Genomic DNA, 237,581 nt, shown 5'->3' with positions numbered 1-237,581 from the left:
TCGAGCTGGCCACCCGCTGCCCCCCAGTCCTCCGCCTCTTCCCGGGACCAGGCTGGCAGCTCCCGGGAGCCTGCCCAGGTCTGCAAGAGGCGGGCACCCGCCTGGTCTAGTGCAGACATCGTGGACCTCATCCACGACCTCCGCACTAGGCACAGGAAAGTAGACGTCTAGGGCAGGTGAGCTGCCAGCCTGGCCACCCAGGAGCAGGTTGGCATGAAAATCAAGGTGGTCCACTGAGACCCCCGACCCTGAGCCCTGAGCTTAGAATGGCTGTACTGTGTTAGAAAGAGTCTGTGTGGAAGGACACAGCGAGCCTTTGAGGCAAACATTGTCTGCCAGAAACCCGGGGCCCACAAGTAGAAGCTTTGCCACAAACATATCTATCAGTGTCCCCCAAAAGGTTAAATTAGGGTCATTTATCCTGCAGGACACTTAACCCTTTCTAGCCCTACATCACAGCATGTCCTTTTGAAAAATTCTGAGTTTTATTTAAAAACTTCAAAGCACGGAGAATCACCTGCATCCCTAAGGAAATTGTTCCAAAGGCTTGTTACACTCATTGTTAATAAAATGCCTTATTTCTAGTCAAAAGTTGCCTAACTTCAGCTTCAGTGTCAAGTCATTAGAACTAATTATACCTCGTGGAGTAGATTAAAAATGGCTTCTACTATTAGAAATCATCTTTCCATGTACGTGCTTATGATCAAGTCATCATTTAACTTTTTCTTTGCTAACCTAAATAGGTTGAGTTTTTGTAGGCTCTCAGGCCTGGCCTACGCTAAAGGGGAAAGTCGATTTAAGATATGCAACTCCAGCTGCATTAATTTCATAGCAGGCATCGATGTATCTTAAATTGTGGTTTTGGGCCATCCACGATTTCAGGAGGTCAATGGGAGCAACTGCTCCCATCGACTTCCCTTACTCCTCGTGAGGAGCAGGACTACGAGCACCTATTGTGGCCCACTCCCTGTTTGAATTAACCGCTCTTCACAAGATCCACTAATTCAGACCCCAGAAGGTTGATTGTGGCAGTGTTGATCTTCTACGTAGTGTAGACATGGCCCCATGTGAAGGAAGATTTTCCAGACTTTAACTTCTTATTATTTGAAGAGTTAAACTTTTGTATTTTATTTTCAATATTTTTACTTTACAACACCGCAAGGTGTTGGGCTGTTTCTGCAGAAGTGTGCTCTGTTCATATTTTCATAAGGGGATTTTAAAAATGTGCTTATTAGGACACACCAAATGTGCAGCCCAATGGTAAACTCCTAGTCCTTGCACAGTAGGTGTGTGCATGCCTGGTCAAGTATGGCTAAGACGATAGGTGGGGTAACCCCTGGTTGGAAGCTACTCTTATTTTTAAACCTTGCTATCAAGGGGATGGTATATAGCCACTGTATTTGGACCATTTGGCTTCACCAAAATATGCAAGCAATTGTCCGATACATGCAATAAAGCGCATTTAAAAAAATATTTTTCAAAATTATTTTTAAAATAGCTATGGATAAAAAGTTTGTTACTTTACGCAAAGATGTACCTTTTGCGTCTAATATATTTATAGAGTGTCTTCCTGATACTCTTTATGTCTATAGTAAGATTGAGTTAATTTTGTGCCTTTGCCTTTTTAATCTTGCCCCTATATACGTGTGTTGTTTGGTTATATTCATCCTTTGTAATTTGACCTAGTTTCTACTTTTTATATGACTCCTTTTAGCTTTTTAGATCATATAAGATCTACTGGTTGATCCAAGGTGGTCTTCTGCCATATTTTCTATCTTTCCTATGCAGTGGAATAGTTTGCTTTTGGGCTCTTAATAATGTCCCTTTAAAAAACTGCCAACTCGCTTAGGGTGCATCTACACAGCAGCATTATTTCAGAATAATGGCCGTTATTCGGAAATAACAATAATTTATTATGAATAAATTCAAAATAATTGATGGCTTATTCTGACTTCTGTAAACCTCATTCCATGAGGAATAACGCCTATTCCGAAATAACTATTTTAGAATAGAAGCAAGGGTGGATGCTCCACCCTTGCTATTTTGAAATAGCTTCTCTCCAGAGCCATTCAAAGTAATTTTGCTCCGGTGCCTCCTGGGGCTTTAAATCGAGGTAGCATGTCCACATTAGGGAAGCCTGCCTCAGACTATTTTGAGGCTTCCCTATGGTGTAGACATGTTATTTCGAAATAAGCTATTTCAGAGTATTTCTTCTGGAATAGCTTATTTCAAAATAAGTATGCAATGTAGACATACTCTTGGGCTTGCTTCCCATGGGACCTTATCTACCATCTCTCTGAGTTTACTAAAATTTGCCTTCTTGAAATCCATTGTCTCTATTTTGCTTTTCTCCCTTCTACCATTCCTTAGAATCATTTATTTTGAAATAATGTTAGTGTGGATGCTCTGTTGCTGCTACTTTGAAATAACTACTCCCCAGAGTAATTCAAAGTAATTACTCCCCACTGCTTCTTGGGGCTCTAAGTCGAGGTAGCATGTCCACAATAGTGAACCCTCCTCGACTAATTTCGAGGCTTCCCCATAGTATGGACACGCTATTTTGATTCTGTTATTTCAGGAGTTATTAAATCAATTTTAGTTATTTCAAAATAGTTTCCTAGTGTAGACATACCCTCATATATTAACCTAAAGGAAAAAGTAGTCCAACATTAGTAAGAGGAGGAAATACCAACATAGAAAAGGAAAAAATTTCCTACTGAATATGTGCCAAATATAACAGTGTCAGCATCCCGCTTAAGTGTATGTTGCAACAGTGCCCATTGGGGCTGTCAACTATATAATGATTTTAATAATAATGGGCCTGATATGGGAACAATGTTCAGTCAAACCTCATAGTGGTAACGGAGGCATCTTAGGTAATAAGAACATAAGAGCTGGCATACTTGGTCAAACAAAAGGTCCATCTAGCCCAGGATCCTGTCTTTTGACAGTGATCATTGATGACCCCAGAGGGAGTGAACAGAACAGGTAATCATCACATGATCCTTCCTATCACCCATTCCCAGTCTCTGACACACAGAGGCTATAGGTCCAATTCCTATCCATCCTGGCTAATAGCAATTGATGGATCTATCTGCATTCTCCACACCAGTCATGATTTTATAGACTTCTATCATATGCCCCCTTAGTCTCCTCTTTGCTATGCTGAAAAATCCCAGTTTTATTATTCTTTCCTCAAATTGCAGCTTTTCCAAACCCAAGTTATTTTTGTTGCCCTTTTCTGGACTTTTTTCAATGCCAAGATATCTTTTTTGAGAGAGGCAACCACATCTGCACACAGCATTCAAGATGTGGGCATACCATGTATTTACATAGAAGCAATAAGATATTCTCTCTTATTCTCTATCCCCAATCCCTTTTTTAATGATTCTTAACACTCTGTTTCATTTTTTGACTACTGCTGCACATTGAGTGGGTGTTTTCAGAGAACTATCCACAATGACTACAAGATCTCTCTCGAGTAGAAATAACTAATTTAATCCCCAACATTTTATACATATAGTTGGGATTGTTTTCCAATATGCATTACTTTGCATTTATTAACATTAAAATTCATCTGCCATTTTGTTGCCCAGTCACTTAGTTTTGTGAGATTCTTTTGAAGCTCTTCACAGTCTGCTTTGGACATAAATATCTTGAGCGGCTTAATGTCATCTGCAAATGTTGCCGCCTCACTGTTTACCCCTTTCTCTAGATCATTTTTGAATATCTTGAATAGGATTGGCCCCGTACAGAGCCCTGCGGGATACCATTAGTTACCTCGCTCCATTCTGAAAACTGACTATTTATTCCTATCCTTTGTTTCCTATCGTTTAACCAATTATTAATCCATGAGAGGATCTTCTCTCTTATCCCATGACAGCTTACTTTGCTTAAAAGCCTATGGTGAGGGACCTTGTCAAAGGCTTTCTGGAAATCAAAGTATACTATATCCACTGGATCCCCCTTGTCCATATTCATATTGACCCTCTCAAAGAACTCTAGTAGATTAATGAGGCTTGATTTCCCTTTACAGAAACCACGTTGACTTTCCCCCCAACAAATTATATTCATCTATGTAAGTAATCTAAGTAGTCTATATAATTAATTCTTAGTTTAAAGATCAGGTAACAGGAATCAGGGAGAGAGATGGAGTTGGGCAGCATAGAAGAGGGTGTGCCATATTGGGTAGCTATTTGGGGACTGCCGTCTCAACTCAAAGGGTATGTCTACACTACCCCGCTAGTTCGAACTAGCGGGGTAATGTAGGCATACCGCACTTGCAAATGAAGCCCGGGATTTGAATTTCCCGGGCTTCATTTGCATAAGCGGGGAGCCGCCATTTTTAAAACCCCACTGGTTCGAACCCCGTGCAGCGCGGCTACACGGGGCACAAACTAGGTAGTTCGAACTAGGTTTCCTAGTTCAAACTACCGTTACTCCTCGTGAGGAGTAACGGTAGTTTGAACTAGGAAACCTAGTTCGAACTACCTAGTTTGTGCCCCGTGTAGCCGCGCTGCACGGGGTTCGAACCAGTGGGGTTTTAAAAATGGCGGCTCCCCGCTTATGCAAATGAAGCCCGGGAAATTCAAATCCCGGGCTTCATTTGCAAGTGCGGTATGCCTACATTACCCTCCTAGTTCGAACTAGGAGGGTAGTGTAGACATACCCAAAGGTAGTACTAGCAAGGAGAGCTAAGGATAATTTCCTCCTTGGGGTATTTCAAAGAATGGATGGAAGATGTCAATGGGAGTAAAAAAGCAAGAGTGGAGGATATCTGGATATGGGAGGGCGAAGTTTCTTGTTGTAAAGCTTGCTTTACAGAGCTTGAATTAGTCTTGTAACTCCTTCTGTGCCTTTTGCAGTTTTCCAGTGTCTTTCACAAAATGGGACACAGTTCCAGAAGTTGAGTCTCAGCTGATATAATCAGGTGAAATCACCTCCCTGCTCCTGCTTGCTAGTCCCCTCCTAATATGCCCAACGATCACATTAGCCATGTTAGTTACAGCATCACAAGGGGAGCTCATAGATCCTTGTTATCCATGACCCTCAAAGTCCTTTTCAGGCTCATTGCTTTGAATACATCTTGTCAGAATGACTTATGTGCTTAGGTCTCCTGATTAGAGTCAAACCACAAGTGGTCAATGGAATGAGTGTGAGTAAAGTACAGGTTCAACCTCTATAGTCTGGACTTTCATAGTCTGGCAACATCTGTGGTTCGGCATCCCCATGGGTGCTCCAGGCTAGAACACCCTCAAAATAAGCTGGGCTTGCACACAGCAGCTCCTCCCCGATTCTTAGCTCATTTGCAGCCCTCAAAATCAGGGAGAGAAGGGTAAGAGTTGGGGTGGGGAGATGCTCGGGGGAAGAAGCTCCACACCCTCCCTGTACCTTCCCCCAAATGCCTCCCCAGTCTTCACTCAGCAACTGGTAACAGCAGAGGGGCCAACACTCACTGAATGAGGGCAGGGAGGTACTCGGGGGAAGAGACAGGGTGGCTGTAGAGCTCCATGGCCAGGGTTCAGTGTGCTCCTATGGGCCTGCATTCCTCAGCCACTCACCACTTCTCCCAAGCCTCCCTCCCCCAATCCCCACTCGGTCAATGCTTCCACCCGAGTGGAGCCATGTAGCTGGTAGCAGCAGAGGGGCCAGCATGACACTCCTCGTCTCTCCCATTCCAGTAGATTCCCTGGTTCGGGACCAGTCAGGTCCCAAGAGTGCTGGACCAGGGTGGTACAACCTGTATTAAAATATGGTACCCTTAGCTGGCTGTTTACCTTATTTTTCCAGGATGATGGGGGTAGGCTTAGCACTTAAAAAAAAATCTAAACCAACAGGCTTCTATGCTGTCAACAATGTGTTTGCACAGGTTGCTGTCTAGTGAATCAAGATATACCAGGCTGCCTGTAGATAAGGAGTTATCGCATTCCTTCTTTATTTGTTTGGGAATGTATATTAATCTCTATGTTTATATAGTTGCAAGCACCAGCTAGTGTGCAAGAGCCCGTTGGAATTTAACGAGCACTCAGCATGAGGGATATGACACTGATGAATTAATTTTCATTAGGGTTTACAATTTTCCCCAGGAAGAGCAAAAAGTCAGTGTTTCGATCAATAATCAATATCAGGAAGGGCCTGTTGATTCGCAAGACAGGAGGAAGAGATGTAGGGACCATTTCTGCAACAGTGACTGCTGCTGCTTCAGTGCCGTTCTCATGAACATTCAGCAAGGCCTTGTGAACAGCCTGCAAGGAAAGGAAGCAGAAGTTATAGTTGGAGTACAGAACAGTGGGCAGTGGCTGGAAATGAACATGAAAACTTTTTAAAGGAGAGCTCTTTGGAAAATCAGATGTTAAGATAAGAGTCTAATAAGAGCAGAACTGATGGAGCACAATGGAAGAAATACAACCAGCACTCCCAATGTGTTCATTAGGAGCTTTGCCTGTGTAAGTAAGGGCTTATCTAGACTATGCTAAAGTGTGGAAAGAGGATATGCATATTTCACAGGAATTTGCATATCTTCTTCTGATCTCACGAAAGTAGTTTGTACGTGGCTTTTTGGCGAATCCCCCCCCCTCCTTTTTCGAAAAGTCACATAAACCTCATTTTTTGAGGAAGAGCAACTTTTCAAAAAAAGGGGGGGGGTGCCGAAAAAGCCGCGTCCAGACTACTACATGGGTAGATGAATCAATAATAAAAGACTGAGCTGGAAGAATCAAATCCTCTGCATTCACACCACAAAGTGATTCTCCAATTCACTATTCCTCACCACACAAGAATAGGTTTGGAATCTGAAATAAGTGTCTAATGAAGAATTAGTTTACTGCAGAAACCTGGATCACATTCAGGAGGAATGATGACCTCAGAGGGCAAGAAACCAGCTTGCTAAGCTCCAGGTATCAATTCACATTTCTATGTCCAAATATTGACTGATTTCTTTGAAAAGAAGTTCTGTAATTGGAACGCTGTGCATTGTCATTAATGTGACATAAATATATATATTCTTTGCCAATCTTAGTTTAAATTGCTGATCATTATGGGTTATTATCTTTCAGTTATTATATTTTAGTTGTCAGTAATGGTTAAACTCTTTTTCTGTGTATATAACCCATACACCTTCTGGTTGTGGAGTACTCACTCGTGTCTTCACAGCATCAGGAAATACTAAAAATTTACCAAAGTTAGATGTAGTGAGTGAAAGTTATCTGTAGTGAGCAAGTTATTGCTTCTTTCTAGGAAAGACCAGTAGTTTTGCTCCTGCCTACACTGATGACCATTGACCTCTATGGGAGCAGGGTTAGGTCATTTCAAATTCTAAAATATATTTTAGAGCATTGGGCCAAATCCAGTGCAATGCTGGTGGTGTAAAACGGAATCAGCTGATGGATGATTTCACTTGCATAAAGGAATCTCAGGACGATCTTCCCAGCCTGTGTCATAAGGTGCAAGTCTGGGGAATAGGAGGCATGACTAAAGTGCCTCTATGCCCAGTGATCCTTTGATACTGGAAGGGTCTTGGGAGCTCTCAGTAGCCAGCCTTATTTTAAACAGCCATAAGGCTGCTTTGCTTTATGACGAAGGATGTGATGAAGTCACTCTGGTCACCACTTTCAGGAATCTGTGGATTTTTTGCCATTTCTTTCAACTTTCCTTGGAGAGTGGTGACCTTACCCTTTAATTTTAACATTTCTATGGACTCTGCTGCTAGGTATCACAGACCATTAGTTCTGTTTGAGAAAGTCCTCTTTGAAATGAGGAAAGATAAAAGTGAACTTAAGGAACTGTTAAAGTTGCAGTCCTTGGTCGCCTTGAATGTAGCCAACTGTCAATGCTCGGCTGCAGAGTCCATATACAAAGTTAGTTCACTTTGATCAACAGCTTCCGGTGAACAGTTTGTTAGTTGGCTTGGATTTAGTCCAGGGGTGGGCAATAATTTCTGATGGGAGGCCACTCCAAGAATTCGATAAGTGGTCAAAGACTGCTCTTTTCTGCGATGTTACTGGGGTGGAGCGGGGTCTGAGATGGAGCTTCGGTGCAGAAAGGAGCTTGGGGTCTGGAAGGGAATTTGGATAATGGGGGTTGTGACCTGGGGCTAGAGATTTGGGGGCAGGAAGGAATGCAGGTCTGGGAGGGGGTTATGATCTGGGCAGGGGATTCGGGTGCAAGAAGGAGTATGGGATCTGGGAAGGGATATGACCAGGAGCAGCGGTTTGGGTTGTGACCTGGGACAGGAGTGCAGGAGAGGGTGCAAAGAATTGGCATTGTGACCTGGGGCAGACAGTTGAGGTGTAGGAGAGGGTGGGGTTCCAGGGGCAGGTACTAGCCATGAGCCCAGTAGGACCCTCCTGCAGGCTTTCTGACTGTTGTATCCTCTCCTCCCCCCACCACATACTGCACAAAGCAGCCAGCTGCTGCATTTCCATGCAGTGCACCCTTTGGAGGAATATGGGGCTCTGCAAGCTGCCTGACGCTACAAGCATAGCCTAGGCATTTCCTATTGGCCAGTTTCCAAAGGGTATGCCCTGTGCAGAGATGCACATGCTGGCCCCAGCAGCTGGCCCCTGCCTGAGGGTCCCAAAGGGCTGCAGGACGTTGCTGGCCCAGAGGATCATGATAGGCCAGATCTGAATGTTTGGTGCCCTCAGACTTTATCTTACCCTCATCTAGTCCCATTTCAAAGCGGACTACCTATGGATCAAAGTGAACTAATAAACTTACTGTGCATCAGGAGGGTCCATATTTTTGCTGTGACCATATGGCAAAATTGTATGTGTTTTACCATAACTATCCTATAACTTATTCATCATTTTACCATGAAAAAATTGGATCCATATTTGTGGCCTCTTTACCAGCCTCATGGTTATGAATGTTTAAAGACAGTATGAGAGTAATCATGAGTGCACTGAACTGAACATAACTTAGACACTGTCCAGAGTCAGGGTGATTGGTGCAGACAAATCCATTTAAATCAAACTTATTAAACAAACTTACTTTTGAAATCTTCAGATTGTGATCTTCAGTGATTCCAGACAGATCAGCATGGTCCTCGAATACAGCAGTCACACCCATTCTCTTAAATATCTCTTCGATGTCATAGAAGGCCGAAATAGAAAATTTTGGAATGTACAGTTCTATTCTTCTGTTAAGGGCAATAAAAATGATGATAAAATATTGAATTCTGGTAACAGTGTGAAGTACCTGCTAAACAGCGATGCCTGAAATACTCCTGGGGAAATCTAAAATGTCAACTTGAATTTTTTGCATTCTTTTGGGAGCAAAAACAGTCCCCAGCTCTCACGACTGTAGCGAAACCCTCTTCTACACAACTGGCAACATTTCTCTGTGAAGTGGGAGGCTGAATTGGAAGGGCCGTGTACCAATGTGATGTCTCTCTATAGTAAGCACCCCCTCTTGGTGCAAATTCACTTTGCAACAGGACGCAGAGGACTGGGTTGCTCCTGAGGTGCAGCATCTGGGATAGAGGGACGTCCTACTGCCTGGATTCTCCTGTTCCTCACCCTTTGTGGGGGCACATAAGAGCTTACTGAGCTTGTCTGCCACTGGCCTGAAACGTGTTTCTATGGAACGGTTTGGTGTTTCTATGGAGGAAAGAGACATTCTATCTACCTGCCCCTTTCTTGTCTGCTCAGCCTCAAGTCCTGTCGAGTCTGCTACTAGTCTTTGGAATAATACACTTGATTGAGGATCAGCTATCCACTGAAGAGATGAGCTTTCCCATAATCTATTTGTTCATTCTTCCGGGCAGCAAGAACACTTTGAGAAAAGTCTCCTTTCTTTACAAAACATAATTTCAGTTCCATAAGGCTGCCTCAGTAGATTCATTCAACAGTTTGTGGCAAGGAATCTAAAGGAGTTGAAGATGGGGGAGGGGAGGACATTTTGGGCATCTTCTCTGTTCCGCTCGCCCTGCTCCCTGACAATGCATGTTTCTGCCGAACAGATTGAGTTCTTTGTCTAGCCCAGTTCTAAATCTTGTGGAATTTGTCATGTCCTGAGCGAGACCCTTCCACAGGCTTCATTTTCCTTTGCTTGAGTTCATTCCCAATTATTTTCCTTTACTTATCACCCCTAACTATGGCCTATTACTTATTGCTATAGCCACTGAATCAGCAACAAAGCTCCATTGATTTTAATGATGCAGGATCAGATCCTGTGTCACTAAGCCCAGGGCAGGGAAGGTAGCCTGTCAAACATTTTCCGCCTGCCTTCCATAACCCTCCAGGCCAGGGCTGGAAGAAAATATTTTGTGGTTCAGCAGGGCACTCGGGGAGTCTGCCTGTCTGCTGCAGCCCCAGCCACACCACTCTTGGAAGCAACATGGCTGGAGGTTGCAGGCAAGCATGTCTCTGTGTGCCCCTTGTGGGGAGGAGGGCAGCAAGTCTCCATGGGCTGCCCCTGCCCCCCAGCACCATCGGGGAGGGGAGTTACAGGCAGCTCATGGAGACATACTGACCCCCCCATCCCAAAGTGGCGCTCAGAGACATGCTTGCCAGCAACAGCCAGCAGCTTTGAGTGGCGTGAGGCCACCAGGGCATGAAGGCAGCCTGAGTGCTCTGCAGCACTGGTGGCCATGAGCTGTCTATGGTAAGCACCTCCTGGCCAGAGTCAGAGCCTGCATCTGGCACCCCCGTCTGCACCCCAAACTCATGCCGTCACTAAACAATTCCTGTCTCTACCCAATGTTGTTCTGCAAATAACTGCATGCCAGGTTTGCAAAATGCTATCTCTCTGCTAGCTCAGAACAATGAAATGTGGGCTGTGCAAGTACAATGTCAACATCAGCATCATGATCAATGGTGAACCAGTGGGAATTTGTATCCGGTCCAATATATTTCCACAGGTATTTGCAATGCTGTCATACACAAGTTTTATCTGAGCCTGCCTCAGACTAATTTTCAGGCTTCCTTGTAATGTGGATGCTCTATTTTGAAATAAGCTATTTCGAAATACATCTTCCAGAATAGCTTATTCCAAAATAGAGCATCCACACTACAAGGAAGCCTGAAAATTAGTCTGAGGCAGGCTCAGATAAAACTTGTGTACCCTTAGTCAACATTTGGCTTCATTGTGCATATTTATACATTTCCTCTTCAAATTCATCTCCCCAATCACTGGCTGGTTTTCTTTACTTCTCTGATTTCCCAAGACGAAGGGTACGTCTACACTACAGCACTAATTCGAACTAACTTAGTTCGAATTAGTTAATTCGAACTAACGCGTCTAGCACTAAAAACTAGTTCGAATTAGCGTTTTGCTAATTCGAACAAGCGCGTCCACATTAAGTGGACCCTGAATTAGGCTTAAGGATGGCCGGAAGCAGTGCCGGCAGGGCATCAGAGGAGGACTTAGAGCGTGGAGATGCTGTCTCGGGCTAGCCGAGAGCTGTGCTTAAAGGGTCCCAACCCCCACCCCGGACAGACCGTTCTCAGGGGTTCCCTGCTTGCAAACCAGTCCTGGCTTGGATTGCCTGGAGTACCCACATTGGGCACATCACACCACTCGGCCATAAGCCCGGCTGCACTTGCCGCAGGCTGCTATCTGGGGAGAGGGGACAATTGGGGGGCTGCAGGAGAGCTTCCACCCCCAGAAGCCCGCAGAGCTAGCCCAGTCCTCCCCATCGGGGGTTCGTACCCCATTCCTCCCTCACCTCCTTCCACTTACCCTTCCCTAGCCCCTTTTCTTGATGTACAAAATAAAGGACAATTGTGTTCAAAAATGGAATCTGTCTTTATTGAACAAAACTGGGGGAGACTGGGAAAAGGAGGTGGGAGAGGGGAAGAGAGAGGCTGGGAGAGGGGAGGGCAACTACAATGATCAGGGGTTGGGAACAGGTCCCATATGAAGAGAGGCTAAAGAGACTGGGACTTTTCAGTTTAGAAAAGAGGAGACGGAGGGGGGACAGGATAGAGGTCTCTAAAAACAGGAGTTGGGTGGAGAGGGTGCATACAGAAAAGTTCTTCATTAGTTCCCATAAAGAAGGACTAGAGGACACCAAAGGAAAGGAATGGGTAGCAGGCTTCAAACTAGTAACAGAAAGTTGTTCTTCACAAAGCAAAGAGTCAACCTGTGGAACTCCTTGCTTCAGGAGGATGTGAAGGCTAGAACTAGAACAGAGTTTAAAGGGAAGTGAGATCAAGTCATGGAGGTTGGGTCCATGGAGTGGTATCCCTGCCCAAGGTTTGTGGAAGGCTGGAGAGGGATGGCACGAGACAAATGGCTTGGTCACTGTCTTCGGTCCATCCCCTCCAGGGTTCCTAGGGTTGGCCGCTGTCAGCAGACAGGCTACTGGGCTAGATGGACCTTTGGTCTGACCCAGGATGGCCATTGTAAGCTCAGGGCTCAGGGTCGGGGATCTCAGTGGACCCCCTTGATTTTCATGCACACCTGCTCCTGGGTGGCCAGGCTGGCAGCTCTCCTGCCCTAGCCGGCCACTTTCCTGTGCCTAGTGCGGAGATCGTGGACAAGGTCCACGATGTCCGCACTAGCCCAGGCGGGTGCCCGCCTCTTGCGGTCCCGGGCAAGCTCCTGGGAGCCGCCAGCCTGGTCCCGGGAAGAAGGGGAGGGCTGGGGGGCATCGGGTGGGTGGCTCGAGCCGTGCCAGGTGCAGGGTCTGCTGGCTGGGTGCTGGCAGGCTTGCACCTGGCATGGGCACCGTAGCCAGCCCGTGCCCCTTTAAGGGGTCCGGGGCCGGGAGGGGGGCATACGAGTTTCCCTGGTGTTGGCCAGAGTGGCCACCAGGGAAACCTGGGGAGGGCTAGCCTCCCACTAGTTCGAATTAAGGGTCTACACAGCCCTTAATTCGAACTAGTAAGTTCGAACTAGGCTTAATCCTCGTGGAATGAGGTTTACCTAGTTCGAACTAAGCGCTCCGTTAGTTCGAATTAAGTTCAAACTAACGGAGCGCTAGTGTAGCGCCTATGAAAGTTAGTTCGAACTAACGTCCATTAGTTCGAACTAACTTTGTAGTGTAGACATACCCTTATAGACCTATTTTTGGTATTAGGGACTGAATTATGTTTCACTCCACGTGCAATTTCAGCAGTGCTCTATAACACCTGGCATCTCTGGGCATGCAGCCCAATATTACATTGGTTTACTTTTGCTGTCACTTCGCATTGCAAATTCATGTCTCACTTCTTTCTGCTCTCACCTACATTGTCTTCAGCAATACTGATTTCTAGCTCCCTCCCTCCCTTTGTTTTATGGATCATTTCTTCCTGCTGCATTAGCATACATTTTCCAGATCAGATCTTCGGATGGCATGGTTGGCTGAATGCTAGGCAGATGTTATATCTGCATTCCCTGGGCCTGATTCTGCTTTCATTTACACCAGTCAGAATCAGGAATAATTTACTGAAGTCAATGGAGTGACACACCAGTGTAAAATTGGTGAGATCAGAATCAAGCCTCCCCTGGTTTTTTTTTAATCTAGTCATGTTATACAAAACATGAGTCCCATTTTAGGTGTCAAAGTGTTTTACAAATATCAGTGAGCTCAGTTTTACAAAGACCCTTTGAGGCAGATAAATGTCATCATCCAACCTTTCTACGGATGGTTTAACTGTGGCAGTGGGAAGGTCAAGGCTCAAGGATAAGCAGAAAGTCTCTGGCAGGAATGGCAATAGCCCCTAGATCTCCTAACTCTCAGACCTGTCCCCTAATCTCAAGACCATCTTGATTCCTCCTTGCTAAAAGTAAAAAGCATCACAGCTTTAGTTTTCTTTAGTTCTTTACGGTCATTGCATCACTGAAACCTCCAATAAGTCAGTATAGTGGTACCGAAGGAACTGAGGCACCTAGTTTTATTTTGCCTACAGTTCAGATTCTAATCTATATCTACTGTAAATCAGCCTCAAAAAATAAGACTTACCCTTTTTTAAGTGATTTTATCCATTTAGCCACGGTTTCTTTCAACAGAGCATCCTCCACTTGTTTCATTTTTCCTTCATCCGGCAAGATAAATAATGCTGTAGCATTTCCTTTGTAAGGTATTTCCACCAGCTGACAAGATAGCTCCTTATCATGGTAACTGTTATAACGGCCATCTCGGGTCATCATATTGACTTTAACTGATGTTTTCCCATCCACAAAAAAATCTGCTTCATGGGTGAGCATATCACTGAAAGGGTGTTCCCAGTAGGCTATAAAAGAATGTAGTTGACTATACTGTGAAAGAAGCTTTATTAGTATAAACCACACTAATTCAAGTATAATAAATCTATATTTACAGATTCAAAGGCACTCAAAGCCAATTTTCCTAAGGAGATTTTTGTTTTCAATAGCATAATGGCATTTATGTTGTGTTTAGACTTTGTATGGGCTTTTTAAAAGTCCTGATGAAAACCATGAAATGAAATTAAGTAATCCTTTTATTTTCTTTTAATCTGTATTTTTGAGGCAGATCCACACGAGTTGCTTTCTGACAATTTACAGGTAATTAATGAATCAAGGTTTTTTCACGAGTTTTCAACTGTTAGGACTATATTCACAAGAGGAATGTAGGTATTGCATCATTATTTAGGTTTTTGAAGAGAAAAAGGGAGCAATGTTTTCCTTTAGTGGTATAAGTGTCTGCATAGATAAAGCAACTGTTGTAATTTCTCCCATGTGATTTCTATAACAAATAATTTTACACAAACTCTCACAAGTTATATGCAGAATTCTTTGCCTTTCTAAAGCTCAAAGACTCTGAAAGAGCTTTAAAACTATTAAGGAACTAAGCTTCAGAATACCCCTGGGAAGTAGGTATTACTCTTTCCCAAGTACAGATGCAGAAACCAAGGTACAAGTGAGCTTATGCGACATGCCCAGGGTTATATAACCAGACTCTGAGCCCTGACCTACACTAGGGAGTTATTTCAAAGTAACTCCCCTTATTTCAAAATACCAAGTGGAGTGTCCACGCTACCAAGCCCGTTATTTCAAAATACCGGGCTGCTTATTTTGAAATAATAACTCCTGCTTTCCACGAGGAACAATGCTTATTTCAAAATAGTTATTTCAAAATAGCAATAGTGTGGACACTCTACTGCTACTATTTTGAAATAACTACTCCCTGGAGTCATTCAAAGTAATTACTCCCGGTGTTTCCTGGGGCTCTCTAAGTCAGGGCAGCATGTCCACATTAAGGGAGCCTGCTTCGGACTAATTTCAAAGCTTCCCTTTAGTGTGGACATGCTATTTTGAAATAGTTATTTCGGGAGTTGTTATTTCCAAACAAGTTATTTTGAAATCATTTCCTAGTGTAGACATAGCCTTACAGAGGTGCAACCAGAACTGCACAGTATTGGGGCAATGCCTGAGACATCCAGTCAGGTCAGGTCTTGCAATAAGATGATGGCCATGGTTACACTGTTTCCTAATTTACCTTTAAATCATAACTCTGTCACTGCCACACAGAGTATAAAATTGCCCCACGCTCTTGATAGGATTAACTAAAATGTTTTTACGCAACTTTAACAAGATTTAAGGTGTTTGCTGTTCAGCTGAATACCATTTCATTTCAACAGGTTGATTTCCAGGCCTTAAAGCAAGCTTTTTATGTGTCCTGTATACTATTTGTACAACAAAGTACTGAGTTGCAAGTCTTCTACAGGTATCTGACAAATCACTACGTGAAGTTGCATTTCATATTCACATTCAAATTCGATTCCAGACATTGCAAGATTTGAAAGAAAATGTCCCTAATACTAGGTACATGGGAAAAAAATGAACATGTGCTGTTTTCTCTCTTTATAAAACAGCACAAGAAGTCAAAGAAAATCAGATAGGTGTATGGCCACCATCTCTCACCAGAATGAGAATATGTGCATGTGATTACAACATTTTGCAAAGAGACTTAAGACATTAATTTTCTCCTCATTCATATTAAATCATAAAATTAATGGCACAACAAATTTTTCAAACATGAGTACGTCAAGCCAGTCACAACTGCCCTGGTTTCCAGATATTCTAAGATCTGTCCCTGTTAACTTCAAAGGGAATCTAGCAGTACTAATAAAGTCACCACTTACATTTAGGGGCCTAATTATGACTTTAGGGACCTAATTTCAGACTTTAAGCCTTGAAATTTCATTTAATCGTACTGGGAAAGCTTTGCAGACATAATCATTTTCAATTTAGTTGATCTCGCAGGACTAAAAACCTGTTAAATTTTTAAAATGAGTAGAGATTTTTGAGTTTTGTTTCAGATTACAAATCAGATGCTGAAAATGTAATATTGGCAATAAGTAGCCATTGATATAACATGTCTTACCTTTAAAGTAAATATAATTGATGAGAACCATCACAGTGAGTGGATCAAGACCCTGGACCAAGTGGGCAATTTTCCCGTGGGTTTTCTTCTCAATGTAATCATTGATCTGTTTCTCAGTCTCGGCAGAATTTTGGAAGTTACTAGGAAGAGCTTCTGCTTCATAAAAGCTTTTCACATCGTCCAGAAACTTATCTAGCAATTTCAGCTTTTCATCCACAAAAAGGGCATTTCCCAGATTCACCTGGATTTCATTGTCAGGGTGGTTTAGCGAGTGAATAACATCACGAAAAGCTTCATGTATCTCCTGCTCCTCAATCTCTGTCAGGTTAAAGGCTAGTCCTTCCAGAATCTGAGTCAGAGTGGTTGATTTAGCACCTAGAGTCACCATGGCAAAAGCAGTGGAAATACTCAGAGGAGAGAAGAAAATATTCTTCTCTGCTGCATCTGATGTAACTTGCTTGTAGAACCTAAATGCAAAGTCAGCATTGCTAGCAGCTATTTTGCAACAAGCTGGTATTTTGCTTTTAGGATTTTCTTCAACCCTGGGATGATGTTCCTGGGTCTTTGTATCATCATGATCATCATGATGTTCAGGTTCATGATGACAATAAACAACAACAAGAAGTCCAATAAGAAATGAACACACATACAGGGTGGTCTTCATTTTCCTTTGGAACAACTCTATGAAGAAAGAATGAAAATCATTATATCTATGGAATAGTGTAATGAAAATTTGTGTTCATGTAAAACTAGGCCTAGTGAATTATTTTCCAGATATTAGTACAGGTTGCACATCTATAAACCAGAACTCTGGTCCAGCAACATATGTGGTCTGGTAGGTCCATGGATGTTCCAAGATCAGAGAGTACCAGCATGCTACAAGTGCAGGGAGGGGGGCAGCCTGCCTTGCTATAGGGGGGCTCAGGAGCCCAGTGCACTGCCTCACTGTGTGTGTGGAGGGGAAGGAGCCTGGAAGCCTGGTGCACAGCCCAGCTGGGTTGCTGAGGTGGGGCGGGCTGGGAGGAGGGGAGGGAAGGAGGGAGAGTGGGAGGGGGACTCGACTGAGAGCTGGGAAGCTCAGTGTGTAGCTCAGCTGGGCAGCCCAGGGAGCACAGAAATCTGGGGTGCAGGGCAGCAATGGGGGGGGGGGCAGAAATGACCTCCCCTGATCCCACAAAATCCCTCATTGGGATCAGTCGGGTCCCAAGTGTGCCAGACCAGGGAGGTCCAATCTGTATTTCCTGCTGTGCAGCTCTGCTATCCCTGAGGCATTTGGAGAGGCTCCCCTTGGTTTCCTTGCAATTCTCAGATATTTCTCCCCACTTCCCTCCAAGCCAGTGAGCATACAAGAAATCAGAGGCTTATGAAAACAAAAGGGGATTGGATTTATTAGACAGTCAGATATGAGACAGTTCTATCTTGCGAGTCTGAGGGTATGTCTACACTACCCTCCTAGTTCGAACTAGGAGGGTAATGTAGGCATACCGCACTTGCAAATGAAGCCCGGGATTTGAATTTCCCGGGCTTCATTTGCATAAGCGGGGCGCCGCCATTTTTAAATCCCCGCTCATTCGAACCCCGTGCCGCGCGGCTACACGCGGCACGGGGTTCGAACGAGCGGGGATTTAAAAATGGCGGCGCCCCGCTTATGCAAATGAAGCCCGGGAAATTCAAATCCCGGGCTTCATTTGCAAGTGCGGTATGCCTACATTACCCTCCTAGTTCGAACTAGGAGGGTAGTGTAGACATACCCTGAGAAAGGGAACAAGTGGGGTAGCTATGATTTTTTTATCCAAATCTAAATAGAATGGATAGTTAGATGATATCTATGCTGCAGCGCTATTTTGGGATACTGAAGTATCCCGAAATAGCTATCCCGCCTCTTCATAGCAAGCCCGTTATTTCGGGCTCGCTATTCTGGCATTCTTGTAAACCTCATTCTTCAAGGAGTAAGGGATGTTTTGGAATAGCACTTTATTTTGAAATTTGGCACTTTGTAGACAGCACCAAATCATGAAATAAGTTATTTCGAAATAGCCTCAAAATAAGATACACAATTTACGTTGCTCAAATTGCATATCTTATTTCAAGTTACAGTGATGTTTAGATGCACCCTTGGGGACTATGTCTGGAACAATGTATTTCCTTTGAACTAGTTCTCCCACTCCTCTCTTTAAGAACTGTCATGTTTATTAGTAAGAATAAGTTTATTAAAAAGTGCATATTAAATTACGCTTGTCTTTCTATAACAGCACAGCTGTATTAAAACCTTTTCTACTGATTCTGTAGCAATCAGGTATGGGGCTCAATTCTTCCCTACTTCTGACCCCAGTTATTACATAGGAAGTGAGCAATCTAAGGCTATGTCTATACTGCGGACATTTTCCAGGATACTGAAATTATCCTGGAAATGCTCTGCCATGTCCAAGGAATGCTTCTGCTTTTTTCAGAACAGTTTCTGGAAAAGCGGATGCCTTCTTTTGGCATCCTTGTATTCCTCATTGTATGAGGAATAAGGGATGTTCCAAAAGAGGAGGTTTTTCCAAAATTTGGCCCGATGTAGACGGGCCAAATTTCGGAAAAGCCTCTTCTGAAAAAAAAGCGGAAAAAGTTATGCAAATTGCGGTTTGCTATTCGTTTATCTTTTCCCAAAAGAACTCTACAGTCTAGACATAGCCTAAGGGTGCATCTACACAGCTCCCTAAACTCGAAATAAGATACACACTTTGCACTACACAAATTGTGTATCTTATTTCGAAACTATTTTGAAATTGAAATTTTGGTGCATGAACACAGCGCCAAACTTCAAAATAAGCCACTATTTTGAGACATCCCTTATCCCTCATGCAATGAGGTTTACCGGGCTGGCGAAATAGCATGCCCGTTATTTCAAAAAATATTTTGAAATAACAAGTGGTTTGTGTAGACATGGGGTAGCTATATTACCATGCAGTGCAGATGTATCCATCAGTAACTAGTTACAGCTCCCTGAATCAGAAATAATGTGGCCCATATATTAGTTAGAGTAGCCCAGCTGTTATTCTATTTCAGTATGACACTGGAATGAGATAGTAGAGAGCCATGATCCCAGTAACTAGATCTACATAAACAAGAGATTTTTTGGGTCACTTCAAATAAAAAATGATTATTTAAAAATATTCAGCAAGTCATTTAAAAAAATGGCTCTAGGTCAAAATGTTCTGATTTGATTTTGGGCATGTTAAATATTTTAAATTTGTTAATAAAAAATTAAATTTTGAAATGCTGTTGTAAATTGAAAATAATCTAAATGTTTTGCTTAGAAAACAGTGAAACAAAATATTTGAAACGGTGAGGCAAAAGTGACATGAATTCTCCGTGTGTTTCACAAGCACCTGATCTGCACACCAAAGCACAGTCTCCATGAGCACATGCAGCAGTCTCACTCAGACTCTTTGAAAGGTTTCTGAAAATCAGGCCCTCAACCTTCCTAGGTTTCCTTCAAGGGTGGAAAAGGGACCCGAGTTCTATAATTCACAGACACTAATTGCAGAGGCCTATCAACCTGACTTAGGGCCACATCTATCACATAAGCACACAGACTGATCACCAAGTACTGGGGAAAGAATGATGGAGGTTTCCTTCTCCACAGGGTGCAGAGTCATTCAGCGGCCACTCTTACAGCTCAGCGGTTACATTACCTGTTAAAAAACTTATACCTTCCCACTCTGGAGCCCCCGGCATGCTGATCAGTTATCAGGCCATGTGGCTACTGTAACTCCAAGATGTGCAATGAGAATAACTGCCAGCTGCTCCCTTCCTTGGGATTCAGAACATAAGGTACCTGTGTGCCAAGATCCTTTCCAAACCTCCCTCCCTGATCTGGAGTGGGTTGCATGATAGGGAGCTCTAGCAGGGACAAGTCTCCATCTGACTCTCCAGCCTGAATGGTTTTACAGGGTTAGCAGTTTATTGGGGCGTGGGGGGAGGGAGTCCTTGTAAACCGAGTGCATTCAATCTGGAGTCAGTACTGTATTAAACAGGCAGTCCAGCAATGACTTTTTACAGTCACTATTTGGAATACAGCCACACTTTAGAGGACTATATTGAACTATTCTTCGGTGTTTACTATTAAATAGTGTTTGATTTTTAAATCATAATACAACCTCACAAGGGTTCTATTTTCTGCTGTTCCCCGAGTAGTTGCACAAGACAGTCATGCTGTATAGAAGATTATTCTCTTACTTCTCTATGGCTATTACAAGATCACCAACAAGAGAATGACATGATCTTATAAACTCCTTATAACATGAGCTCATTGTCTTAAAGAAAAATGAATATAGTACTCACAGTATATTCAGAAGGATCCAGCTGTGTCTGTCTGAGCTTCACTACTCCTTGCTCCATTATTTATAGGACTGAACAGCATTAAGCACCTTGCCCTCTTGTGAAATATTAGATCAAAGAAAAATTAACAACAAGGTCAGACAAAATGCTGATGAAACTAGTTTTTCTGGACACTCAGGTTCAAGAGCCCACCGTCTATGCACGTAGAGCAGGCTAAGGTCAAGGGTCATGGGGTCCAGCTAGAGTGTAGTTGTGTCTATGATGTTTCTAGGTGTCTGTAAGCCTCCCTGTGCAAACACACATTGGATGCAGCAAGTTCCCCAGAGGTACTTCCAAAGTACAAAGGCAATAAATCTCATGACTGTGTTTAAACCAGCAGGCGTCAGAGTATACAGCTGTGGTGGGGGAGCCGATGACAGCACTGTACAGGTGACAGCCACTCTTTCGGGGATCCTGGAATCTGCACCAAGAGATTTCTCTGTGTAGCTCATTGGAGACCCACATGATGGAAGCCAGACTTTCCTGTGAATCTCCAGTCTTACACTGGGACCAAACCCTGCATGTCTATCCTATGAGTCTGTAGCTGAAAGAAGTATGCAGAGAAGAGACACCACCCACAGCTGAGGGGAGATTTCATGTGGACTCTTCCTCTGCAGGATTTTTCCACGGTAGAAGATTGGCCTGTTTCTAGTATTCTCATACAGCATGTCCTTCAGAAAGCCTTGCTAGTGTTACCTGTAAGAATTGATCGTTGATTAATATGAGTAGAACTGGAATTACTGATTTCCTTTATACCAGATTTCTAACATTGGACTTCTTGAATTCGTATAAAACAACCATCCTACCCCTTAGTGAAATCCACCTATTATTAACAAGAACAAGTACATTGGAACAATAACAACTATAATTCAGTAAAACTAAACACACTACCCATTCCTGCAGCCAGATGGGGACTGGACTGCTCCAGGATTAGGGCTTGGGTAAGGATGCTGTGTCCAGATGGGGTCTGGGCCCTGATTGGGCAGAGTGTCTGGCCAGGGGGAGGAGACAGAAGCAGGGTAGGGTGCAGGAGCAGGCTGGGGGTAGGGTGTCAGGCCGGAGGGAAGGGGGAAGGAGCAGGCTGGGGGCAGGGTGTCTAACCAGGGAGAGGGTGCAGGAATGGGCTTGGAGAAGGAGCAGGAGCAGAGGATGAGGCAGGAGCAATTTGGGAGCAGGGTATGTGCTGGGGAGGAGCAAGTAGGAATGGGCTGAGGGCCAGGTTTCTGGCCAGTGGGAAGGGGGTAGAAGCAAGTTGTGGGCTGGTGTCCGGCAGGAGAAGGGGGCAGGAGTGGGCCGAAGGCAGGCTGTGGGTAGGGTATCTGACCAGCCCAGGAGAGGAGGAAGCCAGTGCCTGGGGAGCACGCGGATTGCTAGAGCCAGGCAGCAGCTGTACATGGGCAGGCAAAGGGAGGGGGGCAGCAGCGGCTTGGGGGGGGTCTCCCTTCTCCATGGGAGGCTCTATCCCCAGCCTGCAGCAGGTGGCTCTGGGAATCGCGGCTGGCCCTCTCTGGGGCCGTGAATGCAGGGAGTGCCTTGGGCTGCAGAGACTCCTCACTGAGGAGAGAACTTTCCCTTTCAGCCCCCGCCAGCTGGCACTGTGATCTCTCCCCCACACGTGGAGGCTTCTCATTATCCTGCCTCTCCAACGGCCCCCCTCTCCCACCTGCCACAGCTGGGCCCAGCAAAAAGCAGTGGATGGGGAGCAGTGCTCTGAGCAGCACACGAGAACAAAAGCCAAGAGTCTCAGTGCATGTGGCTGGGCTGGTCAGGGAGGTCTTGCGGGGGCCCAACATAACTTCAGAGGCAAACTTTGTAGTACCCCCTCTCCCTATGGGACAGATGGAGTGCCCTCAGGGCAGAGCTGGTGTAGAGCCTCAGGGCTTTCTCCCCCCCAGCCTGCCTTTCCTCCTCCCCCCCACAGGAAGCCGAGCACAGGAGAGGGAGAAGGCCACAGAGTTTGTGGCTCTTGCAGGTCCCTGGAGCATGGGAAGGGAGGAGGCCATGCGGCTGAGGGCAGAGGTAGCAGTGGGATGCAGAGTGAAATGTAACGTCACTCTGATGTCCCTCAGGAATGTTTAAATATAGAGGAGGATGCTTTGTCCTTGCTTGCCGTACAAAATTTGTGAACTTACCATATCAACAGCCTCTATAGTTTGTTAATAGTTGTATTAGTTTATTGCTTTAGAATAATGAATAGTTGTATTAGTTTATTGCTTTAGAATAATGAGAACCTCAAAGAGGCTTTGACACCGACAAGTGTAATGGCTAAGAGAATGGAATTTCCTTCAGAGAAAAACCATCAGTATTTGATGGGTGAAACCTTTATATTTTGTTTCCCCCCAGTTTTTCTTCTCCTGAAATAATGGTATGTTTCTCTTATCAGCCATCCCTCTGAACACAAGTGGGCCTCTCAGATCATAGCTAAGTTCAGGGTGCAGCCTGCTTTTGTTCTCGTTCCTCCCTTCAGCCCCATATTTCTGCAAAGATGTCTCACATACATAATTTAAGTCGGTGCTAATTTGGGGGCCCAATTGTTTTTAGAGCTGATCTGCCAGGCACAATAGGGAGTGGTTTTTGCAGCCTGGCGTAGAATATCTGGGATCTGGAGCTGTCTGACTGGATGGGGCTGATTAAGTGGTTGCGGGGCTGTGTTGCTGCACAGCTTAGAGGGGATCTTGCTCTCTAGCCTATGATTCTATGATTTTATTGTTAACTAATATAGATCAAATGGGTTGGAGGATCCAACCAGCCTGTGTGTCAGTCCCTCCTGAAAAAATAAACTTTTTTTTTGTGGGGGTATCTGAGATCATTTGACTAAAATGCACAGCATGCACATTTGAAAAATATCATATCCTGTTATGGTTAATTGCAGAATCCTTTAGGGTATGTCTACACTACCCTCCTAATTCGAACTAGGAGGGTAATGTCGGCATACCGCACTTGCAAATGAAGCCCGGGATTTGAATTTCCCGGGTTTCATTTGCATAAGCCGGGCGCCGCCATTTTTAAATCCCGGCTAGTTCGAACCCCGTGCCGCGCGGCTACACGCGGCACGGAGTAGCTAGTTCGGATTAGGCTTCTAATCCGAACTAGCTGTACTCCTCGTGGAATGAGGAGTACAGCTAGTTCGGTTTAGGAAGCCTAATCCGAACTAGCTACTCCGTGCCGCGTGTAGCCGCGAGGCACGGGGTTCGAACTAGCCGGGATTTAAAAATGGTGGCGCCCGGCTTATGCAAATGAAGCCCGGGAAATTCAAATCCCGGGCTTCATTTGCAAGTGCGGTATGCCTACATTACCCCGCTAGTTCGAACTAGTGGGGTAGTATAGACATACCCTTACAGAGTCTCCATAGGCCTTCCTTTAGTTTGTAATATCTCCAAGGATTATGACTTTCTGGGGGATATTTCATATATCTTTGTTTTTGTGTGTTCATCCCACAAGATCCAGTATAATTTTTCCTGAAATTTTAACCAATGAAAAATAGAGAAGTGACTCCTTCAGTGTGTAGAGTAATTTTTAGATATGGCCAAAATTTTTCAAATTACAATTTTTTGATAAAAAAAAGTTCACTGAAAATCTTATTTTAATTACAAACCCTGAGCTACATCAGTAATTTTTAAAATCACTGTTTCTTTTTCCAGCCATTGAGCAGTTCAAAATATTTTGATTGCTGAAAAATAATTGTCACCTTTAAAGAAATCAAAATATTTGAAATTTTAAAAGAATTAAATATTTTAAACAGTGTTTATCTATTTTATACTAAAAGGAGTCTGGTAAATGGTTCACTACCCTATATACCTTTGATGGCTTTGTCTATGTGTATTTAAATAATGTTAGCCTCTAATACACTACAAAATGTAATTAAAAGAGCTAGAACACAAAATATTTGTGTGTTTAAATGTTTTGTTTCTTTTCCATAGTCCCAAAATTACTTATTGTTGTTCATATCTTCCAATGGAAAGTTACTGAAAATAATACAACACAAAAACAAAAACAAAATTAGACTCAGGCAGGTTCCAGACTCAAAAATTCAGATTATAATGTTTCTTTATTCAGTAATAGTAGCAATAATCCAGTTAACATTCGGAAAGGCAGTTCCTCGGACAGCGTCTGCATTTTTGTAATGTGTGTCTATGTTCATTTGTGAGTTTAAATGTAAATTTAGAAGTCCCTAAGTAATTTCAGTAACATCAGTGTGCTGCACATGACTAGGGGTTGTCGAGTTATAATTTGTCCCCTACTCTCCTGTGTTTTGGAGGAAAGACTAAACTTAGCTAGGACATGTGACAATACAGGAAAACTACTGATGGCAAAAAAAAGAACTGTTGGCAAGAATGAAGCAGATCAACAGTCAAAATTTTTGGGAATATAATAATATCCTTTAGGGGTATAATATACCAACAGAAAGGCTGTGTGTGGACTCAGCTATACCAGCAATTTTTTCTAGTATAGCGTATTTTATTTGGGGAACTAGCATAAGCTAATGTGGCAAAAACAAAATGAAATAAAACAAAAAATCTCTTGGAGGGCGGAGGTTTATGTGTGGAAATGCCAGTAATAATTATTATTAACTTATGAAGACCAGGAGCTTGGCTATGAGGAAATTAGTGCACAGTAAACTAGAGTGTGTATTTAAAGTGCACTGGCTACTCCTCACTAGCTCCCTATGTGAATGACACACTGAGGCCTGGTCTGTACTAAGACAAGCAGGTTGGTTTAAGGTACACAACGCAAAATGCATAGCTGGAGTTGGCTTCTCTTAAGTCAAGTTGTGGCAGCATCCACAGAGTGGGAGGGTGACATGAGCACATGCTCCCATCAGTTTCCCTTATTCCTCACAGAAGGAGGAGTACCAGACACCGGCAGGCACTGCCCTCAGCAGTTTGTTTATACTAGACCCGCTAAATCGAATGCTAGAAGATCACCCTCCAGAGCGTCAATCTTCTTGTAAGTGTAGACATGCCAGTAGGGTATGTCTACACTACACAGTTTTTAGTAACAAGGCTGTGTCGACATAGAACTATCGCCAAAAGTCAGTGTGTGTAAATGCTGCTTGTCAGCACTTTTGCAGACAAACTACTGCTAGCCCCCACAAGTGGCTTTCGCTTTGTCAGAAGGGGAGTGCTCCTGCCAACAAGGCAGTATTCACTTTTGAACTTGCTGTGGCAAAATGTTTGTCATTGGGGGATACCTCTGTAAATGATCCCCAGGGTTTTTCGCTATGTTGACAAACCCCAAAAGAAAATCATCCCAATAGCTGAATCTGCAACTTCAGACCAGCACCTGGATCCACAATAGAAGAGAAGAGACCAGACCATGAATTCCTTGATGTATCAAGGAACAGGAGGCTGTGAACAATCACCAATCAGACTGATAAAGCAGCTTTCATGAGCAAAACCCACTTCTTCAGATTAGATGATATTGATCAAGATCAAGATGGTCCCTGCTGCCCCCTGCTTCCCAAAAAATGTAAGGAATACAGAAAGAGCAACTCATTTACGAATCTTTAGTCTCATCTACACCAAACAACTAGCCCAGCAAACTAGGGTGCTAATCTATCCTAACCTATCTTGTGGTCTGTCTTTCCAAGCACACCCTGTTCATGAGTGTTAGCATTTCACTAGAGCACTCTGATCTAGTTCATTTGGAACTAGCTCCGAGAACTAGATCAGAGTGCTCTAGTGAAGTGCTAACACTCATGAGCAGGGTGTACTTGGAAAGACAGACCACAAGATAGGGTAGAATAGATTAGCACCCCAGTTTGCTGGTCTACAGTTCATCTGATGTAAACTGAACACTGCAAGGAAGAAATATTAGCTGTTTATAGGCAAGGAAATGCAACTTTCATGGTCTGTGGGTTGGGAATGAATGTTAATAATGTTCTAAATATAGTCCCTAACAATTAGTGGTGTGTCTGTGCATGTCCTTTGCTGAATCACCGGAATTTCACCAGCATTAGGTGGAAAGCATTGCAAACACGTAAAACAGATGATCAGTTATTAGGGTTTATGATTTTCCCCATGAAGAGGATGCTGCGGATATTCCTATCAACAATCATCAACAAGAAGGGCCTGTTGAATTTAATTCGAGGAGGAATTCGACCAGACCTCCATGAAATTTCTGTGATGGTGGCTCCTGCAGCCTCAGTGCCATTCTCATGAACATTCACTAGAGCCTTGTGAATGACCTGCAAGGAATGGAAGTAAAGCATTACATTGATTATGCAGACCTGAATCATAGCAAAGGATAAACGTGGTTATTTTTAAACCACAGTTCTTTAGAAAATCAACTGTTAAGAAGCAGGTAGGGTAAGGCCAAGTCTACATTGCAAAGTGTTATCAGAATGGCTAGGTGGGCCATGTATGTGAAAAAACCCACACCGCCTAGCAAAAATATATAGCCAAATTGTTTATAGGACTGTAGAGTGAAGTGCAACACTATTTAAAGGTTTAATTTAAAGGAAAAAAAAAAGTCAGCTACTTTGTCTTTTCACAGTCACAGTACAGAAGACCAGCCTCCCCATCACTATTATTCTTTAATAATGTTAGGAACTGGGTGAAACCTTGGTCTACGTTGAGTTAAAATTGCACTAAGATTGATAGATGTGAACTCAAATGTCAGTTAACATAACTGTAAGAATAAGCCCCTATTTGAGAAAAAGGAAGCATGTGAACACAATAGGGAGCTTTTACTGAGTATTGGTTTGGGTAGGTGAGTGTGTGTATGAAGGAAGAAAGGACAACAAACTGGGAAAGACAGAGGCTATGTCTACACTGCAGAGCTTTTCAAGGCTACCGGAGGTAACCCGGAAAAGCTCTGCCGCATCCAAGGAACGCGTCTGCTTTTCCAAAAAATTTCAGAAAAGCAGATGCGTTTTGTCTTGTATTATGTAAACTTGGGAATAACACTTCTGTATTTGCTCTTGCCACACCACTCCTAAATTCATAGCCCTACTAGAAGACTCACCGAGCATTGCCTGGATCCAGCCCCAGAGCAGTGGAGGGCCACACAGGCCTTCCGCTGGTGTGCCCCAGGCCCAGCCCGAGGCCGGAATGGGGGCAGCCTGGGGGCATGGGGACCACACAGGCCTCCTACTGGTGCTCCCTGAGCCAGGGGGGTAAGGGAGTTGCTGTGCAGATTGGCCAGCCGCAGCCATGCTGGGCAGCCCAGCAGTGCTGGGGGGTGGGCTGTGACTCCGGCAGTGGGAGCTGGGGGAAGTGCTTCCAGAAGGGGCCACAGCAGTGGGGTTGGTCGGGTCTCCTCCTTCCCCCACCCCCAGTCTGGTGCTGGGGCTGAGGACTGGGAGTTGTGTTTTGGAGTTTGGGGGCCACTTACTTGGGCCAGGGCAGGCAAGATGGAAACCCTTGTCCGCAGTTGGCCACTGCCTTGGAGGTATGACTGCCCCTAATAGTCACTCTGCAGTATAGCTCTTCCCTACACTCACTGTGTTAGCTCTTCTGACTGCCACAGCACATTGACTGAATGTTTTCGGAGCACTAGCCTCAATTACTCTAAGATCTCTTTCTTGGGTGGTAATAGCTACTTTAGGCCCCATCATTATCTATGTAAAGCTGGGATTACACTTTCCAATGTGCATTACTTTGCATTTATCAACAATGCATTTTATTTGCCATTTTGTTGTCCAGTCACCTAGTTTTGTGAGATCCTTTTGTAGGTCTTCAGAATCTTCTTTGGGCTCAACTATCTTCAATAATTTTGTATCATCTACAAATTTTGCCACCTCACTGTTTACCCCTTTTCTCGGATCACTTATGAATATGTTGAACAGCACCCAGTTCCAGTATGCATTCTTGGGACTTCTCTCCATTCTGAAAACTGATGATTTATTCCCACTCTTTTTCCCTGGACTTCTGACTGAGCCATCAGGGGATTTTCCCTTTTATCCCATGACTGCTTAGTTTGCTAAAGAGCCTTTTGTGAGGGACTTTGTCAAAGGTTTTCTGAGAGTCAAAGTAAACTATTGCCACTGGATCTGTCAACACCACATGTCCAAACATTCAAAGTAAATATCTTTATATCATGTTCTAATACATTCACTAATACGTTTTCTTACTTCACTTATCCATAAATTTAGATTCTCATCTATGGAAATATTTTTTCATTGGTTTGTGTGACTACCGTTAAATCGACATTTATTGATAAAGTTGAAGTCCTTCCAAGCCTAACTATCTGTAATGAGAGTTAGAGAATATTTTGCCACAGCTAATTTACCTTTTAATAATTATATATAATAGCCAAAATATTTCATTTTGTACTTGTACCTTTATCGGATGTCCTCCAGCCTCTATATATATGATATGTAATCCCTTCTAAGCATGTTAATTAAACTCTCTTTGTACTCTTTTTTTTGTCTCCAAACTGCCAACTGTTGTGATAGGGAGTTTTGCCAATGAGTTAAATGACAGTAGGATCAAATCCTTTAATATTATAAAATATAAATGTAACATTTGTAGAAACAGACAAATCCATTTTGTTTACAAACTTACTTTTGAAACTTTCAGGTTAGATATTCCAGTGATTCCAGATAGGTCAGCTTGGTCAGTGAACACATCAGTTACACCCATTTTCTGGAATATCTCCTTTACATCATAGGTACCAGAAATAGAAAATTTTGGAATGTGCAGATATATTGTTCTGTTAAAAAAGAAATACAGGAAATGCTGGCAAATCATCTCAGTCAGGGATCATGCACAGTATGTTTGAATAAAGATTGAATACCTATGAAAAAGAGTTCCTTATCAAAGACCTTTTGGCTACGTCTAGACTGGCCCCTAATTCCGGAAAAGTCATGCAAAGCAGGTAAGTCAGAATAGGGAAATCCGTGGGGGATTTAAATATCCCGCGCGGGATTTAAATAAACATGTCCGCCGCTTTTTTTCTGGCTTGGGGAAAAGCCAGAAAAAAGCATCTAGACTGGTGCGATCCTCTGGAATAAAACCCTACTTGAAAGTAGGAATAAGAGATCCTCCGGAAAAGGGCTTTATACTGTCGACAAAACTTCTGTCGACAAAGAGCATCTACACTACATTCAGTTCTGTCGACAAAGCAAGCTGCTTTGTCGACATGGTAGTGTAGACGCAAAGGACAGTTTACATGCAATAACACCTTCTGTCGACAGAAACTCTGTCGACAGAAGGCGTTATGCCTCGTAAAATGAGGTTTACCAGCGTCGACAAAACTGCTGAGTTCTGTCGACATTATGTCGACAGAACTCAGCGGTAGTGTAGACGCAGGTATAATTTTGTCGACAAAAGTCCACTTTTGTCGACAAAACTTTGTAGTCTAGACACACCCCAAATGTCTACACCGCAATATTGTAGCCCCACTGCTTAAGCTCCATGAGCTTAAGTCACTAACCTGGGTGCTGGGACTCCATGCAATGGTTTTATATTGCAGTGTAGACATAACCCTAGGGAGTGAGTATGGGCTAGGGGTTCCATACCCTGCTGCCACAGAACCTCCTGGCTCTATTATATTTTCTAGCACAAGTTCATTGGGGGACCATAGGCATCTATTGCTCACCTAATCGCTGTGCAGACCCTGATCCTGCCACAGGCCCTCATACCTATACTTTCTGAGTGCCTTACAATGAATTAATTCCCCTGTGAGATAGGAAAGTATTATCTTCACTCTGCACATGGGAAATCTGGGCATACATCAGATAAACTGTCTTTCCCGAGGAAATCTGTGGGTGAGCCAGAAAGTGAATGCAGGCCTCCTGAGTCATAGTTCAAGATCCTATCAACTAAATCACCCTTCCCATCTGCAAAGCCCTGCAAATTCATAGATATCTGCTTTATATCTATGGGTATCCGCATCCGCAGATGTGGATGCAGATATCTGCAGAGCATTGATGAGGATGCGGACACCAATTTTGATCCGTGCAGAGCTCTACTTATCTGCCCCTTTATCATGTAAGGAAAGGAAAACCTGGTTTTAACAGGCCCTCTGTGTGCAGACTTTAGTAGAACTATCTTCCCTTAATAGTCTGTTTATATGTAAGTTTCTGTCCTAATTGCAATAAGATATTTTTCAGCAAAGCTGTTGCTAAAAGAGTACCTTTCTTGGACGGCCTTTTTCCATTTAAACAAAGTCTTTTTCAAGAGAGCATTTTCCACCACCTTCATTTTTTCTTCATCAGGCAGAATAAACAAAGCTATTGCCTTTCCATGGTAAGGTATTTCCACCAGCCAGCAAGATAGCTCCTTATCATAGTGATGTTTGTAAACACCTTTACGGTACATCATGTTAACTTTAACAGAGGTTTTCCTATCCACAAAAAAATCCTCTTCTTTAGTGTAAGAAGAATCAAAGGGCTTTTCCCAATGGGCTAATAACGAAAAGAAAGAAAATCCAACTGAATATACTGAAAAGAGGAAATACTGGTATGAATCAGATTAATGCAAATATATTAACCTGATAGGATCTGATCCTGCAACTTTACTTACAGTGAATGTTTTTATAGGTTGATACTTCTTAGTTTTGTGAATCTTGGCTTTAATACTATTTCCTTAGACATTAAACAGCCACTATTAACTGACAGAGCTATGAATATCATCTCTAAACAGAACTTGCATTTATCTATCAGATTAATATATATTGCATAAAAATATAGGTATTTGCTTGAAAATCAGTTTCCTCCATTCTTCATATTTGCAATATTATAGATTGACTTTCCAGATTTGAATGTCCCAGATAGAGATTCTAATGCACCCAGCAATGATGACAGAGTCCCTTCCTTTAAAATACAAATTGCAGTTTCATTGTCCTAGATCTTAGTCAATAACCCAAAGCTCAAGTTTGCAATCAATACCCACATCATAATAATTCTTACCTTCAAAGAAAATATAATTAATAAGAACCATTACAGTGAGTGGATCCAGATCCTGGACTAAATTAGCAATTTTCCCATGGGTTTTATTCTCAATGTAATTATTGATCTGTTTCAAAGCATTGGTAGAATTGTAAAAGTCAGTAGAAAAAACTTCTGATTTATAAAAGTTTTTAAGATCTTCTAAAAACTTGTTTAGTGGTTTCAGTGTCTTTTGTAGGAAAAGGGCATTGCCCATTTTCACCTGGATATTCTTGTCTGGACGGTTTAGCACATGGACGAGATGGCAAAAACCTTCATGTATCTCTTTTTCCTGAGTTTTGTTAAGGTCAAAGGTGAGTCCTTTTTTAATCTGATCCAGAGTGTCTGATTTAGCACCAAGTGCCAGCATTGCAAAGGAAGTAGAGATACTTACGGGAGAGAAGAAAATATTTTTGTCAGTTGCCTCTGATATAACCTGCTTGTAAAATTTAAATGCGAAGGCAACATTGCTGTGGGCCAGTTTGAAGTAGGCTTTGCCTTCACATGGATAAAGTCCTTCAGCAGAGGATGTTTGTTCCTTGATGTATGCATCTTTATCACTATCCCTGTCACGGCGGTGATCAGGTGGATGGTGACAGTAACTGACTGCTTGAAGCCCAGTCAGTAACAAACACACAGAGAGGATGGGCTTCATTTTCCTTTGCATTTATTCTGTAAAATATTTAGATTTACAGAAGTTAATTAAAAATTTCTTTCCCCCCTCCCCCTTGTGTACTATGAGATCTGTTTTTTATTATTCAGTAATTAACACCTGTCATGGAATCTATTAGAGCTACACTGTGGATGAATTTGTCCCGCTGATCTCACATTCCAGGCCAGAGTCATTAAAAAATGTGCTATAAAACACAAAGAACAGTGTTCCTTATAGAATTTATGCTTTGGATTTGTAATACCAATGGCTATTTTGGTATAGTTTCCTAAAAGGCAAATACAAGGAAGGGGAATTAATGAATCTCTGGCAACAATCTGAAGGGATGCATGTAGAAGATCTACTTGGCTTCCTAGTATGTTTGCTGCCATGTTAGTCAAATGCTGACAATTTTCCATCATTTAAAATATAAATTGCCTTTTCTTTGTCCTAGCTCCCTCCTTCACCAGAACGCCAGTTTATAATGGCCCCTTGATTGCTGTGTGAGGTTTTGGCCTCTTTAAATCAGAATAGTGTTCTCTCTACCTGTTACAAAATCACCCACATGCAAATGAAATACTTCCATAAACCAAAGTGCAGATAATCAGAAATCAAAGGATCCAAGGAAAAACTAAGACAATACTCACAGTATATTGCAAAGGATCCTATTGTGTCCATTTGATCTGGACTGATCCTTGTTCTATTAATTACTGCTAAAGAGTAGTGTCCTCCATTAATCATTAATAAGATTAAATAAAAATTACTACAAGAGATGACACAGAGCAAACAATGATGAAGCTTGTTTTTCTGGGACATTTTGCCTACCTTTCACCCATGCAGTGCTGATTGGAGCTACCAATCAGGGATGGTGGAATGCAGAAGGTGCAGGGACTATGTTTCTTCCTGACTCCTGGCCTGCAAACAGTATGTGATTGGAGTGCCATTGGAACCAAAGTGTTTGTGCTCTGGAGTGGCCACTCTTCACAATATACTGGGCCAGGGACTAAGTGCTGCACATGTTATTGGTGCTCAAATGATCATAAACTCCCAGCACAATTGTGTAAAAAAGGTCTTGTCTGCACACAAAAGTTGTACTTTAAATATAGCAGTGTAGTGCAAACAAATAACTGCACTGCATTCTCACTAGAGAGGTTGTATCAGAATCACCAATTCAGTAAATAAATCACACTTTTAACTCAAATACTTATGTCAGAATAAAATCTGTGCATAAACCAGGCTTACATTGTGCTTAGCTCCTGCGGGATTTTAACAAACCTTTAACATACCATATGTACCAAAGTGCAGAAAGTAAACTGCACACTAGCAAATGTCAGTAGGGTTTATGTCTACACAGCAACATTATTTCAAAATAACTAACATTATTTCAAAAGATCTTAGTCTGCATCTACGCAGCAGGCAGTTATTTCGAAATAACATCAAAATACTGTCAAGCTGGAAGACTTCTTACTCTGACTCCTGTAACCCTCAGGCTGTGTCTAGACTGGCAAGTTTTTCCGCAAAATCATCTGATTTTGCGGAAAAACTTGCCAGCTGTCTACACTGGCCGTTTGAATTTCCGCAAGAACACTAACGATCTCATGTAAGATCGTCAATGTTCTTGTGGAAATACTGTGCTGCTCCCATTCGGGCAAAAGCCCTCTTGCGCAAATCATTTGCGCAAGAGGGCCAGTGTAAACAGCACAGTACTGTTTTCCGCAAAAAAGCCCTGATTACAAAAATGGCTATCAGGGCTTTTTTGCAGAAAACCACGTCTAGATTGGCCAGGGACGCTTTTCCACAAAAAGTGCTTTTGCGGAAAAGCATCCTGCCAATCTAGATGTGCTTTTCCAAAAATGCTTTTAACGGAAAACTTTTCCGTTAAAAGCATTTTCAGAAAATCATGCCAGTGTAGACGTAGCCTCTTTGTATGAGGAGTAAGGGAAGTCAGAGGAAGAGTGCTCTATTTCTACATAAGTGCTGTGTAGACGCTCCCAATTTCAAAATAAGCTACGCAATTGACATAGCTCTGCAGTGTAGATGCACCCTAAGATGGATCATCAAAACTAAATTCAACTTATCCAAGATACAAAAATCTCTTAAAATAAGCTTGTATATGGATTTAGTACCTTTTATAACCACTTAAGTAAGGATCATTAAACTCATCTGTTAAACTTAACAATGCTCATAGAAACCTATTTCCCCTTCATATGATGTAAAACGTATTTATTATCCTGAGGTGGGAGGCACCAGAACTGGGAGCAAGGCAACTGTCTTTCCTGCGGTCTCAATATTCCTCCAGCTGGTGGAACTCAGCATGCAGAAGAGTAGGATGGAGCAAATGTAGAAGGCTGAGGAATGGGGTGTGGGAACCTTATACACTTTGTCAAGCTAATGGGCAAATGTAGTTTTGAAAACTCTGCTAATTAAAATTACAGTGCAATACAAAACACAGCTACAGTTCCCCACACAGAGTTTTTTAGATTTTTTAGTACCAAGGACATCTTTGTACAATTTCCTAAAAGGTATTACAATGGAATATACACTAACTAGTCATGCTGATGACAATTTCTCTTTAAGGGACAAATCCAAATGGCTTCCCTTCAATGTAGTTCCCATTTCAGCCAGACTTCCTGTGTTAAAAAATTCACTTCTGTTCATCCCTCTCAGATTTGCTATATAGAACTGACCGTTTTCTATATTTGCTACAAATTCATCCATAAACTAAACTGCATATAACATATCTTCAAAATTTCAGGAAGAATTAACACAGTAACTACAGTAATTCAAAAGGATCCTACCATGCCCATCTGACCTGCACTTCTCTTTGCTGCAGTACTTACTACTAGACAGTATTAAGCATAATAAACATGATTCGGATTAAATAAAAGTCTCACAAAGAGTACTTAGTGAGCAATGAGGGAGTTTTATTTTCCTGAACATCTAGAACTACATGCTCACTGTCTAGTACAGAATGGAGCCAGTACTAAGGGAAGAGATCTGTGCACCCATACTGATAGGAACAATAACTGCTGCTTACTGTTCCCCAGCTCTTCAGTATGTATAGAATGTAACTAGAGCTTCTCTGAAATGAGGAACCCATGTCCACAAGCTATGAACACTATGGTTCTCAGATATTAAGCTTCATTTCCCAAAAGCCATACAGGTTACTGTTCTCAGACGAGAATTATATCCTGGAAGACACGGCTGGTGTGTTCCGCTTTGGGAGAGAGGGAACCAATAGCATTGGACCCTGACATGCTGTAGAGAGAAACTTCCCTAGAATCCACAAAGAGGAGCTTTTTTACACATCTGGTTGGAGAGCCACATTATTAAGGCTTGATGTCTGCCTGACACTGCAATCCTTATACTTACTGTCTCATGTCTAGATCATATCCACCCAAAGAGGAGTCAATGGACTTGCACCACACTGATCCACAAGAGTTATTTGCAACCTCATACGTTTTTACATAATAGAGTGAGATTGGAATGCATGTTCTGTATGTGATCTTGTTAGACATGATAATCAAGCTCTTATTAATATGATTTGAACTGGGATTTTAACAATTACCTTTGTACCAAACTCTAATACTGGGCCTTCTGATTCTATAAAATACTACAAGCTGCAGCACCACAATTAGTGAACTCCAAGTAGTCTAGAACCACCACAGATAAAAATGTAAACTCCAGTCCTGCAAGGTCTGAGTTACACATTTAGGGTGTGTCTAAACTACATGGCTCCGTCGACGGAGCCATGTAGATGAGGCTGATCGGCAGAGGGAAATGAAGCCGTGATATAAATAATCGCGGCTTCATTTAAATTTAAATGGCTGACGTGCTCTGCTGACCAGCTGATGATCAGCTGTTTGTCGGTAGATCTGGGCAGTCTGGACGCACCGCGGTCAACAAAGAAGCCTTTGTCGACCGGCGCAGGTATGCCTAGTGAAACGCAAGTATGCCTCGTGAAACCACGGTGCGTCCAGACTGCCCAGATCTGCCGACAAACAGCTGATCATCAGCTGGTCGGCAGAGCGCGGCAGCCATTTAAATTTAAATGAAGCCGCGATTATTTAAATCGCGGCTTCATTTCCCTCTGCCGATCAGCTTCATCTACATGGCTCCGTCGACAGAGCCATGTAGTTTAGACACACCCTTAGGGTGCATCTATACTGTGCCTATAGTTTGAAATAAGCAATGCAATTTGAGCTATGCAAATTGCCTAGATTATTTCGAGTTAATTTCAAAATAGCTTATTTCAAAATTTGGCGCTGTCTACACAGCACTTATTTTGAAATAAATCGCTAATGCAGAACATCTCTTACGCCTCGTGGAATGAGGTTTACAGGGACATTGGAATGGCGAGCCTGTTATATTTCAAAATAACAGGCGCACTCAAAAGACGTGGAATAGCACTGCAGTGTAGATGTAGCCCTATTGAACTTCAAGTATGTGAGCAGTCTCACTGAGTATTCATGTGTTTAAAGCTAAGCCTACATTTCAGTCTTTGCCAGATTGGGACATAAGCGAAGAAGTGACTAAAAAAAAATTAAAAAAACAACAAGAATGGCATTTCATAAATAGGGAAATGTTTTTGGAGATGTCAGTTTGTTAGGTGTAGAGTTTTCAATTAAAAGTCTTGCCATCTTTCTATTATTTTTTACTCACACTTTTTTGTAAACTTTGCCAAATCTTTTTCCAGCACGTGTGAGGAGGAGAGCAGAAAAGTGAGAAACAGTGAGATTTTTCTGCAGGGAAATGAAATAAAGTTGTGTATTCATTTGAAAAAATTATTTTAGAAAATAATCAAACCCACATCATAAAATGTGAATGAAAGAAAAAGATATTAGAGTATAATTAACTCCTATAGTTAGTTTATTATATTTAAGTACCCAGGCAATCTGAACAGAATAAATCACTAGGAATTGTTATTTCAGGTTATGGCCAACTGTAGAACACTTTTGGCAAGAGAATGAGGTATCAAAATGCCTGCACATGTCACCTCACTGAGGGTTATGATGGATTAGAGTCCAGAGCCTCAGCTACTATAAAATAACCTAGCTCAATTGATTTCAATAGAATTAGGCCAATTTACACCAGCTGATAACTGTTTAATGGATGAGCAACTAAGGTATTTATTAATACTATGGTTTAATACAGTGTAAGTATTAGAGCTGAGCATGTGTGTGTTGATTCAATCGCATCATATTTTCACCACGCAGACAGGTGGATAACATTTTTATTTGCCTATGCACTCCTGGAAAATTCTTGGATTGACACAAAGGCAAAGTCTCTTCCTTAGACTGATTCAAAGCTGACACTCATCAACTGACTACAATAAACTTAAAATTGAAGCAATGTTGGATTTTTTTTAACGCAGAAGTTAAGGCTTCATATTTTTTAGATTGTAAGCTACTATGAATCATGCACTTATATGTGTCATCATCCACGTGACTATATTTTTTATTCACAGAGAGGGTGAGGTCTTCAGCTGAGGGGTTGCAGACTGTGGGGTGAGGCCAGGGGATGAGAGATTTGGGGTTCAGGAGGGGGATCAGGGCTGGAGCATGGGGCTGGAGTGTGATGTCTTCACAGTGCTTACCATGGATCCCAGGAAGTGGCCATCAGGTCCTTGTGGGCCACTAGGTGTAGTGAGACTCCATGGGTTGCCCTCAGGCTCACAGATACTGCCCACACAGTTCTCATTGGTTGTGGTATTCAACCTATAGGAGCTGGCACTCAGGGTGGACACAACATCTGGAGCTTCCCTGTGCTTAAAGACTGCACAGACGTGGTGGTCACTGCTCAGAACTGCTCCAATCCAAGGCAGGCAGAGAACCTACCTTAGCTCCAGGTTCCCTCTGCACCACCAACTGGACCTTTAATGGCCCAGTCAGCAGTGCCAACTGGAGCTGCCAGGGTCCCTTTACAACAAGGCGTTCTGGTCAAAAAACAGACACCTGGCAACTCTTAATTCTGGAACTGCACCAGCCTCTGGCAACAGAATAGATTGCAGTGGTAGGACAGGGCATGTGGTATATTGTATTTGTTCACTGGACATGCCACTCGCAGGTGTGGAAACTAAGCAGCTTAAGGAGGTGGTTGTTTAACCGATTATTCACATACTATTGATTCCTCATTGAGATGGCCAAACTAATGCTATGTTCCCACTTGCTTTAACAGAAGTTGTTTTTGTTTAATACATGGACTCAGTGCTGTGAGTGAACAAGTGTTGCTATTATTGGTATTCAGGGGATGTATTCAGCTGTCCCCTGTATGAAGGCTCAAGTTGGGTTTGTTTTGTAATTTCAAAATAGAGATTGCACTCAGCCCTTGTTATTGCTAGTAATACCCAGCAGTAAGTTACACAGGATAGTTTCAGAGGGGTAGCTGGGTTAGTCTGTAACAGGAAAAACTTAAAAAGCAACAAATAGTCTGGTAGCACTTTAAAGACATCTGATGACCAGTCATCTGAAGAAGTGGGTTGTACCCACGAAAGCTCATGATACCATCTATATGTTTTGTTAGTCTTTAAAGTGCTATCAGACTATTTGTTGTTTTTTAAGGATAGATGGTGTTACAATGTTCCCACAATATTCCCTCAGTGCAGAATGGAGTGTGCTCCATGCAAACAGAGGACTATCTGGATGGCAAGGGTGGTTTGCTTGTTTGTTGACCTGAGGCCTACACTACCCTCCCTATACAAACAGTGTGTTAACAATCCAGTGGAAAAAAGAAGTTTTTCTGTCAGAAGCAGCAACATCCCTATGACAGGAACTGAAATCCAGAGGTAAAAATGTCCACCTCGCATTAATTCCCAGTGGACTGAACCAGAACATGTAGCTGTGATGGAAGAGAAAATGCCAGCACAGTATAGGAACCAGACCTGCTCCAAAGGGAGGAAGGGCCTTAGAAGAAGATTGATGAATCAAATCATTGCTATGTATGGATGCCCGACATGTACCTGCCTTCATATTAAATATGAGTCATTGTCCTTCTAGGGCCTGGCACAGTTTTTTGCCAGTTGGGCAGGGTGTGTTGGGCAAGAAGGGACTGAGATGGCTATGGAAGCATATGGTGGAATTCCTTCTGAGCCTCTTCATAGTGCATACCTAAGCAGTAGCTCCTGTTTGGAAGCGCGTCATGCATCACTATTTGCGGCACCTGAGTGGTTTGAACTATACTGATAAATAAACTTCTGTTACAATGTTTATCAGTGTGTCAATAAATTTCACAGTCAATTGCTGGACCATATGTTGATTAGTAATGAAATATACACAAGGACCAAATAACCAGTATCAGTCAGGTTTATTGCTAAAAACCAATGATAGCATAGAACAGGGAAGAAAGGTTCAATACAATAATAATTTCTGGGAAGCCATTGTATGCCACACTGTTATAGCTACTTTACCCATTCATTAACAGCAATAATTAGTAATTCACAATGTACACGTCTGTGTCTTGTTCATTATTGTGCCTTAAAAAGTTATTTGCCAGTCACTGTGGGTATGTCTACACTACCCTCTTAGTTCGAACTCTAGGTGTACCGGTAGTTCGGAATAGGAATCCTAGTCCGAACAACCTAGTTCGAGCCCTGTGTAGCCGTGCTGCACGTGGTTCGAACCAGCGGGGTTTTAAAAATGGCAGCTCCCCGCTTATGCAAATGAAGCCCTGGAAATTCAAATCCCGGGCTTCATTTGCAAGTGCGGTATGCCTACATTACCCCGCTAGTTCGAACTAGCGGGGTAATGTAGACATACCCTGTGGAAGTAACATGATACCTAGCGTGTTCTACATGAGGGCAATTTAAAATGTTTTGGAGCAGCTCTGGCTTTTTGGGGGCATCCTAGATAAAAGCTGGAACACGTGGTGAGGGCAAATTCTGTGGGAATTTGCATATCTTCTTCTAATTGCTTTTTTTAAAGCGGGGCTTTCGAACGTGCAAGTAGTCTAAATGCTTTTTTTCACAAAAAAAATCCTTTTTCGAAAAACCGCATAAACCTCCTTTTTTTAGGAAGAGTGTTTTTTTTCTAAAAAGGTTTTTTTTTTCCCCCAAAAAATGCGTCCAGACTACTTTCACTTTTGAAAGACTCGCATGTCCTCTTTCAAAATTAAAACATAGTCTAAACATGCCCCAAGGGTACATCTACACAGCAGTGTTATTTTGGAATGACATTCTGAAATAATATAGTCCGTGTCTACACTACAAAAGCAGTTATTTTGACATAATATCGAAATAATGTCGAGCTGGAGGACTTCTTACTCTGACTCCTGTAACCCTCATTTTACAAGGAGTAAGGGAAGTCAAAGGAAGTGTGCTCTTCCTTGAGCTTCCTGCTGTGTAGACAGTGTCAAAAGCTGAATAACCTATTTCAGCTTAAGCTACACAATTGAGATAGCTGAAGTTGCATAGCTTATTTTGGCTTTAGCGCTGCGGTGTAGATGTGCCCTTAGGGAACTTTTGGAGAGAGGAAGCTGTGACGGGACTGGCTTGGCAGTGTGCTGACCAACAATTCAGGCTCTGGGCAGCAATAAGAGATGGGTTTGCTAATTTCTTGGACCCCAAAGCTGGGACTTTCCAGAGATAGACAGGCAGAACAGAGCTCATTACCAAGATTCCAGAATAATAAAGTCGCCTGTGAATAACCCAGTACTGAAGACATTTAGGACACCATTGCTCAAACTGGAAACTTTATATCTTACACGAGGCTCTATCAGAAACCTTTAACAAAAATTGCTTTTCTAGGGACTCAGGGAATGTCTTAGCATGATCTGAATGATCAAACTAGGGGGAAAGCAGGGGGAGAGATGATAAGCTTTCCTGTGTAGATAATCTGTGATTTCTTATTACACATGTCATTAGCTATTTCATTTGAGGAGAAATCTCAACTGCTTATAGGCTAAAAGTTCCCACACTCACGGTGAAGGTATGTCAATTAAAGTTCAGGGATAGTTACTAACACCTGGTGGTCTCTAAGGGTATATCTAGATTACATCCCTCTGTCGCCAGAGGGATGTAAATTCGACATACTGAAATTGCTAATGGAGTGGGGATTTAAATCTCCCACACTTCATTAGCATTAAAATGGCTGCTGCTTTTTGTTGCCACGGAGCTTTGGTGATGAAAAGTGGCAGTCTAGCCGCGGTTCTATCACTCACTAAAGCCTTTGGCGACAGATCCTGTATATCTCGTTTTATGAGGCATAAGAGATGGTGACAAAAAAGCGGTGGCCATCTTTATGCTAATGAAGTGCAGAAGATTTAAATCCCCGCTTCATTAGCAATTTCAGTATGTCTAATTTACATCCCTCTGGCGACAGAGGGATGTACCATAAAATCACGAGTATAATGCTCACTTTTTTCCCATTTTTTTTAGCGTCAAAGTCGGGGTGCGCATTATCCAGAGGAGGTTTTTTTTTAAAGTTTTAAACTCACCCTCGGCAGGCACAAGCTGGACGGAGGGAAGCCCCCCTCCCCTGCAGGCGTAAGCTCAGTGCACCGGCAGCTGCGTGGGGGAGGCCCCCCGGCAGGTGTGAGCTCGGTGCGTGGGCACCTGGGCAGGGGAGGCTCCCCCGGCAGGCACAAGCTCAGCGCGCCAGCAGCTGGGCGGGGTAAGCCCCCCTGGCAGGCACGAGCTTGGCCCACCGGCAGCTGGGTGTAGGAGGCCCCCTCGGCAGGTGCAAGCTTGGTACGCCGGCAGCTGGGCGGGGGAGGCCCTCCCAGCAGGCGCGAGCTCGGCATGCTGGCAGCTGGGCAGAGGGCAGGTTTCCTTCCAGTTCCTTCCCTACTATTCTCCAGTATAATGGGTGCACATTATACATAGGAGTTCATTTTTTTCATGATTTTAAGAGTCTAAACTCAGGGTGCGCACTATACATATATGCGCATTATACTCGAGATTTTACGGTAGTCTAGACATACCCTAAGAGTACCTGCTGTGCCACATTGTAAGCATTAATGCATCCAGCCACCCTCAATTATTTTATAGTAGGGTTGACAATTTTCCCCATGAATAGTATGTTCAGGGATCTTTTTTCCACAATCATCACCAAGAAGGGCATGTTGTACTTAATGATAAATGAAGGACGAAAAAGTTTGCTAATGACTATTGCTGTGGCTGCAGCTGCCTCGGTGCCATTCTCATGAACAGTCAGCACGGCCTTGTGAATAGCCTGTGAGGAAATAAGGCAAATGTTAGAGTGTGAGTACAGGACGGTGAACAGCAGCTGAAGTTGAGTTTGCTGTGTTAGGAAATGTGAAGGATATAAATAGGACTGATATAACCCAGTAAACCCAATGCCACTGTGTGGCAAATCTCCCTGTGGCTGCAATAAGGGTCCCTGTGTCAGGTTTTCCTCCTGTCACAATTCCAACAATCTGAAGAAGTTATTGCAGTTATTTCTCAGTTGCAGTTCTGCTGTGAAGAACAACAGGCCTGCATCAAGTCCACTGCTCTTTGCCACAAAAGAGAGGAGTTTTTTCCTATACCTGATTACTGTCACCAATTCCTTCTTAGCCTCACAGACAGTCAGGATGTTTAGATAGTACAAAGCTGTGTTCCAGCAGAAATGTCAAGATGAACAATGACAAAAATCCGTGATACCAAGTCCCAGAATTCTTTTCTTCAGTGTCACCTCTGTGTCATACAGTGAATTAATACTAGAGAACCAAACTCTGCCAGGGTTCTCTAAAAGGCTATGTCTACACTGCACAGTTATTTCGGAATGAGCTATTCTGGAATAGTTATTCTGAAATGGCTTATTTCAAAATAGCACATCTACACAGCAGGGAAGCCTCAAAATTAGTCCGAGGCAGGCTTCCTTAATGTAAACATGCTACCTCAATTTAGAACCCCAGGAGGGATAACTTAGGGTACGTCTACACTACCCCACTAGTTCGAACTAGCAGGGTAATGTATGCATACCGAACGTGCAAATGAAGCCCAGGATTTGAATTTCCCGGGCTTCATTTGCATAAGCCGGCCGGCGCCATTTTTAAATGCCGGCTTGTTCGAACCCCGTGCCGCGAGGCGTTCGGAATGGCTTGCTAGTTCGAACTATCTAGCCCGTGCCGCGTGTAGCCGCGCGGCATGGGGTTCGAACAAGCCGGCATTTAAAAATGGCGCCGGCCGGCTTATGCAAATGAAGCCCGGGAAATTCAAATCCCGGGCTTCATTTGCACGTTCGGTATGCATACATTACCCCGCTAGTTCGAACTAGCGGGGTAGTGTAGACATACCCTTAGAATGGCCCTTGTGAAAAACTATTTTGAAATAGCAGAAGTGGAGTGTCTACACATGCCTGCAATGAGGAGTAACGGTAGTTTGAATTAGGAGCTTTAATTCTACCTAGTCCGTGCCGTGTGTAGCCGCGGGCAGGGAGTTCAAACTACGGGGCATTTAAAAATGGTGGCGCCCGGGAACATGCAAATAAAAAGCCCAGGATATTTAAATCCCGGGCTTCATTTGCAAGTTTGAATGCCTACATTAGCCACCCTAGTTCGAACTAGGGTGGCAGTGTAAACATACCCTTACTCCTTTTGAGTTTGTAGCCTATTTGGCACAGTTAAATCCTGACTCCATTGAAATCCATGGCAACAGTCTCATTGGCTCCCGTAGAGCCAGAATTTCATCCACTGTCTCACTGGAATCTGAGGTAATGCCCAAGGGAAAAAAATGAATAAGGGTAACATGGTCTGGCCCTAAATTTGGAAGTAATCATCAGCACTGCAACTGAGCCATTCTAGTCCAGGGGCAAGGAATACTTAAAGCAATGGGGTTTTTTTTGCATTTGTGCCCATTTTTAATGTACTTGCTGCTCCTGAGAACCATTTCCTTTTATAACAATTTTCAGAAATGACAGGTTGTGTTCTCTGTAACAAGCTTGTGAAACCTCACTGAGGGCTAGCAGCCACTGAGGCCAGTGGGAGTTCTGCCAACAGCTTCAGCAGAAGCAGAATCAAGCCCTTAAATAGTCTCAAGGGTAAACTTTTACAATCACAGGTACAGAAAAATCCAGTTAACAAAACCATTTGCTTATTAACTTACTTTTGAAACATGCAGGTTGGATGTTGTAGTGATTCCAGAGAGATCAGCGTGGCCAGAGAACACATCAGTAATACCCATTTTCTCAAACAAGAATTTCACATCATAGAACCCCGAAATAGAAAACTTTGGCATGTACAGATCAATACTCCTGTCAACAAAGAACACAACATGATGGTGAAACACTGAAAAGTGTGGAGTACATATGTGACGTAGTGGGGGGGAACTTGCTAACTCACTGGCCACTGTCTGCAGCACCACCGAGCAAGACAGGTGATGAGTCATTATGCAAAGAGGGTGTCTCAATCTGTCTGACCAGCTAACCCCCATGGAGAGGAACAAAGGAAGGTGGATGCTGCCCTGGCTGGGGGGCAGGGCTGAAGGAGAGTTTAGTTTCTGTCTGGGAGCATGGAGGAAGCAGCCTCAGCAACAGGCCTGGGGGGTTTAGAAGCTGAGACCCCCTCCCATATCAAGTGGGGGCTGAGGCATCCTAGGCCTACCCTGTAACCTGATGACATCTGTGCTGTGCTGTATGCTGGAGAAGCAATAAACCACCTCTATACTACCGGCTGATGGAGTCTGTTTGTGCCATTACGGGGGTGCAGGAGGCGGGAGACCCCAATGCACCGTCACACTGGTGTCAGAAGTGGGATGCACTGCACCCCGTGGATGGAGCTTCCAGCGGCGAGCGACAAGGCGCAGTAAAAGCAAGAGCCCTGGAGCAGGCATTCAGGAGACAGAGCGAAGCGGGTCCTGGAAATCGTGGGGCACTGCAGCACTAGACTGGTGAGTCTGCACCGAGGGGACCAGCGGGCAGATGGCCTATGCCTAATTCTTGAAGGCAGAGCTGGTGAAGCTGTGCAGAGAGAGGGGCTTGCCTGTGCAGAAAGCAACCAAGGCCCAGCTGATTGCCCAGCTGGAAAAGAATGACCAGCCACAGGGCCAGGATCTTGTCCCCAGGGGGAGCAGCCAGACCCCTCCTGAGAGTGTGTCAGGCTCAGAGAGGGGGAGGAGCGCTGGAACCCACTGGGGAGATGAGACAGCTTCCCCCGGGAGGCCTGCAAGCCGTAGCCCATCTAGAGCAGGGGCCAGCCCAGCGGAGCTGCGGCAGCTGGAGATCCAGCTGCGGATGAAGGAATTGGAAGTAGAGGACCGAGAGAGGGACCACCAGGACTGAGAGAAGGAGCGCCAAGATCGAGAGAGACAGCGACAGCATGAGTTGGCCATGGTAGAACGGAGAACCGGAGGGGCCTCAGCTGCACCAAGAGTGGATGGGCCCCAGGGCCCCAGGGCTGCCAGAGGCTTGGAGAGGCTCGTAGTGGCCCAACTGAAGGACATGGGCGACATAGACGGGTTCCTCAGCTCCTTTGAGAGGGCCTGTGGACTGAAACGGGTCCCCCCAGCTGACTGGCTGCAGGAGCTCATCCTCGCACTGAACCAGGAGGTGGCCAGAGTGCTCAGTCGGCTGGAGGACCTACAGCCAGGGGATTACAACCGAGTCAAGGAGGCCCTGCTGCACAAGTTCAGGCTGACCCCGGAGATGTACAGGAAGAAGTTCCGGGGGGTGCAGAAGGAGCCACGGGAGACCTATATGGATCTGGCCTCCCGCCTGGCGCAATAATGCTGCAAGTGGGTGTCTGGAGTCTGAGCCCAGACCGCAAAGGAGCTGCTCAAGCTGGTCATGATGGAGCAGTTCTATGAAGTGTGCCCACCCAAACTGAGGCTGTGGCTCAAGGACCGAAGACCAGGGACCCCCCAGGAGGCCGGGAGACTGGCAGACGAGTTCACGGAGAGCTGATCCGGGTGTGAACGGGAGTCCCGGAGAGAAAGGGAATTGCGCAGAGACCGGATGTCGGCTGAACAACAGAGGGAGTCAACTACGAGGCGAGCCCAAGGAACAGGTCGTCTGTGCCCCAGAGAACCAGCCAGGGCCTGGACAGAGACAGCCCAAAGCCTAACTTGCCATCGCTGTGGGCAAAAAGGCCACAAGAGGGCTCAGTGCATCAGGTCCCATGACCTGGGACTTTCCGGGGTTAACTGGCTTGGGCGGGAGGAAGGGCATGCTGCCCCAGAGGCAGGGGCTGGCAGGCAAACCTCAACTCAGAGAGAGGGGAAGGATGCTCAGTGCACCTCCCCTAGGAGGCCTGACCCTTGGGAGGTGGATTTCTCCATGTACCGGGTGGGGGCAGGACGGCCCCTGCGAAGCGAGTGCCTCATACCCCTGGAGGTGGATGGTAGGAAGGTGACGGGCTTCTGGGACACGGGGGCGGAGGTGACGCTGGCCCGATCTGACATAGTGGCCCCAGACCGGATACTACCCCACACCCAGCTGACCCTGAAGGGCATAGACGGGTCCCCCTTTAAAGTGCCTGTAGCCCGGGTGCATCTGAAATGGGGGGGGGCCAAGGAAGGTCTCAAAGAAGTGGGGGTGCACCCGCACTTGCCCACCGAGGTGCTGATGGGGAATGACCTAGAGGAGTGGCCCCATGAATCCCAGCAGGCTCTAGTCACCACCCGTAGCCAAAGCCAGCGAGAGGCTGGCAACCTGGGTCCAGGGAAGGACTCCCGGCAGACTCCTCAGGGTCCCATTCCAGCGGACACGGGGTCCAGCCAGGCTGGGACTCCGGACCTAGGCAAAGGTGGGGGACAGGTCCCAATCCCTGCCTCAGCAGCTGAATTCCAGGCTGAGGTGCAGGCAGACCCCTCCTTGCAGAGGCTGAGGGACCAGGCTGGCCTCTGTGCAGTTCAGCTCCTAGGAGGAGGTGGCCAGGAGAGATTCCGGTGGGAGCGGGGATTCCTGTTCCGTGAGTGGCTCCCCCCCAGGAAGGCGAGGGCATGGGGGGTCCAGCGGCAGCTGGTCGTCCCCCGAAAGTATCGCCTCAAGCTGCTGTATTTGGCCCATGACGTCCCCATGGCGGGCCACCAGGGGATTCGGAGCACCCCGCTGAGGCTGCTCCAACACTTCTACTGGCCGGGGATGTTTGCAGCCGTGCAGCGGTACTGCCGGTCCTGCGACTCCTGCCAAAGGGGTGGGAAGGCCCAAGACAGGAGGAAAGCAGCTTGGAGAGAGTTATGGGAGGGGAAGACCCCCCTGGATGGAGCGTTGGATGTGGAAGCCGCCCTGGCTGTCCAGAGAAGGCTCGCTGGGCTTATCGGCCCGAGAAACCCTGGCCAGAGATCAAGGCCAGCGGAAGGGTGGGTGTGACCCCCGAGGACAGGCCTGTGCCAGTCCCCCCGGAGCAGTGCGGCGAGTGAAGCCAATTCATGTGGGGCCTCGTCACGGCCGGCCCGAGACAAGGGGAGCACCCATGTCCCCAGGGCGGGTTCCCACGCAGAGGACCCAAACTTCCCTAGGTCACGAGCGGAGTGACCCTGCTCAGTTCGCTCTCGGAGGGGGGAGAACTGTGACGTAGTGGGGGGGAGCTTGCTAACTCACTGGCCACTGTCTGTAGCACCACCGAGCAAGACAGGCGATGAGTCATTATGCAAAGAGGGTGTCTCAACCTGTCTGACCAGCTAACCCCCATGGAGAGGAACAAAGGAAGGTGGATGCTGCCCTAGCTGGGGGGCAGGGCTGGAGGAGAGTTTAGTTTCTGTCTGGGAGCATGGAGGAAGCAGCCTCAGCAACAGGCTGGAGGGTTTAGAAGCCGAGACCCACCCCCCCATATCAAGGGGGGCTGAGGCATCCTAGGCCTACCCTGTAACCTGATGACATCTGTGCTGTGCTGTATGCTGGGGAAGCAATAAACCACCTCTATTCTACTGGCTGGTGGAGTCTGTTCGTGCCATTACGGGGGTGCAGGAGGCGGGGGACCCCAATGCGCCATCTCAACATACAATTTAATGACAGTGCACAGTGCTTTTCTGATTCTTGAGGTGTCTGTTGTGTGATGTGTGTGTCTGAGTGAGGACTGAGCACCTAAAAAGGTCTAAGGGAGCCTTTTCTACATGCCTGGATACTTCTGAACAGATGCTGTTGGATTATTGAACAAATGTATTTCTGCTGCTTCCAGAACCTCATTTCAGAGCCCTGACATATACCATCCAACAGACATCTGTGGGAACAGAAGTGGCTGGAGGGACACAGAGATGGTGGAGCAAGTATAGAGATTAGGAGCAAGAAGCAGAGTGAAACAGGTACAAGAAAGGGTAAGAAGGTTGGAGTCAGTGGCACAGGGAAATTAATACATTTCTTTTGCAGCATGAAGCAAGTAAGAACATTGAAGCATTCAACTGGAGACAAGATCAGTACTTGTAGACCGAGGACCTGCCAGATTTGTTCAGAATGGTGGCCTGGCTAGAGTCTTAACAGACCAGCGTTTGGGATATGGCAGCCTGTGCTGGCAGAAGAGCTGAAGTTATAGATTCTCCAAAGCTCTCTAAGGCAGCAGGGGGATTATTGGAGAACTCTACTTACTCAATACAGAGAGTACTGAACTGTGATACTAGTATTAATATTTTGCCTTGTTCTGGAATTCTCTCCTAACATTACCATCAACCATCCATCCGTACAACAGTGGGCAAAGGGTTACCTTTTTTGGAGCAGTTTTTCCCATTTACACACAGTTTCTTGCGAGAGAGCAGCCTCCACCTGCTTCATCTTCCCTTTATCAGGCAAAATAAATATCGCCTTGGCATTTCCACTGTATGGTATCTGCACCAGCCAGCATGACAGCTGCTTATCATAGTGGCTTTCATAATTGGTATCCCGGCACATCATATTGACTTTAACAGAGGTTTTCTCGTCCACCAAAAAATCTTCCTTGTGGGTGTGGAAAGGATCAAAAGGATTTTCCCAGAAGGCTTTTCATCAACAACAAAGAGAATGGAGGGAGAAAATAATTTGTTAGCAGACTAAAAGAAGACCCTCAGAAGTGTAGATAACTCCTGTCTGGGGTCATACAGCCCTGCTGACAGCGGGATTGGGGACAGAACAGCCTCATGGCCAGGAGAAACTTTCGGCCTGAGGCTCTGGCTTCAGGAAGCTATGGGACCACACTCCTCTCCATTGGTTACAGTGTCTCTTGGGAATAGAGCCCTGAATATCAATGGATATACAGGCAGTCCCCGGGTTACATGGATCCGACTTACATCGGATCCCTACTTACAAACGGGGTGAGGCAACCCCGCACTAGCTGCTCCCCCTCAGCAGACCAGGGAGACGCGGAGCGGCTTTTCTCAGCAGACACCTCAGCTTGAGAATAAAGGACTGGGGGTATGTCTACACTACCCCGCTAGTTCGAACTAGCGGGGTAATGTATGCATACCGCACTTGCTAATGAAGCCCGGGATTTGAATTTCCCGGGCTTCATTAGCATAAGCGGGGAGCCGCCATTTTTAAATCCCCGCTGCTTCGAACCCCGTGTAGCGCGGCTACACGGGGCTCGAACTAGGTAGTTCGGACTAGGGTGCCTATTCCGAACTACCGTTACTCCTCGTGAAACGAGGAGTACCGGTAGTTCGGAATAGGCACCCTAGTCCGAACTACCTAGTTCGAGCCCCGTGTAGCCGCGCTACACGGGGTTCGAAGCAGCGGGGATTTAAAAATGGCGGCTCCCCGCTTATGCTAATGAAGCCCGGGAAATTCAAATCCCGGGCTTCATTAGCAAGTGCGGTATGCATACATTACCCTCCTAGTTCGAACTAGGAGGGTAGTGTAGACATACCCTGAGGGAAGTGAGGTGTGGGAGAATAAAACTGAGCTCTGGAGAAATGTTTGGCTAGAGTTTCCCCTACAATATGTACCAGTTCCGACTTACATACAAATTCAACTTAAGAACAAACCTACAGTCCCTATCTTGTACATAACCCGGGGACTGCCTGTAGGTGTCTATCTACAGACATCCACATTCCCGGATAGACACTTGTAGCAGAGAAGGGCTCTATCTTTACTCCCTTCCAAATAAGAATCTGAGAGAGATTTTAAATTATTGGATCCCTCTTTTATGGTACATCAAATACCTGGTTTTTATCCTTATCTTCAAGGACCAGTATACTTTAGTCCAGTTCTATCTCTATGCTCTATTATAGTCTGTTTTTCTTAATTTAAAAGAAAAAGCATCAACATATTTACTTTAGAATAAAATCAAGCAGCCAAACATTATAATGTAAATAAATAGCCCTCTGTGCTCCATACCTTACCTTTGAAATACATGTAGTTCACAAGAACCATTATAGTGTTTGGATCAAGATGGCCAACTAGTTTTGGAATTTTCCCATGAGTTTTCTTGTTTACATAACCATTGATCTTTTCCTCAGCCTCTGTTGAATTTTGGAAATCAGTAGAAAAAAATTCTGCTTCATAGAAGGTTTTGACATCATCTAAAAACTTCTGTAGGGGTTGAAACCCCATTGCTAGGAAAAGGGCATTTCCCATACTCATCTGGATCTTATTGTTAGGACAATTCATCATACGGAGCTGATGACGGAAACTTTCATGGATCTCCTCCTCCTGAATCTCTGTCAGGTTAAACCCCATTCCTTCAAAAATCTGCGTCAGAGTGGCTGATTTAGCTCCCATTGCCAGCATTGCAAAGGCAGTGGCGATGCTCATGGGAGAGAAGAACACATTCTTGTCAGCTTCTTCTAATACAGCCTGCTTATAGAATCTGAATGTAAAGTCAGCATAGCTAGAACCTTGTTTGACACAAGCCTGGTTTAAGAGTGCATGCTCTTCCGTGTGATTTGTATCTTTCTGGTCATCCTGGCAGGTGGGGTAATGAGAAAAGTGATTGCAATGGACGACCGGATAAAGAGCAGCAAGTAACAAACACACAGAAAGGGTGGAACTCATTTTCCTTTCAAATTATTCTGTCACAAAAGAGAATCAACAAACAATTAGATGAGCAAAATTAATAGCAATTAATATATGTATTTGTTGTCATAACAATTATTAATAAAATGCATTTTAAAATAATGCACAAAACCAAAGGAACATGACCTAGCTAAAGTAATTATACAGATGTATAAATCCTGCTAAAGTGTAGTCTGGCTTAGTTTACTAATATATCAGCCATAATAAAAATGGCAATATACTTTGGCTCTTTAGGATGTGTGATGTGATAGCCAGAAAAATTCTGGAGCTAGACTGTGCAACAGTCAATACAGGTATAATGCAGGTATAATTTGCATGTGTGTCAGGAACTCCATGAAGCACCAAAAGCTGCACAACCTGGGTTTCCCTGGTGCCACACATACAATCTGTGATAAATGTGCTGGGTAGTTGCAGGCATATGAAAAAGAGGCAAGTGTGAGAATGTGGATGATGGGGTTATCCACTGGGCCACTCTTAGCTGGGTCCAGATTGGGAAGCCATGCCCAGGTGGGCAAGAGGAGCACAGATATTTTTTGAGTCTTACCTTAGAGAAGGGGGGTTTCTATCTGAGTCCCTTGGGGATTGGATGGGATTGAGGGGCAAGGACTGAGCTGAGCACTGTAATGATAGCAGCAGCAGCAGCAATCAGTGAGATACTTGCACTTTCAGGCAAGTCCTCAGTTGAGAGGAACCCCTGCACACACTTGACTGAAGTGGAGAGGAGGGGACCTGGACTCGCAAATGAGGCCCAGCTGGAGTTTCTGCTGGGAGCCACAGTTCTAAGGGTTGTGGCCACCAACCTCATTCCCTGTTAGTTAATAGTGTGTTAGTCTTGTGATTTGTTTGTTTGCGTACCCTAGGTAAAGTTTGGTTGTGTTCCCAAACTTACCAGACTGAGAGCTGCTTGCTGGAGGAGAAGGCAACTGCCATGAACAGTGATCGGGGCTTAAATTTCAAATTTTCTAAAGCCAAAAAGTCAGCACACAGCCCTGAATTGACTTAACACAGCCCTATTTACTTATTTTAAACGGAACCCCATTTTCAGCCCAGCAAAAAGTCAGAGTACATTTCCCTATGGAATCACACCCTGATGTAGCTGGGGAGACACCAAGTAACTTCTAAGTAGAAAGAGAGGTTGACCTCAGTGGTTTTTAAAAAATATTTGTTGTTCCATGTCCCCTCCCCCCTCAAATGGACAATCTTTAATCACTGCTGCAGTTACCTACTCTGATAGCTCTCACCCTCGCAGCACAGAACACCAGCTCACATTTATACTATTTAACCTGGAAGGGTAAGTCACGGCCAGTATTTTAACTTGCATTTTTTTCAAATTAGCCAAGAGACAGCACACTGGCTCCAAAAGCGTTTTTTGTCTGTCTGAGTCACCCCCTCCCCCCCATTTCCCATATCAAAGCAGAGGTCAAGCTTGTTTTAGCAAGCTTGCTAAGTACAGAATATAGCTGCCTAAAGCAAGTTTATACCAGTCAGGGCTGAGAGCCCTGCTTTCTGCTGTTTGACGTGAGATGGGGGGAAATATTGTGAAGGTATCCTCAATTTCCATTTACTTTTCTCCCCAAAATGTTAGTTTGTATTTTTGTCAAATTTTTGACATTGGAAATTTTTTTGCCAGAACCATTTAAATTAAGCTATTTTTAACAGAATGGGTGAAATGTCTCAACTGAAGTGATCATAAGGGTGTGTATACACCCTCGCCACATTTCTACAACAACCATAGCAATGGAATTTTCCCTTGGAAAAACTGGGATGTCATTGTTAAGACCAAGATCTGAATCCAGAACTTAAAATAGCACTAGACGTTGTTTTCCTGAGATTGTGATGTCTATGGGAGTAAAAAGGGAAATTAGTTCAGAAAAAAATGGAAGTTTTTCTTTCCTCTCCTTTACTCTCAAATTTTAATAGTAGGATCTGGCTCTAGACCTCCAATTATCTATTCTATGCCATTCTCAGATTAGTTACTAGGAAACCTTACATAAGTATTGCATTTGAAAAGTTGCTTTAACTGTGCCTCTCTCTCAAAATGCATTCATCTCCCCCAGTGAATGTGGCTTGGTAGATTATGCCATTGTGAATGGCACAGAAAAAGTGACACTAGCACAGAGGGGCACCTCAACAGCTTCTGGACTGGATACTTTCAAGGCTCCAGATAGCTTCAAAGGACATTTTATTCAAATTTGTGTTTGCGCAACTTCCACTAGAACAGCAGGGCTTGCTGTTCCCTTGGATGTTTGCCTCAGTCCTATTTCAGAAGAATCAACTGTAATAGCTAGTTTGAAAAAAGTCACAAGGTAAGAATGAAATAATCCTGGCACCCACACTGAAGAAGCCATAAATAACATCAATTCAAAGTGCCTAAGGAAAAATGAATACATAACTGCACTTACCTAGTTGGAGGGATATGCTGTGTTCATCTGAACTGCATTGCCCCATGTACTACTATTTATATTGCTAACCCAGACAGATTACCAGTATTACACATTGAACAGGTCCAAAACGATCAATGAGGACACAGAGTAAATACTGATGGCCTGAAGGGGACTCAACTTGGGTGAGTTCCCTGATCACTGGGGTAAAGTTAGAAAGGGAGGGACTGTGTTCATGCTGGCTGCTTTGTGAATCATGAATGGCACCAAATGTAAGGCACCTGTGTCTAAAGAGACTGGTGCAGCTGACATTCCCACAACACCATTAAGGGGACATGCAAAGCTACAGTCCTGGCGCAATGGGGAGACTAGATACCACAAAAAGTACAACCCAAACTCTCTGATTAGCCCATGTGCACTATTTAACCCTGAAGGTGGCCCAAGGAACGTGTCTGAGGAACTGTATATATTTCCGGCTTGCTGTGACTTCAGACTGTATTTTATTTTCTGATCTCTGACTTCTGACCTCAGTTTAATGCTGCCATGACGCTTACCACCTGATTTCAGCTTGGTTCTACCTCTGATCTCCAGTGTCTATCTCCAACCTGATGCTGATCCTGACTCTTACTTCTCAATCCTTGTTCTAACTATTACACCAGTCCTTGCCCACTGACTGCTATCTCGTAGCTGTCCCTGACTTGTGGACACCAGCTCACCAATGACTTCTAGGCCAGATCTCCTATACCTCCATTCCCTTAACCAAAATTGCTCTATAAGTCCAGCCTGGAAAAACATGCCCAAATCTATTTGGTGGAGTATGTGAAAATTACAAATAGATTCAGGTTGACAAATATATTATTCATCTGAAAAATTTCACCCATCTTTATTGATAACTTTCTGGTGTTAGGACGGTCAGACAAAGTACCATGTTCCGATATAGGGGAGGGCTCAACATATGTCCTTTGTTATAGGTGTGATGCATGAATGTTACATTTCCATCCTTCTCAAAGTACTCAAGAAGGAGGGAGTAAAAGTTTGGGGTGGAGGTTATAGTTATGGGAAAGCCTCTTATAGTATTTCCTGTGTTTCAACCAGTGAGATAAGCACCCAAAATGCTGCACGTGGACTATATAAAATCAGAATAACATATTTTAATGTCTACCTTGATTGAGCATTCTCCCCCAATCTGCATGTAACCCAGAGGCACTGAGACCACTGAGAAAGGGAGAGTGAAGTCTGCTCTACAGCCTTAACTAAGAGGAAATTAGCTTTTAGCGCATGTGGAAGACACACATAGCTTTAGCCCCTAAGGTCACAGGTTCAATCCCAGCTGTCAATGACCAGAGTCCATTGGCTTTACATACAGGCAAGTATCTATCAACCACAGGCAAAAGATTCCTCTTTCTGAGCAACTTCTCCAGTTTGGGCACTGCATCCTTCAACACAGCAATTCTTCCTTCTTCAAGCAGAGTGAATAATGCAGTAGCATTTCCCTTTAAATGTATTTGTACCCACTAGCAAAGCAATTCCCCATCATAGTGATTTTCATACCACCCTACTTCACTTTAACAGATATAATCCCATTAAGCAACCAACCAACAACAAATCCTCTTCTTTGGTCAAATTTGGATGAAATGTTTTTTCATGGGCTTATGATAAAAAGGAAGAAAAGGCCATTGAGTATTCATGGGAAAGGGAGTTATTAGTAAAAATAGAACTAATTTAAAGGTAACAAGCCCATAGTTGGAGGTACAAATGAACTCAAAGCTGATTTCCACAAGATTTTTTATCTGCAATATACTAGCTAGGCAGCAGCATTTCTGATTTACCAGGATTCTGCATAAATACCTGATGAGTTACAATGAAGTGTGGAACAAATATCATGTAGTTTCGCCTATACTGTTATTTGGAGTGAAGCAAATGCCCTTTATTAAATATTTATGTTGCTATTAAATTAGAGATGACAAATCTGTCAACAAGTGCTACGGATCACATCATGATAACGACAACAGTCTAGTAGTTAATAAAGCAAGCATTTTTTTCATGCCTCCTATGATCAGGAGCTGTCAAGCACAGGTTCACGGTGGGCAGCACAGAAGTGCACTGACATGGAGGAGCTCTTAGAGAGACATTGTGCTTCTGTGAGGTGGAAATGGTCCCCGATCCCCAAGGGCCATGGGAGTAGTTTGCACACTGCACCATCCTTTCCAATGTTGCAATGTCTATTCGGCAAAGTTCACTAGTCAGCACCCCACCTGCCGGCCCTTGATCAGTCAGGCTCACTTCTCTGGTACATCTGATCTTTCAAAATTACTGCCTCTTTGGTTGTCTATTGTCTTGCTCAACAGGAAAAGCCTGAATGTCTAATGTAAAAGGCGTACTAGAAAAAGAACGCTTTAAAAGACAAATTGTGAAATAACCCGCCCCCCCTCATGTCTTCACTATACTTACTAAAGGAAGAAAAAGGATCACAAGCACACGTCCCCTCTGTGCTTTACCTTGTTGCAGGGAACAAAGTAAATATGGTTTTCTCCTTTTTACAGATAAGAATACAGACGTACAGGACAAACTTTGGGGGTGTTCCCAGGTCACAAAGGAGCTCGGTGACTCAACGGGCCAAACCTGGGCTTCAGTCTGCAAGACCATTCTTTCAGGTTGGTTGCAACATAAAACACTGACAGGGCAATATGACAGACAGGCCATGGCCATGAAGTTTAGTGTTTGGGAGATAGACATACACTTGGGTCATTTGATTTTTCATCTCTTTGTCTTTCCTATATAGAAGAAGAGTCAAAATACACATGGACTCTGCTTATGGAATGATGTTGCACATGAGACAAGACTCAAATTAGATGACCTTACAGGACAAATGTCTCACTGTTTGTTCAGGTTGAACCTCCCCAGTCCAGCACCCTTGGGACCTTATCAGTTCTGAACAAGAGCGCTTGTTGGACCAGAAGAAGTCAATTCAGCCCTTCTGCCACTGGCTCTCCAGCCAGCCCCCTTCCACCACCAGCCCAGCTGGGCTCCTGACACAAGCAGAGCTGCTGGCCCCACTGCCACCAGCGTAGCCGGGCTCCCAGCCTGGCAAGGCTGTTGGCTCAGTTTATACTGGGAGATGGGCACTGCTGAGAATCAAACCCAGATTTCCTGTGTCCCAGCCTGGTGCTTAATTACAGACCTATCCATCTCTCTAATTACAGTCTTTCATTAAAAGACAAGTGACAGCATCTTCTCTCCAGGTCTCCGTCAGCCATCCACAACTTGTAATTGCAACAAATGTGTGCATAGACAGCATGCAGGCATAGTTAACAAGTAATACCGCATGGAATGTGGCAAGATCCTCAGGTAAGCCACTATTTTTCCCTGGCTTTTTCTCTCTGGGTGATTATTGATCTACCGCTCAGTTTGTGGGGATTCTTCTCATCACTAACAAAAGAAGGCTTTGAGCAAGTTGTTTCATCTTTCCGAGGCTCAGTTTCCCCATCAGCAAAATGAAGCACCAGGGCTGATGGCACTGCAGCCGTGCTACCCATCCAGAGCTGCAGCTGCACAGTCAGGAGCATCAGGGCTGGTAGTGTGGTGACTGCATTGCCCACATGCTGGGGAGATGAGGCTGTGGGTAGTGGGGTAGTAGGAGGGGAGGGGAGGGGCCAGGGGCTGGCTGCCCCTATTGTGGTGCCCACAAGTTGGGCTGGGTCCTCTGGAAAGGCTGTCCCAACACTACTCCCTGCCAGGAGCTTGGGGGTCAGGCCAAAAGCTATGACAGGCCAGATCTGGCTCACAGACAGCATTCCCTATAAGCTCTGTACTTCTACAGCTACTCAGGAGAGATTCAAATGCTGCCCAGCTGATTAGCAGAGTGCCCATAGCTAGGATTTTTTTTCTACTGATGGTGCACATTTGCACGTGCCTCAGTGCACATAAAATTACTCTGCACAGGGATGGAAAAGATTAGAAGGAGCAGTGCATGAGAACCAAAGTTTGCCCCCCTCTGTCTTAGTGGGTATGATACAAATGAAAGTGTTAATCAGGACATCAAAGATTATAGCTGTCACTGTCTTGCCCACAAGTTCATTGGTCAATCAGTGAGAGTGTTTTCTGACGATGCTATGCTTTTAAGTTTATGCCTTTTGTAGATCTTAGGCAGGTGGAGTTCATAAAAACAAGTCTGAACTGGTCTCCTACTTTTATAAACATTCCAGTGCTTCTGTTAATTATAACTGAATTAATCTTTTAAACGAAGTTGTTCTAATAACTTCAAACCCAAGTCTTGCAAAATATATGACATCATGGGCTCTTCTAAGACCTGTGAAATAGGTTAGCATCACTTCTGAGCATCACCTTAGTTTATACAGCATAAAAACTAGAGGTCCTTTTCAAAATATTTCCCAATGACCCATCTTTGACAGAAAACAGTAAAAATTACAGGCATACTCTAAAGATAACAGACTACCAAAAATTAGAGGGGAATCCAATTTGGCACTATATTATTCTAGATTTACATCCATGTAACCCACTGACTTCAGAGAATTAATTACTCCAGATTTACAGTAACATAACTGAGGCTATACCTCAGTGCTATACCATGACCATCAATTCTTTAACTAATATACAAAATTCATGCAGAAATTCAAATAGCGATTGATGGGATCTCATTCTAAACCAAACAACTTCATTGAGCTGGAGTATATTTCTAATTCACAAATATTGCCTGTGAGGATTCTTTAGCAGTGGCACAGAATGCACACACTGAAAGACCTGTGGCCCACATGGTTGGACTTGTAGTTTGCCAGAAAACCAGTTATTCATGAATAAGAAAAAAAATACAATTTAGATTTAAAATATGGCACAGCCCATAACTACTGCTATTGAGTAACTCCGCTGCAGCCAGTAGAATTGTGTTGATTTACAATGGTGGAGGAGCTACCACAAATATGTTGATATCTGTCACCAAAAGATTGTTTGCAATTTCAAAATATATATAGGGACTAGCCTACTCTCTGTCTGCCAGCCTTGCCCATGTTGCTTCTTTGCACCTGCTTTCCCCTGGGGACAAAGGGAATAGGCTGGCCCCATAAATTGCTGCTGTGGGCCCCTGCCTCAGGCATATCTGGAAGAAGAGGTGTCTTTCATTTTGGATAGAGAAATCTAGCATGATCGGGGGAAAGATTTCCCCTCTTCCCCTTCCCCAACATTTCATACCTGAGTTCTACTTACCTTAGCCCCAGACTGAGCTCTTAACTGCAACACAGCTTCTGTGTGATATGTGATGAGTTTGGAAACTGGGAGCAGCACAGCCTTTGGGGCGGGGAGTTTGACAAAAAGAGGCAGGGTGATTAAGATAACAAAAGCTTGTCATTAAAGTAAATTAAGCATTGTTAGGTGACCCAGAAAGCATTGCCAGGCACTCCAGTTAAAAGAATGGAAACAAAGAGTAGAAATAAATGGTCAGAATGGCGATGGGGGTCTGTACAGAGACCAGTGGATGTTCAACATATTCATAAATGATCCGGGGGAAGGGGCCTAAAAAGTGAGGTGACCAATTTGCATATGATGCAAAATTACTCAAGATGGTAAAGTTCAAATCAGACTTCAAAGAATTACAAAGGGACCTCACTAATTGGATGACTAGGCAACACAATGGCAGATGAAATTAAGTGTCAGAGGAATAGCTGTGATAGTCTGTAACGTTAAAAACAACAAGTAGTCCTGTGGCTCCTTAGGATACATGGACTCTGCATGCTTATTTTGGAATAAGCTATTTGGGAATAGTAACTCCAAAAAAGCTTATTTCGAAATAGTGCATCTATACAGAAAATGCCTGTCAAAATAGCACTGAGCTATTTCGAACTAGAGCATTCACACCCATTGGATGCTGAATCTCATTTAAGCCCACCCGAAAGCACTTCAGGCAGGGCATCAGGACAGCACTCACTTCCTGGAGCTGCTGCCTGAGGCTATCTGAGGCTCGAGCTTAAAGGGGCCTGTACAGCCATGTCTCAGGCGCCTCTCCTTTGCCTACCTCCCTAAGGGACAGCAGAGTATTCTCACTGCCTGTCCTGGTTGCCATTGCAGATACCACAGCACGCCAGACCTGCCTCCAAGCAGTCAATGGCTCTTAGGCCCCATGCTGCACCTCCTGCTGCAGGTTCTGCAGGCTGCCCTCATGGCCCTGCAGGAACAGGAACTCCAGCTCATTGTGGGGCACCTCCTCTCCTATTTCCATGTGCCACTCATGCAGCACAACCCCTTCCACCGTTCCCTGTATATCGCGCACCACCGCTTGTGGCAACCGGACACCAGTTCCAACTGGTGGGACTGGTTCATCATGGAGCAGTAGGACACCAGCAATGGTGCCAGAACTTCCGCATATGGAAGGCCACCTTCATGGAACTGTGTGAGTGGCTCGCCCCTGCCATTAGGCAACAGGACGCCCACATGCGACTGTCATCCCCCTCCAGAAGCGGGTTGCCATCACTGTATGGAAGCATGTCATGCCGGACAGCTACCGCTCCAGCAGGAACCAGTTCAGTGTGGGAAGATAGATGGTCAGAGACATGGTCATGCAACTATGGTGCTATTGTCCCAGGAGAGTGGTGATGAACTGCTGGAATGGGGTTTCCTAGGGAAGTGGGGGGAGTGGTGGAGGCTCCCTTCCTGAAAGGTTTTTTAGTCCTGCCTTCACAGATCCCTGACGGGATGGTAGAGAGTTGGTCCTGGTGTGTCCATGGTGGGGAGATTGGGCTCAGGGGCCTCCTGAGGGCCCTGGCAACCCTGTGATTCCCTGTTTGTTTCCTTCAACAGGTGGTGTGGGCCATCCACACCTTCCTGCTGCTCTGGCTTGTCATCCTGGGCACATGGACCCTATCATCACCAGCTTTGCCACAATGGGCTTTCCCAACTGTGCGCAGGCCATTGATGGCATCCATATCTCCATCCAGGCCTCCGGCCACTAGGCATCTGCATACATCAACCAGAAAGGGTACTTTTCAATTGTCCTACAGACCCTTGTAGACCATCGAGACTGGTTCACAAACATCAACGCTGGATAGTCAGGGAAGGCACACGATGCCTGTGTCTTTTGCAGCTCCAGCCTCTACGCGAAGATGCCCATCAGCACTTTTTTCCCAACTGCACCATCAGGGTTGGGGACATGGAAGTACCAATGTGCACAGAGGGGGACGCAGCCTATCCTCTGCTCCCCTGTCTGAAGAATCCCTACACAGGACACCGTTACCAAAGCAAGGAACATTTCAATGCCAGGCTCAGCAGGGCCTGCTCTGTGGTGGTGGGCACCTTCAGGTGTCCAAAAGGGAGGTTCTGCTGCCTCTTCACCTACCTCAACGTCAGCGAGCAGAACCTCCCCCAGGTGGAGGTGGCCTCTTGTGTCCTTCACAATATATGTGAGAACAAGGGGGAGATGTTCTTGCCAGGGTAGGGGGTGGAGGCTGAGCAATTGGTCAGAACCTTTGAACAGCCACATATAGCTGCCATCCGAGAGGCCCTGAGGGAGAGTTTCACAGAAGGAGCCCAGTGACACTTTCCCCTAAGCCTCCCCACAAGGGGCCTCTGCATTGCCCCTCTGTGCCTTTCCTCCCACATTCCTCCCTTCCCCTGCCCTCCCTGTTCTCCCTGCCCCAGCTCCCCTTCTCCTGTTGATAGAATAAAGCCGACCTTGTGTTTTGAATCAGTTAACTCTATTTTTTGTTTAATTGGGGTAAATGTAACTGGGGAAAGAACCTAGGAGGGGGAGGAGGGGTATGGAAGGGAGAGGGGGATAGGAGAGGCTCTGGGATCAGGCTGGGAGTGGTGCCTGCCTCAGGTGGTCCCACCATCTCATATATGGGGCCTTTAGTGGTCACAAGGGAGTATAGGGGAGAAGCTGGCAGGGCAGGAGTAGGGCAGAAGCAGCCAGCAGGTGGTTGTCAGCAGTGGTGTAAGGTGCGCACATGATCTGGGCCTGCTGCGAAAGCTCTCACCACATGGTGTGGTGCAGCTCCATGTCCAGATCAAGAGACTTCTGGAGGCCATGCAGGGTAGCAATATGCTCCCACTCCTGGTCCTCATGGGCTCATCTATGGTGTCAGTGCCCATAGAGTCAGGAGGCTGGCACAGGAGGTATTGCAGGCACCTCGCTTGCAGCTGGTCCAGTTGTGAAGAACAAAGAGAAGGGCAGTCATCCCGGGAGACAGGGTGCCTGAAGCCACTCCCTCATCTCTGAGGTGACTCCTGGAGTTTTGCCTCCTCACCCCAAATCTCACTAAGATCCAGGATCTCCGCACCAGACCAGGAAGGTGCCCACCTCTTTCACCCTCTGGGCAGGGGCTTGTAAGCTGCCTGTAACTGTGCTGGCAACCATGGGGGGGCGGGGTGTTCAGGTTCACTGCTGTGGTCTGCCATAATAGGGAAGGCTGCTGCTGTGTGGCACGATGTGAGCTGGGTCTGCTGTGTGCCACACACTGTTTCTTCTGAGGCTGCACCTTTAAAGCCTGCAGGGGAACTATAGAATTCTGATGAGTGTGGATGGAGCGGCCAGCATGATCTGCATCTCCCTCACCTCTGTTTGCTTGAAGCTGGGAATGTGTAACAGGGATGAATCACTCAGGCCTGAAAAACCTCATTTTTTGAGGAATAAAGGCTCTTGCGCAAAAGAGGGTTTTTTTGCGACAAATGGCCCCGTCTACGTAGGGCTTTTTATCACAAAAACCTCTTCTGCAAAAAGGATCCGAAGAGGATATGCAAATGAGAGTGAGATATGCAAATGATCATATCTTCTGCATATCTTCTGCTGAAAAAAACTCGCAGCATACATGTAGCCTCAGTGATTCCCTTTTCTGTTCATTCCCTCTGAAGCACCTGGCATTGGTCATTGTCAGAAGACATGATACTGGGTTAGATGGACCTTTGATCTGGCCCAGACTGGCCATTCTTATGATCTTATGTAAAATCCAGATATATCTTCCTGTCCTCTCTAGTGTAACCCACTAAATCCCATTATGCTCCCAGGTCTGCGAGAGAACCCAGGAATCCTGATGGGGGGAGGGAGAGGATTTATAAATTGGAGCTGCTAAGGAGAGTCTCACTTACCTGAGGAGTCAGGAAAGGGTTAAGCAACTCTGGAAATGCACCTGAGGGAGGGTGCTTCAGGCATTCAGCCAATGAAATGCAGATAGGCATTTCAAACCGGGAGAGGGTTTTTTTCCCTCTCTTTTCTTTTCTTTTGAGATTAGAGCAATTTTTTCCCAAGATAACAAGGGAATCGGGGTCTCCCAAGAATGGACTCCTTGAAATGTGTAAGTAGGGAAAAGTTTAGATAGTCCATCAGGTTTTATTGTTTTCCTTGTTTGGAGGTTTGGAAATCATGTCTGAGCTGGTTAATTGTTTTTCTCTTTTGTAACTAAGGATTACAACCCAGGGATTTCTGCTGAGTCTATTCCACTCCATGGCTTTTAACACCCAGTCATTTACTATGCTTGCAACAGTAGTTTTGTTTTGATAATAAAAGTGTTTTTCTTTGTTTTGATTAACTGGTATTGTTTGATTGCCTAAGTTACCCAGGAGCAGCAGAACCTACTGTTCTCTGTGGATTCCCTCTTGTTTTCCCAACTCCAAGCAAAATGGAAGTTGGGTCAGGTGGGAGAGCTTTGCCTTAGGGAGGGGATTCCCAAGTGATCTCTTCCCTGGGAAAGGGTTTATTTTAAATTTTTTAACTTCACTTGGGTAGTGGCAGCGACCGAACATCTTCCTTTTTGGTCTCAGGGAAACTGAAATCAGACAAGTCTGTCTTTGGGGAGTTACAGAGACAGGTTCCTACAGAGTTCATTCTGCTAGCTGGTCCACAAATCTACGCTCAAAGTGCCAAGATGGGGAATTGAGCCATAACAGGAGGGTCTCTCTCGTTGCAGAATTACTAAATAAGAAAATACACTTTAGACTTTTAAATCTAACAGTGTCCCTTAAATGACATGCCACAAGATATCAGAACACATTATTATTGGAGCTGAGTGGGTCTAATATTTATTTAATTTTCTTTTTTTTCTATAGGAATTAGAAGGCTTTGGTCAGCTACAATGGCTAAATTATTAGCCAAAAAACTAGAGTTTTACACTGTTTAAATAGCCTCCAGATTCATGGTTAAAGATTGCCCAAGAAGGTAAGCTATGGGACTGGTCTTGAGGGGTCTGTTTGAGATTAGTATAAGGCAGGAAACCAGAATATAATGAGAGGGAAGCACTACTCCAGAAGGTGGATGGTATCCATCATTGCTGCGTTTCTATATCTTGCTAGCACGTATTAAATCCTTCCCTTTAAAACTGTGTCACCTGTTTTCGCTGTTGGTTCTGAGCACAAGTACATTAGAAAGATTCTTGCGGTGTCAATTTCAGACATTTAATATCTTCCGTAATGATGCAGAAAAGCAGGAAAAAGCACATTTATGAAATTCATAGATAGTAATTGTAAAGGGATTTCCAAAGCTACTGAGGAAAGAGAAGTAATAAAAAGGGGACTGTGACAGAGTGGGTGAATTTGCCCCAGCCCTCCAGCTGTCCTTTGCCTCATGACAGTGAGGCCTAAGGACTAAAGTCAATATGGTAATCCTGATTTGCAGGGCAGTAAGGCTACGTTTAGACTGCATGCTTCTTTCAGAAGAAGCTTTTCCAAAAAACTTCTTCCAAAAGAGAGCGTCCACACTGCTAAAGTACATCGAAAAAGCGATCTGCTTTTGCAAAAGATAGAGTCCACACTGAATCACACATTTCAGCTGTGATTACTATGGACGGAGTGGCCACCAAGGCACCTGTGCTTCTTCTTCTTTCCTCTTATTTTGAAAGAACTCCCTCTTCCCCGTCCACACACACCTTTTTCCGAAAGAGCTCTTTCAGAAAAAGGCTTCTTTCTCATAGAAAAAGGTTTACCAATGTCGGAAAAACTCCTATGTTCTATCAATATTTTTTCAAAAGAATGGGATTGCAGTATGGACATAAATTAAGGTTTTTTAAAAAAAGGCCATTTTTCCAAAAAAAAAACCTCTGGGCTACGTCTACACTGCAGGCTTCTTGCATGAGAACTATTTTGAGCAAGAGTTCTTGTGCAAAAGGTCTTGTGCAAGAGTGTGTCCACACTGCCATGTGCTTTTGCGCAAGAGATGTGCTTTTGTGCAAGAGAGTCCATGGCAGTGTGGATGCTCTCTTACATAAGAAAGCTCTGATGGCCATTTTAGCCATAGGGGTTTCTTGCATAAGAAACCCCTGTTGCCTGTCCACACTGCCTTCTCGCGCAAGAGCTCTTGTGTGGGGAGAGGAATAACTCTTGCGCAAGAAGCCCTCTTTTCTGATGCTTTACTGTAAATTGACTTGCGCAAAATGCACATGCAGTGTAGACGCTCCGCAAGTTTTTGTGCAAGAACAGCAGTCCTTGTGCAAAAAGCCTGCAGTGTAGACGTAGTAGTGTAGACGTAGCCCTAAGGCATAGGGGCAGGAGTCAATAGGGCTGCTCTCATTCACGGGGCAGCAATGATCCAGCATCAGCACTAGACTAGATTACTATAACTTATTGTATCTGGTACTGCTGATGGAAACAATACAAATGCAGCAGCTCATCACCTTAATGGGAGAGGTCACTGTGAGTATAGCCCTCTGTGCTCATATCCCTGGCAAGTCTGCTTCCTTTGTCAGTTCAATCTTCCGAACCACCGGAGGGATCAGGACGCAGCTACGTCAGCAAGTCCATCCATGAGCCAGGACTGCAGTAATCTCTTTGTTACAACACCATTTTACAGAACCCAGGAAGAAACATGCAAGCGAAGCCTTCTCAGTCAATGGTGTTGAATCTAGCTAGGTGCAGATAGCTAAACCAGGTTGCAAAAAAATGTAAGTTTGCTCCTAGGTGTTCCTGTAACTCTGGCTCTAGAAACTATAACTCCCAAAATGCACCATGAGAAGTGAGGGTAGAAAAAGGAAAGAGGAGAGGAAGAGAAATAAGAATACAAGTTATGTGATAAAGCAAGGGGAATAAAACTTACCTTCGCTCTTATCTAGCTTTCTAAGAACTCCTGAGAGGGTTCAGATATAAAAGAGGTTTAACTGTAGAACAGGTTCCAAAAAAAATCAGACAGACCTAGATTCTGACCACCTTTAGGGCACACTGCCAGCTTTCCTACCATAACAAGATGAAGGACTAATTACAATTTTAGGAGCTATCTCTGTTTCTGTGTAGTGTGAAAGAAGAAGCAAGCAAACAGATGGGGTAGCAGAAAAAAACCAATGAGGCAGCAAGAAAAGCATTGGTAACATGGTTCTGAGCCAAGAGAAAAATTTTTGGGCAGAGTGTTAGGTGGAAAGAGGTTTAGAATTGTGAGCAAAGAAACTGCCTCCAGTTGTTTGCTTCTTACTGTGTTTGGAAAAACAGGACTCTTTGTACAGTCTTTGTAAATAAAAAGGATTGCATAAAAAGATACCTAACCTAACAATCATCAATAAGTTCTAAAGAAAGCAACCATAAGACCCTAACTATTGGTTAGCAACTCAGGCCACAAGGGGGACAATATATACATACATGGTAAAGAGCACAGGCCAATAGGAAATCCACTAGAGCCATCCCTATGGAGATCTTAATTAACACATAGATACAACATTGGTTGATATGACAGGTTGCATCATATGTCCTAATTGCTTAATTCCTGTCTGTAGAAATTAGGTAGTACAACTACAAACTTTTAAATTTTCATGTTTATTACGTTTCATTTCTCTAGCATAGTAAGTGGCCTGTATATTTCAAGGTCAAACATAAAGAATGAAAATAATAACAGAATACCCATTAACAGAATGACTCAGTAATTTACCTCTACTGCCACTAGAGGTCAGAAAAATATAACATGAGCATGAATACAGAAGAAACTGTATTGATAGATCTTGTGAAACTAGAGTAAAATTTTATGAAGGTAAAATTTAGATCAGAAAAAACCATAAATGAGCATCTGTAGTATAAGTGATCTTGGAAGCTTTTCTATCCTTACATTAAAAACAAATCCTATACAAGTGTGACTATATTAATATACAAAGCAAGTGTTGAGCTGAATGCAGATATTCTGTGAAGGTATAATGTGGGAACAGACAGGGGCCACTTCAAGATACTACAGCCCAAATCGTAGCTATGTAAAATGTGGTGCACATTAGGGTGCATCTACATTGCAGGGCTTAACTCGAACTAAGCTATGCAAATTGAGCTACATCAATTGCGTAGCGTATTTCAAAATAGCTCATTTTGAAATAGGGAATGTCTACATAGCAGTTATTTTGAAATTAAAGCACTCTTTCTCTGACTCCCCTTATTCCTCATACAATGAAGATTACAGGAGTTGGAGTAAGAAGCCCTCCAGCTTGACAGTAATTTGACACTATTTTGAAATAACTGCCTGCTGTGTAGACGCAGACTACGTTAGTTCAGAATAGCACTAGTTATTTCGAAATAGTGTTGCAGTGTAGACATATCCATATAGATAGGCTGTCAGTGATGGATCCTGCAAACATTAACTACTGGAGTGATGTTTACTACCATGAGTGGTTCCATTGGGTTAGAATCATCCTATCCTGGTAAAAACACTGACAGAAGGACACCAGGAAAACACAAGCCATTTCTCCTATTTGAGGGCTTCCAAAACCTGGATCAGGCTCTGGCACAGAGTTAAATGAAACTGAAATTTGATTCAGTGTCACCCACAGGCTACTTAAAGGATGAATATTTGGGGCATTGTTCTACTCTGGCCATGCCTCCTCCCTTTCCCTTTTCTGTCTTAATTCTTATATGCCTCTGTTCTGCCCTAGAATGGTCAGTATGCTGTAGGCTTGTGTAGAAACATACAGCGGTGCCAATGCAATTCACCAGGAAGATCTTACGCTTTCTCTTGTGCTTGCTCCTTACCACTCCCTCCACCTCCCGGTGGCACAAACGGGGTACAGGGCATTTATCAGATTCATTGACAGCACTGGGGCCACTCAGGGTAGTAAGCATTACATTTGTTAGATCACTGCTAGACTGAGCCTCTGGCTGGGGAGAAAACAGATGTAAGTGGTAAAGGAATGTAATTTGGACAGATCTGGCAGTCAGTGAGCATGCAAAACAAATGTAATTTACACGGTGAGGATGTGGACAGGAGGGTGCAGCAGGCCTAGGTTAGTACTCAGCACCTGTTCTGATCCTCGCTTGCCAGAAAACAGATGGTTGCTTTCAGTGTTGCAAAGAACATTCTCCTTTCACCTTTGCTGACGGTTCAACCTGAGTTCCATTTCTTCTCTTTTTTTAAAATGTAAACCCAAACCAATCTGTAGTGATGGTGATTTAAAATCAATTAAAGATCTGTTAGGAAGCTAAATATATGACACTATGAGGGAAAATGTGGCCTCTAATGTCATCACTTCACTGATTAGGTCAAAACGTGTCTTTATTTAACAGTCGTGGTAAATTACTCGTAGTTAATGCATACAGCAATTTGGACTCTAGTTTTCCACAGGGTTCATGATTTTGCTCATAAAGAGTATGTCCTCACTTTCAGTTACTAACATCATGAAGAACGGGTTGTTGAAAATAACGGTAGCGGGCACAGACATTGGCACTATTTCCAGAGAAGAGGCTGCTGAAGCTTCAGTGCCATTCTCATCCACATTCACCATGGCCTGATGGATAGCCTATGGGAAAATCAACAAAGATTAGCATTCTGGGTGTGGACTATAAGCAGGTATCTGAATATGAGTTTGATTGTTTTAAAGTAAAAGTATTGAGAGAAATAACTGCTAAGTAATGGGCAACAGGTGTGAGTGACCACCACAACGCAAAAAAGCAACTGCAAATTCAGCAAGAAAAAAAAATCAAAATTGTCTCATCCTTAAAAGAGGACATTTTCAGAGTCACTATTCTATACTACTATCATGAGCACTGGCCCTGATTCTCCTGTTGCTTACACCAGTGTAAATCAGACTTCACTCAAGTCTGTGGGGTTACACCAGAGAAAAACTAGTGTGAGAGCAAAATTACACCTAGCATTGCCAGACGATTTAACAAAAAATACCGAACCCCCCCCCAAAAGAAAACACCGGGGAAAAAATTATGTTGGGGGGGAGGGAAGAGGGAGATCAAAGTTCTTGAGCAAAATAAATAAATAAAAAAAATTAAAAAAAGGACCCCGAGAGTTATTAAGCAAAAAAAAATAATTTTTTTTAAATTAAAAAAAACCAGCATGGCCCTTTTAAGAAATGCTTTTGAGGCTTTTTGTCCCTAACAGGCTGCTGGCAGCCATCTGCCATCTTGTCTTCCTGCTCCGGGCCAGACACCTCCCCTGCAGAACTAGGTAAGAACCCAGGATTTTTGCCACCTTGCCAGGAAAAAATCAGAAAATACCGGACATTTTAAGTGTCTGGTATTTTCTGAATTTTTTTACTGGTGAAAATACCGGACTGTCAGGGTCAATACCGGATACCTGGCAAACCTAATTACATCTACTTGTCTTTGGCAAATTTAGAGTAGAGTAATAGATCACAGGGGAGAACAGTCAAGACAGAAAAATAGACCAAAGGGGTTAGAGATTACTTTTTTTTTAATATGTCTTATTTGTTAACAGCTTCAGAAGTTGGATAGGTAAAACAGGTGTGGGGCAGAAAAAGGCACAAGCTTGTCCTTACTGCACTGAAAGACACTTACTGGTCTGGATTCATCAGATTCCATCTATTCATTTGTGAGATTTAAGGGTTTCTGTATTGTTTTTTAATGGGAGTTTGTGTTAACTAATGAAATTATCCTGCAGGCCAGGTATAATGTTAAAGCTCTCAGAGTGACAGCCCATATGGACTGAACTAGGGTTGAACTGTAAGGCTATGTCTATACTGCAGGCTTTTTGCGCAAAAACTGTTTTGCTCAAGAGTTCTTGTGCAAAAGGTCTTGCGCAAGAGCATGTCCACACTGCTATGTGCTTTTGCACAAGAGCGTCCATGGCAGTGTGGACGCTCTCTTGTGCAAGAAAGCTCTGATGGCCATTTTAGCCATAGGGGTTTCTTGTGCAAGAAACCCACTGCTCGTACATACTGCCTTCTTGTGCAAGAGCTCTTGCACAAGAGGGCTTATTCCTAGTGGAAAGAGGAATAACTCTTACACAAGAAACCCTCTATTCTGATGCTTTATTGTAAATTTACTTGCGCAAGAACACGCGTGCAGTGTAGATGGCTGTTCTTGCACAAAAAGCCTGCAGTGTAGATGTAGCTTAATGGTTTGCATTGAACTGACACTAAAGCCAATGGGAGCTAATTGTGCTTAGCACTCAAATGGGGAGAAAATTTTGGTCCAAACTTTTTTCAGTGAAAAATGCAAATTTGGTGACATAGAAATGCTTTGCAAATTCAAGTCAATTTTGATGAATTGTTCCTGTTTAAAAAAAATGTAAAGACCATTAAAAAATCAAACTGTTCTAATTTTTAATTGAAAAAAATCACTTTTTTCAAAGTTCCCTTTAAAATAAAATAAAATAAAATAAAATGCTGCAAAGGTAAAAAAAGGTTGGACATTTCAGTCAAACTAGAAAAATTACTTCTGATTTCTTGTTCTGTCTTGTTTTCAGTTTGACTTGAAATGATGTTTCCCCTCTGATTTTTTGGAATTGCCAGTGAACTAAAGCATGTGGTTTTTGCCCAGCTTTTCATAGCACCTTACAAAACTGCTTTTAATAAGTGGAGGGGTAAATGGAGCTATGCACAGTCAACATCAGCAACAGATGCCATGCAAAACAACACTTTCTACCACCCCCTTTTATACCAAAAGGAAGATGGTAGCATGAGTCTTCACCGGGAAGTAGAGGAGAGAGAGAGAGATCTGCTCAAGTTTATTGTCAGTATTGTAGCCCCATACACTGTAAAAATCTGCTGGGCCATAACGCTGTATATGCTGTAAGTTGCGGTACAGCTGTACAGGCAACCTCTCTAGTATGGACTGAGTATTCCATTCTTCAATCCCTGCTTTTCATACAGAGCAAAGCCCTTTTATATGGGTTTCTCCTAGGAAACATTTGTATAGAAATGGTTTTAAATATCAGAAAGAAGCCTCACTAACCTGTGAAATCTTGTGCTTGGGCTGCCCAGTAATTCCAGATAAGTCAGCTTCATTAGTGAATACATTTTTTATTCCCATTCTATAAAGAATTTGTTTTAGGTCCATTTTTACATCAATAGAGAACCTTGGAAGATATAAATTGACTGACCTGTCAAGAGAGAAAGGCAAGAAAATGATAAAAAGTTTCAATCAGATGTCACAGTACAGTGCAGGCTCTTTCCTAACAATATAATGTGTTGTCGTAACATAGCCGTAGGGTCTTGCTGGCCACTGCTTCCCACAGCTCCCATTGGCCGGGAATGGCAAACTGTAGCCAATGGGAGCTGCAAGCAGCCCTGTGTGTGGACACAAAGTAAACAACATTTCTGGAGGCCTGCCAGAGGCTTGCCGTGATGAGCCACATGTGGCCAGTGGGCTGTACCCTGCTCACCAGTTTTAGCTTCTACTAAAATGGCACTAGCCATTTGATAGCATGTGACAACATGTCTTAAGTTAGATGCTAGGATTGTTCCTGCCTAATAGTGCTAGTTGGGGTACTATAGACTCTTTCCTGATTGCTGTTCTCTTCTCCTTTCACTTTTTTTTTTTTTTTTGGTAGGAGATGTTGACTGCTGCTGTATTAATGACACAGCTGTCACTGGATCATTTCTATCCTCCCACTTTAGAATAAGCCATTCCATCTGTCCCCATCTACTCCTAATGTAAGGGGAAGAAGAATGCAGCATATTACCAACGTGTTAAATAGAGCTCTTGCTGTACCTAAGTTTAACACACTGTGCTTCTACACCTTCTATCAAACAATCTCTACTAGGGCAACCAGATAGCAAGGCTAAAAAATTAGGATGGTGGGCAAGAAAGGTAATAGTTACTTGTATAAGACAAAGTGTCTACGGGTATGTCTACATTGCATTCCTCTTCTGAGAGAGGATTGCAAATGCAGACAAGCGAAATTGCAAATTAAGTGCAGATTTGAATTTCCTGTGTTCATTTGCATAATCGCGGACCGCCACTTTTCCGAAATAGCATCTTTTGAGAAAACAAACGCGGTCCCCACGGGGTTATTTCAAGAGAAAATGAGGAATAAGGGTTATTTAGAAGGGATTATTTTTCTCGAAATAACCCCTCGGGCTATTTTGGAAAAGCGGCAGTCTACGATTATGCAAATGAAGCACGGGAAATTCAAATCTGCACTTTATTTGCAATTTCACTTGTCTGCATTTGCATTCCTCTTTTGAAGGAGGAATGAAATGCAGACATACTCTAACATCAGGATGTCTAGCCACCCTGATCTTGACAGTAATGAGCAACACTTTGCAAAATACTCCTGTGAGTAGTATCAACCCATTTTGTAGATGGGGAAACTGAGGCACAAAGTGATCACATGACTTTCCCAAGATCACACAGGAACTTGGTGACTGACTTAGGAACAGAATCCTGAGTGTCTACTCCTAACTTTTAAGCAGATGGCCACCTCTTCTTCCCTCTATCTACTGCATATTTTAGAAATGTGCACTTGTCTGTCTATCCATTTGTCTATGAGGCCATTTGTTCAATAACTCCTCCTAAATGTTAAGAGGTAGGACCACCAATTTGATAGGCAGCTTCCTTCAATCCTAACTTAAAGCAAGGTCAGGGTTTGGTTGTGCCAGGAAAATAGGAAGTGCCTGGAATGTAATTGTTTTCCACGACATGGAAAAGGGGCGGGGGGCTGATCAGAGGGACAGTTATACTGCAGAGAGACCATTAGGGGCAGCTGCACCAGGAAGACAGTGACCAGCTAGGGATGGGGCTTGCCCAATAGCCCTGCTGCTGCAAAACCCTGCCCTGCTGGCCCTTGGCCACAGCACTAGGGGACGGTGGGGAAGCCTCGCTGCCTCCCCCCACGCGGAGCACCATTAGGGTTGGGTGTTACAGCGCCAACACCCACTCCCTGCAGGAGCTACAGCCCGCTGCCTCCCACAGCACTTTAGGGCTGCCCTGAGCTTCTCCCCTTCTCTGTCTTTTGCTCTGGGTCTAGGGAGTGGTGGTAGGAGGTCTGTGTGCTTCCCCGGCCCCCAAGGAGGGTCTGAGCAGTGCTAGCCCATGACCAAGCCAGGCCCAGGCAGTGCTGGCAGGAGGCCTGCATGGCTCCTGCCACCCCCAAGCCAGGTCCAGGGTGTGCTGGTGGGAGGCCTCCATGAATGGCCCTCTCTTGACCCCATGCCTGCCCCACTTCCCCCAGCTCTCATTCATTTATGTGGTTCATTCATATTCTCCACAAGGAAAGGCCTTGAGTCCGCCAACATGCATATTAGCAGCCTTACTGAAGACATGCTGGACGTTTTCAGCCCAAGCACCTAAATTCATCCCTTTAAAGGTGAGTTGAAATTCTAGGTTCCATGGGTTGCAAAGATAATGTGAGATTAATGTAACCAATGAAATGTAACCTCGCAGCCCCATGAAAAAAGGTTTTAACATGCACAAACTCTTCCTCCTTCCATCTCACTGATATGATAACTCTGAAGACAAATAATTAAACTTAAAATATTAGCATTAATTTTTTCATTGTTAATCTTAGCCTGCGGGGTGGGAAAAAACACAAGAGAGTTGATTCAGGAGTTTGGAAAGGAAATCTGACACACGGAGGGACATGCAGAAGGGAAACATGAGATAAAGGCAGAAGACACTTCAGAGAAAGGGATATAGGAAAGCAAAAGAAACAAACTGCAGCAATGGCAGTAGTCCTAAAAAGAAGCTGAAATTTCCTAAAATTTCAGATGGAGTGACACAGAATGTAACAAAGGGATACTGAACAGATGACATGTCTTGGGCTTGATCTCCACTACAGACTTGTCAGTACAGGTGTGTCTACACAGCAGTGTTATTTCCAAATAACTGACGTTATTCCGAAATAACATAGACCGTGTCTACACTACAAGCAGTTATTTCAATACAATGTCAAAATAATGTTGAGCTGGGGGACTGCTTACTCCGACTCCTGTAACCCTTATTTTACAAGGATGAAGGGAAGTCAAAGGAAGAGTGTTCGTCTCTGGACTTCCTATTGTGTAGACAGCACCAAAAGCCGAAATAAGCTATTTCGACTTAAGCTACACAACTGACATTTTGGCTTTAGCCCTGCTGTGTAGACGTGCCCCACAAGTACATCACTCAGGGGCACAGTTATACCAACCCAACTCCTGATGTAGACAGTGCTATCAATGAGAGGGCCTCTCCTGTTAACATAGTTCCTGCCTCTCAGGGTGCTGATTACCTATGCTGCCAGGAGAAGATCTCCCTTCGGTGTAGATGGTGCCTTCACTAACCTACAGCACTGCAACTGCTTTGGTGCAGCACTATGTGTGTAGACAAACCCTTGGAAATAACTAAAAATTACGTAAGGCCATATTTTAGCCTTGATTTTTGTGCATTAATCTCACTGGGACTGAGGTTAGCACATTACTACTAATTCTATACCATAACCCAGAGATGCTAGTTAAACTATAATTATCCCTCTCCAAGAATTTGTCCAACACTCTTGATCTAAAGCAGGGGTAGGCAATAATTGTTTCTGGCCAATAGGAGCTGAGAGATTGGCTGGGGTCAGTTTCTATTGGCCGGTTGTTTCCAACCAATAGAAACTGAGGATTGGGCTGGGGGCAGGGAGATCACACAAAGCTTCCCCTCCCTCCAGAGCAAAGAGGCACACAAAGCATCCCTGCACTTAAAGCAGAGGCTGTTGTGCGCCTGAGGGTCCTGGCAGTTTGTCTGTGGGCCAGATCCAGTCTGTGAGAGGTATCTTACCCACCCCGATCTAAAGGGATAGCGTAGAGAGCTGAAAGATTTTACCTTTCTGACATTAATGTTCTCCATTTAGCCAGACTTTCACATGACAAGCCATTCTCCAGCGTTGTCATTTGTCCTTGATCAGGCAGAATAAAATATGCTTTCGCATTTTCTTTGTAATCCATTTGCACCACAGTACTAGCCAGCTGCTCATCATAGGCTAGTTTGCACATGCCCATCCGGAACATCATAGGGACTTTAACAATTGTGTTTCCATCCACATAGAAGTTGGCCTCTTTAGTGTACTTTGGATTAAAAGTTTTATTCCATGTGGCTGAGAATTCAAAGAAAGAGAGGGTGGGGGAGAGAGAGAGAGAGAGAGAGTTACTGGATGTTCTGGAAGCAAGAAGCCATCCTTAGTTTATATTAACTGCAGTAGCTACATTTGCCTTTATAGCTACACCAATTCACACCAATGGAGGATCTGTTCCTAAATGCATATATCAGAATAATTCAATTGCAGTATACACACGAGGGGTTGGTATTGGATTGGAAGTGGTTTAAGCAAAGCCAGAAACCATACTTTAGTGAAAGGATGGTGCTTTCACCTTAGATAGCCTTTGTATATCCCAAATACCTATCCTCATGCTAGAAAGAACTGCCAGACTATTCTATTTCTTAGAGATGGGGGCAGGCATGATCTCCTTATGGCTTTTCCTACCCAAATTAGGATTGGGGGAATGTTTTAAATGTTGGTCTGCGACCCAGTCTATGTGGTGGTAGAAGATGTTTACTCTAGCTTTCAGATTACTTGGTAAATAATCCCTTCCACAATGTACTGAGCAAGCAGGAAACATGGGATTTTCAAAAGCTAATAACATGGTCTAAAAACCAATCTGCTCTGAAGCACTCAAAGTGTTTCCAGAGAAGTGTCTTCTTCTCAGTGAGAACTTCCAAGCCAAAATCCAACTATTGACCCTCATTCATTGCAGCCATAGAGCAGTAATATACAAGAAAGACTGCAAAACATTGCAAGGATAATTCTTACAACAGGGAAATAAATTGTTCCCTGTCCTCCCAACCCTGTGTACTAAAAAAAATGATTAAATCAGTTTTGTTTAAACTTTCCCAACTGTTGAATTTTTCAGAAAAGATCGAATGAGTGAAATCAGAGCATTAGAATGCATTGAACTGTGCTTCCACAGTAATGCCATATGTTCCCTTTACATAATGCTTACTATCTGTAGCTTCCTTTTCTTTGTATAACACATACATATAAATGTCAAAAAATTTATGTTAGTATTTAGAGGTGAGACACCTTGGTATCTAGTCCCACACTGCCGTTAATGATATTAAAATAGTGTGTATTATAGTGCCTACATATATGGTGATGGGAGGAGTCTTAAAATACCTTACTGGCATTAGCTCAAAATACATCTTGTTTAAGTTGTGATTAAGTGAATAATTTAAACAAACTAGAGATAATCCCAAAAATTGGCATCACTGTCCTGCAGGAAATTCTGATACATTTTCTTTCCAAATCAAAACAATGCCAGAATATCAAAAATAGCTGAATGGAAAGTTCTGAAACATTTTGGATGCAGTTTGCTTCCATGTAAAATGTTATGAAGAACAGAAGTTCCTGTAAATAGGGTTGTTGAAATCTTTCTGTGGAAAATTGGAGTTTTGACTAGAACAGCTTTTGTGAAAAATACCTTTCTGGGGAAATTTTTGGGGAAAACTGAATCCCTGACCACCAAGATATTTTGGTATTTGATATTTCAATGAAATTTGTAAAAGTTATTGAAATTTTCTACAGAAACCAATCCCTACTTTCTGACCAGCTCTAACACGTTTTACTTTTTAATCAAGATACTTAACAGCAAGATTACCCTGCTGGGTAAAACTAAACCCTGGACAGAGAACAAAGTTCTCTAGAATTCTAATATCTGCTCTGACTCAGAGTCTCTCTGAGGCCTTGTGCAAATCATTTAATTTCTAGCCTTTGTTTCCTCAACTATAAAACTGGCACAATATCACTTACATAGCACTAAAAGGAGTCATTATTATTAATTAATGCTTGTATGGGGCTTTCAATATATAAAGTTCAAAGTATTATTCTTTTAAACAGGACAACATTGCTACACTGTTGCAGTAAGTTTCTCCATAAACAGTGAAGCCACAAACATGTTGTAATTCCAGAGTAAGTCTGCCTGTTAGAAGTCTCCAATTTTTGTAATGTCATGTCAGAGCCTCTGAGCTTTTCATTAACAAGACGGAAGTTTTGCCTTGCCCTGTTTTAAGAAAATTCCATAATAAGTAACAGGTTTTTTATAAGTCATAGGCCCAAACCCTGATATGTCCAGCACCTATTGCTTGCTGCTCAGTTGGACAAAATTCTTACTGATTTCACAGAAATTTTGGTTAAAAATTGATACAGGATTTCAGAATTTGGCAGATAGTCTGCTTATTGGTGACATTCATGAATACTTCCCTCCTCCTCCATCCAAACCCAGATATGCCTGTGCTTCCCTTCCTCTTAGCAAATCACTTTTCAAAGAGGTCTTACTTCTGCAATTCTTTACAATGCTCTAGGGACAAAAGGAAATCTACAGCTTGCTCTTTCTAGTGGCTTGAACAATAATTCCTCTCTGAACTACGGAGGCAAATAAAATGAGAGTGTTTGGGGGTAGGGGTGAACATACCCTCTATTTAAGTCACAAGGCACACAAAAAGAGTAGCAATCAGTGTCAGTACAGTGTGAGAAAGAATGCCACCAGGCCTCCATTCTCACACAGCTCAATTTAAGCTACAATCACTATGGAAAGGGGAGAAGAATCATTAGGACTCGTGCAACGAGGTTTAACAGTTATTCTGAGAGAAGAGTTTTCTCTCGGAATAACGCGTCTACATGGGGCAATTTATTTCGTAATACCCCAAATCCAAAATGGCGGCCAGCCACGACTATTCTAATTAAGCACGGGATATTTAAATATCCCGCACTTCATTAGCAATTTCGGTATGCTCCATTTGCATCCCTAGTCCGAACTAGGCCGCAAGTGTAGACATACCCTTAGAGAGGGACAGATAGAAACTAACCCTCCTTGATTGAGCAGGGAAGAGGGACCTGGTTTTGGAAGGACAAAAACACAGACCACAAGGGTCATGTAATCTTACCTCTTGCCAAGATGCAGGCTTTATTGTGTCTAAACCAGGGGTTCTCAAATTTCATTGCACCATGAACCCTGGCTGACAACAGGACCAGGAGGGTGCAGAAGTGCCAAAGCACAAACCCAAGCCCCACTGCTCCAGGCACGGAGGCCAAAGCCAAAGGGCTTCTACCCCAGACAGCTGACCTATAACATGATCTTTACCACCTCAGACTGAAGCCTTTGGAGCTAGGAGTTGAGCTGCAACTTTGGCCCTGTGCCCCAGCAAGTGTAAGACAGACCTGGCAACCTCATTAAAAAGGGGTAAAAACCCACTTTGGGGTCCCAACCAACAGTTTGAGAACCACTGGTGTAAATCATCCTAGCCACCTTGCTAGCCGGCCTCCTTCTGAAAATCTCCAGTGAAGAAGCTTCTACAACTTCCCTAGATAGCCTGTTCCATGATCCTACTGTTCTTACAATTAGGAAGTTTCTTCTGAGATTTAATCTAAATTTGCTATACTGTACTTTGAACTCATTGACTCTTTTCTGCCCTCTGTGGCAAGAGACAACAGCTTTTCTCTATGTGTTTTATGGCATCCTTTCAAGTGACTCCATTGAATTGGATTCAAACTACAGGTTGAACCTTTCTAGTTCAGTACCTTCAGGATCTGACCGGTGCCAAACCAGAGAAGTTGCCAAACCATGGGAGGTCAGTATTTTGTAGCAGCATTACCAACACTTCCATTGCTTACTGGGCTCTTAGAAAACATTTAGGGATAAATTAGAGCTAAGTAACAGCACAGAACACTGAGAGCCAGGACTGGTGACTGTAAACAAATGTTATGGGACTGCGGGATTAATGGACCATGATAAATGGACTTCTGCCTAACTAAAATTATGCAGGACTAAGGATGTTGCCAGACCTGAGAGTGCAGGACTAGAGAGATTCAACCTGTAGTTTTATCACTCTGCAGCTAATCCTTCAAAGATTTACACAAATGGATAGATGTGTTTGAAAAACACGGGGGAAAATGAGTTTTTGGAGAAGGAGTGGGTCAAAATTTGAAAAACTTTGACCAGGTAGTTATAAACCAAGGGAATATATTTCCAAAAACATCACTGAAATATTTGATTTAAAAAAAATAAGTTCAAATAAAGAACCCAAAAAGACCTCTTGCGTGAGCGAAGAGACTCATACATGAAAACACTGGACTGACTGGGGGTTCTACTTCAGTTTCAGAATATGATAAAATGTGTAATCAGTGACTGCAGAGTTGTAAAGAGGTGGGCTTTGAGGAGGAGAAGTTCTGTTACATGTCTGCCTCTGTTATATGCCTGCATATTGTGCTGTTTGCTCTTGCTGGAACAGACCAGAGAATTTTCCACTCAATATGCTGTTTCAAGATCATACAACATTTTGCAAACTGCACTCTAAACTTGCTTAGCAGAAATTTGCATAGTATTTTTGTAGGATGTCAATTCAGGAAAGCAATTAAGCAATGAGTCCTATTGACTTCAGAGGGTCCTATGTTTATGATTTAGGGCGCATCTATACTGCACGCTTATTTCGAAATAAGATATTCCAGAATAGTTATTCCAAAATAGCTTTTCTCGAAATAGCACGTCTATACTTCAGGGAAGCCTCAAAATTAGTTTGAGGAAGGCTTCCCTAATGTAGACATGCTATCTCAACTTAGAGCCCCAGGAGGCACTAGGGAGGAATAATTTAGCATGGGCCTAGTGGGAGGCTATTGTAGAAGCAGTGAAGCGTCTACACACACCTTATTTCGAAATAGCTATTTCAGAATAAGTGTTATTCCTCGTAGAATTCGGTTTACCGATTTCGGAATAAGCCATCCGTTATTTTGAAATATCAGAATAGCTGTGTAGACACTCGCATTGTTATTTCAAAATAACCCTAGTTATCTCAAAATAATGGTGCAGTGTAGATGCACTCTAAGGCTGTGTCTACATTGGCACCCCTTTCCGGAAAAGGGATGCTAATGAGACCAGTCGGAATTGCAAATGCCGCAGAGGATTTAAATATCCCCCACGGCATTTGCATGAACATGGCTGCCGCTTTTTTCCGGCTCGGGGTTTTGCCGTAGAAAAGCGTCAGTATAGACGGGATCTTGCGGAAAATAAGCCCTTTTCACCAACATTTTGTCCAAAAAAATCTGTCAACATTTTCAGTCAGAAAATTATTTTCAGTGTAAATGTACTGACCAGCTCTTTTCATAATTAACCATGTGAGTAAAAGGCCAATTGTGAAGCAGGTTGAGGTTCCCCCTCCCAAAAGAGTATTGAAAAAGGAGTGGTGAAGGCTAGAGAAGTGACATAAGGAAAGCCAAATGACCTGAGAAGGGATGACCAAGGATTTTGTCTTACCCTTAAAGTAAATGTAATTAATAAGAAGGATTTCAGTATCTGGATTCAGATTACTGAGCAGGTTGATAAATTTCCCACGTGTTTTATTGGCTATGTATTTATTGATCTTCTGCTGAGCTTGTCTGGCATTCCTGAAATCTTCTGGGAAAGCTTCTCCTCTGTAAGAATTTTTTAGCTCCTTTAAAAATTGCTGTTGCAGTTTCAGCTGGTCTTGCATAAACAGGACATTCCCCATATCCAGCTGGAAGTTAGCACTCTGGCGGTTTAGCATTTGCATGAGATGACGGAAACCTTCATGAAGCTCACTTTCCTCAATCTCATTTGCTTTAAAGCGAAGCACTCTAAGAATCTGTTGCAGTGTCTCTAATTTTGCACCCGGTGTCAGCATTGCAAAGGCAGTGGAGATGCTCATAGGAGAGAAGAACACATTCCTGTTGATTCTCTGAGAAGAAACCTCCTTATAAAAGTCAAATGCAAACTGACAAATGCTTCTTCCTACTTTCTGACCCAACATATTTTCATTTGCTGGACCTACTTGGTTTCGGTTTCCATAGTTGTAATTTTCAGGACTGTCATTGGTAGAGTTCTGTTGGCAAAGTGTATGCGCATGAATCCCAGCAATCACAAAACACAGGAAGACTGACTTCATTTTTCTAAGGTTCTGTAAGAAAAAACATATTTGGTCTATAAATCTTGTCGTTTTAAACACATGCTCAACAATAAGAAAGAATTGTTTAAGAGCCTGAACATAATATAGAGGAGATATGATAGCAGTAACTACAGACTACTTGACTTCAATATAGTGAGGAAAGGAGTAAGAGGTTCTAGCAATATTATATTTCAAGGAAAACAAATTTGGGGATATTATTGAATGAACTGTGAAAGAAATAATGTTAAAATCCATGAATGTGGAAGAAGACGGAAGTATCTTTAAAAAACTCCATAATTAAGGTGTAGTTGACCAGAATTTACTGAAATCAGTCATTCCCCCATTTGTTTGCATTTTTCAGAGAGGGACAGAGGGTTAAAAGAAACTTAGGGTATGTCTATACAGCAGCATTATTTTGGAGTTAGGCTACACCTAGACTGCAGGCTTCTTTCAGAAGAAGCTTTTCTGGAAGATATCTTCTGAAAAAACTTCTTCCGAAAGAGCGCCTCCACACTGCCAATGGGCATCGAAAAAGCAATCTGCTTTTTCAAAAGATAGCATCCACACTGAATGGACACTATCTTGCATTTAAACTGTGATTACTATGGATGGAGTGGCCACCTTCTTTCCTCTTCTTCCAAAAGAACTCTCTCCTCCCCGTCCACACACGCCTTTTTCTGAAAGAGCTCTTTTGGAAAAAAGCTTCTTCCTCATAGAAAGAGGATTACCAATGCTGGAAAACCCCGCTGTTCTTTCAATTTTCTTTCGATATAACATGATTGCAGTGTGGATGTAATTGAAGTTTTTTTGGAAAAACAGCCATTTTTCCGAAAAAACCCCCCTCTGTATTGTAGACATACCCTTACTGATGTTATTTTGAAATAACATAGTGCACATCTATACTACAAACTGTTATTCTGAAATAATGTTGAGCTGGAGGACTTCCTACTCCAACTCCTGTAATCCTCACTTCATGAGGAGGAAGGGAAGTCAAAGAAAGACAGTGCCAAAAAGCTGAGTTAAGCTATTTTGACTTAAGGTATGCAATTGACATAGCGGAAGTTGCGTAGTTTATCCTTATAGTGCAACAAAAAGGAGGAGGAAGTAAAAGAATAGTCAGCCTACTTTTGCAGGCAAAGATAAGGCAAAAAGAAACCAGTATTTATGTTACCAAAAGGAGAACAAAAGAATGACTTTTACAAGTGTGTTATGGGGAAATGCAGACATTAGAGAGAAAATAGACCCAATGAAAAATGGATGAAAACTTATTATGGCTTCATACAAGATGAACAGGTTTTTAAAAGTATTTGTAATTAACAGGAGCAAAATATTGCTCTAGGCAAATAATGCCTATTAAAAGCTTAGTGAATATATACAAACATATCAACAAGTCTAGGTAATGCGCATACCAAAGTGTTAGGGGAATTGTAAATGAATGTACCAAACCAATGACAATTATGTTTTAAAAATCATGAAGAACTGAGGAGATCCTAGCGATCATTAAAAAAGAGGAAAGAGCAATGCTGACAAAGGGGGCAATGGGGATGAAATGGCAAAACCTTGAGAAACTAAGAATGAACAGAACCATGGAAAAGGACAGTATTATCCAAAACAATAGGGGAGGACAGTACTATCCAAAACAACACCACTATCCAAAGTGGTGTGGGAACGATCAGTGTCAATGAACCTGTGGTAACAGCATCTTTAAATACTGAAATAATATTACCGGGCATAAACTACTAGTATTTAGTGTCTAGGCTTAGATCAATAGACAAAATAAAAGGAAACAACAGTCCTGCATATATGTTAACCAGAACATGCCCAGTACCCACTCCATCCAGGGGAAATAAAATACCCTGAAGGAACCAACATCTTGTCTGGGATTTTCAAAGGGGTCAAAGGGAGTTAGTCATGTGTCTAATACTCACATTCACTAGGAGCTGGGCATCTCTCTTTGGCTTAATTTGACTACCTCCATCAACTCGCATCTTGGCATTGGCATTTTCCACCACCATATTCCATCAAAGGCCCCAAATCCAGCCAGTTTAAGTATGCTGCTCCTTGCCTTTTCATAGACTGATAGGAAGTACAACTGTAGCAAATCCACGTTCAAGTATCCACCATGACTCCCCTGTCATGTCAGTAACACATTTATATGTGTCCTACTTGATTTTACAGCATTTTAGGCTTATTGCAGCTTCTCATACTCTGCCTCCAAGCAAAATTCCTCTACTGCTGCTGCAAGAACCCTCTGCCTCCTTGGCTCTCGCTCTTTTGAAGTCTCATGTTAAATCATACCGTTTGCTACTTATATTACGCTCTCTTTTCTCTCTCCCTCTGACTGAACTTATGGCATAATGCTTTCATGTGCTCACTCTACAATCTCCATGTCACACACCACATCTAGTGCTATGTATTATTTAATTAATTAAAACATCTGGAGACACAGTTTATCTGAAAGGAGCTTTTGCCTACAAAGATGTAGCTCAGATGTTTTTTTAAAGGTTAAGGTTGAACAAAAGCAACCTGTGTATGGATGGAATAATTCCACAACTGATTAACCATGAACCAACCCGCATGTAGCACAGGAAACATGGATTACAATTCTCCAAGGAATAAAATATTACTTACAGTGCAATCAATAGAGCCGTCCTGTGTTCTCCAGCTCTACACTGCTCCTTATTCTCTTCTTTATGCTGCTGAACATACAGCAGGGCACTCTCTAGTAAATGCTAATAACTTCAGCTAAGGGCTATGACTCAGAACCCAATTTCAGAGACGAGACATAGCAAGCAGTGGTGAAACTAGTTTTACTGGACACATATTTTAGCTGCATATGCTTGTCCCACATATGACTGTTTATATTACCCAGGACTGTGTAAGTCTCCTTGATGTTTTGAACTGGTTTCCCTCAGACCAGTTGAATATTGATTTCAGCCACTCATCCTCACCTCAGTTATTGAAATCTCCCTTCTATTTTTAAACAAAAGCTGTCAAAAAGAACAGTTACATCCAATGCCTTGAACGAAGTTCAGCATAACTCTTCAAGTGCTTCAGCCAATATACCATAGGGACTATGTTTGCTCTTAGTCTACAGGGGACAATTTGAAGTTGTGTTTGTGTGGGTTCATTGTAATAGGCATATTGTTCCAGTTGAAGTCAATGGCAAAACTTTGATTTGGTTCTGGTGGGAGCAGGGCTTAAGCCACTCAACCAAATATTTGGCTCTGCCAGGATATTGGTACAGGGCAGCATCAAGAGCAACGTGAGGATCCATCCCCTCTCTACATGGGAGTTGTCTGGTTGTACTGAGTTGGGTAGGGGCTCCACGCCATACAATGGGCAAGTGGGCAGATGAAAGGGGACGTGGCTAGGATGCTGCTGCATTCAGCTGATCCTTAGCTATAAGAATGGTCCTTTGGGTCACGGGAATCTTTACATGCTCTGTTTTATGCTGAGGACTAGACCATTGTCTGGCAGCCTGGGACTAGAGGAGCAGACACTTCTCATTCTCTGCAAGTGAAGCCGAGTTGGCTCCAAGAATCTATCCTGCTAAATTTATACATGGGCCTGTCTCTAACACTTTCCCACAGAAACAAATGCAAATTCAGACATAAGAGTATGAAACCAGATACCTCCTCTGTGTGTTTATATACAAAAATGATATTGACTTATAGAATCTGTTTCAGGGACTATATAACTTGCTATAATTTATTATTTTTAACTGAGGTTCATTTAAAGAGAAAGGATGGACGTATGGTTAAGGCATTGGACTGACACTCAGGAGACAGGCTTCAATTTCTAGTTCTACTAAAGATTCCCTGCATGAACTTGGGTAAGTCACTTAACCTCTTTGTGCTTCAGGTTTCCATCTACTAACAGACGTTAGTTCGAATTAACTTTGATAGGTGCTACACATACAAACCGCTAGTTCGAACTTAATTCGAACTAGCGGAGTGCTTAATTCGAACTAGGTAAACCTCATTGCACGAGGACTAAGGCCTAGTTTGAATTAAGTAGTTCGAATTAAGGGCTGTGTAGCCACTTAATTCGAACTAGTGGGAGGCTAGCCCTCCCCAGCTTGCCCTGGTGGCCACTCTGGGCACCCCCAGGGAAACTCGTCTGCCCCCCTCCCGGCGCCGGAGCCCTTAAAGGGGCACAGTCTGGCTACAGTGCCCGTGCCAGGTGCAAGCCTGCCAGCACCCAGCCAGCAGACCCTGCACCTGGCACAGCACGAACCAGCCACCCGTTGCCACCCAGCCCTCCCCCTCTTCCCGGGACCAGGCTGGCGGCTCCCAGGAGTCTGCTCGGGGCTGCAAGAGGCGGGCGCCCGCCTGGTCTAGTGCGGAGATCGTGGACCTCATCCACGACCTCCACACTAGGCACAGGAAAGTGGCCGTCTAGGGCAGGATAGCTGCCAGCCTGGCCACCCAGGAGCAGGTTTGCATGAAAATCAAGGTGGTACAGTGAGACCCCCCGACCCTGAGCCCTGAGCTTAGAACGGCCTTACTGGGTCAGAACAAAGGTCCATCTAGCCCAGTAGCCTGTCTGCCGACAGCGGCCAACACCAGCTACCCCAAAGGGGATGAACCGAAGACAATGACCAAGCCATTTGTCTTGTGCCATCCATCTCTAGCCTTCCAAAACAGAGGCAAGGGACACCATTTCTATACCCTGGCTAATACCACTCCATGGACCCAGCCTCCATGACTTTATCTAACTTCTCTTTAAACTATATTATAGTTCTAGCCTTCACAGCCTCCTGCAGCAAGGAGTTCCACAGGTTGACTATTTGCTTTGTGAAGAACAACTTTCTGTTATTAGTTTGAAGCCTGCTACCCATTCATTTCCTTTGGTGTCCTCTAGTCCTTCTATTATGGGAACTAATGAAGAACTTTTCTTTATGCACCCTCTCCACACCACTCGTGCTTTTATAGACCTCAATCATATCCCCCCTCAGTCTCCTCTTTTCTAAGCTGAGAAGTCCCAGTCTCTTTAGCCTCTCTTCATATGGGACCTGTTCCAAACCCCTGATCATTTTAGTTGCCCTCCCCTCTCCCACCCTCTCTCTTCCCCTCTCCCACCTCCTTTTCCCAGTCTCCCTGAGTTTTGTTCAATAAAGAGAGTTTCTATTTTTGAACACGTGTCCTTTATTTTGTACATCAGGAAGGGGGGCTAGGGAGGGGTAAGTGGAAGGAGATGAGGGAGGAATGGGGGATGAGCCCCCAATGGGGAGGACTGGGGTGGCTCTGTGGGCTTCTCGGGGTGGAAGCTCTCCTGCAGCCCCCCAATTGAACTCCCCCCAGATGGCAGCCTGCAGCAAGTGCAGCCAGGCTGATGGCTGAGTGCTGTGATGTGTCGAGTGTGGGCATTCAGGGCACTCCAAGCCAGGACTGCTTTGCTGTCCCTCATCGAGTTAGACAAGCGAGCAGGGAACCCCTGAGAACTGTCTGTCCAGGGTGGGGGTCGGGTCCCTTTAAGCACAGCCCTCGGCTAGCCTGAGACAGCAGCTCCATGCTCTAAGTCCTAATCTGATGCCCTGCCGGCACTGCTTCTGGCCATCCTTAACCTCGGTTCAGGGTCCACTCAATGTGGACATGCTAGTTCGAATTAGCAAAATGCTAATTCGAACTAGTTTTTAGGTGTAAATGCACTAGTTCGAATTAGCTTAGTTCGAATTAACTAATTCGAATTAAGTTAGTTCGAATTAGTGCTGTAGTGCAGACATACCCTAAGCTCTTCAAGGACTATATGTATATGCAAAGCATAGTAAAATGGCGTTCTGATCCCAGCTGGGGCTGGTAGGTACTTCTGCAGTACAAATAAACAATTATAAATAATAAATAATAATAATAAATATGTTTCTCAGGACTATATAAACACTAGGTTAAGGCATGACCTGTGAAATGGCACACACCTTTAACACCAACTACGTTCAAGATGACTGGATCAATGAGAGTTGAGAGTGATTAGCACCTTATAGCAGTCACTCAGGCTATGTCTATACTGCAGGCTTTTGCTGGCAGAGAGTATGCTAATGAAGCACTCATTAGCATTTGTCATGCTGTCATCTGCATATCTCTGCTAATGCTTTTGCACAAGAGGTTTTTGCACAAAAACAAGCAGTGTAGATAGGTACATTTTGCACAAAAAAACTCTTTTGCATAAAATTCCTTAGAAGTATACAGGATCTTGCACAAACAGGCTTTTTTTGCACAAAACAGGCCGGTCTATACTGCTTGATTTTGCACAAAAACCTCTTGCGCAAAAAGCATCGGCAGAGATATGTAAATGACAGCATGACAAATGCTAATGAGTGCTTCATTAGCATACTCTCTGCCAGCAAAAGCCTGTAGTGTAGACATAGAGTGTCTTGCAGAATTAACCCCTTAAAGGGAAATACAAATGGCTTTTTGAACTAAGGACTGAGAAAGGGAAGGCTTTCTTGGACACAAACTGATTTAAATGTGATGAAACTAAATCCCACACGGGCACAGTATTAACCTGAAAGAGCATTTATAATTTTATTTTCAGTGCTACGTATTTCATGTAAATATCAGAAATTTCACTTGGAATCAGCTTTTTTAAATCGGGCTGTGATTTTCATTGTGAAGAAATGGGTTTCTGAAGAAGGAATGTTAATTAAACATAGACTCTGTGATAATGACAATGTGATGTTAGTGAGTAAGCTATACTTAAACACTCTTTGACCACACCTCAAAGTCTGTGCAGGAAGAAAGTTGCTACATTCTGCACATTCTGTGTGTGCGCGCACAGAAGAAAAGAAAAATCAATGCTATTTATACTTATATATGCTGGGGATGATAATTTCCTAATACTGTTATACCAGCTCAAATTGTGTTGATTACATCTGCTTTGAGAAGGGTTCAGGGTTGACTCCCAACTTTGATATACCTAGTGGTACTGAATCAGTGTTAGCAATAGAGGGAAATGCTGACAACATTTCCTGTGTAGCTAGCCCCAAAATGGCTCCACCTCTGTGCTAATCCCAATACATTAGGGGCTCGTCTACATTGGCCCCTTTTCCGGAAGGGGCATGGTAATTTTTGAGATCATAATAGGGAAATCCGCGGGGGATTTAAATATCCCCCGCGGCATTTAAATAAAAATGTCCGCCGCTTTTTTCCGGCTTTTAGAAAAGCCGGAAAAGAGCGTCTACACTGGCCCCGATCCTCCGGAAAAAGCGCCCTTTTCCAGAGGATCTTATTCCTACTTCAAACTAGGGCGCTTCAAAGAAAGGGCGCTTTTTCCGGAGGATCGGGGCCAGAGTAGACGCTCTTTTCCGGCTTTTCTAAAAGCCGGAAAAAAGCGGCGGACATTTTTATTTAAATGCCGCGGGGGATATTTAAATCCCCCGTGGATTTCCCTATTACGATCTCAAAAATTACCATGCCCCTTCCGGAAAAGGGGCCAGTGTAGACGTAGCCTAGGTGTTTTAATCTCTTAGTCTGGAAACTGGGGAGTCTCTTAGTTCGTTGTCCCTTTGAAATTAAAGCACTTCCTCACAACCATAATTAAAGAGGGAGGCAACAATACTTGACAAGCAAACTTATACCAAGCTGCACCTGGTTGGAGTGGCTCATACTTTCTCTTGAAAAATATACCGAGTCTCCTGATAGCAAAGTAGAGCATTTGGCTTCTGTAATTTGCAAGGTGTGTGCACATGCTAGTTGATGCATGCTGGTGTACTATAATGCAATATTTATTCCTTTGAAGTATCTCCATGAGCCTCAGGGATGTCAGCTTTACCAGAGACACTGTAGCAGTTGTGAGAGATAGGTTAGGGGTGAAATGTCTCAGGCAGAGAAATAATTCCAGTCTTCCCTCCAGTTTGGTTTCGGAATTTTAACTGCAGTCTTCACCAGCAAAGCACTGGCAACTTTATGACACAGTATGAATCTCCACAATGGGGTATTTAATACTAAACACCCTGACAGGCCAAATCACCACTGAAGCTTTCCTTTGTTTCTTTCTTACCAGTTTCCTCCCTTTAGCTCTCACTCTCCTTTCTGACAGAAACCTATTTCTGAAATATACAAATTTAAAATTCTTCTTGTTGTGTACAACTTGCCAGAATAGCTTCCTCTCGCAAATTACAGCAATCTTATATTGCAGGAAACTATAGAGGGTTATTGGAAGCATCATTATCCCCATTTTACAGATGGGGAAACTGAGACACAGGGGCTACGTCTACACTGTCATGATTTTCCAAAAATGCTTTTAACAAAAAAGTTTTCCGTTAAAAGCATTTTTGGAAAAGCGCGTCTAGATTGGCAGGATGCTTTTCCACAAAAGCACTTTTTGCGGAAAAGCGTCCGTGGCCAATCTAGACGCGCTTTTCCGCAAAAAAGCCCTGATCATCATTTTCGCGATCGGGGCTTTTTTGCGGAAAACAGTACAGTGCTGTCTACATTGGCCCTTTTGTGCAAAAGTCTTTCAGAAAAAGACTTTTGCCCGAACGGGAGCAGCATAGTATTTCCGGAAAAGCACTGATGATCTTACATGAGATCGTCAGTGCTTTTCTGGAAATTCAAGCGACCAGCGTAGACAGCTGGCAAGTTTTTCTGGAAAAGCGGCTGATTTTCTGGAAAAACTGGCCAGTCTAGACACAGCCGGGGTGATTAAATAACTTTCCAAAGGTCATTTAGAAAGTCAATAGCAGAACTATGATCCTGGCTCCCAGTCTTGTGCCTGGTACATTAGACCAAATTCTCTGCTCCACATGAATCCGATAAATTTGTTTCACAAAAGGTTTTTGGCAACAACCTTCCAAAATACTCCAGACATAACACAGTGTACACTTACTGCCACAAAGAGCTGGAGGGAGGTACAATAGGAATGGGGTTAACCATGAGACGGGGAGTTAGCATAGTACAATCTGAGCTGGCATGCAGGAATACTGGTTCCTCAAGAAAACTGCTGCCATGCTCCTCATTTCAGTAGCATGGAGGAAGGCTCAGTGTCATTGCTCTGGGCACACCTAATCTCCACTCACAGCATGTCAACATATGGACTCTTCCGGTATCAGCTCATGATTTCTCAGGCTGGCCATTCATCTGCTGAGAATGGGTGTGAGCAGTTCACTGGCTAAGCATGTTTCCCTCTCTGGCACTTATGGAATGAGTAAGATAAAAACTTGGGAAATTATGCTCTCAGTGACCCCTTCCAGAAACACACGTCACACCACTGACTCCAATGGGGGTAGCTGAGACCTGAATTTGGCACCAAATATTTCCACAAGTCATAAGGAGAGAGGCATGTGTCTCAGAGAAAGAAAACAAAAGCACCCAACAGCTTCGTTTTTCCAAAAACTAAAACCTGCCCAGACACCTATTCCTTGTATCCCTTCCTCCTATGCATAAGCCAGCCATTATACATATTTGCTTAAAAGTTTCCTAACAGAGAACTGTGGCATGAAAGAGAATAAAAATACAATTGTTGCTCAACAGCTGTACAATGAAAGGATCCTTTGCAGCAGCAACTGCTAAAACAGGTGGAGTTATGGCAGTTTTGGGGGAGGCGGAGTACAAAATAGCTACATTCTTGAGGATTTTGCTGCGTGCTACTGCTCTGAATCCCACCCTAGTGTCTCATCTGAAGTCTACGGAAGACAATGGGAACCACTTTCTTGACTTCAAAAGGCTTTCTTTAAAACATACCCCTAACTGGGTATGTACTGACTTCCTGTCAGTCCACATTGCAAACTGTGCATTCACAAACTATTCATGAAAGTGCATAGCCATGTGATGACATTCACTTGAGCTCAGTCTCCTATGTCCATGGTTTTGGTTTGCTGCAAAGTTTGCAGGGATTGCCTGTGAATTCCTATAAAATGACATGACCTTGCTTTGGTTTATGGAGTGGGAAGATGGTCCAAAGCCCTTTGAAGTCAACAGGGCAACTTCCATCTTGAATTATTTTTCTTTGGTTTTCAATGGGATGTAGGTGGGATTTTCAATGGGATTTAGGTAAGAACTCCACTTTACTGAGTGATGGTAGCTAGGTTCATGAACATAAGAATGGCCATACTGGGTCAGACCAAAAGTCCATCTAGCCCAGCATCCTGTCTGCCTACAGTGACCAATACCACATGCGTCAGAGGAAGGGAACACAACAGGTAATCATCACGCAATCTCTCTCCTGTCATCCATTTCCAGACAAACAAAGGCTAGGGATGCCATTCCTACTCATCCTACCACATCTCGATTATTCTGTGTCCAGTTCTGGGCCCCCCTCTATAGAAAGGATGTGGATGCACTAGAGAGGGTCCAGCAAAGGGCAACCAAAATGATTAGGGGGCTGGAGTACTTGACCTATGAGGAGAGACTGAGGGATTTGGGCTTATTTGGTCTGCAGAGAGAAGAGTGAGGGGGGAGTTGATAGCAGACTTCATCTTACTGAAGAGAGGTTCCTAAAAGGATGGAGAGAGGCTGTTCTCAGTAGTGACGGATGGCAGAACAAGGAGCAATGGTCTCAAGTTACAGTGTGGGAGGTCTAGGTTGGATATTAGCAAAAACTATTTCACTAGGAGGGTGGTGAAGTACTGGAATGGGTTACCTAGGGAGGTGGTGGAATCTCCATCCCTAGAGGTTTTTACGTCTTGGTTTGATAAAGCCCTGGCTGGGATGATTTAGTTGGGATTGGCCCTGCTTTGGGCAGCGGGGCTGGACTCGATGACCTCCTGAGGTCTCTTCCAGCCCTAGGATTTTATGATCTTGAGCAGTTTGGTATCATCTACAAATCTTGCCTCCTCACAGTTTACCCCCTTCTCTAGATCATTTATAAATAAGTTGAATAGGATTGGTCCCAGGACAGACCCTTGGGGGACCCCACTAGCTACCTCTCTCTACTCCAAACACTTACCATTTATTCCTACCCTTTGTTTCCTGTCTTTTAACCAGTTACCAATCCATGAAAGGACCTTCCCTCTTATCCGATGACAACGTAATTTATTTAGGTGCCTCTGGTGAGGGACCTTGTCAAAGGCTTTCTGGAAATCTAAGTATACTATATCCACTGGATCCCCCTTGCCCACGTTAGTTGACCCCTTCAAAGAACTCTAGTATATTAGTAAGGCATGATTTCCCTTTACAGAAATCATGTTGACTTTCCCTCAACAAATTATGTTCATCTACGTGTCCGACCATTTTAATTTTTACAATAGTTTCAACTAATTTGCCCGGTACTGAGATTAGACTTATCGGTCTGTAATTGGCACAATCATCTATAAAGACCTTTTTAAATATTGGCGTCACATTAGTTATCTTCTAGTCATTATCTTCCAGTTCATGGAAGCATCCTTCCATCAACTAAGCTATGTTCTCAGGGTTGTGGATTTTTTACAACTCTCAGCACCATATCTAGGTTTTAAATGTGGCTCAGGCCTAAGTAATTTAGAAGTCTAATTCCCAGGAGAGAATCAGTTTTCAAGAGAGAGTTAGGCACTCAGATGACAGATTTTAAAAGTATCTACGAACCTAAAAATCAGTTAGGGGTCTAGTGAGATTTCCAAAAGCGCATAAGCAGGTTAGGCGTCAAATCTGCATAAGCACGTTTGAAGATCCCACAAGCAGCTAGATTTATAAGAGGTATTTAGGCATTACAACAACAAATAATCCAGCACCTAACTTTTTGGACATCCTGGCACCCAGTAGAAATCACAGCACCCAAGTTAAGTGCTCAATCATAAGTCCCAGGAATGGGCTTCACAGAAGCTAGCATCCTGATTGGGAAGTTGCTCACGCTACCCAACAGGAAATGCTGAGGAGACAGGTGTGCATTAGGCCCAGTTTCTCAAAGGCAGAAAAGCTCCTAACTCTGAATCACACCAAGATACCATCTCCATTCACTGCCATGAACCTTCTTCTGGAGTTAGGTGCCCATGGCAGGTCAGAGGTTGCTTAAGAATAAGTAAGGAAGAGATAGAGCTAGTGGCACTGGTAGTAGCGTTCTTTCTCCCTTCCCAATAACAAAGTGCTAAGAGCAGTCATTCTTCATATTTGAGACTGAGGTTCAAATCCTCACTGTACCTGACACCTTGACAGTATCAGTGTCTTTGGTACAATACAAACAGGAGACACTGTGATCTAGACAAGATAGTACCAAGTAGAAGCTACTCCTTAATTCATTTAAAAATAAAATATGCAATGATCATATTAAGACATGTTAATAATAGTGCATATTAAAGTATAAAGTAATATTCTCTACTATTAGCTGACATGCCATGAAATAATATAAAAAGAATAAAAATATTGTAAAAATAAAACCCCATAAAATAATATCTGAAACAGAATTCTTAAATTCTAAAATAAAATTCAAAATACTAACACAAACATTTTCTGAAACTGAATTTTTTCAGGAAATTTGTTTTGTGGGAAAATTTGAAAATACTTGCCTTCACTATGAAATGGAACAAATACTTGCCTTCATTATGAAATGGAAAAAATATTTTTCACAATTTGAAAATTCTGAATTTTGACCAGCTCTGCTCTTAAGTTCAATAGGCTATATATTTTTTCATTTATATTTTGTTGAGTTTTTTCATTTTTCTAATAGAAAGGAGAGAATAGAAAAAGAAAAAAAGAAGTGAAAAATAGAAAATCACAAATATAAAGGAGGAAAATACAGTTATAATAATTAGATAATCAGAATATGCATTGTCCTCTAATCTGTATCACTCTTTGTCCTCCCTGCCTCCACCCCTCACTCCCCCTCCCCATTTATTCAGTAGGTAAATGAAACTGCATTATTCTTTCAGAATACTGAAAAATCATACCAAAAGAAAAAGCTAATGAAATAAATATAAAGGCTTAAACAAAATAGGGGGATGACAGCAAGAAAAGAAAAGAAAAGAAAAGAAAAGAAAAGAAAAGAAAAGAAAAGAAAAGAAAAGAAAAGAAAAGAGGGAAGGACGGGAAATGTGGGATGAAGGAAAAAACATTACTTCTGAAAACAGAACTTAGCCACCAAGTCTTTGATATACCTTTCAAATAATACACAATCACCTCAGATTAATAATTTACAGTAATTCTTCCATTGTTCCGGTCATTTCTTCTTGCTTAAAAAAATCTATTATAATACATTGTCTATAAAGTCAGGAAAAGTATCTCAGTTGTCATACTATGTTTAGAGGTACAACTGCCTTTGAACATTTTAATAGTTTATGTACAGTCTCCAATACCTGGTCTGTCTTTCTGTCTTCCATACACACATCATAAATCTGTGTATGTGACTTGTTAGTAAATAGCTATTTACATCTTAATGAAAAATCAACTCACTATATCTTACTAAACCAATCTTTCCCCCAAATAATGTCCCACACTAGTTTCACAATTTTTTTACATTTTTTTATTTTTTATTTTTTGCTTTAGATTTACTCTTGGGCAATAAGTAAGCACCTCCTAAACTCCTGCTTATATGCAACTATGTGCTATTTCATGTTGCTTAGAAACTGGTAGTGAGACAACTAGTTTTAAAGAGCATGGGGAAATCGTACAACCTGGTATTTGATTTAGACACACAAACATGGCATTTATGGACAAGATCTGTGTTTATCTCTCTAGACACCACGATATTGGCATGAACAATGACACCTGTCAAATTATGCTCTGGATCAAAATATGTCACAAATTAACCATAATCCAAGAAGCATCACAGTCTATTATGATGCTGTAAAATAATTATATCTGTACATTGTCATGTTATGGCAATGGGAAGATAAACAGTCAAGGTACATCTAGACTGCAAGCTTCTTTCGAAAGAAGCTTTTCCAAAAGAGATCTTCCAGAAAAGCTTATTTCGAAATAGCGTGTCCACACACAAAAAGTACAACAAAATAGCTATTTGCTATTTCGAAAGATAGCGTCCACACTGATTGGACACTACCTCGCATTTAAGGCCACTTGGATCCAGTTTAGACGGGGCATTAGGTCAGCAGTTGCTTCTGAGTGCTGTTGCCTAAGGCTAAATGAGAAATGTGCTTAAAGGGACCCTCCCACTGGACAGCCATTTCTGAGCTACCTCTGCCTGCCTACCTCTCCAAGGGTGTGTCTAGACTACATGCCTCCGTCAACGGAGGCATGTAGATTAGCCAGATCGGCAGAGGGAAATGAAGCCGCGATTAAAATAATCGCGGCTTCATTTAAATTTAAATGGCTGCCCCGCTCTGCCGATCAGCTGTTTGTCGGCAGATCGGGGCAGTCTGGACGCGCCGCGCCGACAAAGAAGCCTTTCTTGATCGGCACAGGTAAACCTGGTTTCACGAGGCATACCTGTGCCGATCAAGAAAGGCTTCTTTGTCGGCGCGGCGCGTCCAGACTGCCCCGATCTGCCGACAAACAGCTGATCGGCAGAGCGGGGCAGCCATTTAAATTTAAATGAAGCCGCGATTATTTTAATCGCGGCTTCATTTCCCTCTGCCGATCTGGCTAATCTACATGCCTCCATCGACGGAGGCATGTAGTCTAGACGTACCCCAAGGGACAGCAAAGCATCTGCACTGTGTGCTCTGGTTTCCCAGCTTTGGACACCACAGCACACTCCTTGCCATAGCGCTGGAGTAGCCTCTGGACATGTGATGGCAGCACACTGCCATGCTGCAGTTTCTGCAGCAGTTTGTGCAGGCTGCTTTCATGGTCCTGCAGGCTGCTTTCCATGGTCGTCGACTCTGACCTCATCAACGAGACCCTCTGCCTGTGTGCTGGAGGAAGGCCCTTGCAACCTCACCCCACGATGGAAAGAATGTTCTGGAGGCTGGACACCAGTTCCAACTGGTGGGACCGGCTGGTGATGGAGCAGTGGGATGACCAGCAGTGGCTCCATAACGTCTGTATGAGGAAGGCCACCTTTATGGAGCTCTGTGCCTGGCTCGCCCCTGCCTTCCATTAACAGGACACCCAGATGAGACCTGCCATCCCCCTGGAGAAGTGTCACCATCGCCAACTGGAAGCTTGCCACCCCAGACAGTTACAAGTCTGTGGGTAACCAGTTCAGCGTAGGAAAGTCCACTGTCAGGGCCCTCCTCATGGAGGTAAGGCATTCTGGGGCTGCAGTCCCTGGCAGGGGGGGGGGGAGTACTGGAAAGGGGGACCCTAGGAAAAGGGGGAGTTGGAGGTGCAGGGGGTAGCCTGGGGGAGAAGCCCTGTCTCCCGGGGGTTCTACAGTCCTGCCATCACACAGCCCTGTGTGGGGGGGCTCATAAGGGGTGGCTCCTAGGGTGTTTGTGGGGGAACCTGCCCAGGGCTCAGGCACCCCCTTTAATTCTCTGATTTGGGTCTTTGTTTATCTGCTTCTGCAGGAGGTAAGGGCCATAAACTCCATCCTGCTGCGCAGGGTCATGCGCATGGGAGATCTGGACCCCATCATGGCCAGATTTGCCACTCTGGGCTTCCCCAACTGCAGGGGAGCCATAGATGGAACCCACATCCCCATATAGGCCCCAGAACATTTAGCCGCCCAGTACATTAACAGGAATTAATATTTCTCGATGGACCTGCTGGCCCTGGTAGACCACCGCGGACAGTTTACAGACATTTTTGTCGGGTGGTCGGGGAGGGCGCATGACACCCATGTGTTTCAAAACTCCAGCCTCTACCAGAAGCTGGAGGCTGGCACATTCTTCCCCCAGCGTGACTTCAGGGTCGAGGATATGCAGACGACACTGTGCATCATGAGGGACGCAACCTACCCCCTCATGCTGAGGCTGATGAAGCCATACACTGGCCACATGGACCCAAACAAGGATTGTTTCAATACCTGCCTGGGCAGGGCCTGCATCCAGGCTGAACTTGCCTTTGGACATTTGAAGGTGAGGTTCAGGTACCTCCTGACCTGACTTGATGTGCGGGAGCACTACATCCCCTAGATGGTCTTGGCCAGTTGTGTTCTCCACAACATTGTGGAGAGCAAGGGAGAGGCCTTTTCTTCTGGGGTGGTGGGGGGGGAAGAGGCTGGCCAGGAGGGACAGGCCTTCCAGTAGTCGCACACAGCTGCTATCTGGCAGGCCCATGAGGTGGGAGTGTGCATCTGGGAGGCCCCGAGGAAGAGTTTCTCTGAAGGATCCCAGTAACCCTGCCCAGGGCCTCCCACTAGGGGGCTCTGCCTTTCCCCTCTCTGCCTTTCCCACAACAACTGCCTTTCCCCATTTCTTGTACACTGAATAAAAACAACAGTTTGTGTTAAAAAAACCTTTTTTTTTAATAATACAAGTCACGGGGGGGGGGGGGGACTGAGAACCTGGATATGGGGAGACAGGAGGGGCTCAAGCTGACGTTGAGAGTGGCATGTGGTGTGACTGGAAGTTCCACCTTAGGCCGGGGACCTCGGCAACCTCGGAGGTGGAGGAGGGTCCAGGGAGAACAGGGGACGAGGCAGGAGGGTAGGCTGAAGAGGGATCAGTCATGACGGGGGGAGGGACTGCAGCAGCTGTGGCCCTGCTGCACCAGTTTGGTCCACATTTGGGCCCGCCATTGGGTGTCGTCCTGGACCTTCTTGGCCAGGGTCTGCTGCATGTCCTGGAGGATGGACACGTGCTCCCTCATAAGGTCCTCATGGACCCTCTGGTGCCTGCGGCTCCCCCAAGTCAGGCGGCTGGCTCGGCTGTTGGTGATTGCACCTCAGTCATGGCTGGTCCGGCTGTGTAGAATAAAGAGGAAGAGGTGGTCAGTCATCCATTCAGACACTGTCCCTGAGGCCGTGCCCTTCTCTGTGAGCTGTGAGCAACAGTTCTCGGGGCAGAGGATGGTGATGTCCCGGGAGCAAGGCCATGTGTGGCCTGGACAGAGGGCTCACCTCACAGGGGCCTAAAGGTGCCCTGGGGACCATGCTTTCTGTGCCCTCCCCCATTCCACGGACAGGGAGGCAAGGGAAGTGTTCGGTCACACAGGGATCCTATGGGTGAGAGGGGGCCGGGAGCAGCCTGGCCTTCCATCAGGGCCGCATCCAAACCTGCGCCGGGCAGTGCTGTTCCCAGGAGTGGGTGGTGCCTCAAGCGTGCAGGCATGCCCGTGTTCTGTGTGCCTTTCAGAAATGCTTTATTCCACAGATTTAGCAAGCTTGCACAGATTCTCATAATGAAGAAAATCATAGCCATGGAAAATTGAAAAGAGATAAACATAACACAGGATTTAACCTACAAACAGGAAGCATGTGCAAGAGAAGCATGTATCTACCTCTAAGTGGAAGTCTTCTATGAAAACAAACCATGTGGGAAATAATATCTGTAACACCTTCCACCTGCCATGAATCCCCACATGCAGTATATTGGTTTCATATGTGGCAACATACTAGCACAAAACTGCAGTCAGAGGATATGTCTACACTAAAAAAAAGTGTTCTTAACTTAGGGTATGTCTACACTACAGCATTATTTTGAAATATCTTATTTTGAAATAGTTAATTTGAAATAAGTTATTTCGAAATAGTGCATCTACACACAAAATGCATTTCGAAATAGCGTTTTGCTATTTCGAAATAGCGTGTCCACACTGAGTGGACACTGAATTGCATTTAAGGCTGGCCGGAACCAGGTCCGACAGGGCATCAAGTCAGGAGTTACTGTGTGTGGCTGCTGCCTGAGGCTATCTGAGGCCTGTGCTTAAAGGGACCCCCCCCCCCCCCCAGACAGCCGGTTCTCAGCTTTCCCTGCTTGTTTGCCTACCTCAATGAGGGACAGCTAAACATTTTGTCTCTGCGTACTCTGGTTGCCCTCACTCGGGACACCACAGCACTCTGCAACATGGAGCTAGAGCTGCCCCATGGCACTTTGTTGCTTCTCATAGACGTGTTGCTGCAAGGATGGCTTCACTTTCTGCAGGCTGCCATCCAGGAGGTCCATCGGGGGGCTGTCAGTATCCAGGAGGCCCTGTGGGAAAGCTTCCACCCTGAGGAGCACTAAGAGCCTCCCTGGTCTGCCCCACTGAGGCTTGTGCCTCATTCCTCCCTCACTTCTTTCCACTTACCCCTCCCTAACCCCCCTTTATTTAACAAAACTGGGGGGGGGAATGAAACTCTGGTGAGACTCGGGAAAGGAGGTGGGAGAGGGGAAAAAAGAGGATGGGATAGGGGAGGGGGAAACCTGGGAGGAGGGAGCTGGAAGGGAGTGGGGAAGGGAGAGTTGTGTTCTTGGTTAAGGCTGGAGTGGCCACCAGGGCATCTTGGGAAGGCTGGAGGCCCCCTATTTCAAAATAAGTGTCTACACAGCACTTATTTTGAAATAGCTATTTCAAATTTGGCATTATTCGTTGTAGAATGAGGTTTACCAAATTTGAAATAAACGCTCCACTATTTCGAATTTATTTTGAAATAGCGGTTTGGCTGTGTAGATGCTAGGAAAGTTATTTCAGAATAATGGCTGTTATTTTGAAATAACTTTGCTGTGTAGACATACCCTTGGGAGTGGCTAACTTGAGTCAAAACAGCAGTCAAGACAGGGCATTTCAGCTTTTAACTTGGGTTAGCAACAAGAGTTGAAGATGATAGGAGAGTCTGGGGTTGAATTTGAACTTCTTACAACTTAAAAGCTGAGCTTCTGTGTCTTTATTGCTATTCTAACTCTATTTCAGAATGTACCTTTTTTTTGCAGTGTAGCTAAACCTTAAGAAGGGGCATATGTACCCAAAGAAATCTCTGGCCGTGTATGCATTTACTCATTGCTCTCTGTTATTTGGTGTCTTGGCCACATGGCATATCTTGGTGCTCTGCTAAAATACATCATCCCTTCCTGGGTAGCTACTGAACCCTGTTTTCAGCATACCAAAAATCCTTCACTCCTCATACATTTACTGAACTTCACTGCATGAAATTTAAGCTAGAATAGCTATAGCACCATCTGCAGCCTGAAGAGATATGCTAGAAATGCCTAAAGATGATCAAACCGGGGTAGGGTGTGTGTGTGAATATAAGATGTACAACATTAGGAACAACAGATGTGTGCAGATATGTTAAACACATATGGTACAAGGACCAAACCAAATGTAGACATAAAGGGAGATTGCTGATACTATTATTGTTCATTGGCAGCAACAAACACTTGACAGAAGCAACCATTTCCAGATACACGAACATCATTTTGAGACAGGCACGCCTTGTTTGAGGACATGAAACAGACTAACAGAGCAACTGGCGGAAATGATCATTGTGGATCCCTACAGCATATGTGATTGTTCAGTCAAACTGAGGGGGTGAGTGCAGGTGGGAGAAGTGGGTATAAGTTCATCACTCAGACATGACACAGGTTCATGGCCACTCTGTAACAGACCACTACATGGAATTGGTTTCCTTCCTTCTACCCCTCCCCCAGCCTGTCATTTTGCCAATGACTCTCTGTTGATTCCTATCTCCACAGGGTTCTCTGTGCTGCCTATATATATGGAATATCAGGTCAACATCATCTCCTCAGTCATATACTTTTTAAGGACTTGTTCCTTTCACACTACTACAAGAAATGAGCTAATTCACAAATACAGAGAAAGAGAAGCCATCAAGAAATGCACATGTTGAAACTTGCTTAATGTGTTATTACAGTTTTATTTATGACACTATGGGTGCGTCTAGACTACATGTCTCCATCGACGGAGCCATGTAAAGTATTTTACTTGACATAGTCAACGAAGCAGGGATTTAAATAATCCCTGCTTCATTAAAATAAAAATGGCCACCATGCTGTTCCGACGCAGCGTGGAAGTCTAGACGTGGCGCGGTCGACAAGGGAAGCCTTTGTCGACCACTCCAGTATGCCTCGTGAAACAAGGTTTACCTGAGTGGTCGACAAAGGCTTCCCTTGTCAATCACGCCACGTCTATACTGCTGCACTGTGCCGGATCAACTGACTGTCGGCACAGCGCAGTGGCCATTTTTATTTTAATGAAGCGGGAATTATTTAAATCCCCGCTTCATTGACTATGTTGCGTAAACTACTTTACATGGCTCTGTCGACAGAGCTATGTAGTCTAGATGCACCCTATAGTGAAAGAAAACTCTAATGTGGACTCTTTCCATTCCTTCTGGTCTTTGTTATGCTGACTGATTGTGGCATGTCTAAAATTAGTCTGCAAGATCATTAAGGCAGGGACTACTTGTTTGCATTTGTTTTGTAAACTGCTTAGGGACACTACAAAGATAATAAAAGTAAATCATCATAATAATGAATCCACTATATATTTCAGAGAGTTTGTGTGGCTGTCTGTGTGTCCATCATCCATCAGTGAGTCTGTCTGTTCAAGAACTCCTCCTAATCAGTAAGAGCTAGGACCACCAAATTTAGTAAGCAACTTTCTCTTATCACATCTTAAAGCAAGACCATGGTTTCATTGTGCCAAAACAATGAGATGTGTGTAGAATGTGATTGTTCTGCAAAAAGGGAGGGGTATGATAGCAGAGACAGTTATACTCACAAATGACCAGAGGGGCGCAGCAAGCACGGGGCTGGAAGAAACGTTATCTTTATTTTGTACATCAATAAGAAGGGGGGCTAGGGAAGGGTAAGTGGAAGGAGGTGAGGGAGGAATGGGGTACGAGCCCCCGATGGGGTGGACTGGGCTGGCTCTGCGGGCTTCTGGGGGTGGAAGCTCTCCTGCAGCCCCCCAATTACCCCCTCTCCCAAGATGGCAGCCTGTGGCAAGTGCAGCCGGGCTGATGGCCGAGTGCTGTGATGTGCCCAGTGTGGGTACTCCAGGCACTCCAAGCCAGAACTTCTTTGCAAGCGGGGCACCCCTTAGAACTGTGTGTCCGGGGTGGGGGTCGGGACCCTTTAAGCGCAGCCCTCGGCTAGCCTGAGACAGCATCTCCATGCTCTAAGTCCTCCTTATGCCCTGCCGGCACTGCTTCCGGCCATCCTTAAGCCCTGTTCAGAGTCCACTCAATGTGGACTTGCTAGTTCGAATTAGCAAAACGCTAATTCGAACTAGTTTTTAGTTCTAGACGCATTAGTTCGAATTAGCTTAGTTCGAATTAACTAATTCGAACTAAGTTAGTTCGAACTAGCGCTGTAGTGTAGACGTACCCTGGGTGTCCTCAGGTGGCTGGCTCATGTTGCGGCAGGTGCAGGGTCTGCTGGCTGGGTGCTGGCAGCCTTGCAACTGGCACAAACTGTGTAGCCAGCCCGTGGCCCTTTATGGGCTCCAGGGCCAGGAGGGGGGCAATAGAGTTTGCCTGGTGTTGGCCAGAGTGGCCACCAGGGCAAGCTGGGAAGGGCTAGCCTCCCACTAGTTTGAATTAAGGGTCTACACAGCCCTTAATTCGAACTAGCTAGTTCGAACTAGGCTTAATCCTCGTAAAATGAGGTTTACCTAGTTCGAACTAAGCGCTCCGTTAGTTCGAATTAAATTCAAACTAACGGAGCACTAGTGTAGCGCCTATGAAAGTTAGTTCGAACTAACAGACATTAGTTCAAACTAACTTTGTAGTGTAGACATACCCACAGATAGCTATAGAACAACTACCACACATTATGCAGGCAGAACAGCTTGGCGCTCATTAGGGAAGAATTGGAAAATAGAAGCATGGTACATTGTTTACACTATACAGGTTGTACCTCCTGTCGAAGCAAAAACACGCTCCTCTGTGTTTAGGCAGCTAACAAACAGCTTTATTAATTAATAAAGCACAGCATGAGCCAAACGTGGTCACAGCAGAGCCGGGCCCAGTAAGGCTGCTAATACAATCAATCCTAGTATCTTTATACCCTTAGCCAAACAGTCTGACGTCAGGGCATCCAATTACAGAAATCCTCAATTAAATTTGGAAAAACAAAGCCTTATCAACAAGATGGCGGACAGGTACAAGGGAGTACATCTCCTGTCCCAACCAGCCCAATTAACACATACCAATAGCCCATCCTGTAGGCCTCTTCTCACGGGGTGACAGAAAGTTCACTCTGGTCTACTTGCTTGAGAGAAAAGCTGAAATGGTTTCTGATATACAAGATGGCTTCTAGCTAAACATAAAATAGCTTCTACACTCCCTTAATCAAGACCATGGATGTTCCTGGGCCACAGAGCTCAGGTATGGGGAGGTTGGGCTGTGAGGCAGGAGTGGCCGGGGGAGCAGCAACTCAGCCGGTAGGTAACCCTACAGGGTGTCAGAGGAGCAGCAGGGAGTTCCAGCTGCTGTGGCTGGATAACAGCTGCAAAGCTCTGGCCCCAGTCATGGTGTTCGGGAGCGGCAGCCGTAGCTACGGAGCTCCAGCCCTGGTGGCAGTCAAGGAGCTCCAGCTTGAGGAGCCACAGCCATGCAGGCAGCAGCAAGGCCAGGATGGAGCCCTATCTGAGGGCAGCAGGGCAGCATGGCTCATGCTGGGAAGGACCTCCCATTTTCTAGTAAATCCCCTTGTTCAGGACTGGTCACGTCCCGAGGGTGCGAGTTGAGGGAGGTCCAACCTGTATTAGATATAACTCTATGACTGCCATGTGCATCATGGAAATGCTGTCTTTGCCTGCATCTTCTCTCTAAGGGCAGCTAAGGGCTGAGTAATCATGTGTGTTCAACCGATTGCTCCAGTCCCATTTAAGAAATCAGCTACTGTATGTTCACAGATGATTGCTTCAGTGCATTTGTCTGGGTTACATCAGTGAAGGGTGCAAGTAAATCATCCCATTGGGTCACTATGACTTCTAGAAACTGGACAGATAGTGGATAAACTGCCTGCTATATATGCCATCAGCTGGAATGATTCAAGCATTCCAAATATGCTTAACAAGGCCAACATTTCCCAAAAACAAGGAATGTTGCAAGGGTGATAAGAAACAGAAGAATGTTGAGGTGACATTAACCACGATTTCCCATTGATCCAAATGAAACAATGATATTCTATGTATTCTCAGTCAGACATGCCTTATTCACAGAGCCCTGGCATATATTTGCTCACACATGCCACCCTCTCACCCCATCATCCAAGTGTCAGCATAGTCTTCAGAGAACTGCCTCTACATAACACAGAGAGACTTCTTAGACATGAAAAGTACGGGACTACATGGCAGAATAGAAATAGTTTACATCCCATAACTTTTCAACCACATCAGTGATAAACGAACTCATTCAGAAAACTGCCCAAATGTTGTTAGATGTGTGAAGTTCCTAATTATACCGCCCTCACTCATATATCACCCATACATCTCACCCTTCACCCATACACAGTTACACCCACAGCAGTTGCAGTGTTGTCTAACAACATGCATTCATCTACACCCAAGGTTTGCCAGCAACATCTCTCAGCAAGGGCTAGCCAGAGAACAAGAACTGTTTTATGAACAGTTTTAAGGTTTTGAAATATTTTAATTCTGCATGGAACCAGACTGAGACCTTTCAAAAATGTTCATGAAAAAAATGCGACTATAAGGCCCTAGAATAGCCAGAATCCAGACCATTTACCTATCGGGTGGGAGATCCAGGTTCAACTCTCTGTTCTGAATTAAGCAGAGCAAGAGCTTGAATATGGGTCTTCCCCCTCAGGCTAAAGAGTCAGTCTCAAACTCTCTTACTGGAGCTGTTCCACATTTTATAAATTGTTAAATATTCAATGGGTCAGAGAGAGAGTGCGCAAGACCGACTTGGCCTATAGGTCAGTGGTTAGGGGACTCACCAGAGCCAGGAGTGAAACTTGTATCTTCCATATCTCACTTAGGTATTCTAACAACCAGCTTATCAGCTATTCCCAGATATCTCTTTCTGACCAAAAATTCCATCCTGAAACTAAGAACATTTTGGTTTTAAGAGATTAACATTTTCTGACAGCAAAACCTCCTGCTGAAAAATTCTCTTCCTGGCCATCTAGTTCTACTTTCAACTTACTCCATCCTGCCATGACAATCATGGGTGTGTTATTCATAGGCAAATGTAATGAGCCGTAGCAGTCATGATGAAATGCCTATAAACAATAAACTAGATTCTGTTCTGGACTCTCACAAGGCACTGCATGGGATTTGAGCCACCTTCATACCTCCTGGAGTCCAGGCTTCTCAATAAGGTACAATGTAGTACTCACCAGTCCCCAGGGCTAGTCCAGTCATGAGATGATTAAATAGGAGGGGAGATTGCTGAGAGGGATCAGGAGGGAAGGAGGTGCCTGGGGGAAGGAGGAAATCCTGGTGACTGTGAGGGGGAGGGGTAGTCCTAGAAGAGCAGGGAAGGTCCTGAGGATCAAGAAGGGGGCAGAGTAGGGCATCTTGAGGAGGATCCCAGTTCCACACAGACGCAGCAAGTGACACTATGGCAGGAACCAAAATTGTGAGTGGTGAGAGCAACAGGCTAGAGAGGGGAGCTGGGTCCAGCCCTATGGGACAAAACCTGACACTGTGGGGCTGATTGCAGGATGTTTTCAGCCCCCTACCCCAAGCAATATTTTCACCAGATGTCTATGACACATTCGCCATCTACCTAAAGATGCCAAAGCCCCTCCCACACTGCAAACCCCTTGGCCCAAGACCAGAGCCTGCATCCCAATCCCCTATCCCAGCCTGGTGAAAGTGAGTAAGGATAGGAGAGGAAGGAGGATGGAATGAGCAGGGTGAGGCCTTGGAGAAGGAGTAGAGCAGGGGCCGAGCCTCAAAGAAGGGGTGGGAAGGAAGTGGAGGAAAGGTATTTGGGTTTGAGGTAGATCTTACATTGCACTTAAATTGAAAAAGTGATCTTACAGTTAAAAAAATTGGAGACCACTGGCCTAGCTCCATCACTGGTGTTCCTGCTTAGAGGAGGTGGCATCACATCACAGATGAAATCTCATCTTCAGCGGAACATGTAATGAACATGATGGTTATTCCACATGACTGACCACTTCAAGACCCTTTCAGAAGGGACCCCCTACAATTCCACACTACTAGATAGTCAGTAGCATGGAAAAGCACAGTACTGTGTCATTGTCTTGGCTTTTCATGGAGGCTAGCAGCCACTTGCTGCAAAAAGGCAAAAGTCAAGAAGCAAAACAGGCAAACATAGATATGGCCATATTCTCATCTAGTTGTCGGACCTAGAACTTCATTCCCATGGCCTCAAGATCATAGTCTTCATTGGTCAGCCAACTCTAATCATTGCAGCACCATTAAGATTAGGGGTTGCCACTGAAGGCAGTACAGTTTTGGCTATGCATTCCCTTCACCAATACTTCTGCCTTTCTCTTCACCGTCCTACCTTCCCTTCTTACACCGTCTTTAATGAAGGAAGGAAGCCACTCACTTGGGAGGTGGCTGCCATCTTCTGTGTTCTGCTGCTCTGATACAGGCTCTGCTCTTGTGGAAGATGGTATAGGAGGCAGCAGGCAGACAGATGGCTTTACAAGCAGCTGTCAAGCAAACTGTCAGCCTCTTTCCTTGTTCAACACAGCTGAGCGTAGGGATTTAGCAACTGTTTACTCTGCTTTCACCTCTGATTCTTTTCCCCATCCCTTCATGCAACAGGCTAATAAGTATCAGCCCTAAGAACCCATGTTATAGAAGTAGCTTTTCTAGTGCCTTTGAATTTGTGGAGCTCCAAGCACCAGTGGAGTTGCTAAGTCATGGAGTTACTATTGGGCCTGTAAAACATGTGACCATAATTAAAGCCCTTCAAATCCATGGATATCCAATTTCTATCTCAGGGATGTGAATGTGGATATCCGTGGATCATTTTTGCAAATGCAGATCACAGAACCACAGAAAATTAGGGTTAGCAGAGACCTCAGGAAGATCATCCATTCCAACCCACTGCACAAAGCAGGACCAATCCCAAATAAATCATCCAAGCCAGGGCTTTGTCAAGCCTCACCTTTAAAGCCTCTAAGGATGGAGATTCCACTGGCAACCCATTCCAGTGTTTCACCACCTTCCTTGTGAAATAGTTTTTTTTAATATCCAAACACTTCAGCTTATGACCATTGCTTTTGTTCTCTCATCTGCCACCACTGAGAATAGCCTGGTTCAACCTCTCTGGAACCTTCTTCAGTTAGTTGAAGGTTGCTATGAAATCCCTCGCCCCCCCCCCCCCAACCATTATTCTCTTCTGAAGACTAAATAAGTCCAGGTCCCTCAGCCTCTGCTCATAAGCCATGTGCTCCATCCCCCTAATCATTTTTGGCACTCCACTGGACTCTCTCTAATTTGTTCATATCCTTTCTGTAGTGTGTGTGTGTGGGGGGGGGGGGGAACTGTACACGATACTCCAAATGGGGCCTCACCAGTGCTGAATGGAGGGGAATAATCACTTCCCTCAATCTGCTGGCAGTGCTCCCACTAATGCAGACCAGTATGCCATTAGCCTTCTTGGCAACAAGGGCACAGTGCTGACTCATATCAAGCTTGTCTACTGTAATCCCCAGGTCCTTTACTGCACAACTGCTGCGTCGCCAGTCAGACCCCAGCCAGTAGCAGTGCTTGGGATTCCTCCATCCTAAATGTAGGACTCTGCACTTGTGCTTGTTGAACCTCATGAGATTTCTTTTGGTTCAATCCTTCAATTTATATAGGCCACTCTACACCCTATCCAGGCCCTGCCCCCATCTTAGTGTCATCTGTGAAGTTGCTGAGGGTGCAATCTAACCCACCATCCAGATCATTAACGTAGATGTTGAACAAAACTGGCCCGAGATGTGGATGGGGGTACCAATTTTGTATCCATGCAGGGCTCTACCCATCACGAGTAGGCATTTCAGAAATGGATGCCATGCTGCTACACAGAGTTGTTCTTTATTTTTTAGTGTAGTGCCATCAGCGCAGGAAGATATGCAGGAACAGGATGTTGCTAATGACATGTACCTAATAAACTAGGATGAGGCCCCATCTACCATCAGATAACCAAATAACCACCCACAGCATAGGCACTTACATACCACTGGGATGACTGGAACATGAATTAGATAACCTTGAGTGATGACAAGGGGATTTCCTTTAATAATTTGGCATCATATGAAGGGGAGCAATCAACTAGAGAAGCCTAATCAGCTGGCTGGTCAGACAATCCTCCTGCAAAAGCACACTGTAAAGAGCACATTGAAATGCATGGAGCAACCTCTGGGCACAACACGAGTGCACAGACACTATAAGGCTTGGTACACAAGTGCAGTTAGCAAAACTACCTTATGCCAGGATGCCATCATGGTAACCAACAGCCCTAGCATTGCTTTTTCACTGGCCACATACACAGGCATTCCTGCTGGCTCCTGCAGCGAAGTACCATGACTATGACATTAAAGCAATTGACTCTCACCATCCCAGGGACTCTAGGACGAACGCACTGCTCCATGCTGAGCTACATGGGCTTGGAGAAGCAAAAGCAGTAGAAGCTAGCCCCCCAAACCAGAGAAACACTCAATGTGGCAGGAGCAGACATCACAGGAGGTGCTGTATCACTGGGGCAATCAGTCACATGAATGGTGTCAGAGTGCTAACTCAACATTCTGTGCCCACAGTTGATTGGCTCTTCGCTCCAATTCTCTTTCCCTCCTATTCTCTTTTAGTGACGTGCTATGACAGGCACTGCAATGTCCCTCCATACCTGTGTCTTGGCTGTCTCCCAGAAATAAGACCTCAAATCTGATTCATGAGTTCCTGTGGGAACTCACCCATACCATGACCTCCCACCATATCTTTTTGCTGCCATTGACATTCAGCTATGTGACAAATGAAGTACCATGGATGGGTGAGACACCAGTCAACTCTAGGGTCATTTCCAGAAGCCAGGGAAGTAGAAATGAATCTCTCTGTGTTAGACTTATGTGGCGAAAAAATAGAAGGACTGAAGCTGACATGTTATTTTACTACACTGATATCTAAGCTCATTTGGATAGACTGTAGAAAACAGAACTAAAGCCTGACAGGGTGCACTCTTAACTGATTTACTCTCCAGGTCAGAAGAATATAAAATGTTATATTTGGCAAGAGTCCAAGTAAACTATAACAACCTATTTGGCATCTCCATCGTGATGACAGAGGACACAGAGCTAACACAGAGTGTTTTCAAGTATCCCTGTCACGACTACAGATATAAATGAGAATGTTTGATATAGAGCCCACAAAGGAACTGGGACCAAATGGATTCCTTATAGATTTCTTCAAAAGAATCACTCCCATACTTTTCTCTTCATGCTGAGCCTTCTTTAATTCATTTTATCACACAAATACATGCATACTTTCTGGATCTTTCTGTCAGTGTTATGAACAAGTATTGTTGGAATTTAGCATCCTATTCCTAAAGATATTGATTGAAGAATGAGAACAGCAGGTACCCTTATCAGTGTTCTCTGCAGAATACAAAGATGATACAGTACATTTTAAAATTCCACCCCCACTAATGGTAACTAGACTTAGGAACATCTGACTGTTTACAAATGAATTGTGATGGATAATATTAAAAATTATTTCCAAGTAAATTTTATATTTGTCATTTATTTATTAACACTGTAACAATGCCAAGAAGGATTAGGTTGCAGTGTATGAAGCAAAGAACAAGCATGAAATAAAGAGACAGTCCTCTGCTCCAAAGGGCTTACAAAACTAGGCATCTGATGAGACCACCGTTGGAGAAGACAAATAAACAGAAGGGAGAAAGGGTGTCAGCGAACTGATTGAGTTTAACATAAAGAATACCAGGCAGAGTACACCACATATCTAATCTTAATATATTTTTTCACTAGTAGGAATTTTTTAAAAGAAACCAACACCGATTGTAATATATATAGTATATATAAGGTGATGATTGTAGAAGATCCAGAACAGATACAGAAATTAAAGGATAATATTTAATATTGTCAATTTTCTTTATACTCCACTTCAAGTATCACCGCATTTCATTCCTTGCTACAGACATTTATAGGTACATGGCTATGTTCCATGGTGTGCTATTGTGGTGATGAATGTATTGTAAAAACAAAGTTTGAAAAATTAAGATTAGACTGATTAGACAGACAAAATAGATTAGCGATTACACAAAAATAAACTAGATACATGAGATGTAGTTCAGATATTTAACTGACAATAAGGGTCTCTGGAGAAGGATTCTTCATGCTTGCTGTATGGAGAGTTGCAATGTAACATAAAGGTTGGATAGCTTTAACCACACTGATATAGTTAAAAGCTATGTACTACCCATAGTAGAAGAGAAAATGTAGGGGGGGGGAATATTGAAGTTTCAGAATTTTTCAAAGAAATATTTTGTGAAACTAGTTGAAAATAAAAAAAAAGTTCAATCTCAAACTTTGCAAAAGGGAATCAACTCCAAAATGCATTTTTGGACTAGTTGTACAAATAAACATCTCCTGGTACCTTAGCAAGCCTCAGGGATCCTGTCCTCCCTCTCTCTACATGCAGGGAACCCACCTTTTCCAGCAGTGTGCCCATTCTGTATAACATCACTCACTTTAAGGAGGGAAGAGACTGAGATGATACACTTGTAGTTTTATAGGCCCAGTTACAGTTTGGGGCTTACAATAAACAATCCAGCTACAGATCTGGGTGCAAGACACTGGAGATGCTGCCAGCTGCTCTCTGAATTCCATCTTTGGTTGTACATTCTGAAGCAGTGAGGGATACCCTCAGCTAGTGAATGGGCTGCATGAGTGCCCCTCCTTCATCTCAGTGGGCTGCAAGGTTGTGGTTACCACGATGGCATCCTGGCATAAGGTAGTTTTGCTAACTGCACTTGCTTACCTAACGTTTTCAGGGTGTGCCTACTGAACCATAGCAGTGCTTCGACTGGATACAGACAGAGCACAATGCTCTCACAGGCTAGGTCTAGACTGCATCCCTCTGTCAACAGAGGGATGCAAATCAAGCACATCGAAATTGCTAATGAAGCCGGGATTTAAATATCCCATGCCTCATTAGCATAAACATAACTGCCGCTTTTTTTCAAAACGGAGTTTTTTCGAAAAAAATGGCAGTCTAAACGCGGATCTGTCGAAAATAAAGCCTCAAAAATGAGGTTTACAAGATCTGTGTTGAAAAAGGCTTTATTTTCGACAGCTCCACATCTAGACTGCTGGGTTTTTTTGAAAAAACTCCATTTCGAAATAAAGCGGTGGCCATGTTTATGCTAATGAGGCACGGGATATTTAAATCCCTGCTTCACTAGCAATTTCAATGTGCTTAATCTACATTCCTCTGTCAACAGAGAGGTGTAGTCTAGACACACCCACAATGTTGTGTGCAATCAGCACACATGTCATTTCAGGTACTCATGTTTTAAGTGCCTGTGCCATCATCTCCCCTCTTCATCTCAACCTCCATGCTCTCCCTTGTGCCTGGAACTTCCTCTAAGACGCAACCACCTCTTTTCATTCAAGCCTCTCCCTTAAAACACACCACCTTCCATCACACCTACCAGAGTAGTCATTAATATGCTTACCCAATCAACAACAAATAATAATAATAATAAATAATTACAATGTTGTGATGAGCATACAAGACAAATGTTATCTCTTCGGGGTGTGTGTTACATAGCAAGCCTTGTGAGACACAGATTGTGCTTTTCTTTATATAAGGTCAGCATTTAACAAATGAATAGCACAACAGTTATAACGTCCAGATTCTGGTCACAGAAGGACTGATCCCATAATTAAATCTCAATTTCACAAATGCAGGGATTTATATACTAATGCATATTGTATATAATATTATATTAGTAATGCAGACTTTCATAACAGCTTTCATTCCCAAAGGATCACAAGCTGTCTATATAGTTCATATATAGGAGTGGGCATTTTTTTCACCCCTGAAATCAATCACAGCAATACTGTTTAAAATTATGTCCATTAAGGAGTTCATATAATCACTGTTGCACTGCACTCTCAAAGCAGCATCCCAGTGGGGTTAGCAGTTACCACAGGTGCTGGGGCAAGTGTGTGTGTGAAGGGGGAAGCTGGCTATGAGCCCTGGAAGGGGTGGGGCTGAGGGAAGCCAGCCCTTAGCATCACCTAGACTGCATCCACCCTTCTCTGCCGGCCCTCAGAGGCACATGGAAGGTGCTCTGGCATTCCCGCGGCAATTCAAGGGGGGGGCCAGGATTTGGCTGCCACTACTACTGGCAGAAGAGACAGCTGGGAGATTTGGACCCTTTTGTCTGTCCAGGCCCCAGCGCTATTGCCCTCTTCCTCCACTGTCTGCAGGCCTGCAACAGCCAAACAAGATCCCACAGGAAATTTGCCAGGATATGCTCACATAAGTACAGCAACTCTCAGGTCTGTTCCTGTGCAATCTGTCTACCTTCCAAGGCACTTGTACCATCCGGCCTTTTACCTCAGTGTTGTCATCCCCCAAAATTTGAGTGTTTCCCTGTTTCATCATATTTTAGCAGTGTGACGGACCAGGCCGGGCCTGGGCACAGCTGAGGGAATCCACTCAGGGCAAATTGCTGAAACTAGGGGCTCCGTACGGGGCTTCCCACAAACCAGTCCCACAGAGCGCTTCTGCTGTCAGCCTGGCCAGCCAGAAGCCTCACGAGCAAACCCCTCTGATACCCCAGCTCTCTCCATGCCCCAGGCCTAACACACAGGTGAGGGGTTTTAGAACCCAATCTCACCTTCCCCAAATGAGTTCTGTCTGGTCCCAAGAAACCAGCCACAGGTCCCAATCAATTTACACTCTGGATTGTACCCACAAATCACTCTGAGCCAATCCTTTAGAATCTAAAATCCAAAGGTTTATTATTAAAAGAAAGAAAAGCATGAGAGTAAGGTTGTTAAAGTATCATACATTACATGCATAGACTCTCCCAGTTCTTGATGCAGGCTTGCAGCAGAGATGTTATAACTGCTGGCTTAAAAGTCCTTGGTATACATCCTATGTCACGATGGGTCCACAGTTGTTTCCGGCTCGTTGATCCCTGCATACATGCCTCTGCGATTAAGAGCTGAGCTGAACACCAAAATGGAGTCGGCCACATGGCATATTTATATCCCTTCCTGGTCTCTTCCAAGCTGGAGACAGTCACATGGTCAGTGGCCAGGCACCTAGATTCCTTCCCTGGTGGGTCTCTGGTACTTAAGAGACCTATTGTTCTTGGTTGCTTGCTAATTAGCATGTCCATAGGCTGAGCTTTTCTTGCCCATTGCTCAACCACATATAGGCTGTGTCTAGACTGCATCCCTTTTCCATAAAAGGGATGCAAATTAGACACATCGCAATTGCAAATGAAGCGGGGATTTAAATCCCCCCCACTTCATTTGCATAAAAATGGCTGCCACTTTTTTCCGGCTCAGAGCTTTGCTGGAAAAAAGCACCAGTCTAGACGCGGATCTTTCGGAAAGTAAAGCCTTTTCCGAAAGATCCCTTGGTCCTCTTAAATAAGGAATCTTTAAGAGAAATAAGGGATCTTTCGGAAAAGGCTTTATTTCCTTCAGGGCCTCCCAGATGTGCACCTCATTGTGGTGCACCTGCAGGATGGCGACTGTGCGGGGCTGCTCAAACACCCAGCCCTTGCCTGCCATCCACCCCCGGGAGGAAGGCCTCCCACTTCCACTCCACTATGTTGTGCAGCACACAGCATGCTGCAACAACCTCTGCGACGTTCTGCTCACCTATTTTGAGACGGGTGAGCAGACAACAGAATGGCACCTTCGACATTCGAAGGCGCACTCAACCTGGTTGCGGGCCCGGTTCAGGTGGTGGTTGAAACGATCCCACCCGGGGTCCATGTGTCCAGTGTAGGGCCGCATCAGCCAGGGCACGAGGAGGTAGGCTACGTCCCCCACGATGCAGAGTGGCATGCAGACATCCCCAACCATCAATTACTGCTGAGGGAAGAAAGTGCCTGCCTCCATCCTGCGATACAGGCTGGAGTTTCTCAGGATGCGGGTGTCATGTGCCCTGCCAGACCACCCCACATAGATGTCTGTGAAGCGGCCACGGTGGTCCATGAGGGCCTAGAGCACCATCTAAAAGTACCCCTTCTGATGGATGAAATGGGCTGCTCAATGCTCTGGGGCACAGATGGGAATGTGGGTCCCATCCACGTCTCCCCGCAGTTGGGGGACCCCAGGGCAGCGAAGCCAGCCACAGTTGCGTCCACGTCCTGCAGGCGGATGACCCTCTGGAGCAGGATGTCGTTGATGGCTCTGACAACTTGCAGAAGGGCACACTGAAACACAGAAAATGCACCAAATGAGGCAGAGCAGGTGCATGAGTCCTGGGAGGGTGCCTGCCCCCCTGTGATAGCCTCTCTCCCCACATACACCAGGGCCCCCTCGCCCCAGAGCCCCTCCCCCATACCAGCAGGCCTGTGTGAGGGAGGGACAGCACAAGCCCCTGAGTGAGGGGCTTCCCCCACTCCCCGTCTCCCCCCTCCGCCCATCCAGCCTGGAGTCTTCCCTTCCCCTGGGCAGGGAGTGCAGCCCTTCCCACCCCACCCGCCCGAGGTCCTTACCTTTATCAAGACAGCTTCCACTGTGGACCTGCCCACCCTGAACTGGTGTGCCACCGAGTAGTAGCTGTCCAGGGTGGCCACAAGGTGATGGCGACCCTCTTGTTGACAGGAATGACGGGCCGCAGCTAGGTGGTACATCTCAGGAGCACAGGGGCGAGCCGGCCACACAGCTTCAGAAGCGTCTGCTTCTGCATCCTGAAGTTCTGTATCCACTGCTGGTCATCCCATTGCTGCAGGACCAGCCGGTCCCACCAGTCGGAACTGGTGTTGAGTCTCCAGTAATGCCTCTCCACAGTCAGGTAAGAATGCCACAGCAAAGCCGTCACATCCAGGGAGAAGGAGTCCAGAGTGAGCTCGGCATCAAGCTCATACAGGAGTAGCGAGGCAGCACGGAGCAGCAGCTGCAAGTACAGTACTCCAAAATGGCCATTTGGGGCCAGAGAAGGCACAGGGTCAGCCCTGGCTCCATGGCACAGCAAGGAGAAGGCAAAAGTTCATAAAAGCACTAGGGCACAAGCTGTGGTATCCAAAGAGGCAGAGGGCAACCACAACAGGCACTGCTACAGCTTTCAGTCCCTACAAGAGGTCCCAAAGCACACAGTAGCAGAGAAACGGCTGTCCACGGAGATCCTTTAAGCACATGTCTCAGAGGAGCTCCAGCCTCCGCCCCCAGAAGGTCCTGGTGCCCTTTTTCCCTGTCCAAAGTAGTTCCGGGGAGAAGTCTTTGTGCAAGAGCGCCCTGCCAGTGTGGATGCTCTCTTGTGCAAAACCACGTAGTTTTTGCGATGCACTTTGACCAATGTGGATGCGCTCTTGCACAATAACTTTTGAGCAAGAACTCTTGCGCAAAACAGTTTTTGCACAAGAAGCCTGCAATGCAGACGTAGCCTTGCAGAATTTAATTTGCTCTTTTTGGAAGTTTATGAACTGAGGAATTATGGGTCTGAGTTACACAAACTCTTCAGCTCAAGAGGAATTTGAACCTTATTTGTAAGAGGGAGGGATCATCTTTTCTTTTCTCCCATGGATAATTAGTCAAGTTCTGTCTTTCAATTATTAGAGTAGCACTGTTTCAAGTTCGTGTGAATCCAGTCCTCCTAGCAAGTGTCATCCAATTATTTCTGATCTTTCAAAACACAGCCGGGTTGATTTTGAATCTCTTTGCTGAGTAACAGAATCAAATTATGCCTTCATATGGTTGACACAATGAACTTTAAAGCAGGTCCAATTAGCACATCTGGCTACTTTTTTGTTTTCTTACCTTTCTCTCTCTCTTTAAAATTGTCTCCATTTGTAAGAAATGCATATGGACCATGTTCTTTCAGAGGTAAAGCCTGTCCTTGTACAGGCCCTGAAATGCAATGGAATCATTATGGTGTTCTTATGCAGCCAACAGGTTGTAGGAAAATGATTCAGAAAACATGGTGGAGAGACAAAAATCAATCCAAGTGAAGTAATTTAAAAGAACAAAAGCAACAGCCTGTTGCATTGCCCTGCTGCTGGAAAGAGCAACAAATCCCTTAAAAAAAGGGTAGGAATGAGGCTGGTAGGTATGTAACCTAAATGGCTCTTCTGGTAAAAAGCCCTATATGCAGAGACCATAGTTGGCTGTAGCTGCTGCTACTGTATAGGCCAGGAGTTGCAATGACAGCCACAGAGTGACTGCCCAGCCACTCCGCATTTTGACTATGGTCTGGAGGATAAGGGCTGCATTTGCCCAGCTACCAGGTTAAGCTCTCCCTGCCAAAACATGTCTGCTTATTAGGGCTTGTCTTCACTGCATAGTGGATAAACTCTGCAATGATTGATCCACCAGCAGTTAATTTATCTTTTCTCCTTAGATGCAATAAATCAACTTTCAAGTGTTCGCCCATCAACTCCAGTACTCCACCAGGATGAGAGGAGTAGCCGGGGTCGACAGGAGAACAGTCCTCGCCAAACTTACCATGCAGAAGACACTGTGGAAATCACATCAACTTCAGCTACACTATTTGTGTAGTTAAAGTTGTGTATGTTAGATCAACATGAGAAATGAGTGTTAGGCAGCGGTCTTGTCTCAATTACTCTTTTTTGGCTTCTCCATAGTTTGTGATAAAAATTTAGGGCTTGATTTTGCCAAGTGTTGAATGCCTTGAGCTGATACCAGGGAGATTTGAAGACACTAGCATGGGATCATGATTTTAATCAATTGGTGTTTTAATTAACCAGCATGTAAGATTTAAGCATCTGCTTCTCCTGAACAGAAAATAAAACAAAAGCCTATATATCAGCCAATAAAACACAATAGGCTCAAATCCCTTAGCCTTTGCCCTGGTAAGTCAACAGGATTTGTGTAAATAGGATTAAGGGTAAAAGTTGTCTCTCTGTATTGAGATTTTTTACCTGTGTAAGGACTGGTCAAGATTTTATCTATCAATATGTTAAGCCTTGGCTCTTAAGTGGACAAACAATAAAAATATAATTTGAATATCATCATTTAGTTAACGAATTCAGTAGCTATAAATAAGAAAATTTTAATGCAAGATCAAACAATTATTTACTCAATATATTCCAGACTGAAACCAAATCAAGATGATTTGCACCATCTACTGGTAAATCTCAGTTGTCCAGATTCAAAGTACATGGATGGAACATTTTATTCTTATGGAGCTTGCGTTTAAACCAGTTTAAAACCCCATTATTCCAGTGCACATTAGTAATCTACCCAAGTGTTCCTGCCTAAAAGAAGATTGTATTACTTTGTCTGTAAATTATTAATATCAACATACAGAGCAAATTCATCCCTGATGCAACATCTTTTAAAGTGACTGATCTTAACACAACTCCCATGTAATCTCTCTTGGGTAAATTTGTTAAATGAAAACTTACATTAAGGAAGCACTAAGAAGCTGATACAATTTCAGTCTGTAAAAATTTGCCCAGCTCCATCCTCATACTTCTGTATTTGAATCGATTGCAGCGCTAATGGCAGGATGAATGCTTTGTTTCTTTACATTTATGTTACAGGTTAAATACAGAAAAGTAATTCCGGATAAGTTAATTGCTACCCAGATTTCAATGGAGCTGTGCCCATTTGTTCACAGCAGTGAATATGACCTGCTCTGTATGTTCTAAATTACCCAACAATACTATTAATCCTGAGTAAGGGGTGGGCAAACTTTTTGGCCCGAGAACCACATTGGGTACCGAAATCGTATAAAGTGCCAGGTAAGGAAGGCTGGAAGACGTCGTGCCTCCTCAAATAGCCTCCCTGCTTCCCACCCTCTGACCCCCTATTCCTAACCCTTATCCAACCTTCTCTGCTCCTGCCCCTTGACTGCACACGTGGGACCTTGCCCCATCCCACGCCCATGCTCCCTGCCCCCTGACTGCATTACCTGTAGCACTAGGACTGGCAGCACTGCAGCCCTGCTGCCTGGCCAGAGTTGGCAAGGGCACCACCGTGGAGCATTGGGGCTAGCAGTGAGCATGCAGCCCAGGTACTGGAGAGCTGAGGCGGTGGGAGAAGGGCAATAGAAGTGCCGGGGCTAGCCTCCCCAGGCAACTAGATCACCAATTGCACTGCCCAAGAGCTGGGCTGTCTCCTGGGCATGGCTGTCCTGAACCTACTCCCTGGCAGGAGCTCAGGGGCCAAACTGAAGGATCCAGCAGGACAGATTTGGGTCCCTCCTCCCCAGTCCTAAATCCTCTCATCAATTGGGGTGTGATTCCTTTATAGAGGCACTCAGTTCCCTATGTCTGTAGAGGTCTTACATTGCACTTGACAGATAAAAAGTTTTTGGGAAGCTTGAAAAGATATTTTGCATCCTTTTCATTGCACAGTGCTTAGGATCCTGGCACTGGGTAAATTACAAGTGGATTAGGTAAAAGCAATAACTGACTGAGAAATAGGAGAACATGTTTATTTGGCAGATTTAATAGGAATAACTATAACATTACATAAGGGAGTCAGAATTTTGATTTGAAACTGATGTATTATTGATAACAGGCAACTTGGGTCCAACTTTTCAACAGTGGCTTGTAATGTTGGGGTCTTTTAATAAAGGTAGCACTTTAAAGACTAACAAGATGGTTTATTAGGTGATGAGCTTTCGTGGGCCAGGCCCACTTCCTCAGATTTGTTTCAGCTACACCAGACTAACACGGCTGCATCTCTATCACTATTTTAATAAAGGTCTGAGATACAAGAGTGATGAGCAAGAGACTTGCCTTTAAGTCCCAGCCCCAGTGACATGACCACACATGACAGTGGTCCATAGCTCTTGAGACAAGTTGCCATTATGGCACGGTCTTCAACTCTGACGAGCACCCTCAATGCCAGCTGAAGTCAATAGGAGCTGCGGAGGATTCAGAACTTCTGAAATCAGGCCTTACATGTGTTAAATGGTGCATCCAAAAGTGTTTCACAATTAAAAGCCAAATTTGAAAATTCAGCCCTGTCATGGATATGTAAATAATGCCATCTACTGGTACAGTTCCTCACACAGGCTAAGGAATGGGGCTTTGCATCTGTCTGGTTGTCATTTCACCTCCCCCAGCTGTGACAAGTTGAGTACAATAGAGTAGCAGTGTAGTGCTCAGGAAGCAATATGAAAGTGTGTGCCTGTGAGTCACTCTATAAAGGGCAGGGAAAACACGACATATGTGTAATTCCCCAGGCACCATACTGGAATTCTATACTTCGTGCCTATGAGTAAGAGCATTGACTTTTTTTTAAAATAAAGATCCTTTGAGAACCATTTTATTTTGTTTTCCTGAAATGGGAAAAATGTCAAATCTTGAACTAATTCATTCAGGTCTCTAAGTGAATAACCTTGCATTCTGACCATATGTAGAAATGCAAAGCGTCAGGACCTAGAATAATTTCAAATTATGCTTAGCTGGTCTTCCCTTTTTTATAGGGATTTGCAGTTAAGAAACATTTAGCTTGACCGGCATGGCCAGAATCTATGTAAAGAATTATCAAACATTTCACAAAAACATTCACTGATGCCTCTTGCTTCATTTTCTTGAAGAAATGGAACTGTTTGAAACTAAGAGACACAGAAATCTATACAAATTGACTCAAAAGGAATTGCTTTGCTTCCTATTAACCACTATATGGATATGCATAAACAATGCAAAATCTTTCAATCTTGCTTAGACAGGCAGTCCCACTGATGACAAAGTGAAAACAAATTGAGCAGAATTTGGCCCATCATTTGTCATTGTTCCTTTCCCCCAATTCTGAGCTCCAGCCAGTTCTAGGGCCATATAGGGAATGGCTACATGAATCCCAACCTGCTCTAGTGTAGGAGGAAGCTTTTGAAAAACAATTTAGATGTCTCTCTTCCTTTCTATGCAGTTATTTTCCTGGCTGTGTGGGCTGCTGTCTGAGAGTTACAAAATATAAACATTCTTTCCTGCTGCGTTCCCATTTACAGTCATGCAGACTCAACAAATGTGATGCCTTTGGGAAATATAATTGAGGGCAACAACCAGGTTGTTATAGTAATCCCAAATGTGTTTTCAAAAACGTTCTGTTCTCTGCTTGTTTTCCCTCCATTAATGCAGGTGTATTTTATGCCATATCATATAGTCCTTAGTTATATGTGGTGTGTTCTGAAGTAATCCCTACAACTTTTCAAACTGGTGATACAGTACTTTTTTTAAATGTGGGGCAAACTTTGCTGCAGCATTGTTTACTATTAACCATCTGGACTGCTTGTTGGCCACTGGTAGTATGCCTTATGGCACCTTTCTTTCAAGGATTTCCAAACACTTTTCCAACATTAATTAATCCTTAAAAATCCCTTGAGTGGAAAGTATTGTAATAAAAAAAACACATTTGGAAAAGAGTGAGACACACAGAAGTTAGGTGACTTCCTCTAGGTAAAGCATAGGTATGCACATATATGTGAGAAACTGTTCGCTGGACTGCAACTAGCAAATTAATATAGCCAGGGAAAGAACCCCTTGGTGAAATTCTGGCATTATTGATGTCAATAGGAGTTTGCCACTGCCTTTAACAGGTCCAGAAATTCACCCCGAGACTTCCTGTCTTGTGCTACAAGAATGAAGACATCCTACGGGTATGTCTATGCTATAGGACAAAGTTGAGTTAAGATACGCAACTTCAGCTATGATAATTGCATAGCTGAAGTCAAAATAGCTTAACTTGACTTTTGGCACTGTCTACACTGCAGGAAATTAAGGGAAGAACACTCTTCCTTTGACTTCCCTTACTCCTTGTGGAAGCAGTACTACCAGCATTGACTGGAGTGCCCCTCTCACTTTGAATTAGCGGTCTTAACTAAGCTGCTAATTCATACCCTGAAAGATCAACAGTGGCAGCTTTGATCTTCCTCTGTAGTGTAGACATACCCTACAGTGCTACAAGATCATTGTTGTTTATTAATTTTTTTCCTCCAAGTATTGTTTGTTTTCTTCTGCATTCTTCTTCTTTGGCACATTAAGGAGAAGATGTGTATAAGAACTGTAGTGTGCTTTTTGGAGTCATTTAAAAACATCTGATGTTTACATGCAATAAATTAATGGTGTTTTTAATCGAGGCCCTTGTTCAATGTCTCTTACCTATCTTAGATTGTTGCCTATCTTGTAGGATTTTCATAATTTTTAATATTGTAATGATTTAGCAAACTGATAATTTGTTAAATAAATTATGCCTTGGGCATTTTTATGTGTAGAGATCTTAGTATTATCAAAATCAATGAAAGGATACATCTGTGATCTCCCTATATTTGAAGACAGTAATTTTATCTAATTACTAGTTAATACACATTTAAACCATCATTTTTCACTCCCACACTACTATCACCATAGCAGTAGCTTCCCATTTTATTGCTTGATTACTTTTTTAATCTCCATGGCATTGCAGAAACAAAATTGTTTCCAATCTTTTTTCTACTGTTAGTTGTCATAGTAACCACAGTATTTGCCTCCTACCGATGATTTTCTGTTGTCTTATATCACCTTAAAACTTTCAGTGTCTTGATTTCAGAGATTGCCACTAATCCAGTAACATTGTTTTTAGTCTATGATATTTAGATCCCATATTGTTCTCTCACAAAATACATCACTGCATAAAAGGTAGCATACGAAGGGTGTGACCATGTGAAGGCCTGTTGGCAGCTCTCTCCTTGTGGGTGCCTCGCACCTTTCAGGACTGAACTCCAAGGCTATGTCTAGACTACTCTCTATTTTCAAAAGAGGATATGCAAATTCCGTAGGATCTCACTTTTGAAAGCGTAGCTTTTTTTTCGGAAAAAAAACCCTTTTTCGAAAAAACTGCTCTTCCTTAAAAAATTAGGTTTACATGGTTTTTTCCCCCCAAAAAAATATTCAGACTACTTTCATTTTTGAAAGCTCTGCTTTTGAAAGTGAGATCAGAAGATATGCAAATTCTCACAGAATTTGCACATCCTCTTCTGAAAACAGAATGTAGTTTAGACGTACCCCAAGAGAGAAGACTTGCAGGGACACTTTTTCAGGAACTGGTTTTCTGCACAGCTTGTGGTTACCCAAGTGCAGCCACCCAGTCACACTCTTTCAGACTGAAGCCATATTGCTTCAGCAACACTCTAAGTGCACCTTACCAGTGCATCTTGGGACTCCTGAAATACATGCCACATAGTACCCAGCACTGTTGACAGGAGCAGGGACTTCGGGGTAATTTCTGAATGTGAGGCATAGCACTGAGGGATAGGGTTAGGAGAACAAGCTGAGACTCCATTACTTTGTCTGGATGGGAGCTACGGTCTCCTTACACGTGTTGCTACTGACTAGTGCAGTCAATCAATATTGCTGACACAGCTGTTGTGTGTGTGAACATAAGGGAACAGGCTCCAGGCAGTGCAACCAATGAGAGATCTGTTTGATAGCAACATATTTACCTAGTTTAGTCTGGGCATGGAAGTTATGAAATCTCATAGCCTTGGACTGTCTGATGTCAGGGACTTAGAAGGCAAAAGCTCAGCTGAGGAATGAAGCACAAGGCTCTTCACTCAAGGAACAGGGAGGTGAGACTATGACCCTCAGATTTTTACACTATAAAAGGCCAACCCTGGAAATCTGTAGTGACTCAAGTAATCCCAGCAACTTCAAGGGGACTACTGGTGTGAGGAAAGCTTTCAGGACTGGGCTCTACATAATTAACTGCAGTAACTTAGCTTGACAGGCATTCCTGGTCTCTAGGCAGACATGCGAACAGCAGCAATTAGGTGAGAAAATAGCGTTGAAAGAGTCCGAATTACTCAGAAAACTGCTATTATGCAGGCACTGCAAATTTACATAATGCTCCATCCGGTCCAAACTGTAGAACCCTTGTACTCTAGTGCACTGTGTGGAGCTGAGACCACCTCATCCTGTTGCTATCTGCATAACGTTTGCAGTCACCAATTCAAAGCAGGTAAGAGCACACAGTACTCCTGTCTAGACAGGCCACTGGAAGAAAAATTCTAACCTAAAGGCTCAATTGCCAGCTTGATGACTAGGTTCCCTTCGTATTATTTTGCCTCGAGAGAAATCATAATCTATTGTGCCTAGTGCACCCTGAAAAATGAATCTTAACACTTCACAGAGATATTGAACCTACTTAACTTTAAAGACAAGTAGATCTGTTGGCACTGATATCTTGACACAGGGCAGTAAAAAACTGTCTAGGAAGATATACTGAGAATCCTAATGACCAGTAACTCTGAGGGCAAGGTTTTTAAAAGACAATTTCATGGCCATATTTTGGAAGTCCCTGCTACAACAAACTATTGATAAGAACTCCCATATGTTGGCAGATGGAAGTCCCAGCAAGTTAGCTCTTCGGTGCCTGTGTGTCTGAATCTCATTGAAAGCAGAAAAAAAAAAATCAGTAAAACTCCAAACATTTTCATCATGTTAATATAGAAAAAGCAATAATTCCTGGATGGCATTAAACAGCTTCACTGCTTTGACAATGCATTTATCTTAGAGGTACAGCAATTTCCAACATGATGCCAGTATGTAAAGGAGAGCCTATGTTTTTTGAGAACTTTGACAATGAGCTATGTACTTGGGATGACAACCACTGCCATACTTTTTCATACATCTCCAAAGGAGAGAGGTAGAATCATAGAATGGGAAGAAATCTCAAGAGGTAATCATGTCCAGTCCCTACACTGATGACAGAACCAATCATCTAGACCAGTGTTTCCCAAAGTGTGGTCTGCGGCCCAGTACTGGTCCTTAGAAAAAAAAATACTGGTCCTTAGAAAAATTATCACGCATGATCCTATTAATTTGTGTGACGAGGTAGCAGCACCCCACACTGCCGAGTGCGGTGGCGTGGCCCTCTTGGGAGATAGCCCGCTGCCATGGTGTCTCTGCTGGGCATGCTCCTGGGCGCGGAGCTAGATCCACCAAGCGCTAGGACCCAAGGCGCTAGGACCCGGGCACCGTGTGCATCGACGCAGAACTCCTGGCGCTGGACACAGCCGTGGGAGCTGGCATCGTCCGATAAAGCAGCCGGGATTGGGGCCAGGAGGAGGGGTGGAACAACCCACCGGACAGGTAGGGCCAGCAACACAATTTATTTGCATATTCATTATTTGTTTAATGAATATGCAAATATGCAAATAAATGTTACCGGTCCTCAAAGCTTGTGAATGGGTTTACTGGTCCCCAATATCAAAAAGATTGGGAACCACTCATCTAGACCATCCCTGACAGGTGTTTGTCTACCCCGCTCTTAAAAATCTCCAATTAAGGTTATTCCACAACTTCCCTAAGCAATTTATTCTAGTGCTTAACCACCCTGACAGTTGGGGAGTTTTTTTCTACTGTCCAATCTAAACCTCCCTTTTTGCAATTTAAGCCCATTGCTTCTTGTCCTATCAGAGGTTAAGAAGAATAATTTTTCTCCCACCTCCTTTGAATACGCTTTTAGGTACCTGAAAGCTATCAGCCCAGTTCTTTCAGTCTTTCCTCATAGGTCATATTTTGCAAACCTTTAATCATTTTTTATGTTCTTCTCTGGATAGTTTCCCACATCTTTACTGAAATGTGGTGCTTAGAACTGGACACAATACTCCAGCTTAGGTCTAAATAGTGCAGAGTAGAGCAGAAGAATTACTTCTCATGTCTTCCTTACCACATCCCTGTTAATGCCTCTCAGAATGATGTTTGCTTTTTTTGCAAGTGTCACACTCATGACTCCTATGCCAGTTTTAAATGGAGGAAGTCACAGTGAGGCTGTGTGCTGATTGCACTAGATTTATCTGCAATGCTATAAACACAATATGAAGTGTACTACAAAGCATTCGAATGCACCCAGTTCTAAAACAGAAAGTGATAGCAAGCTGCAGGAATAGGTACGTGTACAGTGCAATGTTCAGTGAGATTTTATTTTCAATATCAGATTTGTTCGTGGTTCTGTATGGACTTCTTGCCTTCACAACATCTCAGCTTCTTCATACAGGCAGTCCCCGAGTTACGCGGATCCGACTTACGTCGGATCCGCAGTTACGAACGGGGCACTTCCTCTCCCTGGTCTCCAGCAGACCAGGGAGAGGAAGCAAAGCGGCGGCAGAACGCGCGGCCAGCTGACTGCCCAGACGCGTCTGGGCTGTCAGCTGGCCCCGCGCTCCGCTCTGCTCCCCCCCCCCTCTGCAGACCAGGGGGAGGGGGAGCAGAGCGGAGCAGAGCAGAGCGGCGGAACGCGCAGCCAGCTGACAGCCCAGACACGTCTGGGCTGTCAGCTGGCCGCGCGTTCTGCCGCTCTGCTCTGCTCTGCTCTGCTCCCCCTCCCCCTGGTCTGCAGACCAGGGGGAGGGGGAGCAGAGCGGAGCACGCGGCCAGCTGACAGCCCAGACGCGTCTGGGCTGTCAGCTGGCCGCGCGTTCCGCCGCTCTGCTGTGCTCCGCTCTGCTCCCCCTCCCCCTGATCTGCATGGGGGGGGGGGAGCAGAGCGGAGCACGCGGCCAGCTGACAGCCCAGATGCGTCTGGGCTGTCAGCTGGCCACGCGTTCCGCCGCTCTGCTGTGCTCCGCTCTGCTTCCCCTCCCCCTGATCTGCATGGGGGGGGGGGGAGCAGAGCGGAGCACGCGGCCAGCTGACAGCCCAGATGCGTCTGGGCTGTCAGCTGGCCGCGCGTTCTGCCGCTCTGCTCTGCTCTGCTCCGCTCCGCTCTGCTCCCCCTCCCCCTGGTCTGCAGACCAGGGGGAGGGGGAGCAGAGCGGAGCACGCGGCCAGCTGACAGCCCTGATGCGTCTGGGCTGTTAGCTGGCCGCGCGTTCCGCTGCTCTCCTCTACTCTGCTCCCCCTCCCCCTGGTCTGCAGACCTGGGGGACCGGGAGCAGAGCAGAGCAAAGCCGCGGAGCCCGAGGGCAGCAGGATAGCCACGGCGCGTCTGGGCTGTCCCGCTGCCCGCGTGTTCCGCCGCTTTGCTCCCCGTCCCCCTGGTCTGCAGACCAGGGGGATGGGGAGCAAAGCAGAGCAAAGCCACGGAGCCCGAGGGCAGCAGGATAGCCACGGCGCGTCTGGGCTGTCCCGCTGCCCCCGTGCTCCGCGGCTTTGCTCCGGACGCCTGTGGTACAGCAGCTGGGGCGCTGCCGGTTGGTCCCGTAGCGCCGCTCTGGGTGCCACTGGACCAACCCAGCAGCACCCCAGCTGCTCTGCCCCAGGTGTCCCCTAGTCAGCAGCTGCTGAAAATGACCAGTGGCTGACTACAGGAAGCCCCTGCCCCGGGCTTCCTGGAATCAGCCGCTGATCAGTTTCAGCAGCAGCTGACTTGGGGATGCCTGGGGTTCTTAAGTTGAATCTGTATGTAAGTCAGAACTGGCGTCCAGATTCAGCCACTGTTGAAACTGATCAGTTTCAGCAGCGGCTGAATCTGGACGCCAGTTCCGACTTACATACAGATTCAACTTAAGAACAAACCTACAGTCCCTATCTTGTACGTAACCCGGGGACTGCCTGTACATCTAACTGGGACAATTCTCTAAATCACAAGGATTTTTTGAGGTTTAACTAACTTGTGTTTCTAAAACATTTTGAGATCTTTGGACAGAAATTTGCCATATAAGTATAAATACAAGCACTGTGTGTAGAGCATCTGCCTACCAATAGGAAATAGGAGATGTACTTACATAGGGTATGTTTACACTACCCTCCTAATTCGAACTACAAGGGTAATGTAGGCATACCGCACTTGCAAATGAAGCCCGGGATTTGAATTTCCCGGGCTTCATTTGCATGAAGCCGGCCGGCGCCATTTTTAAATGCCGGCAGTTCGTGGAATGAGGAGTACAGCTAGTTCGGATTAGGAAGCCTAATTCGAACTAGCTACTCCGTGCCGCATGTAGCCGCGCGGCACAGGGTTCGAACTGCCGGCATTTAAAAATGGCGCCGGACGGCTTCATGCAAATGAAGCCCGGGAAATTCAAATCCCGGGCTTCATTTGCAAGTGCGGTATGCCTACATTACCCTCCTAGTTCGAACTAGGAGGGTAGTGTAGACATACCCCTGGTTACTTCACTTGAAACAGCCCTTCAAAGAAGTGGGTATGCTTGGAAAGTAATGATAAGAAGTGTTATGGATTGTGGAGAAGGCAAAGAGAGACGGGATGCTTCCAGGGTGTTGGAGATGGCGCACTCAAATGCAATCACCTGTACAACTTGAAAAGGGTGCAGCACCATCATGGGTATTCAGCTCAGCATTGAAATGGGAGAGAGAAGAACCCTCATCATTCCCTCAACCTGTTTGGTTGCTCCTCATTTCTTGTAGGTTCCTACATGGTCTCAGGAGAGGGAAAGGGGCATTGTGCATCCTTAATTTTATACTACACAGAACAGCTAGAATCTAGCCCATAATTACATTACGTTGTGCATGATTTATTCCAGAGTGGAGGGAAACTACTTTCTGATTCTCACAGAAAAGATGATATACAAGTGAGAAATGTATTGAGTGGGGAAAAGAAGTATCTGCATTGAATTCTAGTCCATAAAATTGCTCTTTTGGCTATAAAAGGATCTGTATGCAGTCACAGACTTATGTGGGATTTGGAACCAAATGAATAAATACAGAACAAATGAGCATTTGCAGAATCAAAGATAGCTCACTAAAATTGTTTCCAGAGAAATATGTAGATCAGAAGCCCCTCAGTAGTCTTACCACATAACAGATCCAGAGGCTACTTAACAGCTGCCAACAAAACGGTTGGGAGGTGTCCGCCAAAGAGAACCACATGCTACTGCTGGAAAATATCCTCCACAACTAAGCTTGGCATTCACATCTCTGACAGTTATCCAGTGAGCAGAAGGAACTAACTAAATTGAACTAACTAAATTGCACTGTCTACACTGATCACAATTACTAGGAACATTTTTAAAATTAGGAAAGAGAGAACACCAAAAATACCAATAGCTCTGCAGTTCGTCTGTGTACACCTTCACCTACCAGTGAAGTATTTTCAGGGTAACACTCTACTAAATGAGCTTTGAGTCAAACTGTAAACTAAAAACTGAGGCCAACCGGCTAGACGACATGATACTGCCAAATTCCGATCATCCTTCCTATCAAATATATATTGTATGACCTTAAGATGGGAAACTAAGCAAATAATTAAAAAGGACACATGATTATTCAGGTGTAGGAATAGTTTGTTCTCTCTCACAGGCTATGTCTACACTGCCGCTTTTTATTTGAAAAAGGTACACAAATTGCATTCTGCAATTTGCATACCTTTTTCCAATAGTTTTGTCAGAAGAGACTTTTTTGAAATTTGGCCCGTCTACACAGGGCCAAATTTCAGAGAAATTTCCTCTTTCAGAAGAACCCTTCTTCCTTGTGGCATGGAAGAGCACATCTGCTGTTTTGCAAAAAATGTCGGAAGGGCAGACGTGTTCCCAGGAACTCTGTAGTCTAGACATAGCCCCAGTGTTCAAAGCATATACCAACATCTGCAACACAAAGTTTGAAATTAACTGCACAATTCCCAACAGCTGAACTCCCCGGTCATTAGAACATACTTTCTACAGATTTGCTTTTATATGTGAGTGTACAGTCATCATTACCAAGAGAGCCAAACATTACTGTTACTGCAGGGTTTGCCAGAATGCAAAATTTAGAATGGATTTCAGCCCTGGACAGAAAAATATTTTGAGTTGTTGAGTTAATTTGGGGCAGTTAAAAGTTTGCTTTTTATTCATTGATGTATAAATAACCTCCTGAAGTGTACAATGATTAGAGATGGACTGGAGGCAGGGAACGATTTTTTATGAGATTTTCAAGAAACATACCCATCTTTTTACCAACCAGTTCTAACGATGCTTTTACAAAGCAGGGTCCAGTGTGTAAGGCAGTTTAAAGGAAAGTGTGCATTTTTACCTTAGCATTCTCCATTCCTCACAAAGTAAAGAAATAAATGAATAATGATGAAGTGGGCAATGATATGGCAAAAGCACAGAACATGGAGTTAGAATATAGTGATTTTATTTGTGGCTCTGCCACTGAATTCTTCCGTGACCTGGCAAAAAACACCATATTGCTTTGTATTTTCGTTTCCCCATTGTAAACTGAAGACAATAAAGACTTTCCCCAGCTTATCAGTTTAATGGTTTCCTCAGTTTTGTTCTTTTGTTGCTCATTCAAGTGCCATCCCACAAACTGCTATTGCTGATACTCCTATTTGTGATGCCATTTCATCAGCTCCAGAAAGGGCTCTGTCCACATTCTCTACTATGGAGGTAACTATGTATAAACAAAGCACTCTTTCAAGATCTAACAAACACATTAAGCAGAAAAATCTCAGATTTGGTGCAAACTGAAATAGCTTGTGAAGAAGACCAATACTCTATTCTGTAGCAATGAATGCTTGAAGGATATTAGGTGGTTAAGGAATTGTTTGGGATTTTTAAATTTCCCTGCAATACGGTAAGTGGAATGCAGATAATTTAAACCCAAATATAGGACTCTCTTCAAAGTGGGTGCTGAAAAAAATAGATCAGAGATCACCAATATGATGTGGATATATTTTCCAAATGAACTTAATGGGAAAAATCTTTTTGGCAATGGTTCTGTATCACATGCCAAGCAAATAGAAAATCTTGCAAAATGTTCTATTTCTTACACTTTTCATGATCCTCTCCACAATATAAAACTAGAATACCAGTAATTCCTCTGCCTAGACAGAACAACTTCCACTGTTACTCGTAGGAAACAGCCATTTCAGGTTCATATCTCAAAAACATCAATCTCAAAAGCCTTTCTCCAAAACAAATTACTCATTTAAGACATACAATTACCAGTGCCTATTTTTCTTGCAGAATGTTCCAGACATGGCTTCCAGATCTCAGCTACCTTCTTCCTGTTAGAATAACTTGAAGTCTCTTTTACATTTTGGAAAGAAATTGCTTCAGAATGGATTAGTAAATTCTGGAAACAATCTCAAAAGCTCCTTTGTCTTTAGTCATAAAGAATGCCAAGTTATTATAAAGGAATTGCTAAACAAAAACAAATATAGTCTTAAAGAAAACCAGAGGCAAACATTCAAAAAATTAAAACAGACTCATCCGAATACTTTATAACTCCTCCAAAAGACAACATCCTAGACATTTTTCTATATTAGAGCCCTGGAAAAGTTCAGCAACCAACCACAGATGGGCGTAGCTGTTCAGATTTGGAATCTTGTCCCTAGATCTACGGGTGTTCAGATTTAATCTTAATGCTACTGCCAACCACTTTACCTGATCATCGTGTAACTAATTGTTGGCTGAATGTCAGAAGGTTCAGAAGCTCAGGCTGTGTCCAGACTCCATGCCTCCGTCGACGGAGGCATGTAGATTAGCCAGCTCGGAAGAGGGAAATGAAGCCGCGATTAAAATAATCGCGGCTTCATTTAAATTTAAATGGCTGCCCCGATCTGCCGATCAGCTGTTTGTCGGCAGATCGGGAGAGTCTGGACGCGATGCCCCGACAAAGAAGCCTTTCTTCATCGACACAGGTAAACCTGGTTTCACGAGGCTTACCTGTGTCGATGAAGAAAGGCTTCTTTGTCGGGGCATCGCGTCCAGACTCTCCCGATCTGCCGACAAACAGCTGATCGGCAGATCGGGGCAGCCATTTAAATTTAAATGAAGCCGCGATTATTTTAATCGCGGCTTCATTTCCCTCTTCCGAGCTGGCTAATCTACATGCCTCCGTCGACGGAGGCATGGAGTCTGGACACAGCCTCAGTGTCTAAATGCTTAAATGCCAAATAACAGAATTGTTTCTGTCACATTTCTAGTCCTTCATGCTTGTAGCAGAGCCAATAGTACCACTAGATTAGGCTCTCTAATGATACATGAGCTAGTTGAAGAAATTATGTAATAATCAAGAAAAATACAAATTTGTTCAATTGTTTTAACAGTCTAAAGAACATCTCTAAGAAATACCAGATGTAGTGGAATGGGCCATCACCTTCTAGTTTCAGTCATGTTGTGGTGGGGATGGGAGGGATGGAGTTTAGAACTGACAATGATTACGTCCCTCCGAATTAAAATGGCACAAGTCCATGTTATACAGCTCACTTAGCGTGTTGTTAGCAACAGAGTATCAATGGGATTGTGGCTCATAACTGCCAAAATTCCTTTTGAAAATGAGATTTAGGCTCCTAAATAAATTAGGCATGACGCCATTGACTGCAGCAGTGCCCGAATACCTTTAAAATCTGAGCATAACAGCTATTTCTAGAAAACGTATGAAAATGATAATAGCCTAAATGTCCTACAGGGTGAATTCAAGAAGATTCTGTTGGATGCCTTAAAATACACACAGAAAAGCCACAAAAGTTACAAATAAAATTCTTATGGGTGGCTTGAATGTGGCATAGAGAGAATAATCAATTTGGGTTCACTCGTAGTTCTGAAAATTAGGGAAAAAAATAAATCAGTGTATCATAGAATCATAGAGCTGGAAGAGATCTCAGGAGGTCATTGAGTCCAGGCCCCTGCCCAAAGCAGGACCAATCCCAACTAAATCATCCCAACCAAGGCTTTGTCAAGCCGAGACTTACAAATCTCTAGGGATAGAGATTGCACCACTTCCCTAGGTAACCTATTCCACTACTTCACCACCCTTCTAGTGCAATAGTTTTTCCTAATATCCAACCTACATCTCCTCCACTGTAACTTGAGACTATTGCTCCTTCTTCTGCCATCCGTCACTACTGAGAACAGTCTTGCGCCATCCTCTTCGGAAACTCCCTTCAGGAAGTTGAAGGCTGCTATCAAATCTTCCCTCATTCTTCTCTTCTGCTACCTAAATAAGCCCAAATCCCTCAGCCTCTTCTCATAGGTCAAGTGCTCCAGCCCCCTAATCATTTTGGTTGCCCTCCGCTGGACCCTCTCCAATGCGTCCACATCCTTTCTGTAGTGGGGGGCCCAGAATTGGATGCAGTATTCCAGATGTGGCCTCACTAGTGCCAAATAAAGGGGAATAATCATTTCTCTAGATCTGCTGGCAATGCTTGTCTTAATACACCCTAATATGCCATTAGCCTTCTTGGATACACTGTTGACTCATATCCAGCTTCTCATCCACTGCAATACCCAGGTCCTTTTCTGCTAAACTTCTACCTAGCCAATCGGTCCCCAGCCTATAACAATGCTTGGGATTCTTCCATCCCAAGTGCAGAATTCTGCACTTGTCCTTGTTGAACCTCATCAGTTTTATTTTGGCCCAACCTTCTAATCTGTCTTGGTCACTCTGGACCCTATCCCTGCCCTCCAACGTATCTACCTCTCCACCAAGCTTAGTGTCATACGCAAACTTGCTGAGGGTACAATCCATCCACTCATCCACTCCATTATTGAAGATATTGAATAAAACCGGCCATAGAACCGATCCTTGGGGCACTCCACTTGAAACCGAGTGTAAGAAGGGCTGCCAACAGGGAGGGGGAGGAAAGGGGACAGTTGCCAGGGGATCCAGAAATTTAAAATGGGCCCAGCAGCAGCAACTGGATTTGCATCACTTAGATCACCACCAGAGCCCAGCATGACAAAGTCCGGGCAGCACGAAGGGTTGTGTGGGAGAAGTGCAGTGTGGTTCAAGCAACACTAAGGGCTGGCTGCTCCTAGTCCCGCCCCTTCTGCCAGAAGCCCCATCCCTTCCAGGGGGCCCAGAGTCGGGCCCCCACGCAAATACTGCCCAGGTCCTAGCAAAGTTTATCGCCTACCCTGAGCATATGTCAAATGGAAACTAAATTTTGAAAAAAGTTGGCTAATCAAAAAGGCTGAAAAAAATTACACTCTGTTTTATCCATAATACAACTTTTTAAATATACTGTAAATATAAAAGCAAAGGAAATGAAGGGCTACATTCAAAAAAATATGGAAGGGAGGAGAAGTTGGGGGTGGTTCCTTTTTACCTGTTAGCCACTGAGTTATGATACTCATTTGTGAGACCCAGCATCAATTCCACCCTCTGACTGAGGTGGAGAAAGGATTTGAACTTGAGTCTCCTGCACTCTACTAGATGGCCCTCACCAGTGGGCAATGACTCTCAAGCTCCTTGCTAAAGCCATTCTATTTTGTATCAAAAACTAAATAGTCACTGGTACATAAGCATAACCTTAATTTTTCCAGTATCAGAGAGGTAGCCGTGTTAGTCTGAATCTGCAAAAGCAGCGAGGAGTCCTGTTGCACCTTATAGACTAACTAAAATGTTGGAGCATAAGCTTTTGTGGGCAAAGACCCACTGACATGCATCTGACGAAGTAGGTCTTTGCCCATGAAAGCTTATGCTCCAACACTTCAGTTAGTCTATAAGGTGCCACGGGACTCCTCGCTTCTTAATTTTTCCCTTTCCCAGGTAAGGGCCTTAACCATTAGGCTAAAAAGCCATATACTCCTTGCACCAATGACTGCTCAAGTATTTTATACAAAGCAGAACAGGAGAGCTTGAGAGAGACCCACCACAGAATAATGTTTACCCCAGTGGTCAAGCAACTTACCTGATCACCCCATCTCAAAAAAGCATATTACAAAATTCAGAGCTTCAAAGAAGTATGATACGTAAGATCAAGGACATGGAAAAACTGTCATAGGAAGATAAATTGAAAAGACTGGATTATTTTAGGAGATGAATAAGAGAAGACATGTATATAAAATAACGAAGAGTACAGATAAGGTAGATAGGGAACTGTTGTCTCCTAACACAAGGAAAAGATGACTTTCAATTATATTGAAAGATATCCAATCCAGACTGATACAAGGAATTGCATTTTCACACAATGTGCAATTAGGGTACATCTACACTGCAGGCTAAAGTCCAGTTAATATATGCATCTTCAGATAAGTTAATTTGCATAGCTGGAGTTGAAGTAGCTTAACTCGGCTTTTGGTGCTGTCTCCGCAGCAGGAAATCGAAGGAAGAACACTCTTCCTTCGACTTCCCTTATTCCTCGTGGAATGTCGGAGTAAGAAGCCCGTTATTTTGAAATTATTTTGAAATAACAGGCCTTCTGTGTAGACACACACTCTGATATTTCAAAATAACGTAAGTTATTTCAAAATAAGAGTGCAGTGTAGATATAGCCTTAGACTGTGGAACTCCTTGCCAAGATGTTAGCAAAATTGTAAAAATAAATTAGACAGTTATAATGAATGACAGCAAAAATGTCTGGAATGGACATTAAATCTCATGCTTCAGGCCTTAAGCCACTCTATTACCAGAAGTCAGGATAAGACCAATGATGGGGAGTTGGGAATTATCCAGTATCTGTATGGTATGGGGTTCTCAGACCTTTCTCTGAAGCATCTGTAGCCGACCATTCTCAGAGATAGAATACTGGACTAGATGGACCTCGGCTCTGATCCATTATGGCAATTCCTATGTTCCTATATAGACAGACACATAAAACTAGCTTTCTATTGACAAATGCGTTTGATGTGACTTTGCGCAAAAAAAAAAAGGAGTGTCCCAAGGAAACACAGCTCGTGAAGCAAAGCTGCAATTCATTGTGCTTCCTCCTCTGTATGCTCACTACCACTGTTTCATGCACTGCTTTCTGTTATTAGTTTCAGTGGGAGGTAGGCACCTAAATGCCTTTAAAAGCCTGGATTCACCAAACCAGCATTCTCCTTCCACTTCTTTCCCTCAAATACCACCACAGTCACCGCAATCATGGGCAAACTTGGTTTTTGATGAGATGAAAATGAGAAATCCGTACATGAGAAGATATTGGCGAGGGGGGAGTGAATGATTACAAAAAGCATACTAGTTTAATAAAATTTTCCAATTCAGTGAACAATAATTAGAGGTTACTGTTTTAAAGGAATATACAGTAAAGGATATAGTACATATTATATTTTATAATCCAGTCTCATCTACATGAAGTTTGTTTCCAAATTCACATGGATGCTATTTTTGAAGTAGAGAGAGCAGAGGTTAAGTAGGAATGAAACAGGAAATGGAACAACAAATAAAAAGCTCTGAAACAAACCCCTGTGTTTTCTGTAATTTGGACTTTAATTGCTTTATTCAGTAGGAGCATTATGCATACAGCAGTCCATGGAAGGCAGCAGACAGCTGCATAACCTGTCCCGGTGCCCTGCCAACCTATTCTTTGGAAAGCTGGCTCGGCTCCAGGTAGGAAATGCAAACAGGGATGGCAGTTCTAATACAACACCTTTTTCAAGGCCCCTGCACCACACTGTTATGTCTTTTTCCTGAGCACAAAAAATAAACATAACCACCCTAAAATGAAAGATAAAAACTCTTCTCAAAAAGCTGCAGACACTTTTTTTTAAACGTGTTGGAAATTCATTTATCCAAGGTTGAATTAGAAAGGACATATTTGCTGGTCATTGACCAGAAGGCTGAGCTAGGGTTGCCAGCTGTCTGGTATTGATATTTTCGCCTCCTGTCCAGTAAAAAACTTCAGAAAATACCGGACACCTGGCAACCCTACACACATTCAGCAACCGGGCCCAGCCCAGCCCTGCCCAGTCCCACCCCCTAGGACATCCCCGCTTACCTGGTTCTGCAAGAAAGCTGCCTTCTGACTCCAATCAAGAAAACAAGATGGCTGCCAGCAAAATGCCTAAAAACTTTTCTTAAAGGGGCCATGCTATTTTATTTTATTTTATTTTTGCTTAATAACTCTCGGGGTACTTTTTTTCCACTCAACAAATTTGGTCTCCCCCTTTTTTATTTTCCTCCACAGAATTTTTCCCCCGGTGTTTTTTTTTGTGGAGGGGGGGGGTCGGTATTTTTGATTAAACCATCTGGCAACCCTACTGAGGGCAGATTCAATTTTGACAGTTCTGGCTGGGACTCATGCCCACAACAAACACATGATGCTTGTCCATGGTCTTTCATCTGCCTTTTTACACAGCCATCTCTTAGGCAGAAGTGCCCATTCCCAAATAGTTCCAGACTGTTTCATGACAGCACAGATCCCAAGTAAACACAAGCATAGGTAGGGGAATTATGCTGTTACCTTTTGCAGAAGACAGAAGGCATCTTCCTCCTGACAGTAATGCCTACCTCATTGCCATCACATGTACTTGCACATTTTATCACAGCTACAGAAACTTATGTGCCATAAAGAACAAACAATGGATAACAGAAGGAGTGAACTGTAGGCACTTTTGACTGAAAGAATGGTTTGTAGCATAGCAGATGTCTAGAAATATAGATGGAGGCACTGTAAATAAAGACCCATGTGAGTAAGATCAAGTAGAAAAAGATGAAGACAGCAGTGTTTATATTTTTCAAACCACATGAGATAACTGTGAAAATAATTGTGTTATTTCTTTGATAGAGATGGGGAGGACATTCCAGATGTGACGGTGATGTTCACAGGTTTCTCAGTTCAATGTAGATCTCTGCTGAAATCTTTCATGACAGTGGTTTCTCTTCTAAGAAAGGAAAGGTGTATAACAGGGAAAGACAAAGCATTTGTCTTTACTGGCTCAGAGTTGGAAGAACTGTATCACTCTTCCTGAGACAGATCACCCTTGTGTATCTTTGTCTCCCTTCTCCATCTTAAAAAGTGTGTGCCAACATCCATGTATGGGAGGTGTGATTTCGAATACTAACTTATTTTTCTTGCAGTGTTTTCCAAATCTTATCATCCACATTATATATGAAAGCTATTTTACAGAAAGTGTGAACTTCTGGGGTTTAACCCTGCAAGGGACTGAGTGAACAACCTGGCCTTAGGAATACATTTAAGCACATGCTTAGCTTTCAACATGTAATTAAGTGTTTTTAGTCCTGGTGGATTTCTGCAATTGTTGCATTTGGAGCCACGGTAAAATTTCAGAATTCTCAGAGGACTGTGCTTTTGAAATTAGACTACTCAGATATTTAAATAAACTTAAACAAAAAATTGTCTGGTAGCACTTTATAGAGTAACAAAACATGTGGATGGTATCATGAGCTTTCATGGGCACATGAAGAAGTGGTCTGTGCCCACGAAAGCTCATAATGCCATCTACATGTTTTGTTAGTCTATAAAGTGCTACCAGACCACTTCTTGTTTTTTAAGTTTATCCTATACAGACGAACACAGCTGCCCCCTAAAGCTTCAGATACTTAAAGTTAAGCAGCTGCTTAAGAGTGTTGCTGGACTGAGGTTTGGGTCAGAAGTGTCACTTCCATACCTTGCAGGACTGATACCCTGAATCAAAATGGGCATGATTTTTATCTCAGGCACCAGGACTTGAAAACTGCTATTTTATAAGACATTTGGTAAACAGAAAAGAATAACTTTATAAGAAATCAAATGATACTGTCACATCTGGTGTCAGAATAAAGCACTCTTAAGTCAAACAAGTTAAACTACAGAAACCCATGAAAGTTTTTCTGCCAAAACTCTGAATCTGTACTGAACACAGCTCTACTACATTTTTAACCAAATATAACTCTTCAGATTCACTGGAAAAGTTTACTGTCCTTAACTGTACACATCAAGCTGACAATTTTTAGTGGAGTCTCTCTCCCATTTACAATATAGTCAGACTATTCATCTGATGAAAGAACAGCACATTTCAGGGTTTGTCATCTGACTTCTTATAAACTTGTCATTTGGCGTTAAATGCCATGACCATGTTGATTAGAGCAACAGTATGTATGACATGGGGATGGAAAATGCTGTCAACTTACTACAAAAATATATAAGGCCTCACTTTTAATTACTCAGTTAGTAACAGATTAGTTCTTATTGCCTGCCAACAGCACGACCTCTCTTTCTTGCAAGGTCAGCATAAATCAAAAGAAATCAGATGAGCCTGAACTTGTCGTTTATTCACTTCTAACCCTTTCATAAGAAAATCTGTTTAACAAAAAAAGCAAGTCTCTGTTCAATAAGGAGACCATTATTAGGTCTAAAGAGCCAAATTTCCTGTTGTATTTTTTTCTGAATAGCCTCAAGTAATATTCCAGGAAAAACGGCCTTGATACTGTTTTCTTTGTGAAATAAAAAGAAAATCAGCATTGGAAACATGAGATTGCTTACAGGTTTCAAATACCACTATGAATAAGGGTTTCCTAGTTCCATGCTTTAAGGATTAACGGTATTAAGAACTACAAAATTACATTTGTCATGTTTACTTTAGCTGCCTTGATTTGACAAACTTCTGCAAAACTTATAAATGTGGGGGTGAATGTGGCTGTTTTCTGAGCTTTTTGGCTAATAATTATCAGATAATCCCAAAACCGCAGGATTTCATTTCCAAATAAATAAATAAGTTAGTAAAACCATCAATATGGTGCTGGTTTAAAAAAGTTGACTATTTCTTTTGGTCAAGATAGTTGCTTGGTAACACGTAGCTGTTGCAGTAATAACTGTAAAACATGTTGAATGAATGCTCCAGAACAGTGATGGGCAACCACAAATAGAGAGTGGACCACATGAGTGGTCCTATATCTCCCCTCCCTCCGAGCACTTTTGGAGTGCCATGAATCAGTGGATACGGGCCCCATTCCTGCTCCTCCTCCTACTGTAAACAGTGTTGACAGAGGTATAATTTTTTTAAACTGAAATAGTTATACCAGTATAACCACTAGTATAGGCACAGTTACACTGGTAAAAACTGCTTTGTATCAGTATAGTTTATTCCCTATCCCATATGGGAACAGACTATACCCATATAAATCCATTCATACCAGTATAACTGTATCCACGCTTGTGAGGATGTACTGCTTTAACTATATGGCTGCATCTAGACTGGCATGATTTTCCACAAATGCTTTTAACAGAAATTTTTTTATGATTTTATAAAAAATCATACCGGACCATGGATGTTGCCGGACCAGAGTGCCTAACTAGAAAGGTTCAACCTGTATCATTACAGAATGTCAGGCCAAAAAGACAAAGGGTTAATTCTGGCTTAATTTACACTCATGAAGTGCCCCGAAGTCAACAGGATTTCACAGATACAGGCAGTCCCCGGGTTACGTACAAGATAGGGACTGTAGGTTTGTTCTTAAGTTGAAACTGTATGTAAGTCGGAACTGGCATCCAGATTCAGCCGCTGCTGAAACTGACCGCCAGTTCTGACTTACATACAGAATCAACTTAAGAACCCCAGGCGTCCCCAAGTCAGCTGCTGCTGAAACTGATCAGCAGCTGATTCCAGGAAGCCCGGGGCACAGCAACTCTGCCTCGGGCTTCCTGTAGTCAGCGCTGGTCAGTTTCAGCAGAAGCTGACTTGGGGACGCCTGGGGCGGGGCAGAGCAGCTGGGGTGCTGCTGGGTTGCTGCAGTAGTGCCGCTCCTCGGTGCTACTAGACCAACCCAGCAGCACCCCATCTGCTCTGCCCCAGGCGTCCTGATTCAGCCGCTGCTGAAACTGACCAGCAGCGGCTGAATCAGGACCTGGGGCAGAGCAGCTGGGGTGCTGCCGGGTTGGTCCAGTAGTGCCCAGAGCGGCGCTGCAGGACCAATCGGCAGCGCCCCAGCTGCTCTGCCCCAGGGTCCAAAATAAAAGCCTGGTCTGCTGGGGGGGGGGGCACACTAGCTGCGCCCCCCCCCAGCAGACCAGGGACATGGGGAGCAGAGCCGCAGTGGCAGCGGGGTGCCGCGCCTCTGAGGCTTTGCTCTGGAAAAGTCTCAGAGGCGCGGGACCCCGCCGTGGCTGCAGCTTCAGTCCCGGTGCCTGTGGTCTGCTGGGGACGGTCCCCAGCAGACCACAGGCACCCGGACTGAAGCGGCAGCAGCGGCGGGTTCCCGCGCTTCTGAGGCTTTGCTCTGGCAAAGCCTCAGAAGCGCGGGAACCCGCCCGGTGCCCCTGGTCTGCTGGAGACGGTCTCCAGCAGACCGGGGGCACCGGAGCAGCTTACGAACGGGGCTTTCTCGCCCCGGAGCTCACAGGTAGCAATCCGCCACCTCAACCTCCGGGGCAGGAAAGCACTGTTCGTAAGTGCGGATCCGATGTAAGTCGGATCCGCGTAAGTCGGGGACTGCCTGTACAATAACAGTACTACCAAGCTCTTCACCAGTTGATGTGAAAGTACTTTTCAATGGAGGTCTGTATCACTGCCTCCGTTTTACAGTTGGAGAAACAAAGGCACAGAAAAAGGGAGGACTCTCCCATAGTCAGCCAGCAGACAGGGGTAAAACCAGGAATGGAACCCAAATCTCTCGATTCCCAATTCAGTGGTTTAGTTATTAGGCTACTCCGTGGGCAAAACCTGGCCCTTCTATATAGAGAATGCTCTTCAGAAAAATAACAACCAATGCAGTAAACAGCATATTAAATGAGACGTAACAGTGTTAAAATTCCCATATAAAGAATACAGAGAATATGCACACACAAAAATTATGGAGGCATCCATATTTGTCTTGCTATTTACACATTTACTAACTTAGGAGCTCTGCTTCCTACATACAACACATCTACAATTCTGGTATTCAAATATCAATCTATTAGTAGGGCACTCTGACTAATTCAGTAATCCATAAATTTCTGCAGCGTGATTTGAACATTAGCTACAGCAGGAAAAATTATAATGACAAATATACAGACAAAGCAATATGCATTATTCATATCTGCAATAAAAACATCAAATGCACTGTCAGGACATGCTGCAGTGTGATACATATAGGCTATTTGGCCAGATAAAGCACCAGATGTTTCCTTTAGATTTGAAAATTTCACATTCAGCCAAACTCTGAGCCTGTGGGTAGGGTTGGAATTTAACTGTTTAATGTTAAATGTGCAAATTATGTCATTTATTAAATTGTTACATTCATATTATTCTCTGCTTGAGTCTCTTTCTTCTTGTCCATCCTCTTATGAGTGCATAAGCCAATGTGGGGCTGAGGAGATGGACTTGATATGTAACCTTATTTTATTTCCCCACCACCATCTCCACTACTCCCAATAATTAGACATAATAGACATAATAGAATAAATTAATATTTGGAGTAGTTGCTGAATGAATTTACAATAGGAATTGAATTTGACCTAGCACTGCCGCTATATAATTACACTTTGAATAAAACATGAAAACCTGGAGAAATAAACATGAATATTTTAAAATCATGTACAAATCATATTTTCTGGCTTGTCTACAATATAGCAGAAGGGCGAATTAAGATATGCAACTCCAGCTATGGCAACTACATAGCTGGAGTTTATGTATCTTACATTGAGTTTCTGCACCATCCACACAAGGGGAGGACAACGGGAGCAAATGCTCCCATCAGCTTCTCTTATTCCTTAGGAGAAGCAGGAGCACTGGTGCTGATAAAGGCACCCTCTGAGTATGATTTTGCAGGTCTTCCCTAGACCCGCTAAATCAAATCCCAGAAGATTGACTGCAGCAGCATTGATCTTCCATGTAATGTAGACATGGCCTCTGAAAATTGTTTTGTACTGAGAGAAGAGAAGTTTAAGAAATTATTGCATAGAGATTGATGCTATCTTGTAGTTAGTCTCTGGAGAGACCACTGTAGAACAACCAGCAGACCAGTGGTTAGAGTACTCCCCTGAGAGACCTGGGTTCAAGTCCTTGCCCTAAATCAGGCAGAGCAAGGGTTTTCACTATCACATTGCAGGTGAGGTCCCTAAGCTGCTGGCCTCACACTGCTCTCTTTTTTAAAAACCATGTCTAAATTTCTCAAGTTCTTTCCAAAACAGGATTTTTTTTGAATTCTCAAAAATATTAATGGGACAGGAAAACTGTTTCTCATCCAGTTCTAGTCAGATATAACAAACACCCAAATAGGTATGTGTGTGTGTTTATTTCAGAGGGGAGGAATAGATACAGGGCAAAAACAAAATGTAAACAATATTAGAGGCAATAGATTTGGGTCAGCTTGAGTGTCACTGGTGTAGGTAGATAGGGTAAGAGCATTCATTTGTAGCACGAGCAAAAATCTGTTCTAGAAGGTGTACAGGCAGTCTGTGTCACTCACGTGGGGAGGCAGTACTTGTATGGCGACTCCCCACTGCTATAAAGCAGGTAGAAGAATCCCACCGGAGCTAGCACTCCTTCGACTGGCCTCACTGAACTTTCTTTGAAAATTTAGCAATACTCTAAGGCATCCCTAAACCTGAGCCAGCCCCAGACTGCACTGTGGGACTATAAAACCCTGCGGCATGTCAGGATCCTACTCACTTTCCTTGCAGGAGCTGCAGACCTTGCAGGAAGGAGGAAGGAGGAGTCTTACACACACAGATTTTACAGTTTTAAGGGGGGATCCCGGGGTGAAAAACTGCAGCTAAACCCCTACAGTATCTTTAAATGTAAAGATACAGTTCAGCAGGGAACGCTGGGTCCCACATGCCCCTACTGGGGCTAATTCCAGCTGGTTTTTACTTTCTCTGAAAGTATTCACCCATCATGCTTGCTCTTGGAAAGAAGACAGAACAAATCACAACAAAAACTGAATTAACAGTACACTCTGCTGTATGTTATACGTTACATGCCACATACAGGCACCTTCTGAGTTTTCACTCTCACCCTCCTGCTATTATTTTCTATTACTCTGCAGTGTTTAACCTTGTAAAGCGCTTGGAGACAGTGTACACAAAAGATGCTATACAAAATAAAGCTGTAAGGCCTGAGGTATGTTTGATCCTTTCTGGACAGGTTCTACATCCACCAAGCTGATGATGAACTGATCACTTGTACAAAAGGAAATACAAGGAGTTATTGAAAGCTTATGCCTAGAAAAAATAGCCCTGCTTAAGGAAGCAGAAAGGTTCTGCTCCACAGGGCTCCATGTTGCAGCAGCCAGGACCTCACCCTCCAAGGGTATGTCTAGACTACAGGGTTTTGTCGACAGAAGTTTTGTCGACAGATACTGTCGACAAAGCTTCTGTCGACAAAGAGCGTCTAGACTTCACCCAGTTCTGTCAACAAAGCAAGCCGATTGTCGACATAACAGTGTGGACGCAAAGGACAGTGTAGATGCAATAATGCCTTTTATCGACAGAACTCTGTCGACAAAAGGCGTTCTTCCTCGTAGAATGAGGTTTACATACATCGACAAAACTGCTGAGTTTTGTCGACGTTATGTCGACATAACTCAAAGGCAGTGTGGACGCAGGTATAGTTTTGTCGAGAAAAGTCCACTTTTGTCAACAAAACCCTGTAGTCTAGACACACCCCAAAGGGCAAACAGTGAGCTTCTTTATCAAAACTATTTCTGTGTGGAATCCCCAGCCATACCAAGGCAGCTCAAGCCACAGGAGGTAAGGGGAGGGAGGCTCTTTGTGCCTTCTTCCCCCTTGATATTAATATACTGAGCCAGACCCACTCTGGACAACAGTGTAATATATCTTGAACAGGCTGCAGGACACAAATCTCCTTAACTAATGCAAATCTCAGAAGTTTGGCTGACACCTTGCAGAATAAGGGATTTTATTCATCACACTGGATAAGATTATAAAGGGTAACTGGGACCCCAGGATACATATGGCCCACAGACCCTCGGGTCACACGTCTGGGAGATGACAACGTTATTCCCTCATCTCTATTTATACCTGGGCTTGGCTGACTGAGGAGCTCACTAGACTGTGCAAGTCGATTTTCAATAAGTTTTAAAGCACTGAGGAAGTTCCAGAAGACTGGAAGAAAGCTCATCTTGTGCCAGTTTTGTAAAAACAATAAATGGGATGACAGCCCAACACTGCAGTGTTGCAGCTGATATGGGACTTGATTAATAATGAACTAAAGGAGAGTAATGTGATTAATGGAAACCAACATGGATTTACAGATCCTATCAAATTAACCAATATGTTTTTCTAACGAGATTACAAGTTTGGTTGATAAAAGTACTAATGTGAACATAATATCCTTGGACCTGCTGGCTTGCGATATTTTGATTAAGAAAAACTAGACATACATAAAAGTAACATTAAACAGACTATGTACTATATAACTGATGGATCTCAAAATGGAACTGTAAATGAGGAATCATCCTTGATCACATCTATTTGCAGTGTGGTCCTGCTGATACTGGTTCTTGGCCCTCCACTAGTTAACATCCTTATCAATACCCTGGAATCAAAAATAAAATAATCACTGATGGAAGTTTGCATCTGACACCAGAATTAAAAGCATGGTAAGTAATGAAAAGGACAGGTCACTAATTCAGAACTATCTAGATCACTTGGTAAAGGGAATACAAGCAAATAATGTGTGTTTCAATATGGCTAAATATAAATTTATACTTCTGAGAACAAAGATTGTAGGCCATATTTACAGGATGAGGGACTCTAACCTAGGAAAGCAACAACTGAAAAAGAATTGAGAATCATGGTGGATAATTATTTTAAGATTAACTCATTACATAAAAATGTAATGCTGTGGCCAAACAGGCTCATGTCATCCTGAGATGTATAAACAGAGGATCCTGAGTAGGAGTAGGGAAGTTATATATTCTCTATATTTGGCACTGGAGTTACCTCTACTGGAATTGTTGTCCAATTCTACTATACACAGTTCAGAAAAGCCATTGTTCAATTGGAGGGGATTCAGAAAAGAGTCATGAGACTGAATCAAGGATGAGAAACCATGCTTTATAGCAATAAACTAAACAGATTCAGTTCCTTGAGTTCAACATAAAAGTTTAAGGAATGACTGTCTCTGAGTAGTTACATAGGAAACAAATATTTATTAAAGAGTTCTTCAGTCTACCAAAGAGAAGTATAACATAATGCAATGGATGAAATTTGAAACGGGGCAAACTTTAATACTGGAAATAAGGTGTACACTTTTAATGATTAAAATAGTTAACCTTTGGAACAATTCATTAAGGGCTGTGGTGAATTTGCCATCCAAAACTGGATTTTTCCCCCCTGAAAAATCTGCCCTAGGAATTAGTTTGGGTAGGTTCTATGGTTTGTGCTATAAAGGAGGTCAAACTAGAATCATAGAATCATAGGACTGGAAGGGACCTCAAGAGGTCATCAAGTCCAGCCCCCCGCCCTCAAGGCAGGACCAAGCTCCGTCTACACCATCCCTGACAGATGTCTATCTAATCTGTTCTTAAATATCTCCAGAGAGGGAGATTCCACCACCTCCCTTGGCAATTTATTCCAATATTTGACCACCCTGACAGTTAGGAATTTTGTCCTAATGTCCAATCTAAACCTCCCTTGCTGCACTTTAAGCCCATTACTCCTTTTCCTGTCCTCAGAAACCAAGAGGAACAAATTTTCTCCTTCCTCCTTGTGACACCCTTTTAGATATTTGAAAACTGCTATCATGTCCCCCCTTAATCTTCTTTTTTCCAAACTAAACAAGCCCAGTTCATGAAGCCTGGCTTCATAGGTCATGTTCTCTAGACCTTTAATCATTCTTGTCGCTCTTCTCTGTACCCTTTCCAATTTCTCCACATCTTTCTTGAAATGTGGCGCCCAGAACTGGACACAGTACTCCAGCTGAGGCCTAACTAGTAAAGAGTAGAGCGGCAGAATGACTTCACGAGTTTTGCTTACAACACACCTGTTGATACAACCTAGAATCATATTTGCTTTTTTTGCAACAGCATCACACTGTTGACTCATATTCAACTTGTGGTCCACTATGACCCCTAGATTCCTTTCCGCCATGCTCCTTCCTAGACAGTCGCTTCCCATCTTGTATGTATGGAACTGATTGTTCCTTCCTAAGTGGAGCACTTTGCATTTCTCTTTATTAAACTTCATCGTGTTTACCTCTGACCATTTCTCTAACTTGCTAAGGTCATTTTGAATTATGTCCCTATCCTCCAAAGAAGTTGCAACCCCACCCAGTTTGGTATCATCTGCAAACTTAATAAGCGTACTCTCTATCCCAATATCTACATCACTGATGAAGATATTGAACAGTACGGGTCCCAAAACAGACCCTTGCGGAACTCCACTTGTTATCCCTTTCCAGCAGGATTTAGCACCGTTAACAACAACTCTCTGACTACGGTTATCCAGCCAATTATGCACCCACCTTATCGGGGCCCTATCTAAGTTATATTTGCCTAGTTTATCAATAAGAATATCATGCGAGACCGTATCAAATGCCTTACTAAAATCTAGGTATATGACATCCACCGCTTCTCCCTTATCCACAAGGCTCGTTATCTTATCAAAGAAAGCTATCAGATTAGTTTGGCATGACTTGTTCTTCACAAACCCATGCTGGCTATTCCCTATCACTTTATTACCTTCCAAGTGTTTGCATATGATTTCCTTAATTACCTGCTCCATTATCTTCCCTGGGACAGACGTTAAACTGACCGGTCTGTAGTTTCCTGGGTTGTTCTTATTCCCCTTTTTATAGATGGGCACAATATTTGCCCTTTTCCAGTCTTCTGGAATCTCCCCTGTCTTCCATGATTTTTCAAAGATCATAGCTAAAGGCTCAGATATCAGCCTCTATCAGCTCCTTGAGTATCCTGGGATACATTTCATCAGGATCTGGTGACTTGCTGACATCTAACTTTCCTAAGTGATTTTTAACTTGTTCTTTGTGTATCCTGTCTTCTAAACTTACCCTCTCTCTGCTTGTATTCACTACGTTAGGCACACCTCCAGACTTCTCGGTGAAGACCGAAACAAAGAAGTCATTGAGCATCTCCGCCATTTCCAAGTTTCCTATTACTGCTTCTCCCTCCTCACTGAGCAGTGGGCCTACCCTGTCCTTGGTCTTTCTCTTGCTTTTAAAGTATTTATAAAAGGTCTTCTTGTTTCCCTTTATGCCTGTAGCTAGTTTGATCTCATTTTGTGCCTTTGCCTTTCTAATCTTGCCCCTGCATTCACGTGTTGCTTGCCTATATTCATCCTTTGTTATTTGTCCTAGTTTCCATTTTTTATATGACTCCTTTTTTATTTTGAGATCATGCAAGATCTCCTTGTTAAGCCAAGCTGGTCTTTTGCCATATTTTCTATCTTTCCTACACAGCGGAATTCTTTGCTTTTGGGCCCTTAACAACGTCCCTTTGAAATACTTCCAACTCTCCTCAGTTGTTTTTCTCTTCAGTCTTGCTTCCCATGGGACCTTACCTACAAGTTCTCTGAGCTTATCAAAATCTGCCTTCCTGAAATCCATTACCTCAATTGTGCTGGTCTCCCTTCTACCTTCCCTTAAGATCATGAACTCTATTATTTCATGATCACTGTCCCCTATACTGTCTTCCACTTTCAAGTTCTCAACTAGTTCCTCCCTATTTGTTAAAACCAAATCCAGAACAGCTTCTCCTCTGGTAGCTTTTTCAACCTTCTGAAACAGAAAGTTGTCTCCAATGCAGTCCAGAAACTTATTGGATAGCCTGTGCCCCGCTGTGTTAGTTTCCCAACATATGTCTGGATAGTTGAAGTCCCCCATCACCACCAAATCTTGGGCTTTGGATAGTTTTGTTAATTATTTAAAAAAGGCCTCATCCACCTCTTCCACCTGGCTAGGTGGCCTGTAGTAGACTCCTAGCATGACATCACCCTCATTTTTTACCCCTTTTAGCTTAACCCAGAGACTCTCTACACAGCTATCTCCTATGTTCATCTCCACTTCAGTCCAAGTGTGTACATTTTTAATATACAAGGCAACCCCTTCCTTCTAGCTTTAGAATCTAATAATCTGCTATAGACATCAACCATCAACGCCCATTTCCAATGTGCAGTGGTGGTAGCAAAAGCACATGGATTCTCCAGTACTCTGCCTCTGTCCATTCAACAGAAATACATCAGTTCCACTGTGTTATGAGCATGTGTCAGCACAAATAGCTTAAACATTTCACCCAGTAAATATATCAGAAACACTAATGGGAAAAATGAATATGAATGCATCCATTGCAGGTGGTGTGGAAGATATCCCCAGTGATTTTATTGTGCTTTATCATGTGAGGCAGAAATAAGAAGTCCAAGATTCTTTCATGGGAAAAGTATTGTAGAAAGGAAAGGACTAGAAAAGATTCAGAATTGATGAAGCACATTTACACTAGGTGGCACCAAAGCAAATATTATTTCCTCACTGCACCAGTGCAAGTAGCTGAAAACTGCAGATCAGGTCTTTTAAAAGATTAATATTAATAGCTTATGTAATGAAATTTTGAAAACAGCCTGCTGTAATGTTTTAAGATGGTTAATGGTTTAACAAAAATATTAGTTCAATTAGCTCTCCATTCCTAAGGACAGTATTTTATGGCCTGTCCCATCACCCACCAGCGCTTTGTCCAAATGCAGGCCACTGAAGTTCTGGAAGTTAAACCATGAATTCTATTCTTTCTTTAGAGTGCCTCCATCTCACAGCCGTAAGTTCTGCTCATGTAAGGCAGCATGATGGCTGTTTTCAGCATCATGGAGGTGTAGTGTTTAGCAGATCTACCTTCACTGAAAAGAAATTGCTCAGTACACTGAGGATGCCTGGAGCCCACATCGTAGACATTTCAGAAAGGTTGCTGAGGTTTATTTATATCTCTGACCAACACCCTATGCTGCTCATCCACATGGACACTAATGCTGCTGCCAGGTTTGACTAAGCAGATCAGAATGATCCTGGGAGCTGAGTGAAGGGTTCAGGGGCACAAGTTGTGTTCTTATCCATTCTTCCCATTGAGGGTCAAGGCCAAGCCATGGACACTGGCATCTTGGAGATGAATGCATTGCTGTGTAGATGGCGTTTATGGGATAGTGTTCCAGAAAGAAGTTCCAAATAGGAAGAGAGTCTTCTGGAAAGAGATGGGGTCCACCCGACCAAGAATACAAAGAGCATTTTCATGCATTGACTCACCAATCTAGTATGGCAGGCTTCAAGCTAGGTTTCAAGGGCACAAGAGACAAAAGCCCACAGGTAAGTTTTAAAAACAGATTACCTTAATAGAGGGTTATATGTTGAGGACACATGGAAAAATACAACAGGATTGCAGGAGCAACAGGGAAACCAATGGTGGAATGGCTCAACATTTTAGCTATCTGTACACAAGTGCAAGGATTATGGGGATTGACAGGAGGAACAGAAAGTAATAGTACATAAACTAAATTATGGCTTAATTAGCATGAGTGACTTGGTGGGAAAAGTCTTGTGATGGGAATAGTGGATGGATATAAGCTTGTTCAGGAAGAACATGTAGGATAAAAAAAGTTGTTGCATTAAACATCAAGCACATGCAAACTTATTCTGAGATGCATGAGGAGGAGGGAAGCAGAGCAGTTGAAAGTTTCTGTGTTAAGCAAAAAAGAGGTGAAAAAGTGACATTATGATAGGGGTCTAGTACAGACGACCAAAAACAGAATTTCTAGAACAAACAGAAGAAATACCCAAAACATAAGACCTAGTAGCAACTGGGACCTTTTCTAATAGATAGCTGCATAGTTAAAGTAATACAACAGCAGAACATAATCTCCATTCTATTCTTGGAATGTACTGGAGGCAATGTTCTCTTTCTGAAAGTTGAGGAAGAACCAGAATTGCAGCTATTTTAGATTTGATTCTGAGCAACGGGAAGGAACTGGTAGCAAATCTGAAAGTGGAAGGCAATTTGAGTGAACATTATCATGACGTGATAGATTTCATTATTCTGAGGAAATGAAGGAGTGAGGGCAGCAGAAAAGGACAATGGACTTCAAAAAGGCAGGCTTTCCCAAACTCAGAGAATTGATAGGGAAGAAAATCCAAGGAAAAAAGGAATTCAGGAGATCTGGCAATTTCTCAGAGAGGCAATATTTTAAGAGCACAGCTACAAATTACCACAATGCAAAGGAAAAATAGAGGCAAATGTGTTTCCACCAGGGTTTCTTTAATAACCTGGGGGGAGCGGGAATCAAAGAAACCTAACAAAAAGTAGAAAAATGGACAAATTGCTGAGGATGAGTTTAAAAAAATAGCACAGTCAGAAAGACTGAGGCCCTAAATATGTTTAATCTAATAAGTGACATAAATGGCACAAAAGGAGATGCTATTTGAATACATTAGGAGCAAGAGAAAGATGAAGGAAAGAATAGGGTCTTCTACTTACAAAGGAAGAAGAGCTAGTAAATGATGACATCAAAAAAGCTGAGGTATATATTTTGTCTTCACTAAAAAGGTTATGGAGACTGGATAGTTAACATAACTAATATGGTGGAAATGCAAGCCAAAACAGGGAAAGAACAAGTTCAAGAATATTTGAATTAAAGTGATCAGATGGCAAGTATGAGAAATCAGGGCAGATATGGGAGGTAACAAATACTTATATGAGAAAAAGCCCAAATATTGGTACTGTCCCTCTAAAATCAGGACATCTGCTCATCCCTAATTCAAGTCAGTAGGGCCTGATGAAATTCAGGCCAAGTCATACCTAATTGCCTTCTATGACAAGGTAACTGTGGAAATGGGGAAAACAGTGGACGCAGTTTACCTTAACTGTAGCAAAGCTTTTGATATGGTCTCCCACAGTATTCTTGTCAGCAAGTTAAAGAAGTATGGCCTGAATTAATGGCTTATAAGGTGGATAGAAAGCTGGCTAGATCATCATGCTCACCAGGCAGTGATCAACAGCTCAAAGACTAATCGGCAGTCAGGATCAAGTAGTGTGCCCCAAGGATTGGTCTTAAGGCTGGTTTTGTTCAATATCTTCATTAATTATCTGGATGATAAGATAGATTGCACTTCAGCAAGTTTGTGGATGACACTAAGATGGAGGGAGAGGTATATGGGTAAGGTATACTGGAGGGTAAGGATAGGGCCCATACTGAGCTAAACAAATTGGAGTATTGGGCCAAAAGAAATCTGATCAGGTTCAACAAGGACAAGTGCAAAGTCCTGCACTTAGGACGGAAGACTCCCATGCACAGGCTGGGGGCCGAGTGGCTACAAGGCAGTTCTGCAGAAGAAGACCTGGAGATTAGAGTGGACAAGAAGCTGGATATGAGTCAACAATGTGCTCTTATTGCCAAGAAAGCTAATGGAATAATGGGCTATATTAGTAGAAGCATTGCCAAAAGATCAAGGGAAGTGATTATTCCCCTCTATTCAGCACTGGTGAGTCTACATCTGGAGTACAGTGTCCAGTTTTGGGCTCTCCACTAAAGAAAGGATAAGGACAAAAAGGGTAATCAAAATGATTATGGGTCTGGGGAACATTACTTATGAGGAGAGTGTGAGGGGACTGAGCTTATTTAGTCTGAAGAAGAGATGAGGAGGCATTTGCTAGAAGCCTTCAACCACCTGAAGGTGGGGGGAGGTTCCAAAAGATGGAGTGAGGCTGTTCTCAGTGATGGCAAATGACAGAACAAGGAGCAATGTTCTCAAGTTGCAATGGTCTAGGTTGGCTATTAGAAAAAACAACCACAGTAGGAGGGTGGGGAAGCACTGAAATGCATTACTTAAGGATATGGCCGAATCTCCATCCTTAGAGAGTTTTAAGGCCCAACTTGACAAAGCCCTGGCTGGGATGATTTAGTTTCGGATTGGTCCTGCTTCAGGCAGGGGGCTGGATTAGATGATTTCCTGAGATCTCTTCCATCCTAATCTATGTTTCCATGATTCATTCTAGAAATTATCTGAAAATTATTCATGATTCATTTTAGAAACTAGCTGAAAAACACTGAACTGACTTTTTTGAGAACTCCTGGAGAACAGATGAGATCCCAGTCAGAAGACAGGAAGAAGAGCAATCATAGCATCTATCTTAAAAACAAAAGAAGAAGAAGAGCAGAGAGGATCTGGGGAACTATAAAGCATTCAGCCTAACTTCAATGTCTGGAAAAATACTGGAACAATTTACTAAAACAATGAACTTGTAAGCACTTTGAGGATAATAGGATTATAAGGAATACACAGCATGGATTTGTCAAAGAACATAATCATACCAAACCAACCTAATTTTCTTCTTTAACAGGGTTATAAAACTAATAAATATGGGGGAAGCAGTAGACATGATATAACTTGATTGTGGTTTGGCTTCTGACAGTCACACACGACATTCTCATAGGCAAACTAGGGAAATGTGCACTAAATAAAATTACTATAAGGCAGGCATACAATTGGTTGAAATACCATAGTAGTTAGGAAAAAACAAGTTCAAAAATACAAAAATAAAAAATTCACAAATTCAAAATACAGAATACCACCTGCTAGGAGGTAGTATTACTGAAGGGGATTTGGGTTTATAGTATGTGTCAACATTGTGATGCAGACATGATAAAGGCTAATAATAAAGGTATATTAAAAGGAGTGTTATACAGAAGACACAGGAAGTAAATCTCCTGCTCTGTTCAGCACTGGTGAGGGCTCACCCAGAGTACTGTGTTCAGTTCTGAATACCACACTTAAAGAAAAATGTGGACAATTGAAAAGAATCCAAAAGACAGCAACAAAATTGAAAAAAGGTTTAGCAAACTTGACCTATGAAGAAAGGTTACAAAACTAAGCAAAATTAGCCTCGAGAAAAGAAGACTGAGAAAGGAGCCAATCAAAGTCTTTATATATTTAAATGGCTATTATAAAGGGGACAGTGACCAATTGTTCTCCATATCCACTGCCAGTAGGGTGAGAAATAACAGACTTAATCTGCAGAAGGGGGGATTTAAGTTGGCTATTAGAAAAACTTTCTAAGTTAGGGTGATTAAACTCTGGAATAGGTTTCCAAGAGAGGTTGTGGAATATCCAGCACTGGCAGTTTTTTAAAAACGGACTGGACAAACACAGGCCAGGTATGGTCTAGGTTTATTTGGTCCTGCCACAATACGGGGGATAGACTTGAGGACTTCTCCCAGCCCTACTTTTCTATGATTTTATGATAACTTGAGAACTGGAAGGAAGCTGCTGTATAACAGCAAACTCAGGCCTAAAGAAATAGTGCAGCATGTACTGTCTTGGACTGGAGTGGAGAGAGCTACTTTGTAATGTTTTATATCTTTCATGCATTTCTAGCTTTGCTATTCTCTCTTTCTCTCACCTTGATTACCCAGTGCCATCCTGATGATCTACTACACCTCATCAGAACTCCTGGGTTTGGCAGAAATACTTGGGAGGCTTTCCCAAGTGGCAAATCACGGTCAGTTCCTTGAGCTGATTCCTTTGGAAATGCATCTGAACTTGAGCCTGGTTCTCTTTAGATCACAAAGTATGTGCATATGCACAGATTATCTACACAGACCCACTTTCTACAAGCTAAAAGAATCCATTGGGATTCAGTTTGTCAATTTATGTTCTCCCCTTGATCCTTTCAGGACAGTTGTTTCATGTTGTAGAGCACATGCCTCTGCTTTAGGAAAACATTGTTTTCACCTGACAGAAGTTATGTAAAGTGCAGCTTACAAATACCTTTAACAACAGCAGCTGGGAGAGATCTTCTTTACGGGCACCAATTTCATGCTTTCTGTTAGATTCTTGTGCTATTCTAGGAGCATCACTGTCAAAATATAAAATCAGTAGAGGATAATGTCAGGGACTGATCTGAGCATCCAGTGGGTGAAATCCTAGCCCCACTAACACCAGTGGGAGTTCGGTCTATGTTAAATACATACTGAAGCCAAAGAGGGAACCTTTTTGGTTTTTAAGACCTATAACTATACCACTCAGCCTACTGAATCATTAACAGGGAAAGTAGATTTTATCACAGGGTTGGGCAAAATACGGCTTGCGGGCCGAATCCAGCCCATCAAGCTACTGGATCCAGCCCATGGATGAAGTGGGGAGCCCCAGGTAGGCTCGCCGCTGGCCTCGCCGCACCTGCACACCGCTCAGAAAAGCAACTTCCAGGCTGTCTCCTCTTTCACAACTGTGAGCCCAGAGTGGATGGGGGAGGTCTCATATGCTGCCCCTGCCGCTAGCACGATCCCTAGCCGCTGCCCCTGCCGCTAGCACAGTTTCTGGCCAAGGGGAGCTGCCTGTTTGAAAAACAGATAGCAAATGAAGTACCACACCCCCCTCCTCTCCAGCTCATAGTTGTTCACATACGCACATGGCCCCTGTAACCTGTGTGGGGGCAGAGCAGGCAGACTGCCTGAGAAACATGCTAGGCTGCTGGCTGGGAGTTACCCAGGGAAGTCTCCTGACCAAAGTCTGCCTCTGGCAGCCCAGTCTCTCCTTTCCCCAACCATCTGCCCCCCCCCCCACGCTTATCCCTTTCCCCCACATAACCCAAACCCTTGCAAAACCATGGGTGTTCCAGGACCAGAGAGTCCTGGTGGCGAGCAGACAGTTGGGCTGCTGGCTTTTGGGCTGCCCAACACACTGCAACTGGGCAGCCAAGCACAACTAAGTGGGGCTGCCCTGCATGGCCCGGAGCCCAGTGCGCTGCAGCAGGGCTGCCCGTAACAGCAAGAAAGGAGGTGAGGGGATGAGCAGGACAGTGAGGCTGGTGGCAAGGGGGAGCCAGGCAGGAGTCTGGCAGTTGGTTCAGGACTGGGGGGAGTTGGTAGCCGGGGAGCCAGATATGGCCTCCCCTGGTCTGGCAAAATCTCTCATCTGGGACTGGTCAGGTCCTGAGGGTTCCAGACCAGGGAGATCCAACCTATATAACCTTTCTAATACTACTCACAATTCCCTTTTTTATTCATCTATGGATTGTACTAGCCTTTTCGGTCATTGGAACTCATTTTCAGCTCATTAACCACCATGGCTTTCCAATCTTTTTCATTCACTGCCTCCCAGGACAGACTTCCCATGTAGGTAAGTGGGGCCTACATTCTTTGTTGATCACTAAGTCGTTAAGGCTTCTGTGAGTAGGAAGGGCACCAGTAATAGCTCTTATTAGCATTTTTAAAACTATAAACAGTTTCATTCTTCATATTTCTAACTTTAAATGCAAGAATGATACATGTATCAAAATAAGATATATAGATCCAGCAGACTGTAACATTCAAATAGAAAGGTTACATGAGGTATTCAGACTAACGCACCTTTGAGTGATGCAAATTTCATAAAGCATGGAGTGGCGTGCCGTCACATTGAGTAATTCAGAGGACTCAGGAGGGTCACGGAGGCAGATATACCTGTCCTGCCAAAGCCAGCTTCTGAAAGGGGCTTCCAGGAGGGGCCACTTTCTTACACATCCTTAATAAAGAATGGTGCCCTTGCGAGCCCTGAGGTGATGTATGACTAAGTTGTAAGAGAGGTTTAATTAGAGTTTGCCCAGTTTGATTTAGTACAACAGAGCAATCAGCAACAGCCAAAATGCAGTAAAGGGTTAGTCCAGGGATAAAGAGACTAGGATATCTAAGAAAATATTTGCTTCATTTCCAGTTCCCCCAAAATGCACACATATCAAGAGGCCATGGTTTCTTTATGGAGGCCCTATTCCCTCCACATGACTGCCACTAATGATTCAGTGAATCTAACCCAGATCCAAAATGGGTAAATTCTATTCCAATGTGAATCTGTCACCATCCTGCCCACAAGACTCAGAGGTTTGGATTAAAGGTTTCAGTTATGGCCCATCTCTGATTTGAAATATTGTTTGTCTAATTCTACTCATGTGAATCAAAGCAATCCAGTTCCTCACAGGTCTGACTCAGCAGTTATTGGAAAACTAATTTATCAAGCTGAAAAATCCACTCTAAAACTAGGTCTTAATACTGTGGCAGTGTCTCTGAATAGCACATGCAGGCCTCTCTGCAATACATTATAGCTGTGACACCCCAATTTCAATTAAAATTCATAGACTGTTAATTAGCCCACGAAACAGGAGGTTTCTAAATAGCTCACCAGGTATGCATTTGGCAGGCTGTGCACCAAACTAGGATTATGGTTAAACAAATACTCCCAAGCTCTCATATCACTGAAATTTTAATAAACATTTATTTCTTCTGGGACCTCCTGTGTTAATGAAACTTGTCTGCTGGTTTGACTCTTTAAAACTCGTGTGCTAAATAGTAACACTGAGGTAGAATTTCTGAAAGTTATAGCTTTAGCAGTGCAGCAAAACATGAAGCGTATGCATTTCGGGGTGTCTATTTGGCAGTTTTTATACCTTGGTTAATGCTCAATTTCTGTTATGTTAGTTATTCAAACTCTCATAATCATTAGACCAAAGAGGAAATTGCAGCCTCAAGTGCTGCGGTTTCGTTGGTTCTCCTGAGTTAAAAGGAAGAAGCAGGATTAGATGGTTTTCCCAAATGTTATTTCTTGTACTAATCATGCCCAGCTCACATTTCTGTGCACATTAAATACTCAGATAGCTCCATCAAAACATTGCATGATTTGCTTAATACCAGGAAGCAACATGGTTTACTGTACTTAATGTTCAGGGTGCATTAACTATTATTTTATCAATGCCCGGCCTTTCCAATATAGACTGAGGCTGCATCTACAGTAAAGGACTGAACTACTGGTAAGAGAGCAAGAGAGACAGCATGGCTGAGAGAGCCAGCAATGCAGGGTATCCATAAGCTGAGTCGTTCTAAAGCAAATCTGCACTTGCACTGCACTCACTGCATTGTCACAGTTGCTCTGCTCTGCCTCCAGAAAGGTTCCATAGAACAGTACCTTCTGGAAAACTTCAGGTCAGGCTTCAGGAAGACCAGGGGAATTATGGGAGAAGAGGTTAATTCTTAGGGTATGTCTAGACTACATGGCTCCATCGACGGAGCCATGTAGATGAGGTTTCTAGACATAGGGAAATGAAGCGGCGATTTAAATAATCGCCACTTCATTTACAACAAAATGGCTGCTGCACTGTGCCAATCAGCTGTTTGACGGCACAGCACGGTAGTCTGGACGCTCTGCAGTCTACAAGGGAAGCCCTTGTCAACCGCCCCATCATGCCTCGTGGAATGAGGCTTACCGGGGCAGTCGACAAGGGCTTCCCTTGTCAATCGCGGAGCTTCCAGACTACCACACTGTGCCGCCAAACAGCTGATAGGCACAGCACGGCAGCCATTTTGTTGTAAATGAAGCGGCAATTATTTAAATCGCCGCTTCATTTCCCTGTGTCTAGAAACCTCATCTACATGGCTCCATCGACAGAGCCATGTAATTTAAACGTACCCTTAGAGTCTACCAGTAGTAACTCCTTGTAAATCCTTGGGCTGCAGCATTATTTCCTAGGCCTTTTCTCAGCATGGAGGCTGGAATGAATCCTCCACAAGAAAGTTATCCGCTGGAGTTTGTGAAAGCAGTTGAGGCATGTGAGGTGGCTGCAGTAAGGCAATGAAGGGTGTTTCAGCCATGTCTATGGAGCACCAGAGCCTGAAAAAAGCAACTGATGGAGCCACCATGCATCTGTGATTCCTGGCTAAGCCAGTTCTATGTGGTGCTTAAGGAGGTGTTCTTTGAGTAGAGTATAGCATTTGAGCCTGGACAAATGGATGCGCTCATGGGAAGCCTGGGGTCTGAAAGTTTAGTCTTCCCATACTATTTGAAGGCAGTTTTGTCTTACAGCAACAAAATCTGACTGTCATAAATGCAATCTACAGCTCATCAAAGCTCTTTTGTCCATTCCCCTCTAGGATTCAGCTCCATGTCCTAACTGTGGAAATACATCTGTTCCACATTTGGTGTGTGAAATCTTAGGAAGTATGCACTGATGAAATACCCAGAATGAGTTAGCCTAGATACAGAGACATTAAATTGGAATTGAACACCTAATTTCACTTTCCCAATCTGAAGGACAGCTCCCTAGTGCTATTCTGTTACCTCTCCTGAATGGCACGCCCACAATGCCAGGGCAAGGAAAGGACTGCAAATATTAATTAAGCTTCAAAACCTCTCAATCTTATTTCATTTTACAGTTGGGGGAAACTGAAGCACAGAGGGGCTGAGTGACTTCTCCAAGGTTACAGAACAAGTGATTGGCAGGTCACAGAGCAGAAAAGAGGTCTAATGACATTGACCCCCATCATCTAACCTCTACAGTAGTCTACATTTTATATCTTTTTAGTCGTTTCAACAATGGGTTTAGCAAATTTATGTGATTATAACAGTTTCAAATGAGAGCCGCTCTGTGCAACTGCATATTTTTAAAGGCAGCATTTCGCACGTGCAATTTATTATAATTTAATAAGACCTTCTCATTGCATGCAGGGTTAGAAGTTATAACACATGTAATATCAAAAAAATACAGCTATATCAATATCATTTTATGTGATAGCTATAGAGAGAGGCTTGGAGATGGTGAAAAGAATCTTTAAAAAATCGTATTTTGAATCTTTGGCTATCTTGCTGGATTTGAGCTGGGCTGTATGTTCATATTCAGAATATATTTTTTTATTACATGTGCAATCTTTTAAACAATGCCTGCTTATAATCAAAATATAAAGAAAAGTCATTTCAAATAGTTATGTACATGAGTTATTGGAGTTTGCAAAAATTTTGACTGCTTGGCCAAAGTGTGGATTCTGAGCCTAAGGATTTTATTTACTATATTACATACCATTATACTGTGTGTTCAGCACATTGGAAATGCCCCATTGATCTTTCATGAGTAAGAATATTTTATTTCTGACTTCTGCTCATTCCATATTACTCTCTGGAAATAAGATTTTTTTTTGACTGAATTAGTGACTGTACCTGCAACCTTATAGACAGTCAAGGCCCTTTACTATTGGTATTTACCTATTTTCTTACCTGAAAAATTTCTGGTTTTGTTGTTGTTGTTTTTTGGAGGGGGAGGGGGGTTGTTTTTGGTTCGGGGTTTTTTTTTTTTAAGCCATATACGGGTTTTACTTCTTTCATCCAAAATTTTGGGATTGTGGGGATCTGGGAATTTTTCACAGGGAAAGTAGGGAAAGGAAGGTGGTAAAGAACTGGAATGGGTTACCTAGGGAGGTAGTGGAATCTCCATCCCTAGAGGTTTTTAAGTCTAGGCTTTAGAAAGCCCTGGCTGGGATGATTTAGCTGGGATTGGCCCTGCTTTGGGCAGCGGGCTGGACTCAATGACCTCCTGAGGTCTCTTCCAGCCCTAGGATTCTAAGACCACTCTGAAGGGCAGGCGTGGTCAGCAAAGGGTTCTTCCACGCCTTTGCTTCCTCTTTATAGGCAGGAGAATAAAAGCAGCAAGGAGCCAGGTCCCAGCAGCTGAGAACCCGATAGCTACAAGGATTAGAAGGTTCTCTCAACCAGACCTGCTGATGGGGAGAGAAGAGGATAGGCAAAGGGAGCAGTTTCCCCAGGGCCTAGTGATTTAAAAGGGCCAGGGGCTCCCAGCTCAGGACCTCACCGGAAGAGTGGCAGTAACTGGACTCCAAGACCCTTGAAATCACTGGTGGAGTGCCACAGGGCACATTCAAGGTGGTTCTGAGGGTTGGCTGGTTGGGGAGGTGGCCACAGCACACTTTGGGAGCGCTGAGGGCTGTCTACTCCATGTCTGCCCCTTTCACCTGAGACCCCTGCCTATTCCAGGAGCAGAGAACCACCTTCCCCCATCTTGACCAGTGGCCCAGACAGTCTATTGGTCCCCCTGCTCTCAGCTGTCACATGATGAGCACCCCAGCTCCCGTCAGTTTTTAATGATTTTGTTCTCCCACTTTAAAAAATGTTGCATAAAATGCAATACATTCTGGGAATTAAAAAATAAAATCCCAAAATGTGTTAGAGATAGTACACTGGACTGGACTCAGGGAATCTAGATTCTAGACCTGGCTCTGTCACTGGCCTGCTGACCGACCTCGAGCAAGGCAGATCTCTGCTCTGTGCCTCAGTATCTGCAAAATAGAGATTACAGGCACCAGCTTTATAAAGCACTTTGAAATCTACTGATAAAAAGCATCATATAAAAGCTAGTAATATGAAGCCTCTATTGCTGGATCACATTTTTAATCAGTGAATGGGCCAAAGTGAAACTCTCAAGTCTGAAAGGGTATGTCTATACTACCCTCCTAGTTCGAACTAGCGGGGTAATGTAGGCATACCGCACTTGCAAATGAAGCCCGGGATTTGAATTTCCCAGGCTTCATTTGCATAAGCGGGGAGCCGCCATTTTTAAAACCCCGCTGGTTCGAACCCCGTGCAGCGCAGCTACACGGGGCACGAACTAGGTAGTTTGAACTAGGCTTCCTATTCCGAACAACCGTTACTCCTCGTGGAATGAGGAGTAACAGTAGTTCGAACTAGGAAGCCTAGTTTGAACTACCTAGTTCGTGCCCCGTGTAGCCGCGCTGCACGGGGTTTGAACCAGCGGAGTTTTAAAAATGGCGGCTCCCTGCTTATGCAAATGAAGCCCGGGAAATTCAAATCCCGGGTTTCATTTGCAAGTGCGGTATGCCTACATTACCCCGCTAGTTCGAACTAGCGGGGTAGTGTAGACATACCCTAACTTCTTTAACTTCAGAGAAATGGGTTAGGATTCAAATTTCTGGATCTATTTCAAAATAACAAGTACAGCGTCCACACTACCCAGTCCGTTATTTCAAAATAAGGGATAGGTTATTTCAAAATAAAAACTCCTGCTTTCTTTGGGGAGTAAGCTTATTTTGAAATAGTTATTATTTCATTTCAAAATAATTTCCTAGTGTAGACATGCCCTGACTCTCCTACGGTTTTAGCTTTGGGTCAAATTCCAACCCAGAAGGGGCCTTTTTCTTTTCTCTCTTTGGGTGAAGTCCAAGCTTTAATGAGAGCAGCTGAACTCATAAGATTTCATCATTCAATATGCTAGAAATCTTGTAAAAACTTGCAAGATTTCAGAGCCATCAGACCTGAACCTTAACCTGACTCTGAACACCACTTCTAAAAGCCACCTCCAGCTTCTGTATGGGACTATGGTGCTTTATGTACTAAACCTGTATCCGTGTAAAATGCCTTAAAGCTAGATTGTATGCAGTATAGTTGTAGCCATCTTGGTCCCAGGATATTAGAAAGGCTTTAGTTATATGGCTGCATAGCGGAATAAAAGGGGAGCAAGCCCTTCCCTTTGATTGCCCTATATGGCCATATTTGGCCCAGATCATTGCTACAGAAAAGTGGGAAGAGCAAGGGCAGGGTGCCTGATGTTTCCTATTGCAGGCAAATGGATGGAGGGTGGCAGAAAGAGGTGAGTAACTGCCAAAGCAATGGCTATCCTCTCCTCTATGCAGAAGAGCTAGCTGCATGCAAGCAAAGGAATAAGTTGCACCTTGAATGAGATGTGTACTTTAATCCCCCTGCAAGATCAAGAGGCACAATAGCAGGATGTTTCTGCTAAAATGTTACACAATGAGTGATGATGACATTTATAGTCATGTGTAGGTTTCAGAGTTAACAGACTAGTGAGATGACTGGGCCAGTTCAAATCTCGCAGAGCCATTGTCTGCAGGTTCAAGATCACACTACTCCCTCAGTTGGCACCTGGATTGTACACTAGTGTACCACTTTTTTCCTTAGAAAGCTTATGCCCTAAACACAAGTCAGAGGCAATGGGTGGAATGTGCAGCAAATTGCAGAGCTGCAGCAGTCATGTGGCCTCGCTCTGAATGTCAAATCCAGCAGTACATACAAATGCTATAGCATTAGATTAAAAAACAATTCACAACACTTTGTAAGATCCTTTACAAAAATGTGAATATGCTCAGCTACAGCATACTGATGGGCTGGCTGCAGACAGAGGCGTATCATCCATGCAAAATATAGTCCCTCTCCCTTGCCTTTGTTATCATCATGCCAGGCAATTCAGACCAAGAGATGCAAGCTGGTAAATAATTTAATGTCAAGTAGGGACGTGAACAGTTAACCAGTTAACCAATAAGCATCACCCTTAACGGGCGATGTTTACTGGTTCCAGTTAACTGATAACTGATGGGGACTGGAGCAATACCCATCCTGCCATGGGCAGGGGGCTGCTCCAGTCCTGTAGGTGGCCTGCCATAGATAGGGGATGCTACATTTATTACATTTCATTAGAGAAGCATAGCTCAGCTCATATCAGGATTGCAGCCCCACTGTGCTAGGCATTGTACAAATGCTTAGACAACACTGTTCTTCATAAGAATTTAAAGCCCCAATCTTGCAAAAATCTCTGTAGATAAACTCCTGCATGCCTGCATGAGTCTTAACAACTTCATTGGGGCTTTGTAGAGGCTCCCAGGGAGATCACTGCAGGAAGGCACCCTGTACTACTATTGTGTAATATATGAGTGGAAGGAATTGTAGTGGGCGGCGGTAAGGGTAACAGATAGTGACATCTGGCTTTTGAATTATTTAAAGCATCTTGTGTCTGTTTCTTAAGTTTTAAGATTCAGAAATCATTCAGGAGGTCAATGATCTCGACTGGCTACCTGCTTAGCCATAACATTAACTTTCCTTAGGCCTTATCTACAATGCAGACTGCTGCTGGCATAGCTTGGGTGGATAGGTTTATGAAGTGGCCTTACCCCTGACTTACGTAACTGTGCTGGCAAAATCATTACTGTGGGTGTAGTTTTAGTGGCAAAATTGGGCTTCTGCCGGTATCCTTTGTTGTGCTGAAGATAAGTGAGAGCAATGGAGAAATCAACTATACCCATAAAAGCTTGCAGTGCTTTCCCTGTTTATTAGTTACTAGTGTAAACATAGCTTTACTCTAGGAAGAGTGAGACCACTTCCTTCAAATCTAATCCCCTTTAATGCTGATGGAAAAATAATGACACTCAATACTGAAAATCTCTCTCATCTTTTTATTTCATTTAATGCTAACAGGCAGATGGGGGGGGGGGGGAGGAGAGCACACACACTGTCATAAACTTGTGCACACTGAACCTCACTGATCCAAGAGTCTCTGATCAGAGAGCCCCCAGGCCAGGAGACAGGAGTGAGATGGGGGGCCAGGGCCAGCAGCAAAGCCTGGCCAGACATGTGGGGCCCAGTGACCAGTGCTGGGGCTGGAATTGGCACTGCAGCCCTGCCAAGGCGAGCAGAACCCCACCAGGGGCATGGAGCATGGCAGCCAAGGGGCAGGGAGCCCAGTCACTGGGTTGGCGACCAAGAGGGGAGTCAGACAGGCAGCAAAGCTGGGGGGGGGAGGGGAGGTATGGAGCAGAGTCTGCTGAGGGACCTGGGCGAGCCCCGGAGCCCATCAGTAGAGGGGCCAGAGCTGACATCCCCTGGTCCATCAAATTACCTTCAGAAACCTTCAAATTATATCTTCACCTTCAGCACATCTGTCTGGTGTCCAACTCGTCTATTTCATTATGCCCCTCACCCTGTGCATGTGTTAGCATCACTCAGCTTAGCAATGCCTTGGGGCTAAGTCAGCTGAGCCTTTGGAGAAGACGCTAGCAACCTCAAAGGGAATGAAAGTGCTCATTAAACCGAATGGCTAAGTCTAGACTGCATGATTTTCCGCAAATGCTTTTAACGGAAAAGTTTTCCGTTAAAAGCATTTGCGGAAAAGAGTGTCTAGTTTGGCATGGATGCTTTTCCGCAAAAATTGCTTTTGCGGAAAAGCGTCCGTGCCAATCTAGACACACTTTTGCACAAAAAAGCCCCGATCGCCATTTTTGCAATTGAGGCTTTTTTGCACAAAACAAATCTGAGCTGTCTACACTGGCCCTCTTGTGCAAAAGCTTTTGTGCAAGAGGACTTTTGCCCGAACGGAAGCAGCATAGTATTTCCGCAAAAAGCACTGATTTCTTACATGAGATCGTCAGTGTTCTTGTGGAAATTCAAGCGGACAGTGTAGACAACTTTTGCGGAAAAATTTGCCAGTCGACACAGCCAATGAGAATCACAGGAGTGGTGCCCACATAATGTTCACGTGGTGCATACTTGGGGCAGTGACAAAGAGTACCAGTGCTGGCCACTCTGCTACCTCCACAGGTTTGGCCCTACCAGACATCTGTCATGCAGGAGGGGAAATACATCATACACTCACAGCCCCATTTCATCCTCCTTTCCCTCCATTACAACAGAGCAGCTGCAGCGCCAAACCCGAGTGAGCACATTGGGTACTGAGCCACACAGCACCACCCCTCTGCTGCAAGGGGGTTGCCGCCTACACCAGGGCTCCCCGCCACCTGCGGGCCTGCTGGCTTTGCCCCACTTCCAGCTGCCTGTGTCCCCTCTTAGGGATGGGGAGTAACATGGCGTCTGTATGGATGGGCCAGAAGGTAAGGACTAAGCATGGTGCAGATGCTGGGGGTATAGGCTGCAAGGGGGACAGCTGATGGTATGAACCAAGAGTAAAATTTCTGGGAGTGCCCTTGAAGCAGAAGATCACAAAGTAGCAGTCTCTTCTAAGGGTAATCCACAAGGATACCTTCAACAGTAAAATCCAAACACATCGCCAGAGAGAAGCAGTTACTGAATTGAAATGTCCACCATAAAATCCAAGAGCCAGACGGACATGGAACAATACAATCATCTTTTTGGGGCCCTGTGATGGGGCGGCACTGCCCCGCACTGAAGCTAAAGGAGTTCACCTGGCCCCGGGCACGGAGCAGACTCTGCCCCCGCAGCCCTGCTGGGCATGCTCAAGAGTGAGGCCTGAGATAAAAGCCAGGGAAAGCAGACAGTTAGGGGAGGTAGCCGGAGGGGCAGGAGTGCAGGTGCACCGGCGCCTCAGGAGCTAGGCCTGCTGATACAGCCACCTAGGAGCCACAACACTACTCACAGGTCCAGGGATGTAGCCTCAATCGGGGAAGAGGTAGGAAGCAGCGCAGGGTGGAGGAAGGACCTCCAGGAGGTCGGCGTGTTCTGGCAGACACCCCCGCTGACCAGGCAGTGGATACTTTCACTGCCAAAAGGGCCCTGGGCTGGCACCTGGTGGAGTGGGAGGGCCTGGGTCCCCCTACGTCCACAAGCCCCCTCCACCCCCGTAATCCTGCCTCCAGGACTGGGAAAAAGGCTTGACTTTAGAGATTAGGCTGGGCAGCCATATTTCCCCTGATAGAGGGGCACTGAACGTTGGGGTCAGGCCAAAGAGATTGTGTTCCCAGAGCCAAGGGGAATCTGCTCCGGGACTGGGTGCTACCCCATCACAGGCCCGAGAAAAAAAGGAGTAAAATCTATCTCTGTTAGCTGTGCGGGGGACAGATCAGGCTCCACCAACAGCAGTGAAGCCCAGTGCAGCTTTTGCCAGCAGCCAAAGGGAATGACGCCACAGATGTGACAGTGGAGACACATCTAGATAAAGAGCACTCTCTCAAGCCTAAATTAACCTAGCTCTACACACCTCGCATAGACAGTGCCCGCTTCAATGCCAGAGTCTCCAGGAATGCCAGCGGAGATGTTTAAGAATTACAGGGCCAAATTCAGCCCCAGCTTGAAATTAGCAAAGAGATAGGAGCCTGTGCCTGAATATCCTTATTGCTGATGGGAGCAATTCTTCATCTCATGAGTATTCACACTAAAACCAATAGAGGGGCTCAGCATCTCTGGAAATCAAACCTCTGACTTAGGTGTTTATGGTTAAGCACCAGACTTGAAAGGCTTGTTCTGAAAGGCTTGCTTACAGATTGCATGGCAGTTCCAGGCCTGAATCGAGAACTGAACAACAGGATCCTCCTCCCTGCTAGAGGCACCTCTTGGAGGGATAACACAGTACACAGCAGTCAGCCATGCTTCATCCCAGCACAAGCAGGCTCATTGGTATTTCTGTATCACATTCTTATTTTAAGTTAACAGTTAGGCTGCCCTGTTAAACTGAGGAGCCAGATCCTCAGTTGGTATTAATCACCAGAGGTCCATTTCTTGTGTGGTTTAATACAAATGGTTGATTAATATTTAAAAACACTTGTTTATAAGGTTATACATAGGCCTGATTCAGGAACACACAGATATGTGCTTAAATACATCCCTAAATAAAGTACTTAAATATGTGATTAAATCCTGTGCTTAATTTTTTCCTGAATCAGGACCATAGTTTCTCAGAGAAATATATGGCAGGTTTACAGAAGTTGGTGGTGCAAGCTGATGCTCCTAAGAGCAATGTGAAATGAAGATTTACTACCCTAGTTTCAATAATGTGATTACTCCCTTTTCATTCTGCCATGAGTTTCTTACAGAATGATGGTTACATGGGTTTTCCTTAGTCATCTTTAAATAATTTTAATTGCAGGATTTCAGAGTGGGAAAATGTCTCAGATTTTTTTAGATTTCTACAGTTTTGAGAATCAAGACACTTTAACAGAGTTGCATGAGCTGTTCATTTTAATCATAAGAATGTCCTTTTCAGCTATAATACTTTCAGAACTAAAGTTGTATCTTTTTAAACTGAAGCTTTTATGGATCCAAGTTGCAGCTGGGTCCTTGGAAGCCATTTTTTAAAGTTACAGTTCAAAATTTCTACATTAACAGCATAGTTTCTGTTCAAAGTTCTAATTTCCATTGGTGTTTTGGTTTTCAACTCTAAATTCTCAGTGTGCTTTTCATTTAATTTTTCCACACTTTAAATACATCTGTTCAACATTTGTTTTATAAAATACTAGGGCGTATGTGCAGAAGAAATATTCACTTGTCATCTTATAAGGAAAAAATAAATCTGTACTCAAGTTTCTTCATTTTGGTAGCTCACACTTAAGCTAATTCCCATGCTTACTACTGTATACATATTTCTTTCTAGGGTGTTTTCTGTAGATAGATCTATTCCTAAAAATGTTAGATGAAAAGATTATGATCTTTATCTTGGTTTTCTATCACAGTTTGTGGGGGTTTTGCATGATGGATAGAAATAAGTGTTATATCGGATCTCCCTGACATGTATTTCTGGTATCTCAAATTAGTTTGAAGGAAACAGTGAGGATAGTTTTAGGCCTGTTGAATGAGAATGATGTGATAGCTCTTCTATTTTGGACACACATATTGGGAAACATGTAAGCTATGCAGAGAAGGGTACATGCATGTCTAGAAAGAGGAGTGAGACAGTTCCCTTTGAAAACAAAAAGCAGTTTACATGTAAATGGTACTTTTAAAAAAGTAATGGAAAAATGAAGGGGAAAGATAAAGCTACTATGAACACCTTCAGCTCTGAAAAGCAAGTGCTCTGTTTACAAGGACGAATGAGAATGCACAGAAACAGTGATTAATATATTATACAATATTATCAGGACAGATCACCAATGGAGCTACCTCAATTTATACTGGTTTTGCTATATACATATTGAGAAGGGATAGGTGCCAGAATATGCCCTGCATAAATTTTCTTGACCTAGCCTGTGGATTGTTAAGGGCTGTTTTCTCACAGTACTATTTATCTAGCCATAGAAAACCAGAAACCGATCTCTTGTACACATGGGCAGATTCAGTGGAGCTGCTTCTCCAGTTTTATACCAGTGTAACAAAAGATCAGAATCTATCCCACTGCATTTGCTACAGGCTGATGCAAGATATGGCTTGCAATTTTGCACCTTGTATCATGCTGATTGGCATGACAACATGTCACCTGGAAAGGGACAGAATGAATTATCTCTAACAATGTGTGTGTTCTGATACACCTGTCTTTTTTCCAGCCAGCCTATTTATATTCTAATCGTTGTCAAGACCGTTCCACTTCATTAGTGCTAAACTGTGCTGTCCTTGCCTCTGAAATTCTAGGGCCCACTGTATACTGTATTAAAAGTATCTGCTGGGCAACAAGCACAGTGGTTACTTATACTGAGATGGTATTTCCACCCAGGAGACAACCAAGTAAAATCAGTGATACTCCTGCCCTGAGATGGAGACTGTATTCTAACCAGCCAAGCTGCCAAACACTATAATGTCCTTTTGAACTACAGATCTTGGAAACAAAATAGGGGGCTGGAACCCAGTGCACCCCCAGCATTCTTACATGAAGGGGAAGGATCTTTCCTGCTGGGTGGTGTCATTTACCAGAGAAGAATCTTGAAATGATTGCAAGACTAGATCCTATGTGCTTGACTGACAGTTTCCCCATAATGGCAGAAGTGCCATGTGCCCACAGGACAGGAAACTGAAGTGGACCTCAGTTGGTGGCTGTGTCTACACTGCAGAGCTTTTCTGGGATACTAGAGGTTTCTTGGAAAAGCTCTGCTGCGTCCAAGGAACACATCTGCTTTTTCGGAACAGTTTCAGAAAAAGTGGACACATTCTTTTGGCATCTCTGTATTTCTCATTGTATGAGAAATAAGGGATGTTCCGACAGAGGTTGGCCTCTTGTAGATGGGCCAAATTTCAGAAAAGTCTCTTCCAAAAAAAAGTGGGAAAACATACACAAATTGCAGTTCAATATTTGCATATCTTTTTTTGATTTAACTCCACAGTCTAGACACAGCCAGTGCTTTGCAGGGCTGGAGTGAAAAAGCATCCAGCCAATAATGGTCATTTTCTTCCTGTTTGCTCCCTCTATGCCTTACCTGTAGAAGCTTCTGCAGGTTGCCTGGTTCTGCCTGTGTGGAAACTAAAGAACAAAACTGTGGGAGAAGCTCTCTCTTTCTCCCTGCTATGGAAAAGCTGGATTTTTTTCCCCTTAGTTCTCCTTGCATACCAGTGGCTGCTCTCTCTCCCGAACAGATTTCTGGGTTTTCCTCTTGTAGAAGGCTGTGTACAGTTTAGGCTAATTAGTGCCCCGATATACTGATGGGATATAGGATTTTGTCCTGCTGGTTTGTCTTTTTTCCTCTGGGTAAGTGATTTTTCAGACTCCACTGAGGAACCAGTAGCATTCAAGCTCTTTTCTCACTAGAAATCTTAGTGAAATGAGATGGATAACTATACTTATTCTATCTCTTCACAGTGTAGGCGGTACAAAGGTCAAATTCCTCACTCCTTACTCACTTAACACTCAGGTTAAATACAATCAGACTACAAAGTCCTACTACCAAGGTTTTAGGTGTATTCTCCAGTTTCCCCATTTACTGGTAGACATGGCCTCTTCTTACTGCAAAGAATGTATTTCACACACAAAAAAAGTGTGCTGTTGTGTGAGCACTAAAGAAAACCTCATTCCCAGATTTACCAGTCACATATGTGCTTAAAAAAAAGGCAACATTTCCTTTCAATTATGCCATTTTTATCATCCCATGAAAATATTATAGTTTTTTCCCCTGGACGTTAAGCTGTGGTAACTGATATTTTTCTTTGTTTTGATGTGTGTGTTGTAGCTCAGTATGGTTACAGTGCATGTTTAAAGCCTGTTATTTAAAACCGTCTGCTCCCAATATATCAAAAGCTGAAAGCACCAAATTGAATTTGAGCAAGTCCTATGCAGGGATTACTGAGGGTTCCTCTTGATTGCGACTGCTTGTCCAACAGGCGGGTTCTCGGCATCAAATATATTTTCTTCATTGAATCTGGCAACGTTATGTAGTAAAACTGATAATTTTGCCTTATCAGCCTTTCCAATTTTTTTGGCTCCTCCTGACCCTATATTAAAAGTATATTAGCCCTATTTATTGACTTATAAAAAGCAAGATTTTTTTTTAATTGAACTGGTAAAAAGTACTGGACAGTTAGTAATCTGAACTCCTCGTGAAACAGCTTGCAGACAAATACTGCTGCTGTGGGAGAAGAGTGTTTCAAATAGAGGTTACTGTCATTATGCCACTGGCTGCTGTGTATTTGCAACGTACTGTATTGTGTTATTGAATTCACTCTCTAAGGGTTCAGAAGGTCCATTTTGAGTGAGTGCCAAAGGTTCAGATTCCTCACTCTCACACACACCTGAATAGCTTAAGCTGTTGCCCTATTTATACACCCAAACAGCAGTGCTCTTGGGCCAGGCCCCCTCAGCCAGCCCATTCACTCAGGCTATGACTAGACTGCAGGCTTCTTTCAGAAGATGCTTTTCCGGAAGAGATCTTCTGAAAAAACTTCTTCTGAAAGAAAGTGTCTACACAGCAAAATCGCATTGAAAAAGCAATCTGAATGGATGCTACCTCGCATTTAAGTTGTAATTACTATGGATGGAGTGGCCACCAGGGCACCTATGCTTTTTCCTCTTTCCTCTTCTTTCAAAAGAACTCCCTCTTCCCCATTCACACACGCCTTTTTCCGAAAGAGCTCTTATAAGATATATATTATAAGTACAGTGGCACCTTACAAAGTAACAGATTTATTTGGGCATAAGCTTTCATGGGTAAAAAACACTTCACCAGATGTATCTGATAAAGTGATTTTTATCCATGAAAACTTATGCCCAAATAAATCTGCTAGTCTTTAAGGTGCCACTGGACTCCTCATTGTTGTTCCATCCCAGAAAGCTAGTGAAGGAGCTATTAGCATGCGTCTCAGATCCAGAGCTGAGTTACCTTCTGCACAGGACCCTGTAGAAACATGGACATGCTTTGGAAGAAGGGGCCACTCTGGAATCAAAGAAAAACAATTTATGACTAGACAGCTGTCCGAATTCTACTGTGGCTAGACTCCTTAGGGTATGATGTCGTAAGTGCCTTCGATTTAGCCCATGTCTAAAATGGTTCCCATCCATGCTTATGCCCTGCCTATGAACTCTTCTCTAACCCAGTGATGCCATCTAAAGGAACAGGAAGGTGATCTAGGTGGGAGGCCCATTTAACTTCTTTTTTAAACTTATGGAAAGTTACAGGTTCTATTTAGACCTTGGAGAACCAACACTGCTGCCAGCTCACTGCATGTGTGAACATTTTAATATTCAATATTTTGCTGGCCCAGCTTGCCAGTTTTCCTTATTGTGTGTGGGTTGTCTCTCCCACCCTCCCATTTTAACCTCTAATACCAAAAGCTCTTTGGATTACAAATTACATGGAAACCACAAAAACTTAATGGCATTAGGTTTAACTTACTGTTGTATTTTCTTTGCAAAGCTAAACATACTATGAATTCTTTTTAAGAAAAACTTTTATTGCACATTTTATGCTTCAAGCAACACTAAAAGTACATGGTTTCTCCCAAAACACACGTGACTCAGGAATAAAACTGCTATTAGGCTTGTAAAAAGCATATTTTTAAAGCTCTAACCCAATGTAGCGGAAAAGTCTTGTGTGTCTTTCCTCCTTTTATAGGAGTACATTAAGTGCAACCCCAACCTTTTCATACAATGTATCATCTGTTTCAAATTGGAAAGAAATCAACTCTCTAATGCAGTAAAAAAACATAGAAGTTAGTTTTCTAATTTAACTTTTTGGTCTTGGATTGCGCACATTAAACCCTGCGAATCTGAGGCTCAGGGTGGGTGAGGTAATATTTTGTATTGGACCAACTTCTGTTGATGAAAAAGAAAAGTTTTTATGCTACACACAGCTCTTCTTTGGGTGCACTTTTTCAAAGTTTGTCTCTTTCTACTACAGGAGTTGGTCCAACAAAAGGTATTACCTCACTCACTTTCTCTCTAATGTTCTGGGATTGACACAGTTACAATACTGCGAACAATCTGGCAAGCACTGGCATTTTGGAGAGTAGGTTAAATTTTTGTAATTACATATAGCTGATTACTGTCATCAGTCTAGAAGAAGAGCAGCTACCCGCACATTCCATGTTCACATACATGAATGCCACATTCTGGTTGAGAACTGAAACCCACACCAATTAGAAAATTCTCAACTTGTTCTCACAGCAACTGCATCGCAGCAACACCCAAAAATGACTAAAAAATTCACCACCAATGCATGCCGGGACAGGATTTCTCACACATTTCTAGCTGTGTAGATAAGAGAACACAATGGAGTTTGAGGGCTGGCAAGCCAAGAGGATAGGAAAAAGTCAAAGTTAATTTAAGTCAGTGAAAGATCAACTTACATTATAGGTCTATTCCAAGCCCTATATCCTATGCAATACGTACATCTCAATCAACTACCTCCACATCTATAACCATATTGTTAAGGATTGCTATGGCTTGCATTTGTATTCCTGTAGCCCCAACAACACTCAACGTGCTACATGAAAGGGTTAGAAGCTCCCAGAAGCTAGGAGTGGATGACAGGAGAGGGACCAGTCAATGCTTACCTGACCTGTTCATTCTCTCCCAAGCATCCAGCATTGGATACTGACAAAGGCAGGATTCTAGACTAGGTGGACCATTGATCTGACCCACTATGGCCAATCTTATGTTCCAGAAGGCCCTAAAGGCTTTACAGTCCACAAGATTTAATTGCACAAGGCCTGATTTTCAGAGATACTGAGCACCTGTGACACCATCTGAATCACAGATGCTCAGCCTCTCTCTGAAAATTAGGCCCATGAGAGGGCATGAACGAAAAAAACATTCATCATGGAGGGATCATTCCCTCCCTTTGCATGTCACGTGGCCTAGCATCCACGCTAATAGGGTTCCAGACTGCATTACCTTTTATGGGACTCCCCTCTGTGTGACTTGCACCCTGCAGCAGAAGCAACCCTATCCCCAGGCTCTCTCTCATAGTGAAAGCATTCATGGTATTAATCCCTGACCCTGACTGACTGTCCGAAACAAATACAAGGCTCAGCCTGGGAGAAGAGAAGCCATTCTCATTTGGCTTCTCACAAAGGGAAAGAGCAAGGGATATATGTCAGTTGCATTATCTGATGTGCAGCTGAGGTAGAAAGAACATTTCTTTTCCCCTAAGCCACTGTGTCTAACTTTGGCACACAGTGACTAAGTACACAGTGTCATTTTGTGTTTCCCCCAGCTAGCAGAAACTCTCGTTACTGTTATATACTTTGGCTCACTCCAGCCCAAATTTAGAAGGGAAACCAACTTCCCCTTCTGAGATCAGGATTCTTTTGTTACCTCAGGGCTCAGACCTATTCCCAGTTCCAACCCACCAGACCCAAACTTCACTTGTGGATTTGCAACAAGATTCAGCCATAAGAAGAATGTTTTTATTCAAATGGGAATGTTAGGACCAGGCAACTATGCAGACCGGTTTTCCCACCAAAAATAAAAGTCCAGAAGCCCCTTTCAAGCCAAACTTGGAATGGATCACAGTGGTTGTATACCACCAGCATCCCTCTCTAAATTCTCCCACCCTAGTACAATATTACTATGTTTAAGTCTGCAAACATGTAGATAAATATTTTATTTCTACTCAAATTTGCAAACAACCCCTTTCACTCTCAGCTACAGTATTCCTGATATGTTCTCTCTCCTATGAGGGTCTCTAAAGCAATTTTCATTTAATTTTCTTATAAAACCAAAATTCTGAACTCCAACTACTTGCCAAGGCTTCTTTTTTAAAGATTATTTTAGTCGGACAATGGAGAGGACATGTCTTTAAAGAGTGAACTGTAGATTCTTGTGTCTTTCTCCCTCAAGCTCAGCTAACCCAGAAATGATCAAGAGATTCTATGCAGACTGCACTCACAGGGAGAAAAACTGTAGTCATGCTGGTCCAGACTGAGGCTTGGCATGCAAGAAAGAGAACAAACCTAAGTCAGTGTATGTTTTTCCAGTCCAGGAAATAGAGTTTAAGAGAGAAAGTGGCCTTCCTCAGACATAAATGATCAGTTGCTGTGGGCTCAGACTGCACAGTATTATATGCCTCATTATTACCCAGTTTAGAGAGTTGAATCTTTGTCAGAACTATTAATATATCAATTTATCAGACCATATGTTATTTGGTTTTCCTCTCAGTCCCCACTGCCTCTGGGATTTAATGGCCTTCAGACATGCACATAAACAAGTGACATACTGCCTTCAGCAATTCAGTAGTGGCTGCAAAGAAGATCCAAAGAAAAAGGCAGGTAAGAATGCAAATCACTTAAATTCCTTTCTTTCTTTAATATTTATTAACCCAATGTAAATTATGGAAGTAACTTCCACTAAACCCTCTCCCGACTAGCTCACCATCACTTATGAAAGTACAGACTGCATCCCAATATTGCTTGAAACAACTTTAGACTGGAAAGGGAGAACTAAAATGGAAGCACTGAGGGCAGGTACTGGACTCTGACTAAAGCAGAGTAGACAGAGAGGTTATAGGAGAAGAGCCGGAATTGGCTGAACCTTGGACAAGAGGCCTCTCAGATCAAGTTTAGACAGTGTGTTCTAATTCCTAGGCCTATTCTGGTGGCATCTATCATGTGTCTATGCAGAGAACAAATAAACCATTCAGTTTCAGAGACCGTGTTTGTCCAATGGGGATGCCCTTAAAATCTCAGTTGTGGGACTCCTACCAGCAACCTCCTGTGCATGGTCCACAAATGGCATCCTTCCTGAAACATGACCTTGCATGTACATTGTGTTCAAGGACATATTACAGAAAGGACACCATCCTAGGCCCCTGGTGGCACTATGTAAAACAAACAGTTGATGACAGTGGGCCAGATCTGGCTTTCAGAGGGCTGCTCGTTGCTCTGGGGTTCCCTGCGAATGCACAGTTTGCAGGTGCCTAAGTAATCCTGCTCCAAACTAAGGGCCCTTGTTTAAGGTGAGAGTGCAGGCGCTGCCATCAGATTACAGGATTTGGAGGCAAATCCCAGTTCCTGAAAAAGCCCAGTTGAAAGGGATAAGAGTTCACTGGAATGATGTAAGGATTGAAAGAGAGTTGACAAAAAGCCTATTGGGGAGGACTTTACATCACTCCATCCATTGTGGCAGTTTGGCTCCACTCATAATATTATAAGCACAGAGGCATAAGTTACTGTACCATATTTTAAATATAACGTGGACAGCCCTGAGAGCCTACTGGGGGCTGCTCCACACTCTGGAGCACCTCAAAGCCCAGAAGGTGCAAAGGCAGCTAAAAACCATCTTACCCCCCCACCCCCTCAGGCAGCAAGTTCTGTGCTGTATTCAGAGCTGCCAAAGGAATCCATGCTGCCCAGGATGTAACCAGGTTACTCAATCTTAGCTTCCTTTGGTTTTAGGTGACAAATCTGAGGAACTATACCAGATTGAGATGTCATTATAGGTGGTTTTGGTATAAAATCAATACATAGTAACAAGTCAGCAGGACCAGAAGGAATTCACCCAAGAGTTCTGACAATTCAGATGTGAAATTAACTGTGGTTTGTAACCTCTCCTTTAAATCAGCTTTTGTACCAAATGACTGGAGGATAGCTAATCTGATGCCAATTTTTAAAAAGAGCTCCAGAAGTGATTTCAGTATTTAGAGAAAGGTAACTCTAACTGTCATACTAGGAAAATCGGTTAAAGTTATAGTAAAGAACAGAATTGTCAGACACATAGATGAGCATAATTTGTTGGGGGACAAGTCAACATCAGTTTTTGTAAAAGGAAATCATGCTTCATCAGTCTACTAGAATTCTTTGAGGCAAGCAACAAGAAAGAACCGTTACTTACTTCGTAACTGTGATTCTTCGAGATGTGTTGCTCATGTCCATTCCAATTAGGTGTGCTCACGCAGCATGCATATGTCGTCGGAGGTTTTTCCCTCAGCAGTACCCTAAGGGCCAGTAGGAAGCCCCCTGGAGTGGCATTGGTATATCGGCCCATACCAGCTGGCCCACTCACCCCTGCTGCCCCCCTCACCCACTCAATTCCTTCTTACCGGAATACTCCAGAGAAAGGGCGGCAGGCGGGGATTTGGAATGGACATGAGCAATACATCTCAAAGAATCACAGTTACGAAGTAAGTAACTGTTCTTTCTTCCTCGAGTGATTGCTCATGTGCATTCCAATTAGGTGACTCCAAAGCAGAACCTATGGAGAGTAAGGCCGGATGTTGAAGCTACAGAGGAGTGGAGGACCGCCCTTCCCAGGGCAGTGTCTTCCCTGGCTTGATGTGTTAGCGCACAGTGATTGGTGAAGGTATGGACAGAGGACCATGTTGCAGCTCTGCAGATGTCCAGGATGGGAACCTGCACCATGAAAGCGGTGGAGGCTGCCATAGCTCTCGTGGCGTGTGCTCTAAGGGGTGGAGCCGGATAAGGCATAGAATTCCTTGATACAAGCAGTTATCCAGGAGGAGATCCACTGGGAGGACACGGGTTGACCCCTCGCCTGTTCGGCAATGGCCACAAAGAGTTGCGTTGACTTCCTAAATGATTTTGTCCTGTCTAAGAAAAAAAGCTAATGCCCTGCACACATCTAAAGTGTGTAAAACCTGTTCTTTCCCAGACGCGTGCGGCTTGGGGTAAAAGACCGGTAGGAAAATATCCTGGGAGGTGTGGAAAGAAATCACCTTGGGCAGAAAAGCTGGGTGCGGGCAGAGCCTAACCTTGTCTTTGAAAAACACCGTGTAGGGGGGATCCGAGGTGAGCACTCTGAGTTCGGATACCCGCCTGGCAGAAGTGAGTGCCACCAGGAGAGACACCTTATAAGACAGGTATAGAAGGAAACACTTCGCTAAGGGTTCAAACAGGTGTCCCATAAGGTTTAGGTCCCACTAGGGGACAGGCTGGCGGATGTGTGGGTAGAGCCTGTACAACCCTTTCAGAAACCTGTTGACCATTCGGTTAGCAAACAGGGCTTTCCCCTCTTCCCCCGGGTGGAAGGCCAAAATGGCCACCATGTGAACCTTGATGGAGGAGGAAGAGAGGTCCTGGAGCCTGAGGTCTAACAGGTAATCCAGGATCAAGGGGATCGCAGCCACCTTGGGTGTACACCCTTCTGGGCTGCCCAAATACAGAACCGTTTCCACTTAGCCAGGTATGTGGTCCTAGTGGAGAGCTTCCTGCTACCCAGTAGGACTTCATGGACCCATTCTGAGCACTGAAGTTCCTCGGCCACTAGCCAGAGATTCCATGCTGTCAAATGCAGTGAATGCAGGTCCGGGTGGCGGAGCCTGCCCAAGTCCTGAGTAATCAGGTCCAGGAGCAGCAAGAGGGTCATGGGTCTCTAGCATGACAGGTTGAGGAGGGTTGAATCATAGAATCATAGGACTGGAAGGGACCTCAAGAGGTCATCGAGTCCAGCCCCCTGCCCTTAAGGCAGGACCAAGCTCTGTCTACACCATCCCTGACAGATGTCTATCTAACCTGTTCTTAAATATCTCCAGAGAGGGAGATTCCACCACCTCCCTTGGCAATTTATTCCAATATTTGACCACCCTGACAGTTAAGAATTTTTTCCTAATGTCCAATCTAAACCTCCCCTGCTGCACTTTAAGCCCATTACTCCTTGTCCTGTCCTCAAAAACCAAGAGGAACAAATTTTCTCCTTCCTCCTTGTGACACCCTTTTAGATATTTGAAAACCGCTATCATGTCCCCCCTTAATCTTCTTTTTTCCAAACTAAACAAGCCCAGTTCATGAAGCCTGGCTTCATAGGTCATGTTCTCTAGACCTTTAATCATTCTTGTTGCTCTTCTCTGTACCCTTTCCAATTTCTTCACATCTTTCTTGAAATGTGGCGCCCAGAACTGGACACAGTACTCCAGCTGAGGCCTAACTAGTGCAGAGTAGAGCAGCAGAATGACTTCACGAGTTTTGCTTACAACACACCTGTTGATACAACCTAGAATCATATTTGCTTTTTTTGCAGCAGCATCACACTGTTGACTCATATTCAACTTGTGGTCCACTATGACCCCTAGATCCCTTTCCACCATGCTCCTTCCTAGACAGTCGCTTCTAGGAACCAGTGATGCCTGGGCCAGGCTGGGGCGATAAAAATCAGGGACACCCTGAACTTCCGCACCCTGAGTAAGACCTTGTGGATTAGCGGGAATGGTGGGAAGGCATATAGTAGGCCCTGCGGCCAGGGGAGAAGGACAGCATCCCAGTGAGCCCTGTCCCTGTCCCATGAGGGAGCAGAATTGGTGGCACTTCCTTTTCTGCCTTGTGGTGAAGAGGTCCAGATGGAGAGACCTCCATGCACGGAAGATAGATTGGGCTACATCCCACCTCAGAGACCATTCAAGTCTGGCAAAGGACCTGCTCAGTTTGTCCACCAGGATGTTTTGGGACCCTGGGAGGTACAAGGCCATCGGGTGGATATCCGCCATGATGCAAAGTTCCAACAGGTGAATCGCCTCCAAGCACAGGTGAGGGGAATGGGCCCCACCTTGCTTGTTTATGTATGCCACTGCTGTCATGTTGTCCAACAGGATGAAGACAGACTTGTCCCTGAGGTGGAGAAAGAAAACTGCACAAGCCAGTTGGACTTCCCATAGCTCCCTGATGTTGATGTACAGGGAGATCTCATCCGCAGACCACATACGTTGCATGTGAAGGTCTCCCACGTGGGCTCCCCAGCCAGTGTTCGACGCATCCGTGACGAGTTGGGTGGCGGTACTGTCCTGGAAAATGGTACCCCCCAGAGACCTCTGTCTGGTTGGTCCACCATTTCAATGTGAGGAGGACGGAAGCGGGGACCATCACCACCCTGTCCCATGAATGGATGACCAGGGTGTGGGCTCAGGATAGCCACATGTATAGTGGGCGCATGCGCAGCCTGGCGTGTTGCACTACATAAGTGCAGGTGCCCATGAGACCCAGGAGGCGCATGCAAGTCCATGTGGTAATCATTGAAAAGTTTTGGAGCTCCCTGACCACCACCTGTATCACGATAAACCGGGACTTGGGGCAGGGAGGCTCTCACCGAGGTAGAGTTCAGGGTTGCTCCCACGAACTCTATTATCAAAGTAGGCGTTAGGGATGACTTGTCCAGCTTTAACAAAAGATCTAGATCGTCGAAGAGTGCGTGCACTACAATAATGGGCATTCACACCTGTGATTCTGAGCTCCCCTTCAGGAGCCAGTCGTCTAGATAGGGGAACACCTGGATACCCCTTTTTCTGAGGGCTGCGGCGACCACTGCCATACAGTTGGTGAAGACCCGAGGGGCCGTGGAAATACGGGAGGGCCGTGAACTGGAAGTGGTCTGGGCCCACAGTAAATCTGAGGAATTTGCAGTGGTGGGGGGCAATGGAAAGTAGTTGAGGGCAGCATACCAGTCTCCGGGGGCTAGTGAGGAGATTATGGATGCCACTGTTACCATTTTGAACTTTGCTTTGGTGATGAAGGAGTTGAGAGATCTTAGGTCCAGGATAGGACGCAGGCTCCCTTTGACTTTCAGGACCAGAAAGTAGCAGGAATAGAACCCCCTCCCCTGAAACTTGGGGGAACACTTTCTACCACCCCTATCGTATGGAGGTGTTGGACCTCCTCTTGAAGCAGAGGCTCGTGAGATGGGTCCCTGAAAAGGGATGGGGTATGGGGCTGGGAAGGGGGAGGGGAGTGGAAAGTGATTACATAACCCCTTTCCACTATCTTGAGCATCCAGCGGTCCGAAGTGACCAACCGTCAGGCTGGGGTAAAGTGGGATAAATGATTCTTTAGATAAAGGAAATGCAGTGGATTTAATCTACCTCAACTTTAGTAAGGCATTTGATACAGTACCACATGGGGAATTATTGGTTAAATTGGAAAAGATAGGGATTAATATGAAAGTTGAGAGGTGGATAAGCAACTGGTTAAAGGGGAGACTACAGCGGGTCATATTGAAAGGTGAACTGTCAGGTTGGAGGAAGGTTACTAGCGGAGTTCCTCAGGGATCAGTTTTGGGGCCAATTTTATTTAATCTTTTTATCGCTGACCTTGGCACCAAAAGTGGAAGTGTCCTGATAAAATTTGCAGATGACACAAAGTTGGGAGCTATTGCCAATTCAGAAAAGGATCGAGATATCATACAGGAAGATCTGGATGATCTTGTTAATTGGAGTGATAGCAATAGGATGAAATTTAATAGTGAGAAGTGTAAGGTTATGCATTTAGGGATTAATAACAAGAATTTTAGTTATAAGCTGGGGACACATCAGTTGGAAGTAACGGAGGAGGAGAAAGACCTCGGAGTTCTTGCTGATTATAGGATGACTATGAGCCGCTATTGCGACATGGCCGTGAAAAAGGCTAATACGGTCTTGGGATGTATTAGGCGAGGTATTTCCAGTAGGGATAAGGAGGTGTTAGTGCCATTATACAAGGCATTGGTGAAACCTCATTTGGAATACTGTGTGCAGTTCTGGTCTCCCATGTTTAAGAAGGATGAATTCAAACTGGAACAGGTACAAAGAAGGGCCACTAGGATGATCCGAGGAATGGAAAACCTGTCTTATGAAAGGAGACTCGAGGAGCTTGGCTTGTTTACCTTGAAGGCTGAGGGGGGACATGATTGCACTCTTTAAATATATTAGAGGGATAAATACTAGGGAGGGAGAGGAATTATTTAAGCTTAATACCAATGTGGACACAAGAACAAATGGATATAAGCTGGCTAGTAGGAAATTTAGATTTGAGATTAGATGAAGGTTTCTAACCATTAGAGGAGTGAGGTTCTGGAACGGCCTTTCAAGGGAAGTAGTGGGGGCAAAAGATCTATCTGGTTTCAAGATTAAACTAGATGGGTTTATGAAGGGATGAGATAACATGATCTTGGTAACTAATTGACCATTCATTATTAGTGGGAAATAGGTCAATGGCGGGGTTGATAGGAGTTACTATAGAGAACTTTCTGGGTGTCTGGGTGTTTGGACACCAAGGGAGTCCAAAAAGGCCACCGGGCTGGAGGTTGAGGAAGCCACAATTGTTGGGAGCATCGGTACCGGGACTGGTTGTATCCATTGCTGCTGGTATGGACAAGACGGGCTATGGTGCCGGGAATGGTGCCGCAAATGGGAGCGGTGCCACGACTAGGACTGGGATCTTCAAGAAGACCCAATGGATTCCGCCTTGGAATCATACGTATAGTCCGAGGCGGACTAAGGAGGAGCCTGGCCATAGATTCCAGCTTCCCATGGTACCGATGCAGCAGTGGTGGCACAGTGGTATGGGCATCCGGTGCAGAGATAGGTGCCGGGACGGTGTGAGCCAGTGCCGGGGTATGGTACTGCAGCATCCTGATGGGGATTCAAGAGTAGGGATGTGTTGCTGGTCGGTGCTGCAGGCGGCGCCGGTGGGGCCGGGAGAGGAGGGCGGTGGGCCCGGGCCTCGTGGTCTTGGGTTGTTTCAAAACCTGGTGCTGGGATGTCCCATGTTGCCTGGAAGGCATTGGAAGTAGGGGGCAGCGAGGAGGGGGGAGTCCCACACTGACACTGGTGCACTTTGAGGACCCGGTGCCGACTCTGACACCGGTACTAGCTAGAGAGCTGCCTCCATAAGGATGATCTTAAGAAGCGACTCTCTCATGCGTTTCATTTGCGGCTTGAACGCCTTGCAGATTTTGCAGACTTCAGTGAGGTGCGTCTCTCCCAAGCACTTTAAACACGAGGAATGAGGGTTGCCTCGGGGCATAGGCTTGTGGCACTTTTTGCAGGACTTAAAGCCTTGAGGCCCAGGCATGCCCTGTTGCAGGAACACGGCGCACCACGGTGGGGAACAGCAACAAAAACAACAAAGAACAACAAAAAAGTCTTTAACTTAACTGCAGGTACTTAAGCTAACTGAAGAAACAGAAAACAATACTGAAGACAACTATCGCTAGAAGCACTGAGGGTTGTTCCAATGACCGTCAAGGCGGTGAGAAGGAATTGAGTGGGTGAGGGGGCCAGCAGGGGTATATATGGGCTGATATACCGGTGCCACTCCAGGGGGCTCCCCACTGGCCCTAAGGGTTCTGCTGAGGGAAAAGCTTCCGACAACACGTGCACGTTGCACGCACACACCTAACTGGAATGCACATGAGCAATCACTCGAAGAAGAATGTGGACAAGGGGAATTGGGATCCAATGGATATAGTGGACTTAGATTTCCAGAAAGTCTCTGACAAGGCTCTAAAGCAAAGTAAACTTATATGGGATAAGAGGGAAGCTCATCTCATGGACTGATATATAGTTAAAATATAGGAAACAATGAGTAGGACTAAATAATCAGTTTTCAGAATGGAGAGGGGTAACTAGTAGTGTCCCCCAGAGGTCTGTACTGAACATGTAAGAACATAATAATGGCCATACTGGGTTCATCTAGCCCAGTATCCTGTCTGCCGACAGTGGCCAATACAAGATGTCCCAGAGGGAGGGAACACAACAGGTAATCATCATGTGATCCCTCTCCTGTCATCCATTTCCAGACAAACAGAGGCTAGAGACACCATTCCTACCCATCCTGGCTAATAGCCATTGATGGACCTAACTTCCATGAATCTATCTAGCTCTTTTTTGAATCCTGTTAAAGTCCTAGCCTTCCCCACATCCTCTGGCGAGGAGTTACAGAGGTTGATTGTGCGCTAAGTGAAGAAAAACTTCCTTTTGTTTTAAACCTGCTGTCTATTAATTTCATTTGGTGACCCCTAGTTCTTATATTGTGGGAATAAGTAAATAACTTTTCCTGATTCACTTTCTCCATACCACTCATGATTTTACAGACCTCTATAATATCCCCACTTAGTCTCCTCTTTTCTAAACTGAGAAGTCCAAATCTTTTTAATCTCTCTTCATATGGGACCCGTTCCACCAAACCCCTAATCACTTTTGTTGCCCTTTTCTGAACTTTTTTCAATGCCAAGATGACTTTTTTGAGACGATACAACCTCATCTGTACGCAATATTCAAGATGTGAGCGTAACACAGTTTTATATAGAGGCAATAAGATATTTTCTGTCTTATTCTCTATCCCTTTTTTTGATGATTCCTAACATTCTATTTGCTTTTTTGACTGCCACTGCACACTGAGCGAATGTTTTCAGAGAACCATCCACAATGACTCCAAGAACTCTCTCTTGAATAGCTGTAGCTAAATTAGTCTCCATTATATTTTATGTATAGTTGGGATTATTTTTTCCAATGTGTATTACTTTACATTTATCAACATTAAATTTCATTTGCCATTTTGTTGCCCAATCACTTCGTTTTGTGAGATCTTTTTGAAGCTCTTCACAGTCTGCTTTGGTCTTAACTATCTTGAGCAGTTTGATATCATCTGCAAATTTTGGCACCTCACTGTTTATCCCTTTTTCTAGATCATATATAAATAAGTTGAATAGAATTGGTCCCAGGACAGACCCTTGGGGGATCCCATTAGTTACTTCTCTCCACTTGGAAAACTTGCCATTTATTCCTATCCTTTGTTTCCTGTCTTTTAACCAGTTACCAATCCATGAAAGGACCTTCCCTCTTATCCCATGACATCTTACTTTACTTAAGAGCCTTTGGTGAGGGATCTTGTCAAAAGCTTTTTGGAAATCTAAGTATACTATATCCACTGGATTGCCCTTGTCCACATGTTTGTCGACCCCCCCCCTCAAGGAACTCAGGTAGATTAGCAAAGCATGATTTCCCTTTACAGAAACCATATTGACTTGACTGTTGCACCAATCCTATTCAAACTATTGATAAATGATCTGGAGAAAGGGATGATCAGTGAGGTGCAAAATTTGCAGATCATATAAAGCTGCTCAAGATAATTAAATCCAAAGCAAACTGTGAAGAGCTTAAAAAGGATCTCACATAACTAAGGGTACATCTACACAGCAGTACTATTTTAGAATAACTGCCATTATTCCAAAATAACATAGTCTACATCTACACTACAAGCAGTTATTTCGACATAATGTCAAAATAATGTTGAGCTAGAGGACTTCTTACGTCAGCTCCTTTAAACTTCATTTTACGAGGTCCAAAGGAAGAGTGCTTTTTCTTGGATTTCATGCTGTGTAGACAGCGCCAAAAGCCAAAACAAGCTCTTTCGACTTAAGTTACGCAATTGATGTAGCTCAAGTTGCATAGCTTATTTCGGCTTTAGCCCTGCTGTGTAAATGTGCCCTAGGTGAACGGGCAACAAAATGGGAGATGAAATTCAATGTTGATAAATGCAAAGTAATTCATATTGGAAAACATAATCCCAACTATAAGTATAAAATGATGGGGACTAAATTAGCTGTTACCTCTCAAGAGAGAGAGATCTTGGGAGTCATTGTGGATAGTTGGCCGAAAACATCCAGCCAATGTGCAGCGGCTGTCAAAAAAGCAAATGGAATGTTGGGAATCAGACAGAATATCTTGTTCCCTCTACATAAATCCAGGGCACCCCCACATCTGGAATACTGTGCACAGATGTGGTCATCTCATCCCCAAGAAAATCTTGGCATTGGAAAAAGTTCAGAAATGGGCAACAAAAATTTTTAGAGTATGGAATGGCTGCCATATGAGAAATTAAGAGAGTGGTTTAAGGAGAAATATGATAGAGGTCTATACAATCATGACTGGTGTGGAGGAAGTGAATAAGAAGAGTTATTTACTCCTTCCCATAATACAAGAACTAAGGTCACCAAATGAAATTAATAGGCAGCAGGTTTAAAATAAACAAAAGGAAGTACTTCTTCACACAACATACAGTCAACTTGTAGAACTCCTTGCCAGAGGATGTTGTGAAGGCTAAGCCCATAACAGGGTTAAAAAATTAACTTGATAAGGAGGATAAGTCTATCAATGACTATTAGCCAGGAGACTACTTGCAAGAGACTGGGAATGGGTGACACGGGAGGGATCACTTCATGGTTACCTGTTCTGTTCATTCCCTCTGCGGCACCTGGCATTGGCCACGGTCACAAGACAGGATACTGGGCTAGATGGACCTTTGGCCTGCCCCAGTATGGCTAGTCTTATGTTCATTGTCTGGCTACTCTCATTTCGCCAGAGACAAAATATCTGCCTCTCTTGCCATAGCATTGCTTCCCAAAGGCTATAGACTCATAGAAACTTATGACTAAAAGGGAACTTGATATGCTATCTAGAGCAGTGGTTCTCAAACAGGGTTTGGGGGGCTGCAAGAACATTTCAGAGGGTCTGTGAAGCAACACCAGTATTAGACTAACTGGGGCCCAGAGCAGAAAGTCAAAGCTCCACTGCATGGGACTGAAGTGCTAGGCTTTAAGCCCCACCACTCATGGTGGAAGCTGAAGCTTAATATATGAAGCCTTAAAGGGACCCCTCTAACATAGGGCCTTGGGCTACTGTCCTGCTTGCTACCCTGTAATGCTGGCCCTGCCTTTTATATGCAGGAAAATAGTTGTGACATAGGTGGGCAGTGGAGTTTTTATTGCATGTTATAGGGAAGAAAAAGGTTGAGAACCATGATCTAGAATAGACTCTCTCCTTGTGCTGAGACAGAACCAAGTATACCTAGACCATCCCTGACAAGTCTTTTTCTAACCCGTTCTTAAAAACCTCCAGTTACAAGATTCTCTCAGAAGCCTCTCTCAGTACTTAAAACTATCCTTAAAGTTAGAAAGTTTTTCCTGGTAGCTAGTTTAACTCACCTTTCCTTCAGACTGAAGCCATTACTCCTTGTCCTACCAACAGTGGACATGGAGAACGGCAGATCAGCGTCCTCTTTAGGACAGCCCTCAATATCTGTAGACTTAACAAGGCCCCCCTCTCAGTGTTTATTTTACATTCTATTTTTTAACCTTTGCTCTAGTTTTCTAAACCTTTTCTCATTTTGTTACTCTCCTCTGGACTCACTCCAATTTGTCAACATCTTCCTTAAAGTGAGGCGCCCAGAACTGGACTCAGTACTCCAGCTGAGGCCTCACCAGTGCCGAGCAGAGTGGGATAATTACCTTCTAAGTCTTACATACAACATTCTTTTTAATACACCCCAGAGTGATATTAGCTTTTTTGCAGCTGCATCACACTGTTGACTCACTCAATACACGATCTACTATAGCTCCAAGATCCTTTTCTGCAGCACTACTGCCTAGCCAGTTATCTCCCACTTCGAATTTATGATTTTGACTTTTCCTGGCTAAGTGCAGTACTTTGCATTATGGCTTCTCTCATAGCCAAGAATCACATTATGGGTTGAATGGAGAACATTTAAAGATTAGAGACAATATTTTGTCCCATGATGTACTTATGCAGCCACATGGAAAACAGAGGTTACACAGATAAAGGAAGGGGAGAATTTGACCCTATAGTCTGATTCAGTACTTTCAGAAGTACAATACTTTCAAGGATGTTCCTTCATCAGAGAACCTCGGTAGCCTAGTGGCAGGAGGACAATCCAGGAGGGCCTGGGCTGAAGCAGTAGGACGGGTAGGGGCTGTGGATGGCAACAGCCTTGCAGCAGTGGGGCTGGAGGAGTTAGCAACTCCTGACAGCCTGAGACAGGGTTTGGCAGCCCCCGACAGTGCAGGATTCGGCCAGTGACAGTCCGTGGCAGCACACTGCTGGGACTATAGCTTGCGAGCTGCCATGGGGCAGGAGCCTTCTCTCTCAATGGGGCAGGTGGCAGTCCCAGCAACACACACAGCAGCGAGGGGCTGGAGCCTTGGACAGCCTGTGGAAGCAGGGTCAGAGCCTGCAGGCTGCTGGAGTCCAGCAGGCAGCCATGCCCGGGCAGTAGCAATGGAAGCAGCAACCCAGCAGGCAGCTTGGCAAGGGCTGGGGGTAGTCCTCCCATCCCTCAGCTGACAGTCAGCGGCTGGGAGCTGTGGCAGGGAACCTTCTCTAGTCCAGCAAATTCTCTAGTTCAGGGCCGGTCAGGTCCCGAGAATGCCAGATAAGAGATGTCCAACCTGTTATGGAGAAATGTTCTGAGCTGTTTTCTGTAAATATCAAGTGCCTAAGGGTATGTCTACACTACAGCACTAATTCGAACTAACTTAATTCAAATTAGTTAATTTGAACTAAGATAATTTGAATTAGTGCATCTAGACCTAAAAACTAATTCGAATTAGTGTTTTTCTAATTCAAACTAGCATGTCCACATTGAGTGGACCCTGAACCAAAGTTAAGGATGGCCAGAACCAGTGCCGGCAGGGCATCAGGTTAGGACTTGGAGTGTGGAGCTGCTGTCTCAGGCTAGCCAAGGGCTGTGCTTAAAGGGACCCGACCCCCACCCTGGACAAACAGTTCTCAGGGTTACCCTCTTGCTTGTCTACCTCTATGAGGGACAGCAAAACAGTCCTGTCTTGGAGTGCCCTGAGTGCCCACACTCAGCACATCACAGCACTTGGCCATCAGCCCGGCTGCACTAGCTGCAGGCTGCCATCTGGGGGGGGTCAATCGGAGGGCTGCTGGAAAGCTTCCACCCCGAGGAACCCGCAGAGCCACCCCAGTCCTCCCCATCAGGGGCTCATGCCCCATTCCTCCCTCACCTCCTTCCACTTACCCCTTCCTAGCCCCCTTCCTGATGTAAAAAATAAAGGACACGTGTTCAAAAATAGAAATTCTCTTTAACAAAACTGGGGGGGGGGGAGGGATGAACCTCTGGGGAGACTGGGAAAAGGAGGTGGAAGAGGGGAAGAGAGAGGCTGGGAGAGGGGAGGGGGAAACCTGGGAGGAGGGAGCTGGAAGGGGGAAGCCAAAGCAAGAAGGAGGAGAGGAAGTATAAAACTATGGTACCCGCCGTATCTTCAGTACTGTGTACAGATGTGGTCTCCTCACCTCAAAAAAGATGTTTTGGCCTTGGAAAGGGTTCAGAAAAGGGCAACTACAATGATTAGGGATTTGGAACAGGTCCCATATGAAGAGAGGCTAAAGAGACTGGGACTTTTCAGCTTAGAAAAGAGGAGACTGAGGAGGGATATGATAGAGGTCTATAAAATCATGAGTGGTGGGGAGAGGGTGAATAAAGAAAAGTTCTTCATTAGTTCCCATAATATAAGGACTAGAGGACACCAAATGAAATTAATGGGTAGCAGGCTTCAAACTAATAAAAGAAAGTTCTTCTTCACAAAGCAAATAGTCAACCTGTGGAACTCCTTGCTACAGGAGGTTGTGAAGGCTAGAACTAGAACAGAGTTTAAAGAGAAGTTAGATAAAGTCATAGAGGTTGGGTCCATGGAGTGCTATTAGCCAGGGGGTAGGAATGGTGTCCCTGGCCTCTGTTTGTGGAAGGCTGGGGATGGATGGCACGAGACAAATGGGTTGGTCATTGTCTTTCCTCCATCCCCTCCGGGGTACCTGGTGTTGGCCACTGTCAACAGACAGGCTACTGGGCTAGATGGACCTTTGGTCTGACCCAGTACGGCCGTTCTTATGTTCTAAACTCAGGGCTCAGGGTTGGGGGTCTCACTGGACCAACTTGATTTTCATGCAAACCTGCTCCTGGGTTTGGTGGCCAGGCTGGCAGCTATCCTGCCCTAGATAGCCATTTTCCTTTGCCTAGTGCGGAGGTCATGGACGTTGTAGGCCTCCCCCCCAAACCTGGATGAGGTCGATTTCCACACTAAACCAGGCGGGTGCCCACCTCTTGCGGCCCCGGGCAGGCTCCTGGGAGCCGCCAGCCTGGTCCTGGGAAGAAGCAGAGGGCTGGGTGGCAGAGGGTGTCTGGCTCATGCCATGCCGGGTGCAGGGTCTGCTGGCTGGGTGCTGGCAGGCTTGCACCCGGCATGGGAACCGTAGCCAGACCGTGCCCCTTTAAGGGCTCCGGGGCTGGGAGGGGGGCAGAAGAGTTTCCCTGGTTGTGCCCAGAGTGGCCACCAGGGCAAGCTGGGAAGGGCTAGCCTCCCACTAGTTCGAATTAAGTGGCTACACAGCCCTTAATTCGAACTACTTAATTCAAACTAGGCGTTAGTCTTTGTAGAATGAGGTTTACCTAGTTCGAATTAAGCGCTCCGCTAGTTCAAATTAAATTCGAACTAGCGGTTTGCATGTGTAGTGCCTATGAAAGTTAATTCGAACTAACAGCTATTAGTTCAAATTAACTTTGTAGTGTAGACATACCCTTAGGGGTTTGTTAATGGTGTTTGAATTCTTTAGTGCTAGGCAACACTTTTATATTTTAGCCCCACAATTTCTGTAAGTAGGTTTATTTTGGTGGCAGCAATATTGCTGGTTATCCTTTAGAATTAGGGTTGCTAGGTGTGCACTTTTTAACCAGACAGTCCAGTATTTGAGCGTTCTGTCCAGGAAACAAATTGAGAAAATACCAGACATATAGATGTCCGGTATTTTCTAATTAATAAATTTTATTATCATGAGTATCAGTATGTAGTTATGTACTGCCTGGGTGGCAAACACACTCACACTGCGTGAGCGTGTCTGCCAGCCAGACAGTACGCAACTGTGCAGTGTGGGGGGGATGGAATCCCCGGGGCCGGACTCGTCCGTGCACCCCGGTGGCATCTGCGTGCGCCTGGGCCTGCCCTACCTTCCACCAGCCAGTTCCCCCCCACATCCTCTGATCCCCTCCCGGCCAACCCTGCTCCCTGCCAGCCAGTTCCCCCCCTGGCCATCCCAGCTCCCTCCGACCCCGTCCCAGCCAGCCCTGCTTCCCTTCAGCTGGTTCCTTCCCCCGATCTCTCCCAGCCAGCCCCACTCCTCCTGGCCAGCCCCATTCTCTGCCAGCTGGTTCCCCCCGCGGCCAGCCCCGCTCCCCCCAACAGCCTCCCAGTCAGCCCTGCTTCCCGCTGGCCAGTTCCTTCCCCCGATCTCCCCCCCGCCAGCCCTGCTCCTCCCGACCCCCTCCCAGCCATCCCCACTTCCCTCCCCTCCCGGCCGGTCACCACCCCCATCTGAGATCATGTGTGTCCAGTAGTTTTTTGAAATCATCTGGTAACCCTATTTGGAATGGTGTATTACATAAAGTGGTTGCTAAAGGTTGTGGATCAGCTTTAAACTATAATCCATCTATTAATTCATAGACCTAGACAATATGTGGCTGAATATACTTAGCCTTCGTGGCTTTCTACAGGGTGTCCTGCAGGCCTACTAGGTCCTGTTTTGGAAAGCATAAAAATGATAGGTGAAGAACAGCAAAGGTGGGTCCTCCAGGCTGCCTAGAGAGGCCTTATGAAAGCAGCCAATCAGAGCCCAGCAGGCTCAGATAAAAGGAGCTGCCAGGCCTTAACAGTCCAGTACCTGGCTGGGACACAGGGTATGTCTACACTACCACCCTAGTTCGAACTAGGTCGGTTAATGTAGGCAACCAAAGTTGCAAATGAAGCCCGGGATTTGAATTTTCTGGGCTTCATTTGCATCTTGCCAGGCGTTGCCATTTTTAAATGTCTGCTAGTTCGGACTCCGTGCCCGCGGGTACACGCAGCACGGACTAGGTAGTTCGGATTAGGCTTCCTATTCTGAACTACCGGTACACCTTGTTCCATGCTCCTCGTGGAACGAGGTGTACCGGTAGTTCGGAATAGGAAGCCTAATCCGAACTACCTAGTCCATGCCGCGTGTAGCCGTGGGCACGGAGTCCGAACTAGCAGACATTTAAAAATGGCGGCGCCCGGCAAGATGCAAATGAAGCCCGGGAAATTCAAATCCTGGGCTTCATTTGCAACTTCGGTTGCCTACATTACCACCCTAGTTCGAACTAGGGTGGTAGTGTAGACATACCCACAGGGACAATGTGGGGGGTGTTCCTTTTTGCTCAAAGGTGCTTGAGCAGGTGACCAGAGTTTGGATCTGGCTACATTTTGCATAGCTGAGTTTGCAGGGAGAGAGAGGACATGAGAACCTTAAGCCTGAGATAAGGGTGAAGCTAAAGGGGTTGGAGTAGGATGAAGCCCAGGGAAGAAGCACCAATGAACTGAAGTGAAGAAGCATGGGGCTGCTGTGTGTGGATCCTTGAACTGGAGCACAGATAATTGGAAGACCTGGGTCCCCCACCAGCCACAGTGGCATAAATCACAAGAAGGGGACAGGACTTATGTGAGAACCTAACAGAGGGCTGAATTTAAAGAGTTCAGAGCTGTGGCAGAACACCCTAATGATGGTAATAGGAGAGTTCACTTATTGGACCTTTTACTACCTGGGAAGGGTTCATTTGGACTTTGTGACTTGGTTGAAAATCCAAGCTGTTTGAAGTCCCACCACAGTCATCTGTTAGCCTGCAGAGGAGGCCAGGAGTAAGAACAGAACCACACTCAAGAATGCCCCTTTGCACAGAGACAATACTAAAGTGCACTATGCTGCCTTGCCAGTGTGCCTCAAACTTGAACTACAGAACCAGACTGATGGTTTGAGAATAAAGTCCATGTTGCCAATTAGTCTGAGTTTTGCTGCTGGCTTTTACGATTTGAAGAGTTGCAGTGAAGGTGGGGGGAGGGGAATGTGGCAATGGATTTCTCTTTGGATTTCTATCCCTAAAGTATACAGAGCAGAAAGAGGCTGTTTCCCCTCCTCTTATTTGAAACTGGCTTGTGCATGTGCATTTGCCAAATCCCCACACACAGAGCAGTTATCATTTATGAATAGTGCTAATAAGCACTCAGACAGTTCAGCAGGCTGACTATATGGATGATTTGCAGGACAAAGAAGATACACAGGCAAAAGTAGAATTCCTCCTAACCTGAGCTTTATATCACTATTCGTTTGCTTAAGGATTAAAAGCAGTGTCTTCACGAGGAGTAACGGTAGTTCGAACTAGGAAGCCTAGTTCGAACTACCTAGTTCGTGCCCCGTGTAGCCACGCTGCACGGGGTTCGAACCAGCGGGTTTTTAAAAATGGCGGCTCCCTGCTTATGCAAATGAAGCCCGGGAAATTCAAATCCCGGGCTTCATTTGCAAGTGCGGTATGCCTACATTACCCTCCTAGTTCGAACTAGGAGGGCAGTGTAGACATACCCTTAGTGTGCACTAATTCTGCAGTTAGCTGGGCTCTAAGTAAACCACCTCAATGAGAAGCATAGAGCTTGATGAGCTCAGGAGACAACGCTGGGGTACCAACGTGGACACTGGATTTGTTGCATTGTGACTGGGCCTCCAGAGATGGCCCATAATTCCCCCCCATACCACAGATTTTTGAAGGTGTTTGGAAGTGGAGTTATGTTCAAAATTTTGGAGTCTGCTCTTATTCCAGCAATAGGCTGAACTAAAATCCTAGAGACTTGCAGGTCTTTGGATCTAGGAGTTTAAAATTGAGATCAGAGTTAAATGCACAGTTTAGGCCCATCTACATTCTGCTATTATTTTCACTTGAATCTTGTTCTTCCTCTTTCAAATATCTCTCTCTACCATACCCAATTTTGTATAATAAAACCACCTGTAGATCCCAACTGAAATCACAGTTGTGCTGTAATAGACGGTCTCTAAGCACACAGCTAGAGAAGTTCCTGCTACACTGCATTTCAGGGGTGGGGAAATTTTTTTGCGTTGGGGGCCGCTGACCCAAAGAAAAATCAATTGGGAGCCTCACACAAGTGAGAAGCAACAAAAAAACAAACAAAATAAAACCCCGCACCTCACTGATGTGGCCCCTGACTGAGAAGAAGGACATTCTCCACATTTCCCTTACACACCAGAGCCTGAGCGGGGAGGCAGCTCTAACCCCATGGTGGGGGCAGCGGGGAGGTTGGAGAGCCAGTGCAGGCTCCACAGTCCTGGGAGAGGGCTCTAAGCCTCGGGGACCAGATCCAGGCAAGCTGGAAGCTGCATCTGGCCCCTGGGCCTTAGGTTCCCTAACCCTGTTCTAAGCAGATAAAGCAGACAAAGGGTGGGAGAAAAAAATTATCTCCATTTTATAGAGGAGAATTGAGGTACAAAGTGATGTGCCCAGGGTCACACAGGGAGTCAGAACCCCAAGCCAGTGCCTTAAACACAAGCCCTTTTATTATTGTTAAAAATATCACATTTAATTAGCATTACTTTACATAGACACATTCTCTGAATGACTCTATACCCTCTCGCTCTTCTGGCTGAGGAGTGAAAAGTCATACAAGCCAAATTCAATGGAGTTACACCAAGGATTAATTTGAGTTTATATGTTCACTCTGCTAATATTTTAGGGTAGCTCAGTGAGTGAGGGCTACAGAATAAACTAAAGAAACCAATTCCTAAAACAATAAAAAACAATATGGGGACAAGAAGTTTAAAATAAACTCAATTTAAAAATTCGTTTGATTTGGTTTAATCTTGTATGCCGTGAGGATTTTTTTCAGCTGAGTGTGAGTGCAGTGTGGTTGCATGCTGGTTTATTTGTGTATGCATGTGTTCAGGAAGCACAGAGAGAAACTGCTCAGTGTTTAACCAAAACACTGTAATTCCTTCAGTGCTCTCTGGTCACATGGGTTTGATCTCTTCAGACCACTAGATGTTCCATACATACATCTGTCTGATGAAGTAGGCCTAGGGCACCAATCACCGGAATACATAATTATTTTGCTTATGGGATTTGGTATTTCCCTCATTGACTAAGAAGCATCTGTCTCTGTTAGTATCCCTGGCCTCTTGGGAAACTACCTGACTGCCAGATTGTCTCCCATTCTAGGAAGAAAAGGCTTAAAATGCCTTTGGTTGTTACGGCTGGCATTCTACAGTGACACCTCATTTATCCTGAGTTTATTCTAGATTATTCTGACTGCACTTTCTGTGCACCAAAAATAGATTCAAACCACGAAGCCAGGGCATTCTCTTTTATGACTGCCATTTTTGCAAGCTACCTTCATTTCATAATAAATGCCACTACAAAGGGTAGTATTCATGAGGAAGCTTTTTCTTTAATGTATATATTTTAATGAAGACGACTTTGTAGTCATTAAGATTTGAAAACAGCTGGGCAACAACCATGAGAATTACTACATTTTGAGAAAGCTCATTGAATTTCTGCAGAGATAGAAACTGGACTGATACAGGGGTAACAATACAATTATTTACATAATGTGCATTTTCTAGGAATTAAATATTCTGAGGGGAGAAAACGTGGTCAAGTGGACACTGGAGTAGGAGTCACTAAACTTAGGGCTGCCACCAAGCTATTGCTCTCACCTCAGTTTCTCCAGAAATAAAATGGGGATAATGATACTTACTCCTCCTTTATGCAGCACCTTGAGATTTACAGAAGAGAGTTAACTAATTCAGATGTTAGGTTTGACCTATAGAGGCCTAAATAGCCAGGTACTTTCCTGGTTGAGAGATTATCTCCTTTCCAGGTGTTGTACTTTTCACATTGGTGATCAGCAGAGCAGGTTGAGCTGGAGTATATAAGATAGCACTGTCAGCATGGCACTCCCCATGACAGATATTGACTTTGGAAGCTGCTCCCGGCCTCGTTCTCAAATAGCCCAAACCACTCAATTTCAGGACTGTTTATAGTTTTTGGCAAAGGTGCTTAAAGTCCAGATTAGGTGCTTGTGTATGTATACGCAGAGTTATATAGCAAAACAAACATTACTCTCACTTCCTCCATTTCCATATATGCACACCATAATTTAAGGAGCTACAGTTCTTACCCATTAGCCCAATTTCTTTTGTTGAGCATTCAGATTATAAGCAATCTGTGCACACCTCTCTGATTTTCTTCTACTTACTGTGCCTATGAGGGAAGCAAGATTAGAACCCACAATTTACTGTCACAGCCCCTACCAGATGAACTGAAAGAGCATTACAGTACTGTTAACAGTATAATGCCTATAGGTCACAATTGAGTAGCTCTGTTTCTAATCACTAGTGCATAGTGGTTCATACCCAGTAGCCAGATTGTTATACATGTGAATTGGCAGAGGGTAAATGTGACTCTATACATAGAAATATGGATTATTACTAGAAGACTTACCCAGCATTACCTGTGTCCTTCAGGGCAGGGACCTGGCAGTATGGGGAATGCAGGAGTCAGGGCAGGACCTTGGGGATGTGGGTGGAAGTGGGGCAGGAGGCTAAGGGTTGTGGTGGGTGAAGGTGAGGGCTGGGGGTGTCTTGCTCACAACACTTCTGTTAATGCATCCCAGAATCATGTTTGCATTTTTGCAACAGTTTCACACTGATGACTCATATTTAGCTTGTGGTCCACTATGACCCCTATATCCCTTTCTGCAGTACTCCTTCCTAGACAGTCGCTTCCCATTCTGTATGTGTGAGAATGATTGTTCCTTCCTAAGTGGATTACTTAGCATTTGTCATTATTAACCTTCATCCTATTTACTTCAGACCATTTCTCCAGTTTGTTCAGATCATTCTGAATTATGATCCTATCCTCCAAAGCAGTTGCAACCCCTCCCAGCTTTGTATCATCTGCAAACTTAATAAGCATACTCTCTATGCCCTCATCTAAATTGTAGATAAAGATATTGAACAGAACCAGTTCCAAAACAGACCCCGGTGGAACCCCACTTGTTATGCCCTTCCAGCAGGATTGTGAACCATTAATAACTACTCTCTAAGAACAGTTATCCAACCAGTTATGCACCCACTTATAGTAGCCCCATCTAAGTTGTACTTGCCTAGTTTATTGATAAGAAGGTCATGCAAGACTGTATCAAATGCCTTACTAAAGTCTAGGTATACCACGTCCAGTACTTCTCCCTTATCCACAAGACCCACTTCATCACATGCAGATGCATCTGACGAAATGGGTCTTTGCCAATGAAAGCTAATGCTCCAATACATCTGTCTATAAGGTGCCACAGGACTCCTTGTTGCTTTTGCAGATTCAGACTCACACAGTTACCCCTCTGATACTGGGTTGTTCTTATTCCCCTTTTTATAGATGCCCTTTTCATCTTCTGGAATCTCTTCCTGTCTCTCTTGTCAAATACATGTAAACTCAGTATATTAAATTTTCAAATGCTAGCATTTATTGATTTTCCTGATTTAGAACACTTATTGCCAGAGCATATCACATGCATGTTAATGTTTATCATAATTTTAATCAAACTAGCATATATACTTTACATGTGTGACTTGAGGAATGTTAGCTAGAAAATATAAAATGAAGACCAAAAAATACACTAACTTCTTTAATTGGAGGCTCCCAACAGAAACCAGATGGGGCAGTTGATTTGTGCCTGAAATTGCAGTAATTTTGTGGTTGTGGGATGTATAGGAGGAAGACATCTTGTGGCTATCACACAGGACCAAACAAGAGATAAATGCTCTATTCCCGTGGTCCCCAACACAGTGCCCGCGGGCGCCATGGCGCCCGCGGGGGCATTTGCATGCACCCACCAGGTGCTCGGGGCTGGCCTGGCACCGGGCACATGGCGCGGCGCTTGCGGGGAGTGTCGGCCCCGGGCGCGCGGCGCTTGCGGGGGGGAGGGGAGGAAGCGCCGGCCCCGGCCCCGGGCGCGTGGCGCTTGCGAGGGGGAGGGGGTGAAGCGCCGGCCCCGGCCCCAGGCGCACGGCGCTTGCGGGGGGGAGGGGAAAGCGGCGGCCCTGGGCGCACGGCTATGGGGGGGCCCCGGCCCCGTGGCTATGGGGGGGCCCCGGGCGCGTGGCTATGGGGAGGCCCCCCAGCCCCGGGCATGCAGCTATGGGGGGGCGCCTCCGGGCGCGAAAGTGTCCCCACCCCCAGGCGCCCGGCGGGCGAACGGCCCCGCCCCCGGCGCCCGAACGCCCACGCCCCCTGGCGCCCAACAACCTCAAAAGGTTGGGGACCACTGCTCTATTCCTATCACAGCCACAAACTTTTTTTGCAGCCGTGACCAACCTCTGTGTGCCACCTTTTTCCTATTTGTAAAATGGGACAATGACATTTGCCCATTAGAAAAGGGGGTGTGAGGATTAATACCATAATGTTTGTGAAGTGCTTTGTGATTCTTGGAATAAAAGCATTGCAGAAGTTGTGAGCATTATAAACTCTACTTTGTTTCAAATACATCCCCTTTTCATATTAAATATGTCTCTTTTTAAATTGTTTCATAGGCGTGAACTTATAACAGGGCTGTGTCTAGACTGAATCCCTTTTCTGTAAAAGGGATGCAAATTAGACATATCGCAATTGCAAATGAAGCGGGGATTTAAATCCCCCCCGCTTCATTAGCATAAAAATGGCTGCCGCTTTTTTCCGGCTCGGAGCTTTATCCCTCATTATCCCACCTTTTGTACCTCATTTTAAGAGGGATAAGGGGTCTTTCGGAAAAGGCTTTATTTTCCGAAAGATCTGCATCTAGACTGGCACTTTTTTCCGGCAAAGCTCCAAGCCGGAAAAAAGCGGCAGCCATTTTTATGCTAATGAAGCGGGGGGATTTAAATCCCCGCTTCATTTGCAATTGCGATATGCCTAATTTGCATCCCTTTTACGTAAAAGGGATGCAGTCTAGACACAGCCCAGATGTATCATGAAGGGGGATATACTGGAATCTTGCTAGTGACCATGAAGATTAATAACCACTGCCATAATATACAGCCTGCTTGCACACTGGGAATGCTGTGCAATCGGTAACAGACACCAGTTAAATGGGACAGTCACCTCAGGTGCTGATCTGGGACTTGAACCCACATAGCTTAACCACAGACTACCTGTGTAACACTGGGCAACTTGTTAAATCTCCCTCTGCCTAAGGTAGGCCCCAACCAGTGAAATGAAGAGGATAATACTGCTTTTTAAATCTCTTGGGGGCAGGAACTGTCCTTTAGGTTTGTTCAGTGCCTCATACAAGAGGATTCCAATCTAGGCTGGCGTCTCTAGACACTACTTAAATAATTTATGAGTCCAAATGGTTAGATGAAAGAGTGAGTGTAAACTCCTCTTTCACAGGTTTTAATTGTATTTGACAGCAGTTCCTCCAGGGATTGTCCTGTTTGTTTCTTCCTGCTAGAGGTATTCATTGATGATACAAGACAATCCTATGCCAATGTATAATTTTAGGTATTCCAACTTGACAACCTCAGCTCAAATAAATAATGTTGACAATTTCAAATTAAGGACCCAGGAGCTCTGTCTTGTCAAGGATTATGAGGACTATGTACTTGATTTTTTTAAAACAAGTGTAGGTGTCAGAAATCTGAGCTCTAACTTTTATATTAATTTTTGTGACCCTGCCTGACACCACCTCTTGTACCCTCATCGAATAAACCCTTTTTGTTAATTTTTATGTGCGTCTCTTTTGCTTCTGCCTAGCAGTGCACAGTACCTCTACTGTTACAGCTCCCAGACTTTTGCATAGGCCTCGGGGCCTTGAAGTGTTGTCAGCTTGTACCAAAAAGCATGTATTTTATAGAACCTTCACAGAGCAGAAATATTTTCAATAATGAACACTTCACAGAGCTACAGTAGAAATCCCTTGAATACACAAAAAGGATTGTTAATATATTATAATGTTTCCAGTAATGAATGCTTTACATTTGTTATTTATTATCTGACATTTTAAAGTGTGTTTTACAGCTATTCAAAATCACGCACAAAACATATTGATTCAAGGCCATGTCTTGTTTGCCTCTCTCATGTGGAGTACTCTCATTGAAGTCAAGAGGAGTTGTGTAAAGGTGGTAGGCTTAGCCCTACTCACATGAGTTGACCTACTGAAGTCAGTGTTGCTATTGTATGGGTAAGAATTACTCACATGAGCAATGGCTGCCAAGTTGAAGCACCAATGTACTTCATAGAAGCTAGCTATATATATTGTCTGTTTAAAAATATAAAAGATACATTTTATAACACAAAGGGTATTATAAAAAAGTTATTAATAAATGTAATATATTATAGCAGCATATAATAATGATTTCACAAAAATTAACATAGCAGGCCAAATTTTCTTGTCATTTACTCCAGTGTTAATCTGCAGTAAAACCATTTAAGTCAGTAGTGTAGCTGAGAGCCAAATTTGGCCCACCATTTCTAAGCTGAACCTTAATATTGAACTTTACCTGGAATGTCTTTGTCTTTTTTTTTTTTTTTTTTTTTTTGTCTCAGTGTGTAAAAAAATTAGGGCTGTGTGTTTTATTAAGGAATCGTGCTAGTTTTTTGTGATAAAGTGTGGAGTTATATGAAAAAGTAAATGCATTTGCTGAAAAAACTGTCTGTGGGATTCGAAGCAAGCTGCTATCTGAAATCTTCTAAAAAATTGGAAGCCCTGGGGGCCACAATGATACTCACAGCACATGGTGAGGGCTGCAATTTAAGTGTGGTTGCATAGACATGCAAAGATAAATGCAAATAACTTCTTTCACACTGACGGGCATGAATACAAAGATTACAGGCAAGACTACACAACACACAGGCCCCATTTAAGTCAGTCCTGCTGATATTAATACAATGCAATATTTACCCCATTTCCACTCATATGACAGCACTTTTAATGAGCAATGACAGTCCCAGAATTTAACTAGTAAAACACATATCAACAGAAGACCGTTATATTGACTACTTTTTTGTTTTGACTCCCACCCGTGAGCCGCAAACAGGCCATGGGCCGCATGCAGCCCACAGGCCACATGATGAGTAGCCCTGTTATAAAACATTGGCCCAATTTTTACTCTTAGGCTATGTCTACACTACACAGTTTTTACGGGATACCGGAGGCATCCCGGAAAAAAATGTGCCACGTCTAGGGAACGCGTCTGCTCTTCCAAATTTTTTTCGGAAGAACAGATGCACTTTTTCAGCATCCTTGTAAACCTTCTTTCACGAGAAAGAAGGAATGTGCCGAAAAAGGGGGTTTCTCGACATTTGGCTTAGTATAGACAGGCCAAATGTTGGAAAAGAGTCTTCTAGAAAAAGCTACACAAATGGCAAAGCACAATTTGCGTAGCTTTTTCTGCTTTTTTCGGAAGAATATTGTAGTGCAGACATAGTCTTAGTCACACCAATTCAAAACCAGCTGAACTCCACTGCGTAACAGATTCTGGCCTTTATATGAAAACTACAGAGCTGCAGTATGCTGTAGCTCTAACTGGTTCTTGGGACACCGCTGAGAGGACAAATCAGGGCAAATTGCTTAGAAATAAGGCTACTTACAGCCCAAGACTGGGGTCCTACTCTAAGACACACCAAACCATTCACAAAGTGTACTTCTGTTTGCTACACTGGCCAGCAAGAAGTCACACAAGAAATCCCCTAGACACTCTAGCTTCTCCTGTATAATCCTTGCACAGATGAGAGATTATGAAAACTAGTCTCACCAAATACGAACTGGTTCTTCTGATCCCAAAGGACCAGTCACATTCCTAAGTCAATTTATCAGGTCAGATCTTACCCAAAAGAGCACACATGCTGTGCTAGTCATAAAATCTTAGAATCATAAGGCTGGAAGAGACCTCAGGAGGTCATCGAGTCGAGCCCCCTGCCCAATGCAGGATCAATCCCAACTAAATCATCCCAGCCAGGGCTTTGTCAAGCCAAGACTTAAAATCCTCTTGGGATGGAGATTCCACCGCCTCCCTAGGTAACCTATTCCAATGCTTCACCACCCTCTGAGTGAAATAGTTTTTCCTAATATCCAAACTAGACCTCTCCCACTGCAATTTGAGATTATTTCTCCTCATTCTACCATCTGTCACCACTGAGAACAGCCTCTCCCCATCATTTTTTGGAAACCTCCCTTCAGGTTGTTAAAGGCTGCTATCAAAACCCCCTTCACTTTTCTCTTCTGAAGACTAAAGAAACCCAAATCCTTCAGCCCCTCCTTGTAGGTCAAGTGCTCCAGCCCCCTAATCATTCTGGTTTCCCTCAGCTGAAACCTCTCCAATACATCCACATCCTTTCTGTAGTGGGAAGCCCAGAACTGGATGCAATACTCCAGGGCTGTGTCTAGACTGGCAAGTTTTTCTGCAAAAGCAGCTGCTTTTGTGGAAAAACTTGCCAGCTGTCTACACTGGCCGCTTGAATTTCTGCAAGGACACTGACTTCCTACTGTCTGAAATCAGTGCTTCTTGAGGAAATACTATGCTGCTCCCGTTCGGGCAAAAGTCCTTTTGCGCAAAGCTTTTGTGAAAAAGGGCCAGTGTAGACAGCTCAGATTTGTTTTGCGCAGAAAAACCCCGATGGCGAAAATGGCGATCGGAGCTTTTTTGCACAAAAGTGCGTCTAGATTGGCACAGACGCTTTTCCAGTGGAAAAGCGTCTGTGCCAATCTAGACGCTCTTTTCCGCAAATGCTTTTAATGGAAAACTTTTCCGTTAAAAGCATTTGCGGAAAATCATGCCAGTCTAGACGTAGCCCAGATGTGGCCTCACCAGTGCCGAATAAAAGGGAATAATCACTTCCCTAGATCTGCTGGCAATGCTCCTTCTAATGCACCCCAATAAGCCATTAGCCTTCTTGGCTACAAGGGTATACTGTTAACTCATATCCAGCTTCTCATCTACTGTAATCCCCGGGTACTTTTCTGCCAAACTGCTGCTTAGCCAGTCTGTCCCCATCCTGTAACGGTGCTTGTGATTTTTCCATCCCAAGTGCAGGAATCTGTACTCGTCCTTGTTAAACCTCATCAGATTTCTTTTGGCCCAATCCTTCAAGTTGTCTAGGTCACTTGGACCCAATCCCTACCTTCCAATGTATCTACCTCTCCCCCGAACTTAGTGTCATTCCAAACTTGCTGAGGGTGCAATCCATTCCCTCATCCTTGTCACTGATAATGTTGAACAAAACCGGCCCTAGAACCGATCCTTGGGGCACTCCACATGAAACCGACCACCAATAAGACACTGAGCCAGCTTTCTATCCACCTTACAGTCCATTTATCCAATCCATACTTCCTTAACTTGCTGGCAAGAATGATGTGGGAGACCATATCAAAAGTTTCGCTAAAGTCAGGGTATATCACATCCACTGACTTCCTCATGTCAATTGAGCCAGTTACCTCATCATAGAAGACAATCAGGTTGCTCAGGCATGACTTGCCCTTGGTGAATCCATATTGACTATTCCTGATCACTTTCCTCTCTTCTAAGTGCTTCAAAATGGATTCCTTGAGGATCCCCTCCATGATCTTTCTGGGGACTGAAGTAAGAGGTAAGGCTGACCGGTCTGTAGTTCCCTGGATTGTCCTTCTTCCCTTTTTCAAAGATGGGTACTACATGTGCCTTTTTCCAGTCATCTGGGACCTCTCCCAATCTCCACAAACTTTCAAAAATAATGGCCAAAAGCTCTGAAATGATATCAGCCAACTCCCTCAGCACCCTTTGATGCATTAAATGCAGTCCCATGGATTTGTGTATGTCTGACTTTTCTAAATAGTTCTTAACTTGTTCTTTCTCCACTGAGGACTGCCCACCTCCTTCCTATACTGTGTTGCCTAGTACAGTAATCTGGGAGCTAACCTTGTCTGTGAAGACAGAGGCAAAAAAAATTGAATACTTCAGCTTTTCCAACATCATCTGTCAATACCTCCCTCATTCAGTAAGGGTCCCATACACCCCTGATCACCCTTTTATTGCTAACATGCCAGTACAAACTCTTCTTGTTGCTCTTCACATCTCTTGCTAGCTGCAATTCCAACTGCGCTTTGGTCTTCCTGATTACACCCCTGTATGCGCAAGCAATATATTTATACTCCTCCCTAGTCATCTGTCCAAGTTTCCACTTCTGGTAAGCTTCCTTTTTGTGTTTAAGGTCACCAAGTATTTCACTGCTAAGCCAAGCTGATCGCCTACCATATCTTCTTTTCTTACTGCAGTCCTTTAGAATATAAAATCTAAAGGTTTATTAATAAAAGAAAGAAAAGGCTAAGAGTAAAATTGTTAAAGGAAACATATTACATACACCAATTACAAAGTCCCTACTGGAGGCTTGTAGCAGAGATGGAGGTACTTGTGTGCAAGTACCTCCCAAAATGGAGTTTGTCACATGAGCAAGTCATCTGTCCATCCATGACTCAGTCCTTAGTGGCCATTGCTTACATCAGGGGTGGGCAAAAGGGTCTCCACAGGCAGACAGACTTTGTGTGTTCTCCCCTTCCACTCCCCTACCCCCAAGCCCTGATTGACCTGGGAGCAGGGGGAGCACATGAAGTCTCCTCCAACTGCCAGAGGCATGAGTTCCTAGAGGACACCATCAGCTCTTCAGAACAGCTGGAGGTTCTCTCTAGGAGTGGTGGGGCAAAGACTTCACAAGCTCTTCCCAACCCCAGGCCAATCAGGGTCTTTGGGTGGGGAAGCATGGAAGTGTCCTGGCCCCGCCCCTTCTGCCCAAGGCCCCGCCCCTTCCAGGATGGCCCGAGGCCACTTCAAAAATTTCTGAAGCATCCCCCCTGTGTAAAATTATTGCCCAACCCAGGGTTTACATGCTGGTTTGTAGGTTCACAGCAAAATTCCTCAGATGTGGAGTGGTACCACTTAAGGCCCATCATCAGTTAAGTACTCACTTGACTACCCTTCCACAATAGATGGGCAAAGCCCAGTGATATATTCCAGAAGCAAATATTTGGTACACCAATATATAGCCAATAGGTATTTGAAGTTATAAAAAAAAGTCACACATGCATAAGAATAGTATAAACAGAATCAGCAAAGCATAAGCTTTCTATAGAAACCGCATGTGACCCACTTTGTACAAAATTTGGGGCAAACATACAACAGTGTTCAAAAAAGATGTGGGAAAAAGTATATGGTATTTGCTCAACAAAAGTATAGGTATTTGCTCAACAAAAACTGTCTATAGGAAGCAAAGTAAGCTGAAGTCTTTTGAAACACTGGCCCAAATTTTACTTTTGGCCACACCAGTTCTGGCCTTTATATGAAAACTGTAGAGCTACAGTAATAGTGGGGTCAATGTGATAATCCACTGCAGAAAAGGAGAATGTTAAAATATCTACCAATCAGGCAACACAGGACATGTTTTTTCAAAATACCAATAAAAAGATTAATAACACTGCTTTGACATCCAAAAACCTGGAAACTCATCCTATTAAAACACATTGTAAATCATTTTTAGAGAGAGAGCAACTCCTATTTAAACATACATTACAATGGCATCTTGATAATATTTAATGAAGCTCAATGTGTTTAGAATAATTGTAACTGTTCCTAAGCTAGTTAATTCTTTATGTCTCTTTATGAGCTGCATTATTTTGGAAACTTAATAGACAACTAGAATTAGCAAAAGAAGACTATTCATCCACCTCATTTCTGCTCATCCAGGATCCCAGTGAAGACAATATCAGATACCACAAGAGGATTAGTAGCAGACACTAGGGCTACATCTTTACTGCTTCCTTCTTGCGCAAAAGCCTATGCAAATGAAGCACAGATTAGCATACTGTGGCACTTCATTTGAATAATTAATTAGGGCCCATTTTTGCACACGAGGCTTTTGCACAAAAAGGAGCTATATAGACGGCTCCTTTTTGCACAAAAAACCCCTCATGCAAGAGCCGTTCTTCCTCAATTTTCAGGAAGAATGGCTCATGCACAAGAGGGGGGTTTTGCACAACAAGGAGCTGTACACACAGCTCCTTTTTGCACAAAAGCCTCTTGCGCAAAAACAGCCCCTAATTAATTATACAAATGAAGAGTGGCAATATGCTAATCCACACTCATTTGCATAGGCTTTTGTGCAAGAAGGAAGCAGTATAGATTTCGTCTTTGTTTGATAGCAACACATAACAGAAGGTCTGATTCAAACCCCATAAAAGTCAATGGAAAACTCCCATTAAGATTGGTGAGTTTCGGACCAGGCCCATATTGAGTAAACATCCACAAAACAAGAGTCATTAAACAGTGGAGGGGTCAGAGCCTGCACTGGTTTTCATAATGTGCAAAGCAGCACAAAACGGGAATTTTCCTTGCCTATCTTGTAGTGTGTTATCAGATACTGCAGATGGCCATGGAGAGTCCTGCACATGTTCTGAGCCATATCCTATGTCATGCTCTACAAATTCCAGACAAGTATGGGCATAGTCAGGTGCAGAGGCTGGGCTTAGGAAGAAAGCAGAGGCTGGCTATGTCTTGATGGAACCAAGCATATATTTTTCATCTGAAACCAAATGCACTAAAAATAACAAAAATACAGCAATGGAAAACTGTCTCAGAGAGATTCTGTGCTGACCCTGAAACAGAAAAACCACAGCCCCCTGGGAGGAAGTCCTGGGTTCTAACCTCAGCTCTGCCACTGCTGTAGTTGCTTAGTAGTCTTGAGCAAGTCACTTACTCTCTGTACCTTTGTTTTTTCCACCCATAAAATGGACATAATGGCATTGAGTCATCTCACTGGTGCATTGTGAGGGACTGTTTAAAAAAACATTGCTTTCACGTGCGAAATTCTATACAAATGCCAATGCTTATTATTTGAATCTAGACCTGCATTGGAATTTTTCTGAAGTTCATATTCAGAAGTTTGCTTCATATCTGAAGGATACTGGGCCAGCAACAAAGTTCAGGGCAGAATTAAAGGTCTGTGTTAGTTCTTTAACACAATCTTATGATTGTGTGGAAAAGTCCCACTGGAAATCAAGAAATGGGAAAAGTGACAACAATATTTTACCCTTCCAGGAACTCCCACAACTAACATTAAAAAAAAATGCAGTGATACATTCTTTACCATTACGCACATAATCATTTTGGGGTCTGATGTTCCTCCCACTGAAGTACAAGGGAGAAATTATACATCTTACACAGTGAAAATTTTGGCATCGGAATCCTCCAACATATTTCAATGGGAGGAAGGAATTAAATGCCAAAACCCAAAATGAGCATACTAGACACATCCCTTGAAACCATAACTCATTCCAAGGCACGGCACTCATTGTATGCTCGCACTGACCTCCATCCCACACGACACAAACCCAGTGGTAGCTCCTGAATACCAAGACAAATCACTGCTATTTAAAACGCTGACTGTGAAATTGACATTATGGAAGAGTTTATGGAGGTAAAAAAAGTGTAATCCATTATATGAGATTCTTCCTACTCATTTAAGTCCTTTTTATCAGGGTTTTGTCAGAGTAACTAATGTCATGCACTTGACATCAGTAGGTTGAGAACTCTGAATAACATGGGATGGATATTTGTTTGGGCTTTTATCTGACCTCCATGTTCCTTTTCCCAAAAATGTTTGTGCCCTCCTATCACCTGACCTTTAAATTGTGCACTCCCAAATTAAAATTAAAATTTCCACTCACAAAGCTCATCGGGATGAGTGCCAGTGTACGATTTAATGCTAGTATGCATGAATGTTGGATACTGGTTGCATCTATTAAGTAAAAGTGATCTTTGAAAATGTAAGCCAATGTTGCTTTAATTAGAAGCTGCACCAAAAAGTTTTAATAGAAGCTTTTATTGTTAAAGTGGGATAGGGGAGCCTAGCATGCCTCAGAATGTACAACTGGGTTCTATATCTGAAACCTCATCCTTAATACCATTTTGGTTTCTATTTGCCTCATGGTACTTTAATGTTGCAGCAGTCAATTATTTATTGGTAGCAATTTTGAGGTGCAATAATATCTCAAAGGACCAGTAACAGACCAAAACTCCATTCAGTTTCTCAACCTTTTCTGGGTGGCATCCCCTTATTCAAAAAGGGAAACAAATTTCCCAACTTCCTTATCCTTAATATACAGTAAGAGTAAAAATGTATCATGATAACAATTAGTAGTCTATAGAATGAGGGTGAATTTGAGGATGTGGATAAAAAACTCTTAGGATATGGGCATGCGGAGAGCCAGGAGTAAAATTGTCTTTGCTTTAGTTTGCAATACAATTGCCAACACCTCATGATTCTCAATTACCTTTTTGTGATGCCCCCTCCCACTCCACCAATGGTCATAACTCACTTGGTTAAAAATACTGTGCCAGACACTGTACAAAAAAAATGTATATGAGCTATACCTATCTCATAGAGCTGGAAGGGACCTTGAGAGGTCACCAAATCCAGTCCCCCACCCTCATGGCAGGACCAAGTACTAATCCTGATAGATTTGCCCCAGAGCCCTAAATTGCCCCCTCAAGGACTGAATTCGCAAGCCTGGGTTTAGCAGGCCAATGCTCAAATAACTGAACTATCCCTCCCCCCGATATAGTGCTCTCTTTGCCATGCTACTTAATTCTGTGATCCCAATAGATTTCATAGGGTAAGGTCAAGTCATAATCTGGATGAGAGACTTTCAGGTGCAGGAGGAAGTGGTGATGCCAGTTCAGTAGCTGATGATCTTCCCTGAGTCTGCATTGAATCAATAGCAACTACACTACTGCTGCAAATACCATTTTTTCCACTTGAGATTTCAAACTTCTTTTTTCAAAATAACAAACTTTAATCTCTATCTCCATATAGGTGTTCATAACATCCCATCAGTGTTGCAAATTATTACATAAATAATCCTCACTCAAGTAAGCAGTACCCACTAGATTCAATGGTATTGGCTGCATGACTGAGGATTCCTCATATGATTAAGGCAGCGGGCTCTGGCCCACAGAGCTACTAATAAATATGATCTTCGAATCTAAGGTATATACAAAAGTGCTGAGTATCTGGCACTCCCACTGACATCAGTGGGACTTTTAGGTGTTCAGCACTTCTAAAGAGAAAGCCACTCTCAGTTAGGTTACTAAATGCAATGTAAAATACCTAACTAAGCACCCAAGGCTTAAAATTTTTTAAAAATCTCAGTAAATGATCCATAAATGAAAGTATAGATCAAATAAAATGTATGCTGCTTTAACTATTTGGTTTATTTTCAAGACAACGTGTTCTTGAATTCCCTGTTTGCCTCAAGCCAACGCAGTGTAATTTTCCTTTAAACAGCATGGAACATCTGGAAGCTGAGCGAGATCTATATATATATATATATATATATATATATCAGGTTTGTATTTTCTTATTTGTATGGGACCAGATTCCTTGAAGCATCACCCAAAATCCACATCAGGTTCTCAGGCACAGATGTTTACAAAGGATTGTTACCCTAGCAAATATAAACACATGTTGGCAGTTGGCTTCCTATCAGCTCCACATCAGAGGAGGGTGAATTTCTCCACCACAGGGATAGAATAACTTGCATGGATAAAATGAACCTCACTGAAGTGGTTTTGGGACAGAAGGAATTAAATGTGCCAGGCACTGCACAAAACACTTCTTGCCAAATCAACCCCTTTCTGCAGCTCCACTATCTGAGATGAGAAAGATGTGGATTTGAATTTAAGCACACTTTGAAGTTTGGAGGAATCCATGAATTAAATGCTGCAGCCCACAACTGGCTTCTTTAAAGTTTCTTTTCAGAGATAGCATATAGATATGTGATTCAGATTTCCCATTAAGCACAGAAAACACACAGCTCCATCTAGAGTAATCTTTAACACTAGATTTAAAGCACATACCAGCAATATTTTAATTTTAATCAGAAATAAAGGAAAAATACATACACATTAATGCATATAAGATCATTCTGAATTCATTCAAAACTCTGATGCAATCAGACCTGTTCAAGCCCATGATTTTCTTGAATGTCCGGAGGTAAGAAAATCTGTACTGGTAAATAATTATTGTATCCATACTACTGTATCACCCATTATTGTTTATCTAAAGTTCTCTCTACCATACGGCTGTGTCTACACTGGGCCACTTATTCCGGAAAAGCAGCCGCTTTTCCGGAATAAGCTGCGAGCTGTCTACACTGGCCCCTTGAATTTCCGGAAAAGCAGTGACAATTTACTGTAAGAAATCAGCTGCTTTTCCGGAAAAACTATGCTGCTCCCGCTCGGGCAAAAGTCCTTTTTCCAGAAAACTGTTCAGGAAAAGGGCCAGTGTAGACAGCACAGTAGTCTTTTCCGCAAAAAAGCCCCGATCACGAAAATGACGATCGGGGCTTTTTTCCAGAAAAGCGCGTCTACATTGGCCACGGACGCTTTTCCGGAAAAAGGGCTTTTCCGGAAAAGCATCCTGCCAATGTAGACGCTCTTTTTCCGGAAATACTTATAACGGAAAACTGTTCCGTTTTAAGCATTTCCGGAAAAAGGTGCCAGTGTAGACACAGCCTACAAGTTTACAAACTGATTTAGAATAAATTGGGTGAAATTGCAAAATAGGCAGAAAAGTAATCACTGTAGAAGTCTCCAAGCACAAAAAAAAAAAAAAAAAAAAAGCCACTTAGGTTGTGATGCCACTGAACATACACAAATAGGATGGAAACCAGAAATGAAGTGAACTGCACTAGAGTAATAACATCTGTGTGTATGTTGTACTGATGATATCATACAGATAGAGCAGCTTCACGTTTTTCTCTTTACTCTCTGAATTCTAGGTGCCACTGAATGTTATTCTTTTACTGTGAGATTCCACTTGTCCTGGAGCCAGAGAGATTCTTTTCCCAGCAGATGCCAAGATTCTATTCAGCTAAGAGCCAGCTTCTCGAGTTTATTTATTATTCTGGGGATGGAAATAAAGGAATAATAATACCTGGAAACAGAAAAACGGATCAAATTCTTCTACAAAGATCTACCACAAATGCACACAGTGAACAATGTACATACTGCCAAAGTGCACCCATCTTCTTACAATCAGTCAACATACACAGTTCTCCTACAACAGATTATTCCTTATAAATATTTCTAGAAAGTGCATAGGAAGCTATATTGTGAAGAGCAGTAAGGTCAGGAGGTGTCTTCACAATGGTCCAGCCCTCAATATAGCAGGTTGCTCACAATGCAGAACTCTGAAAATCTGTATGAGGCTTTGTAGGATCAAAATTTTGAGCTATAAGCTCTTCAGAACAGGTATCACCTCTTCAGTCTGTAATGTGGTTAACTATACAGACATGTTTTGGGTGCTTCATAAATGGAAATAATTTAAAATAATTCATCAATGAGTTTCAAGAGTCAACAATGGTATGTACTTAATATTTATATAGTTGTAATCTTCTTCTTAAGAACACAGATAGCTCATTAATTCTCACACTACCCTTACGGAGCAGGTAACTATTAGCTTACGTATTTTTTCAGTCTTGCATTCAGACTACTAGACTATAGACCAGCTTCTGACCTCTGCCAAGGCTGTTCTGTGTGAACCACTTTCTCTGGGATTTCTCTGGAGTGGAAGAATCTTCAACAGATGTATGACTCCCTGTCGACGGATGCTTTACCCATCCACCAGTGAGGGCGGCAACTGGCCCTCAGGAGCCTCTTGGACTCCTTCTTGGGATACGGTGGCCTACCAGCCACAAAGTCCACTGCAACCTGTGTTCAGGTTAACACAGCCTAGTGGCCAGAGACTAAATCACCGCTCCCCCCATTCAGGGTAACACAGCATAGCAGCCAGAGAGTCAATACATGGTATGGCCTAGTGGCCAAAGTCAATACACAACAAACAAAGCTCCCCTGTGGGGGGGGGGGGGAGATCTGAGGAGAAGATAGGGGGACCCAGACCCTCCCTCTCCACTGGATCCCAGCCAGGGCCCTATCAGCAGTGGAGTGGTCCACTGCTAGCTCTGCAGGGAATCCCACCACAATACACCAAGTTCTCAGGGAACAAGTCCCTGCCCTGGGCTACTTCCTACCTGTATCCTGTAGGAAGCCCTCCATGGCTTCTCGCTCTGGTCCGGAAGCTTCTACTGCAGTCCCTCTCAGTCTGGCTGTTAATGTTTGGTCCAGCTGTGCTTCCTCCCCTAGAGCTCCTGCAGCACCTCCTTCCCCTGCAACAGTCAGTCCTGACTGACTGAGCAGCTCCAGAGGCTTTTTAGCCAGCCTCCAGTTGTGGAACATGCCCAGCAGGGCTGTGCGGATGGGGCCTCCTCAGCCAGGTGAGTTAGGTTAACTCCTCCAGGCCTACTGCAGGGGGTTCATACACCCTTGTCACACTTCCACATCCTGCTGCCCCTGTTAGTGGAGGTGTGTTGGGGTGTGACCAAGAGAGAAGGATAAAATAGTGAGCTGCAATCTCTAGCCGGGTCCCACATACTCTGTCTTGTCCTGGGACCAACTTGGCTCCTGCTGGCTCCAGGTCAGGCTTAACAAAAAGGTGGTTCACAGAAACCGTTATAACGTTCCATGCCTCAGAGCTGCCCCAAGTGAAGCATTACCAGTCAAAGGCTCTTTCGTCTCATTCACTATTAGCAAGTATTTTGCTCAACGAAAGAGCAGCTCTATAGCTATTGAGCTTCATGTTTACACAGATAAAATACTCTGTTGCTTTTTGGGCAAAGTGCACATTCCTTTTCATGAAATTATAAACCAGTGTTCTGAGGTTGCACTAAGTTTCAGTTCAGCTCAGCATGTGCCATAGAGTGGTTGCCTGCCCTACCACAGTGGAACATTATCTCTTGTAATGTGTTTTTATAGGGAGCAGTTGACAAGGCAGCAAAAATTGCATCACATTAATGAAATTTACAACAGTGGAATGATCACATTTAACTTGACATTAATGATTATATAAGAGTATGACGACGGTTTGCTGGATCCAGCAATTGGATGGTAACAACACTCAGAAATGCTCTGACTCTTGGCTTTGGTTATTGATTCTTGACCCTGACTTCTACCCCAACCACTAGGTTTGACAGCCTATGTCCCAGTTGTAACAAGTCCCCCACCTCTCTCTTTAGATGTTCCTGCAACTCCTCCTCCCCCCCAACTCAATTCTCTTCTAAGAGTCACTCAATTCTCTTCTAAGAGTCATTTAAATAAGAATCAACCCCTTCTAAAAGCTTTGCTGACAATAAAAATAGTTAGCACTTGATATCTTTAGAACTCAATGAAAAGGTGAACAAGGTTTCTATTTTTCAGATGGAGAAATGGAAGCACAGACAACTGAAGTTAATCACCTGATTCACACAGAAAGGCAGAGACAAAGCCAGAAATAAAACAGATGTCTTTTCTATTCCCCTATGACTTGCACATGCTATCTCCCTCTAATCCATTCCTGTATAAGCCATATATTGTCTACTTTTTCATTTTCAAGCCCTAAACCTATTATATTTTAGTAGTGCCTAAACTGGAATTTTACTGAGTCTGACAGACCTGTAAATTAGGGCTAGTCTTAGGTTGTTATAACTATGTTGTAACAACCTAATTTTTTGTTCCTCATGAGTTTTCTAATGAATTAATTTTCTTATACACAATAGATCCAAATGTATATATACACACCATACATAGGACCATACTGTCAGAGTTGAAAAAGCCTTTCTGGATGGTTATGCTTGTCCATGGCAAGCACAATTCTCCAACAGTGATGCGTACTAATAGGGCCTACCAAATTCACAACCATACAAAATGCATCATGGACCATGAAATCTGGTGTTCTCCTATGAAATCTAGCCTTTTGTTTGCTTTTATTTTATACTATATAGATTTCATGGGGGAGACCAGCATTTGTCAAATTGGGTGTTGTGACCAAAAAGGACGTTGCCAGGGTATCCCAGGGTTATTTTAGGAGAGTGATAGTATCGCTACCCTTACTTCTATGCTGCCTTCAGACCTGGGCAACTGGAGAACAGTGGCAGCACCTCACCAGCAGCACTACAGAAGTAAGGGTGGCAATACCATGCCCATGTCTCCCTTATTTCTGCACTGCTGCTTTCAGCGTTGGGCACCCAGACAGTGACAGCTGCTAAGGGCCAAGATCTGCAGACAGCAGCACAGAAATAAGAATGGCAATATTATACAATCCTTACTTCTGCGCTGCTGCTGGTAGTAGCTCTGCCTTCAGAGTTTAATTTGTGGCCAGCAGCCACTACACTCCACCTGCCTGCTCTGGGCAATGCCGCAACCCCCATACTATAACTTGCAACCCCCACATAGGTCCTTTTCAGGTCAAGGTCTCTACAATTACAATATCATGAAATTTTCTATTTAAATATCTGAAATCATGAAATTTATTGTTTGTTAAATCCTATGACCATGAAATTGACCAAAATGGGCCGGGAATTTGGTAGAGCCATAATCATTAGCGTTAAAGTGTTCCAACATAAGTGTTCCGAGTCTTATTTAAATTACTCTTCAGCATCAAAGGCAACTTTCTGAATTTTTTCTTCTAAGAAAAGGGCATCCTCTTATGTCTTGTGGATCTTCCACACGGACTAACACGGGCATGGTTGGCATGGAATCCTGCCATTTGTATATCCGACATGTGTATCCAGGACTTGTGTACCCGTTTTTCCGAAAAAAAACCTCTGTAGTGTAGACATACCCCAAGACTTGCAGGCTCCTTGTGATATCACTTTTTCATATGCAAGTGTGAGGATAGGAGAGTTCTCAACCCCAGGCCTGCTGTCACAGCCACAGCACCACCAAACAGCTCTTCTAGTGATGAGAGAATTAGAATGGCTTTATGCTCCACTAATGGTCCCACCCACAGGGACTTGATTGGAAGCGCTCCAGAGCCCCAGACTAGGGGGCACAAATAAAATCCTATTCACTTTTATTCCACAACTTTTACTTTTGGAAGGAATAGTGTTATATTTCTGGAGCCCTTTAAATTTTCACAGGTAAAGAACTTAAAATTCAGTTGGGAAATGTGCTTTGAGCCAAACCCCACATGCCTCACTCACTCTGGACTCCCTTTGACTATATTATTTCATATTGCCTACTCCTTTTGCTCCATTGATCCTGGGTTGGCAGGAGGATACTTTAAATTATAGCAGGTGTGGCTGTCTATGTATATCAGAAAGAATACCATGAGCTTTGTCCCATTCCCAGCTCCGCCTCCCTAACCTTCCAGTAGATAGGTGCTAGCTATACCAACTAATAATTACCATTTTGGAGGTATTCTTTTCCCAGCCTTTCGGGCAATAACACACTAGCACTGCGCAGACTCAGCCATACTGAAACCAGTAAGCAGAGTTGAGGCCAAAACCCCAGCCCTGAGTTTTTACTCTCTATTACCTTCAGGCAAAGCTCTTGCATATTTTTAATAGAAGTTTTACCAGAGTAGTGACTGATAAAATAGTAACCAAGGCCCTTAGGATTTGTTCCTATGTAAGTGAACAGCCTTAGAAACTACTGTTGTTCATACTAGTTTTATTCTTATTTATGTTTGTTATTTTGCAGCTATCTGGCTTTCATCTACTCAGGGACAGACATTTATTTCAGTCAGTAGAGCTGATGTATGAAACTGAAAAGTAACATTCACCTGTTCCTAGGACAGCCACAGCAAACTGATAGGAAATAAAAAATAATCATTCTAGGGAACCCAATGTCCTACTTCTTGGTTCTTGATGTATCATAGAACCCTAGAACTGGAAGGGACCTCGAGAGGTTATTGAATCCAGTCCACTGCCCTCACAGCAGGATCCAGCACCATCTACACCAGGATTTCCCAACCTATGGGTCATGACCCAAATATGGGTTGCCATTACATTTCAAAAGGGTCGCCAAGTGTCTCCCCAGGTGGCTGTGCTTCCCCTCCCCCCCCCCATTTTTGAATTGCCTTGGGTCATCAAGTCTTCCTCAACTGTCAAAATGGGTCTCCATCTGGAAAAGGTTGGGAACTGCTGACAGACGATCCCTGATAGAAGTCTATCTAACCTGTTCTTAAATATCTCAAATGATGGAGATTCCACAACATCCCTAGGTAACTTATTCTAGCGTTTAACCACTCTGAAAGTTAGGAAGTTTTTCCTAATATCCAACCTAAACCTCCCTTGCTGCAATGTAAGCCCATTCCTCCTTCTCCTCACAGGCCAAGGAGAATAATTTTTCTTCGTCTTCCCCATGATACCCTTTTAAATACCTGAAATCCACTATCATCTCCCCTCTTGGTCCTCTCCTTTCCAAACTAAACAAGCCCAATTCTTTCAGTCTTCCTTCATAGATCATGTTCTCTAGACTTTTAATCATTCTTGTTGCTCTTCTCTGGACTTTCTCCAATTTCTCCACATCTTTTTTGAAACGTGTAGCCCAGAACTGGACACAATATTCCAATTGAGGCCTACGCAGTGCAGAGTAGAGCGGAAGAATGACTTTTTGTGTCTTGCTCACAACACTCCTGTTAATGCATCCCAGAATCATGTTTGCTTTTTTACAACAGCGTCACACTGTTGGCTCATATTTAGCTTGTGGTCCACAATGGCCGCTAGATACCTTTCTGCAGTACTCCTCCCTGGACAATCATTTCTCATTCTGTATGTATGAACCTGATTGTTCCTTCCTAAGTGGAGTACTTTGCATTTGTCCTTATTAAACTCCACTCTATTTACCTCAGACTATTTCTCCAGTTTGTCCAGATCATTTTGAATTATGACCCTATCCCCCAAAGCAGTTGCAACCCCTCCCAGCTTCATAGGATGTAAATCCTATGTACACTCCTAGTGCAATGTGAAAGGTGACACAGCTTGGTCCCCAGTGTTCAGCAGGCCACATTATTAAAATAACACAAGCAACGTGACCATAATCAGTCCCTGTTTCAATGTTTTTTCTGATGTCAGAATAATTCAGATGCCCGGATGACTGAAACAGCTGTGCCAATAGATATGTGAGCACAGAAAAACACAGCCGCTTTCCAGTTTCTGAAGGCCACTATATATGCCCTTCAGCATCTGATTTACCCATTTGTTCAGTGCACAAGTGATGACTTGCAATATTTACCTTCAAACAAGTTACTTTTGTAGAGATCAGGTTCACATGGCCCTAAGGACCTAACACTGACTCTCATCACTCTCAACCCATGGAAAAACCCTACTTCACATCAAGGATCTCATTTGCAAACAGTACAGCCTCTGAAAGTCTGGTACAGTAAAAGCTCTGTTATACGGCACGTTGGGATGCGGGGGATACCAGTTAATGAAATATTCTTATTAACTGAGTGGGATATCAGTTATCAAATAATTAGAATACAATACAATAAATATAAAATCCAGGTACTCACCAACCCTAAGCTGGTTTCTTGAAGCACTTAGGCATACAGAGATACAATTTTCTATACAGTAGGTCAGGGATCAGCAACCTATGGCACACATGTCATGAGTGGCATGCAAGACAATTTTCAGTGGCACACGGAGTCCACAGCAGGAGCTCAGCACCCACGAGGCTTGGAGCACCAGCTCTGGCTTCTGGGCACATGGGAGGTGGGGGGAGGTGAAGAAAGCCCTGACTCGCATCCGTCCCCAGAATGGCTCCCCACCCACCTGCACTAGGTGGCACAGGGGAGGGAAGTCCACCCCTGGTGTTCCCAAGCACCGCCTTGGTTCCCCACCCACTTCCACCGGGCAGCACAGGGACTCTGCACACAGCCGGGATCACTCCCCCGCCCCACACCATGGGAGGGATGGGGGCCAGGGGCAGGGGAAGCGGAGGCTGAGTGAGGAGGTAATGGGGGAATTGGGGACCAGGGTGTGATAGAGTCAGGCTAAGAGGGTTGGGGGTTTGGGGAGAAGTGTTTTTGCTTCTTACTTGTGTGGTTGCTAACTGACAGTTCTCCATCCCTGCCAAAAATAAAGAAAACATTGAAACCTTTTGCACTGGACATAAATTAATATTTTACTTCATTTAAAATGAAGTTTGATAAACTAACATGAGAAAGTTAGAATGCTTAGTCTGTTTAATAATTCTCCCTATCTGCAGTACTAGCAAAATGGCTCGGGCGCAATTGTGTAACTAATGGTGAGTTTCCTTTGGCAACTGGTGGAAACATGGAGAGGAAAGCCTCCCCGCTGGCCCCAGAAGGGAGCAGACATGGCCAGCAGAAGGGGAACTGGCCCCAGCATGGAGCTGCCCAGGTAAACCCCAGTCCCAACCCCCTGTCTGATCTAGAGCCCCATCCCCAACCCTGAGTACCTCCTGCACCCCCAAAGCCCACATCCTCAGCCCAGAGCCTGTACCCCTCCTGCACCTCAACCCTCAATCCAGAGTCTCTATCTCCTCCTGCACTCAAACCCCAGCTCTGAGCCCCTCCCCAAACCTGGAGCCCCCTCCTGTACCCTAAACCAACTGTGGCCAGCCCCAACCCAGAGCCTGTACATCTAGCCAGAGCCCTGGCACCTCAACACTCTGTCCCAGCCCTGAGCCCCTCAACCCCAGCCCTGCCATACAGCCCACACCCCCAGCCAGCGCCTTCATACTCCTGCATCCCAACACTTTGCCCTGCCTGAGCCCCTTCCTCCACTCAGTATCCCTTGGCCCCACCCTTGCCACAAGAATTTGTGTTATGTACACCAATATGAAGGTGATGTATCACACATCACCTCCACATTGGTGCACGTGAGAAAATTCATTCCACTCAGGGGGGGGAAACATTAGAGGGAACACTGTTTGAGAGAGATCAGAAAAGCCAGCTAAGGGAGCTTTCTGTTCTCTCAGACCCTCCTAAGACCCTCCACATTGTCCAAAAACACACAAGACAAAATTGTGTTGCTAGAATCCCACTTTATTAAACAGAAATAATCTTGAACCCAAGTCTCTGTTGGGCTCTAGGGTTGCACAGTCCTCCTCCTTGGCACCTGTAACCACAAGAAGACCTCTCTCTTAAGACAGCTTCTCTTCTTTTGAGCACCTCCCTACACCTGAGCCCTGATGACTTTTTATCAGGCCTGGGAGCATGTTATAACTCTAGATGGACTCCTTAAATTAGCTGGTAACAGATAGCGTCTGCCCACACACCCCTACCAGGGGCCAGCAACCTTGTGACTCCTGAGGAAGGGCTAATACATAGTTGCACAGTCTCAGAAATAGCCCGACAACAAGACTGGGACTCAGGGTATGTCTACACTGCAATGTAAACCCAGAGCTTGAACTCAGGCTCTAGCCTATCCCCCTTCTAACTACACACAAATGGTGCTAACTCTGGGCTTGGACACAGGGTCCTACAGACTCCAGGCAGCAGAGGTCCAAGCCTGTGTCAAGTTGTGACACAGGGTTCAAGCTCCTCTGCTCTGCAATGCAGACTCAATCCCACTGGACTAATGGTCTGAAAGTCCACCAAAAGTATCCCACAATCCCATGATCCCACATTCTTTGCCCTTTGGACAGTCATGTTTTCTCACATTGCAGCATGAATAAAGGGCTAGGCAGACATTCCAGAGGGCTCTGGAATATAGGTGAATTTATATGGTGTAGATGCTGAATCCCCAGATTGGGACTCAGGATTCAACAATTCCTAATGTGAGGTTACAAATAAATGTAGAAGCTCAAGGCCTATCTGAAGAAACACGTGGTCTACTCATTCAAATTCTCCAAATCCTGGGATTCCTGCGGCTCTCCTGGGCTGCAAATGGCAAAATGAAGCCAATAGCAGTTGCAAGGCTCCGTGGCCGCGGCATCAGTAAATAAACAAACCAACACGGCCAGTTAACAGGTTTCTCAAAGTGGTTTTGTTCACTTAAACATTGACCTAGCCCATGTAGAGGAATAAGGAGGCTCCTTATGCTGCCTTGTTCCCCAGAAGAGGATGAAAGTCAGGGTCACAACCCTAAATATTAACAAAGCACTTTGGCTACGTCTACACTGCAGGCTTTTTGCGCAAGAATGGCTGTTATTGCAGAAAAACTTGCGAAGCGTCTACACTGCACGCGTGTTCTTGCGCAAGTAAATTTACAGTAAAGCATCAGAAAAGAGGGCTTCTTGCGCAAGAGTTATTCCTCTCCTCACGAGGAATAAGCCCTCTTGCACAAGAGCTCTTGCTCAAGAAGGCAGTGTGGACGGGCAACAAAGGTTTTTTGCGCAAGAAATCCCTATGGCTAAAATGGCAATCAGAGATTTCTTGCGCAAGAGAGCATCCACACTGCCATGGAAGGACTTGCAGAAAAGGACATGGTAGTGTAGACACACTCTTGCACAAGACCTTTTTAGCAAGAACTCTTGCGCAAAACAGTTCTTGCACAAGAAGCCTGCAGTGAAGCCATAGCCTTTGAGATTACTATACAACAGATGCTAGAAAAATCCCTAAAAACAAGAGAACAGTCAAAAGAATTATTCTAATAATTACTAGCATTACAAATAAACACACACACTTCTGTGGGTATTCAAGGTCTGAATTTTGTACCATTTCTGGAAAACATTGAAAATAATGTAAAGGAGCAATTTTCCATGACAGTCTGTAATGTTTAATGTACAGGCAACAGATTTTTGTGGTGCACTATTTTAGCTAACGATTGAAAAGCTCAGTAAGAGCATATATATGCAAAAGTAGCACAAAAATATCAGCACATGCAAGCATTCAGGCACAATTTTAGACACCATTGGCTCAGACTAATGTTCCATCTAGCCCCATATCCTGTCTACCTTACAATGCTGCAATATTTCTATAACTTCCACAACTTCAAATGGGTCTTTTACAAATGACTTATGAAATAAACAAAACTGATACAGTTTGCCTGCGTCTAGACTGGCATGATTTTGCGGAAATACTTTTAACGGAAAAGTTTTTCCATTAAAAGTATTTCCACAAAAGAGCATCTAGATTGGTATGGATGCTTTTGCGCAAAAGCACTTTTTGCACAAAAGCATCCTGCCAATCTAGACGCACTTTTGTGCAAGAAAGCTCTGATGGTCATTTTAGCCATTGGGCTTTCTTGCGCAAAAAATTAAGGTGCCTGTCTACACTGGCCCTCTTGTGCAAGTATTCTTGTGCAAGAGGGCTTATCCCTGAGCCAGACCGTGAAAGCATTTGCGCAAGAAGCACTTTTGTACATTACAAAGTCAGTGCTCTTGCGCAAATTCAAGCGGCCAGTGTAGACAGCTGGCAAATTTTTGCGCAAAAGCAATTGCTTTTGCACAAAATCTTGCCAGTCTAGGCGCACCCCCCCCCCCCCCCCCATGTTTTCAAGGTCCAGTTAAAGAGACGCTTTGGGTTAACTTTAAATACTAGTGAAAATATAAAGTAGGATCAAGATTCTCAGATGGCGTAATTTGAGAATCTGGCTTCTACTTACTGACACTGGGTTACCACAATAATTAAAAAACATTCCCATCACTTAAAACTCAGATGATGACTATGCTAATATAACATGGATTAGACATATATATCAAAGGAGTCAGAGTTGGAAAAGACCCATTAGATAACCTAAACCATCTACATTCAGCAGAATGTTTCCATATCGTACCTTTACTAGAGTTTGCTCCATTCTAGTTTTAAATGTCCTCTGAAAAAATATTCCATAGCTGATCTTATCTCACTGTCAGGAAGTTTGTCTTGTATTTGGTCTACATTTTCCTTTTTTATGTAATCCAATTATTTGTAACTCTGTTCCTTAGTACTGTCTGAAATAATTCTCTAGCCACCACAATGTTGTATAATGAAAATTATTTAGAAATTATTTCAATAGGTCAGGGAGAAAGGATAGTTTTGTAACAAAAACATGACACGTGGGCACTCACTGCGAGCTAACCTACAGTGATGTAAATAATGAGTGACTTCATTAAAGTCAGTGTAAGCGTCCCCCTCTTGGCTACACAATGGCTTCAGATACCTTGGCCTGCATCCCAACAAGTGTTAACAGGACTTTTCATTCAAGTCAGATTAATTTCATTGAGCCAATACAGCTTATGTCTATACTGCAGTGGCACAGCTACTGCACTATAAATCCACCTCCCCAAGAGACATGAACTAGGTCAATAGATGAAATCTTCCATTTATCTGGCTGCACATAAAATGGAGGTTAGCTTGATATAACCATGTTGTGCAGTGTGCATAACTGCTCAGAGCCCTGTGACTAGGGTGATCTAATTTTTAGGTGTACACCAAGCCAAAATTGAAAGCGGCCTTTTTGTTCTTCAAGATAGGGCTTAAGTGGGATCAGGCTCTATTTTTCGATCTGGCACAGACTTCCTGTGTCATCCTGAGCAAGTTATTTACCCACTGTTGGTGAGATTCACAAAGATATTTAGGCATCTAACTCCCAGGAGTTATATCTCACCTCACTTTTCCCCACTGGGACCATGTAAGCCTTACCTAATTGATGTTTGTAAAGCAATGTGAGATCCTGGGGTTTAAGTGTGTTGTAAGCAAAACTCATGAAGTCATTCTACCGCTCTACTCTGCACTAGTTAGGTCTCAGCTGGAGTACTGTGTCCAGTTCTGGGAGCCACATTTCAAGAAAGATGTGGAGAAATTGGAAAGGGTACAGAGAAGAGCGACAAGAATGATTAAGGTTTAGAGAACATGACCTATGAAGCCAGGCTTCATGAACTGGGCTTGTTTAGTTTGGAAAAAAGAAGATTAAGGGAGGACATGATAGCGGTTTTCAAATATCTAAAAGGGTGTCACAAGGAGGAAGGAGAAAATTTGTTCCTCTTGGTTTCTGAGGACAGGACAAGGAGTAATGGGCTTAAAGTGCAGCAGGGGAGGTTTAGATTGGACATTAGGAAAAAATTCCTGTCAGGGTGGTCAAATATTGGAATAAATTGCCAAGGGAGGTGGTGGAATCTCCCTCTCTGGAGATATTTAAGAACAGGTTAGATAGACATCTGTCAGGGATGGTGTAGATGGAGCTTGGTCCTGCCTTGAGGGCGGGGGGCTGGACTCGATGACTTCTTGAGGTCCTTTCCAGTCCTATTATTCTATGATTCTAAGTCACATCCTCAGATATGTGAGCACCATTCCCATTAACTTCAACAAGATTACACCCGTATATATCACGGAATAGATGAAGAAGTGCAAAGTACTAATTAGTATATTTGTAGTGAATATAGATAATTAGGTCCTATCTCCCTGATGTACTATCCTATCATTTCTTAATGCTCCACACAGCTATATATTTGCAGTTATATCAGTATAACTATGAAGTATTTTCTTTGAAGTCAATGTAATTAAAAACAAAATGTGTCTTTCTAAGCAGGTATTTAGAGCTTCAATAGTTTTCATTTGTATCCTGTAATAGGGGATTCAGATCCTTCATATTTTAGTTACTACACCAACAATAGTTCTCTGAACTGTTTTGTTAATTTGTGGAGTCGTCATTACAACATACAGGAATTCCCTAAAAATAAAGGGTGGGATTAAAACATTTAGAATGAAATCTTGATTACCCTTCTTAAATAATTTTTTTTCTAAACTTTTAGTATTTGGCTTGCAGAATTCAGTTTTTATTAAAAATTTGGATGGATACATTTTTCATTTTTATCTATTTCAATGTTCACAGTCAGACAAAACCAATTTAAATTTTCACAACTGTGGAAAGTTATGGGGAGGGTCAGAATTTAATGGCTGTAAATGCTGAGATTCAAAAAGTTAAAGCTTTATAACTTAAAATATAAAATGTCAACATCACATATCAAGATATACAAAGTAAATATCCTTAAATCTGACTCTAATTAGTTTACAAGAAGTATTTTTCTTACTTTGCCTATCTGTGCTTTTCAAGCATTATTAATGGAACTATTTTTGTCAATGTGTGTGCGCATGGTGAAGTCAACATTTACTGTCAACATGTTACAATCTAATCCTTCCAAGCCTATTTGTAAGGGATAAAGAAGATCTGAAAGGTGTTTTTTTCTTAAGATTACATAGACACACTTATTTTTTTCCTTAGGAATATCAATTCTGATTACCCCCGGTTTTGCTGGAGGATGCGCCAGATGTCACAGAGGAGAAATATTGTTTGCTCTCATCACTGAAAGCTGTTAAACAAAAACAAAACAAAAAGGGCCAGATTCTGCCAATCCTACATACATCTGGCTCCCGGTATTGTACCATCTAAGTCAATGCACTATTTGTGCATTCTTAATCATGTTGATTAGTACTTAATTCCACAAAGAGCACTAAAGAGTTTCACTAAATTTCATTTGTCTTCACTGCTCAGCCATTCACTCTCTTGATTCTTGTGATACCTGCCCTTCACTAGTTCTCCAACAACCAGTCTTGCAGGCTAAACAAGATTTTTTTTTTACTATAAAAACAAGGCTAAAAAAATAAAATTTCAGCTTTTTATACACATCATGAAAAAGAAAAACAAGGTACAAGTCTTTCCCCCCCTTCAGCCTTCTTAAAAGTAAACTTGAAGAATTTAATTTAAATGGATCTAAACTGACTTTGTGGGATTTTTTTAAAATATTTATGCTATTAGCTTTAATGAAAGTAGTCATGTAGGACGTTAAGCACATGTACTGGTGTTTGAAGGATCAAGCCTATCACAACTACATTTTAGTTCCCTCTCTTGTCAAGATTTAGCAAGCCATTTTAGCAGCATGCCTATTTTTAAAAATACATACTTTACCTATTCAAAATTATTTTTACACCCACAATAAGTTGTCAAGGTCATGCATAAAATTAAGATTGTGCATAAACATTTGCAAAATTAAGGCTATACCACCTTTTCCTTTATATCTCACCACTACATGCAGCATAAACATGCTCACTAAAACATAATGGTGGCTAAATATTTTAAGGGAAAATTAAATATACATCTAATGAGGCTTCCTGTATATACCTTCCCAACAAAAACTTGCCCACATACACCACTCACTTCCCACATTTTGCAACCTAGTTTTGGTGATGCTGGGCTGCCTATTCAATCCAATTTTACATCAGCAATGTATATGTCTGGTGTGTCACTGCTGTGCTTTTAGAAGCATAACTTTAGCTCTTCACACACCCACACTTGTGTCTGCACTGATGGGAAAGCATGTATTGGGAAACTGTACTTACTCCCTTTGCTTCTTCTCTTCAATAGCAAAGGCAGGATTGCTTTCTCCTTCTCTGCCCTAGGAGTAGTTAAAACAGCAATAAAACCACCGAGGATTAGGTCACGTGAGGCACTCCTGTCTTCATTGTAAGACTGAGGCTACTCTGGCATCTCACCAGAGGGGAAGAAGGTGTCACATTCATCCAAACAGGGACAGCAGGAGCATCAAGAATCTTGTTTTTACTGCTGATTTTTGGGAAATCACCCACTGCTGCACTAACATCAGCACAGCTGCACCATTCTTCTACAGTGGTGATTTTAATAAAATCTGATGTATCAGAAGTCAGGAAGGAGCACACCTGTGGCAACTGGGTGGGCGGGAAGATGTCTAAGAGCAGTTCTTAGAGCATCCTAATCTTTCCCTCCATACTTTGCTAAAACTACCCACTGTTTATACTACTTGTATAGCTACATCAGTTCACATTGATGCCCTGTCTACATTGTGGGCTCTACCATTGATATCACTGGTGGAGCTGAAATGAGGGTAGCAATCCCTGGAACTTCAGAGGGAAAATGCCCTTCTAAACAAGACTACGGAAGGGGAAGCATGTCTGGGTGGGAGGTGGCTGTTTGACTCAAAAGGGATGAAGACAGCAAGACGGCAGCAGGCCTGGGGAAAGTGAACATGAAGAGAAATTACATTAAAGGGTAATCTGGAAGTCTCTGCTGTGACACCAGAAACAGAGAAAGGCAAAGAGATTAGGAGACGACTGTATCCCAATTACAATTCCGTTGTCTCAATGAGGTAAAGAGAAACTAGCATCTTTCTACCAAATATCCCAAGAGCAGTTCAAAACTTCCCTTGTCTAAGACTTACCTGGTGGTAACTGAGTTGCACCACTAACAATAGTGGTGTAGTGAGATAGGTTGGGGATCATCAGTGGCTGAAAATTTAGAGCGTCTCCTTCCAGAAAGCAAGAGAGAGGGGATATGTGAAATCAAACAAGAAGGAAGCTGGATTTGCTTTTCCTGAAAATATTTTATAGTGATATCGCTCATAGTTCCATTCTAGTGAGCGAGAACAGAGGAGCAGAGCAAACTGTTGCGGAGCAAGAGTGGTTCATTCACAAACAGCGGATTGCAAAACACCATGCCAGGGGCAGAAGAACGGTTCAGCTCAGTACTACATGCAGTGTAGGTGTAGTCCTGGGGGTCCCAGGATAAGGACTTGGTCCAATAAGAGACATTATTTCCACCTACCTTCTCTCTCTGGTCGCTATTAGACCGTCAGCTCTGGCGAAACCACGTCAAGTAACCAGCCTGAGCAGAAAGTTTTCTCCCCGCTGCTCTGCAGCCCTGAGGCAGGCCCTTCCCACGCCTGGGCTGGGCAGCCCAGCGGTTCTCTCAGCCTAGCAGGGCGGCTCTCCTCGTGCTGCCCAGACCACCTCCCCTAGGCTGCGGGCACCTTGCTCAAAGGACCCGCCCTCGTCGCCCGCAGACAGGCGCTGGAAATGGGGCGCTTCGGAGCGGGGCCTCACACCCCAGCCCTGCCCCGTATGAGCCCCAGGGCCAGACACGCCCCTTCCCCAGCCCCCGGCACCTGCGCGTAGCGCTGCGGGAGGCTACCAGAGCGGGGAGCACACCAGGGCCTGTGAAACACCCCGGGCAGAGAGCGCGGCGCCCTTCGGGAACGGGCCGGGCGCAGGCACCTCCCTCGGCACGTTTCTGGGCAGCCAGGCCCACGGGGAAAGCAGCCTCCCGGCCGCAGAACGCGGCTGCCTGCACGTGGGGCGCAGCGCTCCGGGGGGAAGCGGGGCTCGGGGCCCGCTGCGCTCTGTCCCCCGCTCCTCTGCTCAGAGCCAGGGACTGGGCGGTGCGTGCTGCGAGCACTACTGAGCGCACTCGCAAGGGGCTGCAGGGCCGGGCGGGTTGCAGGGTGCTGCTCCCCTGCTCCGTCAACCGGCGCAGGCCTGCCCGGCCTAAGCAAGGCCGCCACCTCCCAGACTCAGACCGACCCAGCCCCACGCGCCCTGCTGGCGGAGCCGATGCCACAAATCCCGAGCGCCAGGCCGCAGCCTCCAGCGCGGCGGGACCTCTAACCCAGCCCCAGGAGCAGGGGGTCGTGCCCCATGTACATATATGTGTTAGCCAGCGTCCCCGCCCAGGCCTGGCCGAGCAGCTCCTTCGCCTGCCAGCTTGGAAATGTGTCAGAAGGAAAAGCGCTAGCGAACGGCTCTGAAAACTGCCACCATGCGTCCTGCTGCCTTTCTTGCCCGGCCCTAAAGGCCCGGGCGACCCACAGTAAATACCGCAAGAGGGCATGGGACGCGATTCCAGTGTAGAACCCGCTGCTAGCGCCTCAGGGCTGACATTAAGCATCGCTCGCCCTAGATGAGATGAGGGTCTGGGGAAGCTTTGCAAACAATAATCGTAGGTTTGAAACTGTTGCGGGGAGGTCCCTGTAAAGAAGCATCATCTTCCAGAAGAGCGGTACTATTACAGCACCGCTATGGGACGAGTAGAGAAGGAAACCCACACCACACCGCATTGGAAGTTGTAGTGTATTTAGAAAGTTGCAACTGTTCATGGCGGGACTCTTCCCAGGGCCGCCTTAAAAAAAAATCTGCTTTTATTTTTTAAAATTGTATCTCTCCCCCAGTGCTAAAATTATCACACGCTGAATTTAGAGACTATTCAAGTCACCCATTGGCCCCATTTACAATACGGGAACTTGCACCCTTTCCAAGCTATTCAAACTCTGGTAAAATAACTGCATGCGCTGCTTTTTCTAGGCTATAGAAACTATGTTCGCAGCACCGGATTTAATAAAGTGATTATAAATAGAGAGAAATAAAGGCGCCGCCGTATACCTGTGCAACACCTCCGCAACATCTTTTATTTACAAGAAATCACCTCCGGCCAACGTACACTATATACAGATCTCTTTTCCCTCCAACAAGGCAGAGCGTGTGCAAGTAGCATCCTTTTGTGCAAGTCCCACAGTCCACGACAAGGGTCCATTTGTAAGGTATCAGCTATCGGAGTCCAAATCACTTTTGCCTTCTTCTTGTCTCTTTTCTGGGGACGTTTTGGACGCTTTATTCCATTTCTGTGCGTTTTCTGATTCCTCCGAAGAGGATCTCTTTTGCCTTCTCCATTTTGCCCGGCGGTTCTTGAACCAAACCTGTCATGCAAAAAAATCAAATCATTATAGGAACACCACCACTATTTGGTTCACTTAAGCAGCCTTTCCAGACTATACTCGTGACACCAGTTCTGCATGGCATACATGTCTTGACTCGATTCGCTTTCGTTCGGTTTAAATGGAAAAGCAGAGAAATTATAATCGGTTAGGTTTATTTCTAGTTTAAGGCAAACCACGTTTAAAAAGGGGTGATTGCTTATCGATAGTTCCTAATTATCTGAATGAGCGGTTTGTTTATCCGATTACAGAGAGAAGCTTTTTGCCCCTCTTGTAAACCTGTTGCATTCTCTAGCTTGTCTTGGACAATGCGCGGCGAGGTCTGCAGCTAGATTAGGCACGGAAACTGAGATAACTTTTAACTGGAAAGGGGGGGGGAAATACCTCTACTTTTTCCTCTCGTAAATGCACCCTCCTGGCCAGCTGTTCCCTGGTACCCACGTCTGGGTATTTAGTTTCCTGGAAGAGGTTTTCCAAAGCTTCCAGCTGCTCGTCAGTGAATATCGTCCGGTGCCGTCTTTTCCTCCTGCAGTGCAGCTGGTTCAGTAACTGCAGCTCAGTCCGGGACAAGGTGCCCACGTTCATATACGGCAGCATCTGGTGGGGCACAGGCGACATCAGGACTGAGCCAGTACCCTCGTAGCCTAGGGAGAAAACGACCACACTGTTTGCACTGGACAGAGAGATCCGGCCTGCATCAACCCGGAAAAAAAAACTAGTACCCCCTTCTCACCTACAGCTACCCCGAACCATGGACACAACCCGGGACACACATACATACACACACCCCGAATCAAAGAACGCCCGTGCTAAAAAACCCGAATTCAGGGCGGGGAGGGAGCGAGGCGCGTCCTGCAGACAATATGGGACAAGGAACTGCCAAGGTGGCAGGGTGACACTACTTCGCTGGGATCCCTAGTCGCTTCGGAGAGGCAGGGACCCCAACTCAGTTTCCAGCCGGCTCCCCAAGCCCACACATAGCCAGGCACTCTCCTCGCGAGCCGTCTCAACCCGCCCCCACCCTGGGCTCTCTCAGCTGGGGAAAAAGGAACCGGGCACCTGGCCTGGCTTACCTGTGGCAGGGACGCAGGAGCACTGCTGCGCTCCCAGAGGCTGCATGGCCCCGCAGCAGGAAGGACCCACCGGGGAAGCCTGCACATGCAGCTGCCCGTAGTAGTAGTTGTTGTAGGCAATCCTAGATCCACCGACCGCGGGCAGGTTGGAAGCGGGGGCCACCGCCCGGGAGTAAAATCCGCTGTACTCGGGGCCGTAGATGGAGTCCGCATGCAGGTTGGAGAACACCACGGGCGCGGCGCTCTGGTGCAGCAGGACCGACTCCTTGCAGCGGGGTCTGGCGGCCAGGATGTTGTCGATGCTGAACATACCAGCAGGCATTCCCCGAACAGGGCTGGGGCGGGCGGGGACGGACGAGACCGAAACTTTCCCGAGACTTTCAAGGGGATCCGAGCGCTAGCAATGCTCGTTTCCCGAAGGCAGCTGTGTGTGCGCGCTCGCAGGAGACTGCCCTGCGACTCTCCCCTCCTCCTCTCTAGCCTGTTTACTGAGTTCAACCCCGAGGGCTGCATGGAGTATAATCCATCTGAACTTCTTCCCTTTTTTATACCCAGGCGACGTCATCCTGGATTTAGTTCCTGGTAATAGGCAGATGACAAACAAAACCAGATTTGACTTTATTTTGGGGAGGGGTGGGGAAGAGGTGGAGCTGGGAGCGGGGGACACAAAGGAGTGAAAAGAGCCTGATCTGTGTATTGAGAATTAATTACATTAACTTAATCCTTTCCATTATAGGACTTTTTTGTGTGTGAAAAGGCCCCAGATTTAGGCTTGATCTCTCCGCTGCACCAGCTAATTGCCCAGGTTAATCTGATTAATGCCATTGTGGAGAAGTGGTTAGCAGCTCCTAGCCCTGTCTATTATGCACCTACTCTCCTCCTGTTAGTTCACGTTATTAGGTGTGATTTCCTCTGTCTGCGGCTCAGATTCGTTATTTATGCTTGGAATTGGTTAGGAAACACTTAAAATAGCTTTCAGAAGAATTATTCTGCGACATAGTTGTGCCATATTTTGTGCAAGGATATTTCGGGGATGGGGTTTGGGTCCTTTGACCGAGGGACCGTAGATGGAGGGATGTGTACTGTGCCTTGTTCTGACTTATATGCAATAAGCTAATTTAAAAAAAAAACCCTACGATTATTTATTTGGACAATTGTGCTTTATTAAATCAAATCAAGGTAGCTGTTAATGGCTTTAACATTACAAACGAAACATCAGAAACTGAACATTTTAGTAACAACAATGTCATCTAAAACATGGTGTGTGGGACAGATTTAGATTTGCTTTAGCTTCATTAAGATGCGCTTTTTTCTTTTCAAGAAAGAATCATTTATTTTCTGTCCTAGAAAACACAAGTCTATGGAGCAGTGATGGTACCGTACTTAATTCTGCATGCCCATTACTTGTAAAGGGCGCGGTTTAATTCCCTTAAACTGTTGATTAAGTCGCTTGTCTCTCTTGGTAGCTGGCTCCTGTGATTTGTAGAATACTCGGTCTGTCACGACTGTCACTGGGAATCCACAGGAGGCAAACTGAATAAGATTAGACTATTTGCCCCATCAACCCTCTATCAAAGAAGGTAGAAAATTGTCCGCATGAAATGAAAACAAGCCATTAGGATCTGTTTACGAGGAACAAATTATTTTTACTCAACAAAGAGTGTGCTCATTAACGATAGGTGAAACGTACTTATAGTACTGCCCTTCAGCAGTCAACAATTTCAAATTGGATATGAAAGTGATCTAGACCAGGAGACTCTTAATACTAGCAAAGGGCGTGAATGAGGGTTTTGTGTGTTTTCTTTTTTGGGAGAGAGTTAGTGCTCGCTTTTTATTAATAAATCACAATATGATTAATTAGAACGTTTCTTTCATTCTGCTTCTGTTTACTTTGCCGATCAATTGATTTTTTTTTCTGGTGCTTAAATTCAAAAACAACAACACACACGCACAACTGCAACCAAAATATTTGATCCGAGCCCTGGATGTAAATTCTTACACAAGGCGGTGAGAGCTGAAATTCACGCAGATTTCCAAATGCAATGTAAAGTGAAACTATTGCCCAGAAGTAAAACGCGTAATTCCCCCAGACTAGTTTAGCGCTCCCAGTCATGTTTCAAATAGAACAGCGTGCTGCAGAATTTCCCGATCTCAATGCTTATTCACGTATTCGTCTGTGGTGCCTCTACTGAACTGCTTAATGCCCCTTAAATCGCAATCGGACTCTCCAGTTCACATGCAGTGCGCGCTGTTTAAATGGGTATCATTCCGTTTCATTAATCGATCGTCTGGGAATGGAAGGACAGAGAAATGGAACACAGAACTAAACGCAACAAGAGTGGAATTGCTATGAAACTGACAAACAGAAGACAGAGTGCTCATGTTTTGAATACGAAATGGAGAGATTTACCCTACGCACCCGTTTACATTAACAAAGAATGCCACTCTACAGTGTACAGTATCTCGAGTTTTCTTAAATAGGGGAGAGTCTTGCATGTTTTTATGACCTATATATATTCTCAGCTAATGTTCTGTGTAAGAAAGAGGGTTACCACTTGGTCCCAGTTGGGTTTTATACCAAACAAGCGAGTGAGTGGGGCTGCTGAACGTCATCTTGGCGTTGTGTTTGGTATAAAAGCAATATTTGTACATCAGAAGGGATGGGATACATTCCTGGGGTAACGGGTAGTCCTGTGGCACCTTAAAGACTAACAAAAATATGTAGGATCTTGAGCTTTCGTGGGTATGACCCACTTCAAAAGAGCTTTGCAAGCCCTTTTCTGATCTGGCCAGCCAAAATACAGAGCCACAGAACTATGCTGCCCGAGGTACCTAATTAGCTGCTATTAGTTTAATTAAGATAATTAGCTATAAAATTTCAAATGCTTTTTTTGCAGTTTGACATAGTTCTTGTTCACGATGCTATGTTAGTGTGAAAAAGCTTGTGGTCTTTCGTGTTAAGGGCAGAATTAAATTATGTTGGATACATTTTGATCCGCTTGAATAATTATTTCAGTTCTTCTATTAGTATTTCCTTGCGGTAAGTTTTTGCATCATAGGACAAGTATGTTACATTAAGTCACAAAGTAGCCGTAATAAAACTGTAGAAGCCTATTCTTTTTATGATCGCCCTGCTTTTTAATGTACTGTTAAGATTTATAATACTCTGCTGAATGCCAGTCTAATAGCTTTCATACTGTCCCTTTCTATAGACATAAATGCAATATTTTAAACAGCTCTTCCTTATAGTTTCCAGTGGTTTATTTTTTTAAAATTTCTGCTTAATTTCTTCAAGTAACATTAAAGCTCTGTATACAAGTCTACAGATGCATTTTAGTGAACTTTAAGCAGAAACTTGATTTAGGCGCACATACACGAGTTTGGAGTTTCTCATTTCTCGTCCACTTTGCACGAACTTACAAGCGTAATAATGCGTTAAACAATCTGTTGTCCCATATTGTCAGAGTGAAATTGGAATAACAAATGAAACTCAAGCAAAATGTGTTGCATAGTGTTGCTAAGCGATTGTTTGTTACTATAACATAGTCACAGCATGGGTTGAAAGATACATCTAAAGAGGAGGACAGTAATGCGCAGACCAAGCTGTTAGATATGAAATAATGTAAACACTGCATTGATTTTCAACATTATTACCCAAACACGATTTCATACAAAGCAATCACCATGCATAAGTCTATGAAAATATGCTTGTTGAGAAGTCAGTCATTTTTATAATAGCCCTCATTTTAAAGATATTAAATAATAGATCAGTGGATTCAAAATATATCGATTTTTGTGAGTTCAGTATATCAAGTCGCTTTTTTGATTACAGCAATAACAGCAATTTATTAGAAGCTGTGCCTCTAACAAATTGCTTCTGTGATTTAAATAGAAATGACAAAAGTTTTTCCGCAGTGAAATTTCTACAAGGAATAAATCGAGAATCTCCACTACCATCCTCACACACCTTCTCGCCCCGCTGAATTATTTCAGAGTTGTCTCCGCAACTTTTTTCATTTACATTTTGTAAGGATGCCAAGCCTTGTGCACTACAGAATTATTTCCTCTACCGTAAACAGGTAACTATAGTCCAGAGGAGATTGTTTAATGCATCTCATGTGTTCTTTTAGAAATAGGCTTATCCTTATTTTCTAGATTTCTAAGGGCCGCATAAAAGGTCATGTGCCACCTAATTAAAAAAAGAGTAATCCGTGTTATAACCAACGCTCTGTGCCTGGTTGACTCTAGCAGTGGAACATGCAATAAAGTAATTCTTCTTAAGCAAGCCCCATTTTATGTCAGCGTTAATAACGTACAATGATTTTATCCCCCGGCTTCTTCACACACATTTTTTACACGCCATCAGGACGTTGTTTTAAAACGTGTCTCCAACTTTTGGCGAACAGCCTAGGGATGACCATAATAAAGTTCACGGGACAAACTCAGGTCGCAGACACGTGGTTGTAAATCCGGAGTGACTCCGCTGATTTCAGTAGTCGCTCTGGATTTACACTCCTATAGCTGAGCAGAAGTTTGACCCAGCAGATGTATCAGAAAGACTGGCTGCTGTGGAAAATGATGCCAGCTCATTTAGAGAGAGAAAAATGTCCCCTGGATTGATTTTATTTATTCAACCTGATTTGTTTTAATCTCTAAACACAGTAAAAGGAAAAATCCACCAGAGCCCCAAAGAGGTAATGAAATGTAACACTTCTTAACGAACATCAAATACATGCCATCATTGCAACGATTTGAACTAGTTTATATATATAAAGAGAGAGAGCTCGAGCTCGATCCCTTGTAGAGTGGAGAGGTAGAGGAGCATGGGAGAAAAACAACACTCATGATTTATAATGGGTTAACAAACACTTAAAATAAAATAAAGTACCTTGTACTGCAGTTTAAAAAATAAATAAGTTTGCAAATGTTACCATCACTCTTAGTCAAACATCAGATTTCCCAAAGTTTTTTCAAAATGATTGAATCATTACTTTTAAAAACCCACATAATGCATAATTATGATCATTTGTTCCCAGAATAAACTTATCTTGCACTGATTAGGAAAGTCAGTCATTTGAAAACTAGGCAAAACTGCTAAGGCTGTTCCTAAAACTTCCCTCTAACAATATCAGCTTCTAAAGTTTTCATTCACATAAACCTTATTAATGAAGATCTTTTATTTAAATGTCAAGGGGATTTGAAATTTAGAGTAAATTATGAAGCTTGCATGTCTTGCCAAGTCATGGGTCAAATGCATTTGTGAAAAACTGCTAAAAGAGCATATGGTTTTGAATTTTTCTACAATGACTAGTGTTTAAATAAATTGCTTGTACTGCTTAACTTCATGTATAATTTTGACAGAAATTGGCCTATAGCCTTTTGATATGTAAACATTTCAAGCTTTTATGCCATATAAAAAGACACTTGCTTTTTGGGATCAGCTAAAGCAGTCACCCTGTAATTCAGAAAACTGGCACCTAACATTACATTCTTGCTACATTTCAACTTTCAAGTGGCAGCATAAAGAAAAAAAGAGGGAGGATGTTTCAAAAGCAATGTCCATTTGGAATTAAAAACTGCAAATGAGGTGAGAATGTGCCACTTACTATCTGATTGAAATGAATAAACCATAGCATTAAAGTGCATTCACTGTCTTTTTTTTTTAACAGACAAATCATCGAAGAGACACTTAAGTATAGCACAGGATTGACTTGCATGTCAAATTTGTGTCTCACAACAAAATCAATCAGTCTAAAGCACAAATAGGTGTTGAAAAATCTCCGTATCACTTCAGAATATATTTCCATGAAATGTTTCAGTGATACAGGCCTGATGCAAATGGGCTTTATGTAAGGAATGTTGCATAAAACTCAGCACATAAATGTGATATGAAAGCCTTTCTATTATATTTATTCCAAAAACAGCTTATCTGAAACTGCACTAAGATGCATATTCACTCTGCACTAAGACAAAACCCTAAGCTTCTTTTGCAGTTTTCACTTAGGTTAAACTCTCCACTGTGTTCAGCAAGAGCTTTTCTTCAGAAAGAACTGAGTAAAATCCACTTCAGGATTTGAGGAGTAGAAAATAGTTGGTAACTCAGTTCTAAGTCTCCTTAAACTAAAACGATTCTGTGTGAGTATAAATCCACCTACCTACTGAATAAATCCATTTATTACTAATATATCTGTCTCACATAAATAAACCTCCTAATGTTGATTGGATGGATAAGTCTAACACAGTGCTAGACAGAACAGGACCTGGATAGTTGCCTGGTGCCAGACAGCTCAATATGTTTATTTCCTGTGTGCTTTAGCTGAGGATAAGCTGAAGTTGGAAAAGGGTTTAAATGAACTATATAATTTCAATCTGTTACTGTAGTAAAATTCATATTTATTGTATATGTCAGGTTGTCATATACAGACTTCTCAAGATACACTGCCCCTTTTGTTAGCTTGTGGAGTTCCTCCCCCTCCCCCCCAGAATTACAACAAGTCAATGTAGACACATACCTTGTGTACAATTCAGATGCGACAGCCCTTAATACAGTGGATACAGTCTATGTGAAGGAAATAGAATCCCTCAGAAGTGTCTATAAATGGGAACAGAGGCAAGAGAAGGTGTTTTATGCAGGTTTCATATGAATTCTAACATACTGCTTTGTAGTTAGGAAATGGAGAATAATTTTTGTGTTATAAAAACCATTTTAGTCCTAGTTTCATATTACATGCAAATCTCCAGATAATTTCAAATGGGATTTTTTTTGTAAATAGACTGGTGGGAAAACAATTAGGGTGCATTTACACAGCAGGGCTTATCTCGAAATAAGCTACGCAAATTGAGCTATGTCAATTGCGTAGCTTATCTCGATATTGGAAGCATCTACACAGCACTGATTTCAAAATAGAGCACTCTTCCTCCAACTTCCCTTATTCCTCATGTAGTGAGGGTTATAGGAGTCAGAGTAAGAAGTCCTCCAGGTTGACAGTGTTTTGACATTATTTCGAAATAACTGCCTATTGTGTAGAAGCAGATTTATTTATTTTGAAATAACGCTAGTTATTTCAAAATAGTGTTGCTGGATAGACGTACCCTTAGAGTCCAATCCTGCACTCAGGAATTTGATGGGAGCAGGCCCTTAATTTGTAATTTCTCTTGTCACCAAATATTAATATTGTAGTTGAGCTAACACTTTTTACAGGCTTTGAGAGTTGTATTTATTAAGTGAGATTGTGGACAAATAGTATAAGAACAGTCATGGTATGTCTACACTGAACACTAAGTCCAGGCTCTGAATCAGATTTGAATTCAAGCCTCCCTTCACTCCTCATACAAATTAATCTGACATGGGTCAGCAAGCACTCAGCACCTGAGTCCTATGACCCTGCTGTGGAAGTGACCCGAGCCTGAGTCCTACTGTGACTCAGATCCATGTCCTATCTTTCAGAGTGGATGCAGATCAAGCAGCAGACATGAGTAAGAAGATCTGCACAGTGTATGTCTGGGACACCTGGGTCAAGCAATTGTGAACCCAGATTTACAATGCAGTGTGGACATTCAAATGTGGGCTTGGAAATGCCAAATCCATAAACCCAGATCCAACAGATCCAGGCTTAGTGTGCAATGAAGACATGCTCTCAGAAGTATAGTGATGTGATCTGAATTCTTTTCTTCTATTATTGCCTCTGTGATGTTGGGCAGGTCATCTGGGATATGTCTACACTGCAATTAACCACCCTCAGATAGCTGTGCCAGCTGAGTCAAGCTCATAGGGCTTAGCCCACAGTGTAGGCATTCAGGCTTAGAATGGAGCCCAGTCCAAATGTCTATCCCACAATTTTACAGCCTTGCAATCCACGTCCCACCAACCCAAGTCATCTTACACGGGCCAGCAGGGGGTATTTATTTGCAGAGTAGACATACCATAATGCAATGTGCATTGTGAAATTTTATCACGTTAATGGACTTAGTTATAATGCAGTAGTGCCTGATATGATTTAAACATGTCTTTTAGTCAGGCCTGAACCATGCTTTAATATCTTCTCAGATTGCACTGTAGCCTAAGTCCTGTTGCCAGCTGAACTGGATTGTACAATATTGTTGATTGTTATAATATTGATAAAGCTTTAATCCTAACTGTATCAGTTTTACCCTCTGTAAAAGGGGCGTAATACTAATTCCTTATGCCAGGTATGTGTTGTGAGTGTGAAACCATGTCTATGCTTAAAAGAGGTTTCCAGTATAGTTATACCAGAATAACTCTACTGGCAAAGCTCCCTAGTGAAGATGCAGCTAACATTGCAAAGAGTACTTTTGCTGGTATAGCTTTTATTAGCAATACCAGGAAAAAGGACCCTCCCCCCCTTTTCCCAAAAATATATAACTTACAGCTTTTGTTGGCTGTGAGGGAGTGTGTTTTAACATAGATATTCTGGTAAAACATTCTGGTGTAGACCTGTCCTTAGCGATACCAGTATAAGGCATCTTTATAAATGCTAGGAAATATATAGCAGTATAACTACATCAGTTAAAAAAAATCACTGCTGCCAGGATGGGTTGTAGATCACTGATGATGGGTTGGAGAGGTTTTAGCTGAGGACTAAAACCAACAGAACACCACTGGCTATCACCTACAGTCCTCAGCTAAAACCTCTCCAATGCATCATCAGTGATCTACAACCCATCCTAGACAATGATCCCTCACTTTCACAGGCTTTGGGAGCCAGGCCAGTCCTCGCCCACAGACAACCTGCCCACCTGAAGCAAATTCTCACCAGCAACTATACACCACACCACAGTAACTCTAACTCAGGAACCAATCCCTGCAACAAACCTCGGTGCCAACTCTGCCCACATAGCTACACCAGCGATACCATCACAGGATCTAACCAGATCAGCCACACCATCACGGGTTCATTCACCTGCACATTTACCAATGTAATATATGCCATCATGTGCCAGCAATGCCCCTCTGCTATATGCATCGGCCAAACTGGACAGTCTCTACATAAAAAAATAAATGGATACAAATCAGATATTAGGAATGGCAATATACTAAAACCTGTAGGAGAACACTTCACTTTCCCTGGACACAGTAGCAGATTTAAAGGTAGCCATCCTGCAACAAAAAAACTTCAAGAACACACTTCAAAGAGAAATCACTAAGCTACAGTTCATCTGCAAATTTGACACCATCAGTTTAGAATTAAACAAAGAGGCTGTGTCTAGACTGCATCCCTTTTCCGTAAAAGGGATGCAAATTAGACACATCGCAATTGAAAATGAAGTGGGGATTTAAATCCCCCCGCTTCATTTGCATAAACATGGCTGCCGCTTTTTTCCGGCTCGGAGCTTTGCCGGAAAAAAGCACCAGTCTAGACGGGGATCTTTCGGAAAATAAAGCCTTTTCTGAAAGATCCCTTATTCCTCTTAAAAAAAGGAATAAGGGATCTTTCGGAAAAGGCTTTATTTTCCGAAAGATCCCCGTCTAGACTGGCGCTTTTTTCCGGCAAAGCTCCGAGCCGGGAAAAAGCGGCAGCCATGTTTATGCAAATGAAGCGGAGGGATTTAAATCCCCGCTTCATTTGCAATTGTGATGTGTCTAATTTGCATCCCTTTTACGGAAAAGGGATACAGTCTAGACACAGCCAGACAGTAAATGGCTAGCCAACTACAAAAGCAGTTTTTCCTCTCTTGATGTTCACACCTCCAAATCAGCTGCTAGAAGTGGGCCTCATCCTCCCTGACTGAATTGACCTCGTTATCTCTAGCCTTACTCTTCATTGGAACTCTTTTCTTATGCCTGCATATTTATACCTGCCTTGGGAATTTCCACTACATGCATCTGACGAAGCGGGTCTTTGCTCACAAAAGCTTACGCTCCAATAAATCTGTTAGTCTATAAGGTGCCACAGGACTCCTCATCGCTTTTGCATATTCAAACTAACATGGCTACCCCTCTGATACTTGAAGTCACATAGATTCAATTGACAGTGGGAGTCAGTGTATACAAGGCCTAACTGACCTAGTTGTGACAGTTTTTGTGTAGCCCAACCCTAACTTCCCATTAATATTGGTAATGTGCTTTGAGATTCTCACACAGTATGCACTTTAAAAGGATTTAATCACAAGAGGCACTAAACACTCACAACTGCCAGTCCAGTTTTGAGGGCTCAGCATCTATCAAGGTCATCCCAGAAATAATTTATTTCTTACATACATTATCTACACTTTTACTGTTTGGTTTCACACCAAAGCATTCCATTTACAGCCGGTCCCCAAGTTACGAACGGGTTACGGACCAAACACTTGGCCGTAACTCGAAATGTTCGTAAGTCGGACCCCATTGAGTTATATTGCGACCACGCTGTTTGTAAACGCAGGTCGTGTTTGTAACTCGGGGACCGCCTTTATGACCGCTTAATGGGAGGTTTGGTCATAAATGCAAACAGTCGTAAATCGACCGTTCGTAACTTGGGGACTGGCTGTACTTTATTTGTAGCCATTTACTTGTTACGCAGACAGTCTTAAGCAGTCATTATGAGAGCAATTACTTTATTATTTTAACTTTTTTTTAAAAGTGAAGCATGGCAGAAAATATCCTACATAATAATTGCTTTAATGTACACTTGTTAAAATATCAAAACTTGTATGCATAAGCATAAACTTATATTTCCAGTCATTTTAGGGTCTGATACTGCAGTCCTTACTCAAGTCAAATTCCCATTGAAGTCAATAAGAAACTGATCCAAACCCCATGGAAGCCTTTCTATCAATTGCCATAGGCTTTGAATCGGAACTGAGCTGCAAAACTGGGCCTTTCACCTAAAAAATTAATTTACCTTTGCAAGAACATCATAATACTGAAGCACAATAGGATACTGCAGGGGTAGTCAATAAGTGGATCACAAGTCAAATCTGGATTGCCGGATACTTTTGAACAGACCCTAACATCCTTTTATTTATTTATTATACTTATTTTGTATTATTATTTTCTCTGGAACCTTGACCAAGAAATGTGGCAAAAAAACCTGACTACTCCTAGGTTACTGTGTCTGGTTGTTCTTGGAATGAAGTTAAGTATGACCAGTTCATACCAGGAAATAATACTATTCATATTTAAATATATGGAAAATTATGTTAAAGTATATACGTTTGCAAAGAAAAACAAAAACGCAGTGACTATGATTATAATACAGATGTATATAATGAGTAGTGGATTTAGTAAACACAGGATCATCTACAAAATAGAATGACAAAGCAACTAGTTTGGGTAGATGACATTATGGCTCAATAAAATAAATAACATCACCGTAACCAGTTTCAATGACTGAAGACAGGATTGGATGTATAAAACAGAAACATCCATGAAATAACTAAAGTGCTAGAGTTATTTCAATTACTCAGTAAAGCTTTTGTCGTTAATCCAGGTCTCCAGTTTAAATCACAGCACTGTGTCTGTCACCTTTATCCCTGTTTTAGTTCTAATTTATGTAGTATG

General features: G+C 43.8%; 5 protein-coding genes and 2 long non-coding RNA genes across 10 annotated transcripts; 1 reads left to right on the top strand and 6 right to left on the bottom strand.

Annotated features, from left to right (window-relative positions):
• Positions 1–5,911: 5,911 nt before the first annotated feature.
• On the bottom strand, positions 5,912–20,762 carry LOC102456985 (alpha-1-antitrypsin-like). Its single transcript, XM_006133687.4, has 5 exons — positions 20,606–20,762; positions 16,277–16,957; positions 13,892–14,162; positions 8,992–9,139; positions 5,912–6,245 (listed from the first exon to the last, which is right to left on the bottom strand). The coding sequence occupies exons 2-5, from the start codon at positions 16,938–16,940 to the stop codon at positions 6,054–6,056; spliced, it is 1,275 nt and encodes a 424-aa protein (XP_006133749.1). The 5' UTR covers positions 16,941–16,957; positions 20,606–20,762; the 3' UTR covers positions 5,912–6,053.
• Positions 20,763–26,298: 5,536 nt separating this feature from the next.
• LOC102443612 (alpha-1-antitrypsin-like) lies at positions 26,299–32,932 on the bottom strand. The gene is made up of 5 exons (XM_006133720.4): positions 32,811–32,932; positions 31,497–32,186; positions 30,722–30,992; positions 29,149–29,296; positions 26,299–26,828 (listed from the first exon to the last, which is right to left on the bottom strand). The coding sequence occupies exons 2-5, from the start codon at positions 32,179–32,181 to the stop codon at positions 26,634–26,636; spliced, it is 1,299 nt and encodes a 432-aa protein (XP_006133782.2). The 5' UTR covers positions 32,182–32,186; positions 32,811–32,932; the 3' UTR covers positions 26,299–26,633.
• A 6,516-nt stretch (positions 32,933–39,448) lies between these two features.
• On the bottom strand, positions 39,449–58,701 carry LOC102457230 (alpha-1-antitrypsin-like). Of its 2 annotated transcripts, none has more exons than XM_006133688.4 (5): positions 58,616–58,701; positions 50,342–51,010; positions 48,733–49,003; positions 44,204–44,351; positions 39,449–42,329 (listed from the first exon to the last, which is right to left on the bottom strand). In XM_006133688.4, the coding sequence occupies exons 2-5, from the start codon at positions 50,991–50,993 to the stop codon at positions 42,135–42,137; spliced, it is 1,266 nt and encodes a 421-aa protein (XP_006133750.2). In that variant the 5' UTR covers positions 50,994–51,010; positions 58,616–58,701; the 3' UTR covers positions 39,449–42,134. The 2 variants fall into 2 exon arrangements, with proteins under 2 accessions (XP_006133750.2, XP_006133751.2); XM_006133689.4 differs by lacking the exon at positions 58,616–58,701 and adding an exon at positions 53,417–53,535.
• Positions 53,665–61,099, top strand: LOC142829083 (uncharacterized). The gene is made up of 3 exons (XR_012903313.1): positions 53,665–56,049; positions 56,178–56,743; positions 60,203–61,099. It is a non-coding gene; the product is annotated as an uncharacterized LOC142829083 (long non-coding RNA).
• A 5,009-nt stretch (positions 61,100–66,108) lies between these two features.
• LOC102443854 (alpha-1-antiproteinase-like) lies at positions 66,109–223,354 on the bottom strand. 3 transcript variants are annotated; one of them, XM_075926653.1, is made up of 5 exons: positions 223,067–223,354; positions 79,795–80,455; positions 74,318–74,588; positions 70,490–70,637; positions 66,109–68,082 (listed from the first exon to the last, which is right to left on the bottom strand). In XM_075926653.1, exons 2-5 carry the CDS (start codon positions 80,441–80,443, stop codon positions 67,894–67,896), a joined length of 1,257 nt encoding a protein of 418 aa, XP_075782768.1. In that variant the 5' UTR covers positions 80,444–80,455; positions 223,067–223,354; the 3' UTR covers positions 66,109–67,893. The 3 variants fall into 3 exon arrangements, with proteins under 3 accessions (XP_075782768.1, XP_006133783.3, XP_075782767.1); XM_006133721.4 differs by lacking the exon at positions 223,067–223,354 and adding an exon at positions 83,075–83,221; XM_075926652.1 differs by lacking the exon at positions 223,067–223,354 and adding an exon at positions 82,372–82,555.
• Positions 206,631–209,448, bottom strand: LOC142828959 (uncharacterized). Its single transcript, XR_012903148.1, has 2 exons — positions 208,817–209,448; positions 206,631–207,690 (listed from the first exon to the last, which is right to left on the bottom strand). It is a non-coding gene; the product is annotated as an uncharacterized LOC142828959 (long non-coding RNA).
• Positions 223,355–224,673: 1,319 nt separating the features above from the next.
• On the bottom strand, positions 224,674–226,609 carry GSC (goosecoid homeobox). The gene is made up of 3 exons (XM_006133691.4): positions 226,082–226,609; positions 225,393–225,652; positions 224,674–224,990 (listed from the first exon to the last, which is right to left on the bottom strand). The coding sequence occupies exons 1-3, from the start codon at positions 226,401–226,403 to the stop codon at positions 224,838–224,840; spliced, it is 735 nt and encodes a 244-aa protein (XP_006133753.1). The 5' UTR covers positions 226,404–226,609; the 3' UTR covers positions 224,674–224,837.
• Between the last annotated feature and the right edge of the window lie 10,972 nt (positions 226,610–237,581).

The sequence above is a fragment of the Pelodiscus sinensis genome, chromosome 4 (genome assembly GCF_049634645.1).
Source record: "Pelodiscus sinensis isolate JC-2024 chromosome 4, ASM4963464v1, whole genome shotgun sequence".
Taxonomy (NCBI): Eukaryota; Metazoa; Chordata; order Testudines; family Trionychidae; genus Pelodiscus; species Pelodiscus sinensis.
Note: the sequence above shows the minus strand (reverse complement) of the source record. Positions and strands in the feature narration are given on the sequence as shown.

What these genes read in the sequence shown, in the direction of transcription:
- LOC102456985 (XM_006133687.4), bottom strand. Translation starts at nt 16,940, where the DNA reads ATGAAGACCACCCTGTATGTGTGTTCATTTCTTATTGGACTTCTTGTT. An exon ending in CAATTATATTTACTTTAAAG is followed by an intron (nt 14,163 to 16,276) that starts GTAAGACATGTT and finishes ATTCTTTTATAG; the next exon opens with CCTACTGGGAACACCCTTTC. An exon ending in ATAAAATCACTTAAAAAAGG is followed by an intron (nt 9,140 to 13,891) that starts GTAAGTCTTATT and finishes TGCCCTTAACAG; the next exon opens with AAGAATAGAACTGTACATTC.
- LOC102443612 (XM_006133720.4), bottom strand. Translation starts at nt 32,181, where the DNA reads ATGCAAAGGAAAATGAAGCCCATCCTCTCTGTGTGTTTGTTACTGACT. An exon ending in TAATTATATTTTCTTTGAAG is followed by an intron (nt 30,993 to 31,496) that starts GTAAGAATTATT and finishes TTTCGTTATTAG; the next exon opens with CCCATTGGGAAAAGCCCTTT. An exon ending in CTAACCTGAAAGTTTCAAAA is followed by an intron (nt 26,829 to 29,148) that starts GTAAGTTTGTAA and finishes CATTCCTTGCAG; the next exon opens with GTCATTCACAAGGCTCTAGT.
- LOC102457230 (XM_006133688.4), bottom strand. Translation starts at nt 50,993, where the DNA reads ATGAGTTCCACCCTTTCTGTGTGTTTGTTACTTGCTGCTCTTTATCCG. An exon ending in GAACTACATGTATTTCAAAG is followed by an intron (nt 49,004 to 50,341) that starts GTAAGGTATGGA and finishes GTTGATGAAAAG; the next exon opens with CCTTCTGGGAAAATCCTTTT. An exon ending in GAAAAACTGCTCCAAAAAAG is followed by an intron (nt 44,352 to 48,732) that starts GTAACCCTTTGC and finishes CTTTGTTGACAG; the next exon opens with GAGTATTGATCTGTACATGC.
- LOC102443854 (XM_075926652.1), bottom strand. Translation starts at nt 82,458, where the DNA reads ATGGTGGTGGAAAATGCCAATGCCAAGATGCGAGTTGATGGAGGTAGT. An exon ending in AGAACATTAATGTCAGAAAG is followed by an intron (nt 70,638 to 74,317) that starts GTAAAATCTTTC and finishes CTCTCTTGACAG; the next exon opens with GTCAGTCAATTTATATCTTC. An exon ending in CCAAGCACAAGATTTCACAG is followed by an intron (nt 68,083 to 70,489) that starts GTTAGTGAGGCT and finishes ATTTTCCCATAG; the next exon opens with GCTATCCATCAGGCCATGGT.
- GSC (XM_006133691.4), bottom strand. Translation starts at nt 226,403, where the DNA reads ATGCCTGCTGGTATGTTCAGCATCGACAACATCCTGGCCGCCAGACCC. An exon ending in CTCCTGCGTCCCTGCCACAG is followed by an intron (nt 225,653 to 226,081) that starts GTAAGCCAGGCC and finishes TTTTCTCCCTAG; the next exon opens with GCTACGAGGGTACTGGCTCA. An exon ending in TACGAGAGGAAAAAGTAGAG is followed by an intron (nt 224,991 to 225,392) that starts GTATTTCCCCCC and finishes TTTGCATGACAG; the next exon opens with GTTTGGTTCAAGAACCGCCG.